General features: G+C 42.2%; 6 protein-coding genes and 2 long non-coding RNA genes across 24 annotated transcripts; 6 read left to right on the top strand and 2 right to left on the bottom strand.

Annotated features, from left to right (window-relative positions):
• The first annotated feature begins 5279 nt into the window (after nucleotides 1–5279).
• Nucleotides 5280–22983, top strand: LOC142829853 (uncharacterized). Its single transcript, XR_012904720.1, has 3 exons — nucleotides 5280–5347; nucleotides 9611–9735; nucleotides 22728–22983. It is a non-coding gene; the product is annotated as an uncharacterized LOC142829853 (long non-coding RNA).
• Nucleotides 22984–27575: 4592 nt separating this feature from the next.
• Nucleotides 27576–34241, bottom strand: RMI1 (RecQ mediated genome instability 1). 4 transcript variants are annotated; one of them, XM_006135875.4, is made up of 2 exons: nucleotides 34110–34241; nucleotides 27576–29686 (listed from the first exon to the last, which is right to left on the bottom strand). In XM_006135875.4, exon 2 carries the CDS (start codon nucleotides 29649–29651, stop codon nucleotides 27780–27782), a length of 1872 nt encoding a protein of 623 aa, XP_006135937.2. In that variant the 5' UTR covers nucleotides 29652–29686; nucleotides 34110–34241; the 3' UTR covers nucleotides 27576–27779. The 4 variants fall into 4 exon arrangements, with proteins under 4 accessions (XP_006135937.2, XP_006135935.2, XP_006135936.2 ...); XM_006135873.4 differs by having other exon boundaries at nucleotides 34023–34174; XM_006135874.4 differs by lacking the exon at nucleotides 34110–34241 and adding an exon at nucleotides 32476–34007.
• Nucleotides 34239–59229, top strand: HNRNPK (heterogeneous nuclear ribonucleoprotein K). Of its 5 annotated transcripts, none has more exons than XM_006135879.4 (16): nucleotides 34239–34378; nucleotides 37134–37214; nucleotides 37318–37400; nucleotides 38263–38360; nucleotides 40297–40353; nucleotides 41859–41902; nucleotides 42890–42962; nucleotides 43829–43942; nucleotides 45433–45561; nucleotides 46885–47192; nucleotides 47387–47441; nucleotides 55246–55296; nucleotides 57226–57247; nucleotides 57325–57407; nucleotides 57792–57961; nucleotides 58710–59229. In XM_006135879.4, exons 3-16 carry the CDS (start codon nucleotides 37352–37354, stop codon nucleotides 58741–58743), a joined length of 1287 nt encoding a protein of 428 aa, XP_006135941.1. In that variant the 5' UTR covers nucleotides 34239–34378; nucleotides 37134–37214; nucleotides 37318–37351; the 3' UTR covers nucleotides 58744–59229. The 5 variants fall into 5 exon arrangements, with proteins under 5 accessions (XP_006135941.1, XP_075787880.1, XP_006135943.1 ...); XM_006135881.4 differs by lacking the exon at nucleotides 34239–34378 and adding an exon at nucleotides 34579–34717 and having other exon boundaries at nucleotides 58770–59229; XM_006135880.4 differs by lacking the exon at nucleotides 34239–34378 and adding an exon at nucleotides 34579–34717.
• An 846-nt stretch (nucleotides 59230–60075) lies between these two features.
• On the top strand, nucleotides 60076–72686 carry QNG1 (Q-nucleotide N-glycosylase 1). 4 transcript variants are annotated; one of them, XM_006135871.4, is made up of 5 exons: nucleotides 60076–61938; nucleotides 62199–62545; nucleotides 63556–63815; nucleotides 68261–68456; nucleotides 72199–72684. In XM_006135871.4, exons 2-5 carry the CDS (start codon nucleotides 62209–62211, stop codon nucleotides 72429–72431), a joined length of 1026 nt encoding a protein of 341 aa, XP_006135933.1. In that variant the 5' UTR covers nucleotides 60076–61938; nucleotides 62199–62208; the 3' UTR covers nucleotides 72432–72684. The 4 variants fall into 4 exon arrangements, with proteins under 4 accessions (XP_006135933.1, XP_075787882.1, XP_075787881.1 ...); XM_075931767.1 differs by having other exon boundaries at nucleotides 61916–62047; nucleotides 63634–63815; nucleotides 72199–72686; XM_075931766.1 differs by having other exon boundaries at nucleotides 61919–62047; nucleotides 72199–72685.
• Nucleotides 72687–75922: 3236 nt separating this feature from the next.
• KIF27 (kinesin family member 27) lies at nucleotides 75923–133918 on the top strand. 4 transcript variants are annotated; one of them, XM_075931760.1, is made up of 20 exons: nucleotides 75926–76657; nucleotides 76741–77102; nucleotides 81213–81282; nucleotides 82058–82434; nucleotides 85145–85345; nucleotides 92460–93436; nucleotides 100840–100980; nucleotides 107180–107383; nucleotides 107915–108090; nucleotides 109739–109872; nucleotides 111142–111297; nucleotides 113375–113580; nucleotides 114044–114241; nucleotides 121614–121724; nucleotides 122822–122998; nucleotides 123913–124128; nucleotides 125689–125895; nucleotides 129772–129970; nucleotides 131023–131187; nucleotides 133464–133918. In XM_075931760.1, the coding sequence occupies exons 4-20, from the start codon at nucleotides 82137–82139 to the stop codon at nucleotides 133910–133912; spliced, it is 4215 nt and encodes a 1404-aa protein (XP_075787875.1). In that variant the 5' UTR covers nucleotides 75926–76657; nucleotides 76741–77102; nucleotides 81213–81282; nucleotides 82058–82136; the 3' UTR covers nucleotides 133913–133918. The 4 variants fall into 4 exon arrangements, with proteins under 4 accessions (XP_075787876.1, XP_075787875.1, XP_025033646.2 ...); XM_025177861.2 differs by having other exon boundaries at nucleotides 100837–100980; XM_075931761.1 differs by lacking the exons at nucleotides 131023–131187; nucleotides 133464–133918 and adding an exon at nucleotides 130594–130720 and having other exon boundaries at nucleotides 75923–76657; nucleotides 100837–100980.
• On the bottom strand, nucleotides 129782–140747 carry LOC112543533 (uncharacterized). Of its 3 annotated transcripts, none has more exons than XR_012904715.1 (4): nucleotides 137786–140747; nucleotides 133286–133915; nucleotides 131599–131731; nucleotides 129782–129915 (listed from the first exon to the last, which is right to left on the bottom strand). It is a non-coding gene; the product is annotated as an uncharacterized LOC112543533 (long non-coding RNA). The 3 variants fall into 3 exon arrangements; XR_012904717.1 differs by having other exon boundaries at nucleotides 133724–133915; XR_012904716.1 differs by lacking the exon at nucleotides 129782–129915 and adding an exon at nucleotides 130725–130856.
• A 255-nt stretch (nucleotides 140748–141002) lies between these two features.
• GKAP1 (G kinase anchoring protein 1) lies at nucleotides 141003–183058 on the top strand. Its single transcript, XM_006135863.4, has 12 exons — nucleotides 141003–141168; nucleotides 151833–152104; nucleotides 157382–157525; nucleotides 163481–163558; nucleotides 165353–165479; nucleotides 167253–167275; nucleotides 168470–168622; nucleotides 169396–169497; nucleotides 176310–176373; nucleotides 178050–178120; nucleotides 178669–178746; nucleotides 182735–183058. The coding sequence occupies exons 2-12, from the start codon at nucleotides 151886–151888 to the stop codon at nucleotides 182780–182782; spliced, it is 1107 nt and encodes a 368-aa protein (XP_006135925.2). The 5' UTR covers nucleotides 141003–141168; nucleotides 151833–151885; the 3' UTR covers nucleotides 182783–183058.
• An 8994-nt stretch (nucleotides 183059–192052) lies between these two features.
• Nucleotides 192053–236186, top strand: UBQLN1 (ubiquilin 1). Of its 2 annotated transcripts, none has more exons than XM_075931763.1 (11): nucleotides 192053–192499; nucleotides 205743–205894; nucleotides 210305–210423; nucleotides 211335–211597; nucleotides 212512–212670; nucleotides 213760–214003; nucleotides 218101–218243; nucleotides 219765–219848; nucleotides 231284–231399; nucleotides 232211–232379; nucleotides 235003–236186. In XM_075931763.1, the coding sequence occupies exons 1-11, from the start codon at nucleotides 192338–192340 to the stop codon at nucleotides 235153–235155; spliced, it is 1764 nt and encodes a 587-aa protein (XP_075787878.1). In that variant the 5' UTR covers nucleotides 192053–192337; the 3' UTR covers nucleotides 235156–236186. The 2 variants fall into 2 exon arrangements, with proteins under 2 accessions (XP_075787878.1, XP_075787877.1); XM_075931762.1 differs by having other exon boundaries at nucleotides 192070–192499; nucleotides 235000–236186.
• The last annotated feature ends 977 nt before the right edge of the window (nucleotides 236187–237163 follow it).

The raw sequence follows: 237163 nt of genomic DNA, 5'->3' as shown, positions 1-237163 counted from the left end.
AAAAGACTCATTAAAATGTTTTCTGTAATGTTAAATCTAGCATCATTTGGAAAACATTTGATTCTTTGTCTTCCACGTATAATGTCGTGATTCATCTGAATGCAGTTCTTCTTGTTTGTTTCAGTATTGCCATAGCAACATTTGGCATTCAAGTACCATGTAACTTGTTGAGAAATACATTTTTATTTTAATTATATAAACAGCATGCTCCTGTAGTGGTAAATACTTTATTATTATGGGCACAAACATTTCATTCATGTACCTACTCTCTTCTTTCTCACTGCAAGCACATCTATTAAGATCCAGTTTTGGATTCTTGTGTCTCAATGATATTCAAAAGATTTGTTTCCAAGAATGTCCAATAATCAAATTAGAAATTTGTGGGGAGTTAAAATTTACTTTTTCACTAATCTTCTGTAATATCTCTGTGCAGCTCTGACACTTAATAATAAAAAGCCCAACCAATATATACAAGAATTCCTGTGTAGCATCTCCATGTAAATGGAATTACTTTATTTCTCTCCCTGTCCCAAATTCAAGACTTCCAAAACACAGAGAAATGCATTAGAAGCACCATGGCTTACAAACTATTAGGATTTTCCATTCCGAAAATCAGTGTCTTAGCAGGATGCAAATAAATATGCAGAAAGGAAGAACATAAGAATGGCCATACTGAGTCAAACCAAAGGTCCATCCAGCCCACAGTGGACTGTGGCCAATGCCAGGTGCCCAGAGGGAGTGAATAGAACAGGTAATGATCAAGCGATCTCTCTCCTGTCATTCATCTCCACCCTCTGACAAACAGAGGCTAGGGACACCATTCCTTACCTATCCTGGCTAATAGCCAGGGCTCAACAAACAATGTAATCTACTCGCCTGTGGCAAGTAGATTATACCCCGGAAGATTGAGTGCACAGCGATCTGTGCATAAGCAAAACAATCTGCGCATGTGCAGAGCGCAGAACCGCACAGCTGGTGAGCGGGGCTCTCTGCCACTTGGCGAGCCCTGCTAATAGCCATTAATGGACTTAACCTCCATGAATGTATCTAGCTGAAACAAAAAACAGGACTATGTATCACTTTAAAGACTAACAAAATGGTTTATTAGGTGATGAGCTTTCGTGGGCCAGACCCACTTCCTCAGATCAAATAGTGGAAGAAAATTGGCATGACCATATATACCAAAGGATACAATCAAAAAAAATGAACACATATGAAAAGGACATATGGTATTCCTCGTGGAATGAGGTTTACCACCTAATTCGATTTAGGGGCTTTATTCCGGAATCTCGTTTCACTGCTGCATGTAGACGCAGGCAGTTACTTTGGGCTAGTCAATTTCTAAAATGGTGACCGGCCAGGAACATGCAAACCAAGCGCGAGATATTTAAATCCCAGGCTTGATTTGTAATTCCGGTCGCCCTCATTAGCCTCCCTAGATCGATCTAGGGGGCTAGTGTAGACGTACCCTAACAAAATAACAGTATATTTAAAATCTACTTTTTCAGTTCTCCTCTTTTGCTATTAGGGGCAGTCAGCATTTTTTTTAATATGTAATTATCATGTTAAGACTATCATGTTAAGCTAATGTGACCTATAAAATCTTTTTTTTAAATCAGATGTTAGACTCTGCCTACTTTTTTATTTTTATAAAAATTATTAAATAAACTGAATATGGAAAGAAATATCAATGTCAGACTCCCAAAGAGCTTTTTATGAACAGGGAATGAAAATTAATTTAAAAATCTACTTAAAAACATTCTAGGCTGCATCCTTTTCACAAAGCCTCAGAAATTGTGGTTAATCTATAAACCTGTATTAGACACAAACTGCTAAAGGAAAGTATACAAAAGTCCTTGGAGGACTAACAAATTTAATCATGGCCCTGGTCACCACTTCCCATGGCTAGAAACAGCCAGAAACAGCTGCAAGACTCCATGACTAGGGAGCTTTTAGGTAAACAAAGCGGCACAGGCTCACTCATGGCTTTCCCAAAGCAGACCCATGGCCCACTTTAAGAGAGACTGACATAGGGCATACATTTTTGGAACCAAGAGTAATTGACTGTTGGAGCAATTTACCCAAGGTCATGGTACAGTCTCCATTGCTGGCAATTTTAAAAATCAAGATTAGTTGTTTTTTCTAAATGTTATGCTCTAGGAATTGTTTTGGAAAAGCTCTATGGCCTGGCTTATAAAGAAAGTCAGGCTCATTAATCACAGTGGTCCCTTCTGGCCTTGCAATCTATGAATCTATACAATTAGAATTAAATCCCAGGAGTAAATGTATTGCCCCACCTCTCTCTCTTTGTCCTCTTTTGAATAATGAAAAAAAAAAACCAACCAGAAAGTAACATATAGTATTGGAGAGTCACCAGATAATAAAGTCAGCACCTACACTGCCCTCCCCTGCAACATGAGCAGTGGGTATAAAAGGCATTGCAGCTTGGGTGGGGGGAAAAACTTCATGAATAGGAGGACTGCCCAGGTAGCACTCTGGGGAGCTGGAGCTATGCTGCCCACCTGGCACTCTGGGGGCAGCTGGAGTCACACCACCCATAGGGCTCCAGCAGTGGCTGGGACACCACTTGCCCAGTGGTCTTGGCCACTCCGCACACCTGGCTTGCCAATGCTCCAGGGCTGGAGGGCTGGGGCCACACCATTCACCCAGCTCCCTGGTGCTTCAGGACTAGGGTCTAGGACCAAACCATCCACCTGGCTCTCTGGTACTCCAGGGCCATTAGGAGCCAGTGGCCACAATGGGGGGTGGGGCAAAGGGGACTGGGGCCAGAAGGCAGAGAAGAGGCAGGACTTCAGGTGGAAGGGTTGGGGGCTACCTTCGCAAGCCAGGGATTCACCCACGGCCTGTGTCCTGCAACCCTAGTGTAGAGGGTGAGGAAGCATGCGAATGGCACATGTTGCTGATGAACAATTTCATGGGTTACATCTACACTAGCTCGTTAGTTCAAGCTAGGTAGGGTAATGAGGGCAAACGGAGTTGCAAATGAAGCCCGGGATTTAAATATCCCGGGCTTCATTTGCATGTTCCCAGGCGCCGCCATTTTTAAATCCCCCTTAGTCCGAACTCCGTGCCCACGGCTACACGCGGCACGGAGTAGGTAGTTCGAATTAAAGATCCTAATTCGGAGTAACAGTAGTTCGAACAGTAGTTCGAATTAGGATCTTTAATTCGAACTACCTACTCCGTGCCGCGGCACGGAGTTCGGACTAAGGGGGATTTAAAAATGGCGGCACCCAGGAACATGCAAATAAAGCCCGGGATATTTAAATCCCGGGCTTCATTTGCAACTCCACTTGCCCTCATTACCCTACCTAGCTCAAACTAACAAGCTAATGTAGACGTACACATGGATACTATTGCCAGCAGGTATAAGTCAAAGTAGCCCACAAACTTTTCTAAACAATGTTGCAGAAAAGCTCAACAAAGAATCTAAGAGCCATAACCAACTCCCTGACACCCCCTTTCCACTGCACTGAGCAAAATTCAGCAGCAGTAGAAAACCTGCCCTCTGACTTAGTTTCAGACAGTATATTCCAACTGTACACAAAGAATCAAATGTCTGTCTTTTGTAGATGATGAGTCCAGTGTGGCACAGTTGTAGCTGAGGTGTTGTTGTGAGGTGCTCTAGTCAACACTGGGTGGCACCTTCTTCTGGAAATTCTGGGATTAGCATCCCCTTTCTTTGCTTCCACCTTTATGCTCTCTTCCTACTCATAGGCTGTGTCTACATTGGCACCCTTTTCCAGAAAAGGGATGCTAATGAGCCAAGTCGGAATTGCAAATGCCGCGGGGGATTTAAATATCCCCCGCGGCATTTGCATGAACATGGCTGCCGCTTTTTTCCGGCTCGGGGCTTTGCCGGAGAAAAGCACCAGTCTAGACGGGAATCTTTCAGAAAATAAAACCTTTTCCGGAAGATTCCTTATTCCTGATTTTAAGAGGAATAAGGGATCTTCCGGAAAAGGCTTTATTTTCCAAAAGATCCCATCTAGACTAGCGCTTTTCTCCGGCAAAGCCCCGAGCCGGAAAAAAGCGGCAGCCAGGTTCATGCATATGCCGCGGGGGATATTTAAATCCCCCACAGAATTTGCAATTCCGACTTGTCTCATTAGCATCCCTTTTCCGGAAAAGGGTGCCAATGCAGACACAGCCATTGAGTTCTTCATGACTTGACCCTCCAGCCAAGTCAAGGGTCATCCCTACTGGTGCTGGTGCCCTATGCAACCCAAACTCTGGTGGAAAGGGGTTGCCAACTCTCCCAGGCCAGACAGACTGGATGCCATTTACAGCAGTGATATCTAGTCTATCCTTCTTGAGTTGGCAACCTGGAGCATGGCCAAGAGGGAGGCATGAGCTGGAGGACTACAGAGTAGTAGCAGGCTATTGTGCAGCCAGCCAGAGAGAAGTGGCACTTTTAAGGGGAAAGCTTTTCTACAGCCAGCTGCTGCATAGCTGCCCCCCTGCTCCGTCTGAGTACTCCAGCCCATGAGGGCCATTCAACTCTGCCTGGCGAGTGCTAGACTGGTGAGTGGCTGATAGACTGGCGTTGAGCTAGGTAGTAGAGGCAGGGAGCAGTTGGGGATAGGGTAGGGACAGCTGGACTGGTGCTGAGCCAGTGGTGGATGGCCAGGGGATGGGGATGGCCAAAGGCCATATGCAGTACAGGGTTGCCTAAGACACCAGGAAATCTGGGGAAATGTGGTGCCCCAAATCTCAGAGTGCCCTACATGGCTGTGTGCATGGATAGGGATATTTAAATCCTGGGCTTCGTTTGCAACTCCGCTCGTCTCATTTGCCTACTTTGCTCGAATTAACGAGCTAGTGTAGACATACCCTCGTAGAGCTTGTTGGAACATTTTTAACAAAGTGGATTTTCATTGAAATATACTATTTAATTAAAGCTGAAACAATGGGACACTGATTTTGATTGTATTCAATGGAAAGGTTTCTGAGGTTCAGGGCTTCCTGGTCACTTTCAATCAAAGAAAGAGAGGCAAAGATAAATTGTTTTGAACCTTTTCATTCCAGAAGCAGATGTTTCGATATCATTCTGTTTCTCAATAATGTTCCCAAGCTTTTGTTTTTGCTCTAATGTGAAATTAAAAATTCTGAAATATCAAAAGTTTTCATGAAATTTAACTGTAATTCTCCAGTCAGTTGTAACAATAAGTAAAAATACTTTGCATTTCAACTTTGCCTTAGTGAGAACTAAATTATTGGATTCAAAATGTCATCTGGATAATAATGCTTTTTTGTTCTTTTTAGAGCATCTTTCCTGCAAGAATTTCAAAGTGCAATTAGTTAAGCATCACAACACCCCTGTCATGTAAGTATGATTCCCTTATAACAGATGGGGAAAATATGGCACAGTGACCAAGTACTGTAACTTGTCCATAGTCAATGGCAAAGACAGCTGTAGAAATCATATTTCCTGACTCTCAGGCAAGTAGACTGCTCTTAGATCACTCCTTCAAGATGCGGAAACTATTGACTAAAGGTAAGCCACAACCTCAATTATTGTTATTATCCAAAAAAGCCCAGGTCACACTGTAGACCTGAACGAAAAGTCAAATATTGATAGCGAAAGTCAAATTGTGCTTAATAAGTGACATACTGTCTGTTGACAAAGAAAAGTTCAAAGCAATTCATTTCATATTTAAGAAAAAAACAGAAACTGTTTTAGCATTATGGTCATCACGTACTGCATCTCCGATTTAATAAATAAGACAGCACTATTACATCTGAAATGTGGACTAATTATTCTAAAAGCATTAATCAATTTGTTAAGAACTCTTGAGTAATAATGCAGTTTCTTTAATGCTACCATAGTAAGATTTATTCCACATAACCATAATCTGCTTATTGATACAAATACCTCCTCCTTTTAGTTAATTTAAGGAAAACATTCTCAAAGTGCTCTAGGCTGAAAGAGATGGTAAATAATTTTTAGACTGAAAGTTGAAGTGGATTAATTAGCAGCAATTTTTTATGTTTTACCCAATAAAAAGATGAACTACATGGTTCGCAGAGACAATTTGCAGAGCAACCTCTTCTCTCTAATTGCTGCTAGACTAATGTAGAAGCACACTCCTAGGAAGGAGAGAAATCCATTTACCCAACCATGTCATTTAAGTAGTGAACACATATAGTGGATTTTTCCATTACCCTTCATATTAGCCCTGCTACATTCCACCTGTGACCCTCATTTTATGAGGGCAATGCTCTTTTATACTATCCTGTAACTATAATAAAGGTCCACTTTAAATTTTTTCAAAGTAGACTAAGGACATTTAAAAAAAACATAATTAGGAACATAACCAATCTCACTAATTCCCGGATATGTATTGTGAAACCAAATTATTTGATAAAAGGTTTAATAAGACCACATCCTCAGGAATAGAAAACACTGTTCTATCTCCTCTAGCACAAAAACCTAGTGACTATTCTCATCTGGCTACGTGCCCCCACCTACTGCAAAACTGCTTTTAGAAACACATTTTGTAACAGGAAATGGATAGATTGAAATTGATGGATCTTCATGAAATCAGCATAGATTTACTTATTACTAGTTCTTATATGAAAGCAGACAAAACATAAAAGATATAACAATTAGGGTATGTCTACAATGCAGTTAAACACATGCAGCTGGTTCATATCTGCAGATGCAGGTGTAAGGAGACTGTTAGCCCCTTACTAAAACTCTGTGGGAGTTTTTTGGTTTGCCAGCTCCCAGTATCAAAAGGGAAAGGGCCCATGAGAAATCAGGGTCTGACAGACCTCAGAGACAACGGAAAGCAGCCCACTCTCCAGCTCGGCCTGATTGACAGGTTGGGCAGGCTAGTGAGGAAAGCAAGAGGCCAGGCCTCGTCCTCTGTGTGAGCTAGGATTTTTCTGGGTCTCTCTGAGCAAGAAGAGAGAGCTAAGAGGAACAAGCCATGTGGAGAGGCAGTCCTGCAGCAACAGAGCCAGGCACACAGCCCAAGAAGCACAGACCCTGTATTGAGCAGTAGACTGGCAGTGATCAGAGAGCCAAAGGGGACAGAGAAACAATACAAGGACCTGGAGACTGGCAAAGCAGCCCAGCCTGCAGCTGGGTGTGGTGAGCAGCTGGGACCAGCAGAGTGGGGGGAGAGATTCTGGGCAGGGAGACACCACCAGCCAAGAGGCCCTGCAGGCCAGACTGGGAGAGGGGTCCTGCCACCTAGAGCCTGAGGCTGTGTGGTCACTGCCAGAGCAAGTGTGTCCAGCCTGCAGCCCCCTGCAGCACAGCCAGGATCTATAAGGGACCTATAAGGAACAGACTGTGAACTGTCCTTACACTCTGCAGACTGCTGTTTTGATGTCCCCATGCTACAGAGCAGGACTGTGTGTTCTCATTTAACCATTCTCATTTTTTCTCATTCTTTTCTCTTTAATCAGTTGATGTTTAATAAATTGTATTTGCTTTGAACTTTATGAAATGATCACTGGGCCAAGAAAGCATGCAGTGTGAAGACAGCACCCCAGAGTGAGGACATCCTGCCCCAAGTGACTACAAGGTTGGGGATTAAGCCCCAGGAAACCTGGGCCCAGCCTTGTTGGGGTTTCGAGGACTCTGCTACTCTGCCTGGAAGGGGAGCCCTCAGGATCAGGGAGGCCGTGGGGTAAAGGAAGTGGGAGTGGGGACTCATCCTTTCGCTGGTCCTTTTCACCGGAGTAGTATAGAAGCCAGGAAAGTTCCTCACAATAGTGGGACCATTCCCCCACTTACACAGACTTATGGGTTGGAGTGGTTTAAGTGTGATTTAGATGTTCAGGTTCATGCTGAAGCCCAAGTTTTGGGACCAGCCAGAGCCAGAATATCAGTGATGCAATTAAACTGTCGGGTAGCTTGAGCCCTGCAAGCCGAAGTCTGCTGATGCAAGACAGACGTGAGTGTTGAAGTATAGTGTAGACATACTCTTTGAAAGAGAATGTTGCACGTTAGCCTTAATACTGTCCATTCTAGCAAATCATAGTACATATCATTGAGGATTACAACAGTCGACCCAGTATTCCAAATCCATTCTTGAAGGCATACTCTTTACCTAATTAATTTTATCATCAATGAAAAACAATAGGAATAAGAACACCAGGGGAGCAGAGGCTTGCAAGATTGGGCCCGAGAATACAATGCTTCAGAGTCTCTGCATTCAGAATATTTGCATCCTAAGTGTATAAATTGTAATTATAATAATACTTTAATATATCACTTTGCATTAGTAGATCTCAAAGTGCATTATTATTAGTGCCATAAAACATCTAGGAACACAACAAAAGTCACTTTTAAAAACTGAAAACTAAATTTTCTGGTTATCAAAAAAACAGATCTTCACAATATCAGACTCTGCTATGCAAGTTCCCCTTAAAAAGTGAATTTATTTTTATATGCCACTTTCGGTTCCTCTGATGAAAAGTGCTATGTAAGTGAAAGGTATTATAATATTGTTACTTCAAAATGTTTTCTATGCCTTACCACAGAGTCTAAAATAAGGAGTTGATTCAGCAAGGACTATATCCTGTTCCAGGCAAGACGTCTTTAAAAATGTATTAGCTAACTTTTTAATTATCACATTTTAAACACATGTAGAGACACAGTTTAATACTTTTTTAAAAAAAAGTGTTAGCACCTTCAAAAAAAATCTTAGCTGGTGCTGGTCAACTTCTTGATCTTGACCACTTAGCACAATTTTAGACCCTTTCTATACTAGCTGTTACATGGTATTTACAAATGTTTTAATACATTTTCTGAAATGCTTTGTCGTGAGTCTAGACAAGCCTACTGCATGTTTTCAAATGCAAAGAGATAGATGAGGGTATCTTTCTTGTGAGTGTGCCACACCCTCTGTGCTTCAGCAAACCAGAGTAAGACCGGGGTATAAACTTTAAAGTAGAACTCTCTCTTCATTAGTTAATTAATGAACATCGGCACGGGAAGCAGAGCTTTGAAGGGTGCTGTTAAGATTCATAATCATTGTGTGGTATAATATTTATGGAAGATTGTAACTAATGAAAGTATCCGTAACTGACTTAGAGTAAAAGTTAATCACTGGGGAATAATATGGCCCATTCAAGCAGGAGGGAGAGATGTAATGCAAGGCTCAATTGTCTAGTTTTTCTCTATCCCAAAACTTTAAGTGGAAAAAAATTAGAGACAATTGCAAACTGCTGAAGCCACTTGGAGGTACAAAAGAAACATTCAACAGACCAAGGCCTGGTCTACAAGTTAGATCAATATAAGATGCATTTGTTAACCTTCTTGTGCATGTGTCTACACTTAAATTTGTCTCCCACTAATGTAAGTTTTTCATTATGTTGTCCTGGTGATACCACCAAACTCAGCAGCTTTCTTGCTTAGTGAGATCAATACAGTGCAAATGTAGATACTGCACTACCTATATGTTGACCCAAAGAGTCATCCAACAGTTATCCTATAATGCCTGATCACTCTGGTGACAACTGTGAGCTCCACTGCCCAGGGATCACAGAGACCATAAACTCTCCTATCTCCAACCCTTCCAAGCACTGAAAATTTTTGAAATGGCTTTTCCTGATTCTCAACCTTTGACAGCAAACCTAGCAGCTCTCCATCACTGAGAACAACTGCCCAGTAGACCATGCTGGGTACTCCAGACCACTGAAAACATCATCCAGCTTCGAGTAGATAGAAGATATTGGATCGCCTGAATCTCTGAGGTAAAGAGACTGTACATAGCTGTTTTTGTACCAGCTATAGAAATGTGGACATCTACAGCCAGATTGCACAGGGGATGCAGGAGAAATGGTATGACAGGAAGCAGCAGCAGCAATACTACATGAAAGATAAGAAATGATAGCATGAATACCAGAAAAGACAGCTGTTGATCTGCTATCAAGTTGCAGATCTACCTCTTTATAAAGACCTTTGTTTGCCATATTTGGCAAAGACAGCACAACTACCCTGCACGCCCCTGAGAATGCCTCCAAAAAGCCTGAATCACAGCCTCCTGGCAGGAACAGTGAATATGAGATGGACAAGGAAGGGGATGGAGGATATGCAACCAGGAGGTCCAGCTATGCTTTGAACTAGACTTTAAGACTCCACCAGAGGTATCCTGGAAAAACTCCACCACTCCCAGGGAACGTGTTTGCTCTTCTGCTTTTTTTTGCGGAAGTGCAAACACGGTCTTTTGCAAGCCCTGTCTTCCTCATTCCATGAGGAAGAAGGGATCTTCCGAAAGAGGGGATTTTCTGAAATTTGGTCCAGAGTAAACAGGCCAAATTTCAGAATAGCCTCTTCCAAAAAAAAAAATTTGGAAAAAGCTGTAGCGTAGAGCTAGCCTCAGAGAGCGATCAAATGGCTGACAGGCTAGTAGAATTAGGGAGCTAACATCCCACTAGGCACAACCAAGATTGTCATGCTGGAGGCAATGGATAACAAGGTGACTCTCAGTCCTGGGTGCCCCAAGAATCATCATGCTGGGAAAGGGACATTTTTGCAATTATGACTGTGACTATATTAGGACTCCAATATAAAAATGTCAAAAAAATCACACCTCACATATGCCAGCAAATGTTTCTATTGTTGACCTAGCCTTATTCTTGCATTTTCCTGACTTTTAATACAAGAGTTCACAAATCATTTCTTGTACCTGTTCCAGTATTTTAATATTATTTAGCATTTTAATATGTATGTATATTCTGTTTTATTTTGTTTACAAAAGTTTTTCACACACAGGAGGAAATAGTCTATATTTACCTTATCATTTACAAATTTTTAGTAATGTATTCTGAGAACTCATTAGGATATATAACTGGAAAAATCTCATTTTAAGTAGAGTAGTTGTTAAGCAACTTTAAATTTTAATTAGAATTCTTTGCTGCATTTCATTATGAGGTTATTCAGTAATTACTCAGCAGGCCCAGGGTATTTGCTAATATAGAAGTGATAGTACATACTACTGCTAAATTAGAACTGCACAGCTGGAGAAGATACTTAGAAAAATGAAGAACAGATAAATGCATTGTTTAAAAAGCAGCAGGGGAAAACTCAGCATTGAACATAATCCTTTCTCCTTTTTTTCTAACTACTATTCCCTTGCCTAAATAACGCAACAATATTCACCATACAAGGCTCTCTTCTAATGGCTTAAGTAGCCTACATAATGGAACTGGCTGTGTCTGATTCTTTTCATATGAAAACATATTTCTTATGGGGTGAGTATAATGTTGGGCATGAGGGAACGTGTTCTAATTATTAATGAGTGGCAGAATTGACTCTTTACTCACACCAAGTTGAATTCAGCAGATCTGTTGTCAGGGTAAAGTACTACTCAATGTATACTTAGCAGAATTGGGCCTTAAATTCTGCTGACACATACCCTCTAGTTGAGGGGAAAACAGACTTACTAAATATGTTCAGGAATTTCAGACTTTAGTATTCTATTCAACTTGCATTTCTTATAGAACAAATATTTTATCACTGTACCTATCTTAAAAACTGAAAATACAAGCAGAAAATACCTTGGGGATGGTAAATCCTATTAATTTCAGTAACCTTTTCAGTTTCTGACATCCTTACTCCTATAAGCATATTTGGATTATTTTCTTTTCTTGGTTGTTTGGTGTTTTTGTTTTTTGCAATTTCTGTCTTTTGAACTCAAGTTTGGCTCTGTATAGCTATTGACTTTTACTTTTTAGTGTTTCAGTATAGTTAACACTTGTTTTATATTTTTTTATTTTTCCCCTTGTTTGTTTCCCTTTCTGCTCCTAACTGGGCTGGCAGAAACAGACAAAAAGAAAGACTCATTCTGCTGTTTCTCTCGCTATACTCAAATAATTGAATCCCTCTCAGAATTCCTATATTGCCTTCTTTCTTCACCTTTATCTTTTTTTTCCTTTCATCATACAAATTCAAAAAAGACAAGCATTCTGTCATCATCCCAATTCATTAGAAACTGTGTTGTGTCCACAATAATCTACTCCTTGTTCATTTCCACTTCTGTCTCAAGCCTAGTCTAAACTTAAACATTATACGGTTACACCTATCATAGTTAGGGGTGTCTTGTGTTGACACACATATAGTGGCATAAGCCTTACTCTGAAGGCAGTTATATCAGTACAACTGTGCATTATACCAGTCTATATTATGCCAGTTCCTTGCATTGGCATAACTAGGCCAGTACAAACACTTTTACACTGATATAACAGCATTCGCGGGGTTTGCCAATTTAATGATGCCAGTATAACTCCACTCACAAAAGCCTTTTAATGTGGATAAGACTGCAGGTTAGCTAAGAACTTTAAGCTTTTTACAGGCCTTTTCCCTGGAGTAGTGATCAAAGCTATTGATCCCTGTGATATGCAGCCTGCAGTTTTCCTATTGAATATCTGTATTAGAAGGTGTTCACTGAGAATGTTCACTGAAATGCTGGCCACTGAAGTCAGCTGAAGTTTTGCTGTTGCTTTCAACATAGCTAGGCTTTCACCCTGTAAATGCTAGCAACACAACTTGAATACCCAGTACTTGGGTATGTAAGGGCTATTATTTCCTTCTTAGTTTAAATATGTATTTCCACAAGCTAAAAACATTGTTAAAAATTAGTTAAGGAGAATGGCATCCTACATAATCCCTAAACAGCAAGAGAATATCCTACTGAAACTGTCTTCTGTATAATAGTAGGACCGCTAATTACTAAGGAAGGAGTGGAGGTTAAGGATAATCTAGGAATGGCCCAATATTGGAACAAATACTTTGCTTCAGTCTTTAATGAGGCTAATGAAGAGCTAAGGGATGATGGTAAGTTAACAAATGGGACTAAAGATAAGGAGGTAGATATTACCATATCCGAGGTAAAAGCCAAACTTGAACAGCTTAATGGGAGTAAATCGGGGGGCCCAGATAAATCTTCATCCAAGAATATTAAAGGAACTGGCACATGAACTTGAAAGTCCATTAGCAAAAATTTGTAATAAATCTGTAAACTCAGGGGTTGTACCATTTGACTGGAGAATTGCTAATATAGTTCCGATTTTTAAGAAAGGGAAAAAAAGTGACTCGGGTAACTATAGGCCTGTTAGTTTGACATCTGTAGTATGTAAGATCCTGGAAAAAAATTTTGAAGGAGAAAGTAGTTAGAGACATTGAGGCTAATGGCAATTGGGACAAATTACAACATGGTTTTACAAAAGGTAGATCGTGCCAAACCAACCTGATCTCCTTTTTTGAGAAAGTAACAGATTTTTTAGATAAAGGAAATGCAGTGGATCTAATCTACCTCGACTTTAGTAAGGCATTTGCTACAGTACTACATGGGGAATTATTGGTTAAATTGGAAAAGATAGGGATTAATATGAAAGTTGAGAGGTGGATAAGCAACTGGTTAAAGGGGAGACTACAGCGGGTCATATTGAAAGGTGAACTGTCAGGTTGGAGGAAGGTTAATAGCGGAGTTCCTCAGGGATGAGTTTTGGGGCCAATTTTATTTAATCGTTTTATTGCTGATCTTGGCACCAAAAGTGGAAGTGTCCTAATAAAATCTGCAGATGACACAAAATTGGGAGCTATTGCCAATTCAGAAAAGGATCAGGATATCATACAGGAAGATCTGGATGATGTTGTAAATTGGAGTGATAGCAATAGGATGAAATTTAATAGTGAGAAGTGTAAGGTTATGCATTTAGGGATTAATAACAAGAATTTTAGTTATAAGCTGGGGACACATCAGTTGGAAGTAACGGAGGAGGAGAAGGACCTCGGAGTCCTGGTTGATTATAGAATGACCATGAGCCGCCATTGTGACATGGCCGTGAAAAAGGCTAATACAATCTTGGGATGTATTAGGCGAGGTATTTCCAGTAGGGATAAGGAGGTGTTAGTGCCATTATACAAGGCATTGGTGAGACCCCATTTGGAATACTGTGTGAAGTTCTGTTCTCCCATGTTTAAGAAGGATGAATTCAAACTGGAACAGGTACAAAGAAGGGCCACTAGGATGATCCGAGGAATGGAAAACCTGTCTTATGAAAGGACACTCAAGGAGCTTGGCTTGTTTACTTTAACCAAAAGAAGGCTGAGGGGAGACATGATTGTACTTTTTAAATATATTAGAGGGATAAATACCAGGGAGGGAGAGGAATTATTTAAGTTTAATACCAATGTGGACACAAGAACAAATGGATATAAGCTGGCTAGTAGGAAGTTTAGACTTGAGATTAGACGAAGGTTTCTAACCATTAGAGGAGTGAGGTTCCGGAACGGCCTTCCAAGGGAAGTAGTGGGGGCAAAAGATCTATCTGGTTTCAAGATTAAACTAGATGGGGTTTATGAAGGGGATGGTTTGATGAGATAACATGATCTTGGTAACTAATTGACCATTCATTATCAGTGGGAAATAGGTCAATGGAGGGATGATAGGAGTTACTATAGAGAACTTTCTGGGTGTCTGGCTGATGAGTCTTGCCCACATGCTCAAGGTTTAGCTGATCGCCATATTTGGGGTCGAGAAGGAATTTTCCTCCAGGGTAGATTGGCAGAGGCACTGGAGGTTTTTCGCCTTCCTCTGTAGCATGGGGTACAGATCACAGCTGGAGGATTCTCTGCATCTTGGGGTCTTCAAAGTATTTGAAGGCTTCAATATCTGAGAGATAGGTGAGAGGATTATTCTAGGAGGGGTGGGTGAGATTTTGTGGCCTGCACTGTGCAGGGGGTCAGACTAGATGATCATAATGGTCCCTTCTGACCTTAAAGTCTATGAGTCTAATATATTAACCTCCATCACATCTTAATTTTCACTGGCGGACTACACATCTCTCACACACATAACAGCAAAAAAGAAAGACCCATTTATCACAACCACAGTAATGCAAAACCTTAATTAAGCAACATCAACATAATATCTGATGGACTCCTGATCCTTTAATAGAACATATCTTACTTCTGCATCTTGAACAAAGTTGGGGAACCATTTTTTTAAAATCAGGAGCTACAGACTAACAGAAAAATCAGTTGTGGGCCATACAAAAGCAAAAAAAGAGGGGGGGACCCCAAAACAACACACTCTCACTATGCACCTGTTTTCAAGTGAGAAGCAAAACACAAAAAAACCCTCACTACTCATTTTCTCCCAGGCCAGGGGACATGTGGGCAAGAGTGCATGGGGGCAGCAGGCAGGGCCAGAGGAGAGACCTCATCCTGAACTTTGTTGGAGCTGGGCCCTGATCTAGGAATGTTCCTGGAACCTGGGTATTCCAGGCCCATATAACTCACCACCTATGGCTGTTAGGTGTGCTCTCCAAGCTTAACATTTTGAACAAGGCATTTCCAAAATTTGTGGGGCGTTAAAGGGTGAGGTGGTCTTCTGATCTGTTACTATTGGGCAGTAGACTTCACAATTCTGAAAAGAATAGCCAGTGCTGACAGCTACTGGAGGACTGTTAGAATCAATATAGGGAAGTGTCCACCTTTTGCTGCATTGTCTTCAATAATCAATCGTTGCTCTATAGCGCATGGAAAAGTGATATTTCTATGTTGGCATCATAGAGAGCTTTCAATAGGTGACAAATTTAAGTGTAGACACAAGTATCACAGGGGTAGCCATGTTAGTTAGTCTTTATCCACAAAAACAAGGAGTCGTGGCCCCTTAAAGACTAACGTATTATTTGGGCATAAACTTTCATTGGCAAATACCCACTTTGTCAGGTGCAACTGACTAAGTGGGTCTTTGCCCATGAAAGCTCATGCCCAAGTAAGTCTATCAGTCTTTAGTGAAGACACATGCCACTAGGTCAATGCAAGTAGTCTTTGGTCAACCTAGCTATCTTAGGAATCATTAAAAAAGGGATAGAAAATAAAACCTAGAATATCTTATTGCCTCTATATAAAACCAGGGTACGTCCACATCTTGAATACTGCAATAAGATGTGATCGCCTCACATCAAAAAAGATATATTGGCATTGGAAAAGGTTCAGAAATGGGCAACAAAACACATTAGGGGTTTGGAATGGGTCCCATATGAAGAGAGATTAAAGAGACTTGGACTTTTCAGTTTAGAAAAGAGGAGACAAATGGCGGGGGGAGGGAGGGAAGGATATGATAGTGGTCTATAAAATCATGACTGGTGTGGAAAAAATGAACATAAGAACGTGCGTACTGGGTCAGACCAAAGGTCCATCTAGCCCAGTATCCTGTCTACCGACAGTGGCCAGCACCAGGTGCCCCAGAGAGGGTGGACCGAAGACAATCAAGCGATTTGTCTCCTGCCATCTCTCTCCAGCCTCTGACAGAGGCCAAGGACACCATTTTATCCCCTGGCTAATAGCCTTTTATGGACCTAACCTCCATGAAATTATCTAGCTTCTCTTTAAACTCTATTATAGTCCTAGCCTTCACAGCCTCCTCTGGCAAGGAGTTCCACAGGTTGACTACACGCTGTGTGAAGAAGAACTTTCTTTTATTAGTTTTAAACCTGCTACCCATTAATTTCATTTGGTGTCCTCTAGTTCTTCTATTTAGGGAACTAATAACTAACTTTTCTTTATCGGCCCTCTCCACCCCACTCATGCTTTTATAGACCTCTATCATATCCCCCCTCAGTCTCCTCTTTTCTAAACTGAAAAGTTATTTACTTATTCCCACTAGGGTGTCACCAAATAAAATTAATGGGCAGCGGGTTTAAAACAAACAAAAGGAAGTTTTTCTTCACTCAGAGCAGTCAACCTGTGGAACTCCTTACCAGAGGATGTGATGAAGACTAGGACTTTAACAGGGTTCAAAAAAGAGCTAGATAGATTTATGGAAGTTAGGTCTATCAATGGCTATTAGCCAGGATAGGTAGGAATGGTGTCCCTAGCCTCTGTTTGTCTAGAAATGGGTGACAGGAGAGGGATCACGAGGATTAGCTGTTGTGTTCCCTCTCTCTGGGCCATCTGGTATTAGGCACTGTCAGCAGATAGGATACTGGGCTAGATGGACCTTTGAACATGGTTCTTATGTTCTTAATATTATCGTGTAGACCAGGCCTTACTCAGTGTCTCAGAGGGTCAGTACAGGTTGTATTTCCCTGGTCTGGCACCCTCAGGAGTAACTAGTCCTGAAGCAGGGACACTGACATACCAGGTGAGGTCAATACTGGCCCCTTGACTGCTACCAGCTGCAGGGCTTCACTCCAGCAACAGCAGAGTAGCCAGCATTGATTGAGCACGGACTACGAGAATATGCTCAGGGAAGAAGCAGGATGGCTATGGAGCCCCAGAAGCAGCCCTGTGGGCACCCACTGAGCCCAGGCTGTACTCCCAGCCCCTGCCACTGGCTATGCTCCTGGCCCCTATATGTGGGGTCTGCAGCCACCCTGCCTCTTCCCGTGAGCATCCCTTGTGCATGCTCCTCCTCCCTCCCTAAGTTTAAATGCTATAAATGAGCTATTTGTGGCACTCTGGAAGAGCAGGAGAGGAATTGTTGAGTGCAGGGCCCAGATTTTTCCCACGAGTACTCCAGCCTGAAAACACCCACAGGAATGCTGGACCACAGATGGTACCAGACTTTGGAAATCCATACCATAGAAGTAGAACTTGTATCAGTGAAGCTTAGAACTCATGAGCTACAGTTCTGTGCTGAATCTATTACTTAAGTAGAAATAGGGAAGGATTTCAACAGAAATTCCAGATGTCAATGGGGAAGATGTAACAACCCATTGGCTAAATCAAACTGAGTTCTCTCTGCTTCATGCTTTATCAGCCATCTTTGACACACAAATGAATTTAGTATTTTGGCTCCGATTGTTAAAGGCATTTAGGTGCTAAGTGTCTTTGGTGATCTGGGCCTTACTGTTTAGCTCGAGATCTAAGTCTTGTATTACATGGGACACAATGGAATTATTATGCAGAGTGCCTCAGAGCCCCTTTCATGGATCTGGACCTCATTGTGCTAGGCACTGCACAAACAGAAAAAGAGATGGTCCAAAAAAAGAGTAATACTCCCTCATTTCTGCAGTCATAGACCATGTCTTCATAGCAAAAAAAAGTAGGTTTTTCCCCCAGCTGAATTAGCCTTATATAGTTAGTTAGACATAACTGGAAAGCCTGTGTAGACATAGTTTAATATCTTTACAATTATATTAGCCCAGTCTATACATGATGTTGAGAATTTTCCAATATTAGTTCAACTGAGACAACATCTCTGTTGGAGTGGGTGGGTAGGGGGCAAACAAACAAACTCCTAACCTGCATTTCATGGTATAGACATACCCTTTGTGGTTCTGCAGTGTTTATATTATCTGAGTGAAATTCATCTCATTGAAGGACTTACTACTTAAACCTTGTATGGAAATCTGGAGTTGTGTAAATTACACAGCCCTACAAAGGAATCTACATATTTGGTGTGTTTCATGGAGGTACTATGTGCAAACCATATAGACTGGTGCATTAGGGAGATTTGAAGGTTTGCGAGGAGCGATGCCTCTTATCAGGTTTGCACACATCTGGTGGCTTAGAAACCTCATACAGAGATGAGATGTGAGAGCCACTCTTACAGCCAACTTTGAAATATTGTCCCTTCCAACTTGCATACTCATATCAAGATCTGAATAGATGCAAGTCTGGTGCGTAAAACAGCTCATGAACACCTACATGCATTTTAAAAATTCCAACTATACTAGTTTATATTAGCCCCAGCTGTACATGAACTGTATATGTTACATCAGTTCTGGTTTCTGCAGATCAAGAATATTTTGTGAAGTTCTTGTACCCAAAGAAGACCGGTGAAGACCTTCTTAATCTGTGAATAAAAGGATCTAGCCAATATCAAGGCTTTCATAAATGTGTCTACAAACCTTTGTTTTAAAATTATAGACATTTCCTCCCCACTCTCATGCATTCTTAAATGCACTGTATCCTTCAAATTGTAGCAAAGTGCAACTGTATGAGGACTAATTCTATACTAGGGCACTAAAATCCGGTTTTAAAAGTTAACCAGTTAAATGTTACATTTAACCAGTTAACCGGGATCCTTTGAGCAGGGAGCTGGTCACGGTGGGCCCAGCCAAGCTAGAGCGCCTGCAGCCCATAGCGCAGTGAAGTGGGCTTGGCCAGAGCAGGCCTTCCACCCACATCTGGCGAGGGATGGGGGCCTGACTCCAGCCCAGCTGGGCTGCCAGTTAACTGCTTACACAATAAGCACCACCCAATAGGGGTGATGCTTACCAGGTAACCTGTTAACCCTTTACATCTCTATTCTATATTAGCATTTGGATACGGGGAGTAAGTGCTCTTCCTCCTTGAATCATGTTCTTAAGCATTTGGCTGGACTGGGACCTATAAGTATATTTTTTTCTGTATGATTAAATCAAATTTCAGGGTTTAATATTGATAATGCTTTTCCACATACATATTTGTTAAATGTTGACTATAATGCACTTGTAAATATTAAACTGCCTTAAACTCAGAAAAGCCAATCATTAACTACTTTTATTTGGTAATCACCTTTTACTTAAATGTTTTTAGTAGTATACAATATTACCATTTAATTATAATAAATCATGCTTTCTTTCTACCAGCAATTCTTTGCACCTATACGTATTTTCACATTAATCTTTTAAAATCTGTTTTTCAGTTTAGAAGAATGTGTTGTGAATGCTGGTGCTGTTAAATAACATCAGTTAGACTGCAGTTTTCACCGTGTTCCGTGCTTTCAGTGTTGCCAGTAGGGGCTGGAACCTCCATCCCATGAGCAGGGAGCTGCTCCAGTCCCACAGGGTCCACCAGAGGCAGGGGCTGCTCTAACCGGCAGGCCAAAGTAGTCCCTGTCCATGGTGGGACTGACCTGGCTTCCTTCTCACAGCAGGGCTGAAGAAGCCACCCCATCTATTCCTCTCTCTAACAGTTTACCCAGTTAAACATAATGTTTAACCGGTTAACCAATTAAATGGGATTTTACATCCCTACTTTGTATTATTTCCACACAGCAATGGGCCACATTTTGCTACTGAGTTTTAAGTAGTACTCCCTAATAAAAGCAACAGGTCTGATTCTACACTAATCTGTAATAACTACATTGGTATCAAAGGAGTTAAACTGTTGTTTTATATAATACTGCAATTAATGTAAATGTTTTTATACTGTAATGGTTCAAGATCATTTATCATCATTTGTATTACAGTGTATAAAACATAAAGAGACAGTCCTTCTTTCAAAGAATTTACAACTTAGATAGTTATCAAGGTGGAAGGAAAAAAAATCTCAATTTTATAGCTGGGAAACTGATACACAGATTAAGTGATTGGCTAAGGTTTCAAAGAAAGTCTAATGAATTCTGAGTTCTATTCCCAATTTTGCAATAATCCCCTTGGGCTCAGTGTGTCTATTGTGCAATGAGTACCTTGGAGTGTGGGTGAGTAAGAAAAGCTACATACAGATTTACAAGTACAGGCAGTCCCCGGGTTACGTACCAGATAGGGACTGTAGGTTTGTTCTTAAGTTGAATTTGTATGCAAGCCGGAAGTAGCGTCCAGATTCAGCCGCTGCTGAAACTGACCAGCAGCTGACTACAGGAAGCCCTAGGCAGAGTTGCTCTGCCCCGGGCTTCCTGGAATCAGCCGCTGATCAGTTTCAACAGCAGCTGAATCTGGACGCCTGAGACAGAGTAGCTGGGGCCCTGCCGGGTAGGTCCCTGCAGTGCCGCACCTCAGCGCTGCGGGGACCAACCCAGCAGCACCCCAGCAGCTCTACCCCAGGTGTCCCCAAGTCAGCCGCTGCTGAAATTGATCAGCGGCTGATTCCAGGAAGCCCGGGGCAGAGCAACTCTGCCTCGGGCTTCCTGTAGTCAGCCGCTGGTCAGTTTCAGCAGCGGCTGAATCTGGACGCCAGTTCCGGCTTGCATACAAATTCAACTTAAGAACAAACTTACAGTCCCTATCTGGTACGTAACCCGGGGACTGCCTGTACTTGTAAATCTGTATGTAGCTTTTCTTACTCACTTTTCTTCCTCGGCGCTACTGGACCAACCCAGCAGCTCCCCAGCTCCTCTGCCCCAGGTGTCCTGATTCAGCCGCTGCTGAAACTGACCAGCAGCGGCTGAATCAGGATGCCTGGGGCAGCGCCCCAGCTGCTCTACCCCAGGCGTCTGTGAGAGAAGCCTGGTCTCCTGGGGTGGGGGGCGCACTAGCTGCGCCCCCCCAGCAGACCAGGAAGACGCAGAGCAGCTTTTCTCGCCCCGGAGGACGCGGGCGGCAGGACCGCAGCGCATCTGGGTGGTCCCGCCGCCCGCGTCCTCCGGGGCGAGAAAAACCCCATTCGTAACTGCGGAGCCAACATAAGTCGGATCCGCGTAACTCGGGGACTGCCTGTAATACCATCAGGTTTGCATGATACAAGTCAAGTTAACTTGTTTTCAAATCAGATAAAAGACAATCAAGGAGCTCTTCTTGACATCAGGTCCTGGAAAAGGAAGACAGTCTTGGACATGCACTGACATAAATAAGGATGTGACAGTATATACCAGTTCCTGGACACAGATTGGGGCAGGGCAGAGGAAGCAACTACACCTTTGAGACAAGACAGGTTCAAGAGGAAGGACTCTGAAATGTGAAGGAAACTTTGAACCAGCAAGAACTGTGAATAAGGGAAAATATTAATGAAGGCCCAAAAACTAATTAAAAATGACTGCCACATGGACTCTAAGGCCCGTACGCATACATTTGCACCTCCAGTTCCAACCAGTTTTAATCTGGATAATATTATAAAACTGAATATTCTCCAGCTTCCTCATAGTCATGCCATTCCTTCTCAAGAATGTAGAAAGGAGAATCAAAACCAAATACAGTAAACTTCCGATAATCTGGCAACTTTAGAACCCAGGGGGTTCCGGATTATCAGATATGCCAGACTATCGGAAGGGGGGGCTATAAGGGCTCTGGGGTGGAGTGGGGGGGATGCACCCCTCGGCACTGGGGGACCAACCTGGCAGCACCCCAGCTGCTCTGCCCCTGGGCTTCCCAGAGTCAGCCGCTGGTCAGTTTCAGTACTGGCTGACGGGGAAGTCTGGGGCAGAGCAGCTGGGGTGCTGTCGGGTTGGTCCTGCAGTGCTGAGGGGAAGCGCTATGGGACCAACCCGGCAGCACCCCAGCTGTTCTGTCCCAGGTGTTCCCAAGTCAGCCACTGCTGAAACTGACCAGCGGCTGGCTTGAGGAAGCCAGGGGCAGAGCTGCTCTGACCCCGGATTCCCGGAGTCAGCCGCTGGTCAGTTTCAGCAGCGGCTGAAGCAGGGAAGCTGGAGACAGAGCAGCTCCAATTGTCTGGCTGCCCGGAGCACTTCCGGGTTCCAGATGGTGCCGGACCATCAGGAGTGCCAGACCATTGGATGCCGGACCACTGGAGTTTTACTGCAAGTACTTTATTTACTTGTTAAAGTGATCTCTCTTGCCCTTTTTACCTATTTTTATATGGTTGCCAAACACAATGCTAGGTGAACCTTTTAGAAGTAAACACACTAATGCACAATTAAGCAAGAATATCATCCTCATCCCTTCCTACTTTCAGAAGCAAGCTTGAAGTTATTGCTTATTAAATGTGAAGATTCTAATGTATTTGAGATGGTTATTATAGGAAAGTTATGAATCTAGTTCTGAATGTAATGAGGATGGTAATAATTTTTGTCTCATATAGAAGTGTGTTAAGTTCCATAATCCTGATGTAACTCCTGTCAAATTTCCCACAGATATAAGTCTTCCCTGTGTGGCAGCAGCATTTTTCCATTGAAAAGAAGTTGTGAGGAATTACAGTAGCACTCTCTCAGCCAATACCACACACACCTTGGACTACCAGTACAGCAACCTTGAACCAGATTGTGATAAAATGGACAACCAATGTAGAAAGCAACAAACTGGGGTGTTTTTCCCCAATAATGGTATGAACAAATTTTGTAGCTCTCTCACAGCATTAGGCTTCATTGGTAGATATAAGGAATTATAGCAGTCAACCCTGTACGTCAAAAATGTGAACTGTGGCAGCCAGATCAGTGTCTGATGGACTGGGCTTATCTACTCACTAGCTGCCAAAATAGTGGATATTCTTTGTCAATGTGGTTATTTGGTTGTCTTATCACACCGCAGAATCTCAGACAACCTCAGAGCTGTGGGCTGATTTAAAAATCAGAAGCTATGTGTACTCTAGAAATGCTGTTGCAATGGAAGGGATTCTTTCATAGTTGTAGTAAATCCATCTCTCTGTGATGTGGTAGCATGTGTCTGCACCAGGGCTGTCAACTATATTGAATGGGAAATGATATTTTTTCACAATCCTGAGCAGTGTTCACAATGAGTTGGATGCAGCCTGTGACAGGGCGCTCGCCCTGCACTGGCCCTTTAAGGGCAGACCCCGGCCTGAACCAGGGCCGGGGAATTTAGCCCAGCTGAGGCGGTACTAGCCCATTAGGGCCCAGCTGGGCACTATAATAGAGAATGGGCTGCTGCTGTGAAAGGGGGAGTGAGAACCTGGCTGTGGAGGGAGAAGGAGGCTCCCTGGAGCTAGGGCAGGGCTGGGGGAGGCCAGGCAGGGCTAGGGGAGCTCTGGCCAGCAAATCCTCAGACTGCAGGGCTTGAAAGAAGGCCCGATGAAGGAACATCCACCCCCGGAAGGGGGGCTCAGAGACAGACTTGGGCACTGCCGGAGGGCAGTGTGGCGAAGAGGACGCCGCAGCCGGGAGTAAAGAGGGGAGACATCACCCCAGAGAAGGCACCCTACCCGCCGAGGGAGCCAATTCCTGAGGACAGACGGCAGGGGGGTTACGGTGGTGAGTGCACCCCCTCACACAGCCATTCAGGAAAGATTCAAATGCCACCCAGATGATTAGCAAAGTGCCCACACCTACGTTTTGGGTTTCTATTGGTGGAACATATTTGCACATGCTTTGGTGCACATGCAAATGTATTCCGCATATGGATGGAAAAGATTAGAGGGAACACTGGCCCTGAGTGATGAAGTTAAGATGATCTAACTTTGACTTTCTGCAGTCAGGTATACAACTGAGAAGTTGAGTTTCTTGGTTTTTCTTTTTCCTTCTACATTACAAATGTTGCTCTTTCCTACAGAATCTAATTTTTTAATGAAAGCTTCCAGCCCTTCAGGTGATAAAATCCATGATATATTAGTTAATATAGTGTTTGAAACTACAGCCAAGATTGTAAACAAGTACCAGACCAAACTTTCACTATTTATCTTAATGAGCTGTTAAGCCTAAATCCAGTAGTTTGTGCAATAACATGGTTAACGGTATCACTGAAGATCAAACTGGAACTCTTTCTATAACTTTCTAGTAATCTAGTATTCCCATTCATTTAGAAATATTGTGTAGGAACAAGATTCTAAAAGATGTGAATGTGTACAGAGAAAAATGCAATCACGTGCTCTGTAACAGAAAGCTCCATGCTAGCAGAACCACTGCAAGAAGGAATAAGCTAGATCTATGAGGCAGCAGAGGGCCTAGCAGAAGCTACGACTATCCTGAGCCTTCTCCCATAGAGTAATAACCCATCACACTTAAGGTACACGTTGGCTTCAAGGGCATCTGTAGAGCAGTTCGGCAGGCACTCTTCAATATGGGTATGAAATAGGAATATTAATGGTTAACCAGTGAACGGGGTAAGGTTACAGTTAACCAGTAGGGGCAGGAGCAGCCCCCCATCGCCGTGGGCAGAGGCACTGCAGCCCGGCTGGAGCAGCACTTGTCTGCGGTGGGCCCAGGGCACTACAGCCTGGCTGGAGCAGTCCCCATCGGCAATTGGACGGGTGATCCAGGCTCCCTGCCTGCTCCCCCATTTAATCAGCTAACCACTTAAACTTAACCAATTAAACAGGATTTTATATCCCTACTATGAAAATTTCTTTATTCCTGCCCCCCATTCTCCAAAGCATATGTCAAAGATCTAGCCTAGCTACTCTGGCTCAGTCCTGAATTTGTGCCAGAAAGTCTTTTGATTAATTGGAAGACTGAGGTATTTGCCATTGTTAATGAATAAAATGAAATATTTTTGTGGTGGAAGCTTAAAACATTTACTTTCACAATGCAAGTTATGGGCCAGGTGAGTGAACCCAAGATTAAAAAAAAAATGGAACAAGGTTGTTTTATGCACATAGCTACAATTGCTATCTTATTTTTGATATGTTCCAATAATGCCACAACTTTCATTGACAAAAGACTTTTTTGAGAAGGAAAATGGGCTCATGCCCTTTTGTTAAAGATGTATGAAGAAAGTATAAATGGTCTTCTTCTCTAACACTTCCTTTTCCCAAAATGTTAGCCACTAGTTAAGAGAGGCTACCAGAATAAGCAAAACTATAGTTTGAGGGTCGATTAAAAATTCTTTCCCCTCACAATGTCTGAATTTACATTCTTAGAAGATGTCAGCAGTGCGCTTGCTCTCTAGTCACATTCATCCTCTAATATAGAGAGGATTCAAATTTCCACTATACAGGCAGTCCCCGAATTACGCGGATCCGACTTATGTCGGATCCGCACTTACGAACGGGGCTCTCTCGCCCCGGAGCTCGCAGGCAGCGGTCCCGCCACCTCGACCTCCGGGGCGAGAAAAGCTGTTCCCGGTGCCCCTAGTCTGCTGGGGACCGTCTCCAGCAGACCAGGGGCACCGGGAGCAAAGCCGCAGCAGCGGCGGGTTCCCTCGCAGTGTCCCTGGTCTGCTGGAGACGGTCCCCAGCAGACCAGGGCACCGCGAGCAAAGTCGCAGCGGCGGCGGGTTCCCGCGCTTCTGAGGCTTTGCTCTGGCAAAGCCTCAGAAGCGCGGGACCCCACCGTGGCTGCGGCTTTGCTCCCGGTGCCCCTGGTCTGCTGGGGACCATCTCCAGCAGATATGGGGCACCAGGAGCAAAGCTGCAGCGGCGTGGCACCCCGCTGCCGCTGCGGCTTTGCTCCCCGTGTCCCTGGTCTGCTGGGTGGGGGGGGTGCAGCTAGTGTGCCCCCCCTGCAGACCAGGCTTTTGTCGTGGACCGTGGGGCAGAGCAGCTGGGGCATTGCCGGTTGGTCCCGCAGCGCCGCTCTGGGCACTACTGGACCAACACGGCAGCACCCCAGCTGCTCTGCCCCAGGCGTCCTGATTCAGCCGCTGCTGGTCAGTTTCAGCAGCGGCTGAATCAGGACGCCTGGGGCAGAGCAGCTGGGGTGCTGCTGGGTTGGTCCAGTAGTGCCGAGGAGCAGCGCTACTGGAGCAACCCAGCAGCACCCCAGCTGCTCTGCCCCAGGCGTCCCCAAGTCAGCCGCTGCTGAAACTGACCAGCGCTAACTACAGGAAGCCCGAGGCACAGTTGCTCTACCCCAGGCTTCCTGGAATCAGCCACTGATCCATTTCAGCAGCAGCTGACTTGGGGACTTGGGGTTCTTAATTTGAATCTGTATGTAAGTCAGAACTGGCGGTCAGTTTCAGCAGCGGCTGAATCTGGACGCCAGTTCCGACTTACATACAGATTCAACTTAAGAACAAACCTACAGTCCCTATCTTGTATGTAACCCGGGGACTGCCTGTAAACAAGGACCACAGGAAAAAAAATCGCAACAAAAACAAATGCTTTCAGACCTTCCATACATCATATAAAGGATCAAAAAAGGCATATACCTATTTGTATAGGTCACCTTTAGGACTTCTCACAAAAACAATATATATCAAATAATACTTAGTCATCTGCTATTTATGATGTATGATCCAGTAATATTAAAAATGTTTCTCTCTGGATCCATTTACTCTATCAACTTCCAGATTGGACCTTTTTGTAACTCTTGAGTACAAAGTGAGCTTTTAATAAATATAACGCAACCATACTGACATGAAACATTTCAAGATCATAAAAAACATTTGACTAAATAGCACAAAACTAGAAAAGCAACTTTTGTCAAGGTGGTAAATAACTAATCCGGAGAGAAGAAATTTATGTTATTGGGATTCAGTCTTGCAGTACTACTATACTGCTAACACAACTACATTTCTACCACTATTATATTGATCAATGGCACTGTCAGTTTAAAAACAAACAGATCTGTTTACATATATGTCACTACCCTCTCTTAAATGAAATAATGTTTAAAAACACTTAGATTTTCCAATGTGTATGCGTGAAGTTATTTATTTCAGTTGGTTAGTCTTTGTTTCTCACACTGGACAATATGAATAAAATAAGTCTGACTTTTGAGCATAAACTATTTCTATTTACTATCAGGTTCTCATCTACTACATAAGTAAGTATTTGTATTAAAAAACCTCTGGTGTTTGTCCTGATAGTATTTCATAATATATAGGTAACTTCTATTTCTGACAGAAGTTGCCTTCAGTACCTTGTGATGAAAGCAAATAATTGTATTTACTCCCAATTTCTTCCAGGACTAGATAATACCCCTCTATGTAAATTCATTAGCAGTGACAAGTTCTAATGTCTACTCTACTGGAAAAATGTAAGGATCAGCTCTCAATTTCCAGTTTGCTATCTGAAAGTTTATTTTCCTCAGCTTCCGGAAACGGAGTAAAGTAGCTTTGGTAAAGGTAAAAATACTTAGAAGCATACATAGCGTGTCAAAACAAATGTATTTGTAATTTTTATTCTAAATTTGTTTCCTTAAAAATCGATATTCTGCCCAATTTTCCCTCCCTGCCATTAAGAAAAATAAACACAAACCCTAGAATTTTCTTAATGGAGTTCTCAACACTTACTTTGTCATGCCTTGAATTACATAATTCAAGGGACTATTTTCTGTAATTTTTTCCTTAAACTATTTATATAAACGTTTCTTCAAGTTTTCTAGATCTATTGCATCAACATCTTGCAAAATTAGTACTGTTGCTTTAGACTGAAAGGGATTAAATTTGATAGTCATCAAACAACAAAGATCTATCAGCTCTCTTTGGCATTTCTGTAAACCATTCGTAAGCTTTTGATGTTGAAGGGGATCTTTCCTTAACTGTTTCATTTCAGGCACTGAAAATCCAATCAAGCTTGTTAGAATTTCATCAGCAATGTCTACCTCTAGATAAGCAGTACCATCAGAAATGTTTGCCATTATACTCCAGAAGCCGCTGCTGCTTATGAGATTTCCCGTAAGGGTTACAATAAAGGCTTTAACTTTTATTGTTGTAACTGTTTTGGGGGTATTTGCAAGTAGAACAGAAATATATGTAAAAGGTGGAGAATCTAACTCAACATTTTTGCATTTCTCCGTTTTTCTGTCAAAAAAGGTTTGTACACAGTTATTTTGTTTGTTTATCTCTGAATCGGTTTTTGAAAAATTAATTGGTCTTTTGTTTAACAATTTGCTGCCAGAAAAAAGACATGTTTTTTGAGTGATCCTAACTGCATCTATCTTATTACACTTCTCCTGCTCAAGAACATTTTCCAAGGATAAATCGCTGGTAAAGTTTTGGGAGTGCTGTACGTTATGGTGTAGTGAGAAATTACTTGTTCTGTTTTCATCACCAACTGACAGTTCTCTCCCACAGGATTTCTCTTTACTGACTGAATCCAACTGAACTCTGCCTTCTTTTTCAGATGTGTAACTTATCAAAGATCTGGGCGTACGTGAAAATCTTTCTGTTATTAGATCTGTGTTTTCGTTAGTACAATCACCTGCCATAATCTGAATTTCTTTTTGGATCTCCTCTTCTAAAAACAAATTGTCCTCCAGTGAGAAGTCCTCTAAATCTCCATCAACAAACTCCATAGCTGGAACACTTTGTTCTTCATTTGCCACTGGCAAAACGATCCCAGATCCCTTTTCTGAGTTTTCATTATTTGAAAGGAGCCAATGTGTAGTTGTATTTGAGTTGTCACTTCTGCTACAATATCCACTGTCTAAAGGAACCTCATGATTTATGGTAAATTCATTGTTTTCATTGAGACTTGCTAGAAGTTCTTCATCTGAAGGCCCTAGATTTTGTCCTAGTTCATTTACAGCTCCTAAAGCTCCACCTTCATGATCACTCTGTATAGTAGGATTAGGGTTCTCAGCTTCTCCAATTAACTTAGCAAGGATTCTTTCCTGAGCATACATCTCTAGAAGAGCATCTACTTCACCTCCCAACAATTTCACATTTTCTGGTTTTAGCAAAAGAACTCCGAGACGATATGCGATGTTACCCTGTATTGTAATTTTTGTACCTGGAGGAAGATTACTATTGAGGACAGGAACAGGTTGATATTCCATACCTTGAATTTGATGTATTCCATCAGTTAACTGCATCATCAGCATTCGTGTAGGCTTTGCTTCCCAGGATTTCTGAGATGCCTGAGTGTTGGCTGTTACTTCTTCATTTACGGTATTTTTTCCTCTTATTTTTTGCAACTGGGAATATGCAGGTTGGCTAACATCAGCCACTGAATCAATCTGTATGGAATAAAAGCCATTTATTTCTCCTTTTGGACCATCTAATATGCAATCAGGCAAAACAGGATAGTCCAAATCTCTCAGATCTGTAAGAAGCCACTGCTCAAACACCTGTTTGTTAATCTGAGCTTGCGTTAAATTTCCACAACCATTTTCTTGTTGGATCCAGTTAATACAAGCTTCTAGCCAAGTAGGAGGAACTTTAACATGCCATGTAGAAGCAAGCCAGGTCTCCACTTTTCCTGAAACACTAGATGCATTCATTTTCTTTTAAATTGTAAGAACAATGCATGACTCGCCTGAAAAGAAATAAGAAAATACTTATTGTCCAGACACTTTCTAATTTATATTTTACAGCAGAAATATAAAAATGTAGCATATGTAACTAGAAATAAGGAATAATGATCACAGAAACAATTTAAAGAAACTTTAAATAAGTTGCAAATGCATTTCTGTATAACTGAAATTCTACAATAAATATATTTTCAATAGTTAAATCTGGCTGTGATGTAGTCAGCAAATAAACTCTAACTGACATACATAAAGTAAGTATCCAGCTGTACACCAGAAAGAACTGAGAAATTGTTGAGATTTTGATTAGGCTGCTTTCCTTGAACCCATCTTGGTGACTCCATCTTTTATATGGGCTTCAGACAAACGTGTGACTCAAATCTTTCCCCTTGCTAGTAGAAACAACTCCTGTTGATATCGTCTCATTTTCTCTTATCTCACCCCAAGACTAAATAGTGGAAGCAGACTGGGAGATCCTCCTCAGTTTCAGTTTGTTTGCCTTCTTCCTCCAGAATTTGATCTAGTACCCTTCCCACTTTTGAAGGGAACATGATCCGTATTTTCACTGCTGCTAGTTTATACATAGAAGCAATAGGACCACCTTATTCTACAAGAAACACCGGGGATTTGTGTATGACACAGAGGCCAAGCAGTGTAACTGGATGAAACTCAGCTAAAGATACATCCAAGTCCTGAACCCAGTTGCAAAGTACAGTAAACTTCCGATAATCTGGCACCTTTAGGACCCAGGGAGTGCCAGATTATCAAATATTCCGAACTATCGGAAGGGGGGCTATGAGGAGTTTGGGGTGGGGTGGGGTGGGGAAGCAGCACTGCAGGACCAACCCAGCAGCACCCCAGCTGCTCTGCCCCGGGAGTCCCCAAGTCAGCCGCTGCTGAAACTGACCAGCGGCTGACTCGGGGAAGCCCGGGGCAGAGCAGCTCAATTTGTCGGGCTGCCTGGAGCACTTCCAGGGGTTGCCGGACCACTGGATGCCAGACAACTGGGGTTTAAATGTACTTTCAAATATGTGAAATGACACAGACACCTTCACTAAACTACAATTCTAGGTAGAGCTGGTGCCAAACTGCATCAGTGAGGCCTTAAGGAACACTCATATAACTACTGAAAGCTCTTTTAATGTTACATTAAAAAAAAACCCTATTTTAACTTAATTATTAAGTAAACAATGTTTACAGGTTTTTTATTCTGCTAAACGGAAACTAAAAGGTACAGTGACAAAAGTAAAATCTCTGCAAGCTGCATGGAAAATTTTCAAAGATACCATGTGAGTGGCCCAACTTAAATGTATACTCCAAATTAAAAAATATAGTAAGAGAACCAAAACAGTGCCACCTTGGCTTAACCACCAAGTAAAAGAAGCACCACCAGATAAAAACATCTTTTTAAAAGTGGAAGTCAAATCCTAGTGAGGAAAATAGAAAGGACCATAAAAGTTGTCAAACTACATGTAAAAATAAAAAGAAAAGCCAAAGAGGAGTTTGAAGAACAGCTAGCCAAAAACTCAAAAAGTAATAGCAAAACGTTTAAGTACATCAGAAGCAGGAAGGCTGCTTAACAACCAGTGGGGCCCTTGGATGATCAAGATGCTAAAGGAGCATTCAAAGATGATACAAGTCATTGTGGAGAAGCTAAATGAATTCTTTGCTTCGGTCTTCACAGCTGAGGATATTGAAGAGATTCCCAAAACTGAGCCATTCTTGCTAGGTGACAAATCTGAGGAATTGTCCCAGACTGAGGTGTCATTAGAGGAGGTTTTGGAACAAATTGATAAACTTAACAGTAACAAGTCACTAGGACCAGATTGCATTCATCCAAGAGTTCTGAAAGAACTCAAATATGAAATTGCAAAACTATTAACTGTGGTTTGTAACCTATCCTTTAAATCAGCTTCTATACCTAAAGATAGTTAGCATGACGCCATATTTTAAAAGGGCTCTAGAAGTGATCCTGGCAATTACAGACTGGTAAGTCTAACATCAGTACCTTGCAAATTAGTTGAAACTATGGTAAAGAATAATACAATTGTCAGATACGTAGATGAATATAATTTGTTTGGGGGAGGGGGGCCAACATGGGCTCTGTAAAGGGAAATAATGTCTTCCTAATCTACTAGAGTTCTTTGAGGGGAATCAAGAAACGTGAACAAAGGGGATCCAATGGATGTAGTATGCTTAGACTTCCAGAAAGCCTTTGATAAGGTACCTCATCAAAGGCACTTAAGCAGTGCTTTTTTTGTGATGGTAGTGCCTGGTACACAATACAGGCATCTCCAGACGCAGTACTGGCACCTCCAGACAGAGCTCAACAGCTTTTCCTCTGGAATGGAAACAAACACACAAACACACACACCTCTTAAGTAAAGAAAGTTGTCATGAGATAAGAGGGAAGATCCTTTCATGGATTAATAACTTGTTAAAAGACAGGAAACAAAGGGTAGGAATAAATGGTAAGTTTTCAGAGTGGAGAGAGGTAGCTAGTGGGGTCCCCCAAGGATTTGTCCTGGGACCAATCAGATTCAATTTATTTATAAATGATCTAGACAAAGGGGTAAACAGTGAGGTGGCAAAATTTGCAGATGATACTAAACTGCTTAAAATAGTGAAGACCAAAGCGGACTGTGAAGAACTTCAAAAAGTTCTCACCAAACTAAGCGATTAAGCAACAAATGGCAGATGAAATTTAATCATGATTAATGTAAAGAAATGCATTGGAAAAAAGAATTCCAACTATACACACAAAACGATGGAGAGTAATTTAGATATAAGTACTCACGAGAGAGATCTTGGAGTCATTGTGTATAGTTCTCTGAAAACATCCACTCAGTGTGCAGCGGCAGTCAAAAAAGCAAATAGAATGTTAGGAATTGTTAAAAAGGGATAGAGCATAAGACAGAGAATATCTTATTGCCTCTATATAAAACCATTATATGCTCACATCTTGAATACTACATACAGATGCGGTCATCTCATCCCAAAAAAGGTATATTGGTATTGGAAAAGGTTCAAAAAAGAGCAACAAAAATTATTAGGGGTTTGGAACGGGTCCCCTACAAAGAAAGATTAAAGAGACTAGGACTTTTCAGCTTAGAAAAGAGGAGACTAAAGAGTTATAACAAAGGTCTATAAAATCATGGCTAGTATGAAAAGAGTGAAAAAGGAAAAGTTATTTACTTGATCCCACAATATGAGAATGAGGAGTCACCAAATGAAATTAATAGTCAGCAGGTTTAAAACAAACAAAAGAAAGTTTCTTCACTCAGCGCACAGTCAACCTGTAGAACTCCTAGCCAGAGGATGTGGTGAAGACTAGGATTTAACAGGGTTCAAAAGAGAGCTAGATAGAATCATGGAGATTTAGGTCCATCAACGGCTATTAGCCAGGATGGGTAGGAATGGTGTCCCTAGCCTCTGTTTGTCTGGAAATCGGTGACATGGGAGAGATCAAATGAGGCTTATCTGTTTGTTCCCGCACAGTGGGACATCTGGTATTAGCCACTGTCAGCAAACAGGATACAGGGCTAGACAGACCTTTGGTCTGACCCAGTATGGCCATTCTTATATTTTTAAAAGCTACAAGAAGCATTATAAAATTAGAGGCACACATGGTCTTTCTCCCTTGTGAAATTCTAAATGATATTAGTCTGGAAAAAGTTAACCTGGCCTGAACTTCTGTCTGAATCAGTCATTTCCCATCAGGTCAAGCACACTTTGTCCCTCAGTGAAAAGAAAGCAGTCTGCTCATATCTATAGATATAGGCCTGGTCATCTTGTAGGAGTACAATGGGACAGACTGTTTTATTGCCTTAGGTTTTATATTTGTAAACTGGTTTTGTCATTCTTATTATAGGGGTTCCTACAGTGGAATGGGACATATGTCACACAGGTACCCCTCAGTCAAAGGCAGTGGATTTAACTGCCTCCCAAACAAGAGCAACTTATTGATGTGGCAGAGGCATGCACTTAAGAGCATTCTGGGAGCGGACACAGGACAACATCCTTCGCTTCAGACAGAGCAAGGGGGAAAGGGCGGCTCGCTGTCAGTTCACAGTGCAGGCGCAGGGGGCCGGAACAATTTATGTAAGAGGGAGGGTGTGGAGAGCCCATTGAGCCAAACTTCAAACCCTGAGTACGATGGAATCCATTCAATCAGGGAGGTGCTCCAGCTCCAGCCTAGTTCCTGCACCAAGATGCAGGCAGCAGCCGGTGTGGCCAGACCCTTTACAAGGCGCTGTAACAGCCAGGGCCCACGGCACTGGTGCAGTTAGCGACTTAAACACCAGCCCCCACCAACCCCGTCGGGCGGGTAGCAGCCCCACTTACCCGCACCCGGGACGGGGCAGCGAGCCACGCACGGTGCGGGGGGGGGGGGCAGTAAAAACCACTCCTCCCTCCCCGCATAACACGCACACATTGGACGGAGCAGCGCCCCGCAGTCGCTCCACAGCCCGACACCGAAAACCAGCGCGCTCACGACCCAATACTCCGGCCAAGCGCGCGCGACTTTCAATCTCGCGAGAGCACCGCCCATTTCGGAGACGGACAGCGAAGACGAGGGAGGCGGAGTTTTCACCAGCGCCATTTTCTCTCCACTCGACCGAGATTGCTCTTGCTCCCTGCTGCACCGCCCGAGGGTTCTTGCTGTCGCCACAGCCTTTATCGTGACGCCTGTGTGTCAGGTAAAGGATGCCCGACGTGCCGGCGCCATGCGGAACAGCCGGATGATAACGCCGGGCGCCTTTCCTACGGTTTTCGGGCCCAAATAGACTTGCGTAGCCACCACGGAGGGCGGGGCTAAGTGGGTACCGCCTCTGAGCGCGATGGGCAGCCTATCTAGCCAATAGAGACATGCGGTGCCGTCTTCGGTTGACGCCTGAGCCAATAGGCTAACAGTGCTGTTGTGTTTGCGCGTTGGCGGGGAGCGGGGGGGCTGTGCTTTCCCACCCCTTTCTCTCTCGCACATTCGGAGTCGGTGGGGCTGGCGGCTGGTGCGGGGCTGCCTGGGTCCAGAGAGCGCGGTAAGATGTTGCCAGGAGTGGCCGGCCCTAGCGGGAGGGGGGGCACCGCAGCGTGGGATTCTTTCCCCAGCTATAAATGGAGTCGGGCCCCGTGTACGCCCGTTCGTCTGTGCCGCATGACACAGCGATACAGGCGGCCTGGTTGGAGTCGGCCATGGGCCTACCGACGCCCTCACGATGTGCTGTTGCCACACACACCCCCGTCTGGTGCTGTCTCTCTTGCACGGGGATAGGCGTGTGTGCCTCCTGCCCACACACACACACACCCCCCGTTCGCTGGCGTGGGTCGTGTAGGTCAGCGCTCCAGTGCCTCAGAGAGTGTCGGGCCTCGCACCCGCTGAGTCCCCTCCCCCGCTGCAGTTAGGTCGAGGAGAATATTAGCGGGCTCGCTTCGCTAGGGCGGTGTGGGGGGGTCTGACCGCTGCCGGGTCATGGCGCGCAATCGGGGCGTTTGGTGGGCGCTTTGGCCTGTGTCGATTTCTATTGGGTCGGGCTGCCCGCAGAGCGGTCGTGCCGGCGGGGCGCTCATTTCTCTCTGGGCGGCTTTTAGGCGCCCGGCCAGGCGGTGGTTTTCGGGCGAGGGCCGCTGGGCGCCTCCTTTGTGTCTGCCCGGGTAGCCAGGGAGTAGGCCTCCGTGTGACCGCGTGGTAGTGGCTTTCCGCTCTCGGCCCCGCCTAGCAGCGCGTAGGCGCCATTACAGCAGCCGCCATTTCTTTACCCTGGACCTGGCTGCCGCCTAGAAAGGCAGATCTGGAGTCACTTCGGTAGAGAAGTGCATACGATGTAACTCGGCTGCTCGGCATTTTCCTCCCCCCTGGAGCACGACGTAGTCCGCGGGCAGGTTGGGCTGTGGTAGTTCAGCCACTTGAAGCGGGACAACTATCTCAGCCGTCAGCGGGAGTGGCCAAGTCATGCGGCGGGGCTGCTCCTCTCAGCGAGTGTCCCGCTTATTGGGCGAGAGGGTTGGGGTGGCGGGCGATCCTTCCACCGCTTCGTATCGAGCGCTGCAGCTTTTGTGCCTATCCTCCGCCAGCTCATCCCGATGCGCAAAGGAGTTTTTTACCCTCACTTAAATCTCCCTTTCACCCCCTGTTGAATATAGGCTCTTATACAGCGTTTTTCGCTTGCTGTTTTAATCGTGTAATGCTTTTTGATCGCTTCTTTCTAATTTAGTACTATAGCAAGTGTGAATTACTCATACACATATGGGAGCATTCCAGTAGCCAGTGAGTAGCTCAGTCGATACAGGGTGTACCAGTGCCTAGATTACTGGGCATTCCTGGTGGTGATAGCAGCAACAGAAATGAGGCTCGAAAATCTCCCAATTACATCCCACGACCATATATTCTCAGTTTATTTGAACGTTCTGGAGTTTTCTGTTTTCCTCAATAATTGTGGAAGAAATATAGAATTGCAGGTGTATGTACTAAATCCCCTTTTTCTTATTCTTAGTTAATAGTTAATTTCAGATAGTTGATAAGTTTACAGAGGCTAGCCTGGACACTTCCCAAGTACTTGTTTATGGAATAATGCTTTTTCTGAATAGTGCCTCTGCTACTGTGAATTAATGAACTATATTTAGTTTGAGGTTAAATTCTTTTGTATTTCAGTGCTCTTAACTATTGTCCCTTCTAAATCAGCCAAACAATATTAGTGTATGCTTTCCATTTGTAGTTTAATCTTTTTAGTAAATGAATTCAAACTTCAACTTCTGGAAAAGAATATAAAGAATCTTAAACTGCCACAGTTTTTGGTGGCCTTAGAAACTATTTCTGTATGCTTTAGTTGTTGAAATGTGGCTTAAATGTGCACTGCAATGTAAATCTATTTATAGTTAATAGGATTTCAGAAATGTTTGATGGTTGTACATGTACACATGAGACTAAAATGTGTTTGTGCAGTGCTTTTCATAGTTTCCCTAAGGTAGACCTATTTATAGGCATTTAAAAGTCCTATTGAAAGTTTAAGTGGCTCATAAATTAATGTTACTAGCATTTGTCTTTGTAGTTTTCAGTAGTCTCCCCTAATTTACAGATAGTGGAAACGTACCCATGTTAGAGAGAGGCAGAAATCTGAAGTGCAAGTGTTAATGTACTGTGATAAGGATTGATTTAGCTCTTTTAATTTTAGAATTTGAAGTTCCCATTTGTTGTGTGCAAGGTTAATACAGTAATAGTGCTAACATCATGTGAACATTAAAAATAAAGGCAACACTATTTCAGTAACTATTTTAACTGAAGTGAGAACATTCAGTAGTTTGCATCTTTGTGTATAAGGCCTCACATGTCTGCATTCTAAAGAAAAACTGCTTAATAGTGTATGCAATTAAAGCTCAAGCATCAACTTAGATGTACTCTTTAAGATTGTGTAACCATGAATGAGCAAGACTAAAACTAATGTATGTTGGTTTTCATAGGCTACTGAAGCAATAGGCTGTTGGTTTTGATCCCGCCCAGAACACTTCACTTTTGCTCTGCAAGGATATATATAATACTCAGTAAGTTCTGAAAGCAGTTGTCTTTGTTCCTTTTAGCAAGATGCACAACTTATTTTTTTTTTCTGTAAAGAGTACTTGTGCTAGCCTTTTTATTCTTTGACAGGTTCCATTTACCAATCTAAAAATAAAAGGTAGTAATGGAGACTGAACCGCAAGAGGAGACCTTTACCAACACAGAGACAAATGGTAAGGATTTTAGAAGGCTAAAATTATTTACTAACTGCATTCAAAAAATTAATAAATTATTGACATACTGAATGTTTTCTAGAAAGTAGGTAGGCACTACCTCTAATGCATTGACTATAATACTTTCAGATTTCCAAAATAGTCCAATAAAGTTACAATTTGAATTTTGATTCAGCGCCTTGGTTTTGTTGTCTTGTCACTTTATACCGTGTGTTCTTGTTTAGTGTGCATGTACATTTATGTACACAGATGCTAATCAAATGACAAAATTGAGGATTTAAACTAGCTGTACACAGCTCATTGAACAGAAGCCAAGTACTAGCTAGCAGCATTGTTGCATTTTTATTTATTTAATGCTTTGCACAAAAGAACTATATGGTATGCTTTGCTTACTTAGGAAATTCTAATCCAGTAAAATTCAAAACAGTAATAATTCAGTTTTCATAGTAATTGATGCCATCTTAAGAGAATATTTGACTTGTTCCATTCCAGATTATTCCAATTGTACTCAGTAAAGGGGTTAACTTTTGAACCTTTTGGAGAAGTCCTAAATTGTATGAAAGCAACAAACTCCCAATGTTTTGCATTAAACTGTGCTTCATAGATTATAAATGATTGAAATATTAAGGCCATCAGTCTGTAAAAATCTTAATTTTACCACTGTTTTTGTATTGGGATTGTAATTTTTTTTGTTGTTGTTACCCATGTTCAGTATATTCAGCTTATGGATTTGACATTGATGTCAACTTAATAAGGCAGAGAACTTAGTCAAAAACATGTATGCGTGTAATCAAAGTGCACACATTTTGAATGTGACAGAAAGATAAATTGATGTTTGCATTCTTCCCTGATGAAACTGTAGGAAAGCGTCCTGCAGAAGATATGGAAGAAGAACAGGCTTTCAAAAGATCTCGCAACACTGATGAAATGGTAGAACTACGCATCCTGCTTCAGAGCAAAGTATGGTTTTGAAAATAAAAAATACTTGAAATATTTTACCCCATTTAAAATGTGCTAGACCAGTTATGTAGACATTCATGGCAAAGTATATAAACTTAGCGCTTGGGTTTTTATTTGTTTTTTACATCTAAAATGTAAAAAGAAAACCCTTTATTTTTTGTAATTTTTATCGTGTAACATTTTGCTCTGTTGGGAAGAACTAACATGCAGTTTAGTGGCAGAAATAGTTTCAAACTGTGTAGATTTTTAGAATAATCAAATGAAACTTCACTGGTTTGGTAGAGGGATATTAGATTGGAACTGTAATGCACTTATGGATTTTTAGTGTCTCATGTTTTAAGCCAGTAATCAAATAGTGAATTAACAGCTAAAGTACAGGCTATTTTCTGGACTTGAACTAAAAATTGGTTATTTTAAACCAAATGCTATTCACCTCAAGTAATAAAGCTGTAAATAGAACATTCATTGTTAAATTGAGATCACAGTTTTAATATAGGGGAGGAAGTTGTACCTGACCAAATCTTGATAACTCTGGGCTTCAACAGTCAAACTGTTGAATTTACCCTCATAGGAAAACAAAGAACGGTGTGGAAAAGTACAGATTAGCTCCTTAGTGGATGTAAATTTATTCTAGTTTAGGATTTGCCCATAGAGTATCTGTCTCTCTTTATCTGTGACACTTGAGGCGGCAGTACATAATGAATTTGCTATGGCTAACTCCTTAGTTCTCTCAGAAATTATCATGTAGCCATAATGATAATTTGAGCATTGATTGGTCTTGCATTTTCATGAAATGAAATGTTGTAGTAATAAAATACTGGGGTTGGGGTTTATGTTTATGTATGTGGTATTTCTAGAAGATAAATTAGTGTAGAACATTCTCAGTGTGGTATTACTTGCTACATAGTAATCAAATGATTTTAATACACCAGTCAGTATAACATATTTGATGCATTTTTGACCAGTGTTGAACATACTTATTTTGTAGACCTCTGCAAAATGATTTTGCTAATTAAAAACTTGAAATGCAGAACTAGGACTTCACTGCCCCAAAGATTGATGCTCTGGCAGTCAGTCTTCCAGTGTTTGATTTAGCGGGTCTAGTAAAGACCCGCTAAATTGAATGCTGAAGGCACCACCATCAGCTGTGGTACTCCCATGAGGAATAAGGAAAGTCAGCAGGTGTATTTCTTCTATTTACTTCCCACGGTGGGCTGCCCCAGAAGAATCAACATAAGGTTCATCTACTCCAGCTACGTTGGAGATGGAATTGTGTATCTTACACAATCATTTTTTTTCTCCGCCAGCGTAGATTTGGCCTTACTCAGTAAAGTGCCAAATTGGACCATGTTACTCAGAAAACATCTTTTTATAAGTATAACTTAATATATCATTTTAGTTCATATTTAGAATCCACAGTGTTGTGCAAAGTTAACTGAATTGTTTTTCTTTCCAAGCCAAAACATGAAACAAATTGAATAAACCGAATATGCAGGGCCCCTTCGTTTGTGTTGTCTTACAATAACTTGATTTATACTTTTCAAGAAAGCAGTAAAATTAAAATTGCTTAAGTATAATTGAGGGCAACACTTGAACTGAAGACTCTTGATTACAAGTGGTCGAGCATAGCACAGGCTAAAAGTCAAGTTTATAGTGCTGGCAATTAAGGATAAAGCTGAACAGTTTTAATCTGGCAGACATTGACCTCGACAACAAATGTTGAACCTGATAATGTTTTCAATCTGTTTTCAGTTTATGTAATTTGTCTCAATTCCTGCAGTATCGTTTAATTTGAACCTGTTTTAAAAAACTGATTCCAAAGGCGTCCAAGTGCAAAAAAAAGTTATTTAAACTTAATTTTGTGTTTTCAAAAGGAATAGTCATTGTGTGATATTTTTTATTTTATTTTATTTTATTTTATTTTTATTTTTTTCAGAATGCTGGAGCAGTGATTGGAAAAGGTGGCAAAAATATTAAGGCACTTCGTACAGACGTGAGTATTTGAGACTTTGAACTGATTTTAACAGTTCTTTCAGAACATTGCATTTAAATCTGATTTATATGCATTTCTAGAAATTGAGCCAATCAATTGTAGACCTCAGTAGTGTAGTTACAAGCCATTTGTAATGACTGTTAGAATAGATAACCTCAAGGTTTTTTAGTTTACTCAATCTGGGTTTTAATTACAGTATAATGTGGGAGGAGGTTTGTATTAAACCTCTTTGCGTTTTAACAGGATTCCTCTAAATTATACACTTTAAATGAGTTAACATCTTAATTAGAAATATTGACAGAGCTTAAAACCCTTTAATTGCATAATTTCCCATATGTGTGAATCAGTTATAGTATTACTGAAAACCATTGCAGGTGGCTGGCTTAACCCAATGATAGATGAATATTTTTAAACTTCCTTTTTTTAAAATTGTCCATCTGTTTTTACTTTTAACAGCTTGCACATGAAGCGCACAGACATTAATGTTAAGAAGATTGCATGATTTAAATATGGGTATAGAACAGCATAGAAACATTTTATTCTGTAACTTGAAAGGAGATTTTAAATGATCATGGTTTATCTACTATTCACATTTTATAGTGGGTTGACTCTTGTGATTAGACACATGTTCAATATTAATGTTCCACAAAATATATTTATAAAATTTGACATCACTTCTTAAAAAGAAATTCCGTTAGTTTACACTCTTTGTACTTGATATCGGGTATGATTTCAGCATTTTTTCTTTCTTGAAAGACACTTTGTGTTTAAAAGCAATATTTGGTAGTATATAATTTCACAGTTGGTATCAGATTTGTCTGTATATTTTTCATTAGTGTCTAAATTTTTAAATTTTGTAAACAATTATGGAAATTGTTTTTGAAAGTTATAAACCTGAAAATGGTCAGGAATCGTATGCATATTAACTGACTTCTTTGGCAGCTAGTGTTCTTTTATTGAAGGAAAATAATTTTTAAATCCAGATTATCTGGAATACTAACTTTCCCAGTTTGCCCAGGATTTCAGTAATCTGAATCTCACCAGGTTTTGTGTCTACCCTCATGAGCCAGCCTGCTACTGAAACATCGTATGCTAAAAGTAAAAAGTAGTATAGTTAGATCAAGTAACTCAGTTTTAAGGTCCATATGTTAAGCCACAGTCAATGTAGAAATCCGTTATTGTGTTAGTCTTCAGAACAACTTAAGCTTGTTTCATTAATTGAGAGTAATGAGTATAGTTTGTATTAAATTAAAATTTATTGCTTTTCCCCCTTTTCCCTCTCCTTGTTTTTTTGGCCATATATCTCCGTTGCCCATGTACTGGATCGACTTGCCCCGCGTTGCCCATCATGACGTTGGCCCATCCGCCCCTGAACGCCCATGTGAAAACCCTGGTTGGCTATGCCCAAAAATGTGCTCGTTGCCAAACGGGTGCCATACTTGACAACTTCCGATTGAATGCCCATGCCCAATGCCAACATCCACGAACGCCAATGACCAATGCAGTACAATGCCAGTGTTTCAGTCCCAGACAGCAGTGGCCCCGAGCGGTATGTCCCAACAGTTTATGCCTCACTGCCTGATTAGAAAGAGAGAAATGTATTTTATTACCTGCCTTTTATATAATTAAATAGTATCCCCTTATAGACGGTGTATTGTTTTTTTTCAAGTTTTCTGTCTTATTTTCCCCATTAAGTCTTTTTGTCACTGAACTTTTACGTGAGTTGCCCACCCAAACAATCCACTAATTTTATTTGAATGGAAGGAGCACAGCTTCAAGTGTTGCATATTCGCTGCATTGTAAATTAAATTGTTTCAAAATAGTCTCTCGCTCTGTCTTTGTGGCCCACCTTGCTCCCCCAACATTGCCTGTTCATAATTTTTTCTGATGAAATATTAACTCTCTCTGGTTCACTTTCCTTCACTTCTCATTTGTGTTGTCGTGGTTTTTTTCTTTGTTTTTTGTTTTTGTTTTGTTTTTGTTTTTTGTGTGTATGTGTGTGTGCGCGTCTCTTGCATTTGTATTTTCTTGCAGAGCCCCATTAGTAAATTCTAATTTTTAACTGGTCTCATAACCTTACTCCGAATATAATGTTCACCACTTGCATATCCCCACTTTTCCTATGAGAAGGTGTGCCAATTTTACCTATGTAATAGCGAGGATATCCTAAATTAGTGGTGGTGGGGAACACGAATATTCACTTCAACTTTCAGTTCTGCGTCAGTTTCTTGCCCACTTAATCTGAGCCCTTCCAAAAGCCCATTTTCTCTCTTGCTCTGTCTTTTGCTCTGTCTCTTGCTCTCTCTGCCTCTGCAAGACCTAATCTTAAATGTATGATGTGTATATATTGGGCATAAACAAAGATGCATGTGTTGTAAATTCAGTAAACAGGTTTACTTTAAATGGGGAATACTGTAAATTCTACTCTGTAGTAAGTTTGTTGTTGTTTTAAGTTCAATAATTATGAATGCAAAACTTACTTCTGCTTTTTCTTTTCGCCTTCTCTTTGTTACCTGGCATGTACTGCCTTTGACAGCATATTGAGTATAAGTGCGGATATTGAAACAATTGGAGAAATTTTGAAGAAAATTATCCCTACCTTAGAAGAGGTACGCCTTTTTCTTGTATTTACATCTCCAGAAATGTAGAATAAACAATATATCAAGTGGCAATTCATTTTGTGCTGTTTTTCATATGTAAATTAAACTTTTATTTCAAGGAAGTGTTGTTACAAACTTTTAGTGCCAATTTAAGAGTTTAATTTTTGTATTCAGATGGTCACAAATTATCTGCATTCTGATATATCAGGAAAAAAATGTAATTAGGTAATTTTTTTAATGGTAAGCCTTATTTACAAACACACAAATGTAAAGTAACAAATTCTAAAATGTTTCCAGTAACTAGACAAAAATGGAGCACGAAGGGCACATCTACACAGCAGGGCTAAACTTAAAATAAGCTACGCAACTTGAGCTATGATAATTGTGTAGCTTAAGTCAAAATAGCTTATTTCGATTTTTGGCGCTGTCTACACAGCAGTTATTTCCAGAGCATTCTTTGCCCCGACTTCCCTTACTCCTCATACAATGAGGGTTACAAGAGAGGGAGTAAGCAGTCCTTCAGCTCAACATGATTTTGACATTCTGTTGAAATAACTGCTTGATATAGACCTCACTATGTTATTTCGGAATAATGTCAATTACTCAGAAATAATGCTGCTGTGTAGACAACACTCCATTTTGCTTTATCAGTTCTGATGATATTGCAATTTGACCCTACTGAGTGCTGCGTAGTTATGTGATCCAAGTATAGCAAATACAGAAACATAGTTTAGCAGTTGCTGACCAGATGTAGATATTTTTAAGATCTGAAAGAATCAGGATAATGTTATGCTAAATATTTATACAAGAGTTTTAATTATATTTATTTGGCTGATCTCTTTGTGTACAAAATTTTTATGTACTTTTACCTATAGTACCAGCACTACAAAGGAAGTGACTTTGACTGTGAGCTAAGGCTGTTGATTCACCAGAGTCTGGCAGGAGGAATTATTGGTGTCAAGGGTGCTAAAATTAAAGAACTCCGAGAGGTATCATCATTTCCCTCTTCTGATCCAGTTTTGTGTTATAAGCTATTTATTATGTCTGTATTTATAGGTAGATGGGTTCCAGCATGATGGGTGCATACAGTGACTACTATTTTAGTGCTGGCAATGTGACTTACTCAGAACTGATTTCACATCAGTTTTCCATGCTAGCTCAGCAGTCTACTGGTAAATACCTTATCAGAGGATTGGTTGCAGTTGGACAGTGAGCTGGGGACAGGTGGTTATAAAGCCTGTAACTGTGGTGCCTAGTCAGTTCTGAAGCAGTAGCCGCTATCTGTGGCTACTGTGGGAGCGAATTAGCCACACTCAACAGACTAAATAGCCACATGTGGCCAGTGTGGTGGACACCATGGGCCTAGAATTTTTGGTCCACTATACAGGCAGTCCCCGGGTTACATGGATGCGACTTACGTCGGATCCCTACTTACAAACAGGGTGAGGCAACCCCGCACTAGCTGCTTCCCCCCAGCAGACCAGGGAGACGCGAAGCTAGCGCCCCCCCTCCCCCCCCCCCCGCCCCGCCCCCCAGCAGACCAGGGAGACGTGGAGCAGCTTTTCTCAGCAGACACCTCAGCTTGAGAATAAAGGACTGAGGAAAGTGAGGTGTGGGAGAATAAAACTGAGCTCTGGAGAAATGTTTGGCTAGAGTTTCCCCTACAATATGTACCAGTTCCAACTTACATACAAATTCAACTTAAGAACAAACCTACAGTCCCTATTTTGTACGTAACCCGGGGACTGCCTGTATTTCAAACATGGTGCATTTTTAATTGGATCACTTCTCCTTTTCTAAAAACTCATTAGAAAATATATTAAGTTCTTCAGCATTTTTTGATTATTTTATGAATAGATAGTATTTAAGACCATATTTTGTGTTGAATGGCATTGGCACCAATGCAAAAATTTTGGGGTATGTCGTGTTAAGTCAGTACCTAGAATGGAATTCGTCCTTAGCTTTTGGAAGGCTATGAAGAGTGAGTACCCTTTTCCTAACAACTAGTCCTACATTTGTAAAACTATTAACTTCTTAGAATATTCTAGTGTTCTTCGTTATTTTTCACACACTGTTGCTTGGTTTTAAAAAACAAAGCCTAAGATCCTTTTATCTTTGTTTTTGAAAGGATGCTGAATATTTAAAAGTGTGTGTGTGTGTGTGTGTGTGTGTGTGTGTGTGTGTGTGTTAAATCTTATCAGTCTTGAGTTGTTCTATAATTGAAAGGTGAGAGGGGAAATTTTCGTCAGTTTGTGCATTTGACAGTGTTGTGTAGAATCATTTTCAGATGTTTGCAGTGGAACTCAGGAACAAAATGTAGTATCCAAAACTACTAAAAATTGACTAGGCGAAGTTGACTGTATTGTTTTTATTTTATTTGTGTGTTTTTTATATATATATGTAGTGTTACTTTCCTCTGTAAGCTATTAAAGCTGTGCTAAAATATTTCTAGTTGAAATGTTTTGTTTTTGTTTAACAGAACACTCAGACCACCATTAAACTTTTTCAAGAGTGCTGTCCTCATTCCACTGACAGAGTGGTGCTTATTGGTGGAAAGCCTGATAGAGTTGTGGAATGCATCAAGATTATCCTGGATCTTATATCAGAGGTGACATGTTTTTAGATTGATTGATTAATTTAAAAAATCCTTATTTTGTTTGTAAGGGCCTAGATGCCTTCATGATAGAGGTGTATGGCATGATAGTTTTTTTTCAATTCTAGCATATGGCAATTTATAATCAAAAACAACTATTGGACAATTTGTGGTCTGTATTTAAATAAGCTTCAGGCCAATTCTAGAAAACACTCTGTTTACAATTTTAAAAAAAGCATTGTTTCCACAAAAAGACAGTTTTCCCTTTTTCTTGTAAATTGAATGGGGATGAAAGAAAATCAGGAAAGAAATGGGCACAGAAACTGAATTGCTCTCCTATCCTTGAATAGTGCCTCCAGCAAAGTTGAAATTCATAAGGATAGAGTAAAGCAAAATACAGGACTAACAAGATGGTTTTAGATGATGAGCTTTCGTGGGCCAGACCCACTTCCTCAGATCAAATAGTGGAAGAAAATAGTCACAACCATATATACCAAAGGATACAATTTTAAAAAATGAACACATATGAAAAGGACAAATCAAATATCAGAACAGAAGAGGGATGGCGGGCGGGGGGGGGAGGTAACCGCATCCCCCTTCTGTTCTGATATTTGATTTGTCCTTTTCATATGTGTTCATTTTTTTAAATTGTATCCTTTGGTATATATGGTTGTGACTATTTTCTTCCACTATTTGATCTGAGGAAGTGGGTCTGGCCCGTGAAAGCTCATCTAATAAACCATCTTGTTAGTCTTTAAAGTGCTACATAGTCTGGTGTAGCTGAAGCAAAATACAGGGCTAACACGGCTACATTTCTATCACTATTCCATAAGGATAGTAAGGCTGTTGTCTACACCTGAGAGCTTGTAGCGGTGCAATGCAGCTCCACCACTATAAGATCTCGCCCAGTGGCTCTGTGCCAACAATTGACTTCTCCTGTTGACATAATTAATCCAACCCCAGTGAGAGAAGCGTTCCTGGTGATGTGACACTGCACACTAGTACTTATGCTGGCATAATTTGTCATTAATTGGGGTGGAATATTCACGCCTCTGAGTGACATAAAAGTTTTTTGCTAACGTAAGTGGTAGTATAGACAGCCTAATAGGGGAAGTTCATGCTTAACTGCTTCTTTTCCTGTTCTGTGGATAAACTGAGGACATAATTTTCCAGGATTGCTAAAAGTGCTCTTCAGAAGCATGGTACTTGAAGTTTACATGGATGACTTTCAAATTTTTTAAATTAGCAGTTGAAAGTATTGTTATACTTTTGTGTATTATGCAGAGGTATATTAATTGACAGTCAAATGCAAATTGGTTGCTCTTTTTTTTATATTAGTCTCCGATCAAAGGACGGGCACAGCCATATGATCCAAACTTCTATGATGAAACATATGACTATGGTGGCTTCACGATGATGTTTGATGATAGAAGGGGACGTCCTGTTGGATTTCCAATGCGTGGAAGGGGAGGTTTTGATCGAATGCCTCCTGGTCGTGGTGGGCGTCCCATGCCTCCATCAAGAAGAGATTATGATGACATGAGCCCTCGCAGAGGACCCCCTCCACCTCCTCCAGGTCGTGGTGGCAGAGGCGGTAGCAGAGCTCGTAATCTTCCTCTTCCTCCTCCTCCGCCTCCACGTGGCGGGTGAGTTGTGCTAAGATGTATACAATCATTCTAAAGAGTAAAGGTACCCAATTCCTTTTTGAGCTTCTAGTTTTTGTTGCAAATGATCAATCTGAGTATTTTTGAACAAAAATTTGACCTTACAGAAGTGGAAAATACTTAATTACATGCCATTTCTCTCTCCTTCCCTTTCCCCCTCCCTCTCCCCATTGTAGCGATCTTATGTCTTATGACCGGAGGGGAAGACCTGGAGACCGTTATGACGGAATGGTAAGGATTTTAATTTGTATGGTAGCTTAATATTGTGTATTCACAAACAAAAATTTTGTTCTCCTTCAATAATTGCTACTTCAAATACCAGCTTGGGGAAGAGGGTGTTTTTTCAAAGCTCTAGAGAACAGGGACCTATGAGAACAGTACAAATGGATCTCTTCAATCAAAAGGACATTTATAACTCAGGCTAGAAAGAGCATACACTACTGCTTCAGACACTGTGTTTTCCTGATCTTGTATCTTGTGCTCTTGTTACTTCACTAGCTCCCTATTTTGTCTTGTGGTCTATTAGCACCCCAAGTGGTCACATGACCTTGAATGGTCCTCTAAAATATGTGCTAGATCATCTTAGATCTTGTAGTTAGCTGCGATGCTCTACAGCCTTGTCTATTCAGGGAAACTTATAGTGGCACAGCTGTACTGATGTTCATGTACAGCTACTCTGTGCTGACTCTTGTCTGCACAATTAAATCATATAAATGAGTAACATGGCCAATAGCATTATGCATATCTTGCCTGAAAGTGTTCCTTACAGAGCAATATAATATGTATGATGCCAAAATCTAAAACTCTTCCTTTTCTTTCTTTGGCATCGCATATTTGAAGCTTCTGGAACTTATCATGACCTCAGAAAAAGGTGATGGTGTGCTCTTCTGATTTAAGGTTGGGTTCATTATCTGAGAGAGGCTCTCAATCTAAGAATGATTGAGTTAAAAGTCAAACCCTTTATGAGCATTCAGATTACTTGTTGCTTTCCATTCTAGTGTTGTTGGAGCCTGCTGCAGATGTTGCACACTTGACCACCAGTGCAAGTCTGAGGTGTCATTTTCCACTTTTCTGCAGGTTGTCACCTATCCAGGTTACTTTGAGGAATCATGTTTTTTTCACTAGATTCCTTTTTCCTCTGGATTTGAGAGTTCAGATAAATCCAGGAAGTACCCAGACTTCAGATCAATCTATACTCCAATCAGAATTTATAAATTTGATTCATGTTGGCTTCTTCATATCTTTTGTCTCTAAATATACCCACAAACATCTAGGTCCTTATTTAAATTAGGAAAGATTAGACTTCTGATTTTTATTTTTATTTTTTAAACTGGTGATTTTGAATTTTGCTATTAAGTATGTGCTCTGGCAGCCTTTTTCAAGAGTCGTCTTCTGTCCCTTGCAGTTTGTCAGATTCTGTCGATGAAGTTCGTTTGTTTTATGGTGACAAGGAGTCTAATGAATTCAGGACAAGAGTCCACAGAGAATCTAAATCTGTGTGTCTACCCTGATAAGTTAAGATCTTTTGTATAAGTAAATCATCTCTCTCCTTGTCTAGCAAGCAAGGATTGAAGAGTTTGTTGAAAAGGCTTCTCTCTCTACTCTTAGAAACTTTGTAATACTGATTCTTTCCTTTATTAGATCTTCTCTTCTATTATCTTGAACATGTCAATTCTAATGTTACCTGATTACTGAATTAGTGATAAGGCAAGGTTGAGCATAAACAGTCAATCTTTGAGTGTTTGTTTCCATTGCTTCAACATTAGATGATGGTGAGTTGAGGCAGTTTTAAGGGTTCTTGAGTAGGATGTCAGAAACCATGGAATTAGGAGTAGACTTCAATGGTATCTACTGATATTTTGTAATCTAGTGAGAACAATGCAGTCTTCCACTCTTAGTGACATATGACTGGAATCTGCTACATCTTTGGTTCATCCCTGCATCCATAATTGGATGTTAAATTTTGATAAATCAGCTAATTGAGTAGTTGATGGCATTTCTCAATCAAGAAGGCGGGGTGCTTGCTATCCTACTGCACCTCTCCCTTTGAAATGTACAGGAGCCACCTGTGGCTCTTGTATATTTCAAAGGGAGAGAGGCAGTGGAAACCCATGCAGGTGGCTCTCGTACGTTCCAAAGGCAGAGGAGCAGCAGTGGGACCAGTGCGAGTGGGACTGTTTCAATCCCTGCTTGTGACATTTTCTTGCTGCACTTCTACTTCCCCTGGTCCCCCTTTCCCCCCAGCTTAAAAGACCGTTCCTGCCCCAGCACGCGCTCGTGCTGCCTACCTTGCTTACATGTCTTTGAGGCTATGTCTAGACTGCCAAGAGGAATACAGGGATGCCAAAAGAACATGTCCGCTTTTTCAGAAACTGTTCTGAAAAAGCGCATGTGTTCTTTGGATGCGGCAGAGCTTTTCCAGATACCTTCGGTATCATGGAAAAGCTCTACAGTCTAGAGAGAGCCTAATAGAGGTGACACAGGTTCAGGGGAGCAACTAGTTGAGTTTCTACCACCTGACCTAGCAGTCAATTAGTTGCTTACATCCCTCATCCATAATGCCTTTGGTGAAATGCGAATAATTTTTATCAAATCCTCTATATGGCTTTTGCATATTCCTTTTTCTAGCCAATTCCTGGAAAAAGCTGGAGCAAACGAAATTAGGAAGAAAGGCTTAGTCTTTGGCTATTAGGCATTAGATTTTTCTATTTTCAAGGTTATAATTGTGTCTTGAGTGTTTATATCTGTAATCTTCTGTATGATTTAAAGGAAAAAAACCTAAATACTCTTGAGTTAGTTGTAGAGGAGAGTGGGAGGAGTGGAGTCATTTGGGGTGTCAGGGAGATGAATCTGAGGCAACTCTGATCTAAGGTATGCTCTACTCTATTGGCTGAGTCAGAAAACTCAAGGAAGGCAAGTACCTGTTATGATAGGAAGTTAAAATGCCCCTATGTAATAGGGCAATAGAAGTTGCTAATAATTAAAGAGCTGGATGGAAAAGATGACAGGAAATATTGCATTCAAGCCAACTTTTATTGAGATTTCCTTCAGTTGTTTGGTGACCTAAGCTCCCCTCAGAACAAATGCTTCTCAAGACTTGAGAATGCATTGTCCGGTTGGAGCAGCCCCGAGATGGAGTTGCTGCTCCAGCCCTGCTGGAATGGTGACCTCCCCCTATTTCCCTTTAATTAGGTAACTGGTTAAACATAATGTTTAACTGGTTAACCAATTTAAATGGGATTTTATATCCCTGACAGAAATCAGTTCACTTCTCTTCATGTTATAACTTTTATTCGCTTTCATATATACAGATTGGGATCCATTTCCTGTTTAGGGCCAACAAAAATTCTGAGAGCCCAGCAACCTCAATTGTGTACAGGTGTTTAAGAAGTGTGAGTGTACGTAAAATACAAAGAGGCTGCTCCAGTAGAAGTAATGATACCTAAAAGCATAATATTTTCCCAGCTACCTTCACTACAGGAAAGGACAATTCTGTGGCAGTATGTCTGAGACTTAGCAAAACCAATATGAATATAGATAGAAATGTAGCCATGAAAAGGCCTTCTTCAGAAAGTAGGATCACATTTTATATAGATCAGATTTCTTGAAAGGTATGTTTTTCTGATACAGAGCAGGAAAAGCTCTAGTAATCAGATGCCATGTAGCTGGATGGAAGTGAAACACATCAACATACCTGTTTTTTCTTTCATCTTACTGGTAAAAGGAAAAAAGTGGCAGTCATACTATTCTCTTATCTCCAACTTATACTCAGCAATTTTGGTGTCAACATTTCCTACATTAGTTCCAACTGTCTTGTCTTAGAACCCTAAGTCTTTTCTATCCGGACAGAAGATAAATGGACATTTGGGTTATGAAATTTGCCTGACACTGTAGAAACCATTATGAGTCTCCTAGATCCTGAGAAGGGAACATGTGACTTTAGAAGGAAATGTTGTGGCAGGTTTTTTTGTTGTTTGGTTCCTCTCACTTAAAATCTTATTAAATTGGAATATTCAGGAAGTCTGTTTTCTCGGTTAATAGCTATCATATATTGTGTGGTGGTTGTGGGGTTTTGTGTTTTTTTTGGGGGGGGGGGGGAGCAGGCCAGCCCTATAACCTTCCTTGTGAAGAAATTTCATAAGTGACCAATTTATACTATGTCTTTAGTTAAATGCTGTTAGATGTTGTATTTGAATCTAGTCCATTGTCTTTTAGGCCTCTAGAGCAGAGCTATTCAACATGCGGCCCACAGTGTGGTTTGAGTTTACGCAGGGCGCAACGTAGAGCCCACGGGTGGGATCCTTTGAATGTGGCCTCCACTGGGAACCTGCTCCACAAGTCAGGGTTAGCACATCTCCCAGGCGGGGTGAGCACTGAAAGACACAAGCGGATGGGCTGGCTAGAACAGATGGGTACAGGGTGTTGGCGTTTCTAGCCCCCAGGGAGGAGGTGCTGGGAGCACTGGAGCATTGTGGGAAGTGCTTTGTATTCATGCCTGTCAGTGTGAAAGAAGCTATTTGCATATATTTTCGCTTGTATATGCAGCCACACTTAAGTTGCAGCCCTCAGCATGTGCTGTGAGTATTATTGTGGCACCCGAAGCATGCAAAGTAGAGTAGCCCTGCTCTAGAGCAATGTGACTGCCGCAAGCCCACCCTGGTAAGCTGTGTATGAGCCCACACCGCTTTAGGTAAAGTGTCTGTAGCCACAGAGTGTCTCTCAATGTTGGCTGTGGTTCACCATTTCCAGACTAGGGGAACTGAGATTCCGTGGCACAGGCCAATCAGTGGTTTACTTGGGTGGGCCTGTGGCCCAGTTTGAGAACCCCTGCTCTGCAATTTCATTGCATTGTGACCCCCTTCTGACAACAAAAATCACTTCACAAACCCTGGAGGGGGCTCTGCAGCCTGAGCCCACCCGAGCCTCACTAGTGATGTTAGCATATAGTTGAGTAAACAGTTAACCCAGTGGTTCCCAACTGCCAGACAAGTGCCGGGCTGCGGCATATGTCATGCTAGAATCGAGCAGCAGGAGCTTGGGGGGGACAATTGCTGGCTCAGGCCTGGCAGCAGGAAGCAACTCTTGAGGACTCTGGGGCCAGGCTCCGGGCTGGATTCCCGAACCCCAGCAGGGACTGCTGCGTGGCCCCCCAGATCCTGGGCTGCAGCCAAGAAGAGGACTCTCCAGCCTAGCCAGGGCTTAGCTCCTGCCCCAGGGGGCACAGTGCTTGGGAGCAGGTAAGAGACAACCCCGTCTATCCCCCAGGAGCAGGGCCCCTGAGTTTGCAGGGGGAGAGTTTGGCCCCAGACTGCTCCCAACAGTGCTGGCTGTGATCACTGCCTGGGGCCCAGCATGTGTGGGAGGAGGGGAGCCAGCCATGGGGGGGAGGGGGAGAATGAAGAGGGGCAGATGAGGGGGGACAGGGATGTTTGGGGCAGGAGGGGGATGCAAGAGTTGCTGAAGGGAAGGTGGGAGGATTCAGGGGTGACTTGAGGCAGATGGGAGTAGGGGTGCAATGGAGGGGAAATGAGGAGGGGGTCCAGAGAGGGAAGGGGGGTGCAGGTAGGGGAGGCTGGAGGGAAATTATGGGAGCAAGAGTAGCATGGCTGGGGAAGGAGGGAGCATAGGGCAGAGGTTGTACAGGAGAGGGGAAGATAGTGTCAGCTCCCCCACCCCATATGGCAAGAGGTGGAGAGGGCAGAGGTGACTGATAGTAGCACTTGGGGGCACCAGCTCCTATGCCCCTGACACAATTTTACTTGCTGAATAGGGTATCCCTTCCTGTGCCGGGCTGTCCCACCCAGCAGCCAGAGGGGAATTCTGTTAATTTTTTTTAGAGTTGTAGATATCTGAAACACTGATCCGTTATAACATGTATTGTGTGAGTACAGATGCAATGTAAAATAACATGTTACCTCTTTAAATTACCATAATAAATATGCAAATAAAACGTTACCCGTCTGCCAAAAGTTTATAAATTGGCTTTCCTGTCTCCTGTTTAAAATAGGTTGGGAACCACTGGATTAATCAGTAAGCCCAGTCTTTATTGGTTAATCCTATCAACTACACGCACTCCAGCCCCCCTCCCCTCCTCTTGCTGCCTTTAATAGAGAGACAGCAGTGTAGGATAGCAGGAGGCTCCCCAGGAGTGGGGCCAGTGTGCCCTGGCTCCTGGCCCTGCATACCAAATGATCACTGCCTTTACTAGCATAGATACAGTCAAGCTGCCTTAAGGGTGCCACTAATGACGGTAAGAACAATGGGGAATGGTGGTCTTTTTCAAACAAGGCATTTTGTTGATGGCAGCTTTGCTCTAGTCTGCTTATCTATACCAATTTTTTTAATGCCCCAATAAGTTAATTGCCAACAAAGTAAAGTTTAGTGTGATTGTTAATTATTAGTGTAGCTGTTCCCTGGATATTAATTCCATGCTATAGATGATTAGTTTTTGGTCCTAAAACACAGGGTACAGAGGAGTTACTTGTAGAAGGTTATTCATGAGGCTCTGCAGAAGGAGGATGTAATACAGAGCGATATCACTGCTTATGCGGCAAGGAGTCCTGTGGCGCCTTATAGACTAACCGAAGTGTTGGAGCATAAGCTTTCATGGGCAAAGACCCACTTCGTCAGATGCATGTAGTGGAAATTTCCAGAGACAGGTATAAATATGCAGGCCAGAATCAGGCTAGAGATGACAAGGTGGATCCAATCAGGGAGGATGAGGCCCAGTTCTAGTAGCTGAACTGGAGGTGTGAATAGCAAGAGAGGAGAAGCTGCTTTTGTTGTTAGCTAGCCACTCACAATCTTTGTTTAATTCTGAGTTGATTGTCAAACTTAAAGATGAACTGTAGCTCAGCAGTTTCTCTTTGAATTCTGGTCCTGAAGTTTTTTTGCTGCAGGATGGCTACCTTTAGATCTGCAATTGTGTGTCCAGGGAGATTGAAGTGTTCCCCTACAGGTTTTTGTATATTGCCATTCCTAATATCTGATTTGTGTCTATTGGGGTGTGGTGTGTTTTTTTTTTTTTTTTTTTTTTTTTTTTTACACGTGGGACTGTCCAGTTTGGCCGATGTATACAGCAGTGGGGCATTGTTGGCACATGATGGCATATATTACGTTAGTGGACGTGCAGGAGAATAAACCAGTGACAGTATGGCTGATCTGGTTAGGTCCTGTGATGGTGTTGCTGGTGTATAGATGTGGGCAGAGTTGGCACCGAGGTTAGAGTTAGAGTTGTTATGGTGCGGTGTATAGTTGCTGGTGAGAATTATGCTTCAGGTTGGCGGGTTGTCTGTGGGTAAGGAGTGGCCTGCCTCCCAAGGCCTGTGAAAGCGAGGGATCTAACTCAGGAACCAATCCATGCAACAAACCTCGGTGCCAACTCTGCCCACATATATACAATATATATACACAGAGCGGGTACTGAAGAAAAGAACTCTGTAACCTTGAAATCTTCTCTTTCACCAACAAAGCCTGGGCCCAATAAAACATTACTTCACCCTGCTTATTTCTATGAGTAGGGATACTAACAAAAGGAAAGTGCATTTCCTCTGCAAAAAGGAGAGCTCCTTAGCTTTCCCCTTTTGATTATTCTTCACCTACTATTGAAATGAGGGGTCGTTAGGTTAATCTTAAAAGCACAATGTTTTGATGCTTGGTGGTAACTTCTGACAATAGGTGGTAACGCTACCTCAGAGTGCCCTATGTGTTGGTTGCATCCTTAAAGGGAAAATCTGTTCCTTCTAAAAAAACACAGAAGAGATGAGCCATTTGAGTAAAGTAAAGGAGAAGTAACTCTGCAGAGGGCTTATGTTCCACTTGCCAGAATTTTGAGAACAAAATGATTCTCTTTTCCATTTTGTATCCATACTGGGGGCGGGGGGAGAGAGAACAAGGGGTGTTCCCTTATACACCTCATGAGTGTACATGTGGACACATCTTTGCTTGGTTAGCTATGGGTCCGCTTGAGCACATGGACTCAGATATGTTCTCTTGTTCCCCTTCTCTCCCTTTTTACCATGTCCTTTCTCACAAGATGATGCAGTGTCATGTGGATGCCTGTGATGACATACAACCACCAGAATTGGTGAGTGAGCTGCTGCTTTCCCTTTTTACTGTGGTCTGCTTTAATCGCTGCTTGACAGAGTGCTTTTTTAGCCAATTAAGAATGTCCTCAGACAGAAGGACATTGAGCAATTCTTCTGTTAAGTACAGCCCGTGACAGGTTATACATGAACTATGAAGTTTTAAAAATCTGCCATTTAGAGATATGGCTACAGAGTTATACCCATTTACTTTTTGTTGGACATCTTTCACATGCCCATTTCTTGAGAACAAGTGCTGGTGTTGAGATTTTTAGTACAATCCCCCAGGAGAAGTTAAAATCCCAGAGCAGAACTGTGCAGAGGCCTTGTCAAAGAAGAAAATGGTAAAGAGACTCTGTTGTTGTTTCAATAGCTTGCTTTTTAGATCCACTCTCCCCTTTGCCCCTTTTGTTTAGTCCTGCACATTTGGTCTATGAGGTTGGTGGTATTCTACCACCTCCTCATCTGCTGCTTTGCCAAAATTTCCATTAAACAGTATAGATCTGCTGAGGCATTGTATTCTAACCAGTTATTGATAAGAGACTGGATTTATCCTGCTAAATTTTAATATTAAATTGTTAAAATTGAGTTATTACATACAATTCTGGATATACATCATATCAGATATTCAGGGTATGCATGGTTCAGTCTATAGCTTTTGCAGTGTTTGAACAACTAGAACATAAAATCATAGCTTTGAAGCCCTGTACAGTAGCTTTCATTCTCCTTTCTTTTTGTGCTTTACTGTAAGTTCTGCTGCATTGATAACTAAATAACATGATTACACCATATTGGTTGCTTAGGAACAGATGATTAACTGAACGGTTGGCTCTTAATGGCTTTCTTTTTGGCATAGTCCTCAAAGAGCCAGGGTAGCAGTTTAATGTAAGATTATTTGAAGAAGCAACTTAATTAAAAATTCTTCAAATGAATAACCATTGTGCATGTTACCATATTTATGACTAATATTCTGAATTACAATTTGAATGTTAATAAGTATCCAAAGCAAGTTAGTTTTCTGCATGAAAAAGGAGGCTAAGGGGTTACATGTGATAACACAGAGGAACCAGTTAACATGTATTTAATCAGGAAAACAACTAAGTAAAGCACTATACACATTAAGTGGCTTCTATAGGAGCAGTGCTCTGATTCTTTTTAGCATGCTCCTATCCTGGATTGATGGGGAGGATCATGTTGGGGCTAGGTACTGAGGGTAACCTTTTTAAAGCACTTCTTTACATTTTCCACTTGCTTTTGCCTAAACCTAGGCACAGTGAGCAGAGAGGGCTTAGATTATCTGTAAACTCCAGAAAGTCACATATGAGGGCTAGGAAAATGTTGTGAAACCTGAGCTGTTGTCAAACCAAGTAATTTTAGTAACTTTGAAATGCTGAGCTTTTTGAGTCCTAAATTATTATCTTATGTTTGTAGATCATTACAGTAAGATGTCTACTTGATGGCACATCTAAATGCCACTATTAATTAACATTCTTTTTGTTAACTTGCGTATGCGTATTCATATTCTTCGTATCATAGCTTTCTCATTTCTAGATATTTCTGCTGAAATAGGGCGGAGGTACATGGTCTGGGAAGATTGTGCAGAGCTATTGTTTTCTTTTGTGATGTTTTGCACACAATGTGGTTAATCCTCAAGTGGTATGTCTACACAGCAAAGACCAGCTGACTTGGAATTGTGCTAAGGAGCTTATTTCATGTTTTCTGTAGACTTACAGAACGGTAAAACAGCTGCACAGCAAGGATCCTGAGTCAACTGGTATAAGCCCAGCCACAGGTTTCTTGCTCTGTAGATATATCCAAAGTTAACAGTTCAACACCTTTAATGAGTACTTAAGTACATTTGCTACAAAAGTTGATCTATTCTGAATGCTTAATTAAGAACACAATCTGCCTTTTTTCTTTTTTTCCTATAGTTTGAGGGTGGATCTGGATATGGTAAGTTTATATTTATACATTTTACACACGATTTAATGTTTAGTATTATAAGGACTTGATGCATACGTTTAAATCAGACTATTCTTATGCAGGGGGTCGCGGATCATATGGTGATCTCGGTGGACCCATCATCACAACACAAGTAACAATTCCCAAAGATGTAAGTAATTGTTTCTTTTTGTAATAGCTTTCTAAAACACCTTCCCCAAATTGTACAAATAAATCAGAAATATTCAGATGCTTATTTTTATTTCTTCTACACATTATTCAATGTTCATTTTGTCCCTTCATTTTACAGAAATAACTTTCAGTATAACAAATATTTTATTGATCTTGAGACATGAAAATAAACTAGTCACTTGATTTTTTTTTTTTCTTGGCTTAGTCTATTTGATTTTTCTCACAATAATGTGGACAAATGTTCATGGCCTGGAGGGAGTAATTTTCACTGGCACTCTTAAAAATTGTATTTATGACAGTAATACCTTGAATTTTGTAACTGCTTTTACAGAGATTATATTAAAATGTTAAATGACTTTTCTAGTTGGCTGGATCTATTATTGGGAAAGGAGGTCAGAGGATCAAACAAATACGTCATGAATCGGGGGCTTCGATCAAAATTGACGAACCTTTAGAAGGCTCAGAAGACCGGATAATAACTATTACAGGCACACAGGACCAGATACAGAATGCACAGTATTTACTGCAAAACAGGCAAGTTGAAGTTTTAATGTTGCAGTCCCACTTAATTATAAAGTTGTTATCAATTTATATGATTTAGCTTTTAGAATGCAGAGTTTTAAAAATAACTGTTAGGATCTAATTTCTACCCTTGGTAGTTTTGCCTTTATTCTCTTTTGTTCTCCATTCTTACTAAAATGAAGACACCCTCAAAACTAATCTTGCTGGAAGACGCCTTAACCAAGCAGTCCTCTCATTTCTCTGGTGAAAACTGCTGCAAAAACTACTTGTAATAAATTTATATAGAGCCTGTAGAAAATATAGAAGATTTCAGTGGATGTTGGTCTAGTTCTGTGTGGAAGACTAGTGATTTTGTTGTTTTTAGATAACTAAATCGACAACAAATCGCAGTCTGCCATATGGCACAGGCCATGCCTCTACAGGACAAGTTGAAAACGATTGGTGCTGTTAATGCAGCATTTCACACCTTACTGGCATTACCTTGTCTTTTCTGCCAAGTATTAACAGCTTTAGATTTAATTTGCTTAATTTTTCTGTCTTAACATGTTGGCTAACTAGTAAATATTTTGTAATATTTGATTTGAATGTTGACTTTAGAGTAACTACTAATGCTGAAACATGAATTTAACCTTTAGTCTTTAAAAAAATATGAAAGTGTTTTTAGAACTTGTAATTTTGATTAATTTTAAAATGTCTAAATATTGATGCACGATATGTTCAACCATTCTAATACATGCTTTTTTTTCTTTTTCTTTTATAGTGTGAAGCAGTATGCAGATGTTGAAGGATTCTAATGCAAGATATTTTTTCTTTTTTATAGTGTGAAGCAGTATTCTGGAAAGTTTTTCTAAGACTAGTGAAGAACTGAAGGAGTCCTGCATCTTTTTTTTTTATCTGCTTCTGTTTAAAAAGCCAACATTCCTCTGCTTCATAGGTGTTCTGCATTTGAGGTGTAGTGAAATCTTTGCTGTCCACCAGATGTAATGTTTTAGTTCCTTACAGATATTTGGGGAGGGAAAGCGGGTGGTGCAAAACTAACATTGGAATTTTGAAACAGCAGCAGAGAGTGGTTTTTATTTTGTTAGTTGGTGGTAATCCTGTAATGTTTTTCTGTAACTGTTGTGAACACCCTGCTTTATGTACACTGTATTTTTTTTGAAAGGGGAGACTATTAGTAGTCCACATTCATGTTCCTGGCATTCATTCAGAGCAGTGTGCAGAATGTAATGCTCTTTTGTAAGAAATGTTTTATGATTTTTAAAATAAATTTAGTAAATCTATACTTGGTGGTCATTTTTTTTAGATATTCATGAAGGTAATATCTAAAACTGATCTTTTTTTGCCCCCTGCAAGAAAATTATAATTGAAAATTGCTGTTAAGTACATCTGCTTCTGATACAGACTTGTGTTGGTGAAAATACATGATTCAAAGCTTTGCTGCTTGGGAATAAATTGCAAAATATGCAAAAGTTGTGTTTGGTTTGGGTTTGTTGCAAGTGTTTGCCCCTATTTACTTGATTGCTGCACACTTGTCTGTATTACTGACTTTATGTGAATAAAATCTTTCAAAACTTTGTGATATGAGTTACAATGGTAGATTACACCTGAAGCCTTGTCATTGACAGCCTTGCTGATCAAAATAAAGATGAAAGTTGGTGTACTTCTAATAAATAAATTTTCCTTGTTTTTACATCTCAATTGTATAAGGTAGAAATTTTTAAAGAATTGGCAATTTGATAGTATCTAACTCTGTAACTTGTAAAAAAAAATATCCTGGTTTTTCATTGTATACTAGCTTATATGAAACACTTGTAGTGTTTCCCTGTTGTATGTTGGATTACATAGGAAACATTTGTGAGAAATACAAAAAAAAGAAAATATTGCTGGATGTCTCATGTACCTTAACATTTGTATTGACATTATACACATTTTAATTCCACTTCCTAAATAAAAATAAATGGATAAAATAGTTCACCTACTGTACCCATAGCTACATATTATAAATCCAGTTTGTAAGTGTGAAATCTTGTTTTTTTTTTTTTTTTAAATCTAAGCCACTGATGTTTTGATTACTGAAATACTTCTTTTTGCTACTTCAGCCTCCATCCCAATCAGCTATTGGTAATACTGACAAAAGGTGTTAGGATGTTTGTTCTTATGTGTAGGTGTTCTTACTCCAGTTTTACTAGCTCTTTGTTTAAGATAGAGCAGTTTATAAAGAAATGGGAAATTGTCAGCTTCTTCAATCTGAAGCAGCCATAGCTATTTAGAAAGTTTACTTTCTGCTGGTTTGGGGGAGGAGGAGAGGTAGGGAATTGTACCATGTTCACCTCAACAGCAATAAAGAAGAATAACAACTTCCAGCTTTTTACTGCTTCAGAATAGGGCTCTTAGCTTTCAGTGGAAGTTTCTTCTGGCACATGGCTAGTAGCAGATCCTCCACTATTAAAATGTGTTTAAATTCAAAGTAAATGCATTTGATCCTTTTTTTCCTTCTGTTCTTTGCTCTAATCATGAGCGGCTATAGTATCTGCGATGGGGGGGGGAGAGGGGTGTTAATGAAAAATGGAAGTTCAAGTGGTCGATTAGTGGTCCACTTATTTGTCCTGCTTCAACCACGTTTGGCCCTAGGAAGGGGCAAATACATTAAACCATGTAGAATGTAAAGTCCATTATGAAGTTGAAGTTCAAAAGTAAGCTTCTCATATGGAATTACTCGGCTGAATTAAATCCACACCTCTAGCAATGGTACAAAAAAAGCAGGTGGCTGAATTCTAGGGAGGAGGTGGGCAAGGGTGGTGCCTTATAGGTTTTTTTGTGTGGTCTACAAGACGTTTTGTTGCCTATGTGCAGGGGTGCTAAATTTTGATTTTCATGTGCATATTTCCCTTAACAGTTTTACGAAAGTGACACACACAGGAAGGGCACATGAAGTGAGATGCTTGCTTACAGCAAACAACATTCTGAGAGCCTGGTGCATGCTCTGCATCCAAAAAGTTGTTACAGTTCAATCCATGTATACCAGAAATTCTAGGTATGCAAGTGCACTTGGCAAAACTACCATCTCCTGGGAGACTGTTTTAGGGTAATCTTGTGGCTCACTGTGATGGAGGGCTACTCAGCCAGCCCATTCATTAGTCTAGTTTGCCCCTCTGGTCTAGGGAGAGGGACACTGCTAATATTAGTTGCTTCATATGCAGACTGCTGTTTATATTATTGATATAAGGTCTGTATTAATGTAAAAAGTAAATGAGCCAGAAACTAACACTACTGAGTTCTGAAAGAGCCATTGTAATCAGGTGGACCAATGAGTGGGAGTCAATGTTACCTTTGCTCTTTTCCAGCCAACAGCAGAATAAAATGTTTATGTGCCACGCCAATAAAAACAAAACCTAACCGGTGTGCTATGCTAATCAGCTGGGTGGCATTTAAATTAAGCCTATTACAGGCATGTAACTTGCAAATGAAACACGGCCCTTTCTCTGTTCAAATCACTTCGAACTGATTGTTACGTCTACAATATAGTTCAATCAAAATGCGTTTTTCTGCCTCCCCTGTATTTTCTCTTATCCCCAAGCCCCCCTTTGCCCCCAAATCAGCAGCTGCCCTCTCTTTTCATTGCACCTGGTGTGTCAGAGTTTGGCAGAAGTTCCATAAAGTGTCTGAAAGGCAGAGTTTGAAATGGCTCTAAAGGCCAGGCCGCAGCCCTCAGTGCCTTAAATCGCTCTGGCTACTTGTGCCTGGGCCTGCAACTGGACTCGCTAGCAGGCTCACCGGGCCCCAGAGGAGCAAGTTGTATTTTTACGCCTGCAAACAAGGCAAGTTCTCATTGGCGACTGAAGGTGTGACGGCCGGAAGGGAGAAGGAAGGGGCGGGCCATGCGCTGCGAGTGAGAGGTTGTTCCTATTTGTGTCTGGTACTGAGAGGTTGTTCGGACGCTGGCCGTGTGGAGCCCGCCTTGCGAAGCGCCTGGCCGCGCACGTGCCCAGGTAACCAGGGCATGCAGGGGACGCTCCTTTTCGTTGTAGCAGCGCCCGCTCAGGGCGGCGGTCCCGGGCGTTCCGCTCTGTCTGGAGCAGCGAGATGCTGCGGAGGCCTGTAGGTAACCATGAGCCGGGGGCGGGGCTAACAGACCGCGGGACCAGAATGATTCCAGGAGCCAAGGATGTGCAGGTGTAGGACTCCCCTGGGTCACCGTTCGCTCTGTTAGAAACAGTGACTGTGGATGCTTTTCTTTCCCCATCCCTAGACGGAGAGCCATGGAAGAGTTCCTGTCCCCTAAAGACTCTGCCCAGCTCATAGCCGAGAACAGCCGCGATGTGTTCATTGAAGAAGTACAAGTAAGGAAAGTTGCAGAGTTTCTGTTTGACAAAGTCTCAGCGAAAGAGTTCAGCGTGACTGGATGGAAAGCTCTTCACGAGTTGAACCCTCAAGCAGTGAGTGATGATGCAGTGAACTGGGTGTTTCTTGCAGATACCCTTAACTTTTCCTTTTGGTCTGAACATGAAGACCGTAAGTGTCTGGTGAAGTACAGAGGCAAGATGTACAGCGGTTACTGGTCTCTTTGTGCTGCAATCAACAGAGCACTTGATGATGGTTAGTGCATAATTTTTCTGAATTGTAATAGAGGAGCATGGTTGCTATATGCCCAAGTTGTTTATTAAATTAAAAATCTGCATACTAGTTATCATTATGGTGAGGAAAGTCAAGACTGTCTCATAGTCAGTTTCAAATTCACTCCCTGATCCTTCAACAAATATATGGAGGTGAACAGCTCAGCATACCTAGATAGTCCCTTAAAGTTTTATATAAGATGAACTAAAACAATATCCATTCTGACAGAAAATAAACTAGTCATGTATGTGTAAAGCAGTTTCTGTCTCTTGGGTTATATTTTCCTATTAACTATACTTTTGACAGCTACATAGTTATATGCATATGTGACTTCTGTTACTTCATGTACATATTTTTAAATTTAATTTTATATACTTGTGATTAACAAATCTTGTCCATAGTGAGACTATTAGAAAATTCTCTCCTGTTAATCAAACACCAGTGCAGCGCCAGCAGATCTAGGAACCACTGTTCCTGGTGTAGGCTCATGCTTCCACAGTTGGTGTCACTGACAGAGTGCTAGACCAGTGATGAAGGTATTGCCAAAAATTCTCAGCATAGGTCTTGCTAACATTGTTAGGAAGAAGCCACAAAGAGTGCATATAAAAAGGGGAACGCTATACAGATATTTTATGTTCATTCTCAATGACTGGGAATTAAAATCAATGTTGATATTTGCATGAGATATTACTTAAACTTCAAATCAAGCATTGAAAACTAGTAGAAATGGGGGAAAAATACAGAAGAGAGAGAAGAAAGGAACAGTGGTGACCAGCTATTGAGATCTATTATCTATAGGAGCCTACAGACATATCAAGCATTATTTCCATGTAATACCAAACATAATAGTTGACTGGACACTTCATCTTAATTTGTGAACAAAACTTTCTAGTATACAGCTGTAATATGATTGGTCCAATCACAAGTGTATTATTTTGCAAATACTTGTATGATATGATGTTCTAAAAGGTTATATTTTTACTTTTCTGAAGGAATACCTATTACGAGTGCCACATATTATGCCTCTATGACACTTGAGCAGGTTAGACATGTATTTCGCTCCGATACAGATGTCCCTATGCCTTTGATTGAAGAGAGGCACCGTATTCTGAATGAAACTGGGACAATTCTGCTTGAGAAGTTTGGAGGGTCTTTCGTCACCTGCGTTAAAATGAGTGAGAAAAGTGCTCAGAAGTTACTGCGTGTAGTAGTAGAGAATTTTCCTTCTTACAGGGATGAGGCTACATTTAAGGTAAGTTAGTTCTGCTTGGGAAATTTGAATTTCAAAAAATTCAATTACTATTGAGCATATGCTGAAATTATTGTAAGGCTGTCCATGAAAACTGTCTCTCTCTTTTTTTTTTTTTTTTTTTTTTTTTGTAGTGACAATAGGTCAAATTTTGTCAAGAATTGAGATCTTGGGAAAATACACATTGATAACATCAAAATATAACAGAAACATTGCTGTGAAATCTTATTGTTACTATTGAAATTCAAAAATTTTTCCCCTATCTTTACAATCCAAACAGTGGTAGTGCTTGAGAACCTGAAAGTGAAACTGACTATACAATTTTTATTGACATGTGTCTCAGTTAAAAAGCAAATAGCCTGAAGTGGAAAGCAAATCTGTTTTTTAAAATAATATTTAATCTTTAATAAAATTTCAAGAATTACTTTATCACTTGCTTAACAAAAGTCTTCACACTACTTGAAAAGCAACAAGGACAGCTCCCCTCCCCCCACCCTCACCCTACCTCCCTAAAGAGAGCCTGGGGGATGAGAGGCTTGGGCAGTCCTGGATAGGGACGGGGTCTGCCTGGTGATTGTCTCTCTGCTTCTCATAAATCCATATAGAAAAGAAGAATCCCATTCCAGGCACATTCCATTTTCCTGGCAAAATCCAACCCTTACTTTTAAGTTATGTGTAGCTTACACTGAATTTGGTGTACAGGCAGTCACCGACTTACGCGGATCCGACTTATGTCGGATACGCAGTTACGAACGGGGCTTTTCTCGTCCCAGAGGACACGGACTGCGGGACCTCGCGGTCCCGCCTCCTGTGTACTCCGGGGCGAGAAAAGCTGCTCCGTGTCTCCCTGGTCTGCAGACCAGGAAGATGCAGAGCAAAGCCGCGGAGGGGCTCGGGCAGCTGGGCAGCCCAGGCGCGCCTGGGCTGCCCGGCTGCCCGAGCCCCTCCGCGGCTTTGCAAAGCCTCAGGGGAAGCCAGCAGCGGGACAGCCCAGAAGCGCCTGGGCTGCCCCGCTGCCTGAGCCCCTCCGCGGCTTTGCTCCTTGTCTTCCTGGAGACCCCCCCCAGCAGACCAGGGAGACATGGAGCAAAGCTGGGGAGGATGCCGGTGGGACCGCGGCGCATCTCTGCGGTCCCGCCGTCCGGGTTTCCCTGGGCTGCTGGGGGGCGCAGCTAGTGCGCCCCCCAGCAGACCATGCTTTTCTCGCCTGGGGTAGAGCAGCTGGGGCTGCTGGGTTGGTCCTGCAGCGCCGCTCCTCAGCGCTACTGGACCAACCAGGCAGCACCCCTGCTGCTCTTCCCCAGGTGTCCCCAAGTCAGCCGCTGCTTAAACTGATCAGCGGCTGACTACAGGAAGCCCGAGGCAGAGTTGCTCTGCCCCGGGCTTCCTGGAATCAGCCGCTGATCAGTTTCAGCAGTGGCTGACTTGGGGACACCTGGGGCAGAGCAGCTGGGGTGCTGCCCGGTTGGTCCCCACAGCGCCGCCCCTGCGGGGACCTACCAGCAGCGCCCCAGCTGCTCTGTCCTAGGCATCCAGATTCAGCTGCTGTTGAAACTGATCAGCGGCTGATTCCAGGCAGCCCAGGGCAGAGCAACTCTGCCTCGGGCTTCCTGTAGTCAGCCGCTGGTCAGTTTCAGCAGCGGCTGAATCTGGAAGCCAGTTCCGACTTACATACAAATTCAACTTAAGAACAAACCTACAGTCCCTATCTTGTACGTAACCCGGGGACTGCCTGTATACTGAATTTGGTGATCCTAGCCCTTACCGTTTAGGAGGAGTTCTTGAAGAAACAGACAGACAACCTCTCTCAGGATAGATTTGTATTCTAGAACCGTGGTCCCCAACCCGGTGCCCGCCGGGCTCTTTACATGCACCCACGGAGCCGCGGTCCCCAACCCGGGTGCGCCGCGCGTGCCCTGGCCCTGGCCCCGGCCCCGGCCCCGGCCCCGGCCTTGGCCCCGACCCCGGGGGCACTGCACGTGCCCTTGCCAGCTCCGGCGCCGGCCTTGGCCCCGCCCCCGGGGGCGCCGTGCGTGCCCTGGCCCCGGCCCCAGCCTTTGCCCTGCCCCCGGGCGCGCGGCGCTTATGGGGGGAACGCCGGCCCCGGGCGCACGGCGCTTACGGGGGGGAGTGCCGGCCCCGGGCGTGTGGCTATGGGGGGGGCCCCGCCCCCGGGCATGCGGCTGCGGGGGGCCGCCCCCGGGCGGGCAAGTGTCCCTGCCCCCTGGCGCCCGGCAGGTGAACGGCCACGCCCCCTGGCGCCCGATAACCTGAAAAGGTTGGGGACCACTGTTCTAGAAAGTCACAGGTACAATGAGGGTCCCATTGTACTAGGATCTATATAAAAACACCAGAAGAGATTATTCCAGTGCCTGAAAGTGTATATTCTGATTCCACTAACTTTATTTTTCCTTTTAGCTGAACTTACAGGATTTTTTTCCCTTGTCGTCTTCTCCCTATTTTAAGGGTTTCAGCAACCACTGAAGAAATGTTTACTTTAATAGAGTATAACAATTTACAGTAGCTTAGGATCTTCACTCATGACCCCTGCTGATTTGAGGTGTTGTTGCATGGATGACTATGCAATAGAATTAACCCATAATGTTATGCTTCTGCTCAGTAGATTATCTCTATAGGGATGGAGCACAATGAAATAGATTGAATCGAAGTCTTATAAAAGGACTGCCATACAGGAAATTTGGGTCAGGTTATTTTTGCTTCATTTGTTGGTATCTCCTGTCTATACTGGAACTGATCTGCACTAGCATGTTCTGTCCTGGGAGTCAGAGCCAGTGAACTGTTGTGTTTAGTCATGTCTATACGAGCACTCTGCTATCACATTACATGTGAAGAAAACTTTCATAAGCATCAATGATAAGAGGTGCAGACTTTCAAGATACCTTTTTTGAACACCTTAACTGGAACCTAAAGCATACTGACAACATGCAAAGAGGGAACAGGCCAGTAAACTACAAAATGGTATTTATAACTGATAGTTGATTTTTCCATAGCTGGCCTTGATTAGGTGACATGATTTTATTTCTTTGTATGGTTTCCTACTGAGAAATAAGATGTTTTGTATATGGGAAACTGATGAGTTGGAATTATTATTTATGCAGGATATTATTTAATAACTAGCACATATAGACCTGAGCAATGCTGGATAAAAGGAAGAGCTCAGGGTAGGGGATTAGGGATGTGGGCAGGGGAATGTGCAAGAGGCTGGCCACTACATTGGGCTAGCCAGGGCAAGGGGAGGAGTGGGGGAGCACCAGCTTCCTGGGCAAAGAGGCAAAGGGGAAGGTGAGCGGCGTTGCGGTATTGCAGCAATGGATGGGGGCCATGTGTGACAGCAGTGGGAGTTAAGGTGTTGAGATCAACTTGAGGGTTCCAGTGGCAGTTGGATATCAAGTTGTGTAGCTATTTCTGGTCCATACCAATGCACAATTCATCTGGCCCCCCCTGCCCCCCCTGGAATTTCTTCATGCCTCCCAGTTTGGGAACACATGCTCTATTCTCTGGAGTAATTTAAAGTGCTTTTTTAGAAAAAGTAATTGTTTTGCTCTCCATTGTGAATTGTGACAATTTGAGGGAAGGGAATGTGATGGGGTGGAAGTATCCAGATATGTAATGAAAGTCCCATCTCCTTTGTAAGTTGTCTATAATAGCCATTTTGTAGCTGTAATTTAATCAGATCTTGGGTTTTTTAATGATAGATAAAAATATTTATAGTTATAAGAGCTAGAACCCCAAGGTGCATATTTTAACTTGACACTTTGAGATCAATGGGACTACACACAGTGCATTAAATGAAGCACATGCATAAGTCTTTACAGGATTGAGGCCTAAATTAAAAGCATTTTCACAATTAAGCAAATGTTAAGCTTCAGATTATAATATAGTTTCTGAAATGAATTTTCCTTTCTACTCCCTGTGTAACTGGCAAGATGTATGGAGTGAACGTTAAGAAGTGTTATCTTCACTGGACTATTGTTTGATCAGTATTAAAGGCAAAATGTTGAACTCGATGTACAAATGGTTTGATCTAGCGAGATGCTCCCCATGTTGCTTTCTTTCTGATAAAATCTTGGATGAGACTAGGCTCCTGAAACAAACTTTGTAATAACTGGGCTCCAACTAGTGTAACTCATAGTCAATAAACCAATTCAGCTTATAACCTGACATCACATTGATTCCCATGCATAATACACCAATCTTACTCAATAACCTGATATCTTAGTTCCACTTAAGTAAATTCAAATGTATTTCTTTTTATATGCAAAAAAAATTGCAGTTGGTTCTATGTTTTTATTTGAATATATAATTGGATACCATATTCTTAACATCCTTAGTTGAGTAAGCATAATAATGACTATCCTTTAGCAAAAGAAAGTTTCTGAGTGCCTACATATCTCAGGTTCCTAACCAATTGTGTTCTTGTCTGTCAGGGCAAAAAGGTGTCTTTTTATAAACGGGCACAAATTCTAGTGGCTGATACGTGGAGTGTATTGGAAGGGAAAGGAGATGGCTGCTTCGGTGACATTTCTAGTCTGACTATATTTGCTGACTATCGTATACCTCAAGTCCTTGTTCACCTGGGAGCAATGAGATACTCTGATGAACTGATGAGGAAACTCCATGCAGGTTTGCAAGTCTTTTATTGCATCAGTGTTCCTGAATATTCATTTTGTAGTGTAGAGGGAGAGGGATAGCTCAGTGGTTTGAGCATTGGCCTGCTTAAACCCAGGGTTGTGAGTTCAATCCTCATGGAGGCCATTTAGGCATTTGGGGCAAAAATTTGTCAGGGATGGTACTTGGTTCTGCTGTGAAGGCAGGGGACTGGACTCGATGACCTTTCAAGGTCCCTTCCAGTTCTAGGAGTTAGGCAATCTCCATTAATTTAATTTAATTTAAAGATGATTCACCTCTATGAAAGAGGTATGGGATGCATTTCTTTTCCTTCTGGTATGTAGATTTATCATCCAGTTAAGGCAAAAGCATGGGAAACAGTGTTCCCTCTGTTCCTTTCCATCTACATGTGGAATAATTTTTATGTGCATTGAGTCATGTGCTAACATGCACCGCCAGAAGAAACACAAACCTAGCTTTTGCTGCTCTACTAATCAACTTGGACTGCCCAAGCACTCAGCTTACAGGGAACACTGGAGAGGAAGTACATGCTCTAAAAATCTGGGATGAGAGGGCCTCTGTCATCCTTTTTGTTTTATATAAATAGTAAACTGTAAATGTATGTGGATTAAACACTACTAGGGCTGAATTAAAAAGGATGTAAACACTTCAACACTGAGCTTTAGTAGGGTTCTAGTACTATTTTCAGTAAGGTTGTAGCTTTCACTTTGTGTCTATATTAGTTAGAAATCTGCAGCTGGCCTATGCCAGCTGATTCTGTCTCACATGGCACTGGCTACAGGGCTGTTTAATTGTGGTGTAGACATTCAAGCTCAGGTTGGAGTCTAGTTTGGAGCTCCAGCTTAAGTTTGAAAGTCTATATATAATTAAACAGACCCTTAGCCTAAACTCTGAATCTGAGTCAGCTGACACGAACCAGCTACAGGATTTTAATTTCAGTGTAGAAAATACTCTTAGTGAGTTTCTAATAGTTGTACCTACCTTCTCCCTGAACTTGAAAAAACAAAATGGTGGGGAGTGCTAACAGTTACTGTCTCTGAAAAGAACAGTACAGGCAGTCCCCGGGTTACATGGATCCGACTTACATCGGATCCCTACTTACAAACGGGGTGAGGCAACCCCACACTAGCTGCTTCCCCGCAGCAGACCAGGGAGACGCGAAGCTAGCGCCTCCCCCAGCAGACCAGGGAGATGCGTAGCGGCTTTTCTCAGCAGACACCTCAGCTTGAGAATAAAGGACTGAGGGAAGTGAGGTGTGGGAGAATAAAACTGAGCTCTGGAGAAATGTTTGGCTGGAGTTTCCCCTACAATATGTACCAGTTCCGACTTACATACAAATTCAACTTAAGAACAAACCTACAGTCCCTATCTTGTACGTAACCCGGGGACTGTCTGTAATATAGAAACAGAAAGGTATTTTGTGATGGTATGTCTACACATCAAAATTATTTTGGGATATCATAGGTATCCCGAAATAGCTACCCTGCGTCTTCACAAGCCACCCATTATTTCAAAATATTTTTTTAAATAACACGTGCGCTATTTTGCCATCACAGTAACCCTCATTCCATGAAGGTTAAGGGATGTCTCGAAATAGTACTTTATTTCTAAATTTGGTGCTGTTTAGACAACACCTAATTTCAAAATAGCCTATTTTGAAATAAACTTGTGCCAATCCAATTACTATGCTTCTGCCTTTGAAATATAGCAAGAGCCCCATAGCTCTTGCTACATTTCAAAGGCAGCACAGCACAGAACCTGGGGTGAATGGGAACTGCTTGAGTCCCTGCTCACCCTGGGTTCCCACTATGCCTCTGCTTCTGCCTTTTAAATGTAGTAAGAGCCGCGGGCAGCTCTTACTACATTTAAAAGACAAAGGCACAGCCAGGATAGCGAGAGCCCCGCCCCACCCTACCCCTTATCAACTAATTGTGTAGGAGATTCCATCGACTACTTGATTAGCTGGTTAATCAAAATGTAACATCCCTATCTGACACATGTACTGACAAAACATACTTGTATCCAACAAATGCAGATTCCATATTATGTTCCTTTAAAATTGATAGAGACCTATGCAGACACAATTTGTATCTGCAGACATGATCCACAGATATCCACATCTGCAGATTTGCAGGGTTCTATTTATTGATGTTTGTTTCCATTTTCCTGTGCATATTAACTGTAAAACAACTAATAGTAGAAGTCAAATATCGGAGGGGTAGTGTTAGTCTGGATCTACAAAAGGAGACGAGGAGTCCTGTAGCACCTTATAAACTAACAGATGTATTGGAGCATAAGCTTTTGTGGGGGGGGGGGGGAAGCTTTTGTCTTTGCCCACGAAAGCTTATGATCCAATACATCTGTTAGTCTATAATAGTAGAAGTGGAATTTGTCTTCAGATTTGTCATTTGCTTGTTTCACTTTTCTCATTGAAACCTGTAGCCTGTTTTTGGCTTAACCACTTCTCCTTGTGCTTTTGGCTAATTTTGGCTGTTAATTTAATCTCTCTGATGAAACAATGCTGCCTGGCAGTAGGGTAAATCCAGTATCATGACACTATAAACAATAGTTCATTTATTAGATCTACCATCTTCTGCCTCCTTAATGACACCAATCATTATTTAAAAGCAGCTCCCAGTCTTTTAACCTTTTGTTTTTCTTCCCTTTGGCAAGTCTTCCAGAGCAAACAAAATCCTCTTATTGAAAAACTGAATACAATGCATTGCACTTTGTACATGTACCCAATGTTGCTCTCCTGCAGTATCCCTGGTTTCAGTGTTCACAAAGCTTTCACTATTGACTGGCAGCATCAAATACAAACTAAAAGCTACAGTTCCCTCTTGCGGCACTGGAGAGAGGTAAAGACATCAAAATAATAGAATGAACTGTAGTCTCATCTAATAATGGTTCAGGACACAAGACACAATCTTTTATTTTCAGGATGACTCCGTTTTAGCTGCTAAATCCTTTTTATATTAAAAGAGCCTTCTCTTCAGTTAGTTAGCTATTTAGGAGTAGATTAACTCATCTAAAATATATATACAGTCTAGATATTACATTTGGCTATACATTGTTTGTCTTCAGAATTATCTTCAATGGTGAAAGTGGAAAAAATTGCAGCATCTACATGCAAAACATAATGTGCATGTCTTATATTTTTCCATTGATGATATAAAAAGTGAGGAATTATATGGAACATAGGATTTGTTCGTTGGCTTTTTGGAAATCAGGAGCTTAAGAGTCTTATGGTCTTATTCTAGTGTTGGGGTTATATATTCTGATTCTGTATGCAGAGGTGGATACATAATTGTCAGTTTCTTGTCAGAAAAAGATAAGGACTAGAATTGCAGTATCAGGTATATTAATAAATGTATGCAGTTTGCATTGCACCTGTCTGCAGCATTCCAGTTTTTTGGATAGAACTATAGTATCTTTATTTGCCTGTAGATCAGCCCTTCCCTCAGCCACAGCCTCCGTCTGTTGTATTTTAGAAATAACTAAAATATATAGGACATACTTCTCAATGTATGGGAGTTTATCAACACAGCAACTCAGACATATAAATAGCGAAACAAAACTCCTAGAAAACACACAGGCTGAATTTCCTTTATTTATAGTGCACTATTTTAAATGTGAAACTCTGGGGTATATTTAACTATATGTATCTTAAAGGGAAAGTGTTTTATATTCTGTGATTCCTGTTCCACTGAACATTAGAGATCTCTGTGTTCTATAGGAGTAATGTTCCAGTCTGGAGATGTACAGGAAGTAGAGATCCGAGGTTGTTCTATTTGGTGTTGTGGATTGATTTGTGATCAACTTCTGGAACTCTATAAGAAGAAGGGACAAAACATGAGAGAGAAAATAAATGCAGTTCTTCTTGATTATTATCTGTGGGACTATGCCCGGGATCATAGGGAAGATATGAAAGAAATTCCAATTCATCGTGTACGTTGCATATACTACTAAAACCACCAGTTTTGTAGACCTCTCACTGAAGTATCATGCAGATTTGTTACTTCTACCTGTAGCTTTTTATATACTGACTTCAAACATGTAGCTGTAAATTAAATATCTATTCTCTGATAAATTAACACTGTATCCATCACTGCAGCTGTGTATTATTTCTCCATTGAGTTCACATTCAGGTAAGGTCTGATTTTTGTAATCAGTAAAGAGTTATGCTTGGAATAAAACTGACATCTGTGTTTATTTAATCAAATGTTAAAGTTGAATCACTTGTTTCAATATATATTCAATTACTTTATATAATTTGTATTGTAAATCTTAAACAATATCACTGCATTTTCATAAACATATAGGGCTGGAAGGGAGCTTGAGAGGTCATCAGGTCCAGCCCTCTGCACTAAAGCAGTATGAGATAAATCTAGACCAGTCCTGACAGCTGTTTGTCCTTCTTCCTCTTAAAGATCTCTAACTATGGGGATTTCACAACCTGCTTTGGAAACCTAATCCAGAGTTTAATTACCCTTATAGATCGTAAGCTTTTCTTAAATCTAAAGTAAATCTGAAGCAAGGGAGATTTCAACTGTTACTTCTTATCTGACTTCAAGTTGACCTGGATGACAACTGATCATCTGTTATGCTTAAAAGAAGCACACGAGATCTTTTATAGGGAAAAAGACAGTATGCTGCAATTATTGAGAATACTACAGTAGCATATGCTTTTCAGTCATACACACACACCATGCACACAGTCCCACCAGTCGATGTTATAGTTACCAGTCCAGAGACTGAATCAATCTAGTGGCCAGCCAGATTGATTGCAAAGGGAAGCCGGGCTTTGTCGGTCGTGACTCCGATGCTCCTGGAGTTGGTGGTAAGACAAACCCAAAGTTCCATGGCAAAGCACCCTGCTTTTATAATCCTCTTCCCTGTTGAAGTCTGTGAATTCTGGTTATCTTTTGATGTTAATATTCCAAAGCACCTCCAATAGGGTCACTCTGTCCTGGATTGTTAATCAGTTGAATTTAGGGGTGCCTGCCTTCACCTTTAGAGCCATCAATCTGCCTCTTCCTTAATCATGGATGCGCACTGATGATATTCTGACGCCGATGAGTCTGTCTTCACCCTGCATTCTCCCCCTTCTCTCTTGATCATCTTTAACGAGGGCCTTCACACCTTATCTCTTCCTGACGCATACATTTCCCATTCACACAAACAGCCTTTCTCAGAAACCTTCAAAGATATGCAAACAGCAGTGTTTTATATTAGGGAAAAGCAAAAAGCATTGTAAATTAAACCTTACTAAATCTCGTAATCAAAACAGTTCACATTGAAAACCTGGACCTTCAATATTTCTAATCTTATTAACATAGACACAATACAAAATCCTGTGTCTCAATTACTAAACCTTAATACAAAGAAATCTAGGCCCTTTAGGTAAATATAATGAGGGTCACAAGAAAAAAGGGTGGCAAGCAGGATTAAATTAAGTTATACATTACTACATTATTAAACTAAAATACAAATATAAAATCCCACTCCCACACATTATCCTCTTTATAATAATACTTCTTTTTTCAAAACTACACATGCCCAGTTTTTTTTCCTCATAGATCAGTATGACTGAAGTCTCCCCCATAGTAATACTCCACAAACTATTCTAATAATAGTTGTACAAAATACACCTTGTAAAGTATCATTTGGAAACTCAATTTCCTGGTTAGTATTGACCTGGTAACATGTATGGAAACATTTATGCGAAGTTATAAGATTATCCCTGTGCAAGGATAGGGGATAATCACAAGTCCCAAAGTTCACAGAAGTTGGCAAACATTCTTGATTCATTCAATTGTGATAAACTATAGCTACTTGATTCTTTTCAACAGTACTACTAATAGCTAATTATTTCCCATTTTTTAGCTGTACATTTGATTTCCCATACTCCAGCATCTTTCACAATGATGGCATAGTTGCCTACCTAAAATATTTACAAACAATGGACAAGCCTCAGCTACCCACCCCAAACACATCACCATATTCATTCATTTAATCTTAACTCAAAATACTTTCACATTCAAACAATCACATTGTCCAAACTATGAGAACAGCAATGGATACTAGATTGGCTCCCCAATAAGCCTGACTCTTCATAGGCCACCTTGAATTGCTGGACAAATGCACCACAAAACCAATAATATACCTGAGGTAACAACTACAATGAGTCAAATTCTCCCTCACTAGCATCAACTTCCAGGCTATCCCAATCTGTTGGTGTATATTCTATGGATAGATGACTTACAACAACTTGACTCTTTAATATTCTCAGATTGACTCAGTCTTATGCATCATTGTTGAAAACATCTACAGACATATTTTCATTTTTGTAAAAAAGTAGAAGTTTGGCTTTTGCATTTTTGGACTGTTTTGGGGTTGTTAGTGTGGGGAAATGTCACATACGTAACATTTTTGAATGCTCTTTTCAGTGTTTGGATAACTCAAATGTCCCGAGAGGCCTGTGAACGTCCTACATAAACAAGGCTTAAGATGAGTATACAGTTATTCTGTACTAAAGGGCTAAGGACCTTTCTGCTGCTGTTTGCAGAATGCGCTATGGGAGTTGGGGCTGCCAGTCTAGGAAGTGACTTGGCTAAAGTAAGAGGGAGAGGAGAGTTACATTCTTTTGAACGTTATTGTTAGATTTGATATTTGTGTTACTGTGCATGTGAACAGATTTGACATTCTGAACGGACATGATCCTTTTTAACAAGCAGCACCAAAGAGAATGCATAGGTGATAGAACTAGGACAGCACCCCTTATAGATTCCCTTCCATTGCATCAGTAAACACACCTATTACCTGTCTATTTGGGTTTGGGTTTAGTTATTTTTTGTTGTGAATAGCTGTATCTCTTTTTCAGACCTCTATTGCATCCTTCTAATAACCTCTGCTGTGTTAATGTTAAACTTCAGAAGCTGTTGCCCAGTGAGCATAGGGGCAAACACACAGTCGGAAATAATTCTTTTGCTGTGGATAGGAACTGCAACCCAGTGTGGTCAAATTTTAAATTAACAGTATCCACCTTAATACTTCACTTCCTTAAAGATATTTTGCTTGGAGCAGAGGTGAATGGTACCTCAATAAAACTTTCTGCTCAACTTCCCTTCACATCCTCCCTTACCCCCCATATGTGGAATACTCTCCTAATTCCAGTCTGCTAAACCCTTTCTTCCAAATGTCCTCATAAACCTCAGTTTTGCCAGGCCAAGTAGTGAACCATTAGTAACTATAGGCTAGGGTGTTTTTTTGTTTAAAAACACTAAACCGTGGTCACTGGGTGCTTTAGGATTCAGTGTACTCTACTTCTTCCGTGTCTGCTTTCTTTTGGTCATAAGATGGTACTTTCCTAATGTGTGTGTCGCAGCACTGAAAATATTGTCAGCACATCACCAATATTGACAATAGATAATTTGGGGGGGGGGGGGTTTGGGGGGGAGCTTGAAATTAGATGGGAAAGGCTATTATATTTAGTTATGAGAGAGCACCCACCATAAGCAAAACTGTGTAACAGAGATGTGATCAGATGGCAAAATGGCTGTTGAGTTGAGTCTCTGCACAATGCAGAATGTGGCTGTGTAACCTGATGGATGGACCTTAAAGGAGCAGGTTAACATGTAAGGCATGACACGGTGACTGGTGGTTAACACTTGCAAGGTAAAATGGCTTAGGGCAGCTGCATAACCTATATATCTGGTGACCTGAAGGATGGCAATACCCCCAACAAGTCTGGGGCTTAGGATGGTGCCAACTCTCCTGATTTTATTACAAGTTTTGTAATACTTGGTGTCAGGGGTGGCCCTAGACTTGCTGCCAGCAACTGGCACCCTAGATGAACCATGTAATCAGTGCCCCCACCTCCAAATCCCTCAATGATATTGCGCCACCATTTGGTGCCCCATTTAACTTGGCGCCCTAGGCTACTGCCTAGTTCATGTATATGGACTGGCTGCCCCTGTTTGGTGTCTGTCTTGAAGTCCCAGTTCCTGGCAGTAAGTGACTGATAGTCACAATTTTTTCTTTTTCTAACTGGTGGTTGCAGAGAACAGCTTGATCCGGGTGGCATGAGGAAACTGGACAACAGAAACCCCCCTCCCCCCACCTCAAACCGGATATTAGCACAAATCTCAGAAACCAGAACAGAGACCCAAAGATGTAATATTTATTACAAAAAGGTATTGATTACAAACAAAAGGTTTGGGTTATTTTCCCCCCAGTCTAGTCTCACACTGTTTTGAGGTCTGATTTTTGAACCCAGGACTTGGACAAGGCTCCAGGTGATCCAGCCGGTGCGCCAGAATTTTAAGTCAGGGGCCTGTGAGGGCTGATCTGAGCAGCCAGAGCCGGACGGGACCCGCATGCTCCGGTCTGGAGCTTTACAGCCAGCAGCAAGCGAAGCCTTCGGCCAGGTCCCAGGGGGGCGGCTGGCCGCCAGCGCCTCTCACAGGGCCCAGCAGGGGGCGCCGCGACGGGCTGGAGGCGCCGCTCTTGGAGGGCGGCAGAGGCGTCGGCGTCGCTGGCAGAAGCGGCCGGGTCCGGAAGGTTCCGCTGTTGCCTGGAGACGGCGTGTAAACAGAGGGGAAGCGGCCTGGCTCGCTCTACGCCCGCGGCCAGCAGCAGGTGGGTTTGTCGCGGCCCCGCGGGTCGGTGCTTCCCTCCCCAGCCCCCCGCCATGCCGCAGCCTCGCTTGTTCCTGGCAGCGGCCCCGCCCGCAGACAGGCCCGGGGGCCTGGCCCCAGAGGCGAGGGAAAGGGAGAAAAAAAGCTGGAGAGCCCCGGAGCCGGGCCGCCTCCTGCAGCCTGTCCCGCCCGGGCATGGCCCTGGAGCACGGAGCAGTCACGCTGCTCAGCCGAGGAGCCGCGCCCCGGGAGAGGGGAGCAGCCTGATCCCCCTGCCACAGGCCGGGCGCTGAGGGGTGGAGAAGTTAAGCAACGTGGCCAGAGGCAGGGGCAGAGCCGGGTCTGAGAGCCCGGCCTCCTGGCGCCGTCCCAGGCCAGTGCCCCGTGTTGGCAGGTAGTTCTCGAGCACTGGGTTAGGAAGCTACAGCGGCACTCCCGCTGCGTGTGAGCCCCCTTTCCAAACAGAGTGCAGCAGCGCGGCTTTGTTGTTAGCCGAACCCGTGCTTAGTCTGGGGATGATTTCTGAGCCCGATTTTAATAATAATAATAATTGAGCAGGGACACTGACATCTTCTGCATGTGCACAATGATGACTTTGGCTAAAAGCCTTTGTGTGAATAATTCATAATAGACGTCTTAAAATTATATATATGTAAGGGATGTTAGCATGAAGCCGTTTACACGATTAACCAATAAGTCTGGGCTCATTGGTTAATCATAAAGGATACATGCACCACCCCCCTTGCTGCCTCTGTATCAGAGGTAGCAAAGGGGTGGAGGCAGGAGCCTGTGCCTGTGTGGAACCTGCTTGTAAGCCAACTCCTCACATGTACCCCAGTGCTGCAGCCTTTTTATCAGAGGCAGAGGTGGGAGGTGCAGGTGGGAGCTGGTGTTCGTAGAAAGGAAGCTTAGTACCAGCTCCCGCTTGTTCCCCTCCCCTGCATGTAAACATGTAACTGCTAGAAAATCCAGCAACCACACATTTACAAAAATACATGTTAGTTAACATCCCTAATATATATCACAGTTTTGTGCCAGTCTGTCTTTCAGATTGTGGTGTGTTGAGGGGAGTACAGGCAGTCCCCGAGTTACACGGATCCGACTTATGTCGGATCCGCAGTTACGAACGGGGCCCGTCTCCCTGGTCTCTAGCAGACCAGGGAGAGGAAGCAAAGTGGCGGAGCACGTGGGCAGCAGACAGCCCAGATGCGTCTGGGCTGTCCGCTGCCCACGTGTTCCGCCGCTTAGCTCCCTGTCCCCCTGGTCTGCAGACCAGGGAGACGGGGAGCAAAGCAGAGCAAAGCCACGGAGCCCGAGGGCAGCAGGACAGCCACGGCGCCACTGACCAACCCAGCAGCACCCCAGCTGCCCTGCCCCAGGCGTCCCCAAGTCAGCCGCTGCTGAAACTGACCAGTGGCTGACTACAGGAAGCCCCTGCCCTGGGATTCCTGGAATCAGCCACTGATCAGTTTCAGCAGCAGCTGACTTGGGGATGCCTGGGGTTCTAAAGTTGAATCTGTATGTAAGTCAGAACTGGCGTCCAGATTCAGCCGCAGCGGCTGAATCTGGACGCCAGTTCTGACTTACATACAGATTCAACTTAAGAACAAACCTACAGTCCCTATCTTGTACGTAACCCGGGGACTGCCTGTATAGGGAAATAGAATATTTGTGATCATAAGCCAATATATTAGTATAATACTTCTGCATAATATTGGCACTAGGTGAACAAAGGAAGAGCTATTAGCTGTATCCTTGTTTTAAACATTTCAGTTGCTACATATTACATGAAAGCTACATGGACCCAGAAGTTAGATATCCTGATGCCCATTTTAGTGACCTGATCTATTAATTAAAGGCTCTGCATTCATTGTGTTTTCCACAACTTTCCATAATTCTTTGCGATAGCAAGGTAAAGGAGATGGTGGTTGGTTGGTGGTTTAATAAGGTAAAGGATAATACACTTGGTAGGTGTAAACACTGATTTATATTTCAATTGGTATCTAAAGAGTTTGTGATATTTTTTTTCAGACTAAAAACAATTCTGTGTAGAAATAAACTAAAAAAAATACTTTGTGTGGACAGTGGATGGGGTTTGCTTGTGCTGAGCTATCACACAATAGAATTCTTTCTACTCTTTACACTGCAAACAGTCGTATTTCTGCTCTGTGCTTGCACTATTCTGTGTATTATTAGACTACAATCCATTTTTTTATATATGCTGAAAATGTTTAGATAGATCTTGTGAAATATTTCATTTAATGCCTCTATTACCCCACTCAGGATTTTCACATATTTGAATTTTGTGGGGGGTTTTTAATGAAAAAAATGCATTTTTTCATACAGGTTGCACCTCCCAAAACCAGAATTCTCCCATCCAGCAACATCTATGGTCCAGCCCCAATAATCCAGTGGCAGGAGGGCAATCTAGGAGGGATCGGGCTGAAGCAGTGGGACGGGGCAGAGTCTGGTACTGTCAGCAGCCCCCAACAGTTGGGGCTGGATCCAGCAGCAGCCCTCCACTGCTTGTGGCACGGGGTGGGGGCAGCCCTCGGTAGCGCGGGATTGGGCCATTGACAGCCTGTGGCAATGCGGTCTGGGGCTAAACCCTCTGGCAACCTGCAAAAGAGGGGCCAGGCCCTGTGGGCTGCCATGGGGCAGGAGCCCGAGTCTTTAGCAGCCCGCGGCAGTGGGGCCAGGGTTGGGGCTGGTAGCAGCCCTAGTAGCCCTCGGCAGCATGGGGCTGGAGCTCCGGATAGCTTGTGGAAGCAGAGCCAGAGCCCCTGGACTGCTGTGGGGCTGGGACAGGAGCCAAAATCCTTTGCAGCCCCTGACAACCCGACCAGGGCCAGAGCCAGCCCATGGCAGCGTGAGGCTGGAGCCTGAGACAGTCTGTGGCAGTGTGGGCTGCTGGAGCATGGCAGGGTGTCCGGCCTGGGCAATGGCAGCAGAGCCAGCAACCCAGCAGGCAGCCCAGCAGGGGCTAGAGGTAGTTCCCCCGCTTCCCTCACACATATGCGGAGCTGGCAGAATCAGCAGCTGAGGGCTGGGGCAGGGAAACTTCTCTAGTCCAGCAAATTCCTTGGTTCAGAATAGGGATGTTAAATATTGAATAGTTGAGTAACCTCATGAACTCATATCCGTTAGTCGACTGTTATATAGTCCCTGGGGGCAGGGCCAGCAGCCAGTGTGCTTCAGCCTCACTCCCAAGGAGCCCTCTGCCACTCCTTGCTACTGTCTCTGTATCAGAGGCAGCAGTGTGGGGTGCCAGGTGGGAGCTGCCCTCACAGACCAGCTGCCTGTCGCCCTTTGCTACTGACTCTGATAAAGCAGTAGCAGCCGGGGGTGGCAGCAGCCCCTATCTAGTGGAGCGTCTGAGCTCCCAGAACTGGTGCAAGACAGAACTGAGCCGGGCTGCCTGCCTGCTTGGCTCCTATTACACTTTAAATGCAGAGCTGCAGCAGGGGTAGGTCCTGGACCTGCTGGCCAGCCTGCTAAAAAATTTATTGGTGGGGTCTGGGGGGAAATGCCTGTAGTCTACAGCATTAACCTATAACCTTTTGCTTATTGGTTAATCAATTACACTATTACATCCCTAGTTCGGGACTGGTCCAGTCCCATGGATAAGCGATGTCCAACCTGTATATGGAATTCCATCAAACAATAGAACCCACAAAGATGTCCTCTTCCTCTCATTTCTGCTTTCATAGGACTCTTGGAACAGAAGTGATTGGGGTCACACAGCCTTTCCATAACGTCAGCTTTGAATCTATAGTGTCCTAAGAGAGTGTCTATCCATGTCTGACAAACTCAGGTTTCCAGAAGTTTCTTAAAAATCACTGGGAAAACATTCATCCATTCTACAAGAGTGGAACCACAGTTGCTATAAGTTACCTGTTTAAAAAAATGCAAACAAAAAACTTTCATTTTAATTAGGTATGTACTTAACACGGATTAAAAAGGACTGACTTCTGCATCAGACTAATCAGAGTATTTAAAATCACACTTTCTTATCATATACAACCTGCTTCTCATGTGCTTTTCAAATCCCATCTGCTTATCTTAAGTGGAAGACATTTTTAATGTGCTTTTATTTCTGTATCCCCTACAGAGCCAAGATAGCTTGTGGAAGAGTGAGTTGGATTATTTGTGAGCACATGCTTCATCAATAGAATTGATAAGTAAGCTTTCATGGTATTATTTTTATTACTTAATGTAGAAGTTCTCAGCCTTTTTGGAATCATGTCATCCTTCCCCCTCACAGCTTTTTTTTTCCTTCTTGGAGCTCCACTCTCCTTACCCTCCTTATCAAATGGCACTTTCTAATATAATCTAGGTAGAACTGGAACTATTAATAGACTGATTCCAGTAAAGGGGATTCTGCTTGACGTAAATCAGTCCTTTGATCCTGCTGTCTAACTGTGCATAGGCTAGGCCAAAAGCACATCTTAATATCCACAAAGTTTTCAAGGCAGTATTTCTCAATTTCAGTATTGAAGAGTTCTAGTGGGTATTGTGCTAAATCACAACAGCACTCAGTGAAATTTGTTGGTGGCACCCCACTGTCAGATGGAGTGGCAAATGCACCAAATTTCACTGAGTGGTGTTGCAACCCAGTGAGTGAATGGGAAGAACTGCCCCATAGAAAGTTTAGTAAACCTTGGAAGGAGGGCATGCCCCTGGTGGAGAACTGCTGACTAATGTAATGATGCCATATTCAGAAAAAACACCTGACTTTCAGATTTCAGGTTGAATTTGCTGATCTTGTAATTAAGAGAGAAAGAGAAATTACTAACTGAAGAAATATTGGACTGGACCATTCTGTGCCATTTTTACAGGACAGACACTTACTTACTCAAATATTCTTTAGATATCTTTTTCCAAAATGAAAAGTTGAGTAAGTCATTGGGAAATGAACTTATGTTCACTTTATAATTCAGAAAACTTTGTTTCTAGATGCAGAAGATTGAAAATGTCGTGAAGACAAAAACCATAAGAAAACATTTTAGGTCAAGTATTAAAACTGGAGGCTGTCATGGAAGAGATTCCAGTAAAAGTTGCTGTAAGAATAAGACCACTGCTTTCCAAAGAGATTCTTCATAACCATCAAGTATGTGTGAGACTGGTCCCGAACACACAGCAAGTTATCATTGGGAAAGACCGTGTCTTCACTTTTGATTTTGTATTTGGCAAAAATTCAACCCAAGAAGAAGTTTATAGAACTTGCATTAAACCATTAGTTGTGTCTTTAATTGAAGGATATAATGCCACAGTTTTTGCTTATGGACAGACAGGGTCTGGGAAGACATACACCATTGGTGGAGGTCATATTGGTATGTGTTGCAAAGTTTACTTTGTTTCTGTGATTGTGACCAGTGTACTTGCCTAAACCAAATAAATAACACATGGCAAGCGATGCCATAGTTGTAAAATAAACTATAACTATAACAACTATATTCTGCAGGTGTATATTTAAGAACATGAGGCGAATAGTGGTTCAGACTGGTTGTTGAGATTTTATGTGTGTGTGGTTTTTTTGTTTTCTTGCTACTTGATTGACTTTTCCCATTAGAACACTGGGCTGGCTTCACTTGCAGTAAGTAATTCCTACAACTGTATCTATGCAGCATAAACAATGCTAAAGTCTGTCTGTATCTGAGAACTTCCTATAGTGCTCATTGCCAATCAGTTTTGAAGCTCTATGTTATTGACAAAAAAAAGGCTAAATGGAAAACACTACTACAAACTAGGGACGTTAAAATACATGTAATTGATTAACTGTGTAAGTGCTGAAAATTTCAGTGGTTACACAGTTATGCGCAGTCTGCTCCCCGGGAACTGGCTTCTAAACCAACCCTGCGCGTACCAGCTCCCACCTTTCACCCCACTCCTGGGGCACCAGACCAGGAGCTGAGTTTGGCTAACCAATAAGCTCATGTTTATTAGCTACCTGTTTATACCACAACACTGTTACATCCCTATTCTAAACTAATATACTCTACTGACCAAACATGAGTTAGATGAACTATCCAGAAAAGGGGTTTGTCTTAAATTAGACTGTACTCAAGTACCTTGAGAAATATCAAGTGCAGTGCTTTTCCTCTGCACCCCCCAAACACTAAGTCAATGCCAGCCACTGATCTGAGGTTGGTGGGAGCTTCAGGATTTGACCCACATTTAAAATAGGATTATTTGTGATGCTTTGCCCTTATCTTCCAAATTTAATCTCAACCTATGCTTGAGAATCAAGTTCTCATTTATTTTAACCTGTTTGCTCTTAACTTTATTTAGTAATATCTAAAACCAGCAATGCTAAGCAAATCAATCTAATCTATATGCTGTAGTATCTAATCTACCTTAGTGTACTATCATTGTAGTACTTCAGTGCTCAGAATATTTTTGTGCTCTTTAAATATTTCACTTGAATACTATGAGGATATTTCAGATAGAAAATCTCATCTTTCAATTTACCACTATTTGTAAAATTTCTAAAATTAACCCTTATTAAAAACAGTAGATAAAAAATTATTGTTAAAATGTCTCCCTTCACTAAAATATGGGTCTTCCAAAGTGTCTAAATATTTAATATGTGGATTAAAATAATCTATTATTAAATTATCAAACGTGCTATTGGTAAAAGCTAAAGATAAAAATAATAAACCATTCACTTGGTCCGCATCTAACACTTGACAGTCCTCATTTCCCATATTCAGTCTAACAGTGAGGTCATCCATTTCAGTCTCATGAAGTAATCACTCACTTAAAAATATTTTATTCATAGGTCCAGCAACCCAAATTAAACCCTTAATATATTTTACACTGTCTGCTGGGGCATCAAAACTAGCAGTGGGGGCATTGTTTATCTGGTCCAGTACCAATCCAGTATGAAGATAAAAATTCCTTTCCTCCATAATTAAGAAGATGTATCCCTTACTAGGGGGAGGCTATTCAAAAGCTTGGCAACTTTTTTACATACATTGATTAAGGGTGTATCCAAGCCAGCCCTGCGCCATTATTTCAAGATAACTAATGTTATTTTGAAATAACTATGCGAACGTCTACACAGCCATTCCATTATTTCAAAATAATTTCAGACAGCTTATTCCAAAATCTGTAAACCTCATTCTATGAGGAATAATGCCTATTCTGAAATAGCTATTTCAAAATTAGGCGTGTGTAAATGCTCCACTTCTGCTATTTTGAAATAGCCCTTCACAAGGGCCATTCTAAGTTATTCCTCCCCAGTGCCTCTTGGGGCTTTAATCAAGATAGCACATCTACATTAGAGAAGCCTGCCTCGGACTAATTTTGAGGCTTCCCTGCAGTATAGAAGTGCTATTTCAAAATAAGCTATTTTGGAATAACTATTCCGGAATAGCTTATTTTGAAATAAGCATTCAGTGTAGATCTACCCATAGTCACTGATTAGCTGGGACAACTTCTCATTTTCTTGGTTAGAAGGCATGAGCCACTCAGAAGCCTCTCATATATACCCAACCAACTTCCATACCGTGGAATAAATAATATCTGAGATCTTTGCTGATATTTAAAAGCAGGAGTTTGACATGGCATTGGTGAGCTATATGTTGGTAGAATGAATAAGAAGTGTTCCTAAATACTGTCTCCTATTTCTGGCACATGGGCACTTATGAACTGCCATTAAATCCTTATTGGAGCAAGAGATACCTGCTGAAATTGAGGTAGTCATTGAGGTAGTCATCAGTAATCCCTGAATGTGAAATGTGGCTTGTGAGAAACATATTAGTTAAATGCATCACTGTTGTAAACCTGAGCCACCCACCATGTTGCTCACTGGTTTACATTAACAAGTAATTTCTTGGAGCTTGAATATGAATCTTGTTAAGGATTGTCAACAAATATTCAGCCATTCAACGTTATGAATATAATGTGACTTTTTGACAGGACTAAATTCTTCAGTTTCATTGGCAGCTTAGTGCTGTAGGCCACAGACTTTTGTTCACATTTCAGAAGTTTAAACTTTATACTAAAGATACATTTACTGCATTTCTGTTTATATTTTAGCATCTGTTGCAGAGGATGAAAAAGGTATCATTCCACGTGCTATACAAGGAATATTTCAGAGCATCTCTGAAAACCATAATACCGACTTCAGTGTGAAAGTATCTTATATAGAGGTCTACAAGGAAGAACTTAGAGATCTGCTAGAGTTGGAGACCTCGATGAAAGATTTGCACATCAGAGAAGATGAAAAGGGAAACACAGGTAATGACACCTATTTGAACTAAAAAATGTATTAAATATGCTCCTATGCCGGGTCCCCCCACTGTACTCCAGCCTTTTTACATTTAAGGGTGGTGTGCAGCAGGAGGACCCAGTGTGAGCCAGAAATCAGCTGGCCTGGCCAGTAGGCTCTTAATACATTTAAGAGGCTAAAGGGCAGCGTGGGGTGGGACCCAGTGCGAGCCAGGATTCCACTGCCCTAGTTCATGCTGGATTCCCCCCCGCTGTGCACCAGCCTTAAATGTCAGCATCTGGGCCTGGAAGCTAACCCTGTTGTGGCTCTGCCTTTTAAATGTATGAAGAGCCTGCCAACTCTTAATACATTTAAAAGGCTGGTGTGTAGCAGGGGGGACCTAGCACAAGCCAGGAATCAGCTGTCTTGGCTTGCGCAGGGTCCCCCCTGCTGAGCTTTAGCCTTTTAAATGTATTAAGAGCTGTCAGTCTCTTAATACATTTAAAAGGCAGAGCCTCAGCGGAGTTAGCTCCCGAGGCCAGGAACTAACAGCGCTGCGGCTCCCTCGCTTATTGACTAATTGATTAGTTGATGGAAAATCCATCATCTAGTTGATTAAACAAAATTTAACATCCCTAATTTATATGCCTGAAGGAATATTTTGTTCTAAGTAAAAGCTTATGAAAACAAATGCAAAATGTTCTTGTTTTCTCTTACAAGGAAAAGCACTTATTAATTACGGCTATTAGGACACAAGAGAGGAGGTTTAATGTAGGAATACATTTTATTGATAAATGTAAATAAAGTTCATATCAAGTGGTCTGATTCAATTTTGTTTTTAAATAGCTGTTAATACATAACAAAATAAATACTGCTAGAGTAGGTGGAAATGATAAAGATCAAATATGGTCCTGCAGATCGTACACAGTACAGGCAGTCCCCGAGTTACGCGGATCCGACTTATGTCGGATCCGCAGTTACGAAAGGGGCTTTTCTTGCCCCGGAGGACGCGAGCGGCGGGACGCCCAGATGCGCCGTGGTCCCGCTGCCCGCGTCCTCCGGGGCGAGAAAAGCTGCTCCGCGTCTCCCTGGTCTGCTGGGGGGGGAGCCCCCCTCCAGCAGACCAGGGAGACGCGGAGCAAAGCTGCGGAGCACGCAGGCAGCGGGACAGCCCAGACGCGCCGCGGCTGTCCCGCTGCCCACGTGCTCCGCGGCTTTGCTCCATGTCTCCCTGGTCTGCTAGGGGGAGCACGTCTCGGCGGTCCTGCCACCCGCGTCTCCCTGGTCTGCTGGGAGCGGGGGGGGGGGGGGGGCGCAGCTAGTGTCCCCCTCCCCCAGCAGACCAGGCTTTTCTCGCCGCCGACGCCTGCGGTAGAGCAGCTGGGGCACTGCCGGGTTGGTCCCGCAGCGCCGCTCCTCGGCGCTACTGGACCAACCCGGCAGCACCCCAGCTGCTCTGCCCCAGGCGTCCCCAAGTCAGCTGCTGCTGAAACTGACCAGCGGCTGACTACAGGAAGCCCGAGGCAGAGTTGCTCTGCCCTGGGCTTCCTGGAATCAGCCGATGATCAGTTTCAGCAGCAGCTGACTTGGGGACACCTGGGGTAGAGCAGCTGGGGTGCTGCCGCGTTGGTCCCCGCAGCACTGAGGTGTGGCGCTGCGGGGACCTACCCTGCAGCACCGCAGCTGCTCTGTCCCAGGCATCCAAATTCAGCCGCTGTTGAAGCTGTTGAAACTGATCAAGGGCTGATTCCAGGAAGCCCAGGGCAGAGCAACTCTGCCTCGGGCTTCCTGTAGTCAGCCACTGGTCAGTTTCAGCAGCGGCTGAATCTGAACGCCAGTTCCGACTTACATACAAATTCAACTTAAGAACAAACCTACAGTCCCTATGTTGTATGTAACTCGGGGATTGCCTGTAATTACAATGGTATCTGTGGGATTACTCATCTGAGTAAGTGCTACAATTTGGATCTTTGCTTCTTAGCCTTCTTATACTTTATGTGCAGTTAAGTATATGGTTTCTGTACTGTACGAGATGATATGTTATGCCTTCAATGGCATTATGCAGTAGCTATACAAACAGTAAAAAACCTTGCCTCTTATTCAAATTTGAATGATTGAGAGGAGAAAGTGATATTGAGAGATACTGCTGGTTTTGTTGGTGGCTTTGAAATGGATGAATGCCAGAATGCTTTTCTCCACCGTGGGAAACATTAGAAAAATGCATTATGGAGGTACTATTATGCCAACGAAAAAATGCATATTTCCCTCTGTTTTAACAGCAAAATAAAGACTCTGGATTTCAGGAAGGCAGACTTTAGCGAAGTCAGGAAGTTGGTAGGAAGATAGTATGGGAAGCATGACTAAGAGAAAAAGCAATTTAAGACAGTTGGCAGTTTTCCAAAGACATTATTAAGGGCATAAGAGCAAACAATTCCACTGTGTAGGAAAGATAGAAAGTATGGCAAGAAACTATCCTGGCTTAACCAGGTGATCTTGATGATCTAAAAACTAAAATGGAGTCCTACAAAAAATGGAAAATAGATCAAATTACAAAGAATGAATATAAACAACACAAGTACGTGGGGCAAAATTAGAAAGGTGAAGACACAAAATGAGCTCAAACTACAAATATATTAGAAGTAAGAGGAAGACCCAGTACAGAGTAGAACTGTTACTTAATGAAAAGGGAAAAACAATAATAGAAAATGTGGAAATGACTGATGTTCTTAATGACATCTTTGTTTCGGTTTTCACCAGGAAGGTTAGTGGTGATTGAACACCTAGCATAGCATGCTAGAGAAAATGATGTAGGTTCAGAAGTTAAAATAGAGAAATAAAAGGTTAAAAGTTACCTAGTCAAGTTAGATGTCTTCAGGTCACCAGGGTCTGATGACATGCATCCTAGATTACTTATGGAGGTGATTGAGCCACTAGCTGTCATCTTTGAAAAGTCTTGGAAGATGGGAGATTCCAGAAGACTGGAAAAGGGCAAATATAGTGCCCATCTATGAAAAGGGAAATAAGAACAACCCAGGAAACCTCAGACCAGTCAGCTTAACTGCTATGCCTGGAAACATAATGGAGCAAATAATTAAGGAATCCATTTGTAAACATCTGGAAGATAATCAGGGCTCGACAAAGTATTGATTTCAGCCGGGTGCCCCATTCATTTGCGGTGTGCACATATGCAATGCGGGTCTTGCACAGTGCGGGGCGGGCGAACGGCTTTCACCGCCATTCGTCAAGCCCTGGTGATAAGTAACAGTCAGCATGGCTTTGTAAAGAACAAATCTTGTCAAACCAACCTGATAGCTTTCTTTGATAAGATACAAGCCTTGTGGATAAGGGGGAAGCAGCAGATGTGGTATATCTAGACTTTAGTAAAGCAGTTGATATAGTCTCGCATGACTGTCTCATTAACAAACTAGGAAAATACAAACTAGGAAAATACAACCTAGACAGCTAAAATAAGGTGGGTGCATAACTAAGGTGGGTTGGATAACTATTGTCAGCGAGTAGTTATTAATGGTTCACAGTCATGCTGGAAAGGGCATAATGAGGGGGGTTCCGTAGGAATCAGTTTTGGGACCAATTCTGTTCTATATCTTCAGCAATGATTTAGATCAGGATTGGGAAACACTTTTTTGGGTCGGGGGCTGCTTTTTGCAGATCCCTTTCTGCAGTACTCCCCCCTAGGCAGTCACTTCCCATTTTAGATATGTGAAAATAATTATTCCTTCCAAAGTGGAGCGCTTGGCATTTGTCCGTACTGAACATCATCCTATTTATCTCAGACCATTTCTCCAGTTTGTGCAGATCATGTTGAATTATAATCCTATCCTCCCCAAAGCACTTGCAACTTCTCTCAGTTTGGTATTGTCCACAAACTTTATAAGCATGCGTTCTACGCCATTATGTAAATCAGGGGTGGGGAACCAAAGGCCCAGGGGCCAGATGAGGCTCCCAACATGCTGGATTCAACCCCCAAGGCTCAAGGCTCCTCCCCCAAGCATCGGGGAGCCCACGCTGGCACTCCAGCTCCCTGCTACCTCCCCATAGGGCTGGAGCTCAAAAAATCCACTAGCCTGGGCCCCATTAGGCTCCGGTATATGAGGGCAGGGGTGGCCAACCCGTGGCTCTTCAAAGAAAAAATTGCGGCAGCTGCACCCACGGCTCGCGGGTCTTAAGGGGGCAGTGTGGCGAAGCGAAAGCAAGGGTTCCGTGAAGAGCTGACGCTCCCCCATCCCCTCTGAAAGACACAGAGCTGGAGTCGTGGTGTCCCGTGCAGACTTCAAAATGGCCACCTTTAAAGGGCAATGCCGGCTCTGCTCTTAAAAGGGCAAACCGTTGTGTTTTTTTCTTAACAACATTTTCCTTCAGCTTTTTGCGCTGTAACGGGTTAGCCACCCCTGTATGAGGGGAATGTGGGGACTATCTTTCTCCTTCTCAGTCAGGGGGCCATGTCAGTGAGAGTTGGGGCTTTTTTTCCTTCTCATTTGTGTGCGGTCCGACTGATTTTTGTTGATACAGCGGCAGCAGCGCAGAGTGGCACGGAGCTCCTCTGGAGTGGGGCCGGAGCACACTGGCTGCTGGTCCCACCCCGGGGACTATAGAATAGTTGACTATCTGATAAGAATTCATGAGGTTACTTGACTATTCAATTAATCTATATTTAACATCCATAAAAGACAATGAGAAGTAATTCTTTCAGTCTACTTTGTGCTGATTAGCCTCAATTGGAATATTAATCCGGGCACCACATTTCAAGAAAGATGTGGAGAAATAGGAGAGGATCCAAAGAAGAGAAGAATAAAAGTCTAGAAGACATGATCTATGAGGGAAGAATGAAAGAATTGGGCTTGTTTAGTTTGGAAAAGATAAGACTCAGAGGGGACACAATAACAGTTTTCAAGTACCTAAAGGGGTGTTGCAAGGAGGAACCATAAAAATGTTCTCCTTGACCTCTGATGATAGGACAAGAAGCAATGGGCTTAAACTGCAGCAAGGGAGGTTTAGGTTGGACATTAAGGTGTCAAGGTGGCTAAACACTGGAATAAATTGCCTTGTGGGGGTTGTAGAATCTCCATCTCTGGTGATATTTAAGAGCAGGTTAGATAGACATTTATCAGGGATGATCTAAATAGTGCTTGGTCCTGCCATGAGGGCAGGAGACTGGACTTGATGAACTCTCAAGGTCCCTTCCAGTTCTAGTATTCTCTGAAGGTATATCTACACTGCATTCCTCTTTTGAGAGAGGAATGCAAATGCAGCTGAGCAAAATTGCAAATGAAGCGTGGATTTGAATTTCCCACGCTTCATTTGCATAATCCCGTCCAGGCGCTATTTCAGAATACCCTTTTTCGAAAAAAGAAACGCTGTCTAGATGCGGTTATTTCCAAAGAAAATCCTTCTTTCAAAATTATCCTTAAACCTCATTTTATAAGGATATAGGGTATTTTGAAATAGCGCCCGGATGTGATTATGGAAATGAAGCATAGGAAATTCAAATTCGCACTTCATTTGCAATTTTGCTCAGCTGCATTTGCATTCCTCTCTTGAAAGAGGAATGCAGTGTAGACATATCCTGATTCTTAATTACAAACAAATTGTGTTTCTTCTAATGTTAATGTGCCACTGCATTGAGCTGGTATGGCTTTTCTGGACTCAGTACTGTCTACAATGTTATGCCTGTGTACAGCACAAAGCTTTTTTTTTGTGTGTGCAAAAAGTACTACTGGTTCATAGTGATGATGCATTTCTGAGAGAGCTCTTGATGGTGCACAGGTGTTTGAACAGTGATCCAGCAATCAATTTTAAACTATTGTACAGGGATCATTACTCTTTCTCAGTACAAATTAAGGATGTTAAGGACTAGTCGACTATCCGATAAGTAAATGCTAAGGACTAGTCGCTTCCTCCTCCCCCTTCTTCCTTTATCAGATCGAGGCAGCAAAGTGGGGGGAACAGAGGGTACTTCAAAGTGGAAGCACTGTGGGGAGCCCGGGGTCAGCTGAGGAGTCCCCCGGGCTGTTGTGCATTTCAAAGCGGAAGCGCCCACATGGAGTCCAGAGTCAGTGGGACTTCCTGCTGGCCCCGGGCTGCACATGGAGTTCTAACTTTGTTGCACAAGAGCCCCTACTGGAGCTCTTGTACATTTCAAAGGAGGACTATGGAAGTGCCTATTGACTAGTCGAGTAATCGATGGAAATTCCATCGACTACTTGTCTAGTAAATGAATCAATATTTAAGATCCTTAGTACAAATGTGTGCATGTGAATTTCTAAACAGCAGGGCTTGACAAACGGTGGCAAAATCTGCTCACCAGCCCCGCACTGCGCATGCTCAAGACCCGCATTGCGCATGCCGCTAATGAACGGGGCAATCGGCTAAAATCTACTCGCCATGGGCAAGTAGATTCAATGATTTGTCGAGCCCTGCTAATCAGTCTCCGTGGACCATGTACTCTTCTATGGCAAGTTGTTTCCATTCATCAGTAAAATTGCTTGCAGCAAGTGTTGTTTGATCATATTTATTATATGTAATATTATATATAAAAATTAACATCCTCTAGTCCCATCCTGCAAACAAGCAACTGAACAGAGGGACTATTCACATGAGTAAAAGTATTCACAAAAGGAAGTGTTTTATTATTGCCCATAGACAATACTACAAATATTAAATAGGTATAAAGTGATAAACTTAAGACTTTTGAGAACCATAACTTTGAATTTTCTATTTTTTGTTTGTTTAAAGTCTTCACTATAGGTTTTTTACATTGATTTAAATAATGTTTCAACAAGCTTTATGAGGTAAAAATGCCTTTTAACAGTACATAAGTATTTTATACATATACGATGAGATTAATATGTTGTTTGTAGTGCTTCCAGTAATATAACATTTTCTTAAAAGTATGTGCTGTGAGTTCATTTACATGTGTGAGCTTGTACACAGTCTTATATCTAATTTTATTTGCTGGATTTTTAATGGGTGGGTGGGTGGGGGGGTGATTTGGTGGTTGTTTTTGTGTGTGTGTGTGGATTAGTTTGACTTTTCATGACTTATCTAAACTGTTTTTCTGTAAATCTTTGCTGAGAATGTAGTCTTAACCCATTATTAATATTTTCTTGGACTTGGTATTTGTAGTGATTGTTGGTGCCAAGGATTGCCAAGTGGAAAGCGTGGATGACGTGATGAGCCTTTTAGAAAGTGGGAATGCAGCTCGTCACACAGGTACTACTCAAATGAATGAGCACTCCAGCCGGTCTCATGCTATATTTACCATCAGTATTTGTCAGCAACAACCTGCACAGTCTCTAAAAAATGTAGATGCTGCACAAGATTCATCTCTTAGATCAGGCCAGATCATTGCTTCTAAGTTCCACTTTGTGGACTTGGCAGGATCAGAAAGAGTGACAAAAACAGGGAACACTGGTGAACGGTTCAAGGAATCAATTCAGATCAATTGTGGCTTGTTGGCTTTGGGAAATGTGATAAGTGCTCTTGGAGACCCAAAGAGAAAAAGTGTACATATCCCATATAGGGATGCTAAAATTACTCGTATTCTGAAAGACTCCTTAGGAGGAAATGCCAAGACTGTCATGATAACATGTATAAATCCATCCTCATCTGACTTTGATGAGTCTTTAAATTCCCTAAAATATGCTAACAGAGCCAAGAATATTAGAAATAAACCAGTCGTAAACTATAACCCTGACCGGGACCGGATTGATGAAATGGAACTTGAAATCAAATTGCTCAGGGAAGCTTTGCAGAATCAGCAGGCTAGTATAATGAGCCGTGCTAGCCAGGGATCACAGGACTTGAATGAAGATAGGACTCGAATTCGTTCTCTTGAAGACCAGCTTTCCAAGCTTCAGATGGAGTGTTTCAACTACAGAAATTGCATAGAGGAAGCTTTTCCCTTCCTACTTGAACTAAATGACAATATCAGCCTAACAAAGAGTCAACAAGACAAGCTGCAGGATTGGATCAGCATAGCACAGGAGCTAAGGAAGACAACTTCAATCATGCCACGAACTGATAGTGGAATTGGAAGCGACCAAGAGGAGCCACATCATATCACAATTCTTCAGTTGAAGAGAGAATTAAAAAAATGCCAGGTATTAAACTATCACTTGATAATTTAACTACTAGTACATAAAAGGGTAGCCCACCAGTAGAATTCACATTAGACTTTGAAAGCTTACCGATCCTTATGCCTATCATATGCATTTTATGTAGGGCTTGATCTAGTTAAATAACAGCAGCATTGCAAAATGCTGTTGTCCTGCTCACCTGGGGATGAATTACTCATTTTGATAGGTGATTAAAACATTAATCATCATTGTGGTAGAGGTGAGCAAATAGGTTTTATGCTTGGGCTAGTAAATTTTCATTACAGCTTTAAGGAGGTTGAATTACAGTATGATGATGTCTCATCTGTTAGTTATTTCCTATAAAGTGATAATGGAATCTATCAAATTAACTGATAAATCTCGTTTAATATTTCACCAGTATAATTCAGTGTAACACAGCCACAGAGAAGTTGGTAATATAGGTCTGATGCCAAGTTGTATCTAATCTACAAATGTCATTGTGGAGCCTTTGGCTATTATCTTTGAAAAGTCGTGGAGATCGGGAGAAATCCCGGATGACTGGAAAAAGGCAAATGTAGTGCCCATCTTCAAAAAAGGGAAGAAGGATGATCCAGCGAACTATAGGCCGGTCAGTCTTACCTCGGTTCCTGGAAAAATCATGGAAGGGATCCTTAAGGAATCCATATTGAGGCACTTGGATGAGAGGAAAGTGATTAGGAATAGTCAGCATGGATTCACAAAGGGCAAGTCGTGCCTGACCAATCTGATTAGCTTCTATGATGAGGTAACTGGCTCGGTGGACATGGGGAAGTCAGTGGATGTGACTTGTCTTTAGCAAGGCTTTTGATACGGTCTCCCACAATATTCTTGCCAGTAAGGTAAGGGATTGTGGATTGGATAAATGGACGGTAAGATGGATAGAAAGATGGCTAGAAGGCCGGGTCCAGCGGGTAGTGATCAATGGCTTGATGTCAGGATGGCGGTCGGTTTCTAGCGGAGTGCCCCAAGGTTCGGTTCTAGGACCGGTTTTGTTCAATATCTTTATTAATGATCTGGATGAGGGGATGGATTGCACCCTCAGCAAGTTTGCGGATGACACTAAGCTGTGGGGAGAGGTAGATACGCTTAAGGGCAGAGATAGGGTACAGAATGACTTAGACAAATTGGAGGATTGGGCCACAAGAAATCTGATGAGGTTCAACAAGGACAAGTGTAAAGTCCTGCACTTGGGACGGAAGAATCCCAAGCATAGTTACAAGCTGGGGACCAACCGGTTAAGTAGTAGTTCTGCAGAAAAGGACCTGGGGGTTACAGTGGATGAGAAGCTAGATATGAGTCAACAGTGTGCCCTTGTAGCCAAGAAGGCTAATGGCATATTAGGTTGCATTAAGAGGAGCATTGCCAGCAGATCCAGAGATGTCATCATTCCCCTTTATTCGGCTTTGGTGAGGCCGCATCTGGAGTATTGTGTCCAGTTCTGGGCCCCCCACTACAAAAAGGATGTGTATGCATTGGAGGGGGTCCAGCGGAGGGCAACCAAAATGATTAGGGGGCTGGAGCATATGACTTATGAGGAGAGGCTGAGGGACTTGGGTCTGTTTAGTCTGCAGAAGCGAAGAGTGAGGGGGGATTTGATAGCAGCCTTCAACTTCCTGAAGGGAGGTTCCAAAGAGGATGGAGAGAGGCTGTTCTCAGTAGTGACAGATGGCAGAACAAGGAGCAACGGTCTCAAGTTGTGGTGGGAGAGGTCCAGGTTGGATATTAGGAAAAACTATTTCACTAAGAGGGTGGTGAAGCACTGTAATGGGTTACCTAGGGAAGTAGTGGAGTCTCCATCCCTAGAGGTGTTTAAGTCTCGGCTTGACAAAGCCCTGGCCGGGTTGATTTAGTTGGAATTGGTCCTGCCTAGAGCAGGGGGCTGGACTTGATGACCTTCTGAGGTCTCTTCCAGTTCTATGATTCTACCTACTTGGCTTCAGCACTGTAGTATCAAGTCTAACCTAGTACTTATTAGTAAGCCAGTCCTTCACAAGAATAATAAGAGCTATCCTTCAAAAATAAAAATACTAGATGAGAAGCTGTTCCTTTGTTTTACTTGTCAGATTCCTAGTTGATTGAGAGCTGTAATACTCAAGAAAAAATAGATTAAATTAGTTTTTCAAAGCTACAGGTGTTTTTTCTTGTTATCCATTATTCACAGGTTTTCTTATCATAGGACTTCTTGGGCATATACTTCTATGTTACTTATTAACCTTCTGATTTTTTGGTGCCATAATTTTTCTTTTCAGTTCTTCTTCTGAGGGGAGAATTTTGAAGCAGGCAAGAGATTTTCAGCAGGACTGCTATCTTAGTGGACATGAGAGGAGAACTCTCATGATGGCTACTTTGAACAGTTCTTTCTCAGATGAAGGCATAAGGTTGCAGCCTTTCAGTTTGTAATAGTGCAAGACAATGACCTGCTGAGAGAGAAGTGCTCTCTACCATCTCAGTCATGACTTTCCCTCTTCCTCCCCAAGACATTTACATGATAATCATACATACACTTTTTGGGATGCAGCCTCTTTTAGAAACAATGCTGCAGGTGCAACTTTTACAAACAATGTTGTGTTAACATGCTGTGTAAGCTTAACAAAAAGTACATTAAACCAGCTTTAATAAAATCAAAAGTTAATGGTGTAACCTAAGACATTTGAACCAACAGTGGAAATCTGACTATGGCATTAAAACAGTAAAGAAATGCCTATAAAAATTATGTCTTCCAATTGCTTTTTCATAATTTGTTTAAAGGGAAACATGTGCCTCTACTTTTGGTTTCTTTAACTTTGAATTATCTTTCTGGATAATTCCTCAGGATTATTTTAAATCTCCCATTTCTCTAGAGAGTCTAGGCTGTATGTTTAATTGCTGACAAGTAAGGTTGCCAAGCAACCACTCCTCCTTGTTGTTACTGCATGTGTTTCATGCAGGGAGAATTATCCTGTTTTTGCCTCATTAGCAGAGGCTAAATTCGATTTATACAAATAAACAAGAATATAGCAGAGCAGGGAAAATGTTTTATTGTTTCTAGCTCAGTTTGTCACAGTACACTTCCTCAGTGAATGGTTCCAAGTATATAGTCATATTACACTTTACTGGTCCTCAAAAATAATGCAAATCATAGTATCATTCTAATTTTGATCTTATTTTTTTAATATAACCCTATAATTGGAAAAATTAAGTAAGATTTATCAGGTTGTTTTTTCCTCTCTATGCATGTTAAGTCAAATTATTGGGATGTGATAAATGCTGTAGGTTAATTCATTGTTCCCTTCTGTTTCAATAATTAGCATTGTTTGTTGTACTGTTTTCTTAGTGTAGCTATATGTTCTCTTATGTAAATAAGAGTGCAGCTTACTGGCATTTGAATGTAAAATTAAAAAAAATAAGTAAATGGAAAACATACTATTTACTCTCACATTTTGCCTTACACATTTATCTTTATTATTAGATGCTATTCTCTCTACTATTAAGCCAGATCGGAAGAGGAAAATTCTTAGTTTTCATTGATTGCTTGGAATCTGAATGATATTACAGTTCCAGAGTAGGCCAGGAAATTGAACTGCCAGCTAAGTTTTGGAGTAATAGAGACATGTCAGTGTTTTTGTGCATAGAGTCAGAATAAAAATCTATTTTGTAATGGTTCATAAGTCACTTGGATGGTCAGTTTATATAATATTAAAATTTGGCCCATCTCAGCATGTTTGGCAGCAAGAGATAAGTAGAACAGCTGAAACCATGCTAATCAGTGCAGTATCACTGAAATATGACGCAGGCCTGTTCTGCCTGTGGGTGATGCAGAGTTGTATTTTTAACATAGCGCTCATGTAAACAAACCTTTGGCTCCTAATCAATCTCATGCATATTTCACCTAATGTCCTCTCTGTAGTGGTCCCGAGGACAGAACAGGAGCCCTCATCATCAGTTCAGTAGCAGGAGAAATGGAAGGGGCATACATTTTTTGTTTGGGCAGGGGTTGGGTATGCATCTGTGTCTTGTTTGATCTGAGTTGTGAATCATCAGTCCCCATAATTACTAGATAGGACATTCTCAGCCCCCTCTCTGCCCACAATCTCTTGACTTGGATGGTATTTCTGTTTTGAAGCTGTCTCTGGTCTAATTGTCATGCAGCTGGAGAGGGACCTGGTCTTTTTGTAATTGCAGCTGAGGCACTGAACATGCTGTCTGCCAGTGGTTCCCAAACTTTTCGGCATCACGCCCCCTTTTTGATTTTTGAGAAACCGTCACGCATCCCCCTCCCCCAATAGCAGCAAAACTTTATTGAGGAAAAAAAAAGGAACTGTGACTGTAAAACAAAAATAGCAGTGAAAATGGAGGTGAGGGGGTGAGATTGAGATTGACAGGGAGTTGGGGGGGTGACTGGGTCGCCTCGCACCTCCCTGGAATTTCTTCACACACCCCCAGGGAACCCATGCTGTATGCTTTCTAGAAGCTCAGGTGCAGTAGGTGATAGTTGGGGTGAAGTGACTCTATGAATCTGCTCTGGGAAAAATGATTTTTGGGGAGCCTATTAGGTGTCCTCTTAGAGCTAGTCCCAAAGAAGATAGCCGTTTCACCATGGCAACAACATGTCTCAGCACTTTCCTCCAGTAAGAGCATTCCTTCTCAAACTGAGCCGATAACACAAAATAAGTTCTTCTGGATAATTTACATCTTTGAACAAACTTCAGCATAGCATTAATATGAGCTTTGGAAGTTTCATGATCAGCAATATCTCTTGCAACATTTCTCGAATTAGAGTGCCTTTTGATGACATGTTTGTTTTTCTTTACTATGGTCACAAAATAATTTGCAAACATAATAGTAGACTGCATGGCGGTTTCAAAAAAAAATCAACCATTTCTGTGATCCCATTTTTCTTCATCCTCAGAAAATGGGACTCACAAAGACCTCTAAATTGCTTTTAACTTTTAACCTCTCACTCTTTTCTCAATTTTTCCATATTGCCTATGTTTTTTGCTTTGTTTATTTACTAAAAAATATTCTATCATATCTAATTAAATAGATATGATTGGCCATAATTCAATGTCTTCTGGATAGGTTTCTTCCCTTACTTTGACAAAATTACCAATATTTTGTAGTTCCTTTACCACTTCAGAGTTCTCTTGTTCAACTTTTGCAGTCGTTGAGGTATCCCTACAACTTGGCAAGAGATCAGATAATTGAGATGTTTCTTCATTCAGACTTGCTGATTAATGTCCTCTATTCAATACTTTTGAGGATTTTTAAAATAAGAGGACAAACTGGCTTTTTGCTCAGCTTCGTCTTTTTGCCTTGCCTTTATTTTTTTATTTCATTTTTTTTTTTGTATCGCTTCATAGTATTACTTCATTATTGCTAAAAAAACTGACCTTGATTTTTAGGCAGGTTAAAAATGTCTAAAAAAGAGCGGGGTGTAGATATGGGTGGGCCGTGTTCTGGACTACCCATTCCCCAATTAAGTTTAACACTAGTGGCACTGGAACATTTTTAATAGTGGGGTGCTGAAAGCCAGACCCTGTCTTTCCTAGGCACAGGTCCAGACCTGGGTGTGCTCCACAGGCACAGGAATTAAGGGTTCAGACAGGGCTGCTCACAGAATAGGCAGGCCCCTGGGCAAGATGTGAGGGTGGCAGGTCTGTACCTCCAGAAGGGCAGGGCTTCAGGTGGAAGGGATGGAGCTGGAGGCACAGTGTCAGGAGCAGAGCCGCCATGGTGGGGCTGGAGAAGAAGACTGATAGAGATACAAAGATCCCCATGGTCACAGATGACAGTTTCAGGTGTCCCAGTAGCCCTGTGCTGGCTGGTTTGGAGATGTGGGCAGAGATCCACAGGTGCTCCACTTGAAGGTGGGGGGAGGGGCACAGTTCCATCGGCCATCTGAGCACACACGCACACACCCCACTGCAGGCTCCCCATCCCCTAGCTGCTCTCCCCCTCACCCACAGACAGCAGCCACTCACCAGATGGCAGCCAAAAGCAGAACAACATTATAGGGGCTGGAGGATTGGTGGGGGAGGGGGAAGAAGGCAGTGCAGCCATGCTGCCCGAGAGAAGCAGCAATTTCCTACTTCAAAGTGCTGCTTTTTCCTGCTGGCTATGCAGCTTGTGAGCTCTCCAACCCCTGGCCGCACCCCCCACATACCTCTGCCGCAGGGCAGCCAAAGTTGGCCACCCTCCCCACCCTGCCACCATTCACTAGGTGGCTGCCAGCAGCACAAACACAGGCTGGAAGGCTTCAGAGAAGCACTGAGTAGCCACACAGCTGGCGGTGGGAGAGAAGCAGTGCTTTCTCACTTCAGAGCACTGCTTTTCTCCAACTGGTTGTGTGGCTGCCCCGTGCTCCTCTGAAGCCATTCAGCCCATGTTTGCGTTGTTCACTGCCTCCTGTTGGCTCTCCTGAGGCTGCAGCCTGCAGGTGAGCCTCCTTGATCTCCTATCCCACCCCCCGCAAACCTCTACTGAGGGATTGCCCCCCATCACAAAATGGCCACCCCCCTGCGCAGGGGGGTTTCTAAACCTGGCTGGACTGCCTGGCCTTGGGAGCCTCCTGTAGTTGGGTGGGGGGAAAGAGGGAGCCATGCCAGGGCACGGTATGTTTCATTGTAAATCTGGTCCTGGGCCGGACTTCCAGCACTTCCGGGAGGCAATGGCTTTGCTCTCTCCGGGTTTCTAAGTAGATCAGATCTCCTTCTAGGGGTTTGTCATTGTCCAATTCTAGGCCATTTCCCCAGTGACTTATTAGGGGACCAAGGCCAACCCACTACTCCATTTCCAGCCCAGGGACCCTCAGAATAGCAGTCACGCACCACTATGTCCCTTTAACAAAAGCATTTTCATTCCCTGTACCACTTCCCCACAGCCCCAGCATTCATCAATCCTTCACCTTTTCTTGAGGGCTCTTCTATGTTCAGGCCCGGTAGCTAGCCTGGAGCTCCTTTTCACAGTCCATTTCCCTTTGACCAGCCAGGAGTGCCACTGCACTTCTCTGGCTCCAGCAAGGAACTGGCTAGTCTGCACTGCCCTCCTTTTATACTGATTGGCTAGTCCCTTGCAGTCTCCCCTGACTGACTGTCTGTGTTCCATGCAGGCTGTCTGTGCAACTCATATGGCCTCTACTGCCTTTTCCTGGGACGGGTGTGGTAGGACCCAGGAACTTATTAAAAAAAATCAACAGATGGTGAATAAAACTGAAGAAATAATTAGGGATACTGTGTTGTGAAGACGTACTAGAATCAGCACATCATTTGTGGAGAATCTTCCAACGGTATACCTAGGGAAACTCTGCAGTTCATATCTGCTTTTCTTAATAACAAATGAAGAATCTCTTCATTATTCAGCAGTAAAAATAACACCTTTCCTACCCCCATCTCCTTTTTGTTATCTAGCAGGCTTTAGCTACAGATGAACAAGTATTTGGTCAAAAGGAGCTTGAGATGAAGGTATTACAGGATCAAATACTGACATTGATGCGGGAAAACCAAGAACATTTAGAATCTCTAAAAGAGGCGCAAGAAACAAATACATTACAGGTAAGTTTTCCCCGTGCATATTTTACTGTGTAAGTTTGGTTCAAATAAAATGTATATTAGAATGCAGGAATTACTGTGGTTAAAATTTGGGGCAAATTTTGCAGCCCTCAGGCAAAAGTTATTTTTTTGTCGATGAGAATTTTAACTCAGACTGTTACGCTTAAAAGAAGCATGTGGGGGGTTTTTTCAGGGGGATAAGGCAACACGCCGCATTTATTGACATTTATTGATAATATAACAAAGTCTCTCTCTCTCTCTCTCTCTCTCGCACACACAAAAATCCTGCTGATGGAATAGTTACCAGTGTGTAGCTCAGCCCAACGTATTGACCAGATAGGTCAGGTGCAAGGGAGGGAGCCAGGAGTCTCCTCTTGGTCTTGCTTAGCAGGATAGAACACGAAGAACTATACAAGACACCCTATCTTTTATAGGCTTTTCCTTCCATGCAGGTCTATGCATTTTGCCTTGTCAGGCCTTAATCAGTCATTCAGCATCACAATCAATCTTCCTACGACATATGGTTATTGGGAAGAAGTTGTTCTCACAGTCATCTGATATCAGTATGCTGACGACCCCTCCTGGGTGTTGTCTTTCCAGCAAAAGTTTTGATTGGTTCCCTATCAAGGGGAACTTGCCACTAGCTTCAGGGTTCATCAGTCTCTGGTAGTCTGTGTCTTCAGTGTGCTTCTGAGGGGCTCCAGCCCCTCCTCTGACCATTTGAGCATGCAGTGCACAAACAATGCATTTAAAGAATTGCTGCATGGAACAATGGGTCCATCTAGTCATTTTAACAAAGTTACAAAGTCTTTCAACATTAAACTTCTTTCTATCTACTACAAGGCCTTGCCTAATACTAACATTACTATGTATTACAATATTCCATCTCTCCACTTTAATATGTTAACATCAAACAGAGCTGGAGCTAAGTTAACAAAGGTGCCTGACTGAGGCCTGCATCTTGTATTTAAGTTTAATCCAAACTTTTGCTATAACATACATTTATTATAACTGAATTATTAATTACGAAATTCAAATTCCATTGCTACAAGACTACAATTTATGCTTTAGATTCCATAACTGTGACCAATTATAAGAAAATTATATTTGTCTAGTTTTATCTAGTGGCTAAAATACAGGACTGGAGAATCAAGAGATCCTGTATTCTAGCCTAGCTCTACCACAGACTTGCTGCATAACCTTAGGTGAATAACTTCATTTTTTTCCTGTCCCATTCATAAAGCAAATGCACTGATATTTGCCAACATTATGGGTGAGTAGTGGCTCTTAATTCTTTAATATTCATAGAGCCTTTTGAGATCTTGGGGTGAAAGGGGTTATAGAAATGCCTTTCTATTAAAAATAATCAAATCTCCAAAACAAATAGTTTTTTATGGCTGTCACAGTAATGTGTTATTTGATTAATACTTAAAATTAGATTAGAAATGTAAAAGTAAATTGCACTTTATACACATGGTATTATATGCAGATATCATATATTATACAACTAAATTTTATTTGACACTTCCCATTATAAACCCCTATTTTCAATGGCTTATAGACTTTGCAAACCAAATGTTTGGGCTACATTTTTCCATGTTGGGTGTCTGCTTAAGACTGGCTGGCTGGCTTGCTTGCTTGCTTTAAATTTCAACTGAAATATTTCAGTCATTTTTGAGAATGTTGTTAGGGGAAAATGTATTCTTTTTCTGTATTAATAGAAATTCTTACAAACGTTTAGCTGAGAAGCTCTACTGCTAGTGTATTTAGGAGCAGGGACTTGAATTTGGCACGGGACTTTAATAAGGTTCAGAAAAGAGCTAGATAGTTTCATGGAGATTAGGTCCATCAATGGCTATTAGCCAGTATGGGTAGGAATGGTGTCCCTAGCCTCTGTTTGTCTGGAAATGGGTGACAGGAGAAGATTCACGTGATGATTACCTGTTGTGTTTCCTCCCTCAGAGGCATCTGGTATTGGTCACTGTCAGCAGACAGGATACTGGGCTAGGTGGACCTTTGGGCTGATGTTTTGGTATGGCTGTTTTTATGGGATTGCCCTGTTGTTCCTATCTAAACACATTCAAATCTAGCCAGTTTTTAATGCTTTGAAAATTGTCAGTTTGCATATCATCAGTAGAAATTTGTAAAGCATTTTGCACTAAATAACTCAAAGATTCCAGCTATACTGAGACCGCTTCATTGTAGAGAATCAGGGTCTGAATCCCCTTGCAGCTGATTCTCCTGGCTCCTGTGGGCTACGTCTAGACTGGCATGATTTTCTGCAAATGCTTTTAACGGAAAAGTTTTTCTGTTAAAAGCATTTGTGGAAAAGAGCGTCTAGATTGGCATGGGCGCTTTTGCGCAAAAGCACTTTTTGCGGAAAAGCGTCTGTGCCAATCTAGATGCGGTTTTGTACAAGAAAGCCCTGATCGCCATTTTTGCCATCGGGGCTTTTTTGCACAAAACAGTTTTTAGCTGTCTACACTGGCCCTCTTGCGCAAATACATTTGCACAAGAGGGCTTTTTCCCCAAACGGGAGCAGCATAGTATTTGCAGAAGAACACTGACAATCTTACATTAGATCATCAGTGTTCTTGCGCAAATTCAGGCGGCCAGTGTAGACAGCTGGCAAGTTTTTCCGCAAAAGAAGCCACTTTTGCAGAAAAACTTGCCAGTCTAGACGCAGCCTAGAAGTAAGAGGAGGGAGATTGTCTCCATTGTGACCCCCCCCTGCTCACACATAGGCAGCATGAGGAGGCCACAGATGTCCATGGATACATCTGTGCTGCATGCTTCTTTTGGCAGCACATAGCGTGTGTGCTTGGGTATCCCTCTGCCCAGCATGGGTTTAAGTAACAGAAGACAGTGAGCCATGACTTGTGTAAGCCTACCCAAGCCAGTGAGCCTCTGCCTACCCAACCCAGGCTTTTCCATCTACATTCTTATTTTTTTCCTGTGTAATGTCCTGCTGCCTTCCACTGCTGGAGCGTTTTCCCACTCCAGAAAAAGACTCTGGTTGGGGAGGGGACAGAGAAGTTCCCAACTGCTGGAGCTTTCCCCCTCTGCAGGTGAAGACTCCAAGAGCAGGGAAAGTCTTTGGCAAAAGAGTCACCGTGGCTTAACCACCATGTAAAAGAAGCAGTGAGGGACAAAAAGGTATCTTTTAAGAAGTGGAAGTCCAATCCTAGTGAGATAAATAGAAAGGAACATAAACACTGTCAAATCAAGTGTAAACAGGTAATAAGAAAAGCAAAAAAAGATTTTGAGGAACAGCTATCCAAAAACTCAAAAAGAAATAACAAAATGTTTTTTAAGTACATTAGAAGCAGGAAGCCTGCTAAAAAACCTGTGGGTCCCCTAGATGATCGAGCTATAAAAGGAGCAATCAAGGACGATAAAGCCATTGCGGAGAAACTAAATGATTTCTTTGCTTCAGTCTTCACGGCTGAGGACGTTGGGGAGATTCCTGAATCTGCACCGTCCTTTGTGGGTGATGAATCTGAGGAACTGTCCCGGATTGAAGTGTCATTAGAGGAGGTTTTAGAACAAATAGAAAAACTTAATGCTAACAAATCTCCAGGACCGGATGGCATTCATCCAAGGGTTCTAAAAGAACTCAAATGGGAAATTGCTGAGCTATTATCTGTGGTTTGTAACCTATCCTTTAAATCGGCTTCCGTACCTAATGACCAGAAGGTAGCCAATGTGACACCAATATTTAAAAAGGGCTCTAGAGGCGATCCTGGCAATTACAGACCAGTAAGTCTAACTTCAGTACCGGGCAAATTAGTGGAAACAATAGTAAAGAATAAAATTGTGAAGCATGTAGAAGAACATAATTTGTTGGACAAAAGTCAACATGGTTTCTGTAAAGGGAAATCCTGTCTTACTAATCTGTTAGAATTCTTTGAAGGGGTTAACAAACATGCGGACAAGGGGGATCCAGTAGATATAGTATACTTGGATTTTCAGAAAGCCTTTGACAAGGTCCCTCACCAAAGGTTCTTGTGTAAATTACATGGCCATGGGATAAGAGGGAAGGTCCTTTCTTGGATTGAGAACTGGTTAAAACACAGGAAACAAAGGGTAGGAATAAATGGTAAATTTTCAGATTGGAGAGGGGTAACTAGTGGTGTACCCCAAGGGTCAGTCCTGGGACCAATCCTTTTCAACTTATTCATAAATGATCTGGAGAAAGGGGTAAGCAGTGAGGTAGTAAATAGCAGTGAGGTAGTGATACCAAACTGTTTAGGATAGTCAAGACAGAAGCAGACTGTGAGGGACTCCAAGAAGATCTCACCAAACTGAGTGATTGGGCAACAAAATGGCAAATGAAATTTAATGTGGATAAGTGTAAAGTAATGCACATCGGGAAAAATAACCCCAACTATACGTACAGTATGATGGGAGCTAATTTGGCTACGACAAATCAGGAAAGAGATCTTGGAGTTATCGTGGACAGTTCTCTGAAAATTTCCACACAGAGTGCAGCGGCGGTCAAAAAGGCAAATAGGATGCTAGGAATTATTAGGAAAGGGATAGAAAATAAGACCCAGAATATCTTACTGCCCCTGTATAAAACTATGGTATGCCCACATCTTGAATACTGTGTACAGATGTGGTCTCCTCACCTCAAAAAAGATATTTTGGCCTTGGAAAGGGTTCAGAAAAGGGCAACTAAAATGATTAGGGGTTTGGAATGGGTCCCATATGAGGAGAGGTTAAAGCGACTGGGACTTTTCAGTTTAGAAAAGAGGAGACTGAGGGGGGATATGATTGAGGTCTATAAAATCATGAGTGGTGTGGAGAGGGCCGATAAAGAAAAGTTATTTATTAGTTCCCATAATAGAAGAACTAGAGGATACCAAATGAAATTAATGGGTAGCAGGTTTAAAACTAATAAAAGAAAGTTCTTCTTCACACAGCGTGTAGTCAACCTGTGCAACTCCTTGCCAGAGGAGGCTGTGAAGGCTAGGACTATAATAGAGTTTAAAGAGAAGCTAGATAATTTCATGGAGGTTAGGTCCATAAAAGGCTATTAGCCAGGGGATAAAATGGTGTCCTTGGCCTCTGTCTGTCAGAGGCTGGAGAGGGATGGCAGGAGACAAATCGCTTGATCATTGTCTTCGGTCCACCCTCTCTGGGGCACCTGGTGCTGGCCATTGTCGGTAGACAGGATACTGGGCTAGATGGACCTTTGGTCTGACCCAGTATGGCTGTTCTTATGTTCTTAAAGGACGGGCAGCAGGGAAAGGCTCAGACTCAGCTGAGTAAGAAAGATATGATCAAAACTGGACAATCATATATATGTTTTATAACTAAATATCTTCATATTGACTGTCATATTAACTTTTCCACTGTTATTTAACCAGTTTTTGTAGGTGTTATGAAAGATGTGGATTTTGGTGAGGGATTTGAAGAAAGGTCAGGTAATTACTTTATGGATCAGTTCAGAGATGATGTTCCCTGAATAAGGAACAGCTTTAACATTGCACGAAGATTATTATGGAAAAGGCAGATAAGTAGGTTCACCAGACTAGCACCACTAGCAGAGTTGTGTGAGGCAGAGACGTGATACAAGAGATGTGATCAAACTGAAGTCCTGATCATGCAAATATTTGTGTGTGCACCTTTATTTATAGAGGTAGTTTCATTTACTTGAATGGAACTTCTTGGCAAGTAAACATACTCACCATGCTTTAGGATCAGGCTCTAAGGTTGTAACTTCCATTTTGAATATCAGTTTTGGCTGTCTCATCTTTTGTTCTTTTACAATTATGTATTAATAAAGCAACTTTGGACTCAAACGTATCCCTTCCAGCTCTAATCTTCTTAAATAACATGCCTGATATGTGCCTTTCTAAAAGGGATAATGACATGTTTTTAACAAACCTCTTAAAAGCTTGTTCTTTATGTGGTGCATATTTTAGATTAATTCCATTTAAATGAAATGTTTTAGAATTGGAAGATCTTGCAGTCAGCTAATGCTCCCATTGGGCTTTTTCTTTAAAGTTAGCATTGGTGCATTGTATAAACTTAGGCCTTGCAAAAGAATTTAGGCTCAATTTTCAGCTACACGAAACACAACACTTTGCCTAACAGCTTACCATTCATACTAGTATGCGTTTTGTTATAGTAATACAAATATAATGTAGAATTGGTACCTAACAACAGTGGGGATTTTTTGTTTTTGTTTTTTGAGAATGAGAAAATGGTGGAACAGCAACTCCTTATTGATCAGCTGAAGGATAAGTCAGAGAAGCTTACTGTGACTTCAACCTCAGTATCGAGAGGTGCTTGTGGAGATGGGCCAGCTGTGTTATCTGCAAGAAGACCATATAGTGTGCCACTCACTTATAGTGTAGTACATTCCATTCATATGGCTCCAGGACTAGAGTCACGAAAGGTAATAACTAAACACATTTTTTTATTTCTCTCCTTCATTTTGTAATTATTCTGATTTTTGTACAAGAGTTGAAAGGAGATATTAACAGTTGCATTTCCATAGTTTCTGTTTATATCCCATTAAAGAGTGTGAAATCTTAATTTCTGATCTATTGCACTGTATATGCATAGCAACCATTTATCCAATGCAAAGGTATTTGTATTAACTTATAATACAAAGTGGGCCTTTAGGTGCTACTAAAATACAAATATTGCTAATAATGATATATTTATTCTGCATTAATTCATAGTAAAGAGTGTTATGTACTGACTTGTCAGTATCCTATTCTGGAACCAACTTATCAAAGGTATCTCCAAATACTGCTCCAAAAGAAATCAGAAAACTTGTGCACCCTCCCTCATATTTTTGCATGCAAGTGCAGGTTTTAGCAGATTTGTGTATGAATTCTATGTAAAAAAGATTAGCCCTACATATTCCTAGATTTCTGCAAGTGACTTTGCCCGTGGCTTTATTTTTGGGGTCTCTTGGAAGGTGCACACCAGTCCTCCTACTTACTCATTGGCCCGAGTAATGGCTGGATTTCAAACTCGCAGGCAAATGATATTGGGTCATATAGAAGATCAAGATGAAGTCCTTCACTGCCAATTCTCTGATCATAGTGATGAAGAAGAAAGAAACACAGACAACAAAAATACATCAGCATTTAGGTAATAGTTTTGTTTTATTCATTCTTTAAAGGTTTCCCTCAGAGATAGGTATATTGCTACCAAATATCAGTATATCATGAAGCCAGTTTACAGTGTCATTTATGTAAATTTGTAGAACCTCTTGACATCACAAAATAAGTAAACACAATAGGTATTGCTGTTTCATTTAACATGCGTTTAGATTGTATGCCTCTTCAATTGAATAAATATGGCTTGATTCAAGGATCTGCTTGCAGGACCTGCTTATCTCTACTACCAGCTGTATTCACACTGTGACAATCAGTCCATCAGGGGTTGATCTAGCAGGTCAAATGAAGACCTGCTAAGTTGACCTCGATTGCTCTCCCGTCATCTCTAGTACTCCACCAGAACAAGAAGACTAAGGGGAGTCAAGGGGATAGTTTCTCCCATCGACCCAGCATAATGTGGACCTTGTAGTAAATAGATCATGTCAATTTGAGTTATGCTTCTAATGTAACTCAAATTATGTAGTTTCGATCAACTTTTCCCTGTACTGTAGACTTCCCTAAGGAAAGCGATAGAAATGTAGCTGTGTTAGTCTGGTGTAGCTGAAACAAAATACAGGACTATGTAGCACTTTAAAGACTAACAAGATGGTTTATTAGATGATGAGCTTTCGTGGGCCAGACCCACTTCCTCAGATCAAATAGTGGAAGAAAATAGTCACAACCATACATACCAAAGGATACAATTTAAAAAAATGAACACATATGAAAAGGACAAATCACATTTCAGAACAGAAGGGGGATGCAGGCGGGGGGGAGAAAGGAAGGTGAATGCCAGTGAGTTAATGATATTAGAGGTGGGGAAGGGGAAATGTCTGTGAGTTAATAGTATTAGAGGTGATAATTGGGGAAGCTATCTTTGTAATGGCTAAGATAGTTGGAGTCTTTGTTAAGTCCCCTGCGGAGAGTGTCGAATTTTAGCATGAATGCCAGTTCAGAGGATTCCCTTTCAAGTGCAGATTTGAATGTCTTCTGAAGTAGGATGCAGGTTAGCAGGTCATTGAGGCAGTGTCCTTTCTGGTTGAAATGACAAGCAACTGTTTTTTCTTTGTGATCCTGTCCAATGTCTGTTTTGTGGGCATTGATTCTTTGGCAAAGTGTCTGAGACGTTTGTCCAATGTACATAGCAGACGGACACTTTCGGCACATGATAGCATAGATTATATTTCTGGAGGCGCAGGAATATGTATTCTTGATCTTATAACTCACTTAGTTAGGCCCAATAATGGTGTCAGCAAAGTGAATATGTGGACAAAGCTGGCAGCGGGGTTTGTTGCAAGGGAAAGTACCAGGGTTGGTATTAGTGTGGTATGTCCTGTGGTTGTTGGTAAGAATCATCTTGAGGTTAGGTGGTTATCTATAGGAGACTATGGGTCTGTCTCCCAGAGCTTCTTGAAGTTTAGTGTCCTATTCCAGTATAGGTTGTAATCTATTGATAATGTGTTGGACAGGTTTAAGTTGGGAGCTGTAGGTGATGAAGCGGATAGGATAAAGTGGATTTAAGCCATACATGCAAGCCTTTGTAGATTTGGGACCTAGTGCATTAGCATTATATAATCTTGCATGAAGTTTTAAAAAATTATAAATATGAATTGTAGCTTAGTTTTTCTTTTTTTTCGTAGGCATTCCATAAACCGCACATGGACACGAAAACAGGCTCTTATTTGTTCTCCCCTTCAGCTGAATCATCCGCAATTCCAAATGCACAAGTCCAATTTACCAAATGAAACTATACTGCAGACTGACACTGGCATAGGTAAGAATTACAAATGGAAATTGAAACTGATATATACTTCTGTCACACTATAAAAATGTACATTTTAGTGTTATTACAGTAAATTAATATTTTCCATTCAAAAAAACACTTTAAAATAAAAATACTTTTGATGAGATCCTGATTTGGAATTGCTTTAAAATACTTTCTTCCAAAGTACATGCAAGTACCTTCATATTCTCACTGGTTGGTGCTTTAAGCACAATAGTTAGTATTTATATAGCATGCCATATATCCAGAGCACTGTATAGGCATTTAATTAATCCTCACAAAATCTTTGTAAGTGATAGATGTAAGTTGAATTATCCCCATCTATTATACAGGCAGTCCCCGGGTTACGTACAAGATAGGGACTATAGGTTTGTTCTTAAGTTGAATTTGTATGTAAGTCAGAACTGGCTCCAGATTCAGCCGCTGCTGCTGAAACTGACCGGGGGCTGACTACAGGAAGCTGGAGGCAGAATTGCTCTGCCCCCAGCTTCCTGGAATCAGCCACTAATCAGTTTCAACAGCGGCTGAATCTCGAGCCTGGGACAGAACAGCTGGGCTGCCAGGTAGGTCCCTGTAGGACCAGCCCGGCAGCACCCCAGCTGCTCTACCCCAGGGTCCACAACAAAAGCTTGGTCTGCTGCGGTGCGGGGGAATTGCCAGAGCAAAGCCTCAGAGGCGCGGGACCCCTCTGCCTCCCCGGCGTTGCTCCAGGTGTCCCTGGTCTGCTGGAGACGGTCCCCAGCAGACCAGGGGCACCCGGAGCAGCTTTTCTCGCCCCGGAGGTCGAGGTGGCAGGACCGCTGCGCTCTGTGCTGTCCCGCTGCCTGCGAGCTCCGGGGCGAGAGAGCCCCGTTCATAAGTGTGGATCCGCGTAAGTCGGGGACTGCCTGTATACTTTGAAGAATTTATTTGTGTATTGTGCAAAATAAAGTCATACTTCGTGATTACCTACAGATAACAAATTTTGTATAAACAATTCTGCTCCTTAAATTAGTGAACTGCAGCACTTTTTACATTGGAATATGCTTGATGAAAGGTTTAAAGAATTATTTTTGTTTTTCATTGGAAAAAAGTAATGACTATTATGATTAGAATTAAGGATGTTAACTAGCGGTTAATTGACTAGTCGATAGACACTTCTGCATTTCCCCTTTTTTATTTCCTCCACAGTATATATTCAGAGAATAGGCCAGAATTTTGTCTTCTCGATAGATAGCATGTTCCAAATCTTTGTTCTCATCATTGTACCTTTCTTTCAAGGTGAAGAGATTGAATGCCTCCGTAAGAGTCACATAATAAACATGCAGAAATTCAAGAATTCAGAGCTGAGACTCACCGAAGCCAAGCAAAAGATGAGAGAACTTGCACTTAATATAAAAATGAAGGAGGAACTCGTTAAAGAATTAGTAAAAACAGGTAACTGGCTTGTGTAAAGCACATTTAAATTAAAAACAAATACCTTAGAATCTCAGAGTTACGAATACATCAGGAATGGAGTTATTTGTAACTGTGAAATGTTTATAACTCTGAACTAAATGTTATCCTCCCAAAGTATACAGCTGAAAACTGATGTAATACAGTTTTGAAATTGTACTATGCCAAAGAAAAATGCTGCTTTTAACAATCTTAATTTAAATGAAACAAGCCCCAAAACAGTTTCCTTGCCTTGTCAAATTTTTTTTTAAAGTTTCCCTCTTTTAGTGGCTTCTTTAACACAGGACTGTACTGTACAGTATTAGCTTTTTGTTTCTTTTTTTCCCCCTCTGCTACTTGATTCTGTACTACCAGTTCCAAAAGCGTTGAGTGACTGACCCATCAATTTGTAACTCTGGTGTTCGTAACTCTGATATTCAATTGTACATATTAAAGTAAGAATAAGCTATTTAATTATTCTAGTTGTCTATAACTAATCATGTTCAGTTGAGGGGTACTATAATTAAGTTTTTGTCACTTAAGAAAATTATTCTCTAATTGTATTATGGCAATACTTTGGGCCTCACATAAAATCATAGGATTGGAAAGGACCTTACGAGGTCATCTAGTCCAACCCTCTGCACTCGTGACAAGACTAAGTATTACCTAGATACTTGCATAACATGCTCTTAAAATTTTCAATATTAGAGATTTCACAACCTCTCTAGGCAATTTATTCCAATGCTTAATCACCCTAAGGCTACGTCTTCCTTGGCATGATCTTGCTCAAGAACTCTTTTGTGGAAGAGTTCTTGTGCAAAAAGAGAGTGTCTACACTGGCATGTGCTTTTGCACAAGAGCATCCTTGCTAGTGTAGATGCTCTCTTGTGCAAGAAAGCTCTGATGGCCATTTTAACCGTAGGGCTTTTTTGCGCAAGAAATCATGTTGCCTGTCTACACTGGCCTCTTGCGCAAGAACAGTTGCGCAAGAGGGCTTCTTCCTGAGCGCGAGCATCATAGTTCTTGCGCAAGAAGCACTGATTTCATACATTAGAATGTCAGTGTACTTGCACAAGAACCCGCGGCCAGTGTAGACAGGCAACTGCTTTTGCGCAAGATCGCAAAACAGTTATCATGTCCCTTCTCAGTCTTTTCTTTTCTAGACTAAACAAACCCAGTTCCTTCAAGCTTCCCCCATAGATCATCATGTTTTCTAGATTCTTAATAATCTTTGTTGCTCTTCTCTGAACTTTTTCCAAATTACCACATCTTTCCTGAAATATGATGTCCAGAACCGGACACAATACTCCAGTTGAGGCCTAATCAGTGTGGAATAGAACCAAAGAATTACTACTTATGTTTTGCTTACAACTCTCCTGCTAGTACATCCCAGAATGATGTTCACTTTGAGTATGTCTATACTAGAGTTTTGTTGGGAAAATGGCCAAGATCTCTTCCGAAAAAAGCTTCTTGCACAAGCCTGTAGTCTAGATGTAGCCTTTTTTTTTCTGCAACAGTGTTACACTGTTGACACACATTTAGCTTGTGCTCCACTATGACCCGGATACCTTGCTGAAGTACTCCTTCCTATGGGGAATATGTGGGTTGGGACTCCACTATATTCTCATTAAATACATTCATTAAATGTTTGCTTTCCTAATTATTATTTGTTGAGTAAGTATTTTGTACTTTTTTGTAAAATAAGGCTATGTTTTAGTCACATGGAGGTGTGAAGCTGGTGCTTGGGGCGGAGACAGTGTATGGAGCCACGCCTTGATAGTACAAGTATTTATAATTATCAACATCTGACATCTTATCTGTATATTGTATTCCTTCCCCCATCTTGTGCCTGTTTGCTAGTTTATTCGATTGAGAATTTTTAGAGATGGACTACCTTTTTTTCTGATTGGAACATGTCTGTTACGCTGTGGCTATTACCAGAAATAAATGATATTTAATACTAAACTTTTTAGATGTTAAATTCTGGATTCAATGTTCATATGGAGTTTGGAAATAGCAGGTTGTTCTGATCAATAATGTAGTTTTTTTCATGCAATGTTTTAATATTTTGTGTTTTTAGGTAATGATGCTCAGTCTATAAGCAGGCAGTATTCTTTGAAAATAACTAAACTGGAACATGAAGGTGAACAGGCCAAAATGGAATTAGCTGAAACACAAAAGCAGCTTCAGGAGCTGGAGAACAAGGAGCTAAGAGACCTTGCTGAGAGAGCCAAGTTACAAAAAGAATTTAGGAAGAAAATGGATGCTGCTAAATTAAAAGTGCAGGTAGTTTTGATTCTTATTAAGAATTATTAATTCCTTATAACAATTAGGACTTAATCATCTACTCTGTTACCCAAGTTTTATGCCACTATGACTCCATTGTAGTAAGTGGAATTGCAGTAGATAATCAAGCCTTTAATGTACCAATAGTAGGTACTTGCATGTATCTAACAATATTATATGAGAAGTATGTTTTCTTACTAGAAAGGTGGATAAAAAAGAGATTATTGAATAACATGGACGTGATCTTATATTATGGTGTTTGGAACTAGGTAAGAATTTAAGAATGATTTAAATTGATTTGCAAATCACCTGCTTTGTAGCACAAGTCTTCTATGAAAATAGCACATAAAATCCTATATCTGTGCAAATACCAGTGGGCTTGTTTTCTAGTATCTGTTCTAAGATGTGTTTTTGTTTCTTTAAGTTTCATGCTGTTAGACTGAAATATGCCATGTGAACTCAGGTCTTACAGAAGAAGCAGCAGGACACTAAGAAGCTGGCATCATTAGCCACCCAGAATGAGAAACAGGTTACAGAACTTGAACAGACTGTGACTCATATGAGGCATCAGGAGGCCCAGCTACAGAAAAGACTTCAGGAGGAGAGTGAACAAAAGAAAATTCTTGAGGCAGAGATTGCACGAGACCAACTGCAAATCAAAGTAAGAGGCTTTCCTTTCTGTACAGTGCATAGGCATATAGTATAATTTCACCCCATTACTATCTCATAGACCATGATGCATTACTGTGTGGCTTACCTAAATACAGGGAATGCCTTTCAAGATATGAAAAATGAAGATAATGCCTAATAAATATTCTTCTTTGAGGAGTGTCCCTGTGGGTGCTCCACAGTAGGTGTTTTGGCGCCCCTGCACTTCTAATCGGAACTTTTTGGGAGAACTACTCCGGGCGCCAGCATACACACGCAGCACTGCTCACGCTGCAGCAAGCGTACTGATGCACATGCGCTGTCATCCATTGCCTCAGTTCCTTCCTGACCGCTTCTGGTTCAGTCAGAATAGAGCAGTGCTCTGTGATAGCTTAGCTAGAGTTCATAGATATTGTTAGTTGTTAGGTAGTTATTATAGTGTTAAGTAGTTTTAGAAAGTTAGTCACAGTTCTCCCCACCCCACCACCATTTATTAGCATAAAACATTTTTTTTACTACTAATTTACTGTAGTTATAGATTTTAGGTAGATATGCCAGGGTCACCAGACTTCAAGAGATGCCTGACCTACAGAATGTCTATTCTGATATCAGATGGACATGCCCAGTGCATCAGATGCCTGGATAAGGAACACTCATCAAGTCCTGCCATCACTGCAAAAAGCTCTCTGCCAGATCGCTTAAGGCAAGAGAACTACAGCTCAAGCTCCTTTCAATGGATAAGACAGAAAGACTGGTGTCGGAGCCGCCTCCAACAACTTCACAGTCCTGTACATCTCCAACGGCAGTGTCAGACCAAGGCATGGCATTGAGACAGACACAAACCCTCTGAAAGGACGGCAAAAAGGAAGCATTCTTTGCCTCCAAGTAACAGGCCAACAAAGAAAACATTCCTGCAACACAAGCCCTCCGCACCTAGGGCTACAGCCTCTGGGGACGTGCAGGTATCGGGGAAGTCCATCAAGGACAAGTTCTGAGGGGAAGGCTCCTTTAAGAGTTAGGCAATAATTTTTGCCCAGGGGCCACTTAAAATTTTTTTGAAGTAGCCCCGGGCCACCCCAAAGGTGTGGGGCCTAAACAGGAAGGGGTGGGGCTACCCCACCCCCAGACCATTATTGGCCCCTTTTGCCCCCCTTCCCACTAGGCACCCATGCCCTGGAAGAGGCTTGGCACTCTCCCCCACTCCCAGGCCAATCAGGGCTTGAGGGTGGAGGAGCTCAGGAAGCTCCCTGCGAGTAGCACGTGGCCTGGGGTGATAGAGCATGCATAGTCTCTTCCGCTCCCCCCCCCCCCCCCCCCCCCCGCCACCTTTCGAACAGCATGCGGCGCTTCAAAGCGCCACATGCTCCTGGCAGGGCAGGAGGAGGCTTCATGCACTCCCCCGCCCCCAGGTCCTAATTGGCCTGGGGGCGGGGGAGCAGCAGGGCCTCTGCAATCCAGATCCACCTGCTTGACAGGCCGGATCCGACCCGCAGAGGCCCTTTTGCCTGCCCCGCCCTACATTCTCCGTGATGAAACACAAGAAGACTGAAGGCCACAGTACCAACAAAACCGGTACCCATGACACCATCCCAATCTATGGCAAAAGGGCAACTGGATTTGACTTTGGTTACTCCCACCAAGTCAGTACCGACTTTCCATACCAAGAGTCTATAGGCACCATTGATATCTAAGGTGTGCAGCGATCTAGTACCGCAGTACACCCAGCCTCTTGCACCTTTGGTGCCGGTGTTTTTGCTGCCAAGACCACTTACAATGCAACAGGACCTAGTGGTAACATCGGTACTGGGCATACTGCTCTTCGGTACCAACGCAACACCATCATCACTGGGGCCTAGAAGATTGGCTACTCCTGTGAGCTTGGTGTATCACTTCTCCAGCAACAGTGAGGTTGAGCAAGAGAAACCATTCTTTCTGCACCATTCCTCAGCTAAGATGATAATACAAGCTTAGCAGCCGGTTGTCCAGTCACAAATGTGGCAAGTTTTTCCTTGGCTCACCCCATCCCGCAACCATGGCAGGAATGGGATCCATGGGCCACAGTCAAAGCACAAGTACCACCCACAGTGATGCCACATCCACAACAGGTGGCTCCTCAGCTCCCTCCACTGCCTGCTTCTGAACTGGCATAGGACAAAATCAATGACTTAGACAAGACCCAAGATAAAGAGACGATGTCCCCATCTCACATTTCTTCATCCTCCCTGGATGAGTCTATTATGCCACCTCCACCTACCATAGATGACTATTTTAGATCATTTCAGGACCTGTACAAGAGGATCACAGACTCGCTTGACATCTCTCTAGTCGAGGTCCCAGATGTACAACATAAATTGATGGACAAACTTCAGGCATCTTCCTGGATCAAGATAGCATTGCCAGTTAATGAAGCTATCCTTGACCCTGCTAGGATCCTGTGGCAAACTCTGGCTTCTGTTCCACCCACATCCAAGAGGGTGGATAGAAAGTATTACATACCAGCGAAAGGAGCCGAGTTTCTTTTTTCACACCCCGCCCCAAACTCCCTAGTCGTTGATTCTGCAAATAACAGGGAGAGACAAACATGATTTAGATCAATCAATCCCCTATGACAAAAATTGGGAAAGATTGGACCTCCTCGGTAGGAAGTCATATTCGTCTGCATCCCTTCTCATATGAATTGTGAATTATTCTGCCTTCTGGCAAAATACACTTACAACCATTTTGATAAAATTAGATTTTTTATTGATAAATTACAGGATGAAGATAAAGCAGCCTACAAATCTAGCATTGAAGAGGGTATCTTAATAGCAAAGATGGCCCTCCAGGCTTCTCTAGATATGGCAGATGCAGCCTCCAGGTCTCTCGCTACATCAGTGGTCATGAGCAGGGTTTCCTGGCTCTGTTTGTCAGGCTTCCTCAGAGAACTACAGAATACCACTGAAGACCTGCCATTTGAGGGTCAGAAATGATTTGCAGCCAATACTGATGCCTCACTCCATTCTCTAAAAGAGTCAATGGCAACCCTCAAAACCCTCAGCATGCACATCCGTCAACAAAAGAAAAACATTAATCAAATGTATACGCCCCGGGGCAGAGCAGCATCTTATCCTCCCCAGAGGCCCTATGACCTGAGGCACCACCAGAGACAACAGAAACGAAGACAGCCACAGGATCAGCAAATGAAGTCGGGAGGATGGAGGCCCATATTGGACTTATGCAGGTTGAACAACTACTTAAAAAGGCAATGCTTCACAATGGTGACACTGGCAAAGATGATTCCTGCACTAGGAAGAGGAAACTGGATGTTGTCCCTTGACCTTCAGGATGCATATTTTCATATCTCAATAAGACCCTCTCACAAGAAATTTCTCAGATTTGCACTAAACAATCAACACTGCCAGTACTGAGTGCTACCGTTCGGCCTCTCAGCAACCACCCAGGGCTGCCTTCAAAATTCTGGCCATTGTAGTGGCAGCACACCTGAGAAAATCAGACATAGTAATCTACTTATACCTGGACAATTGCCTGATAGTAGCTCCAATGGAATGTCAGGCCAGGCAATCCACAGAAGCCACAATCAGACTCTTTACAGACCTGGGGCTGCAAATAAACATTAAGAAGTCCAAGTTCATACGGGCCACACATGATTGCATACAAGCACAAGCATGATTGCCTCTTCCAAGATTCCATGCCCTCACTGCATTTAGCAAAATCTCTCATACGCAGCCCCACAGTCTCAACCAGACAATGCCTGCAATTGCTAGGTCACGTGTCTGCAACAACTTACATAGTACGTCATGAAAGGGTACACATGAGAATGCTTCAGGCCTGGCTGCACATTTGCTTTTGCTCACACAGGCACTCACTGCACAAGATCCTCAGCCCTACGAACAGGGTCAGACAGTCCCTGTCATGGTGGCTTCAGTGCAACAACCTCTGCTCGGGGGTTCCTTTCCATCGGCCAATACTGTTGGTCCACATCACGACCAACACCTCATTGGAAGGTTGGGGAGCCCATGTGCAGAACCACACAATGCAGGGCAGATGGTCTCCTGAGGAGATGAACATGCACATCAACATGCTCAAGTTAAGAGCCGTAAAAGAGCGTGTGAACATTCTCCCTCTAATTCAGGGCCAGGCAGTCAGGGTATATACAGACAATACTGCATACATGTTCTACGTAAACCGGCAGGGTGTCAGATCACATCAGCTGTGCAATGAAGCGGTTGCCCCTATGGACATGGTGCGTACTCCACAAAATAAACATATCCACCTGTAGTGGGGCAGGAGCCCCTTCCTGAGCCTTGGTGGATCTGCATCTGGCCCCAGCATTCCACCTGGCCAGGAGACAGGGCTAAGGATATAAAAGGCCTGCCTCAGAGGCCAGTCAGGCCCACGCAGACAGAAACCTCCCCTGCACACCCAAGTAAGGAGCTGTACCTGGGAGAAGCGAAGGAATGGCTGGGACTACCGGGCCCACAACTGGACGACGGTCTGGAGGAACTGCTCAGTGGGCCAGAGGTTCCAGAGCAATGAAGCCCAGAGGACTTGCACTGGGCCCAGGTACAACAGGAGAATGGAGAAAGCCTAGGGGTAGCCAACCACTGTTGGCTTGAGTCAGAATCAGGTCAGTGTGTTGTGGTCCAGATCCCTGCTGACCCAGCAGCAGACTGCTCTGCTGTTGCGAGGGCCCTGGGCTGGGATGCAGTGGAGTGGGCGGGCCTGAGTCCCCTGCCACTCCACTCCCAGGTAGCAGTGTCCCTGAGCAACTGCCTGCATCTGCTGGACCCCTGCCTGAGCAAGGGGATCCGACTGGATCTGTTCCAGAGAGGACTCAGAACTGTTTGTTTGCCTGCCGCCCCACCCTGAACCAGGGCCTGGGCATAGTACTGTTTGTCTGCTACCCCGCTCTGAACCAAGGCTTGGGCTTTGAACTGTTAGTTTGTTTGCCTGCAGCTCCACCCTCAACCAGGGCCTGGTGTTGGAACTGTCTGTTTATTTGCCTCCTGCCCCTTCCTGAACCAGGAATGGACCTTAGAACTGTTCATTTGTTAGCCTGCCATCCCACCTTTTGTTAGGACCAGGCTTTAGAACTGTTTCTTGGTTACTATTGCCTCACCCTAAACCAGGGCTGGGGTTTAGAGACTGTTTATTACAGACTGCTATCTGGGCTGTGGACTATCATAGGATTGGAAGCCACAACTGATTCCCCACAAGAACTGTGCAGTGGATTGTGGGGCAGAGTAGCCGACCACTGATCTAGAGGAGGAGGAGCCCCTTCCTGAGCCTCATTGGCTTACACCACCATATATCTCCCGGGCAAAGAAAATATCACAGCAGACCAGCTCAGCTGCTGTTTCCACCAGAAGCACGAGTGGGAGATACACCCTCAAGCCCTGAATTCCGTCTTCCGCAGGGCTTTGCGGAAATAAACTTATTGCAACATCACTTAATTCCAAGTGCCCCAAGTTCTGTTCCAGAGTGGGCTTGGGCAAGAACTCTATAGGCAATGTCATGATCAGCAACTGACCTCACAAGCTATTAAATGCCTTTCTGCCTTTTCCCCTAAAAGGGAAAGTAATTCACAAGATAAGGCGTGACCAGGCAAAGGTGATCATGATAGCACCTGCCCAGACAGACATGGTATCCTACCTGTCTCTGATGTCAATTTCTCCTCTGATTCCACTTCCTCCATGGCTGGACATAGTGTACCAGGACCAGTGCTGGATTCTGCATCCTCAGGCTTGCAAGTTGCATCTGACTGCATGGCTCTTTCAGGGTTAACAGTGCACTGATTTACCTTCTTGGAAGTAGTAAAAAGCATAATCCTTACTTGCCATAAACAGAGTACAAGAAAAATTTACCTGTATAAATGGCGATGCTTTTCTGAGTGGACTACCCACAGAGCACTATGGCCACAGTCAACGCAGCTCACAACGATCCTAGAATATCTCCTCACAGTACAATCTCAAAGCTTGTGTAATGCATCCGTTAAGGTTCACCTCACAGCCATATCAAGCGAGCATGACAAGATAGATGGACAAACTCTGTTCTCTCATTTGACCACTGAGAAATATATGAAGGGCCTTGACAATACTTTGCCTCCAGTAAAGCCAGTAGCTCCATCTTGGGATCTCAACTTAGTTTTGAACACACTAACTCATCCTCCAGGGCGATTTGCTTGTTAGTCCACCTGGCCAAGAAGGTAGCATTTTTAATAGCAATTATGACAGCCAGAAGGGTGAGCAAGTTAGCTGCCCTCATGGCCGACCCACCGTTTACAACATTCTCCAAAGACAAGATTGTACTCAGACCACATCTGAAATTTCATCCAAAGATAGTCTCATGGTTCCATCTCAATGAGCCTATATACTTATCAGTCTTCCATCAGAAGCCGAATCAGGGCACCAGTGTGGCAAAGCTCCATTCACTGGATGTCAGGCGGGCCATTGCATTTTACCTAGACAGAACAAGACAGTTTAGACAATCACACAAGCTGTTTGTATCAATAGCAGACCACTCTAAAGGACAAGCGGTATCCAAACAAATGATCGCCAAGAGGATCATGAACTGCATTCGCGAATGCTATGCCATCAGCAAAGTCGCATTACTTACATCTATACGGGCACATTCCACAAGAGTGATGGCCACATCGACAACCTTCTTGCATAATGTGCCCATCAGAGAGAGATGCAGGACAACATGGGGGCCTCCGTACATACTTTCACAAAGCATTATGCATTAGAAACTTACCATTCGATGTACTTCCTTTGGGACAGCAGTCCTTTTGGCTGTCCGCCAATGAGACTCAAAGCCCCTCCTTCCTAGAGGCTAAGGGTACTGCTCCACAGTCACCTACAGTGAAGTGCCCACAGAGACACTCATCAAAGAAGAAAAGAGAGGTTACTCACCTAGTGCAGTAACAGGTGTTCTTTGAGATGGGTGTCCCTGTGGGAGCTCCACAACCCACCCTCCTCCACTCTGCTTCGGAGACATGACATATCTCTCTGTGGTAGAGAAGGAACTGAGGCAACTGTTGACGGTATGTGTGTGCCAGCATGCTCACCACAGCACAAGCAGTGCCGGCATGTGCACACCGGCATCCAGGGGGCGTACTGCTGCCAAAAAATTCCGATTAGAAGCGCAGGTGTGCCAAAACACCGACAGTGGAGCGGCCACAGGAACAGCCATCTCAAAGAACACCAGTTACTGCATAAGGTGAGTAACCTCTATTTTTTTCACCTACAAGTTTACTTTCTTGGTGGAATTAAAGTCTTATCTTATAGTATACACCTATTTAGGCTCCTTCAGAAAAAAAAATAATTTGGTGAGAATAGACTCAATGAGACCAGAAAACAGTTTCCTTTTCCTTTTCCTTTTTTCAGGAACTTCAGTTAAAGACAGAGCAACAGCAGAAAATTCTCAAACTTAAAAATGAAGAGATTGCTGCTTTTAAAAAGAAGAAAAACTTGGCAGGAACTTCACAGCAGTTACAGGTAGCTAATTTATTTCAAATTTGGTGGCCTTTGATAATCAAGAGGAGCGAAACTCCTTTTTCCTCACCCCAGCTCTTGATTAGTTGTTTGGGGGAGAAGGAAAAATTTGGTTTGTTGACTGGCGGAATTATACTCAAAATCATTGTTAGGTGCCCTTCTTTCCTTTAAACAAGGATAAATTAGCCATCATGGATAAAGGGAAAGCTAATCCTCCACCAGGGAATAGGAATAACTTCTGCCTGCATGCCCTTACTCTTAGTGATGGTTTTAGTTTTATTGTGGTACAGTGGACTTTGTTTCTGATTGGCCCAGGGGTGCAGAGTTTCTGCTGTACTTTCTTACCGTCTCTGGGGTTGCAGCTGATTGTTGCTCAGAGCAGTGGAAGTCTTTTGCCAGCAGCTGGGCGGGATATGTAACCCTTTCCTCTGGGTGTCTAGGTGAGGCTAGCTGGTGGGTTGGAAGGTGATGAATTCTCTCCCGCCTCCTCCTCCCATGTGGATAGTTTAAAGATTCCATTCATAGAGCTTCTATCACTTATGTCAACTTTAGCATAGCAACTTCTGTGACAGTGCTGCCTAGATTATTCCAACTTTGAACATAGGACCAAGTGTGCATGGGCAACCAAGTGCAGCGAGCGATAGGATGGGGCTGTAGAAAGCTTTTAAGATGGAGAACAAATTAGAGGCATCATTGTCTGTGCCCAGCTCTTCACATGAGGTAAGTACTGGTTCAGGGCTGGTTTCCAATAGTCTTGATCAAGTGGAATGTAGCACTCTGCACCTGAGCTATGGAAGTGTGTTCTTGAAAAAATAACAAGTATTTCAGCAAGGACATTCTTATACAAATATATTCCTAGGAAACTTTGCAATGTAACACTGCTATGGTTTTCCAAATTTCTTCAAACAAATAATTTAATTATCTTGAATTCCAAATCAAGATTCTATTATAGAGTTATTGTTAGCACCAAGAATGTTAATTTTGGATTAAATTATAGAAATCTGAAACTGACAGAATTATTCTAGATGAAAAATATACTGTACTAATAGAGTGCTGCACAAAGGAGGTGCTTATGTATGTCTTTATTTTATAAAATGTAGAAACAGGAAGAGCAAAGGAAATGGTTAGATGAAGAACTAGAGAAGGTTCTGCATCAACGTCGAGAGTTAGCAGAACTGGAAGAAGACTTAAAGAAAAGAGAAGCTATTATAAACAAGAAAGAAGCATTGTTACAAGAGAAGAGCCATCTGGAAATCAAGAAACTAAGATCTAGCCAGGTGCTCTTTGTAATACTATGTAACTGTTATTAAAAAACAGCTGTTATATAGTCCAGAAAAAAGCATATTAGAAGCAGAAATAGCAGCATGGATCTCATGTAATCTGATTTCTCTCCTTGATATTGCCACAGAGTAATCTCAAGCAAGCCAATCCTCAGTTTCTCTGACTTTTTAAATTGGGGATAATGTAGAATCATGGGCGGTAGGTGAAGATAGGGATGCAAGCCCCCAGCCTTGCCCCTTCTGCCAAAGTCCCACCCCCACAGGAGCCAAACCATCTCCCCAAAGCCCTCCTCCCCCATCCACAGGGAGGGTGGGCAGCAGGCGGCCTCAGTCTCCCTGGCCCCAGAGCAAGGGAAATGGTGGGTGCTCGGGTGCAGCCAACACTCCGCTCCCAGTATACCTACAGTAGGCGTTCTGGGGGCAGACTGTTGGCAGAGCTAGGCTAGCAGTTTGGGAAGTCAATGCCTTCCCCCAGCTAGCATACCCACCACCCATATGTAGAATAATGATATTTCTTTGCCTTTTGTAAACACTTTTGTATTTGGGAGATAAAGCCTTTATGTAAGTGCAAAGTATTATACTTCATTAAATTTGGTGGTACATATGCAATTTGAGAACAAAATATCTTTTTTGGCTGTTTAGTTTGAAAAGCAAAAACACATAGAAATTTAAACACATTCTTAATAGCAGGTGTCTTTCTAATTGATGATGATTAAATTATTATTTAACTTTATGTAGAAAGTTGAAGTTGAGTGTTTCTTCGCTTTTATAATTAGTAGTAAATAGTTACATTATGATAGTGCCCAGATAGCATTGGAGCCTCATTGTACTGCATGCTTTATCCATGTGGAAAAGAGTCAATTCTTACTGGTTGCATTTGTATCATTTAAAAATGTGAGGGTTTTTTTTAGGCTTTAAACAAAGATAGCTTGAAATTATCTACCCGCCTGAGTATGCTGGACAAGGAATTGTGTGATAAAAGTGTGCAGCTCCAGACAAGTGCCAGTGAAGAGAAAAGACAGATTTCAGAAGAAATTCAGGTTCTTCAGAAAGAAAGGGACCAGTTGCTCAGAAGAAGAAATAGTGTGGATGAGAAACTTAAAGATGGTAGAGTGTTGTCCCCTGAAGTAAGTAAATACATCCATTAGCTACTATTAGTTTCTGTTTTAATATAACACTCTAATCATGATCTAAATGTATTTTGAAATATCAGATAAACGAAAATTGATTAATTTTAACTGTCTTTGTGGAAATATTAAAATTATAATTTGGAATGTCAAAGGATTTAAAGTAAGTACAACAGTAGTAGTTTGGTTTGCTAGATAAGAAAGTTTAGGTTTGGAGATCTGTTCCAGCTGTTGTCCTGACAACTTTCTCTTGTTTTTTTAATCTGTGGCATACTGATTTTCTTCCTTGAACCCCCTCTACTGCTTCTCTTTTCTAGATGATCATCACCATTCTGTCTTTAACTGAAATAGGACTTTCAATTCTGTGTGACTTAAATCTTTAGATATATCAATGTAACTTTCTTGTGTAGACTAGGCCTTAGAGAGCTGATTAATAGCAGCTATTGAAACAGACATTAGTGCTGTTATGGATTAGCCATCAGGAGACAAGACTTGTGCAACAAGTTCTTTCCTCTCAAGGGAATTAAAAATGCATAACTTTCATAACATAATGGTTTGACATCTGTGATGGAAACAAGAGACACAACTGCCTACAAACCTATGTCTCTCATTGCAGGACACAGCCTAGTTAAGACTTCCACGTTCGCTAGGCAGAGTCCCTGTTTTTTTCTCCCCACCCACCCCCCAAAAAACCAAAACTAATAACAATCATTGTTCTGTCTTTTTGTGTTTCATTTTCCTGCTAAAAAAGTTACACGTTTGCAGATAGTCACTCTCTTTCAGGATTCTAGTAAAGTAGCTGCTAAGTTCCTTTCTACTTAAAACAAGGAATTAACTGTACAAAACGGTAACTCGCATGATTTTCTAATAAGATTATGTATATAATCAGAGTTATGCATATTTATGACTACAATTATAAATGTAAATGTACTTTCAATTAAGAAGATGAAGATCTTTTAAAGTTATTTTCTTATATGTTAATTTCTTGGAATATCCACATGTACCAATTTTCCAAATAAGCATATAATTACAAATTCTTACTGTTTTGAAAAACTTCAGTGGATCAGTTTTCCCCAGCTAGCTCTTATTTGTTAGGATATTGCTGGAGATAATTTACCCATTAATGAGGTCAATTCTCTTGACTTTTCACTCAGTTTGGGGAGAAGGAAACTTCACCTGAAATATCCCCAAATTTCCATTGTGACAATAATGTGTATTGCTAGTACTCCAACACTTCATTTCCAGATTCCAAAAGAGTGTGAGGTAGAAATCCTGCCAGTCAGCTTAAATTAGGGTGAATTAAGTCCCGCTTACAGTGTGTAAACTCTTTAGTGAGAACCTCGACTCAGTAATATATTTAACTCATAGCAAAAAAAAAGAAATAGTCAGACTTTTATTTTTAAATGTTTTTCTCAGTTTATAGTATGGTACTGCGTTTTCTGTCAGTACAATGAGAGTCTGTATAATATAATAAATGAGCATATTAACATTGGATATACTGACTTTCATAATTTTTAATTGAAATGAGGAATGGCAACTAATTTCTGCTTTTATTTGTAGGAAGAACATGTACTTTTCCAACTGGAAGAAGGGATTGAAACTTTGGAGGCTGCCATTGACTATAAGAATGTAAATATTCAGAATCGCCAGCACTCACTTAGAGGATCATCTCAAATCCTTACACAGAGCGAGGCCAATATAATGGGAAAACTAGTTTCTCTATCTGCTATTGAGCTTAGAGCTATTCTCTTCAAATACTTCAATAAGGTGTGTTGGCTGATGAATAATATTAAGCACATTTTTGTATTATTCACTGGTATTACAGATAATAAAACAAAGCAGCTCAAATTCTTCGGACTATCCTTCTCGCCCCCCAAAAAAGAAGACTTAATTTAAAAAATTGTGTTTTAAGTGACAGTTGCTGAAGTTAGGTTCTGTCTTGCCTTTACTGAGCCAGACACTGTGCAGTCTTTCTCATCTCTGTAAATAGTATTGAACTTATATGTCAGGTTTGCCAGAATCCTTTCAGATGTTGCCAACCTACAATGTTTACTTTCAGATGTGAAGGTAAGGTTTCCCTCACTCCATCACTCTTGGCCTGATCCTTCTAGCAGAAAGAAGCTAGATATTATAGATGTTGCAATGCCTAACTTCTTTTAGGTATCCTGGCATTCACAATTCTAATTTAGGCACACAGCCTCCGTATGCTAAGGATGGGCAAACTTAGGTGCCTAGAAAATGTAAGGTGTGCATACATTTTGGGAACAGCCTAACCTAGCCTATGCTGAAGAGAGAGATGTGGCCTAAATCCAGCTCCTCAAAGAGATCGTAGCTGCCTATCTCTACTTGGGTTCATGTTTGTGAATCATGGTTGTGGGCCTGTCTGGATTATACACTTTTCTCAAGAAAAATTAGAAGCAAGAGGTAATTGATGCTCACCACCTTAGAACTTTTAGCCCAGTGGCTAGTAGGGTTGCCAGATGGCTGAAAGAAAAATACTGACACCCCCCCCCCCCCCCCCCAAAAAAAAACACCGGGAAAACATTTTGTTGAAAGAAAAAAAAAACCCACGCTTCATGGGGGGTGGGAGGGGGAGCAACGGGGCTGGCCAGAGGAGATGGTGGGGGCCAACAGGAAGCAGGGCTGGTCGTGAGGGGCAGGGGTGGAACAGGGCTGGCCTCAGGTTATCGGGGAAGGGGGGACCAGCCGGAAGGGAGCGCGGCTGGCCGGGAGTAAGGGTGGGTGGGAAGCACACCTGGGGGGGATTGGGGAACACGAGGGTGGGTGGAAGGAAGGGGGAGCGGAAGCAGAGCTGGCGGGGGGGGGGGGGGAGGGAGTGCAGTGGTGCTGGCTGGGAGGAAGGGGGAGTGGGAAGCAGAGCTGGCAGGAGGTGGGGGGGCACAGCGGCGCTGGCTGGGAGGAAGGGGGGGCTGAGAGGAAAGGGAAGCAGGAAGTAGAGTTGGCGGGGGCGGGGAGAGGTGCAGGAGGGCTGGGCGGGGAAGATCAGGAGGGGAAGTGGGGTAGAACCAGCCGGCCGGGAAGTGGGGAGAGGGGTGAGCAAATCGGCTGGTGGAGAGCGGGACTGACCTGGGCAGTTGCTGCCTGTCCCACGCAGGCTGCCGGTGATGCACAAGCGAAGAGGCTTCTCCTCCTCCTCACACTCAACCAATTGAGGGCTCCTGGCAGCAATCACGGCCCCGCCTCCCAGCTGGAACTCCCAGCTGCTCCCCTGCCCCCCACCAGGCTTCCGTCCGGTGTGCAGCTGGAAAAATTAGAAAATACCAGACATTGCACATGTCTGGTATTTTCTGATTTTTTTTACCGGACAGAGAGCGCAAATACCGACTGTCCGGTACAATACCGGAAACCTGGCAACCCTAGTGGCTAGAGCAATCACCAGAGATGTGAAAGACCCAAGTTCAGTTTACCCTTCAGTCTAATGTGGAGTAGGGTTTTGAGTTTGTCTCCTACCTCCCAGGAGAGTTCCTTAACTACTGAGCTATAGGTTATTCTGGGATGGTGTGCTCTTGTTCTCCTACTGAAGTAGCTCTATAGTGCATACATATGTAAGTATTCACTAGGCCAAGGAAAGAATAAGAACGACTCTTTAAATGACTTTTTTTCCATTATTTTGTCTGGGATTGATGTCCGACTGACTTGACTCATAGTTACCCTGGTCATCCCATCTGCCATTTTGAATATGGGAGTAACATTAGCATTCTTCCAGTCTTTTAGAATAATCTGGTATTGTGAGATTTATTAAAAATTAATCTCAGTCAACTCCATTAGGGTTCTGAGTAGCAAATTAAAATCTGAGTTACTGATTTTAAAATATTTATTACTAGTAGATGTTGTTCAACATCCTTCAGTTACTAATGGAGTTGAGAATACTTAATTATCCTTATATGAGATATACATCCTTCATCTTACAAATATAGAACAGAAATATTTACCAAACACTTGTGCCTTTTCTATATCATTATTAACAATTTTACTATCTCCATTTAGTAATAGGCCTATATAATTGCTACAATTTCTTTATTTTAATATGCTTAAAACCCTTTTTATTGTCTTTGGTCCTCTTAGCCATAAAGTCTTCCCTGATGTCTTTAACCTTCCATGTCAATTTTCTGCACTTTATAATTCCTAACCTTGTATAGATTGCTATGCTATTTCCTACTTTTCTGTTTATTATATATAGGCTTTTATTTCTAATTGTTTCCTTTACATTTGCCAGTGAATCAGGATGTTCTTTTAGCCAAAATTGTCCTCTTTTTTTATTGTGGAATCATGGCTTTGTGGTAACCTAAAAAAGTCTTCTTAGAAAATTCCTTAACTTTTTTTTTCTAAATTTTTCCTCCTAATGAATGTAATTCATAATTTTCCTCAGCTTTGGAAAATCATTGCTTTTTTGAAGCTGTGTGTACATATGGAATGTAATCAGGTCGTGTTTGCTGGTCCCTAGGCAGTCACCAAATTGCTGTCCAGTAATTAATTCATTTGTATCTGTCGTGACATGCAAAACAGTTACTTCATGTTGGCAGCAATTCCTTTTATGTTAAAAATTTCTAATCTATAATATTTAGAAATTCCATGAGGATTTATTACTGCCTGCATGATACTCCAACATACATCTCCTAAATTGAAGGTTCCCATAAGAACACAATTTTTCTTTCCATACATTTGCATGCCAGTAACAGACTACAAATTCTGTGGCACTTCTCTTTTTAATTTACATTTTTAAAATTAATTAAATATGAAAATGTATACAATTATTACATTCAGCACTTGTTTATTACATTCAATTTATTTTATGCTGGCTCTGTTTTCAATGTACAGTATACTACAGGTTATTTTATTGACAACATATAACTGCTTTGTATCACAAGTTTTCATGAAACAAGCTAGAGATTTTGGCATCTAAGTGGGTGACACCTGGGGCTCTTGCTATCTGAGGTATAGCAGTTTGGGATTATGAGATAAGTACTTTAGCTAGATATTTTTATCAAAAGTAGTAGCGGTGAAATGCCTAGCCAAGGTGATATTTAAATTGTTTAAATTTCAGAGTAAGCAATCAATTAAATGGCTAGATAGATTACACCTCAGAATGGTTGTTACAAGCATTTACAAAATAAGGAAGAGAACACAACATTCATGTACACTTGGTTCATACTGTTAAAAGTTCCTCATACTGGACAGAGACATATTTTTTTTGAAAGTGCATGTCTTTCTGCAGCAATTTTCATGGTTATGGAATCCACCAGGAACAGGGAGGAACTTTCTCTATAGTAAGCTTTTTGTACCTTTTACTAGGAATGTGCAGTTTAAACCATTATTTTTTCCAGTCAATATGTGTGGCTAATAAAGGCATATTTTCCATGCACAGTCATAATGTAAACTCTGGTATGCAAGGAAAACAGTTTATTAAATTTTTACATGAGGCACAGGAAATTGAATGATGTATCAGAAATAGCATTAAGCTACTAGTTTCCAAACAGTACAATAAAATGGGTTATAAAAAAAAGTACATTCCTTCAGTATTGTCTCCTTTTTATTCAAAAAGGGCATTCACTGAGATTGTTTCCATTACGGTTCTCATTACTTGGAATTATTTGTTAGTCAAAATAAAAATATTTTTATTAGGTTGTTAGCCTACGTGAGGCAGAACGTAAATTACAGCTGCAAACTGCAGAGCTGGAAATGAGAGTCGTGGAACAGAAAAACATAGAACGTGAACTGGAATCAGCACTCGAACACCTCACACTGCAATGTGACAGGCGATTGACCCTGCAGCAGAAAGATCATGAACAAAAGATACAGTTGATATTGCATCATTTCAAAGGTATTTGCTTCTTGGGATCTCTTTTGGCAAACACTATGTATTTCAGTTGAAACTTCACAAATGTGTAGTCACAACTTACAGTTACATTATTAGTAAGCCCTGGACTACACTGCAAAGTTATGTTGGTACATCACTCAGGGGGCATGGATTTTCTACACTCCACAGACCACAATGTAGTTATACTGCTCTAACTCCTAGTGGAGATAGCGCCATGTCAATGGGAGGGCTTGTCCACTCAATGGAGCTACCACCTCTCTGGGAGATGGAGATGCCTTTGGGAGAAGCTCTCCTGTTGGCATAAGTAATGTCTTCACAAAGTGCTACAGCAGCACAGGTGTACCTGTGCCATTTCATTACTATAAGTGTAGCTAAGTCCTAATTTTATTGCATGAGAGAATATTGGGGCACAGTCTCTATAAGTTCTGGTATGAAAGGAAAACAGTTTTTACACGAGGCACAGGAATTTGAATGACTTTTTTTAAAAAATGTGGAATTTGTTGATATAAATTTGAATTAAAAGTTCATATTTTGCATGTGTCAGTGAGCCAAAAGTAGGTGCTGATTTTTGGATACACGGACTTATTGAGCCACCTTTTTTTTTTTTTTTTTTTTCTTCTTATCAGACATGCTACATATCAGCAATTCTTGGTATCAGTTACATTTGTGAGTAGTCAAGTTCCAGTGTCTCCTGTTGTACTCCCAGAATCAGTGGTCACTTGTGTGGAATTACTTTGAGTATGTAAAGTGAATGGGTCATGGGTGAAACAACATGGGCTTCGAGCCCAATCTTTTAAAATGCAAAGGGTCTCCTGGATGGTGCTGATTACTTTCAGCTCCCAGGAGACATTTGGATTCTCCCATTTTCTGCTCTTGTGCAGGGGAAATCCTGTTAAGAAGAAAATTATAACTGTTAAAATGATGATTCTGAAATTTTTGGAGAAAACCACTAGTGGGCTGTAGGATATAGTCTGTGTAATTTTGTATTTTGCATTATTTTTTGCATATGTAAAAATGAAATAAACATTCTGAAGCTAAAAGTAATGTTATCTTAGAACAAGGTGGTGAAAGTACTGCAGAAACCCTTAAACTGTATGAAGCTAAAATCCAGCAATTGGAAAAAGACTTGTTCTTCTATAAGAAAACCAGCAGAGAATTAAAGAAGAAACTGAAGGAGCTGGTGGGAGAGTCATTTCATCAGCTTGTGGCACCAACTAAATGTACGTGTAATCACAGTAGAAACTATATATAACTTTTAATAGTAACATTTCAGAAATGCTTCAGAGGGGTAGCTGAGTTAGTCTGTAACAGGAAAAACTTTAAAAACAACAAATAGTCTGGTAGCACTTTAAAGACTAACAAAACATGTACATGGTATCATGAGCTTTCTTGGGCACAGCCCACTTCTACAGCACTCTAGAACACTCTGGTCATCTGGCATTGGACTATTATCTTGCTTTTCTGGATTCTAACATGATTTTAGTATTCATTGTCTCAGAGTAAAAATTAAAAGACTTTTACTATCTGAAAGCTTTCAGATGATACTGTAGTTGACCCCACTGCAGGATGTCACTGTAAATCTTAAGGTACACAGTCCCCTTTTTGGATATGTGATAGCAGGTGATGCATACCGAATCTGAGGCAAGCACTGCAGCTGCTTCCAAGTATTATGCTACGCAGATGAGGGATGCATTGGACTGATTACTTTCAGCTCCCAGGAGACATTTGAATTCTCCCATTTTCTGCTCTTGTGCAGGGGAAATCCTGTTAAGAAGAAAATTATAACTGTTAAAATGATGATTCTGAAATTTTTGGAGAAAACCACTAGTGAGCTGTAGGATATAGTCTGTGTAATTTTGTATTTTGCATTATTTTTTGCATATGTAGGGATGTGTTTATTTTTGTGAACATGTAACTGCTGAAATTAGTTTCTAACTTGGCTTTAGGGTACAGCCTAGTCAAGCGGTTACCAAAGGCAACTGTGCTGTGGGGGAGCTTCTCAGGTCCCCTAGTACTCAGGGTGCCTTTTCTAATCTGTCCTGCTGTTAGAAGGTAATTAAGTATTGGCATGTTATATCTGACTGGCCCATGACCAGTTGTGTAGCATGCTTAGTTGGGGATCCTCTTCATGTTCTCTTTTTTGTAATCCTGTTTAAGTTGTTGCCTCGTGGCTTCTGGTTACAGGTTACTCCCCCTGACCTTCCCTCCAGAGAACCAGATCTCTGATTCTAGCCTCCTGCTCACTGGCCCTCTATTTCTCCCTGAGCCCGATCCATTCTGCTTCCAAAATGTCATCTTTTGCAGGCCATTCTGGATGTAACACAGTACCCTCTTTTGATTGTATGCTGTTCTGGGTCCTACTCTCCATACTCTTCCCCAAGTACCTTATAGCAGATCCTTTCCCTCCAGCTCGTTCAAGGTGCTGTAATGAGCCAGCAAACTTATTACACTATAAAACATTAACTACAAACTGAGGTACTACAGATCTGATTCTAATTGAATGTGGGAAAGACTACAATAGAGGATTTTAGTTGTCAGATCAACATATTTTTCAGAACAAGTTAATTTCTCCAAAATTAGTCATGGCCATGTAATCGGAGAAAAATGCATGGTCCCTAGAACAATCTGATTTTTCTAAATACATTTTATAGGAATGATATAAAATCTTATAGTGGTTTAGTTTTATTATAATAAATATCTCACATTGCCTTTCGTTTATTCTTGGATTTGTTGTTGTTGTTTATGTAACAGAATAAAATCTATTTTCCTGCTGATTTAAATATATAGGTCAGTTTTTCAAAAAGCAGTCTAAGACATGAACATGCACATTAAAATTGAAGACACATTTCAGAAAGGTAGCCATGTTAGTCTGTTTCAGCAAAAACAGCAAGCAGTCTGGTGGCACTTTAAAGACTAACACATTTATTAGGGTATAAGCTTTCGTGGGTTACAACTCGCTTCATCAGTGCTGAAGAGGAAAGAGGAAAAAAAGGGATATAGAGATGGAGTGTGACATTAGTGCTAATTAAATTGAACCTGCAGAATTGTACAGTTGCTTGCATCACTACAGGTGTAATTTTAGGTGTTGCTTTTGAAAACTTGACCCATTATACATCAGTTCTTTAGATCAGACTCACAAGTTAAAATGGTGAAGAGGCAGGTATAAATGCCTAGACAGATGGAAGTAACAGCTAGTTACCTTCTATCATTATACATGAGATAATTATTTAGCAGATTGAGACAAATGCCACCAATGTGGCATAAAAGCTCATCTCCCTCACCAACAAAAGGTGTGATAAAATATATTATTGCACCCACCTTGTGTAGTATCCTGGAACAGTCAAAGCTACAACTATACTGCACATATAATGCTTAGTGGTTATTATTGGGTATAGCTTTCACATTTAATCTTGTTAATGCCCTCAGACTGTATGTCTAGTTAATGTTCTGAAAAACAGTTTCCTAACTGTTTGCTTTCTGGAAAACATTCTTATAGATAACGATGCTGCTAACAGAATACTGAGCCAAGATACAGGAGTTTCTTCAGAAGAATTCAAATCAGTGTCCAAACTTGAAAGTAACCACCAATCAGGAAAATTGAGAGAAACAGACAACCCAGCAAGTGGTTTAAGGTGGTGGCAGAGTTCATACAAGCTTCAGGAAGATGTTTCAGAGCTAGCACACAACAGAACTTGTTTGTCAAGTGGTACAGAAGACCAACCAGGACTAGATGAAGTATGGCCTTCAAAATCTCACCCTCAACTATTCGCTCATTCTCAGACAAGAGACATCATAACACAGCTTCAAGGTGTAACTCCAATAAAACTCTCTCGCCGAGAACTACGGCATATTCCTACATCCGAACTATCATTGAGGCGCTCCAGCCTTGGCGTCGGTGTCAGTTCTGTTGCTGCAGATTCCATTGAAATGTCAGGAAAAATCTAATGACTTCAAGAGATAGATAGTTATTCTTTGACACATTTTTAACAACACCATGATACTAGAATTGTTGTATAACATTTCCTTTATTCATGCACTAGTAAACTAACAGACACAGGTAAATGAACTTTTTTCTGTAAATATTGATATTCATAGAACCACAGATTTTAGGAGTCTGTTGCACTTATGCAGTTTCAAAGAATCTGAGATACTTTTTATTGGCACAACCACAAACAGTTGCATGATTACAAAGCTTTTTAGTCCTGAGGAAAAATAAATAAATTCTCTATACTTCTTGTTTTTTCAAATTGTTCTAAAAGTTCCTGCATTTTTCAAATGTTAACTTCAGTGAAGACAGAAGACTATTGAACTATACAAAAATATTTTAAGACAAAGGTAATTTCAGTTTTATGGTTTAAAAATACATTTAGTAATTTGCAAAATATATAGTTTGAAGGTTGGCTTCTGGACCTTCACCTAGTAATTGGCAGTGACTGAATTCCCATTACTCATACTAGCAATCTTAAATAAGATATGCTTGGTATGGGAATCAGGATCTAAAACTAAGTTTGTTCTTCAGAAGGCATATATAAATATTTCCAATATTTTTCTCAGTATTTTATTATTATTATTATTATTATGCAAGTTATATTGAGTGAGCCAAACATGCTGTAAAAAACTGTTTAAAAGTATTTTTTTCTCTACATAAACTTTTTTAAAGCTCTGTGAGAAAAAAGTATTCTGCCTTATTTTTGAAACTGATGTAATTACTTATTTCACTTTCCTTTTTATATTCTTTGTCTGGGCTATTTTTTTAAATAATTGACATATCTAGTTTTGAAGTATGATGTTTGTGTGCTACTGAAATAGTAAATTATGGGACCAAACATTCAGCATCTTAAGGTAAGCCAGTACAGTGTAATACATTGTTATTATTAATAATGGTCCATAACTTTTTATTTAGAAAGAAATATGAATCATTCTTTTAAAATCCAAATCTACTTCAGACCAAACAGCACACAGATCCATTGGTTTATAACTAGTTTGTTTCCTTCTGGATAATAAGTTGAATAATGTTTTGTAAAAGAACAGTGATCATTCACAAGAAGCTAGTTAGTTGAACTGATTTGCAGACAGAGGCCAAAGTTTTCAAATTTGAATGTGAAAGGTCAGGCACCTGCATTTGTATTTTGGCACCTACGTAAAAGTGACCTGATTTTCAAAGGTAATAAGCATCTCACAGTTAAGTACTTTTGAAAACAGGCCATTTTTATGTAGGCATCTAACTTTAAGCACCCATATTTGAAAACATTGACCTGAATTATTTGTTCAGAACTATTTGCTGCACTTAGCAACAATAAACCCTTCCAGTTTGAACTGAGATTATTTACTGATATACTTTAAGGAATCTTGGATTAAAGCCTCCAGTTCACAGTACATGACCCCTGAAAGAATGAGAACTTAATTTTCCCTTGCTTCAGGCTATTAAAGGCCTGTCCACAGAGCAAATTTTACCATGTCAAAAGATTATGTTGTAACACAATAGTGCTCTGACTGCCTAATAACGCAATTTGTTGAACTTTTCTACATAGATTGCACAAAAATGTATATAACGATATTGATGAACCATTTGGCAGCCCTGTAAAGGTCTATATAATTGTTTCCTTAAAAACTGTAAGCAATTTGCATATTGCTTATAGAATTGTATGGGAATTTGGGGAAAAAGGGATGTGGAGGTTTGGGGAAAAGGTTAAATTAGTTGGTAGTTTTGATTAGAATTTTTTACTGTGTTATAAGTCTAAATAATTGAGTCTTTGCTAATGTTAAATTTTATATTAATGTATTTAATATTTGTAACTTAGTATATGTACCCTAAAGCAATACATGGAAATACAGTAAATGTATTACAAAATTAAAGTCAATTTTTTACATCAAAGTACCAGCTGTAAGGAACACAACTGTTAAAGGCACATACTGAGTCATTATCATATACCTCAAACTATCTTGTCTGTTAGCTTTCATTTAAATAGATATAGAGTGATTTTGCTTTGTATTTTACATATGGAAAAAAACTTTGTTCAGGTGGGCTCAAAAAGCAGACTAAAATATAGGAAAGAATGATTCAATCTCTAGTGTTGCTAGTAGGGATGTCAGATATCATGTAATGAATAGTTGTGTAACTGCATGAAATCTTAGTGGTTACATGACTATTCGATAGTCCCTGAGGGTGGGGGCGGCAGCCAGTGTGCTCCCAACCCCACTTCCAGGGAGCCCCCTGCCATGTGCTGCTGCCCCTGTATCAGAGGTAGCACATGGGGTGGCAGACGGGAGCTGGTCCGCAAGCGGAGCAAATTTAAAAACCAGCTTCCTGCACAGACCAGCTGCCTGCCACCCAGATCTGCTGTCTCTGATACAGAGGTAGCAGTGCAGGGTGGTAGCAGCCCGTCCGTGGGCGCGTCCGAGCTTCCCATGGACAAAGGTTGCTCCGTAGCAGCAGCCTTTGATGTGGAGCAGCCTCTGTCCATAGGGAGCTCAGACCCCCTGCAGAGAGGGGCTGCTGTAACAGAACAGCCTCTGTCCACAGCAGACCCAGGCTTGCTGTGGACAGAGGCTACTCAGTTGAACACGGAGCAGCCTCTGTCTGTGAGGAGGTTGGGCCCACCATGGACAGAGGCTGCTTCACATTGTCATCCCATCCCCCTCTCGCTCCATGCTGCTGCCTCTGATAGAGGGTCTGGTGCTGGGGGATCCAGCTTTTAAGCCAGCTTCACCAGCACTGGCTCCCGCCTCTTACAGATCCTTGAAAGTCAGCTCCCCATGCACATTGGCTGCAGCGTTCCCTCCACACTGCTGCCTCTCTATCAGAGGCAGCAGTGCGGGAAATGGTGGGGGAGGCAGGTGGATCCAGTGCTCATGGGGAGCCAGCTTTTAAGTTATCTCCTCATGGACACCCGCTCCTGCTCCATACCCCTCCTCCCCCGCTGCCTCTGATATAGTAATAGTAGTCACCTACATGATGACATTTTATCTTTAGTCACAAGATGGTCTGTGAATTTCTGTAGGAATAGATGGGAGAATTATTTAGTTACCCAAGTACTAGCAAATTTACCCATGTTGCTGGGATCATTAAGGAGGAGCTTAGGGCAGGAGGGTGTGGGGGGTGCAATAGTCAGGGCAGGGACTTGGGGATATGAGGGTGTGCAGGAGTCAGGGTTGGGGGGATGAGAAGAGGCTCAGGGCAGGGAGTGGGAGTTGTATAAACAGACAGCATTTTAACCAAGCAGTATACAACTTATTTTGAAATGTTTTAAATCACATAATACGAAGATTGGTAAAAGCCTGCAATATATAGGAATGTAGGTTTTCAGTAAATATTGGTAGCAAAAAATTATACTAAAGATGAAATAGTAGTAAATTTCTTTCCAAGAGCTACATTTGACAATGAATCATTACTGAGAGATGATGTAGTGCAAAAGGCCAGGCAAGATATTTGCCCCTGAACAGAGGGAGAGAATGTGGCATTGGAAATAGTCTTGATGTCTCAGATATTTGAGGAAACAGCTTGACAAAATGCTTAAGATGTAAGCATTCCTTGGTTTCGGTAACCGGGTTTGGTTCTTTAAAGGATTTGAAACCACAGACAGAGGAATACTTCTTTTTAGGGTCATACAAAAATTTTTCTTTTTCTTTTTACTTTATTATTAATTTTTCATTTAAATCATTTTATTATCTTTGATTCTTTTAAGACAGTGTAATATACAAATAAAAAGTAGAAAAACAGTAGAGTTAAAAAATAAGAAATAATAACTCCTCCTACAGATATATCCTCCAGATTTACCTTTAAACAATTTGTGGAGTTATCAAATATATAATACTCACGTTAAGAAAAATAGAAGGATTGTTTAGATTCAATTGAGATATTCTTTTCTTTATGTTTCTCCTTTTTTTGATTTTTTGTTGCAACTTACGACTGGTGTTGTTCCCCTTTTGGAGCTTCTGTGCGGCAGCAAGATTCAGTGCCGGGGAGGGAGCCCTGGTTGACCAGACCTAGCTTTTTGGATTCGCAACCCGTCCGTTCTTGGTCTGTTCCGTCCTACCTTATTATACCCTTTTTCGGTATCTCAGTATTCCTTCACTCACCTGACAATTGCTGACATTAGATTTTTGTTATCTCATTCTGCCCTTTCAAAACTTTTGTCTGCTCTATTTGGGGTAATCAGCCACTTTGTTGCATATTGCTGTCTGTGTTAGTTACTTCCCTAAAAACGGGGTTACTGTTGGTCATCCAATCAAATTTTGTTTTTATTTTACATCTCCTGTATCTCACAATGCTGCCTTTCCTTTACACTTACAATTAAACTGGTGCTCATTTGACATATTCTGGGTAGGCCTCAACACCTCCCTTTCATACTTGGCTTACATTACTAGACCTACATGATTTGTAAAGTAAGGCTAGGTTGTTAGGCATTATGAAATCAAAACTGAGTACTTGCTTTTATTTTCTCTCCATTTTCCAGTTAACATAAATTGTGGTTGTGATATTTTTGATTTTATGTTACATAACAGCCTCAATTGTAGTTAAGGGAATGTTTGATGAGGCAGTCTTGCACAGAAGGAAGGAATATTTTTGTGTTTTGAAAGCACTCCAGATGGTAGCAGATCATTTCCTAGTTCTTCCAGAAATTTTTATTTTGTAAATCTTGTAACTGTGTGCCTCAATTTTTCATTTGTAAAATGATATGCTCTCTTACCCTGTCTCTTTAGAAAGTAAACTTTTGGGCTAGAAATTGTCCTTACTATGTATTTGAGGAACACTTACCATAGAGTTGCTAACTTTATAATCACTCAAAACTGAACATCCTTGTGATCATCCCTGATTGCACCACTCCCTCTTCTTCTGTTGCTTGTTCTTCCCCACCTTTTCATGGGGGTAGGACAGAAGGCTGGGGTGCAGAAAGGGATATGTGCTTTGAGTTGGAGGTGCAAGCCCAGGAATGAGGGGTTCAGAGTGCAAGAGAGTGCTCCAGACTGGGACAAGGGGTTAGGTGTAGGGGGAAAGTGAGGGCTCTGGCTGAGGATGAGGGATTTGCAGTGCAGAAAGGGTCTCTCACATGGGGCCAACAGGATCTAAGGGTGGGAGGGGGTAGGGGCTGTGGCTGGAGGCTCTGTAGTAGAATGAGGAGTGTAGGAGGGGCCTGTGAGGCTTGGTGTTCAAGAGGTGACTACAGCCTGGGGAAAAGAGATGGGGTGTAGGATCCTGGTGATAATCCACAGTTTACAGGAAGCAGCATCAAGATCCCAGCAATCCATAGATAAATGGGTGGCCAGAGAAACTCCATGCACTGCCTTCATGTCCACAGGTGCTGTATTCCGCAGTTCCCATTGGTCATGGTTCTTGGCCAATGGGAAATGTGGAACAGGCCATTTGGATGAAGTAGTGTGCAGAGCCCCTAGTTCCCGGCTGCTCCACATGCCTAGGTTCCACAGGGACCTGGTAGATGCTTCCAGGAGCAGCTTAGAGCCAGGCCAGCAGCCAGCCTGCTTTAGCCCCAGCTGCCCTGCTCCACCACCATGGTCCCTTTTTTCACTTGCTTTGGAGGCATAGCCAAGTTAAGTTTGTAACTGGAAAAATTTGAAAAACAACCAATAGTCTAGCAGCACCTTAAAGACTAACAAAACACATGGATGGTATCCTGAGCTTTCATGGGTATAACCCACTTCTTCAGATGAATGGTGTATTAAAAGTCCAGATCAAAAAATAAATAGGGGATGGGGGAGGGAAAGGAAGAGAAAAAATAGTGAATTAGTGTTCAAGTTTCTTGTAATTTGAACACTCTAATTCATTACTTCCTCCCCCGCTCTCCTTTTTACCTAGCATTCACGGTCAGTGGGTGATCCCCCGGCTGGCTGCAGAAAGCCAGGAGGCAGTGTCGCCATAGCCTGCCCCCTAGCTCTAGAGAGGAGAGCAAGGAGGTATGGATCCAGCCTCCCTGGGACATGTCTGCAGGTTGGATACCACCTACTCCCCTGCAGCTGAGCTACCAGCCTCAGTACTTGAAAGACAGGCAGTGGCAGTACAACCCTGCCTGCCTCTGCCACTGCAACAGTAGTCTGGGGGATTGCAGTGGAGCACAGGCAGGGTCAGGTGAAGTAGTTTGGGAAGGAAGTGCCTCCCCTGCCTATGATATCCATGAAGGTTGCCTAGCAACTAGAGTACTAGAACAACAGGATGAAGTCTTAGAGGGGTAGACCAGGTAAATCTAACTACAAGAGAGTCATCTTGTTGCACCTTAGAGATTAACAGATGTATTATGTGATGAGCTTTTTGTGGGTAAAATCCTCTTCGTCAGATAAGGTGGAGTGGAAATAACAAAATCCCGGGTCTAGATCAGTGTTTTTCAACCTTTTTTTTTTAAAATAAAGTATCCCTTTAAAAAAATATTTATAAGTACCTACAGTTTTCAGATACACTTTTTTTCTACCATTGCAACATATTTATTGAAATAACTTAATTGTAGCAGGGTGGACAATGAAATTTTTGGGTGTAAGAAGTACAAAATAATAAAACGCTGTAAAGCTTAACAAAAATTCACTTTTCTCCAAATTTCAGTTTAGTGTATCCCCCAGACTTCTCTCTTGTACCTCATGGGTACCTAGAAACACTGGTCTAGAGAACAGTTACCTGCACAGTGGTCCTACACTTGAAAGGAAAATTCTTTTGCTGTTATCTGTACCCAGGATTGTGTAATCTCAGCAGGCAGTTTCCCACCCAGTCCCCTGCCACCATTGCCCTTTTTGCAAAGTTGTGGGAAAGGGGTGGAGGTGGGGGTGGGGTAGCCGCCCGTACTTCACGTAATTCCCCCCCCGAGAAGTGGACCTCAGAGACAGGCGGCGCGAGCTTCATCCTCTTCGCTACCACCTGTTCTCCAAGCCGCCTACGGCAGAATTTTAAGCATTTTGAGCCAGCCCAGTATCCGTATCCCCTCTCCATGGTTGCCGTCCACGAGCGCTTGGAACGTGTGCGTCACACGTCGTTTTTATTGCGCACGCGCGGGCGCGGCGGAGTCAGCCAATCAACGAACCAGGTAAATAAACAAACCCGCGAGCGAAAAACGCCCCCCCCTCCCTTCGCTATCGCGGCACGAGCTTCTCCGCAACAGTCCGGCCCGGTGTCGCAGGAGCCGTTATTACCACCTGTTAGCAGACAACAGTGACACTGACAGCTGCTCCGCGGCCGGGCACAGAGCCGTCCTGGAGAAGGAGTGAGTGCTGCGGCCCCAGAGTGTGTCCGTCCGCTCGCCTGCTCTGCAGGCCCCCCAAGCTGCCCCGTCGCGACCCTTCACTCCCTCCCCCCGCCGTAGAAGATGAGTATCCCGCAGCCCCTTCCCCCGACCGACAGCCTCCCGCCAGGAGGAGGGGCGGGCTGGATGGGACGTTGCCCCTGCCTCAGTGGGGCCTGCTGGATGGGGAGTTACTGGCGAAGGAGCCGTTGTTGGCGCTCACCGCTGCCCTTGCGCCAGGCTCATGGGAGTGTCGGGATCTGCTGCTGCCGCCGCTCAGGCGGGGGCTGCGGCCGCCAAGCGCTGACGGCCGCTGCAGCCAGGCGAGCCTGTTCCCTCTCCCCCCCGTCCCGGAGCCGCGGGCAGCTAAACCCTTGCGGCGCTAGCGCGGGCGGCTCGGGAGAGGAGCTCCCCCTCCCGCGGGTCCCGTCGGGGAGCGCCCTGGAGTTCAGCCTCCGCTGGCCCGTTCCCCTCTCTTGAAAACGGCGGCTCTTCCCAGCGTTTCGGCTGCCGCGTGACCCCCTGCTTGGCCCAGCTCTGCCTGCAACGCGGCGCCCCAGCATAAGTCCGACGAGCCCCTGGTCTGCACGTTCCCTGTGTAACTGAAACCTCGCCTGTCTGCGGCCTTTTCCTAACGCTTGAGCCGCCAAGTCCCCTTCGTCACTGCCCACGGAAAAACACTCACTTCTTTCTTTAAACAATTCTAGCTGCGCTTGTTTTTAAAGAAAAGAATGAGACACATTTCTAATTTTGCGCTTGAGATTTTGCTTGGTCATAGTCCTCAGCGAGCATTCATGCCTCTGCTTGGCTGGCAAAAAGAGTCTGGATTTACCCCAGATATAAATATTAGAGTTGTTTGGCATGTGTGTGGTAAAGGAGTAGTGCATGGATGCATGCTAGGTTGAGTGTGACCTTTCAAAATAGATCTAAACAGCTTTAAAATTTAACAAACTGGTTTTCTTCATTTTTGGTTGATTTTTTTTCAGTCCCAATGACATATCCTAAAACAAATCCTGTGTTAAGGAACACTTTTCTGGTCGTTTGAAATCTATGAATATTTAAGATATTAATGATATAAGATATCAGAGTCCTGAACTAAGAGAACATAACCAACTCCAACTTGTACTACTAATCATCCCTTGGCCAAATACCACTTTCTAACCACTTACATGGTATCTGCTGGCATTTTTTCCATTTTAAACCTAAAACCTTTAGATCTGTTTAAACTATTTAATACTGAGGCTCCAATCCTGCAGCAAGCTCTACAGAGGTGGATCTCTAAAACCAGACTCTTTTGGATTTAGTTCAGCTCTGTGTGGATGCACAGGTACACCTGCATAGAGCTCATTGCAGAATTTAAGCTTAAGAATTTATAGGTTTAGTCTGTTTAAGCTACTCTAGAGATTGAGTGGTTTAAACTACTTAATGCAGATTTAAAGACTGATAAAACTTCAGGGGAAAAAAGGGAGGTGGTTTAAAAGGAGAAGAGTGCTGGTCAAACGGCAGGCAGTGCTTTTCTTGAGCTACACAGTTGTATGAATGCACAGATAAGGGAATGTGCATGAGATCTGCTGTAATAAGATATATTGAACTTTGGCAGTTTGATGCTTCCTATTTACTAATGAGGATGATCAATGCCTCTTAGTCTTTGACAGGTGAGTGTTAGAGAATTCAGGACTTTTATTTTGAAACAAAACCAAAAAATGCCTTAGGTATATACACATTGGAAACAAAATGTAAAAAACTTGTGTTCCTGGACAGTTACTGTTGCACAAAGTACCTAAGACAAGAGAAGTGAAAGGGTTGTAACCATCTTTTTACACATGCTTTTGAGCCTATCACACATGACCATAGCTACTCGTGTATTTCCATTTGTAAAAACTAGGGCTATCAATTGATGTGCGTTAACGCCTGCACTTAACACCAGGCAGGATTAACACATTAATTTTTTAACGTGTTAATCTCAGCGTTAATGCTGCACTGCCCCTTTGAAATACTACCCGGCCACCTCAAAGAGGCAGCTCGTTAGGAGCCTGAGATCAGCTGGAGTTCCCAACTGACCCCGGGCCTCTGTGCAGTGCTGCCCCTTTGAAGTGCTGAAGTGGCATTTCAAAGGGGCAGTGCAACATGGAGCCTGGTGTCAGCTGGGCACTCCAGTTGATCTCAGGCTCCTAATGAGCTGCCTCTTTGAGGTGCTTGGGTGGCGTTTCCAAGGGAGCAGGGCAACATGTAGCCCAGGATCAGCTGGAGTGCCCAGCTGATCCCCAGCTCTTTGTTGAGCTGCCCCTTGGAAACACTGCCCTGGCATTTCAAAGGGGCAGCGTTGCACAGAGCCCGAGGTCAGCTGAGCACTCCAGCTGATCCTGGGCTCCCGTGGTGCTGCCCCTTGGAAACGCCAGGGCAGCTTTTCCAATGGGGCAGCGCTGAAGGCAGTTGGGGTCAGCTGGGGACTCCACCTGATCCCGGGCTCCTGCGATGCTGCCCCTTCGAAATACCGCCACAACGTTTCAAAGGAGCAGTGTGTGCGATTAATCGCAATTAAATGTTTTAATTGTTTGACAGCCCTAGAAAAAACTGCTATGCTATATGTCAGTAATAGTATGTCATTATGGTAAAGAATATTTTGATAGCTTGGAAATGTGAGTTTGCATTACTTAACACTGCACACTTAAAAATAAACCTGCTTTTCAAAAGTGATAGTATTTTTGAGTGTCTTAATTTTTGACTACCCAGATATGACAACTTGAAGGAGCTTGATGGTCAGAAGCTGCTGTGCGTTGTATGAAAATGAGGCCCTTTTATGGAGTCTTAAGAAGAGCATCCAAAAATCACTTGTTACTTTAAGAAAATCTTGACCAAAATGGCTAACTTCAGTTTGGCTGGATCAAAAATAAGCTGTTTTTAAATGGCAGTTTCTATTCTTGCATTATTACATTTGCTGTAAAAAAAACAACAAAAACAAAAAACAAAAAAAACCCAAACAAACCTTTAAAATATTATGAAGGAGGAAATAAGACTGATCACTAGGAATAAATATCTAACATTTACAATATACTTCAGGAAATAAAACAATTCTAATTATGATGGTTACAAATTTGCTGTCTGCCTACTTAGTATCAGCCCACTTATACAAAAATGTAAAAGGATACTGCCATGGGTATTTTTCATACATTTTTAAGTGTGTCCTTTTCATAGATGCTCAGATGTTTGAAATTTAAATCTGTGGCCTTAACATTTCTGCCACAAGATGGTTTGTTATGGTGCTGTTCAGGAGTTTTCAGATATGTCTACTTTTAACGGAAAGTGTGTTTATATATAAATAAATTTAATGACTTTGTAAATGAATAAGAAGGGAAGAGGGCTATATTTTGGATCTACTATTATTGTTTCCCTGAAACACATTATAAATGTGGTGCTCTCTTATAAGCTACTGTGTTTGTTGATCTTTAGACATAAAAATACTCTTAATACTGAGTCATATCCATGGTAATTTGAACTATCCAACATAGATATGCAGCATTTTTCCATTCAGAAACCCTTCTAATGTAACCATATGAAGGGCATAAATGCATTCCCATCTGGAGATGGGAACAATAAAAAATTAATATGAGGGAGAAAAGATTTCTGTTAGGAATGGTTTATCTAAAAAAAATAGACACTGATTACTATACTTACTTTTGAAGTAAATAAATACTTCAGTCAGTGCTATTGGAGGTTGTTGAGATGAGTTCCAAACTAACAAGTCATCCAGATACAGGCTTTAGGGATGTGAAAGATTAACTGGTAAGCATCACCCTTAACAGGTGATACTTAACAGTTAACTGGCACCTGTCATGGGAAAGGGGCTGCGCCTGCCCTGCGGGAGGCTCACTGCACACTGGATACTCTGGTCATCTGAAGCAGCTTCTGTCTGCTGCAGGCCTAGGCGCCGTGCATGCAGGGGCTGTTCCAACTGCTTTTGCGGCAGGAGGACTGCTTCAGCCTGGTCTTGGCAGGCACACCTCCACATAATGTTTAACTGGTTAATCAATTAGGTGGGATTTTACACCCCCATTATAGTTAGGCTGCCACCTTAAGTGAGTTGCCACCAGTATCTGACATTTTGAGAACTTAAATCCAGGACAGTTATTTGAAACTTGAGCTTTCTAATTCAGGAATTTAACTGAGATCCAAACTAGCCTCTGATTTTTTTGGAGAATCAAAATTTTTCTAATAGGAACCCCTTTTCTCCTTATATTATTTTTCTCAGCCCCAGAAGAGAATGCATTTAAACTGTTCATATGGTCTCATGAGAATGATCACTGAAGAGGGGTTAGGTGACAGCATAGTGTGGAAAAGAACTGCATTATTTGTTGGATTTGACACAAGGAAAAACATTCCTTACAGAGCACAGATACCTAAATACATGCAGAACTATACTGTATGAGAATTCTGATCAGCACATGGTTTCTTACATTGCTCCCTGACCCTTGAGACTTTCAGCCATTTAGGATACTCCTTTTGGTTGACTGAGAATAAAACCTTTGTAAAACTATTTAGCTGAGCTTTATGTTCTACATGTGGAAGACACTTTTCTTGTTAATAGAACATAAAAAGATGTTCACTTAACTCAAGTAATGGAATCATAGGCACTTTATTCAGATGGGAATAATCTCTGCCCTTTCCAGCCTCTTCCATAGTGATCATCTCAGATGTCTTCAAAATTTTAGCAGAAAGGAATTGAATTTGGAGTGAAGCCCCTGGGGAGGAGGGGGTGTAGAATACCATTCAAGGGTGTGACACAGATGGGGCCTGGACCTGTTCCCCACAGAGTGTGGAGGGCATGCTGCCCAGCTCTACTCCTGACCCGGGTCCCAGCTGCCAGTCCCATTGGTTTACCCAGGGGTGGGCAATAGTTTTTTTCTGGGGGCCCACTCCAAGAATTTGGAAAGTGGACAAGGGCTGCACTCTTCCATGATATTAATGGCGGCGGAGCGGGGTTTGAGATGGAGGTTAGGTGCAGAAGGGAGCTTGGGAAAGGAGTTTGGGTGAAAGCATTTGTGACCTGCGGCACTGGAGTAGAGTGCAGGGGGTTGAATTGTGACCTAGGGCAGTGAATTGGGGTACAGGAGGGGGTGCAGGGATTTGGGTTGTGAGCTAGGGCAGGAGAGGACTGTGATCTGGGGCATAGGGTTGGGGTTGCCAGATATGGGATGGGATATGGGTGCTGGATGGGGGTAGAGGATTTGGGTATGTATAGTCGGGGGGCAGAGGGTTGGAGAAGGGTGGGATTGTGGTGCCAGGGGCAGGGTGTGGCCAGGAGACTTACCAGCCAGCAGCCTTTTCCTGAATCAGCCTCCCTTCCAGTCAGTGTTCTCTCTCAGCTGTGCAGCTGCACATCTTCACATGTGATTAATTGGCCCTGCCCAGTCATTCAGTTCTGAGCCCTGAGCCTCTGACTGGACCAGGCTGATGAATCACCTGTGAAGCTGTGCTGCTGCATCTTAGAGTAAACCCTGATGTCTGCCCTGCCCCCGCACAAACTGGAGCCCCTTGTGCTTGGTGGCTGCCTGTTATTGAAATAGGCAGCTCCCGTTGATGGGTTTCTGGCCAGAAACCAGCCAATGGGATTGTGCTGGGGGCCGGAACAGCTCCTAAAACTTTCCACACTCCCCTCTGGACTCAGTTTTTAAAGAAAAACTGCCTCACAGCTGTGTTTGGAGTGCAGGTGGGGTGAAGGGAGTGGGGAACCTGGCTGAGGATCCCTCCAACATCCACGGGCTGGATCTGGTGGCTTGGCAGGCTGTATCTGGCCGGCAGGCGGTATTTTGCCCATGCTTGGGTTAACCATTTAAAAGTGTACACTAGTAGTGAATAGCAGATGTTCTTTTGGAATGGAGAGCAGATGTTTTCTCTTAATTCACTCAATTCCCTATAACAGCGAGCATCCTACACCATTTTTCTAGAATTCTTTCATAGCCTGGGACAATCTGAAAAATCACTTGTTCTTTCATATTTGGAGTAGTGAAGTTGGTTTTGCTGTGAAGAAAAATAATTAATTGCCAACTCTTGATTCATAGTTTCAGTATCTTCAGTCAAAAAACACTTTATCATTCAGTTTTCTGTAATGGTATACCTTAAATCCCTTCCTGCCTACCTACTATGAGTAACTACCATGTGTTTTAGTCCTACTTTAGGAAAAGTTTTTATGGAAGATCTGATCATCTTTCCATTGATTTTAAAACACACACATATTCCTTTTTTGAACTTGTGTGAGTCAGCTCTTTTCAGTTCCTGTGCAAAGTTCACACTACTTGTATCCATTTTCTGGAGAAAGGTCAGTGAGCTTCAAGTTCTTGTAGCTGATCCTTCCTTTTATAATCTTCCATAAGTAAACAGTGATCTTTTTGTCCTCATCCTAAATTCCTTTCCCAGCATGCCGATGGATGATCACCCTAATCAAGCAATCTATTATTTTTTCCAAGACCTCACTTGCATAATAAGATAATTCATTTTTACATCTTAATTTTACAAGAGAATTAAGTTTTACAGCTTAAATGTTATGAGGGTACTACCTTTTTGCCAAAATAGATTAGTAGTATATAAAAAAAATCTAGTTTTTTCAGTGCTTATGAAGAGAATCCAAGGATAAATGCCTTCATTTCCCAAAACCTATCCAAACAGACCAGTCTCAATAGAAAGGAGAATTACAATTTAGCAGAAGAGTACTTCTGAAACTTGTATTCTTTTCTATTAGGAGAGCAGTCCAGTGTGGACCTCCCCCCTTATTTCTAAGAAACAATATTTTTCCATACTTCAAGAAGGTTTTATCTTGGCTAATAACATATTGCTATATATATAGAGATAGATAGATATATGCTTTTTATACAGTACAGTATCACTACTCTACAACTGAATAACCTTGAATATAAAAGAATTCTTAATGACCCATCTTTGTCTCAGTAAATAGAATTAGCCTGTCTGCTAGTGCACAGTTTGTGCAGTGTTAGGTCTGATTCCTGATTATTTCAACCGCAGATCAGTCTCTGTTCAAGCAGCTTCTATATTTACTTTTTGAAGCAAATAGTCGAAGAAAAACCTCAACTTCACTCAGATACGCAAAGTGAACAAGTATTTTGATGGCTGTTGGGGACAATTCAAGGAATTGGTTTCAAATTAAGAGCTTTGAAGCACTCCCTCCTCTTCCCCTCCCCTTGCTGCCTCTTTCTGATAGAGGCAGCAAGGGGAGGAAGTGGTTAGGCAATTAGGGTGTTGACTATCCAATAAGCATTTGCTTATCGGATAGTTGACTAGTCGTTCACATCCCTAGCTGGGGGCAGAAGGAAGTTTGGAGGCTGGGTGAGGTTGGTAGGGGACCTACATGGAAGAAAGAGGTTAGAATCGGTGTAGTCACCATTGGGAACCTAGGGAATTCTGGAATAGGAGTCTAGACCTGTCCCTTGTAAGTACATCACACTAAAGGAGCTGGAGTTTGTGGTTTGTGGGATAGTCAGTGGAAAAGGGAAGGCAGTGATGGGGATGGCATGGTGTAGCCAGAGAAGAGCGGGGTGCTAGAGTATGTTGGTATGATGCAGAAATTGGGAAAAGGCAGATTAAAGGCAGCTGCAGTAGATGGTAATGGAGCAAAAGACAGTTAGAGATGTAAGGGATAGTGGCAGGCAGAAGGAGAGTTGTTGAGTGGGGAACAACATAGGAATTAAGGGGATGGAGTTAGAGGTAGGGTAAGAGAAACAAGAATAGGTGAGACGGAGTTAAGCAGTAGTGGTAGGTGAGAAGATGGGGCAGAAGTGGAGACTAACAAGTAAGAAAGGAAGAGGGCATTTAGGAGAGTAGGCAGAGTGAGTAGAAGGGAGAAACAGTCTTGCTGCAGCTGGGCTTGGCAGTGCAGAGCATATCAGCACAGGAGCCATAGCACCTCGCCCCATCCTGCCTTCAGGACCATCTGCATCCTTAAGGGCTCATTGACTTTCTTTTTTCCATAACTCAAGCACTGGAAAACAAGAGAGGGGTGGGTACACAGTGCCAATAGGGGTGAGGAGAGGTAATCTCTATTGGGCAGTTGAGGAACCAAGCCTTCTTCCTGCCTCCGTCTGTTTCAGTTGTCGAGATCCAGCTCTCTGCCCATTCTGATCCCCCTTCCAAAGAAAAAGCAAATGGAGCAGTGCTGAAGAGGCCAAGTCAAAAGAGGAGAAGGCTGCACCCTGGGAGGACTGGCATCCCTGCTGGATACAACCTTCTCCTAACCCCAGCTCTTCAGCATGGCTGTGTCCAACAGGGGAAGCAGATGGGGTTCTGTGCGACTCAAGGATCTCTTGATGCCAGCTGACTGGGATATAAAAAGATCATCATAATCAGTAGGAGATGTTTGCATAGGAAGTATATTAGATGTTACGTATTTACGCTGACAGTTATGTTCTCTAGGCCTCGTAGTTCAAGGCAAGTCACATTGTATATTGAGTGTCTTAGAACAGAGATGTATTAGCATAACGAGTCGAAAGGTAATGAAGAGTTTGTAGAGATTTCAGAAGGGAGATTAACAGGAAGAGGTAAGGGGGGAGGAGATGGGAGAGAGCATCCTGTTTTTGGGTGAAGATCAAAGGCCTGGTCTGTTGTATATCTGGGGGTGTGGTGAGAGACTCTGGCATCCTTGTGAAGACAGGCTGCATGAGGCTTGATTTTTGTGAAAGGGGGATCTCAGCCATCCAAGTTGAAAACACTGGGGGAAAAGACTTTAGGTAAGCTCTTGTGTAGCAGATATGTGACTGTCCTCTGAATTAATTTGACACTCTAGAAAGTGTTATGTCTGTTTTATATCTAACCATTTGTTTCTAGAGATTCAAATCATTAAAAGATTATTGGACTTTGATGATAAACTTGTTCTTGTTTTCACTATAAATATATCTAAGGGCTGTGTGTTAAGCAGAGTGTTAATCTTGAATTGAGTCTTGTAAGATGGGAGCAGAGGATTTGAGGTATTGTGAGTGAGCACTCCAGAGCGACACTTGGAGGACTGGAGGGTGTACCTATGAACAACCTAGGCAAATACAGTGAGTCCTGGGAGACCTTGAAGGCAGTGCTTATGTTTGCCAGAGGTGGTTGGAGTCAGGGAGCTGTTCCACAGCAGAAACAGACAAAAGTCCTTTGTGCTAATGGCAAGTGGTATAGCAAAGGGCCTTGCAGCCCTCGGTACCCCTGGGAAGCATCACATTGTGGTAAGCACTGGGGTCAAGACTGGACTCTCTCCGGCAGGAAGGCTAGTACTCCTGGGATGCAACCTTCTCCTTCCTGTTTGCAGAATCCCTGCTGGCCTCCCCAAAATGGGAGGGTAACTGGTTGATGGCTGCTACAGCTGTGTCAGTTGGGGAGCGTGATTCTCACTGACTGAAACCACTTGCATAGAGCTCACCTGTTTCATTTGTCATACAGAGCTGCCATCTGCCCTTCACCAGTTCCTCTTGCTACCTGATTGCATCAAACCCTTTCTTCCCCATTATTGGTAAATCATCTCTATTTCTTCTTCAAGGAGCCTCTGCACTAGATAAATGTCACTTTGCTGGCACACCTTAGATGCATTTATATATTTGAAATCTGTAGAACTGCAACCTAAAGCTCATGGAACACCATTAATAAAGCTTTATTCCCTACATTTTGCCTCAAGATCTGTTACAACAAAGTTTGGGGTAACAGTATTACACGCTACATCTAGACTGCCTCTCTTTTTTGGAGAAAGATATGCAAATTGTGCTCCGCAATTTGCGTGCCTTTTTCCGATTGTTTTTTCAGAAGAGGCTTTTCTGAAATTTGGCCCGTCTACACTGGACCAAATTTTAGAAAAACCTTCTCTTTTGGAAGAGCCCGTATTCCTCATTTTATGAGGAATACAGGGCTTCCGAGAGAACGCCTCTGCTTTTCTGCAAAAAATGTCAGAGGAGCAGACGCGTTCCCTGGTCGCTGTGGAGTTTTTCCGGGACACCTCTGCAGTCTAGACATAGCCTCAATCATTATAAAGGCTCAGCTTTCTGTGTGGAAGCATATTGTTTGATAAAATTTCTAGTAAGTAGGAATGTACCTGCTTCTTGAAGAAGAAACAGAGGTTATGTATCAATAACTGGAGTTCTTTGAGATGAGCTTGCTTTCACAAATTCATACTACCAAGGACCCCCTTCCCTTTCCTGGAATTATATCTCTTTGCAGGACTCTTAGGTTTAGGTCAAAGGAGCTAAAGCTGTGGGGATGCTGTGGCTCCCAGAACATTAACAATAGTGAGAGAGGCAGGCATGTGCCACAGTAGGTACTGCTTCTAGAAGATTGCTGCATTGTTGCTACAGCTCCTAAAAGCATAAATGTGCACAGTGGCTCATCTCAAAGAACTGTAGTTACTGGTAAGAAGCCTTCACTTTCACTGTTTTTGTTCATGTACTAGTACCAAAACATTACATTACAATTATTAAATTATCAAAATAATTAATTCAAAAGTAAAATGAGTCACTGTTTTATCCTGAAGCCTTTTATCCCCAAATTACGTAAAGCTTGTATAACTGCCAGGTCTGAATTGTTGATGTGAAGGCATGTACTATTGAAAAAAGCTTTTTTGTAAAGCAGAATGGTGTGATTCCTTCACTTTTTTTTTGTTGCTACATTCCCAGGAAGCATTTTCTTTGAATAAGAAGTCCTCCTCAAAATAATCTCAAACCATACAATGGCCTCAGCTGTAATCAGTTCAGTTCCCACCACTGCATCTCGCTTTGCTCTATTACAAGTGGATAGTGGTAGTGGTTCTGATTCAGAGACTGGAAAGGGAAGAAGTGGTCGAGGTGCTGGGAAGTCTCAAGCTTCAGGGGGAAAATCAACTACAAATGAAAAGAAGAAAGAAAAGAGGAGAAAAAAGAAGGAACAGCAGCAGAGCGAGGCTAACGAGGTAGAGAGGCTGTTATATTTTCAGTAACATATAAGGTGTCCAGTTATGACAGTTACCTGTATGCCTTGGGTCAATTGTTTATCTGTTAGCTAAGTAATGTGGCTATTTTTATTGCTTTTTATGTGTTACTTTTGTAAAACAAAAATTTCAGTCAGTCATTAAAAGGTATCATTTAAAATTTTTAAATTGTCCTTAAAACTTTGTTAAAGTTCAGTCACAACTAGACTTCTTTAAATGTGGGAGGCTCTTGACTAATCAAACATTTACTTATACATTTACATGAAAATAAGTTGAGTTTCTTACATTTTCCCATTTCCTGATCACAGATCCTATTCTGCTAGTGATATAGGACGGACTGAGAAACAGTCATTTTTTGGAAGCAGAGGTTGGCATCTTTGCATTCCAGTAGGATTTTGCCTTACAGTCAGAAAGAGATGGAGAGACCATAGAACAAGTTGGCAGAATCATAGGGGCTACGTCTACACTGGCCCCTAATTCCGGAAAAGTCATGCAAAGCAGGTAAGTCAGAATAGGGAAATCCGTGGGGGATTTAAATAAACATGTCCGCCGCTTTTTTCCGGCTTGGGGAAAAGCCGGAAAAAAGCGTCTAGACTGGCGCGATCCTCCGGAATAAAGCCCTTTTCCGGAGGATCTCTTATTCCTACCTTCAGGCTTTATTCCGGAGGATCGCGCCAGTCTAGACGCTTTTTTCCGGCTTTTCCCCAAGCCGGAAAAAAAGCGGTGGACATGTTTATTTAAATCCGCGGGGGATATTTAAATCCCCCGTGGATTTCCCTATTCTGACTTACCTGCTTTGCATGACTTTTCCGGAATTAGGGGCCAGTGTAGACGTAGCCAGGTTGTGGGGCTAGAAATGAGGTATGCGGCAGATTTGCTTTGAGCTGGAATAGTTGTTTCTAAACTGGCGCGTAAGGGAGCAGAGGCTGTTGAGTACAGCTGAAGCCAGTAAAGAATGTAATCCTAAGCAGGAAGGAACTAGAAGAGGGACAGGAGACTTACTATTTTAAAAATGGAGAGAAACTGGATAGAAGATAATCCTGTGACAGTATGGAGAAGAAGTGATGATTGTATTGTCCCTTTCTTATTAGTATTTTTTGTGCTGAAAGCATTGATTACATAGCCCTTAAGGTAAGAGGACTGTGGTTTCTTCCTCACTGCTCACTGTTGGCACTTCCATCCACTGCTCTTTTCGGGTTCCTGTTCGGTGACTATTTACCATTCACCAAGTTCTGGCTGTTAGCCAGGGCTTGCCAGATCTTAGCCCTGGCACCTCTAAGCTTGTCATTTCATAGCCCCAGCACCTCTGGTCTGACTGCCCCAGGTATGAAAGTAGAAGAAAAGATTGTTTGAGCCTTGGCACTCAATTGCTTGAGCCTCAGCACCTCTTTCGTTACAAATTAAGCATTGCTGTTAGCCTCTTCTCACTGGTGGTTCTATAATAGTTGCCCTCAAAAGTGGCTCTTTTATTTCCATTATCTGTGAGGTTCTGCCGCTTCTGTAAAGAGACTATACAGGACACTTGCAGCAAAATTCCTGCCTTGTGAGAGAGAGATCCATGTTAGCTACAATGGGGCTGCAGTGAGGAACAGCGATGATTAAAAAAAACAGGTAATTGGTAACCATGTAATGACTGAAAATTTTAGCGGTTACACAGTTGCATGCACCTGCAGCCCTGGCTGGCAGCCAGCTCTCCGGGATCCAGTACATGCCGGGAGCCAGCTTTTAAGCCAGCTCCTGGCATGTACCAGCTGTCTACTCCCACCCCACTCCTAGGTTGTTGCCCTGTGCTGTGGGTGTGGGGTGGCAGCTGGCTCCCTGGGAGCAGGGCGGGAGCCTGCATGTAACTGTTCATGGTAACCAATAAGCCCAGGCTTATTGGTTAACCATGGAAACAGATATCTTATTACATCCCTAGTGAGGAAGTGGTGAATATTTATTGGAGAAAGACACTAAACCCTTTATGAAAAAAGTCTCAAATTATTTAGCAGGAGCCTCCCATGTTTTAAAGATGAAATAAAGGGAGTACAAGCTACATTTTAAATTCTTTTAAAGGTAAAAAACAGGAATCTAGAAGTATTTTGCCATCTAATTTCTGAGATGAGGTGAGATCCATTCATCATAATATCCTTGTATTTCCTTGTTTCATCATAGTGTATGTATGCTGATAAAATCTTTTAAAATGCCCTTTAAAGTAGTTAATATATAAAAAGGAAAGAGGATACTTGCTAGTAATGGCTCTCCAAATCTGTACATTGCAACTGCAGATCCAAATTGTTGGACTTGCATACCATGATTAATGGAATTCCTTAAACAACTGTTTTAGATTTTAGGTTCTAGAATTGATAAAATAAAACTTCCCATATCCTGGCTATCCCTCGGTTTCGCTGTCCACTAGCTTCAGTGAATTTGTAACCCATACTTTCCCCTGCTTTGGGATACTCTTCATAGTTACATTTTTTGATGGTTAAGTTGTTGAAAATAGTTACTTGGAAAAATAATAAACATAAACAAAGTTTCTGAAATGTTAGACATGAACCAAGTTATCCAGTGTCTAAAATGCCCAAGAATGATCATTTGAGGATGGGATGTCCAATTTGATTACTTGTCTCCAACTAGCATGTAGCAAAAACAGTTGTAGGCTTTATAAAGCTTTTGCATTTCAGAGACTATCCTGTGGTAGGTGTTGCAATTCCTAGTTGTTGAAATCTTTGAACTATATTCTCCATCTTTTCCCAAAAAGAAGTCCTTTTGGCAAAGAAGACTCTGTCCTGTCCAGAGTCAAGAGCTTTTAATATTTCAGCACTAACTGTTAGAATACAATTTCCTCAAGTAGAGCAGCAGAGTTTTCCAAGGGGTTTGAGGTCTCTTCAGTGCCTCCATCTACTAAGAAAAAAATTGGGAAGCAACAGCCTTTCATTTGTGTCTGCGACTCTGTGCAGGAATTGAATTCTTTTTTGTCCCCTGACACTGATAACATTCTGTGATTCAAGAGGATCTGAAAATTATTCTAAGAGGAGTGTAAGATGGCTAGAACCATTAGCTGTGCCTGACATCAAGATGTAAAATCCCGATTAATCAGTTAACCAGTTAAACATTAGGTTTAACCAGTTAACCGATTAAGCGGGATCCGTGCATGGGGGCTGGCAGCAGGATCTGGCAGCCCTCTAAGTACAGGTGGAGGGGGCAGCTTCTGCTCCTGGCCCCAAATGCTTTGGGCTACCGCTGTCAGCCCCACCACATGGGGGAGCCAGCAGTCCCAAGCATGGGGGGCCAGCTCCTGCTCCCAGCACCTGTGAATATAGAGCAGCCAGCTTCTGCTCCTGGCCCCCACAGGGCTGGAGCAGCTCTCTACCCACAGTGGATTGTGGGTGGGGAGGTTGTTCCCAGGTATAATTTGACCAAGTAATTATTAGGTACTGGTTAACTGGTTATTTGTTCACATCTGTAGTCTGAAGAGTTCTCTGAACTGGCTTCCCTGGCATTGTCTACCAATCCTATACAGGCGTTGCAAAGAACAATATCTCCTTAGAATTGATACCTACTTGTAGCAATAGTAGGCAAAACAGTTTTGGGAAGGTGCATTTTTTAAAACTGATTTTTTTCAATGTTGCAGATGCAATATTAACTTGAACATTTTCTGATTGGAGCGGGGGGGGGGGGGGGGGGGAACATGCCTAGCCTTGGTGCTTCAACATTATCAATACCATCTTGTTTAATAGTTTATATATACATATGTATATTTAAGAATTATTAATTTGAGTGAAAATATCATCTAATGTTACACGATCTAAGATACAATTGTAAGGACTGACTTATACATCAGACTCTGAAGGATGTCATCTGTGGTCCAGAAAAATCACATTTCCCCATCCCCAGTGAAACAGTCATTCAGAATTAGAATTAGTTGCATAGTAAGGCTCTTAATTCTGTATTTGAAACATCTGGCACTGACTTTTGTTCATGAAAATACGTAACTGAGTGGACAGGTAGTCTTTTTGCTATGGTATTTCCTATGTCTATGTATTACTATTGTTTTTATTTTTTAAATGTAGTATAAAGTTAGGGCTGGGAGGACAACCATGCACTTTAAAGGTGAACTATGAAATTCCTGGCTTTTGAGTTGGAGAGTCTTTAATGTTACTTTTCATTATTTTGTAGTTATCCAAGGTATCTATCACCGTGGTATTCACATGCCAGAAAACAATTATAAAAATAACTCTTCAGATTGAAGTAGTACTTAACACATGCTTGACTTAATTAAGAAGAGCTGTGTAATTTGAAAGCTTAGGGTTTTTTTTCCAACAACAGATGTGATACTACCTCACTCACCTTGTCTTTCTATTATCTGAGTCTGACACTGCATCCACTGTTTATGGGTGCTGTGTCAGATCCAGGATATTAGAAAGACAAGGTGGGTGAGGTAGTATCACTTCTGTTGTAAACATCATAATAATCAGCTAATGAAACTACTTCAGCTGCATTTGTTTAAGTAATTGGTGAAATGAAAAGTTGACTGAAGGCTTAGGCTGATGTAAGTTATAGGCAGATCCTAAGGCTATGTCTACACTAGAGACCTTACAGTGGCACAGCTTGTGCAACTGCTCTGTACTGAAGAGAAAGAGCTTTCCCGTCAACCTAAACCTCCCCCTACAAGTGGCAGTAGCTATGTCAGCATGAGAAGCTAAATACACTACCATTTATGCTGGTGAAACTTAAATTGCTTGAGGTGTGGCTTTTTCACATCCCTTAGCAACATAAGTTTTGTCTACGTTAGGGGTGTGTCTAGACTACAGGGTTTTGTCGACAAAAGTGGACTTTTGTCGACAAAACTATACCTGCATCCACACTGCCTTTGAGTTATGTCAACATAACATCGACAAAACTCAGCAGTTTTGTCGACATATGTAAACCTCATTCTACGAGGAATAACGCCTTTTGTTGACAGAGTTCTGTCGATAGAAGGCATTATTACATCTACACTGTCCTTTGCGTCCACACTGTTATGTCGACAAAGCGGCTTGCTTTGTCGACAGAACTGGATGTAGTCTAGACGCTCTTTGTCGACAGAAGTTTTGTCGACAGTATCTGTTGACAAAACTTCTGTCAACAAAACCCTGTAGTCTTAGACATACCCTAGTAGTGTAGACATGGCCTAAATGTGTAAGAGAACCCAACTAGCATATTGTTGCTGTACAATCACAAATATTCTAGTAAATAGCAGCACATTGATTTATATTCCTGATTCTTGCTTTGTAGCTCCGAAATCTTGCTTTTAAAAAGATTCCTCAGAAATCCTTGCATGGAGGCTGTCTGTCTCAACATGAACAAACATTGCACAATCCAATGCAGAAGGACTCTCAGGAAGAAAATTGGCAAGAATGGAGACAAAGAGATGAACAGGTAAACTTTGTTATATCAAATTATTTTATTTGGTTGTCTTGCAGAATAATACGAACTTCAGAGCTAAATGTGAGAGAAATAGCTATGGCTGAGATTTTTCAAAGCAGCTTATGGGCTGTCATTCATCTTCCAAACATTTTAATGAGTTGAGGTAGATACGGTAATCTTTTATAGGAACAGCTTCTTTTATGAAAGAGACCAAAATACTACCTTACCAACCTTGTTTGTCTAATATCCTGAGTCAACATGGCTAAAACTGCAAACAAAAATGTTAAGGGATGGCATAAGTGTATACATACCCTGCTCTGCTCAACTTTTACATTTAAATCTGGTGTATTTCTTTGCTATAATAATATTTTGAAGTTCCTTTTTCATCACCCTTTTTATCAATACAGCATTTCTGTTGGTTTTTTCTTCTTGATCCTCTGATGGGTTGAGTTTACTCTCAAATCCAGATCTTTTGAATAGCAGCACACCTAACAAGCCATTATGTTGTGAAGAATAGTCTCCTCTATCAATGCAAGATGTCTGCTAATTGCCATATATAACCCCTAATTCTTCTTCGAATCAGGGATTATTTATGTCAATGTGGGTGCTCCACATTAGGTCGGTGTGCTGCCACCGAGCCTCATAGTAGAGTTTTTGTAGCAGTATCCTGGGGCCGTGCACCCGCACACCAGCAGCCGCGCACTGTTAGGCTGCAGGTACCGGGTATGCACGAGCCTCCCCTCCCACTCCTCAGTTCCTTCTCTGCCACCTCCAGCTACAGATGGATTCAGCAGTGCGCCCTAGCTTCTTCATGTTTGGATGATTATACTTCTTAAAACCAATAAAAGTCATTATAGTAGTTTAGTTAGTGAGTTTAAATACTTAGTTAATTACTTTGTTAGTTTAAAAAAAATCTAGATTAGTATAAGGGTTTTTTTTTTTCTCCCAGTTAATCCCTTTTTGCAATCTCTGACTGATTCCACAGGCATGCCTGGCTCACCGTGGTTTAAGTGCTCCACCTCATGTAAAGAGCTTATCCCGATATTGGACGGTCACTCACAATGCGTCCACTGCCTCGGAGAGCAGCATAACGCTCGGAAATGCCCTCATTGTGCAAACTTAAAATTGTTGGCAGAGAAAGACAGCTCTCCAGCTCAAGTTATTTTTTTATTGGAAAACTCGCTTAGATCAGCCTCTGATCTGGACCAGCAGCCTAAGGAACTTAAGCAGTGGAGATCCAGAAAGCTCGCCAAAAAAGTGAGCCTCTTCAGCATATCAAGAGGCTATGGCACCAAAGTAGCCGTCTCCTTCACGGCCGGTGCTAAGAGCAATGCTGGCACCATGCCGCAGCATGTATGATGTCGCTGGCATCTTTGGAATGCCCAGTGGAGACGAACAGCGCGCTTGTGCTAAATTGCGCTCTGAGGCGACAGGCTCCAGTTGCCTGCCTCATTAGCTGCAGCACCATCCGGCAATGATACAATCTTGCTGACGCAGCATGAGAGCACAGTGCCGATCACATTAACAGGCACCTCAACTGCCTCCAAAGAGGCGCCTGATGCGGCACAACTGCCCTTGGCACTGAGGCATGATTCAGAGCCTCAAATAGTCTCTGTGCCGCCTACTATGGCACCGACAGCACCTGTTGGGCATTACACTCAACACAGAGACACATTAGTCTCATCTACTTTTAACTCACCATTTTTTACAAGCTGAGCGCTCTCTGCCATGTTCACATCACAGAAATCACTCTCTCAGGAAAAATTTCATCCCAATCTGATGACGACTTCTCTGTGGGTTTTTTCACCAGAGAATTCTCCTTACATGGCTCAGAGTATTTACTCTTCCAGATTGGGAATATGCCTTCATATTATGGCAATCCCTGGGTACCTCCACCTGAGCCTTACCCCTACTGCCAATACTGGTACAAATAGCAATACTATCACAAACACAAGCATGGCCAGAAACGACAGAGTGCAATATTCCCCCTCCAAACAAATACAAGAAGGGGATCCACTCACATAGGAGGCAGTACCCCTTTCTGACCCAAATAACCTCTCCAGTGGATGGAGGGTCGCTGGCCCCAGCTTCAGTTACTTCAGACAACACTGCACATTTCTGAGACCTTTTTGAATTTGTATCTGCGGAATTAAACATTGCTCTTCATGAGGTTTTGGAAAATCGGCATGAGCTAACAGACAAACTGCACTCAGTGACACCATCAAAAATACCATTGCCTATTAATCCAGCAATAATGGAACTGGCAAAGATGGTGTGGCAAACTCTGGCATCAATCTTTTCGATGGCTAAGAGAACTGGTGATAAATATTATGTCCCACCTAGGGTTCTGAAATTTTTTTCTCACCCAGCACCACATTCCCTGGTGGTGGAAGCTGCACAGCTAAAATTAAATCAGGATATACTGGTATTGTTACTATCCGGCCATGATAGCAAAAGGTTTGATGCATTCCGGCGTAACACACGTCAATTTACAATTTTGCATTTCAAATTACACAGCTTTATTGAGCAAATATGATTACAAGAAATTATTCCAAACTGAACGAGTTTATTACATACATCCTTGAGGACAAAAGGCAACACTACAAAGCGCACTGGTATTCAAGGGTCACACGATTTCAAGAACGGCATTACAGGCCGCCTTACATGCTGCTAACATGGCTGCACATTCTACAGTAATAGCGGTAGTAATAAGGAGGGCATAATGGTTTATTTCCACTCCATTCCTCCAGGGAGATTGAGTCTACAGTAGATGATCTGCCTTTCGACAGCCAGAAGTTGTTTGCAGCTAACACCAATGAAATTCTCCACTCCATGAAAGATTCCAGAGTGACACTTCGGTCTTTGGGGATCCACAACCAAATACCTATATTGCCTTCTTCTAGGTATCAGCCCTACTTGAGACCTCGATACCCTCCATATGCACAACACTACAATAGACAAGACCAGCAGCAACAGAACAGAGGCAGAAACTAACAACAATGCCGTTCCTCTACCCATTCCCAACAGTCATAGCAGTCCAGCAAGCAAACTTGGTCATCAGATCAAGGGTCTAGAGAGCCTCTCACCTATTCCAATGCCATCGACACAAGCAAATCTCTTCTAGCATTGATTGTTGTCCTTCAACAACTGGCAACGTATAACCTCTGATAGATGGCTCCTGCAGATAATTGATAAAGGCTACCTTATTCCCTTTGTATCCATATCCCCTTTTCACCCCCCTTCTCTGTCCCTTTTCAGAGACTACTATCATGAGATCCTTCTTCTATAAGAAGTAGCACACCTCTTACACGTAGGGGTGGTTGAACCAATCTCCACACAATTTAGGAGCAAGGGGTTCTACTCCCATTACTTCTTGACTGAATAAAGGTCGGCAGGCTGGAGGCCCATTCTAGACCTTCGAGCCCTCAGTACATTCATTCAGAAACAAAATTCAGGATGGTAATGCTTGCTACCATATTACTGGTGTTGAAACAGGATGATTGGTTCTCCTCCCTTGACTTGGAAGATGTGTACTTTCATGTTGCCACCCACTCTACTCAGAGGCATTTTTATTTTCTTGCTTTTGTTGGAGATTCTCAACATTACCAATAAAAAGTACTTCCATTTGGACTCTCTATGGTCTTCTCAAAGCCAATGGTGGTTGTTGCAGTGTACCTGAGGAAACAAAGAATTATCATATTTCCTTACATACATGACTGCCTCCTCAAGCGCACTCACACAACGATTCCTGCCATTCTCTGTTGGTTATAGGACACCTATTTGGACACCTGGGCCTTCAGGTGAACGAAACCAAATGGTTGTTCTCTCCTGCACAAAACATACAGTTTTTATAGGAGCATTCCTCAATTTGACAACGACCACCTCATCCCTGCATACAGACCATTTCTAAAAAATTGTGGCCTTGGTAAATACCTTACGGTCCAGCCCCTGCACAACGGCACTCAAATGTCTTCGGCTGGTGGGGCATATGGCAGTTCGCAACTTTGTAGTCAGCATTGCGCATCTGCACATGAGATGTTTACAGAGCTTACTGGGACAGGTGTACATGCCCAATGTCCATCGGCTATCCAAATCCATAGCCCTTCCAAAGATAGCAAATGAATCCTTACGCTGGAGGCTGAGCTCATGGAACCTTGGTTTCGGAGTCCCCTTCCGCCCACCAGAAGCATCTGTCTCGATGACAGATTTATCTCATACAGGATGGGCCATTCACTTGCGACATCATACCTGCGAGGGCCTGCGGTCCAGCACTGACAAGAACTTGCACATAAATGTCCTAGAATCGCGGGCAGTGAGGAATGCATGCATCAGATTCCTCCCATTCATCGCCAATGGACACATCAGTGTGTACAATGTCATAGCAATGTTTTTACATAAATCATCACTGAAGAGCCCGATCTTGAGCACTTTGCACAGAGGCCATAGCACTTACGAACTGGTTCCTGAAATATAAAACAATTATCACCACAGTGCATCTCCAGGCGCCCTGACTACAACAGCAGCTGCACTCAGCAGAGTCGAACATGTATCGGTCGAACATGAGTGGCAAATGAACCCGCACGTATTGGCGGACATCTTCCACTTGTGGGGGAGTCACCCTACCAATAGCCTACACCCCCTATTCTGTTCCAGGGCAGGAATAGGCAAGGGATCAATGGGAGATGCTTTCCTCATTGTGTGAACATATCACCTATTCTACACTTTTCCTCCTGTACTCCTATTGAACAGGGAGAGGGCTCATCTCATACTTACAGCACCAGCATGGCCACACCAGCCATGGTTTCTCTTCCTAGTGGTGATGTCCCGTGCCCCACTGATCCACTTACCTTGCGTGAGGGATCTCCTCCTTTACCCAGGCTCCCACAATGGCCATCTGACTCTCCATTCACTACACCTGAAGGCGTGACACCTGGATGGTTCTCTGACCTAGAGTTGACCTCAAGTACAAATGGTCCTTCTACACAGTAAGGCGCAGAGCACCCACAAGTATTACCTTCAGAAATGGAAAAGATTGTCAACGTGGTGTGCTCGTCACCAGCTGGTTCCTTCAACATCCTCCTTACTTACCATCCTTAACTATCTTCTGCTCCTTAAACAAGCGGTCCTCACAATAAGTTCCATTAAAGTTCACCTTGCAGCTATTACCACGTTGCACTCTAAGGTAGATGACTCGTCCATATTTGCTCATGCACTCACTGAGGTTCTTAAAGGGCCTGCAGGCACTCTGTCCAAATATCAGTCCACCAATACAACTCGGAGACCTGCATTTAGTATTGAATGATCTAACTAGACACCTGTCAAACTAATGGCAATCACCTCATTATTACACTTGTCCATGAAAACTGTTTTTGCTTGTAGCTATTACCTCAGCCAGACGGTTAGGAGAGATCACAGCCCTAATGGTGGATTCCCCCATACACAACCTTTTTTAAAGACAAGGCCACGTTGCGTATCCATCCCAAATTCCTCCCCAAAGTACACTCATCCTTCCACATCAACCGAACAATATACCTGTCCACCTTCTTCCTCAAACCACACGCCAACTCTTTCGAGATGAAAATGCATGCTCTTGACCGACACAGAACACTCTTTTTACAAGCAGCGAACAAGACCATTCCGAGTGTCTCCCAGACTATTTGTTTCAATACCAAACCGCAATAAGGGCGGTGAACTCACTTAGTCACTAAGTAGTGCATATTTTCACTCAGAGTTTTGAGTGATGTGTGTTTCTGCCAATAAGGTATTCTACCAGCTATAATGCAAATGTATTTAGTTCTCCTTACTGGTTCAGTTCATCATATTAGCAAGAACATGTTGACAGCAGCCATAACATTCCATAGGCTAAAATTAAGTTTTAAAGGTTTGCAATTGACCGTTTTTGCTTTTTATTAATAAAATCGAACAAAAACCTTGTCATGAGTTCCTGTGTTAATTTTGTTTCTTCAGCTGACAATCAAAATGTTTGAAGCAGATCTTGAAAAAGCATTACTGCTAAGCAAACTGGAATATGAAGAGCATAAAAAGGTATTTACTGGCTTCATTCTGACCTGAAAATTTGCAAGATTTGATCTTTGTCAAGTTCTAGATAAAGGAGACTAATAATTTGGTTTCCACAGAATTTCTTGTAAGCTAATTCTTTAGTTTTTTAATAGCCAAAGGTTTACTAAGAATTGAAAGAATCATTTGAAAGTTGAGGGAAAGCACAAAAGTCCATATTTACAGTCTGACAGTATTAAAGGTGACAATGAGTTTGTGCCCTCTTTGCTGCTTTGATATATGAAGATGTTTGTTTTCACCTTAGAAATAGGTGCTAAACCTCTTTGTTCCATGTAAGTAGAAGGCATGTGTGTGTGTTTATTTTATTTATTGGTTTTAGTAGGGGGGCTCTGGAGAGATCTTAGAGCGGGGGTCTCAAACTGACCCCATAGTTGTGCAGTCAGGCCCAGAGCCTGTCTGTTCCCAGTCCCCATTTCCCGCCCCTTCGTGCCATCACCCCACTCTTCCCCATTTCACCCCTTTCCTTGAGGGAGCATCCTCTGGGATTACCGGGGAGATCTAATGCAGGGTAGTAGCAGCGGTTGGCCTCTCTGCACTGGAGACAGGATACCATAGGGAGGATGGTGGCAGGAAGGAGTGGAGCTTGGAGGATAGGAAAGGTAGCTCCTCTCCCTAGCCTGCTGGAGATGGCCTGAGGGCTGAGAGTTTGAGACCCCTGTGCTAGAGATCATAGAACTGAAGAGGAGAGGGAGCTTTTTTAGGTCTGAGTTGAAATGGTAAATGTTGAATCTTTTACAATGTGGTGCCCAACCAGTTCTGAAACTGCTATAGCGAACTAGTCACACTCAACTAGCATGTGGCTAGTGTGTTGTACAGCGCAGCTTTAACATCTTTTCTCACAATTATTTGACTTGCATAGATAATAGTTTTGAACAGGATGACTAAAAATTCCTGCCTCCTGCTGGCTAGCTACTGCCCCAGCAGGCACCCTGCGCTCCCCCCCCCCCCCCCTCCCCTGCAGCCCGATCAGGCTGCTCACCAAGCTGTTCCTGGCTCCCTAGCCAGCTGGGCTGCCACGAGGCTCTGGCCATGCTCTGACCTGTTCTGTCATGGGGCTCTGCACTGCTCCAGCCTCCTGTGATATTAAAATTCCTGGAAGGGAGGGAGTGCGCTGGGCTTTCGGCTGGGACAAGGGATGGGCTTCTCCCACCAGGGGATGCTGGGGGAACTAGAACTAAAGACACCATGACTTTAGGCAATGGTTCCCAAATTTTTTAGTTATTCCTCTCCTCTCCTCCCCCCCCCCCCCCCCCCCCCCTTAGCTCTTTCTCTGATTCCCTGACTTTTGCATGGCTACTGGAGGCATGGTTACTGGGCATGACACAGGCGGGTAAGGGTGCGGAAGCTGGGGACAGGCATTTGGCTGATGGCCAAGTGTGGTTCTTCTCCCAGACTCTGTCCAGGGCAAGGCATGGAGTTGGAGGCTGAGGCTGGGCCAGCAGCCAGCCAGGCTGAGGCTGGAGATAGGTACAGGTACAGAGCTGGGACTCAAGGGTCATAGCTTTATGGGGCTGAAGCAGAGCTGGGGTTGGACCAGGGCTTGGGGGGGGGGTGGGAGAGAGAGGAGGAGGGGTCTCTCCCACCATACCACCTGAGAGCTGAGATGGGCTTTCTGCATGCTCCCATATGTTATTTTGTGTCTCTCTCCCCTCACACCCGCCAAGTGGCATGCCCCACAGTTTGGGGACCTCAACTTCAGAACAATTGTTGGTTTTTATAAGAGTAAAACCGTGCAATCAGTGTGATTTTATTCCTTTTCAGGACTATGAAAATGCTGAAAATTCTTCACCTCCATCAAAGTCAGTGAATAAGAAAGAGAAAAGAAAGAACCAACAGGGAAAAGACAAACCTCTCACAGTGTCTCTGAAAGACTTTCAGTCGGATATAGGTATTCATTCTTATGTAAAGCATGTCTTTACAAACCAGGTGTTCAATTCTATGGAATTACTATGAAGTATACTTTTAATAACAAAACACTCTCTGACCTGAAACTCAGCCTTTCCCAAGTATAAATTCAGTAACACTGTATTTAAATAGAATATTAATTGAACAGTGTTAGAAACAAGTAAACTAAAACACTATTCTGTTGGCTCTAAATCCAAACTTATGTATATATCTTGAATCTTTTCATTATTTTCAATGTGGACTAATAAGTTTAGCACAGGAGAGGAGCAGATGAAAACTGCTGGGTTTTTGAGAAGTACCGAATCTGTTGCACTGACCAGCATCTGGCAGTAGTCCAAACTCACTCCAAATTAAAAACGGTTTACTCACAGCTTGGTTGTACTTGCTGCTTTGCTCTCCTCCTACCCACCCACTAGTGAGGTTCCTCTACTTCTCAAGCAAGGGTAGGACACTAATTCCCTTTGCATACAAAGCTGGCCCTTCAGGGGAGAAAAAGTTAAGCGGGGAGGGAAAGATATAGCAGCTTGTGCGCTCCTTGTAAATTCTTTGGGTGCTAGTTTGTTCCTCTTGTCTTCAGAGCCATGGCTCCTGCCTTTAGCAGAGAAACAAATATTAGAGTATGGAAAGAGAGAGTACTATTGAATAGGGATGTTAAAATGCATGTATTTTTGTAAATGTGTAACTGTTGAATTTTACAGTGGTTATATGTTTACATGCAGGGGGCTAGGTGGGAGTCGGCACTCGCTTAATAGCCGGCTCCCCACAAGCACCTGCTCACCTTTTTCCCCCTCCCGTCCCTTTCTGCTACCTCTGTGGGAGGTAGCACGTGCTGGGAGTTAGCTTTAAAAAGAGGCAAAGGGGGCTGTTTGTAACCCTTAGGATTAATCAATGAGCCCTGGCTCATCAGTTAATCAGGTCCACATTCACATCCCTACTATTGAATTAAAAGTCTATTGTAGGCACTCGCATAGGTTTCCAGTATTATTAAATAGAATTTGATTTTTAAAAACAAACAACACTTCCCCCCCCCCCCCAAAAAAAACCCCCAAAGCATCCACCAAGGATGACAGTCTGAACAAATTATAGATATCAGTCATGTGACCTACTATGCTGCTGGAAGGCACTGAGATACTGTGGTGATTAGGACAATATAAGAACCAAAATAGAATTAAATAGTCTTCAGTTTATGCATTGTAGAAATGTTGCTTGCCATTTACAAACTCTGGCTGCAAATTGGGATCCGCTTTGTGTTGTTTTAAAGGATAGGGTTTAAATACAGTGTAGATACTCAGGTTGAGGCTCCCAAGCAGCAAGTGGATGTGCTTTTTTAACATGTGCTGCAAAGAGCTTCTAGAAACCTGATATTAAAAAACACTGATATAATTAACTAATTGGGATGCTTTTACTGTGGTGTTAATTCATTGAAAGTGGATAACTTTATTAGTTAATTTGCTCTGAGAATAATGTATATAAAATATAGCAATATACTAAGTAACAGTGAATTCATACTACTGTGGCTCATTTGAGTAATGTTTATTGCTAATTTGCTTCTGAACCACTGAGGTCTGAGTATCACTGGTGTAGAGAGTCCTCTTTAATGTGTTCATGTAATTTTGAGAAAAGAGAGTTAATGCTGAAGAACTAAAGTGGATTTTTCAGCTTCTTCTGAATTATCTCACTTGGATAGTTTTTGTGGTATGATTAAATCAGACAATATAGTGTTTAAAAAACATCTATTGTTCTTGTGTTCTTTCAGATCACCTTGCAAAAAAGCATGAGGTAAGACTTATTTTTTACTAATCAACATAACGCAACACCAAAGACCAACTTAAATAATGAGATGAGTACAGGTTGGACCTTCTTGATCCAGCACACTTGGGACTAAAGGTGTTCATTTACTAGTTAAGTAGTTGATGGAATTTCCATCGTCTACTCGACTAGTCGATAGGCACTTCAGCATTCCTCCTTTGAAAAGTACAAGAGCCTCTTGGCGGCTCTTGTACATTTCAAAGGAGGAATGCGGAACTCCGGATGCAGGCCGGGGCCAGCTGGAAGTCCCACTGACTCATGGAGCCTAGGGTCAGCAGGGGACTCTGCCGCGCTGCTTATTTGAAATGCCATGCAGAGCCTGAGGTCAACTGGGGACTCCCTAGCTGACCGCCAATACTGTGCGGCATTTTCCCAGAACCCGGGGTTAGCTGGGGAGTCCCCAGCTGACCTCAGGTTCTGCACGGTGCTGCCACTTTGAAACGCCAAGGCGGCAAATACAGTAAAACTCCAACAAGCCGGCATCCAATTGTACGGCACTCCTGATAGTCCGGCATCAAAATGGCAAGAGCTAGTGGGTGAGCTTCAGCAAAAAACAAGTTACAAGGCAGCAGCGGCAGCAGCTGAACCTAGCGAAACCAGACAGGACCGAATCAGTCTGCCACTGGCATTGTGTGACGCTGGACAGTGCTTGTGCTATAATAAAAAGGGTTAAAAACACTTAATATACAGTATATAGTGTGTCTCTCTCTTTTATTTATATTTTTATATATATATATATATATATATATATATACAAAAATCAGTTTATAGTACCTCCCAATAATCCAGCACCACCTAGATCCCAAAGGTTCCGGATTATCGGAAGTCTACTATATTGTGCAATAAATCATTACTAGTATTAAGAGCCTTTTAGGTAGAAAAGGAAATATTTAACATCAAAATGGTTTATAATTCAAAAATCTAGGTGGGCATTGCACAGAAGTATTAAATCAATAGAAATTTTTTCACTTGATACCATTTCTATGAAATGTTATTTTTCAATGTTTTATGGGTGTCAATAAAATATGCTATATATAAAATTTGAACCCTCTGTTCTGTCCTATGATGTGTGTCTGTATATTAAATAAGAAAGTACTTATATATTGTTCATGTTTGTGACTTTAAACACAGACTTATTTAAAACTCAAACTATTTCATTGACAGGAACTGAGCTCTTCACAGATTTTATTGCATGATGGAGGATTCTTCAATAGACTGGAAGATGATGTTCATAAAATACTTACTAGGGAAAAAAGGAGAGACCAGCTCACAGATTACAATGGAGTGGATAATTGCACATCTCATGAACCTAGTCAGGCAAGTATAATGGCAACTATTTACAAGTATGCAATGAATGTTTGCTTGGTAAAAGAAAATGTGAAGCTTCTGGAGTAGTTGGAACCAAAAACTGCTTATGTTTTCAATTTAAGTTACTTGCTGAAAACACAATTTATGTCTACATTTTTTTGACTACTTCATGTAAAAATGGGTATAAAACAGGGTATAGCTTAAGAAAAAACAAAAGGCAAATAACTCAATTGAGAGAGCCTTGTCAGAAGAGGAGATGAGGAAAAGAGGAAGTAATGGCAAAGACCCATTTCTCTTTTTTGCTTTTTTCCAGTAGCATAAATATCAGAGAAGGAAGGATTACAAATTTGGGTCCCGGGATGATAATTCTAACACCTTGGTCCCCACAGTCTTGATACAGCTCTCATGAATCAGTCATCAGGTCCTTTTGATTACCTGTAGATATTTCTGGGGATGTTATTGTAATACAGGTTTCACATCTGTAAACTGGGACCTCTGGTCCAGCAACATGCGTGATCCAGTAGGACCATGGATGTTCCAGTATTAGAGACTTCTGGCATGCTGCAGGGTGGTGGTGGATGGGAGCCTGGCGTGCTGCAGCAGGGAAAGACTGGCGCAATGCAGCAGAGGGCTGGGAACATCAGTGTTTGTGGTGTGGTGTGGTGTGTTGGTGTTTTGTTTGTAGACAGCCAAGAGAAACTGAGTTCTGCTTTTTGCAGGACTGAAATTCTAATGCAAAGTTAGTAAGTTCTAAGATTGTGTAGTTGCTTATTTCTCTGTAGGACATTGTTTTGAAAGACGGAAAAACAGAACGATTAAAGCTGGAACTTGAACAAAAAGATGCAGAAATTCATCAACTGAAAAGCATCATCGTTCAATGGGAGGTATGCAGTTGATAACTTTTCCAAGTATTGAACAAAGTCTGATTTCACTTTTTACCCATTTGATCAAGCCAAAACATGGCTAGTCTGAAAGGGTACTTTGTGCTGGCCACAAAGATCTTACCTTTCCAGAACATCTGTAATACCAGATAGATTTACTTTTCTTAGGTATCTAAAAATAAACTAAATATTATGCTGTTGCCAAAAAAGCAAATATGATTCTAGGTTGTATCAACAGGTGTGTTGTAAGCAAAACTCGTGAAGTCATTCTGCCGCTCTACTCTGCACTAGTTAGGCCTCAGCTGGAGTACTGTGTCCAGTTCTGGGCGCCACATTTCAAGAAAGATGTGGAGAAATTGGAAAGGGTACAGAGAAGAGCGACAAGAATGATTAAAGGTCTAGAGAACATGACCTATGAAGCCAGGCTTCATGAACTGGGCTTGTTTAGTTTGGAAAAAAGAAGATTAAGGGGGGACATGATAGCGGTTTTCAAATATCTAAAAGGGTGTCACAAGGAGGAAGGAGAAAATTTGTTCCTCTTGGTTTCTGAGGACAGGACAAGGAGTAATGGGCTTAAAGTGCAGCAGGGGAGGTTTAGATTGGACATTAGGAAAAAATTCCTAACTGTCAGGGTGGTCAAATATTGGAATAAATTGCCAAGGGAGGTGGTGGAATCTCCCTCTCTGGAGATATTTAAGAACAGGTTAGATAGACATCTGTCAGGGATGGTGTAGGTGGAGCTTGGTCCTGCCTTGAGGGCGGGGGGCTGGACTCGATGACCTCTCGAGGTCCCTTCCAGTCCTATTATTCTATGATTCTATAAGAAAGTCACTTCCCAAGGAATAAATATTTATCAATATTTGCATGCCCACATATCACTTGTTTCACAGAGGTTGTCATTTTGTTATCCATCAAGATTGTACGCCAATCTGAAATGCCTAACAAAAAAAAACAGTATATGCTTCTCCAGACAGAAGCAAAACAGTTTAGAGCTGCAGCCTTTAATTAGAGCTTTCCGTCTGTTGTGCCCCTTCTCCCAACATATGAGGAAGATTTCAAAACAATATAGAGGAAGTCCCCGGGTTACATCAATCCGACTTACGTCGGATCCCTAGTTACGAATGGGGGGATGGGGGGGGCGGCGCAGCTAGTGCGGGGTGCCTCCCCCACTGTCGCCACCTCCGGCGGCGCGCGGGGCACTTCCCCCCCAGCAGACTAGGGAGACGTGGAGCTAGCGCCCCCCCCCCTCCCCCAGCAGACCAGGGAGACGCGGAGCAGCTTTTCTTGCCGTGGAGGATGCGGGCGGCGGGACCGCTGAGACGCACTGCGTTCCCGCCGCCCGCATCCTCCGCGGCGAGAAAAGCCGCTCCGCGTCTCCCTGGTCTGCTGGGGGGAACCATTCAGGCGGCACCGAGGGAGCTGGGAGTCCCGTTTGCGGGAGGAGGCGGAGGGAGGGCGAGGAGCGAGCTGGTAAGAGGGAGACCTGGGGGGAGGGGCAGGCAGGGATATTTAAAGGGGAATCTGGCTCTGCCGTTAAACACCCGGCCCTGCGCCAGGCTGCGGCCTCCAGGTGCTGTAGCGGCCGGTCGGGACGCACGAGGCACACTTGGCCCCAGCCCCAGAGCCCGGCCGCGGGGGGGGGGGGGGGGGAGGGGGCGGGGAAAGGGGATGCGAAGCGCCGCCGGGGCCGCTTTAAAAAACTCCCCGCGACGAGGCCGGCAGGCGACGGGTTAAATTTTTCACCCGCCAACATTTTTGTTGCCGCTGGGGTCCTGCGCCGTAGAATCCCCTGGCTGGGGAGCCTGGCGTGCGTCGCTCGCGGGGAATGTTCCACCCCTTCCCCTGCTCTCCCTGGGGCTGCGGCGCTTCGCCTCCAAAGGCTGCCCCGGCACCTCTGCTTGCAGCGAAGGGTTAACTCTGCACCTGCTGACATTTTACCTGTTCCCCTCCCCCCCTTCCTCCGCGCTTTTCCTGCTAATAATTTCGTGTGTAAGGGAGATCGTCTGTGCCCCCCACCCCCGCTTCTGCACAGCTCCGTGGAGGAGCCTCCGGGGGTGGGGTGTTGGAAGGGGATTGCTGTGTGCGCAGCTCTTTCCTGTGCACCGCCTGCCGGGCTCCCGCACGGCTGCACAAAGATCAGCAGTAGAGGCCCTTGCTTGCCTTTAAATGCAGCAGCTTGAAATTTAAGGTGTCCCAGAGCCATGTTTATCCGCAGCCCTCAGCACTACACTCAATGGAGAAATGCTCGTTGCAGTTTTCACCCTGTAGATATCCCTCACTTGTGTTGCTATTCCCTGTCCTTGGGTTTATTTTGGGTAGGTACCTGTTCCTGTTCCGAGATGCGCCCCTGACAGGCGATTCAGCCGGTGCTGCCCAGGAGGCGGGAGGCGGCGACAGTCGGGGAGGCACCCCACCCCGCCAGCTTTGGGTCCATTGGCTCCGCGGACGCCCCTGGGCAGCTCCAACACCCACCCCCCCCCACCCCCCTGTCGGCTGGAAGGAGGGTCTTGAGAATAAAGCTTGAGAATAAAGGACTGAGGGAAGTGAGGTGTGGGAGAATAAAACTGAGCTCTTGAGAAATGTTTGGGTAGAGTTTCCCCTACAATATGTACCAGTTCCGACTTACGGTACATACAAAGTCAACTTAAGAACAAACCTACAGTCCCTATCTTGTACGTAACCCGGGGACTGCCTGTACAGTACAGAAGTTGCTCCCTCACTAAACCCTTTAGAGTGCCTGGATGCTAAACTAGATAGGAAAATTACTAATGTTGCTGCCTTGGAAAATCTTCGTGTCAAAAGGCTATAGAACAGGGCTACTCATCACGCAGTCTCTGGCATTTGTTTGCGGCCTGTGGTGCTGTTTGGGTTTATGCAGGGCTCAATGCACGACCGGCGGGTGGGATACTTTGAACGTGGCCTCCACTGGGAACTTACTCCACAATGGTGAGGCATCTCCCAGCTGGATGATCATTGAAAGACACAAGCAGACAGGCTGGCTGGAACAGATGGGTACAGGGTGTCAGCGTTTCCAGCCCCCAGGGAGAAGGTTCCGGAAGCACTCGGGCATTGTGGGAGGTACTTTGTATTCATGCCCATTAGTGTGAAAAGCTATTTGCATATATTTGCATCTTTATGCAACCTCAATTAAGTTGTGGCCCTCTGCATGTGTTGTATTATTGTGGCCCCCAGGGCTTCCAAAGTTGAGTAGCCCTGCTATAGAAAATGCACTAAAGCACCAGATCCAACTTCTTATTGATCGCGTTATTTTTGTTCATTCTTGGGAGCAGTGAACATAAGTACAAGGGTGTTTAGTTTATGTGAATAAAAACTAATAAATATGCAGTATGCATAACTTAACCTTGGGTACAAAACAGTTGAACTCTGTATAAACAGAATTAAATGTTGATATTAGTGAATTCCTAATCAGAACTTGTCTAAAATGTTGAATGTGACTTCAACTTGCTGCAAAATAGGAAACAAGTCTTTTGGTTAACAACTGCTGTCTTGTGTCAGAGCTGGGCTCATAGATGAAATTTATTGAAATGGAAAATCACATCTATTTGATCGTGCTCCTAGAGTATGGTTGGCAGAATAATGCAGTCTTGTTAAATGCTTCATTTTAAGTGATGCAATGCGTTAGTTTCTATTTGATAGTTTTGTATGCTTATTGGGCATTGAAGTACATAGAAAGCTTTTACTAGATGTAAGCCTAGAAGAATTCATTACTGTGACAATTAAATTCACTTTTATTGGCCTTTTGGTTCTATAAATGTTGCTTTTAAAGTATGACTTGGTAGTAGAGATGGCTTGGCATTCCAGTATGTTTTCTTGGAGTGGTTTAAACTTATCTACCCACCCCTTTTCAGTACTGGCATTTGCTCTGTTTTTCATGCCGCTGCCATGTAATTAAATCAGCATTCCATTAGCACAGTGTTCCTTCTTTGAGTAGTGTCCCTGTGGGTGTTCCACCTTAGGTGCACCATTGCTGCAGCACCCATGGTCGGCAGATTCTTAGTAGCAGTGCCTCTCTAGTTGGCTGTGCACGTGGAACGCTGGCATGTGACAGTTGGAACTATCACTCTGCGCACACAGACATCTGCCCCCTCCATTCTTTTCTGACCGCCGCTGGCTTAGGTTGCATAGAGCAGTTGCTCTCTTTTCCCTTATACCTATTAGCTTAGATACATTACTAATCTTTAGGTTACTCTCTAGTTTTAGTGTTAGTTAGTTATCTCCTTCTCTGCAGTTACAAAAAAAAAGAAGAGGAAAGACTGGGAACAGGGGAACTCCCTCCCTGCTCTCTGCTTCACGGGAGCCTTGGTTTATACACCACAGTCTCACAGCAGGCTCCAAGCGATAAGCAAACTACATGAAATTGACAAGACTCAAGAGCCATCACTGAACAAACCAAGATTCCGCCCCCGCATCCCCCACTCATGTCCCCTGGGGAGGCTCATGCTTAAGGGGCAACCATTCTTTTAAGCCCCAGGGATCAAGACAGGGTGCAAACGCTCAGGAGGAGGTACCACCTCTCAGTGGGCTGACTCCCCACTGAGGAACTCTTGGCAATAACAAGTTTGTCTCTGCGCCTGGTGCAGTTAAGGCACTGGAGAAACACACAGGGAATGGGGCCGGCAAACACAAAAGCCGGGACTCCAAACAGGAGGTATGACTTTCCTTCCCCAAGCCAAGCGTGGAGCTGAAGCAGGAGCTCCATGCCAGTACCCGCAAACACACTATCAGCAGCACCGGCAGAAGCGCTGTCAGCGGCAGCACCATGTGCTTCAACATAACCACTTAAAGAGTCAGCACCGGCTAAACGTGCAGAAGAATCCATCTCTGGCTCAAACTTCAATGCCAGTGCTGACAGTATAAATACCCTGGTGCCTGTCCTGTTTCCCCCAACTCAACTGCCTCAGTTTACCTCTGCAGGGGAGTTGATGGTGACTTCAGTACCAAGGATGCCACAATGTGAGACAGATGTCACCCCAGATATATCTAGAGTTAGTCCCTCTTCAACACCAGCTTCAGCACCTCCCTTTATGAGTAACCTGTACACACACCCAGATGTCGTTGCCCAAGCCAATGCAACAAGCAACAACAACGGCTCCCACCACCTATACCACCCCACTGTGGGTAACCTACACAATACAACAGCCTCAGCAGTTGCAACTACCACAGATGCCAAACTTTAGGTTCTCCCCGCTCAGTCACCTGATTATTCCACCTTCTCAGATGATGGCAAGAAAATGGACATCTCAAGGGCCTGGACACTGCTTTGTAGTAACCTAAGGTGGAGCACCCATGAGGACACTCCTCGAATAAGGAGGGATGGTTACTCACATTGTGCGGTATCTGGAGTTCTTCAAGATGGTTGTCCCCGTGGGTGTGCCACCTTAGGTGTGCCAGCATTGCTGCGCCCATGGTCAGCAGATTCTTAGTAGCAGTGCCCCTCCAGTTGGCTGTGCATGCGCAATACTGGCATGTGACAGTTGGAACTATCACCCCATGCGCACAGTCATCTGCCTCCTTCTCTGACCTGGATATAATTGGATCCAAAGCCTAGGGGAGGAGAGTGGATGGTGGAGCACCCACGGGGACAACCATCTGGAAGAACTCCAGTTACTATATAAACCTTCCTGTATTGTGCAATGTGAATTTAACATGAGGGATGAGATTGGTGTGAGAGACATAGTAGCTTGCCACCAGCTTTAAGATACCTTATTAAGTTTCTTGAAGGCTAGAGAGAGCAATATAGGGACACAGAAAGGGAAAGAGAATTGAATAGGGAAAATATAAAATACAGGTATATAATTAAGAACATATACAAACCAATGTGCTAGTATGAGCAACAGCAGTCATAAAAAGTGCTACTTTAGGAGAGGCAATTCAGGCATCAGATGGACAGGAGAAATCGGTAAAATCAGTTTTCTGAGTAGAAAAACTGAAGAAGAGTCCAAAAAAGAATTTGTGACTATAAGGTCTTTGTGGGCAGTGACTACATGTCTCGTGTTCTTGTATACCACCTAAGCCTTAGGCAATGAGGACTCATTTCTAACTGCCATTTGGCTACTACTATAGTATATATTATATGTAGTTTCTTTTGGTATTACTGTTCTTTCATGTAGCCTTCATTTTTTTTTCAGAGAACCTATAAAACCTCTGTCAGACAGAGAGCTAAAAATCTTCCAGCAAGTTCTGTTTCTGACACCTTGTCTGTTCTTACCCAGAGATAGATCTGGAGATCAATCTTCTGCCATTCAATTTAGCAGATCTAGTAAGGATCTGCTAAATTGACTGCTTATGGTACCCCCGTCCATCCTGGTACTCCACAGGGTCGCAGGAGTAAGGGAAGTTGACAGAAGAGTTTCTCCTATTGACCCTCCCTCAATGATGCTGTGGAAATTTAACTCAAGGTACATCAACTCCAGCTAAGCTATTCTCATAGCTTGAGTTGTGTTTCTTAAATCAATATTCTCCCCCAATGTACACCTGGCCCTAGTTTTGCAGTTCTTGTTTTCTGACTACTTCATTCACACCATTTGTAGTTGATTATGAATATGCTGTATTGCCAGTCCAGTGCCTGGCTGAGCTCCTTTGACTTTAGTCTCTTCATTGGATTAAATTACCTCTTCTATATTGTTTTTGACTCTCATATATTTAAATAGATGAGCCTAGATCCCTTGAGTTTCTTTAATTTCCAGGAAAATCATGACTTTCAGAGCTGATGTTTAAAAATAAAACACCAATTTAAAGAATGTCCCTTTTGTAGTATAGTAATATGTGATGTTATTTAAATCTCTTAATATTAGGGGAAGTATAAAGAAGTAAAAGCAAGAAATGCACAGCTGTTGAAAATGCTACAGGAAGGTGAAAGTAAGTAAAGCTGTTTATTCTCTAAGATGTAAATTTTGAAGTGTAAAACATTTTCTCTGAAAATTACTTAATTTTGCAATTTTTTTTTTTTTTAAGATAAATTGATAAGAGTAAAGAGTGGCAACTGGTATATTGTAATAGTGGTAATTTAATCTGACAATTTCTTTTACTAGGACTTTCTAATCATGCATTTCCTCCTGAGTGACTAGTGTTCAGTTTCATTAGTTACTATTTCAGTAATTTGGAGCATGCAGTAGATGTTCCACCAATTATTTAAATTTTATGAATTGAAACTTAAATTTACAATGACAAATGAAAGGCGTCTATGAATACGTGAGGATTTTTATCTTGCTAATGACATCAACCACCTGCCATATTGACTGAAAATTGTTAGAATTAATTGATATACAAGGAAGTCATTTATATATTTGCAATCCATGCACTATTCTTTATTCATGGTTGCTAGTAAATGGACTATATTTAAGCTGTTATAAAGATAACTGTAGAAGATTGATTTATTTCAAAATGAACATTTGTGACCACTCAAATTCTGTGTGTTATAAATGCTGACAGATTTTTTTGGTAAAATAATATTGACTGCAATTCTGTAGAAAGCCCTGCACTTGATTTCTAAAATTTTCTTTATAAGCAACCTCTTACTATGATCCTTATTTTCCTATTGTGATTGTTAGACTTTTTAGTACTGTGCCATCATGCATGTTCAAGTTGGTTCCATGACATCATGTGCAGTATGTATAGTGCATCACGTACTATTTTACAGTGTGAGAGAGGAGGCTAACTTTCAGAAGAAACTTTGTAATTTTATCAGTATTGGGGATGCTGCACTATAACGGGCCCACTAAGTGATACTATAGTTAATGTTGCCCAAGTATTTCCACTTCAACTCCCAGTTCATAGTCAGAAATTTTCAGAAAATCATGAGTTCTTTCAAGCTGGTATCTGGGTCAGGGTGAAATATTTTAAGGGAAAATTTGTTTGTTCAGATTTGGAGGAGTGTGGGAACAATTTCATATTATAAAATAATCCTGTTACCTCTTTTACTAGATATTTTACTACAATAGCTGAGACTAGAAAGATTAATTTGATGGAACACTTTCCGAGGAATTTTTTTGTGTGTTTTTGGTGAAAACTAGCTTGAATGTGGTAGAATTGAGCCTTGAAAATCCCAATGTGCACATGTAAAATAAAGGTTTATAATGATAGCCCTATTTTAAATTATTTACAACTTCAAAGAAAGTAACCAAGTATGCACACCTTAAGATTTTAGCCATGGTTTTCACATTGTGTAAGGCATGGCTTTGGCAAGTTTACAATCTGAAGTTCTATCCATATCCATCGTGTAGTTGGACTTGTGTCCATAGTGAGTCTTTCTGAAGTCTGTGGGATCCCATACCAGTATAGGCAATGAAAGTTTCCTAAAAGACCTAAAAAGCTTTCTATATTCCTAAGTTGTTGCTACTGGAAATAGTAACGTCTTGTTGGCTCCCAGCAATCTCTGGGTTCAATCCTGCCCTCAGTGATAGCAGAGAAAATATACTAAGGGTAGCAAACAAAGGGAAAAAAGGGATCCAGCAATGCCCCAACTACTGTTTTATTTTTATTTATATATAAAGAATTGTAAAGATAGAATCTAATATTCTTGTTTTGTTTTTAAGTGAAAGACAAAGCAGAAATACTTCTACAGGTTGATGAATCTCAAAGTATCAAGAATGAGTTGACCTTACAGGTAATAAATATAAAAGCTTGTGGATATTTTTAAAATAGTATACAAAGGCAAAGAGCAAAGTGAAAGTGAATATAAGCACGGAAACAAGTGCAGAATTCCCATCTGTCTGGATTCTTTGTGTTAATGGGCATAGAATATGTAAGATCCAAGTGGCGTTTGTGCATTTAGAGAGTTCTACTGCAGAAGAGTCAGAAGATTTCCAAGGCAAAGTGTTAAATGTAGTTACTATTTAGCCCTTTAAATAAGTATTACTAAGCAATAGTTTAGGGAGCACACCATATTTTTAATGCAGTGGCTAAATTGTGAAAGAGAACTGTCACTTTTCATATCACATTTTTCAGGTAAACACATAAAAGGTTATTAGGAAACTACTAAAGACTTAGGGAATACTATTTGTGCTGTGTGTGTGGTAACTCAAATTTTGATCAGTTTGAGAATAAGTTTCTAGAATAAACTCAATATTTGTTTTCTTCCAAGTAAGTTTCTGTGTGTCTGTGTCTGTTGGGAGATTAAGATAATTCTGTAACACTTGTAAAACTTTTTTGTAGGTGACTACACTTCATGCTGCATTAGAACAAGAAAGATCTAAAGTGAAACTATTACAGGCAGAACTAACAAAATATCAGGTATTTTTATATTGTTTCTAGAAATAAATGCACCAATGCCGAGTGCAATATTAGTGGCATATGGAAACATTGATATCTTGACTTTTGAGTAATTGCTTGTGTAGTTGCTAAAATTACTGGTAGATAGGGAATTAAAAAAAAATAGAATGGAACTTTTAGAAAATTAGTAACAAAACTGGAGCATAGTAACACACTTATTTGGATGGTAGAATGGATTTAGTCTTCCATTCTGTGCCTCAAAATATACTTGACTTATACAAGTAAGCAGGATTGCACACCTTTGTTTCTTCTATATACTCAACATTTTGATATGAGACTATTTCTAGACCAGTGGTCTCCAACCTTTTTATAACCAAGATCATTTTTTAAATGTCAGGGCAAGCCAAGATGGGCCCCGTCTTCTCCATTCCCCTCCTCTCAATCACTTGCTGTCCCCAGCCCTTATACTAACTCTCACTGGGTTGAGACAAGAGGTGCGGGCTCTGGGGTGGGAATGAGGGATTTGTGGGTGGGAAGGAGTGAAAGTGGCAAGCTCTGGGAGGGGATTTGGAAGCAGGAGGAGAAAGAGATGCTGGCTCAGGGAGGGGGCTCTGGGCAGAAGAGTGTTGGGGTCAGGTGGAGGGTTAGAGGTTAGGGGATTGTGGGAATAAAGCAGAAGGGCAGACACGTGGAGGGGAAGGACTTGTGGATGTCTGGGTGCAGGAGTTTGGGTTGGGAATGTATGAGAGGCTCATTGCAGGAGGGCTGGAGATGTGATGAGCTCAGGGCACAGGTTTGTGGGTGATGCAAGAATGTTGTGGCACAAGACTGGGAATGTGGAGGTGCATGAGTTTGGAGATGTGGGGAGCTCGGGGGAGGGGGTTCAGGTGTATGATGTGCTCAGGGTTGGGGATGCCAGGGGTATTTTGATGCTGTGGCCAGATAGGAGCTTGTTCCCAATTGGGGGCTTGTTGGCCAGGCTTCATTTTTAAATAAAATATTATGTCCAACACAAAACATTGTCTTTATTTATGGGAGGGACAGGAACATTTTTTGGGTCTGGGGGCCACTGACTCACAGAAAAATCAGTCTGGGACCCCACAAGTGAGATGCAAAAATACATAAACTCCACCCTCCAACAACTCCCCTAAGCCTCATTGATGTGGCCCCAACAGAAACACCTCACTCCCCTGGCATTCCAGCCCCCATGGTGGTTGCGTGAGGAAAGTAGGTAGGACTGAGGTTCAAGGCCTCAGGCTAGATTAACTCTTCTGGGGTTCCAGGGTTAGTAGATTTTGTGGGGCCCCCGGGTTCTGGGGTGGGGCCAAAAATAAGGGATCCAGTGTGCAGGACTGCCAGTGAGTGGACTAGAGAGGGGGGTGGGAAGTAGGGGTATAAGAGCAAGTTGGGGGTAAGTGTCTGGCAAGTAGGGAGGGGATAGGAGCAGGGTGCTGGTGGGTGTCTGTTTAGGGGCAGGAGCAGAGTGCTGGTGGTTGCCTGGCCAGGGAGAGGAGGCAGGAGCAGTATGCTGGCAGGTTTCTGGCCGGGAGAGAAGGGGAAGGAGCAGTGTGCTGGTGGGTGCTTGGCCGGGGGGAGAGGGTGGGCGCAGGCGCAGCTTGGCTGGTGCCTGGGGGGGTCTGCTGGAAGAAGCGTACATGTGGCTTCTTTAAGAAATCCAGCTGCCATCTCAACAACCCCTCCTTCCTTCCTCCGTCCCTCCCCCAGTGGACTAGAGAGGGGGGTGGGAAGTAGGGGTGGGAACCCCACCGTTGGCCAACCCTGTCTCTCTGGTGCACAGGGGAAGGAAGGCAAGACAAGAAAGCATGCAAACTCTGGGGAGGTCAGGAGCAGGCCACGGGACTTTTCCCCCCTCTTCCCCCCTTCCCCTCCGCCGCTGCCACAGAAAGCCAACTTTAGCTCCAATTTTGCAAGGTGTGGGAGTCTGTAGCACCAGCGCAGGCTCCTCATTACATGTGCAGGCGAACAATGGGGGACCTGGAACAGTGCATTGAGATCGACTGGCAGTGCCTCCATGATCGACCAGTTGATTGCAACTAGATAAGTTTCTCAACCTTTTTTTTTATAAAGTACCCATTTCCAAAAAAAGTACTCTTTATATTAAAAAAAAAAAAAGAGGGTATCACCAGTAGCTACAGTTGTCAGACACATACATTTTTTTTCTACCATTGCAACACATTTGCTTAAACAACTTAATCATAGCCGGGCGGGTGTTGAAATTTTTGGTATAAAAAGAACAAAAATAATAAAGCGCTGTAAAACTTAAAAAAAAAAAAAAAAAAGTCAGTTTTCTCCAAATTTCAGTTTTTTCCATACCCTCCAGATTTCTCTTGAGTAGCCCTAAGGGTACTCATACCATTGGCTGTGAAACGCTGCTCTAGACTAAATTTGATTTGATGTATTATTATCTGACAGATAACCTCAAGCCAAGTGCAAGTCTTCATTGATTTAATAATTGTTTTTTTCTCCCACCTGTGGCAAACCTTTCAAATTACATACATTAAATAGATTTTCATGATTGCTTTTCATATATAGAAAAATTCATTTATTGATCTCTGTTTTTTCAATGTGGTCTTTTTTACGTGGTTAACTAGAGCAATTTTTGTTAGAGAAGTATGACATGAAAAAATATTTGAAACTGTTTTCATGTGAGCTGAATTTTGAAACGTGTATGCTTTTACATTTGGTTTAGTTATGAGCACCTTAAAATGAGTGAAATTATTTGATTTCATAGTAATAAGCTATGTTTATTTTTATACAGTAACTATTTCCTTTGGAACACATTAAATAATGCTGAAGGAAAATATTGCTTCAGTTATAGGAGAGGTTAAGATTTTTGTCAGTTATTTTTACTAAAAGTCATGGACAGGTCACAGTTAATAAAATAAAAATTCTGTAATTCTCTTAGATTCTCTATCAAAAGGCCCCCTTTTCCCCCCTTTTTGACTTTGCGCTGTCTTCCAGGCCCACCCTCACCTGCATGAGCTCCTGCTCATCTTTTGTGCATAGAAAGATTCATAGACTTTATAGCCACAAGAGAGCATCATGATCCTCTGACCTTTTTTACACTGTAGGCCAGATAATTTCACCCAGCTGCTCATATAATAAGCTAATAATGTCTAGCTAAGTTACCGAAGTCCTCAATTCTTGTTTTAAAGACTAATTTAGAGACTCCACCATTTGCTCTAGTTCACACCAGCAGTAACCTGTGCCCCACACTACACAGCACCTTTTAATTTGAGTATTGCCTTAAAACACATTGGCTAAGTCTACATTGGCAAGATTTTGCGCAAATACTTTTAACGCAAGAGTTTGTGCGTTAAAGTATTTGCGCAAGAGAGCGTCTACACTGGCATGTGCTTTTGCGCAAAAGCATCCGTGCCAGTGTAGACGCTTTCTTGCGCAAGAAAGCTCCTATGGCCATTTTAGCCATCGAGCTTTCTTACGCAAGAAATTCATGTTGCCTGTCTACACTGGCCTCTTGTGCAAGAACAGTTGCACAAGAGGGCTTATTCCTGAGCGGGAGCATCATAGTTCTTGCACAAGAAGCACTGATTTCACACATTAGAACATCAATGTTCTTGCGCAAGAACTCCCTGCCATTGTAGACAGGCAGCATGTTTTTGCGCAAAAGCGGCCACTTTTGTACAAAATCATGCCAATCTGCAAAGCCTTGAAATAATTGTCAGAAGTGTTTTTAAAAATCTTTGCTTGGACTAGATACGCTATCTCAATCTTTCTCTTCATTTGTGAGCTCCCAGAGGCAAGAGCTATCTTCATGTATTTTATACAGTAACATTCTTGCTGTACAAAATTGCTGTTGCTCAGATTGCTTCAATTGTGTATGTAAAATGTTACACAGTTCAAGATTTAAATTATCCAAAAATCATTGACTTAACTGACGTGCATGTCTTTATACCTTTATGTGTACCTTATTAAAATATTAAATGTCAATGTATCTTTAGTTTACCATTTTACTTTTCCTCTACAGGGTGGGAGAAAAGGGAAGAGAAACTCAGAATCTGACCAGTGCAGGTGATTATACTTGCCATGGAGTTGAAAGCAGAAATGTCAAATCTCTTTCTTCAGGGTTTTGCAGAAATGTATATATTTGTTGTACACTGCAAAGCTATGCAGTTTTTTGAAAGAAGCTAACAGTTACTAGTTTGACACTCTAAATAGTTAATTTGTTGCGTTTTCTGTTAGTTTAAAGAAAAAAGTAGAGAACTATTCTAGCAGAGTTAAGACATTAATGTTGTTGTTAATGCCATAATTAGTTTTCCATCAATCAATAAAATTTACTCTTTCATTTGCATATCTAAATTCTTTCTTTTTAGAATAGGTTGCACCATTACATCTATTTTAAAGGTTGCTCTTTCTATGATCTCTAAAATTGACATGCTTAGTTGGATTTTTTTTTAATTAGATGTGTGTTAGAAGGGTACAAAATAGGATTAGTGACCCAAACTGGGAGTTGTTTGAGCCATGATTCTGAGAGAGATACGCTCCAGAAAATAAAGAGGTCTTTAAAAAGGTTTCTTGATGGGGTTTTTGCCCAAGCTTAGTGATCAAATGATTGATGAGTTATTGATAAAAATAGTCTGTCAAGTTTTATCCAACAGACTTACTGAATTTTTTGGGGAACCAGAATGGTATTCAAGAAAATATATAGTTTTACACAATGTGTGCCCCGATACAGATAGACTAGAGAGTTTCCATTCCTACTATTTTATCTGCTTTCAAGCTCTATTCTTGTAAGTTCTCTAACCTCTGAACAGCTAATCCAATTTCTTTGTAATTTGTTGTGCCTCACAGGAGTTCAGAGATAGCATTCCTGATCCAAAATAAGGATCATTCAGCTGAGGGCTTCTCCAGTTACAGTCCCACTTGATTTTCTTCTGCTGTCCTTGGTTGTGTAAAACTGAGTTAGAGGTACTAATGACTGGTGGCTAGTCTATACTGCCCTACAGTTCAGAGTACAGGAGTATGAATAGCAGTGTGCACGGAATTGCTGTGTTCTAACTTCCCCATATGGATGCTGTTGGCATGAATTAAAATATTCCGAGTTTGTATTAATGTAGTCCTGGATTTTTTGTTTGTGTTTCTAGTGTTACATGGAATCCTGTGGGGGAAAGTGAATGGTTGTAAAAGGAGGTGAATAGCTTGTACATTTCAGTAACTTTAGGATTGGCAGAATAAAGTTATGTATGTCAATACAGTATATTGGGGCATTGCTGAAAGAAGGCAAGTTATGGAATATAGGCAACCTTCATAGTGCATTTCCTGATTTTCAGAAGTTTGAGTTTTGCTCAGTTCAGCATTCTGCATAACTCCATATAATCTTAACTCCACATTAATGTAGTTTTTGCCATTGAATTCTTGTTAGGATAGGAGTGCACGGAGGAAAGTGTCCCCCATAATACCACTCATCTGGTCTATAAACACCTCTGCTTGTTTATTTTCAATAAAAAAAAAAAATTGATTTTTCACAGTACCTAAGCCAAGTGTTTAATAAGACCAACAAGTTGAAGTATAACCAGGATATTACATACCCTGCATGACAGTGAGGCCAAATTCTACATTAATATTAACTTAGTCTAGTGCCATGAAATACTCTTCATTCCTATTCCCCATAGTCCCCTTAGCACACTTGCACAACTACAATTTGTAGCTGAAAATGCAGCCTGCAGAGGCAGTAGGGAGCCCCAGGCAGGCTCCACTGCTTGCACTGCTGGACCCATTTGTTTCAAAACTGGAGGGGAAGGGGGAAAGCTTCAGGAGCTGCCCCCACCCTCAGTGCAATCCCATTGGCCAGTTTCTAGCCAGAAACTGGCCAATGGGAGCTGCCTGTTTGAATAACAGGCAGCCAAGAACCACGCCCCCTCTCCTTGGCTCAGTTACAGTATTCACACAAGCACATGGGTAGGCAGGTTGGCTGGCTGGTTGGGAAATGTTAAGCTCTGCAAGCTTAATCAGTTAACTGAATAAACTTGCTGTTTAACCGGTTAACCACTTAAACAGGGGCGGGCTGGAGCAGCCCACCTACTAGGGGCAGGCGCTGTTCTGGACGGGCTGGAGCATCCCGGCTTGCACTGCACAGGGGGCTGCTATGGCCCCAACTGTAACTGGTAAGCATCACCCAGTAAGGGTTAAACATACACATCCCCCCTACTCATTGCATTTTAAATTATATAAATGACAGGTTTCTAACTCCCATAACCTTTTCAATATGAGTTAAGAGCATTAAGCTCTGGTCTGGTTTAGCGCCCAGCTTAATCTCTGTAGCTCACAGGGGCATCGCAAGGACAAGTTTGTTGTTTAAGACTCCGTCAGCTGCTGCATAAATGAGGCCCTGTACACACACATTTTTCTTATGAGTTTGACTTCAATTTAAAATTCTTCTTGGAAACCAGTGGTTGCGCAGGATTGGTATGGAGGGGGGCAGGGAGGAGGGAGTCAGCTGTTACTGAAGTAACTAATAAAAAGTTAAGTAAACTGTTAAGACAGAGTGTTGCATCAAGAGTGCTCATTAACACAACAGTTGCAGAATTTTCACTTTCTTTGGTAATTTAGATCGGTAAGGGAGAACTGATCTGGATGCACGTATTTTGTTCCTTATGTGTAGAAATGTCATGCCTTCCACTATTATTTTAAAGGTGTTTGAAAATTAACACATTTAAAAGCAAATAGCATAGATCGACAAATAAAATATGGCCGTATTTTTCCCAGGCCTACAGAGATTACTTGGACCAGGAGTGAAATGGAGAGGAAATAAAGGGCTCCTCTTAAGATTAGTCAAGACATTTTAGATCATGTAATTATTTTTATATTTATCTTTTTTTATTTGTTTGAATTTATTTTTTACATAATCCATTGCAAGAGCAGGAAAGGGTGGCAAAATTGAGATTATATAGCGAAAACTAATGTAAAAGTATTGAGAGAGAATTTAAAAGACAAAACAAGGCCATTTGTCTCAGGAAGAGAGAAATGGTTGTAAATATAAAGTTATTATAAAGAAAAGACCATGTTTGTGAGGGGGGGGACGGGGACGGGAAGCATGGTAAGGAAAGACCAGAGCATATTCTCCATGCCTTAGCTAATGGAAGGAGACAAACTGAGAGACATGCTAAAATAAAATTGCATAGAGCCTTAAAAGGCTTTAGATACCAAGGGGAAATGAATTAACAAAACAAACTTAAAAAGCAAGAAACTAGTGACAAAATGAGAACATGTGAAGCACTGGAAATGCACCCATTTTATGCAGAAAGTGCTAGAAAAGTAAAATAGTGATAGAGATGTAGCCGTGTTAGTCTGGTGTAGCTGAAACAAAATACAGGACTATGTAGCACTTTAAAGACTAACAAGATGGTTTATTAGATGATGAGCTTTCGTGGGCCAGACCCACTTCCTCAGATCAAATAGTAAAACATTCCTATCAATTTTAAATGAGATTTTCATTCAAATCAGCAGCCACAGTTCAGGGGCTCAGGGCTGTATTAGCTGAACCTCTTTGTAGGAATCCATTAATAGTTTCCTCTAAAGAATAGTAAAATCACACTGAAGTAAGAATACTGCATGTTAGTTCACGACCAACTAGTCCTTTTTATGGGCTCAGTGGTGCACAGAGAATGTGGAGCATTCTGGCCCTGATGCAAGAAAGCATCATGCTTAAGTGCCTAACTGGGTTAGGGCCACAGTGCAGCATTGAGCCCGGTATGATTTAAGCTTAATTTATTTAACTGATTCTTGAAGTATCCTTCAAGATAGTGCTGCATTCTTTGTTAACAAGAGTGTTAAATGCTGCTCTTGTCATTAGCAACAGGTAATGTGTGATAATTGGAGTCACTAAAGGTGACCCACAAAGGTAAAAAGGGTTTGACACTCTGATCCATTGTGTATAAACAAAGTGTGTGTTGGTATTTTTTTTTATATTAGAAATACTAGCATTGTTAAGTGGTTTTCCTTAGTTTTGCTGGAGCACTTTATCGAAGGTCTCAGATGTGGACCGCAGTCAAATGTGTGAGTGGATCTTAAGTTGCTGTAACTTCATCTTTCAGTCTTATGTAGAGGAGGCCTTGTGAAAATTGCACCAATTTAATCAAAGTAGGATTCTAAATGTAGTTAGTTAAACTTGTTCAAAACCCTAGTTTAGTTTAAACCTGACTCAGTTAAACTAAAACCAGTGATTCTCAAAGTGCAAGTTGGCCTCAGGCTCAGGGCTTTCCCCACCCCCGCAGTTGAGGGCCTGCACTGGCATTACAGCCCCATGAGGTTTCCTGCTGCAGGGGTTGGTGAGTCTTGCAGATTGGATCCAGTTCACAGGGGCAGGAAGCGGCTCTGCATGCTGCTGCTTCCCTGTCCTCTGGCTGGAGAAATGGTAGCACAGGAAACCTCTCACCTGGAGGCTTTCTCTACTGCTCCCATTTACCGGAATCAAAGATAGAGAATAAGACAGAGAATATCTTATTGCCTCTAAGTCCATGGTACGCCCACATATTTAATATTGCATAAAGATATGATTGCCTCATCTCAAAGATTCAGAAAAGGGCAAAGAAATTATTAGGGTTTTGGAATGGGTGCCATATGAGAGATTAAAAAGACTGGGCCTTTGCATCTTGGAAAAGAGGAGTCTGGGAGGGAGGGGATATGATAGGACTATAACATCATGACAGGTATGAAGAAAGCAAGTAAGGGAAAGTTATTTACTTGGTCCCATAACATAAGCACTAGGGGTCACCACATGAAATTAATAGGTAGCAGGTTTAAAACAAACAAAAGGAAGTCTTTCTTCATGCAGTGTACAACCTGTGGCACTCTTTGCCAGAGGATCTTGTGAAGACCAGGATTTGAACAGGTTCAAAAAAGAACTGGATAAATTCATGAAGGTTAGGTCCATCAATACTTATTAGCCAGGATGGGTAGGATTGGTGCCCTTAGCCTCTGTTTGTCAGAGGCTGGAAAAAATTAGTAACAGAAGAAGGATCACTTGGCATATGTCTACACTGCAGTGTTAGGACATGATTTCAAAATAACATAGTGCGTGTCTACACAGCAAGCCATTATTGTGAAATAATGTAGAACTGGAGAACTTCTTACTCTGACTCATGTAACCCTCATTACATGAGTAAGGGAAGTTGAAGGAAGAGTGTTCTTCCTTTGACTTCCTGCTGTGTAGACTGTGCCAAAAGTTGAATTAAGTTATTTCAACTTCAGCTACGCAATTGATGTAGCTGAAGTTGTGTATGTTAATTCGGCTTTTGTCCTGCACTGTAGATGTGCCTTTGATGATTACCTGTTCTGTTCACTCCCTCTGGAGCATGTGGCATTGGCAGGACACTGGGTTAGATGGACCTTTGGTCTGATTCAGTATAGTTGTTCTTATGCTATGTTCCTATGTTTGTGATGAGTTTTGCTTTCTAGTTTTTCATGTGCTGCTGGCTAAAGGATGTGAGATTCACACCAATGCAATTTAATGTCTTAAAGTGTTTTATTGTCCCGAGAGAGACAAAAGTTATTGAGCTTCAAACTCTTTATCATCTGAACTGAAAGAGTAGGTACATCAAGAAATCATATTGTGATGAACTTTCCCCCGCACCTGAGTAATTCTATGACGAGGACCCACTGTAGTGCATTAGTAAGTCATTTTGCATAACTGATTGCAATACATTACTTGTTCCCATTTTATTAAATGATCTAATTGAATCAAAGAATTAATAATCTGCCTCATTCAAACTAAAAAATTATAAAAGATGTTCCAAAAAGCATGAAATTATGTAATTGATATTTGTGAGACTACATTATTTTGTGATACCCTAATTTCACAAATGTTGTAGCTGGGATTGAAACATGTAAAACCTACATGTAAAACCTATGATTTCCTTAGTTACCACTACTTGTTTCATAGAATCATAGGAGATTAGAATTGAAAAAGACATCAGGTGGTCATCTAGTCCAATCCCCTGCTCAAAGTTGGACCAAATTTAACTAACCTGTGGACTGCAAAAGAAATTCTGCCTTCCAATCTGATGTTTGATTTCTGTATAAAATGCTGTTCCAAGATAATTTCCAGTGCTCTGTGCTGCTGGAACTGTTACAGTTCAGGGCAAATACCTGTATTTCTACCCCACCCTCAGCTCCCTAGCTGTTGCTCTCAAGTGGACATTCATATCTCTTTCAGTCTGATCATTGTATTTCCAGACTGCACAGTTCACAGCCTTTTGTATGTTTCCTACCACAGTCTGCTTAAATAGAGCTGCTTGCTTTCTTTTCAGAGACTGGTAACAGAGGAAATGCTATAGGTATGTAGCACACATTTCCTCCTATACCTTAAGGCTGTGACTAGACTGGCCAGTTTTTCCGGAAAATCAGCCACTTTTCCGGAAAAACTTGCCAGCTGTCTACACTGGCCGCTTGAATGTCCGCAAAAGCACTGACGATCTCATGTAAGATTGTCAGTGTTCTTGTGGAAAGACTATGCTGCTCCTGTTTGGGCAAAAGTCCTTTTGCACAAAACTTTTGCAGCTCAGATTTGTTTTCCGCAAAAAAATCCCGATCGCGAAAATGGCGATCGGGGCTTTTTTGCGGAAAAGCGCATCTAGATTGGCACGGATGCTTTTCCGCAAAAAGTGCTTTTGCAGAAAAGCGTCCGTGCCAATCTAGACGTGCTTTTCCAAAAATGCTTTTAATGGAAAACTTTTCCATTAAAAGCATTTCCAGAAAATCATGCCAGTCCAGACATAGCCCAACAGTGGTGGTATTGCTGTGGATGCTTCCATTATAGTTCTGTAGTCCTTTTTAAATGGTGAATGTTTATAATAGGAGAGAAATCTTGAGTAAAGATTTCAGATTAGGTGTTGATTGCACAAAGTAGGTGAGCTCTGAAGCAGGCCTAGTGAGATGAAAGAATCCTCACTGCCAGCCTTAGTCTCAGCTCCCCACCCACCCTTTGCAGTAGAGCAAGACTACTGCCACTCCATACCCCACAGTGAAGAAACACCTAATTTTGCTATGACACATAGGCCTGCACCAGTTTTGCTGACAACACCACAGCAGCAATAGCGGTATGGTGACCATATTTTCTGAACCAAAATTAGGGACACATTAGCCATGCCCCTGACTTCCATTAACCATGCCCCTATGACCTGTTAGCCACGCCCCCATCACAAGAAGTCCCACCACTGAAGGTAGTACTCCTTAGGTCAAGATGGACACATGAGCATAAGTAAAGGGTGACCCTTCTAAGAACTCTTCCTACTGTCGTCCTACCAATAGGGATAGGTTTGGCCCACACAGGACACTCCCCATGAAACTATCCTGCAGTTACATTAACCCGACTTGCATTGCATTAACTTGGGGAGAGGGGCGGAGAGGCTGGGGGAAGTGTTCCCTCTAAGATTTTCCTCCCATAAGCAGAGTGAGTTTTGTCTTGTGCACCTGTATTGAGGTCATGTCTGCTTGTTGGGATGTGTGCCACTGTGGCACCCAAGTTACTAATAAACATCATAAACCTCTCCCTTTTCCCCTCTGCTGCCATTGTCTCCGTCCCTTCCCCTATCTGTTCCCCCACCCCTCACTCTCCTCTGCTGTCCTGCTCCTGCCCTTTTCACTCCCCTCAGCCCTGTGGGGACCTGCCCCCCTCTCCCCTGCCCTGCACCAGCCCTTCTCTTCCCCTTTTGCCCACTCTGATTATCTGCAGGTACCTCTCCCCATCCTTTCTCCTAACACCTCCCTCTACCCACTACCCTGCGTCTCTTCTCTGGGGCCCATCCCTCCCCTCAACATGTCTGCCCTTCTGCTTTACCCCCATAATCTCCTGGTACCTGCACCTTCCTGGTGCCTCCTCCTTCCCTCTCTGCTCACCCCCTCACCACTCTCTGCCCCAGTTCTCCTCATGCCCCCTGTGCCCTCACCTACAACTTGCTCCATCCCCTGCCTTCCTCATGTCCACCCCTCCTTTCAATGCTGCTTCTCCCAGCACCCACTTCACTCCCAACCTCTCCTCTTCCTTCCTCTTGCCTCTATATTCCCTCCCCTTTTCCACCCCCCACTGACACCTTCCCTCCCCCTCCTGCCTTTTTCCTTTGTCTCCTTTTGAGAAGAGGCAGGGGGAGAACTAAGAAGAGGGGTGAGGAGAGGGAAGGGGCTTGTGTGGAGGGGAGGGGAGGGGAGGTGGGGGGCAGCAGAAGAAGAAAGGGGGCAGGCAGCGGCAGAGTGGAGGAGAGACAATTAGTACGGGGATGTAACCAACATTACAAAGGGATTGTACTGATATTTGATTATTCTGGGCCTGGGAGCAGAGTGGAGTCTAGTGGTTATATGCAGCACAGCCAGCCATCTAACTGGGCAGGCATTCTGAAAAGCAATATGACAAAATAGATATTACAATGAGTGTGCTATCTTGATGATGTGCTCTATCCTTAGCAGCTCTGCGTGGACCTTTTGCAAGTGCTTGGTATCACTGGCCCAATAGTTTTTAACCTCGTGTGTTGTCCATGGACAGCAGTGGCCAATTGATGGTTTAATGAATCTGGGAAAGGGACAATACACTAGAACACTAGTTCTTAATTTGTGATTGCTGGGTGCTTAGGTACTCACAACCTATCTCTGAGGTTAGCCAGAGCCTCTGCCCCTCTCTTTGAAAAAAAGGGGGGGTGCACAGGGAAAAGTGGTGATCTGTGTCCTTAGAAGCTGGGAGGGAGACAAGTAATAGTTCTAGCCCCTAAACAATTAATTCCTGGCTTTCTCACAACTGCGTCGAAGTTATGGTATGTGTGAGTATCAGCTGCAATGCATGACACCATGATGAAGCAGCTCTGCACAACTGGGCCTCAGATTTCCGGGGGTGGGGTGCTAAAGCTGGCACTCAACCTATATGGCCTGGAGCGCGGCTACCCTATGGCCCCCGACTCTGCACCACGCAAGTTGCAAAGGGACACCTAGGCGCCTGGTTGCTTCAGAAACACCAGTAGTGAATTAACTGCGGCCGAGCGGCCCGCACTGCACGTGCTGCAATGGACGTGGCCTGGGGATACTTTGGACCCTCTCCACCCCCCGCCGACAGCGACGCACTAGGAGAGAGGGAGGCGGGGCATCAAGGCCTCGAGCCAAAAGCGTCAGGAACCACTGACGTCTCGCTCAGCCGCTCAAGCGCACGAGGCCGCACCTGCGCACTAGGCAAAGCGAACGCATAATTCGAGTCCCGTCAGATGACATGAGCAGGCGCGCTAGTTACACGTGAGAACCGAAAGGAGTCGCACGGCGGCTAACCATTACTCTCGCGCACTATCGGCCAATCGATATTGCGCGTGCGCGCTTGTTCAATCACCTGTTGCACATGCGCGCGAGGCTTAGCCCTGTGTCCTATGCCTGGCGAGACAACATCCCTTTCTAGTAACTTCCCTCATTCGAGACGTCATCAGTGCGCGCAGCGCCCGATCTGGGTTGTTTCCGTTTAACTCTCCGGGAGGGAGAGCGTCGCGGGTGTTTTCCGGTGTCGGCGCGCGAGGCAGCGGCGCTGAGGAGCCGGGTTTGCGCAGCGTGCCCCGCGCGGCGAGAGCGAGCGAGACCCAGAGCCAGCGGCCCCTCTCCCCCTGCCATGGCTGAGAGCGGAGAGAGCCCCCCCGGGGCCCCCAGCCCCCCGGATTCCCCCGCCCCGGGAGGAGCCGCCGACTCGGAGCCTCGAATCATCAAAGTCACCGTGAAAACCCCCAAAGAGAAGGAGGAGTTCGCGGTGTCCGAGACCAGCAACGTGCGGCAGGTGAGGGGGGCGGGCCCGGGAGGCCGCGCCGGTGGGGAAACGGGGCAGGCGCGGCCGTGGAGCTTCCTGCCCCCTACTCAGTTTCCGAGCCCCGGAGAACGGCAGCCGCGCGCTCCTGCGAGCGCGGAGGTTGGCGGCGCTGTCCCGGTGCCGAGGCCAGCCGCAGAGCGGGGCCCTCCCCGCCAAGCCAAGCCAGGGCCCTGCCGGGTGACGAAGCAGCGCCTCGCTGAGTAGCACTGCGCTGCCGCTCCTTGCCCTGGCCCTGCTTATTTCCCGCTATAGTACAGTTAGCCCCGCGACTAGCCGGCGCCGGCTCGCCCACGGGCAGCGAGTTCTCGGAGAGCAGAGAGGAGCGTCTTTACCGATCTTTGCTACTGTAAGCTGAGCCTAAGCCCAGTTAGCCGAGTGGCGCTAACTGCGGGAGACGGGGCCGCGAACTGCTAATTGAACGGGTTACCAGTCAGGCGGAGGTTGGTGATGAAAGAAGATAATAGCAGCCTTCACCTGATAGTCCTCATGGCTAAAGAAAGTGGTACAGGACGTGTTTCAGTTAGGAAGTGTGCATGTGATGCTTTTACCCTAAAAGAGTATTGCGGTTTAAATTAGATTGAAAAAAAAATCGCTAGTTAAATGTGGAAACGTGTTAGTGCTATTACACAATAGTTTCTCTGGTGTGGTGTAGTCATGAGCTGTTAGAATCTTTTTTTCTGTAAGTTTTTATGACAGCCAACTTGTTCCTTTGCAACTTGCGTTCATAGGAAAGAATGCTATCTATTGAATCAAACAATTTCCTGTGATATTCTTTTTTTGGAGGCCTTCCATCCAAATATTGACTAGGCCTGATTATACTTAAGCAAAATGCAGGACAATGGAGCACTTTAAAGACTAACAAGATGGTTTATTAGATGATGAGCTTTCGTGGGCCAGACCCACTTCCTCAGATCAAATAGTGGAAGAAAATAATCACAACCATATATACCAAAGAATACTTTGGTATATATGGTTGTGACTATTTTCTTCCACTATTTGATCTGAGGAAGTGGGTCTGGCCCACGAAAGCTCATCATCTAATAAACCATCTTGTTAGTCTTTAAAGTGCTCCATTGTCCTGCATTTTGCTTCAGCTACCCCAGACTAACACGGCTACACTTCTATGATTATACTTAAGTGATGCTTGGAGTTTTGTGGTTGCAGGCTGTAAGACATTACCAGTGAAACTGTAAAGCAACTAGCAAAATAGTTTCCTTGCTCATGAAGGAGACAAACTGCCACATTAACAGAGCTACAAAAATAAATGTTATCCATGGGAACTCATTTTATATTCCTTTTTGTGTGTGTAATTATTTAGCATCCCTAGAGATGCATTAGATGCCGTTTAAATTTAAACACCATAATGACTTCAGCCAAAGCTGCACCCTTCTTTTGTAAGGCTTTGTAAGTAGATTTTTTGGAACATGACCAGTGTGTGGAATGGTGTGGTAGCCTATTTGATAAAGGCTATAACTTCTGGGCAGATATAAAGGACAAAATAGGAGCTCCAGCAGCAAGAGCTAGGATCAACACCCTGGTTAGAAGCACAGCCCCTTGCTGCTACTAGGAAGGGGGAAGATGCTGAAATTTCTATCCTGGTATTCCTCTTTGGATCCAACTCAGAAATCTGATTTTTTTTTTTTTAATTAAGATCAATTTTTGATTGCTGGGCCAGAAGTTTCAGGAAGGCCTACCTCCTGATGGCTGAAAGGGGGCGCGCTTTGTCCATTAGGAGTGGTGTAAGCTTCCGAGTTATGAATTCTATCACTCCCCATGCAATGTAATTAAGTTGACTTAAGCCATGGTGTAGAAACTGCTAAATTGCCAGAAGAATAATTGTCAGCCTAGCTACTTCCTGTCAAAGGTGGATTTATTAGAACAATGGAAGAACACGTTCCACTGCCATACTATTTGTCTATGCTGCAGGATCATAGCTTGTAGTATTTCCAGTGAAAACATACCCTTAAGCTTTTCCAGAATCTCCTGACTGCTGCACTTGGGTAGGCTCTGTTACTCTGCCTTCAAGCTTCATTTTTGGACTTGTGCTTACCTAGGCAAAATTCCAGTGCCTCTCTGATACTTCTGGCTTGCTTTTGCAAGCAACAGCTGTGTGAAACTGACACTTTTTCCATTTCCCCATTCACCTGAGAGTTCTGAATAGCAGTAATGAAACTGATTACTTTTATTTCACTTCTTTTCTAAAATTTTGCAACTTTTGACAATCCAGCTAAGAGATGCAAAGCCTTTTCAGTCATATGGACCAGTCTTTCACTTAAATTAATAGGTAATAGGTCTCTTCTATGTGGTTTTGAGCCTGTTAACCCAGAGCTGTTTGTTGTTTAAAAATGACAACACTATAAACACTTTGCATTTAAAATTTTTTCAGAATAATTTTATTATGTATAGGAACTATTTTAGAATTGTCACTTGCCATGAAAAGCTTTCTACTTGCAGATGGGTTTTCCAAGTCCTGCTTAGGCTCTGTAGTAATTAGGGACGTAAAATCCTGTTTAATTGGTTAAATAGGTAAACATATTGTTTAACTGGTTAACTGATTAAAAAGGGAGCAAGCTGGGCAGGAGGGGGAGAGGGCACTCCTATCTGTCATGGGCAAGGATGCCCCACAGATGACTGCTCTGTTGTCCCATCCAGAGCTGCCCCTGCCTGCGGCATGTGTGGAGCTGCTCCATCCCCCACTGGTTAACATTAACATGTAAAATATTCACATCCCTTACAGTAATGAGTTCATTATAAATATTTGGGCAGACAAATGTGCTTGCATGTGACTTTTTATCATTAAACATAGTATTATTCCTTAGATCCCTGTATGAAATACATTTACAGTAGAAATATAAATTGACTAACTTTTAAAAATGTGACATTTAAATGGAGATACAATCTCTGCTAATAGAAGGCTATCTACAATTGGGATTGTTATAAGCTAGTAAATGGAGAAATGAAATACTTTCCAAAAATAAACATAAATTTAGGTTTTCAGTCAATTTACAGAATACATATACACTAGGGGGCTGTGCCCTCTGTTTGCTACACTCACCAACCCCCCTACTCACTGACAGCTTTTGTGGCCAAAGATCCTATTAATCTTGCACTGAACCCAGCTGCGCTCTCCATGGCCCCAGGTCACTCACCCTTCTGCACTCGTGCTCAACACTGCACTGGTCCCTCTATCCAAACACTCTCGGCCCATCCCAGCCATTCGTGCCCTTCAAGCACCAGCCAGTCACCCCTGCCTGCACCCTTCCCACTGCTGTCCCACCCACCAATAAAATAGTCCATGGCCCACAGACCACCTCCCTCCTTTCATCCCTAGCCCCACCTCTGTCTCCCATTCCTATACCCCCATTCCTTTGCCTCCGTTCCTACACACACCATCCTCCCTATCTCCCCAGCCTTCTCCTTCCATCTCTATCCCGCCTCCATTCCTACACCCACCCATCTTCCCTGACCCCTCCCCACCCCACACTGCTTATCCCCTTGCCTGCATTCGTATATCCCCCTCACCATCTCCCCTTACCGCACCACCTATCCCTACATACACCATTGTCCCCTTTCCTCCCTCCCTACATACACCCTGCCCTCTCCCGCAAACTGGCAGCCTATCCAGCAAAGAAATAGCACCAGGCCTGTATGCAGGATTTTCTGTGATTGGGATGCCCCAGGTGCAGACACAGCAGGATCTGGGTAGCTGCCTAGAGAGAAGGGGCAGTAAAGGTGCCTTTGCTGGAGTGCTGTGAAGTGGGAAACAGGGATGTCTGTGGGCAAAGGAATTGGAAAGGAGGCTGTAGGGAGAGGCAGAGAGCGGAGGTTCCTTTGGAATGCCAGGTTGAAAAGGAGGAATGGGAGTCTGAGGGTGGGCAGGAAAGGAGCTGAGAACACACATGGAGGATGAAAAGAGGGCCGGTGGAGGCATATATTGAGGGGTTCTCCAGGCACCACCGTGCAGAGGCAGGTCCACTCCCACTCAGATGGGTTGGCAACTACTGTGAACACTCCTGCGCCTCCCCTTGTGATGCCTCAAGGGTTGTCGGACTGTAGCAGAGGTTTCCACAGTGTGGCTTGGCACTGGTGCAGCCACTTGGGGCATGGTGGAGGATGGGACTGCAGGCAGCCAGGGCTGCAGGCCTCGCAGCCTGCCTCTTTTCCTGGTGCAAGTAATTCGTGCCCCAGGCCTCGTACCAGTCGAAGCATCCCCCTGAGCCAGGGGGCTGAGAGCCACTGCTTGGGAGGAGCATGGCCTTGCAGACCCTGTTCCCAGGCAGTGAGTCAAAAATGCAGATGCATACCGCAGGCAGCTCCCAGGAGGGGACATGGCACAGTGGTTGCTTCTTCCACACAGCCAGCACCTCCCATTGGCCACTGGGCTCTGCACTGCTTCCCCTGTGGGTGTGCTCCCGGGAGCTGTATCCGGCCTTTTGGTCTCCAGGAAGGACCCTAATGTCTCCAGGTCCAGCTGCCCCAGAGCCTCTAGCTGGGTTCTCCCCTGTGAGCAAAGGCAGCCGCAGCATTGCCACAGTCCCATTCCCTGTAGCAGGCTGATCCGGAGTGGCCAGGCTGCCAGGTGGCTTTGCTGGTCCCCAAACAGTGTCTGGGGAAGGGAGGCTGTGGGAGGGCAGAGCCTGCTGGATGCCAGAGTGACATCATGATGACATCGTGATCCTGCAGGAAAAACTTTTTATAGAGAGAGATACGTAAATTGTAAATACTTATTCTGGCCCCATTGAAATCAATGGCAAAAGCTACCATAGACTTCATTGGGGGCCAGGATTTCACTCTGCAGTAGTTGATGTGTGCTGATGCCTGAGAACGTGTAATCTCTGTAGCTCCTGTAATACTTTACATATTAGCTCATTCTATACAATCATATCAACCTGTTGTGCATGGTCACCGTCAGCAATGGATGCAATTGAACCAGTGCTGAAAATGGAAAATTTCAATCATAGACAGGACCAAATAGTTCTGAGCACCAGTTTAGCTGCATCTGTTGCTGATACTTGGTAAGCAATGGGGTCTTCAGCTAGTGCAGGCAGGGATAATGATGTCCTCCATAGCTGCAGGAAAAACATAGAAATTAATAAATATACTGTACAGTGAATTCTGGAATAGAATAGTGGAATAGTATCAAGGATTGAGAGTAGGGATGTGACATTTGAACCAGTTAATAAGTAAGCCTCATGGTTAATGGGTGATGCTTACCAGTTCAGGTTAACAAGTGGGGCTGAAGCAGCTCTCCACCTGCCATGGGCAGAGGGCTGTTCCAGCTCTGAGGTGGAGGGAGGGGGTCCTGCTGCAGATAGGGGCTACTACAGGCCAGGGTGCTCTGCGGGCAGGGGCTGCTCTGACTAGAACATTTCAGCCCAGTGGCAAGCAGAGGTCTTCCCTCCCCTCCCCCCCCCCCCCCCGACTCTCTTAGTTGGTTAATATGTTTAACTGGCCAGCAACAATGTTTAACCAGCTAGTCAGTTTAGGGATGTAAAATGCTGCTTGTTGAGAGAGACCTCAACACCAACTGTGAGGAAGTCTTGTTTGTGCCTGCTTTGGATCAGGCTTCTGAAACAGTCAGCTTCTTGTAGCATAAGCACTGACTTCCAGACCTCCAGAGGCCTTGCTCTCTCATTACAGGTAAGAATAGCCACACACCAATTGCCAATTCTCAGAGTATTTCCTGCAATGTCATGCCCCTTATCCACTGAACATTTACTGAATTACCAGTCCTGCCGTTTCCAAAGGAGCAGTATACACCACTTTGTAAGTTTCAACTCTGGATCTACCACTGCATGTAGTTTATGATCAAAGAACAGAGGTTCAGCTTACCATAAGAAAACAAGGAACAAATGGTTACACAGAAAACAAAATGCTTTTTAGAAATGAAACTAGCAAGTTCTCCTCTAGTCTGAAGAAGCTTATCTTACGCAAAGTTCTCTCCAGTGTTTTCAAACACCCCTGGTTGAGATTTCACCTTCTTTTTATGAAGCATGTTGGCTGTCCACTTACTTTCTAGGTGAGTATCAGCACTGTATCTTCTTTGTCTCTGTTACAGCAGAGAAAAATTCGATATTCCTGCATTTCTTCCTCTTGTTTGCTGCTGTATGATAACTTTTCTTTCTGAAGTTTTTTCATAGTCCTTCATTAGCATTGCTTCAGACTGGTAGGAAGAGACCTATTGTGAAATACGCAATACTTAATTTATATGTAACAGTCAACTAGATACATATTTCTTGTCTGGCTGAACTTGTTTTTCATTTTTACTGGTAAATAGACAGTGGATCTTTAAGAATTTAATTTGAGTGCATATAAATAACTGCTTACACACATTCATATATGCATTTCACAATGATAGTGATGATCACTGTGACACCAGCTTTTATGAAACCTGACATGACACACTTTGGTCAACTAGAATGGACATACAAAGTCCAGTTTAGGATGTATTGTAAGCATGGAGATGTCTAGAGTTCTGTGCTCTGGTGAACCCTGGATGCCACAGCTGCTGCTTGAGGAACCATTACAGACATGCATAGAGTTGTCTCAGGGCTTCTCTAATCTAACTTGTATCATTCAAAACTCAAATAAGGTGGAGGCATTATAGCCATCTCTGCCTTTCCCAACACCTTCAATTTATCTTTGGAGCTCAGCTGCATCTGACCCAAATACTGATTTTTACTCTTTTGAAATATTTTTACTCTTTTGAAGTGGGTCCGCTAATAAACTTGCACAACTATATACAAAGATTTGTAGTACAGTAGACTTCCGATAATCCGGAACCTATGGGACCTAGGTGGTGCCAGATTATCAGATATGCCGGAGTATCAGGAGGTACTATAAGCTGGTTATGTATATACTGTATATAGTATATACTGTATATAAAGTGTTCTTAACCTTTTTTATTGTACATACTGTATACAGTAGACTGTAATGTTTCCGTTTTTAACCCTTTTTTTACCCTTTTCGCTTAGTTCAGCTGCTGCTACTGTTACCTTGTGACTCATTTTTTGCCGAAGCTCACTCAATGGGCTCTTGCCATTTTGATGCCAGACTATCAGGAGTGGCGGACTATTGGATGGCGGACTATTGGAGTTTTACTGTATATTGAGGAATAGCTGTAAACCTGCTGACTCCAGACTTGGCAAATTATTTGGCTAGATATTTCATCTTTTGTTTAAAGGATCAGTCACAGATGTGTAAGAGTAGTCTGCATGCTCCAGTAAGATGCACATTCTAGGAATGTAAAAGCTATGTTTAACCAATTAAAAGGAAGAGCCGTTTAACCAATTAAAAGGAAGGGCTGCTGCAGACAAGGGCTGCTCTGATGCGGCTTGAACACCCTTTCCTGTAGCGAGTGGGGGGGGGGAAGGCTCCAGCCCGGACTGGGTAACCATAACCGGTAAGCCTCGCTCGTTAGCCAATTAATCATTAACATCTCTAGCACATTCCAAAATTTTCTTGATGCAGCTTAGATTGTCAAATATAAAAAAAGTCTAACATTTCAGTGCTCTTGTGATTTGTTTTTAATTTTTGAGCCTTACCATGCTCCCTGTTTCTTTAAAATGTGTTTGAAATATTTGAAGTGATTTCTAAAAGCTTTAAAATAAGATGCCACATATTTTAAAACAATGTCCTGTGCATGCTACATTGTACTTAATTTTTAAATGCTACAATGCCTTCTTACAAGCACACGTCTATAGCTTATTCTAGAGTTCTGTATGATAAAAATGTGTCAATTTGTGCATTACTTTACTCTTCACCTTGAAAATGGCAAAAGGAAAAAGCTATTAATGGAACGCTATGGTTATTTGTTCAAATGCCTAAGTCATATAATTCAAAATTGTTATAGAGGCCTGTGATCACAGATTAGTCACATTCCACATATTAAGGCCTGATGATGAACAGTGTTGATGTAATTATAAAATTACATATATAAAAAGGAACAGAATGGTGGAACCATTTTTCATAATCCTGGTATGTGCAATTTCCTTTCAATTCCTGCAAGCTATTGTAAACCAATCCCTTTTAGGGATGTAAGGGATTAGTCGACTACCCAATAAATATATGCCTATCAGATAGTCGAGTAGTGATTCGACTAGTCGTTTCCCCCTCACCCCTTGCTGTCTCTCTGGGTATGTCTACACTACCCCGCTAGTTCGAACTAGCAGGGTAATGTATGCACACCTCATTCCACGAGGTGTACAGATAGTTCGAACTAGCTAGCTATTCCGAACTATCTAGCCCGTGCTGCGTGTAGCCGCGCGGCACGGGGTTCGCACTAGCCGGCTTTTAAAAATGGCGGCGCCGGCTTTATGCTAATGAAGCCCGGGAAATTCAAATCCCGGGCTTCATTAGCAAGTTCGGTATGCATACATTACCCCGCTAGTTCGAACTAGCGGGGTAGTGTAGACATACCCTCTCAGAGAGAGGCAGTGGGGAAGGGGGAGAAGGAGCCAGTGCTGTGGGGAAGAGCCACTTAAAAACTGCTCACCGCCCCCCAGCATCGTCTGGGGTGACAGGGGAGGCAGAAGTATAGGGGGAACTGAAAGCGAGCTGGGAATCAGCTGTCCCGGCTCGTTCCTGGACCCCTCCCCCTGCTACGCCTCTACTTTTTAAATGTATTAAGAGTCTAATGGCTCTTAATAAATTTAAAATGAGAGGTGAAGCTGGAGAGACTGGGAGTGAGCCAGCTGTCCTGGCTCATTTCCTATCCCCCCACTGAGCCTCTGCTTTTTAAAGGTATTAAGAGCCTGATGGCTCTTAAAAAGGCAGAGCCGCAGTGGGGTTAGCTCCTGGGGCTGGGAGCTAACTGCTGCAGCTTTGCAGTTTCTCCCCTTATTGACTAATCGAATAGCTCGATTAGCTGATTACATGCAATTTAACATCTCTAATTCCCTTCTCAGTGATTTTCTGTCAGTCCAAAGATTGATGAATGGTATAATATAGATATGGCTTTCATCAACCTAGGTTCACACTCAACAACTGAAGTTACGTAATAGTAAGATTTATTGCTCTGTCCAGCTATTAATAATGTGCTCTGTCTGATTGCTTTCTTGTTATATTTAAGCAACCCAGTGTATAAACGTTTCAGAAATGGAGTACAAATTTGACTTGTTTGCTTTTGAATACAATTCTTTTCCCTAAACTACACATGAGAACTCATCAAACTCGCTGCCAACTCTTGTGAACTGACAGACTCATCCTTACAAATCATCAACTCTTCTTCATGCATTCCTTTTTTAAAGAAACTGCTGGGATGAATTACTCAGCATTTTATAACTTAAATTCTTTCTCCAGCATTCTGGAAACTTGATTTAAAAATCTATTAAAAAAAAAAAAAAAGTACTGCTTGCTTTGATAATGGTGACTTTAAAAAAAAATGCATTCACTTTCTTCCAAAACCTGAATGAGGTAGAAACAGTGACATATTAAAAAAAATGTATACAATCAAGAACTTTACCAATGTTTTCTGATAAATGGTTGACAGACAAAATAGATCAGACAGCTGTAAACATAAGGAATTGTTTGTAATCAAATATAAATTTTTGAGTGATAATTCTAAATGAATTAAATTCCATGTGCTCCTTCACTGTTCTCTGTAAATCAAAATAGTTATGAACGTTTATAAACCAAAGCTTAACATTTGTTTTTCTACCCCGTTCTAATTTTTTTAAATCATTCACACTGGGTCTGTTGACAAAAGCAGACTTTCAAAGTTCTGCTTAAATACTATTATGAATTCAGTTAACAAAAATAAATTAATCAGTAAAATACCTGTTGCAGAGGAGTCATTGACAGAATAGTGGTCAGGATCAGATACTTGATATGGTTAGATGAGATCTTCAGTGACATTCTATCTAAAATATTAAGGGTTGTGTGCTAAGAGGGAGGAAAAATTCCTTGTTTTGACTTCCTCTTGTTGAGTTATAACTTGTGTTCCTTATTACTAAAACTAAACCATACTAAAGAAGCTTCAGGGGGTAGCCGAGTTAGTCTGTTACAGAAAAAAATCAACAAATGGTCTGGTAGCACTTTATAGACTAACAAAACATGTAGATGGTATCATGAGCTTTTGTGGGCACAGCCCACTTCTTCAGATGACCGGAGTTATGTACACCTCAGTACAGTTAAATAATGAACAAATTTCCACCACCCTATATCAGAAACCCACCGACCACTACACTTACCTTCATACTTCCAGCTCCCATCCCAGACACATTTTTCAGTCTATCGTATACAGCCAAGCCCTACAATACAACTGGGTTTGCTCCTACCCTACAGATAGAGACAATCACCTATAAGATCTTTACAGAGCATTCCTAAAACTGAAATACCCACCTGGGGAAGTGAAAAAACAAATTGACAGAGCCAAAAAAATACCCAGACATGGACTACTTCAAGACAGACCCAAAAGAGAAAATAACAGAACTCGTCTTGTTGTTACCTACAGTCCATAACTCAGACCCCTCCAACACATTATACACAATCTACAACCCATCTTGGAAAATGACCCCTCACTCTGAGGCCTTAGGAGAAAAACCTATTCTTGCTTACAGACAACTCCCTAACCTGAAACGTATTCTTTCTGATAACCACGCCACTTACAGACTTTAGTCTATAAAGTGCTACCAGACTATTTGTTGTTTTTTTCATACTAAAGAAATTACTTTTAGTAGCTGAAACAAAGCAGTTCAATAAAATGTCAGACCTTAAAATGATAAAATTAGTTGAACTTTAATAAAATCCCTTTTAAGACAGGCTCTGTTGTTACTAATAATGTATCTACCAACTTTTTTGCATAGGCTACCATGTTTTGAATTCTGTAATCACTAATTTCTAACTAGGTGGGAAAACTAATCTGTAAATGTAATGTATGTTTTTTTTTCCTGAAGCAAACGTTTGCCATTTTATGAGCAGTGGAACTTTAATTTATTTAGTTTTCTCTGTGAGAATGCTATTAAATTGTCTAGCTCTTGCAAATTTAAATATAACACCTTTTTAGCACTTGTATACTAAAACAAGGCTTCTTGTCTGGATTCTCAAAGTGCTGCTCTTCAAAAAGTGATAGTTAACATGGAATCCCATTATGCCTTCCTAGTGATCTGTAAATTCCACAAGTTCACTTTTTAAAATTTAAGTGCAATGTAAGATCTACCTCAAACCCAAATACTCTTGCTCTGCTTCTTTCCCGCCTCAGCTCCACCCCTCCTCCAAGGCCTCATCCTGCTCACTCCATCCTCTTTTCTCCCCCATCCTCACTCATTTTCACCAGGCTGGGGTAGGAATTTGGATAGCAGGCTCTGGTCTTGGGCCAAAGGGTTCACAGTGTGGGAGGGGTTCAAGGCTTAGTGAAGGTTCATATCATATGAGTGGGGGAGGAGGGGGAGAATCCAACAAACACTAGGGTACATGACGTATTAGTGTTACTATTAAACTATTGAAAGTAAAATTTGCATTTTTGTACTGTTATATGTAGATGGAAACTGTACTCCATTTCCTTCTAGTGAAACGTTCTTTGAATTTTGTGCTCTAGAATACCAAATGATAAAATGATACATGGCACAAATGTTTTCTCTGATTTACTGCCCAGTCCCACAGATTGAATACTCTTACCCAGCCCTTATTATCTGGTGACATCCTAAATACACATGTGTACTCACCCCTGCGCTGTCTCTTGCACAGTTACATGGGAGGGGGAAGTGGCTCCCTGGAAGCTGGATTTTAAACCAGTTCCCCATGCATGCTGGCTCCTGCCTGTCCCCTCCAAATGTGTAACCATACTGTGTGTAATCTGACATTTTCAGCAATTACACGTTTACTTGAATAAATGCATTTTAATATTTCTACTCAAGATCAAGATTAAAGGCTCGAGCTGTATAAGGAAACAGCTTCTCTGCTCAGCCAGTGTACTAGTGCTGAATCTGATACTGAGGCAGCAGCATGGTGTGTTTGTAGGGGGTAGATGGCTCTGCAGGAGCTGGTAGGCATGGGAATCAGCTTTTAAGCTGGCTTTCCATGCCTACCAACTCCCACCTGCTGCCCTACACTGCTGCTTCTGATACAGGGATGTGGGGGATGGTGTGTGGAGGGAAGGCCCTGCATGTAATTATGTATGTTAATAGATGAGCCCAGGCTCACTGATTAACTTGAGTACATGATTATACTTTCACATCCCTAGTTTTACATAACAGATAATCAGCAATAGGGATGTTGGTCTGTAACCAACTAACTATTTAACCAATAAGCTGATGCTTATTGGTTAATGGTGTCAGTTATACTCAGCTGGTTCCCCAGGAGCCCGAGGGCAAGGGTTGCCAGCTCCTCCCTGGGAGCTGGTGACCCCACTTCTGGGGAGGCTTCGCTGTGGAGTCTGCAGTATAAAACATATTTAAATATACTGTAGAAGCTGCAGCGTGTAACTGCTGAGATATACAGGAAATTGCTATATCTGTCACATCATCTGCTGTCCATAACAAAGCAACACCGTAAATCTAATGCATAAGTATCACATACAAAATCGAAGTGGTGAAATGATAGATTGTACAGAAGTATTGCAAAATAGTGGTACTGTATAACCCCCATAAGAGCATGGTAGCATTAGCTCAACTTTGCTATGGCTTTCTTGTTTGCTTTGACCATAGGAATTTGACCCCATTTTATGCATGAGGATGATATAACAACACTGGAAATGTTTTCTTTTGTGAGATTGTAGCAAACCTAATACGTTAATACTACGTTGCCAAAAATGGGGTTTGCTCAGTATGAAATTGCTGTTTTTCAAATACTTAGGTTTGTTACAGGTTTAAATAAGAGTCACATTTCTTACTTATGCACTTTTATATCTTCTCATAATTTTGTACAGGTGAAAAAGATAACCAAGATCTTTTTTCCCATTCATTGAAATGTAAGCTCTTGTTGTATATGTGACTGGTGTAGGAAAGGATTTAAAATTAAACACTTTCTAACACTTGATTGACATACTGTTTAACTGTGTTGAATGTGCAAATATCAATGATCTGACTTCATAGTCATTATCAAAAATAAAAAGCTGAATGCGCATATAATAGAGGACATATATTCTATACACTTGAAACATAATCGAAAACGTGAACAAAATTACTTCACCAAATTTCAAAAGTGACTTTAAAATAGAATAGTTAATGCATTCATTTACATATAATCACATGAACTTTTTCTTTTTAATATCTAGTTTAAGGAAGAAATCTCTAAGCGTTTCAAGTCCCACACTGATCAACTTGTATTAATATTTGCTGGAAAAATTTTAAAAGATCAAGATACTCTGACCCAACATGGGATTCACGATGGACTCACTGTACACCTTGTCATCAAAACACAAAACAGGTAACTTTGTTGATGAGCTGTTTTCTGTTTTTAGCCATTAGAAACCAAATAACCATTCTTGTTAGACAACTTGTTGTGCCGCAGAACTAGATCTAGCTAAACTATATCCTTGATGATTTGTTCCCTAAATTCTGTGATAGTAGGATACTGAGAGTGTCAGCTTCCTTTCTTGACAGTCACATGCCACCTTCTGAATTTCACCACTGTACTTAGAACCTTCCAGTCAGCTCTGTCTTGACTTCAGTCAGTGAAAACAGTCACAATGCTCTTTTTAAGAGTATTGATTGCCATATTCCTCCCTTCTAGATGGGTTTAGGTTGCTTATAGAGTAAAAAAAATAAAAAAAAAACCCCAAAACTAAACTGTTTCTGTTCTTTGAACAGTCAACCCTGGTACAGGAGTGCTAAACACCAGTATTGTTTGTTGTCTTATAGCTGCTTCAGTTTTTGCCTCTCTCGAGTGAAGCCAGCTTGTTTAGCAACTTCAAACAATGCCCAATAGGCAGAAACATACCTGCAAAAGATAGACATATAACCTGTATTTCTACCTTTAAGTCAGTCTCTGGTGTAGAATGTGCAGAAGCCCTATTGGAATGATTTTAATTGATAATACAGGTATCACCAGGACATCAGTTTAACCTTAAATACCTTTATCGAATTCAAAGGCCAAATGCTATTTAAAGCTGCTCCACACGTGCCTTAAATATTTAAGTAATCATCTTACCATACATTAACATGCAGTTATAAGCACTATCAGGTACTTAATCCAGGACTAGACTGAGGAGGGTCTAACCCATGTTGGCTGGCTTCAGCTGCACAGCTAACATGATGTATGAACTTTTTTGAGTTTACCCTTTTATACTTTATGTATCAGAACCTATATGACTATAGTCACTGCTTTAATCAATTCCTTTTTGTATTAAAGCCATGTAGAACTACCCCTGATCATTGGGCTGCCTTCTTCAATGACTTTTCGCTTGTTCTATGAGTTACCTTCCACGTCAAGTTTTTCCAGCTAAGCCACATTCCAAGCCTAAGGTTTTCAACTAAGCATATCATTTTTCAAGGTCTTCCCACAGTGTTAACCACCTGCACTTTATATAACTGCAAATCATATATTTTCTTTTGCCAAGACAATTGAATGTTGTCTAAGCATACAAACATATGGCTTTCACAGCACTACCTTGCAATGGAGGGGAGTTTGATTGCAGTTGTCCAGGGTGCATGAGGATGGTGCTCCACTGATGATCCGATCCTTCTGCAAAAGTGAACCAGAATCAACTGAGGGGGATGTGATTCATAGTTTCCACTTCGGCCCATGCATGGTTAGGTGAAGTTTCCAGAACTCTGTCTCACTTTCTTCAAGAACACTCCTGTGTATCTTGTAAAAGGCTGGACTGGGGTACTTTGAAGGGTAAAAAAAATCCAAGCAAAAGATTAAGTTGGCAAATGCTAATGAACACCAAAACTATTATATAAGTACCAGCTGAGTGAGCACAAAGCCAGTGGGGTAGCTTCACCTTTAAAGTATCCAGAGTTGTCATTCTTGAAGTTGAGGTTTCCATCAAGGAATGTGTGTGAGGGTATAGGCTGGAATGGAAAACTAATGTGGACAACTTTTGATGACGGTGAGACTCCTGCCATGGGCATGTGTCTATGTGGCTGGAGGACTGTGGGTCCCACTGGGAGGTCTATTGAAATGCCAGTGAGACTCTTTGTATTGAAGAGAACCTGTTAATGGAATAGGTAGAGATAACTGTGAAGAAGGGAAAGGAGACACAGGTCATAGTGAGATCTTCTGTAACAGCCCTAAAAAAAAAAAAAGAGAGAAATGAAGAATTTGGGAAAAGTTCCCCTTAAGATTGGTTTTCAGATTGATTGACTGACTTTGCAGGAGATCTGCATATCTTGTAGGTGGCACTCAGCTTTGACTGCAGCAGAGGCTATGGACCCTAAACTCCTTTTGAACGTTTGTCAAAACACAAATAAGTGTAAAGAGAAGTAATGCAGACAATCAGTGTACCCCACTTACTGTAGCTGGGCTTGAGTCTCTTACTGTCTGGTGATCTTTGTCAGATCAGCCATGGGTTCTAAGTTCTGTTTAGGGCAAAATGTTTAGGCTTCAGAAATCCCTCCAAATTAAATGTCTGCCGCTATCCTTGGAAAGCACACAGGCACTCTTGTATCAGGAAGTTATGCTGCAGAAGAACTTGTCCCTTTTGGCTTGTGCCACATGGTGAAAAAGAATTCCAGGTATTTAATTAGAGACAAAAGGACTCTGGCCTATGCCAGATCTCAGAACAGAATCAGTAATTGGTCAAGGAAGAATTCATTGTATCATCTTTTGTACCATTATGCTTCTAGGATAAGGCAACTGATTGTGCTCTGGATCTCATGAATGAATTATTAGTGATGCATTAGTGGTTCTTCCCTAGCACCTAGAGTGCTTGATTGTAAGAGTAGCAGTTTTATCTGGCCTGATGTTAGTGCTGTATTCTTTTCACTAAGTTGAGGCCTGCTTTCAGAGTTTGGGAATAGATGTTGCCTTTCTTGGATGACTAGATGATAAGGATCCTACTTTGGAGGATCTCTTCATACTCACAACAAGTATGTTGACAATGCTTTGGTTTGTGCTTTAGCTGTTCAAAACCTGTACTCAGCCAATACATGGAGTGCATAAAAGCCCTGAAGTATTCCTATGCTATGATAGAATCCAAGATATTACCATGTTGCTGAGTAGGATTTATCAGCCAGAAAACATCATGATTTAAACTGACGTGAAAACTGGATTTTTATTAATGAAATTATGGTATCCATGGCACAAGGCAGCCTCAGCAGACCCCAAATTCCAGTTGAGAACAAACATTGCAGGAACTATTACATAGCAAACAAACTCTAAGTTTCACAGGCCTGATGACAGTCCAAGGACAAATCTGCTATTAAGAATGGGTTTTAAAATGCATGTATGTCCAAATCTTGCGAATCCCTCCCTCTACAAACTTGTTTTTTCCAGGAACAGCTTCATACAGATGCTCTGGAGATGGGGTTGGTACTATTAGCAATGAGGCTAGATCCTGTCTGATTTCCTGTGAGTCAGTGTATTCATATTTTTGGGACTGATCCAGATAATTTCAGCAAAGGACAGATTGACCTGCCCAAAGCTGATCTAATCCATCAAGTGCAAGTCCGCTATTCTGGCAATGAAAATGAGAAATTTGTCATGACTGCAAGTTTGGGAACAGACTTGGTCATAAATCAATAGCCAGGTTTATGTAATTGTACTCCCATTTTCCAAAGAGTTCTAACTTTGAATAGACAGTAATGTGCAGTATGTTACAACACTTGCAACCCAAAGAGACTCAGTTTTGTTTGTATTGGCTGTAGACTGTTTACAGTTGTATGCACAATTGGCCTTCATCTAATTGGGATTGCCACAATGCCCCTCCTAGAAATGCTTAGGTAGGACAGGCTTTTATTGCACTGTATTGTATTTTATTGTGCTTTCAGATAATTTGGATGTCTGGATGGATTTGTCTCCCGTAATTTACTTTCAGTGTTTGGGCAGGACAACATTGGAAATGGAGCTGGACTGCTACCTGCTATTGCTTAGAAAATAGCTCAAGTTTCACAGAACTAATGGCTGTGATACTGTGTTCATTGCAGCAATAACTAGCTGAAATCCTACTTGTGGTTCCAGCGCAGTGAAGGGGATGGGTTTTGGGAATCTCTGTGAAAAATCAGTGTGAAATAAAGCAAAATGCAGGACAATGTAGCACTTTAAAGACTAACAAGATGGTTTATTAGATGATGAGCTTTCGTGGGCCAGACCCACTTCCTCAGATCAAATAGTGGAAGAAAACAGTCACAACCATATATACCAAAGGATACTTTGGTATATATGGTTGTGACTATTTTCTTCCACTATTTGATCTGAGGAAGTGGGTCTGGCCCACGAAAGCTCATCATCTAATAAACCATCTCGTTAGTCTTTAAAGTGCTACATTGTCCTGCATTTTGATTCAGCTACCCCAGACTAACACGGCTACATTTCTATCACTATTCTAGTGTGAAATAAAACATTCACAACCACCTTTTTAGCCTTATTTGGGTTTAAATCTTTCCTTTTAGAGATTGTCATGGTGAATCTTGAGATTCTATTTTGCCTGGGCAGGGGAGATGAGTTTAACGTCTAGTTGGGCAGAAAATAAAAATGTACAAAGCCTGTTCTAAAGAAATCTCCCACACCATATTACTTGATGTCTCTATCTAATAAATTGTGTAGAAACAATATATGAGAATAGCCTTCATTTATATTCTTGTTTTTCATGCTAAATTGTCTCTGGATCATTCCAGAAATCTTTTAAATTGCCCAACTAAAATTTTATAATTTTAACTTGTTTTTTTTCTTCAGATCACAGGATCATTCAGTTCAGCAAACTAACACCACAGGGAGTACTTCTACCACAACAACATCAAGCAGTAGTAGTACCTCCACACCAGCGTCAACAAACAGCAGCCCTTTTGGTTTGGGTACGATTCTTTATCTTCTAACTTTGTAGGTTAAGAATATTCCCTTTCCATAAATTATTACATTCTGTGTGCCTGGATATTCCAGTATATGAGAGACTTTTGAAAATAAGTTTTACAGTAATCTGTGAGTCTATAAAAACCAGACATTTAGAGGAAAGGGTTTAAGTACACTATTATAAGAATTTATTGTGGAAAATCTTGCATAGGGGAATTTTACTTGCACTGTTGCTTCATACAGCATGTCAACAATAGTAAAGTGCAGCTGCTACTGTAAAAATTATAGTGCTCTCTGTGAGCTTTGCATACTCTGCAATATATCTGGATTGGCCCAAAGAGTGGAGGGCACTGCATAAATTGAGTCCATATTGTCATCCAGATCATGAATAACCATAACAAAACTGCTGCCCTATCTATAACCTTACTTCTATGACCAAAATTAATCACTGGGCCTAATAGCGCTATCTTACCTTCTCTTACATGACGTACATATCCCAGGCACACATGTTCTGCAGCTGAAAAGTGGTTTTCTGCTGTTGCTTGTGCCAGACTTAGCACTAGTGATTCAGGCCCTCTGTCTCTTGTTTCATTTTCTAAAAAATGAATGGAATAAAATAGTTAAACTTAAGCATTTGCTGTTTTGGGTTTAAAGTGGCTTAGATTTTCACAAGTGATTTTGTTTCCACAATTTTGGGGTCAGTTTCAAGTTATATAATTTAGACATCTTGAAGGTTGTAGAAAACTATTTTACCTTGTTTTTAGTACTTAGTGCAAAAGGAGCTGGAAAAGTTCTGTTTCATCACAATAAAAGGAAATGCACTGTATTATAATGCTTTATTTACAAACCTATATGCAATTGATTTAGAAATGTTTTAAAAGCAAAAAGTTCAATATTTTTTTCTTCTCTTTTTAAGGTGGCCTCGGAGGACTTGCCAGTTTGAGTGGCCTGGGACTGAACACATCTAACTTTTCAGAGTTACAAAGTCAGATGCAGCGACAGCTCATGTCCAACCCAGAAATGATGGTTCAGATAATGGAAAATCCCTTTGTTCAGAGCATGCTTTCGAATCCTGACCTGATGAGACAATTGATTATGGCCAATCCTCAAATGCAGCAATTGATACAGCGAAATCCAGAGATTAGTCACATGCTTAATAATCCAGATATAATGAGACAAGTATGTTGAAAGTTCTCTGTATATTAATAAACTTTAAAATTATGTAATAACATTAAATATGTGAATTTGAGTGTTTGAAACACTGGTGAGAAATTTAGGCTTATGGGAAAACTCAGATTACTACTCTATGCAAATGCTGTTTTTTCTAGTTACTAATGTCTGAAATAGTTTAATGTGTGGTCTTTAATATTAAATAACTTATAGCATTCCCTGGGCAGTATTTTAGGATTACATTAGCAGATTTTCTAAAGTTAAACTAGGACAGAATTTCTGTGCACTTCAGATCTCTTATTTTGATGGGAAAGAAGGATTGTTATACAGCCAATAATGCACTTGCCAGAAAAAGCCAACATTGCTTTAATTTTTTAGTGCTTCAGTCAGATTTTAAATGCAGTGTAAAGCTGCTGGTATATATCTCTGTTGTAGAGGCTTTTAAGACACAAACTAATAAATACTATGGATTTGAGAAACCAGGTATTTAATTCTAGTGGTTTCTGTATGGAAGCAGCATACTGTATTTCTGAGTTGAATCTAGATTTTGTAAATTCCCTAGTTCTGTGTGGATAGAAGTGAACTTGGACATAACATTGTGTTCCTTCTTCTCTCCTGCCCAGTGCCATATATCATAGTCGTTCTATCAAGTACTTTGTCAAGTACTATATAACTAAACTTTAAACATTTTTATAATTTTGGCAAAATGTTGAATGAAAATTCAGTTGATTTAATTTTCTAATGATTCCATCAAGAAAAATTCTCACTCTAGCTTCGACAGTAATTCAAACTAACAGCAGCAGGTTAGATAATATATAAATAAAAAATATAATTAAAGTTTTTATGATGGGGACATTGCTTCAGATGCTGTTTTCACAGAATCGAATTTTTCCTAGCACTGATTAAATGTTCCACTTTCTTAGACATTAGAACTAGCAAGAAACCCTGCAATGATGCAAGAAATGATGAGAAACCAAGACCGAGCCTTGAGCAACCTTGAGAGTATACCAGGTGGATACAATGCTTTGCGACGCATGTATACAGATATTCAGGAGCCAATGTTGAATGCAGCCCAAGAACAGGTGAGAAATGGGTACATTGAACTGTAGCCAATGACTTCAGTTATTCTCTTATTGTGTGATGTTGATTGCTATAGCATATATATTCATTTTATGGCAGTTACTGTTGATTTGTAAAATGAATAAGTATAAGAGAGTTCCTCTAAATAGCAACCTAGTGAATAAGACAAGCTGAAATACAAGAACCTGTTGGCAAACCCAGCAAGACTTTAGCTTAGATGTTTTAGGATACATTTCTTGAAGACAAGAAATGAAGACACAAGTGACCAGAAGAGAACCTGATGCCCTAAGATTATGGGAAAGGAGGTACCAAGTGAACATGGTGCACAAAATTACCCAGAAGATGAACATTAGATTATAAAAACTGTAAAAATGCATCTATTTCAGACATGTGTTTTAATCCCAGGATATAGGTTGTGTAAATGATAATGAGAATAAAGGGAGCTTACTCAGACTATCGGAAAATTGGGTCCCTTAAGTATCCAGGGGACACAGACTAGTAAGAGAAAAGAGGATGGACACTTATAGGGACATGTGCAGAATGTAAATGTAGACAGATTCACATTATAAAAAGGAGATGCCCAGAATGGGAAAACTGAGCTCCCCTGGGAGAATCCAGCAGGTACCGTCCCTCTACTAATGAGCAAGCTATGAGAGACCCATCAGACCCTAACTCTACATCAAGAATGAGTATAACTGGACTGGTGCATGGCTCTGTATAGAATCTCTGTGTGTAGGTAATCATAACTTTAATGCACATTGAATAATTATAAAATAGGCTAAACCTTGTACTGGTGAATGTATGTGTGGTCACCGCCTTTGGTCTTTGTTCCTAGAGACTCTAAATTTGAAGCAAATACGGTGACTTTCACTCTTATGCTTGAAACTGTAGCTGCCAGAGCTGAACTAATGGTGATGGTAATACATTACAAAATATATTTAAAAGGCTAATATTAAATCAGACAGACTGCTCTGAGAATTATAGTCTTCAAGTTGGTAATAGTGCATATATATCTCAAAGCCTGTCATTTCTAGCAAAGCTAAAACTGATGGTTTTAATGGATGGTATTCCTTGTTTTTCCTCCTTTATAGTTTGGAGGTAACCCATTTGCTTCCTTGGTAAGCAGTGTATCGTCAGGTGGGGACAGTCAGCCATCTCGTACAGAAAACAGAGACCCTTTACCAAATCCTTGGGCTCCTCAATCTAGTTCTCAGAGTTCTACAACCAGTAGCAGCAACAGTGGTGAAACTGGGGGCAGTAGTAGCATTGGAAATAGCACTACCAGCAGTACAGGACCAGGCTCAACCATGCCTAATTTGGGACCTGGAGCTGGAGGTATGTTCGTTATGATAGACTTGTATTTACTTGCACTTATTCAGGAAATGTCTGAAATGATAGACATTCATGTATTAGAAAAGGTTGTGTTTAAATGATTTAGTGTTACTAATATTTACTTGCATAGTTCTTTACTAATATCAAATTCCTATGTAGGAAAACAAACATGCAAAGTAAACTTATCTCAAGAACACTGGAGCCACTGCTAAAATAACAATATAGGTAGAGACCTGCTAGGCAAATTAAAAGCATTCTGCCCGGTAGATAGTGCAAAGTCCAATAATGTAAGTATTGGATAAAATATTGTTAAATACAGCTTATATTTTAAATTATAAAATTAATGTTCCAACATCAGTCATTAATTTGTATTATTATGGTATGTAGGGGCCCTAGTCATTGACCATGGCATCATTGTAGTAGACACTGCATAACCATATAAGAAAAATGATGGCCTGTGCATCAAAGCTCTTATCGTCTAAATCTTATCGTCAAGTAGTAAAGGGTGGAGAACACATATAGGAAGAGCCTAAGGAAACCATAAAACAGCAGCGATCAGCATTAGTCGTGGTATTTAGCTGTTGTTTGGTATCCAGTTTCTTGTAGGCATCACAGCAAACCACAGTTTAAGGATTTAGAGGATGTTTGTAGGGATCACCTCTGTGTGTTGCACAAAATAGCTTGTTTGAAAATTCAGTAAATAATTGATGCAGGTTGGCATTTCTGGCAGAGTGGAGGTCAGTTAACATATCTGCTACTAAAATTATTTTATTTAAGCAAATTATTGGTGGTGCTGGTATCAAGGCTTATAATGGAGGTGGTTGAACATTTCACATTCTTAAACCTTTTTTTCAGTTGCCTATAACTTCACTATGCTAACAGTTCAGTCTGAAAACTTTTATGTTGCTATATATTTAACATTCAATATTTTTAAATTTATCAAAATTATTCTCCATTTCTGAGAACAAAAATAGGGAAAACATGGGTAACTCATGTTAAAAATAAAATTTTGTATTGTCTTTCTTGAAGCCCTAGTATTTCAGTGGTTTAAAAGAGAGAGAAAGTAATTACGATTTAACTGTTTTTACATCCATAACCATGTAACTGATTATAATTCAGTTGGCTAAATGCTGCCGACCCTGCAGGCTCCTAATGCCACTTGCTCGCAGGAGCTTAACCGTTAATTGGAACCGAGATGCTAACTGGTTAATGAGTTAAATTTAAACTCTTACATCTCTAAAAGCAATTGCCCTATTATAAAGGTTGTGTCTTTTGCTATTCCAATGAAAACATAGGAAAAACTTACGTTACATTTCTTTGAAAATGCGGCGAGGAGTCCTGTGGCACCGTATAGACTAACTGAAGTCTAGGAGCATAAGCTTTGCCACGGAAGCTTATGCTTATGCTCCTACACTTCAGCTTATGCTCCTACACTTCAGTTAGTCTATAAGGTGCCACAGGACTCCTCGCCGCTTTTGCAGATTCAGACTAACATGGCTACCCCTCTGATTCTTTGCAACTAGCGCTTAGCTTGTGCTCAGAAATCTGTTAGTGGCTGGCAGCAGTGTTCACTGAAGATTCCATCTTCACTGAGTGTGCCCCATCCCACGCAGCTACTAAACATTCAGTATCCCCAAGTTGCAGGGCCACTGTGTGTGAGTCCAGGCACCAAAAGAGAGAACAAGGAGACTTTTGTGCTCTGAGAGTCCCCTGCTAGTTCTCAGCATGGAGGGAAAAACAGCCTGACTTGCTCCAGTGTAGAGAGGAGGAAGGGTCAGTCTTCTGGTTAGGTCAGGTAAGGTGTGGGTGTGCATGCTCAGGGGGATAAATATGGGGAGGGAGACAAGAACAGGCATGGAGCAGAAGGAGAGGTACAGAAACTCAAACTCTATATAGAGTTTTGGTGTCCAAGATAATCTTGCATGGTGTCGAGTATCAGAGAGGTAGCCATGTTAGTCTGAATCTGTAAAAGTGGCGAGGAGTCCTGTGGCACCTTATAGACTAACACTGGACACCACGGTGCAAATAAGTGACGGTGACATAAACACCACCCTATACCGAAAGCCTACCGACCGCTATGCTTATCTGCATGCTCCAGCTTCCATCCCGGACACACCACACGATCCATTGTTTACAGCGAAGCACTGAGGTACAACTGCATATGCTCCAACCCCTCGGACAGAGACTTACACCTACAAGATCTTCAACAAGCATTGTGTAAACTACGATACCCACACAAGGAAGTGAGGAGACAGATTAACAGAACCAGACGTGTACCCAGAAGCCTCCTGCTACAGGACAAGCCCAAGAAAGAAACCAACAGAACACCACTGACTATCACCTACAGTCCTCAGCTAAAACCTCTCCAACACATCATTAGTGACCTACAACCCATCCTGGACAATGATCCCTCACTTTCTGCCTTGGGAGGCAGGCCAGTCCTCGCCCACAGACAACCCGCCAACCTGAAGCATATTCTCACCAGCACCATATACACCTATATGGTGTACTGTATACAACTATACACTGCACCATAATAACTCCTACTCAGGAACCAATCCATGCAACAAACCTCGGTGCCAACTCTGCCCACATATATACACCAGCAACACCATCACAGGACCTAACAAGGTCAGCCATACTGTCACTGGTTCATTCTCCTGCATATCTACTAACGTAATATATGCCATCATGTGCCAACAATGCCCCTCTGCTTTATATATGGGCCAAACTGGATAGTCCCTACATAAAGGAATAAATGGACACAAATCAGATATTAGGAATGGCAATATACAAAAACCTGTAGGGGAACACTTCAATCTCCCTGGACACACAATTGCAGATCTAAAGGTAGCAAAAAAACTTCAGGACCAGAATTCAAAGAGAAACTGCTGAGCTACAGTTCATCTTCAAGTTTGACACAATCAACTCAGGATTAAACAAAGACTGTGAATGGCTAGCTAACTACAAAAGCAGCTTCTCCTCTCTTGCTATTCACACCTCCAGATCAGCTACTAGAAGTGGGCCTCATCCTCCCTGATTGAATCCACCTTGTCATCTCTAGCCTGATTCTGGCCTGCATATTTATACCTGCCTGTGGAAATTTCCACTACATGCATCTGACGAAGTGGGTCTTTGCCCACGAAAGCTTATGCTCCAACACTTCAGTTGGTCTATAAGGTGCCACAGGACTCCTCGCTGCTTTTGCAAGATAATCTTGGGTTTTTTGGTTTTTTTAATTGTGAAAGTTTCAAATTAGTTTCATTTTGTGCTGGTGTTAAAAAATGTGCAAAATGGAAAGTTAGAATATTTTGATTTCCATGTCCAATGCCCCTCACTCATAACTGTTGGTTACATATTGAAGTTTCGCAGGTTAAGAAAGAACTTGTTTGCAGTGTGCTCCTGCGCAACTTGGAAGTTGACATCTCTTCCGAGTGGTTTGCAAGCTTACTAATGTCTGTAGATTATTCAAACTACTCAAAAAGCACACCATATTCTTCCTGTACAAAGTATGGGAAGAGGTGTGCTGGATCTGACTTGGTAGTGACATCACATAGTCAGATGGTGGAGGAGTGACTAAAATAAATAACCGAGGAAATGTAAATTAATATTTTAAGATACAAATCCAGAACTGTGTGTAGGGAGTCCCGTGTAGTTTTGGTACCGTTTGTGATGAGATAATCAGGTTTTCTGAACTGTTTAGAAGAGTTATGGAGAGTTAAGTGTGCAGTTTGGCCTTTATTACTTGTACTGCCTTTTCTGCCACTGTTAAAACCTAGTTTTCATATTTAAACCTGCCTTCCTAAAAAAAAAAAAAAAAAAGTAATTTGTTCTTGAGATATTTGTTGAAATTAAGCACTAGTTACTTCTAAAATATTAAAACACTTGGCATTTTTCATTTGATAGTGGGTTAAATGTGGAGAAGTTTTTTGAAATACATTGTGGCCAATGTCCATTAAAGACCATAATTAGTGTCTCATGTCAAATTATGGAAACGAATTTGCACTCATTGCCATATTTAATTATAATTAAATAAAAATGTATCTGTTACTATTTTCATGGTTATGCGTTGCTGAAATGGCCATTTTCTACTTTTAAAGCTGGTATGTTCAACACTCCAGGAATGCAGAGCTTGTTGCAACAAATAACGGAAAATCCACAGCTTATGCAGAATATGTTGTCTGCACCTTATATGAGAAGCATGATGCAGTCACTAAGTCAGAACCCTGATCTTGCAGCACAGGTAAACAGGGAGGGGCGGGCATGTGTGTAGTCAACAAGATTAACGGATAAGCCTGAGCTTATCGATTAATCATGTTGTCCTCTACAGGATGACATCCCTAGCCCTCCCTCCCTCACTGAACTTGCATCCTGCACCCCCAAACCCATGCCTAAGGCCCTACCAATTTCACAACCATGATAAACATGTCACAGACCGTGAAATAAACCTTCCCCATGAAATTTGGTCTCCTTGTTCCTAGGAGCAATCCATCAAAGGGGGCTTCCTACCTCTGACTAAGCACGGGAAGGACAGGACACGACACATCCCTCTCTAGCAAACAGCTCTGGAGGTGGAAGTGCAGGAGGGTGGACCAGAGCAAACCCACCTCTAGGGATGCTTCTCTCTGTAGCAGGACATTGTCTGAGACTGGGCAGGAGCCTGAGGTTTCTGCAGATGGAATAGACTTGTGGAGTTGGATCATATCTTCCCTGTGCTGCTGGGAGAGCCCCCTATCAAAGGGGGCTTCCTACTTCTGACTGGGCAGGGGAAGGACAGGACTGTCCCTCCCCTGCAAACTGCTCTGGTGGTAGGATGGGGTGACTAGACAGGAACCATCTCTATCTCTTGGAACCTCCAGCAGCTGCAGGATTCAGGAAGCTCTCTGGTTGCTGCCCCTTCTGTGCTGCTTTCAGAGTTGTACTCTGAAGTAAGGATGGCAGTCCCATGAGCCTCCTACGACAGGTTTGTGATGATTCATGTCTTTTTGGGATCCCATGGTTACAACATGGTGATATTTCAGATTTAAACAGCTGAAAACATGAAGTTTACCTATTTTTTCCTATCCCATGACCATGAAATTGGCCATAATGGACTATGAATTTAATAGGGCCCTGCCCATTTCCCAGCGTCAACCCACAGGCCCCTCCCACACTCCGACCACCCTGCTGCCTATCTCCTGCACCAGCCTGGAGCAAGTGATGGGAGAGAGGTTGAGGGGAGATGGAGGGAGTGGGGTGGTGCAAAACAAGGGTGTTTCGGTTTGTGCAGTTAGTTGGAATGGAAGTGCCTTGTGGAGTGGAACGAAAAGTATCTCATGCTTTAAAACAAAACCTAACGGGAGCTTCAGTGGCTTTTTGCATACATTGAATATTTGCATAAAGGAATAGTCCTTGAGTATGTTATGTGCAAGCCTATCCAATTCATCCTTTTCGCGCTGTCTCATCTGCAAGGAGGGGATGTTTATGCATATATCTTGGTACTTCCATTTGGATAAAAACAAAACAGCCCCCCACTGTCTTGCACTGTGTTAGATGACTCAATGCTTATCAGAAATTGGTTTTGGATAGTAAGTAAAGGAAAATAGCATGGTAATGTAAACAATTTTTTTCAAAGAACATCCTAATTGTCATGTAAAACAGTTAATTATAAATAAACTAAATATACAAGTTGCACTAAATCACCTTTTTCTGGTGGTGCCGGGAGGGAAGCAGCTTTATTTCTGTATTGAGTATTTTCAGCTAAAATTGAACATTTGCCCCATAGATGATGCTGAATAATCCCTTATTTGCTGGAAATCCTCAGCTTCAGGAACAAATGAGACAACAACTGCCAACTTTCCTTCAACAAGTGAGTAAAAGAGTAGTGTAGCCAAATTGCATACATATGGTCTTTTTATTCTGGTTGAAAGTATAAAGGCCTGATCTGTTCTATTGCAAACACTCGCTTCAATTGGGGGATTGGTCTTTTAGATATTAAATTGTAAATGGCTGATTCATCAGATTCACTTCTCCATTCCAGTTGATATCCAAAGTTACATACCTATTAGAAGATAAGTATTGCTTCTACTTTCTGTTTGGAATGAATAATTACTTAATTTCAGATTATAGTTTGTCTAATTTTTTCTTGTGCTGCTTTGCAAATACTAAACCAAACTAAATCCTCCACCAGTAACATGAGCTCTTGGTTTGCATTTCCCTCCCCAAAATATAGAGGCCAGATAGAGTTCCTTGAATGAGACAGTCCACTATGTCAGCATAGGAAGCCACAAACCATGACACACATTATTGAGGCCTGTGCAATGACGCAACTTCCTGGAGGTCGTCGTGCCTTGAGCATAGTTGATACGAATTCTGGGGCTCGGCTTGACTTGTTTAGACTGCATAGTTTAGGGATGTAAAATCCTGTTAACTGGTTAAACATTAAGTTTAACCAGTTAAACAGGGTCGAGCAAGGGGCAGCTCCAGCCCCTTGCTGGAGTTGTTCCCCCACCGCCACAGACGAGGCCTTGTCTGGCCAGGCTGGAGAGACCCTTCGCTCCAGGCAGGAGGCGAGGAGAAAGCTGCTCCAGCTCCTACCAGTTAATGGTAACTGGTAAGCCTCATCCTTACAAGGAGGGGCTTACCGGTTAACCATTAACATCTCTTTTGCATGTGTCATAAAATCACCTTTGTTTTTTCTGGATTAAGCTTTAACTAGATCACTCATTGTGGGTCTCCCCAGAGGCTGGGTCAGATGTTCAAACCACTGAGCTGAGTGAGATGAAGATGCAGAGCTAAAAACATTGCAGCTCATACATCTGCGCTAACCTGTTAGATGACCCCCCCAGTGGGGAAGATGTGACTGAATCCCATGGCAATTGTAGTGATGGTGTCTTTTGAGATGGTGAGGATTGCATAGTTGTCCGTGGGAATGCTTTGGCAAGGAAGAACGCACACATCTGTGTGCCACCCTATCCACTCCTGGGAGAGATCCTAATCCATCAACGTCGTTTCTGATCTGTACTCAGGTCTGTACTAGATTAACGTGGCTAAGATGATCTAAGACATTTAAGTTGTCTAGCCAAAATTATTTCTATTATAACAAAACTCAGAATATTGGACGCTATATGATAAGTTGTCAACATGATGTTTAAAGATGTTGGCATTGGATTCTTCCTTAGACACTGACACATTTCACCAGCTGTGGATCTACATCTTTTCCTTTGGACTTCACCAACCTATTTCAAAGACACATCGTGGGCATGAAGGGACCCCAGCACTTTTAATATCTCAATGAGTTTTACTAGCCTGAATTTAATCAGGGAAGATTTAGAATTTGTCTCTTCAGATCCTGTTCTGTATCTGTTGAAGCTAACAAGTTCCTGAGCCCAAACATCTACACCCCAGTTTTATAGCTTTACAGCCTGAGCCCCGTGAGCCTGTCAGGTGCCAGAGGTGTTCTTTCTTATAGTGTAGACATAACCTAAGGGAAAAACTGAAGAAGAGGGTGGTTAGAAGCCTAATGTGTTTTTTATAGGATTTTTATCTTATACTAAAACATCCAATAAGAATGGTCATTAGAAGAGCTGCTACTTCTCATAGGACCTTTTAGAATCATAGAATATTAGAATTGGAAGGGACCTCAAGTCTAGTCCTCTGCAGTCATGGTAGAACCAAGCACCATCTAGATCAGGGGTGGGCAAAAGGGCCTCTGTGGGCTGGATCCGGCCCACCAATTGGGTTGATCCGGCCCACAGAGGCCTTGCCGCTCCCCTGCCCCCAGGCCAATCAAGGCCTGGGAGGTGGGGAGTGCATGAAGTTTCCTCCACCCTGCCAGGAGCATGTAGCGCTGTGCATTCCTGGCAAGATGGGAGGAGACTTCACACACTTCCCCACCTGCCGAGCCCTGATTCGCCTGGGGACAGGAGGAGCATGCGAAATTTCTTCCGCCCTACCCCTGTCCTGCAAGGAGTGCGAGGCACTTCAGAGTGCTGCACATTCCCCACAGAGTGGGAGGAGGTTTTGCACGCTTCCCTGCCCCTAAGCCAATCAGAGCTTGGGGGCAGGGGAGTGCACGAACCTTCCTCCACCCTACCCCCGCCATGGGAGGAGCATGCGGCACTTAAAGTGCTGCACGTGCCTTCCAGGGCAGAGGAAACTTTGTGTACTCCCCTGCCTCCAAGCTCTGATTGGCCTGGGGGTTAGGGTGCGTGCGAAACCTGCTCCTCACGGGGGAGGGGGGGGAGGGTGGAGGAAACTTTGTGTACTTCTCCTGTCCCCAGGCCAATCAGAGTTTGGGGGCAGGGGAACGCGTGAAGTCTCCTCCTGCCCTGCCAGGAGCGCATGGCGCTTCGCAGTACTAAGTGCTCCTGGCAGGGCAGAGAAAACTTGGTTCGCTTCCCCTTCCTGGGCGAGGGGGAACCTCTTCCTGCCCTGCCAAAGGCATGGGTGCTTAATTTGGGGGGGGGGGCAAAGGGGCTCCCCCACCGCCAGACCAATTCTGGTCTGTAGGTGGGGAAGCCTGGAAGCATCCTGACCCTGCCTCTTTGAGGGTGGCCCCTGCCAAAAATTATTGCCCACCCCTAATCTGGATAATCTCTGACAGGTGTTTGTCTAACCTGGTCTTTAAAATCTCCAATGATGGTGATTCCACAACTTCTCTAGGCAATTTATTCCAGTGCTTAATCACCCTGACAGGAAGTTTTTCCTGATGTCCAATCTAAACCTCCCATGCTGCAATTTAAGCCCATTGCTTCTTGTTTTATTAGAGATTAACGAGAATAGTTTTTCTCCCTCTTCCTTGTAACACCCTCTTTTGCACTTAAAACTGTTATCATATCCCTTCAGTCTTCCCTTTTCCATACTAAACAAACCCAATTCTTTCAAACTTCCCTCATAGATCACATACTGTAGACCAGTGAGTGGTCCCCAACCTTTTGGGGCTGCCTGGGGTGAGGCTGCTCATGCGCCACGCGCCCAGGGCCGGCACCGCACATGCACCCCGGGGCAGAGGCCATGCATGTGCCACGTACTGGGGTGGCAAGGCAACCCAAATCATGCGGAGGGTGCACATAAATGCCCTGGCGGGCGCCATGGCGCCTGTGGGCACCACGTTGGGAACCACTGCTCTAGACCTTTGTTGCTCTTCTCTGGACCTTCTCCAGTTTGTCCCCATCTTTCTTCAAGTGAGATGCCCAGAACTAGATGCAATTCTCTAATCAACACAGAGTAGAGCAGAAGAATTACTTCTCGTCTGTCTCTACATTGGCGCAATCTTGCGCCAAAGCGGCTGCTTTTGCGCAAAAACATGCTGCCTGTCTACACTGACGGGGAGTTCTTGCGCAAGAACACTGACGTTCTAATGTGTAAAATGAGTGCTTCTTGTGCAAGAACTATGGTGCTCCTGCTCAGGAATAAGCCCTCTTGTGCAACTGTTCTTGTACAAGAGGCCAGTGTAGACAGGCAACATGAATTTTTTGGGCAAGAAAGCCCAATGGCTAAAATCCGTCTACACTGGCACGGATGCTCTTGTGCAAAAGCAAATCTCATGAAAACTCACATGCCAGTGTACACACACTCTTGCGCAAATATTTGTTAAAGAATATTTGCGCAAAATCTTGCCGATGTAGCCCTCATGTTTTGCTTATAACACTCTTGTTATACATCCCAGAATGTACATCCATTTTGCTTTTTTTGTGTGTATTTGTGCAACTGTTGACTCATATTTAGCTTGTGGTCCACTATGACCCCTACATACCTTTTTTCAATACTGCTTCCTAGACAGTCACTTTACAATTTATATGTGTGCACAGTGCTTTTTTTGTTTAAAAATAAAAGTGCCGGTACTCCAGGGGAAAAGTTGTTGAGCTCTGACTGGAAGTGCCGGTACTGCGTCTGGAGGTGCCGGCATTGCGTACCGGTCAGTACTGTCACAAAAAAAGCACTGTGTGCGCAACTGATTGTTCATTCTTCAGTGGAATACTTTGATTTTTTTCTTATTGAATTTCATCCTGTTTACTTCTGATCATTTTTTCAGTTTGTGCAGATCATTTTGAATTATGTCCCTAGCCTCCAAAGCAGTTGCAAACCCTCCCAGCTTGGTATAATCCACACGCTTTATAAGCATACTATCTATGCCCACAGTGTCCAACCAGTTCTGAGGCAGTAGCCACTATAATGAACTAGCCACACTCAACTGGCCAAATAGCCATATGTGGCTAGCATGTTGGACACCACAGCTCTCTGCCATTATCTAAATAGTTGCTAAAGATACAGAACGGAATCTGTCCCAAAACTAATCCCTGCAGGACCCCACTCAATATGCCTTTCTAGCATGACACTGAACAATTGATGACTATTCTCTGGGTACCCTAGCTCCTACCTCCCCCAACCCTCTGCTCCTCTACCCCATGTAACCCAAACCTTCTTTCTACACCCCTGCTCCAGCCCTCTTCTCCCCCCACACACACACCTTCTCAGACATTGCGTCCCCTCTTACGCCCCTCCTCAGGTCACAACTCCCTCTCAGACCTTGCACCCCAATCTGCTGTCCCTGGTTACAACCCAAATCCCTGCACCCCCTCCTGCCTCAGACTACAACCACCTGCACCCCCTCCTGCATCCCAGTCGGCTGCCCCAGATCACCCAAACTCCCTCTCGGATACCACACCCTAAACTCTTACTGCAAGCTCCCTTCTGCACCTAACCTTGATCCCAGACTCCTGCACCTCCTCCATTTAGTATAATGGAAGAGTGCAGCTCTTGACCACTTACCAAATTCTTGGAGTATGGTCCCCCCATCAAAAATTGCCTTCTTCTGATGTAGGTTTTATTTCCCTCGTTGTTTAATGAAGAGGTCATGCAAGACTGTATAAAATCCCTTACTCTTTAGTATACCACATCTACCGTTTTCCCCCTCATCCACAAGGCTTGTTATCCTATGAAAGAAAGCTACCAGGTTGGTTTGACATGATTTGGTTTTTACAATACCATGCTGACTGTTGTTTATCACCATATTATTTTCCAGATGTTTGCGAATTGGATTTTTTAATTATTTGCTCCTTTATCTTTCCTAGCACAGAAGTTAACTGGTCTGTAGTTGTCTGGGTTGTCCTTATTTCCATTATTTATAGATGAGCACTATATTTGCCTTTTTCCAGTCTTCTGGAATTTTTCATGGCTTTTCAAAAATGATAGCTAGTGGCTCAGCTATCTCCTCAATCATCTCTTTGCATAATCATAGTATGCATTTCATCAGGCCTTGGTGATTTGAAGGCTTCTAACTTTTCTAAGTAAATTTTAAAATTATTCTTTTCCTATTTTAACTTCTGAACTTACTACTTTTCTTCAGCATTCACTATCAAATCACCATCAACCTTCTTGGTGAAAATCAAAACAAAGAAATTAAGCACCACTGCCATTTCCCCGTTTTCTGTTGTTTTTCCCTCTTCAAAGACTGGGCAGGCCCATTTTTCAATGGTCTTCCTCTTCTAATATATTTGTAGAATGTTTTCTTGTTACCCTTTATGTCTGTTGCTAGATTGAGCTTGTTTTGTGCCTGTTTTCAAGTGTGGACCTTGAAACTGAACCCCTCTCCCTAAAATGAAAGGATTTCCACAATCTCAAAAACAGAGAAGACAGTCGTTCGTTCTTGGCGTGTCCTAATTTTCAGCCATGACCTTTTGAGGCTCAACCCTGGGTGATGGGTGAAATATCCACTTGTGGAGGCAGTAGATCCCCTGTCCCCTTCCCACTGTCTCCCTCCTCTCTTCCCTCTCCTTCCCTTTGCATCCTACTCACTGTGTGCTTGTCCCCTTCCAGCCAAATCCCTGAACCCAAGCAAATTTTTGGAAACCCCGCTCTATTTTTCTGCGTTTCTTTCTTTTTTTTAAAAAAAAGAGCGTTTTGTACCATGTGCCAGACATGCAGAAGGTATCTAATTAAAAGATCTAAATTTGAGAATAAGAAATGTCAGCCACAGTTTTTGTTTTTTATATACCCTGATAACTTGACAGGCCGGTAGCTTGCAAATTCCCAGTACCCTTCTCATTTATCCTGGGGAACACAGTTAAAGCAGGGGTGGGCAAGCCTTTTGAGCCAGCTGGCAGACTGCTTGGCCAAGGCCCCGAGGTACGCTCTCTGCCTACTGTAACCTGAGGCTGCTCAAAACGGTTGGCGGTTCCCTCTAGGTGCCAAATGCCCCGCAGGGGGGGAGGCTTTGTGCTCTGGCTTTGCCCCCCAGCCCAATCACCTCCTCCATAGAAAAGTGTGGCCCTTGACCACTTACCAAAACCTTGGAGTGGCCCCCCATCAAAAATGATTGCCCATCTCTGAGTTAAAGTTAATTGAGAAATCTGTCCTTTCTTTACACAATAAAACAAGGTGTCAGGCCTCAGCCTTAGCCGGCATTTGCCCCCTCCCCCTTCCCCCAGGAAGAAAATGACTGTAATCAGACTGCAAAAGCTGCCACCTCATTTTCACTTCACACAAGTTGAGGGCTTCCTATGTTTGTTTCAACAGTGGTAAGCACCTCAAACAATGAATAACTGCCAATGGACATGGATTGCGGCAGTACAATAAAGGCCGGCTGCTGCTTCAACAATAATCACCGTTCAGCTCATAGAACCAAGAAGGCAAAATGTCCCATTGAGGCAGCATGGTGAAGCCAGCTTTATGTACCAGTGTGGCAGAGCCAATATTCCTAGAGGAGAAGGAATCAATTCCCCAATACTGTTTTCACCAGGCAAATATACCTCCCATCCACTGAGAAGAGTGAAGACCTACCCTACCAATACATCCTCTCTTCTTTGTCACCACATCCCTCTTCCCTGTACACCCATCTCTGTAGGCTCCCATCACTCAAGCTCATCTCCCTCCCTAAGCAAATGGTCTCCCTGCCCTTTCAAGAATTTGAAGAAGTAAAAAAATCCAGTTGCCCCAGACCAAGCCATTGCTTAACTGTGGGAAAGCTCTGAAGGACTGTGGACCAGGTGAAGGGAGATCTGTTTCTCCTGGTGATTTATTGCTCCACTTAGTCCAACTTAGCTGGCCCTGGCCCTGAAGACAAGCCAGCATCAGATGCCTGCTGCCACAAATGATCCAGCCTTCCCTGAAGCGCACACATTTACCGCACACACAGCATAAGGCTGGCTGGCCTACCTGTCTCTTTGCCTAATGCTTTGAAAAGTGATGATAACCCTGCCTTTGCTGGCAGAGTGCTTCAGCATCACAAAGTAGGAGTTGTTGTCATCCCATAAAGTCCCAAATTGAATGAAGCAGAAAGATTTTGGATTTTTTTTTTTTTGTAAAATTGCATTTCTAAGCACTTTACATCTGATGACGTCAAAGCACCTAACCAAAACCAACTAATTTACTCCTGTGAGGCAGGCAAGTATTATTATCATCCCTTTTTTCAGTTGTAAAAACTGAGACACAGGATAATTAAGTTCCTTATCCGCTGTATTTTAATCAGTGGAAAAACTCCCCTTGAGATCATGTCTTAAATTATAGGTCCAATGTCATACTGGAAATCTGACAAGAAACCCCAGATCTTCACATTTCTAGTAGTCAGGAGCACAGGCCTCTGGCTGCATTGAGGTGGGGACATCACTGTCCCCTACTACAGGAACTCAGTTAAGCTGCACCTGATCCTAACACAGTGTAAGGGCAGGCCCTGCTCCTGTGTGCCAGGCATACCAGGTTTGGCTAGGCAGGCTGAGCCCAGCATGATCCAAGTGTGGAGGAATTAATGTGGGGGCATCCAAGAATCTGGGAATGGATGGTTCAGTGGTGAAATCTGAATGCACAGGGGTTCTGGGTGTAGGGGCAATGGGACTCTGGGATTGGGAGAAAAGTGGGACCTGGTGGCGTGTCCAGGTGCTGGGGAAGTGGGGCTTGATGGGGTGGGGAGTCCAGGTGCAGCTTGCTGGGGCTCTGTGCAGTGGGAATCTGGGTGTGCGGTACTTTCAGATGTGCCCAGGTGTATGGTGGCGGAAATGCTTGTCAGGGTGAGGGTGTAATGGGCCTTCTTAACCAGAGAGCCCCAGCTGCTGCGGAGAGACTGTTCATGCTGGACTCCCATTTCCCCCGTGATACCTCTATTCCCCTTTCTTCTCTGTTCCCAACCCTCATTTCTTTCCATCTGCCCTCTTCCATACCCCATTCCTTCCACACTGCCTCTTCTCCCCCCACCTCCTCACCTATTGGCTGAGGCAGAGGGTAGGGGTATTTGAGGGAGCTGGGGTGCAGGAAGAGGTTCTGGGCCAGTGGTGTGGGCTCTGTGAGGGAGTTAGGGTGTAGAAGGGGCTCAGGTCTGGGGCAGAGGCTTAGGATGTGGGATGGGGCATGGAGCGTGTCCCTCGTGTGGCTCCCAGTGAGTTGCACATTGGGTCTAAGGCAGACTCCTTGCCTGTCCTGGCCCCATGCTGCTCCAGAAAGCAGCTGGCATGTCCTTGTTGCCTTTTAAAGGGCAGGTGGCTCTGCATGCTGTCCTTGATTGCAGGTGCCTCGCTGCAGATCCCATTGGGTATGACAGGAGCAGCACCAGCATGCAAGGACAGCTTGTGGAGTTTCCCTGTTTGCCACAAGCCACAGTTTCCAATCCAGTGTAGTGTGTATGTGGGGGGGGGACTCCAAGGCTCAGAACGTACCATCTGCAGTACAGAGTCTTGCCGTGGGCTGGATGTTATCCCTGGGCAGGAGTTCCCCACCCTTGGTATACATCATATAAGTAGCATTCTGGTATATCAGTAAGGTGTTGGTATGGCATTATAGATAATACAGAGAAGGAGTAGTGGGTATGCACTTGCAAAGTTTGAATTTTATTAGAAGTCCTATTTGGAAGATCAAGTATGTCAGATGATACATTTTGCTGGAAGACTAGTGAGAAACAGTGCTTGTCATAATTCAGGCCAACTTCATTGTTATTTCTCCTCCTCCTCCCCCTGTCATCCACCAAAGTCACTCATTTTAGGCTCCAGCTCTTCAGCCATCGACTTTCATTTCCTCCTGTCTTGGTGTGTTACAGCTTCATAGCTCTCTAATTTACACTGTGATATTCCTAGCAAGCCAGACTGCTTAAAAAGTCAGCAAATTGTGATTTTCTTTTTCTCCAGATGCTATGCCCAGTATATTACCTGCTATTATAAATTATTGGGGCTCGACAAACTGCGGCGAGAGCTTCTTGCCAGCTCCACACTGCGCATGCACCAGACCGCATGAATGGGGCACACGGAGTGACCGTGTGAGGCGAGTAGAAACAGCATTTAGTTGAGCCCTGTAAATTATAACATAGCTCCTTATAAAGAAGCACATTTATTTTTAAGGTAAAAGCATTAGAGAGAATGTTTCAAAACAATAAAAGAACCAAAATGTATGCTAAAAACTTAGATCACCAGGATAGATTGGTTTAAATCACCAAAAAAAATCCCATAGATTTAAATCAAGTTACCAAAGCTAAGACTAGCTGTGCTTAGAGTACACTTAATTTTGGAGTAAGTAAGCCCCATTGCACTAGTGGCATTTCTGTTTTTTTGGGACAACAAAGATAAAATGGCATTCCCTTGGAAAAGCTGAGTTATGCTGAAGTAAAATAGGATACAGATTTATAGCATCACCATTATTGTCTGTGGTCAGGATGTTCCCAAAAAAGGGGAATGTATATATAATATAAAAGAAAATGACAGTGGCAGCTGGCAACTCTAGATTTCCCTTACTGCAGCTTTCTGTATTGTATACTTGAGTGATAGATTCTAAACCTAGTTAACTAATTAAACAAACCATAAGGATTAGCTAAGCTAATTCTTTTTCTAGCAACATCCAACACAGCAAACAGCTTGGGAATTTACTTGTCAAATCACACTTACACTAAAAGGCATACAGAAAGTTTTGAAAAATGATACCTTGGGGTTTTAACCCAGAAAAGTTTATGCCCAGATAAATCTATTAGTCTTTAACATGTCAGAGGACTCCTTATTTTTTTGAGTTATTCAGGTTACTAATGAGTTGATCCACTCAGCCAGACCCATAGCTTCATCCACATAATTTTCTCCTAATAAGCAGGTTTCCTTAGGATGATTCATTCTTCCAACTACATTATCTTTTTGCATTGCTTACACTTGACACATTTTCTTTTGTTTACACAGGGAACTAATTTCTTCTAAAAATTCCCAGCTAGAGTTTCTCTTAAGCCCAGAAGCCAGGAATGTTTTTCTGTGGCAAAAGTGTGGAGGAATATAGAAAGCTGTGTGTCTCCTTAATAATGTCTTCCCTTGTTCTTTTCAGTCCACTGTTCCTTTCTATACTGCCTCCGTCCTTTTCTATATATTGTCTTTCTGTCTTAAGATAATTTCTTAACTCCTGCCGTGCTCGGTCAAGGTCCATCACCACATAAAAACAATCCTATCCAGCCTGTGTCTCTTTGCACATGTTGCTTTTTCGTCTGCTAAGAAATTGAAAGCCCAGAACTTTCAAGAAGCAAGAACCGGTTGTTAGGCTGGACAGACTAGAGCCATTAATTCATTTTTATGAGACTTAAGTGTAGGTGTAGCATATTTGGGATGAGACTTAATTGTAACTTATTTAAAAATGAAAAATGTATTTTATTACTGACTTTTTAAAAACTATATATATATATATATATATATATATATATATATATATATATATATATATATATATATTTTAAAATCAATTTTTATCAACCCTGGAGATGACTCCAGCTGAAACTCTGGGCTCTGGTAGATGGGTGTCCTTCAAAACTCACAACTGGGTTTTCCTTTGGCTACAAGTTCATAATTGTCTCAGAACTAAGACTGGGCAAGCCATCTTGTTTCTGTGTAGCTCAGGCTATTAACCTCCAGTGACAGGTAATCAGGAGACAATCATCCTCTCCTCAAAGGTATAGCCTCAGAAAGCTGGATTTTTGCATCACTGGAAGTGGGTAATTTGCATTCGCTTTTTCCTAGGGATTCTCTAGGTAATTCTCTTCATCTGTGTTCTAGAAAATCATTCTTGTGTCTCATCGTAGTTCTTTGAACTCCCCCAAGAAGTTACATGCATGGGCTAGGTTTACATGTAGCAGCATTTTTTGAGGATATTGCTTTCTCTGTCACTTGTCTCCACTCTTGGTAGAGCTGCTGTTGCAGAAGAGGGCACCATTACAATAGGGGTTGCAGACTAAGGCATAAAATAAAAAGATGAGCAATGATGGGTATTGAGGGGATGAGATTGACTACAGAAAACAAAGAGTTATAAAGATTAACTTGGTAAATGTTTGCTACATAATGTGTATTTTCCCTTTTTTAGATGCAGAACCCTGACACGCTGTCAGCAATGTCAAACCCTAGAGCAATGCAAGCTTTGTTACAGATTCAGCAGGGCTTGCAGACACTAGCAACAGAAGCACCTGGGCTTATACCAGGGTAAGAACTGCCCCAACAAACTTGTACACATCTTTATTTATTTTAAATTTGCTTTATCAGTTTTTTGTCTTGCTTCTGTCAATTTAGAAGCTTCTCTGCTTGCACGAATTGTTCTACACATACTCTATCTTCAGTTTACTAAACACCTTGGCTGCGTCTAGACTGGCAAGTTTTTCCACAAAAGCAGCAGCTTTTGCGGAAAAACTTGCCAGCTGTCTACACTGGCCGCTTGAATTTCCGCAAGAACACTAACTTCCTACTGTCTGAAATCAGTGCTTCTTGCAGAAATACTATGTTGCTCCCATTCGGGCAAAAGTCCTTTTGCGCAAAGCTTTTGCGCAAAAGGGCCAGTGTACACAGCTCAGATTTGTTTTGCGCAAAAAAGCCCCGATTGTGAAAATGGCGATCGGGGCTTATTTGCAGAAAAGCGCGTCTAGATTGGTACGGATGCTTTTCTGCAAAAAGTGCTTTTGCGGAAAAGCGTCTGTGCCAATCTAGACACTCTTTTCTGCCAATGCTTTTAACGGAAAACTTTTCGGTTTAAAGCATTTGCGGAAAATCATGCCAGTCTAGACCTAGCCCTTCATTTTAGGCATTTTTCCCCTTCCGTGTATGCTAAAATGCTAATGTTTATAAGGGATCTTACTGTGTTTGGATGCTTTTGTACTTTATTTACACTAAAGTCACGTTCTACATTTCCACTGATATCCACAGAATTCCAATGTGACAGTTGTTGAGGGCAGGAATAACAGAATATGATCAATTTGAATACAGAAGTGAATGTTAGCATTGTTGTTCCTCATCTCTGCAGATTTAATCCTGTTGTAGGAGGATTAGGAAGCACTGGAGGTCCTACAGGGACAACCGTACCTAGCTCCATCCCCAGTGAGAATACAAGTCCAGCCTCAGGACTCACTGAACCTGGTCACCAACAATTTGTTCAGCAAATGTTGCAGGCTCTTGCCAGTGCAAATGCTCAGGTAAGATAGCAGATAGATACATCTTAAAGTTGTAGGATGTAGCTAATTTTTTATTTATCAATGTAGGCTAAAAATGGCAGTAGGAAGGAGTACTAGAGGAGGAGAGGGGGAAACACACATGCTTAATACTGCTGGCCCATGGATGGATGAGAGGATCAGGCTAGAAAACTGTTACTTTCTTAGATATGAGAATAAATACTGGGAGAAAATGAAATTTTAATATTTGTCCTGGTGCCCATTAGCCCTTGAGTTCATATGTAAAGAGAAATGAGTAGAATCGCTGTGGATTTTGGGCCTTTCACTTTTGCCTCTGGCCTGTCATTTTTTTTAAGCTATTTCAATTCTAGGTAGGTTTCATTTGCATTGTCTTGATCTGAAAGACTGAGATAGTGGTAGAAGTTTCCTACAGGGTGCAAAATGTCCTCAGTACAGGAGGCCCCTGACTTGCGACTGCCTGAGTTTCGACCCCCCGCACTTCAAATCATTTTTGTAAGTGCAGAAGGGGCCAAAAAACCACAACTTACTTCCTCAGCCTGCATTTACGATGGCGCCTATTGTAAATAAGGGTTCGAGTTATGACGACTTCACCCTGTGACACTTCCCCTGGAACCAATCACATCGCAAGTTAAGGGTCTCCTGTAATACAAAGTGATAGAAATGTAGCCGTGTTAGTCTGGTGTAACTGAAACAAAAAACAGGACTATGTAGCACTTTAAAGACTAGCAAGATGGTTTATTAGGTGATGAGCTTTCGTGGGCCAGACCCACTTCCTCAGATCAGATAGTGGAAGAAAATTGTCACAACCATATATACCAAAGGATACAATTAAAAAAATGAACACATATGAAAAGGACAAATCAAATTTCAGAACTGAAGGGGGAGGGGAGGTAAATGTCTGTGAGCTAATGATATTAGAGGTGATAATTGGGGTCTTTATTCAAACTTAGGTGTAAAGTGTCAAATTTAAGCATGACCGATTATCTTACCCATTACAAAGATAGCTTCCCCAATTATCACCTCTAATATCATTAGCTCACAGACATTTACCTCCCCTCCCCCTTCTGTTCTGAAATGTGATTTGTCCTTTTCATGTGTGTTCATTTTTTTAATTGTATCCTTTGGTATATATGGTTGTGACAATTTTCTTCCACTATTTGATCTGAGGAAGTGGGTCTGGCCCATGAAAACTCATCACCTAATAAACCATCTTGTTAGTCTTCAAAGTGCTACATAGTCCTGTCTCTTGTTTCTGTAATACAAAGAGCAAATTTAGTCTTCTCAATGCTATACAGTTCTTAATTTGGGTTCTGCCTCTTACTGCAAACTTGAAACAAACTAGGTTTCAGAATTCAAGTTTAGTTGTTTCAGGCACTGGACTAGCCCCTAAGATTTCTGCTAATTCTTGTTTGTACAGTAACATCTTATCTTCAAAATATTTGTCAGCCTAGTTGCTATATCAAGAGTCTATACGGACAAAGAACACTCACTACAAATAACATTGTGCAAATGTTGACACTAAACTAGAAATCAGAGGAAAAAGTTTTTGCTTAATTTGTTAAACAGAGTACCAAGTAGCAAATAAAATAGTAGGTAAAAATGTTGGATAAGAGAAATGTTTGTGTGTAAACAATGTAGAGAGTTCAGAACAGCCATACAAACTGTGCTGTAATATTCGAACATGGATTTTATAGCTGGAATCCAAGTGGAATGGCAGCCTTAATGAAGAACAAAAAAAGGGTTTTTTTGCATTTCTATGGCTTGATCACTAATTCTTGTAACAATCTTCACTTGTTTAAAAACCAAGTATTTGAAAAACAGTTTCTCCTTTGTTGCTTACCTACCAAAACTGGAGTTAAAGAATTCTTGGAATGACAACATCTGGAAACAGCAAGAAGTGTAATTTCTTTAGCCTTTTTGTTTACTATAGGTATTTTAAATAATTTTGTCACGTATAATTAAAATGGTTTCAAAGGCGGCTTCTAACCATCAGATGTTTGTACAGTTCTGTACCATCAAAGTTAGTCAGAGTTCTGCTACTGATTGTGTGGGAGCAGGATCAGACCATAAAAGCACAGCTGTTCAGTTCTCCATTTAGATGTTGTGGCTGATGTAAAAGATTTTGCAAACTTCAAATATTTCTTTTTAAAGCCTTTAGAAATTAAAAAAGTGATATGCCAATAACAGGAATGTGCCATCACATTGAGTAACACCATTGCCAACAATACATTTTTTTAATCAAAAAATCTCCCAAGTAAGTATACTAGTATCATTGAATTTAACATTTTGTTTCAGTTAGAACACTCTAGGAATGACACTTAAGGAATTATTTTAAGGAAATAATTCTTACTTTCACATGATCTTGCTTTGCTCCCTTACATCACATCAGACATGCAGCATCTCTTCTATTCTTAAACCAGTCACCAAAATATGCTCAGAGAAAGATGCAGTTGTTCATTTATTCCAATTTTGCTATTTGGTTTTGGAGACTGAAAGGAAACTTTAGTTGCAGAACTAATAGGCCAAGGCAAAGTATGGAACAGATTCAACTGTATTTTAATCATCTAGTACAATTTGTTCACTGTATTTGTATTAAGCTTGAAATAAATTGTTCTCTTTTTAGCAGTTGCAAAATCCAGAAGTCAGATTTCAGCAACAACTGGAGCAGCTCAGTGCAATGGGCTTCTTGAATCGTGAAGCAAACTTACAAGCTCTAATAGCAACTGGAGGAGATATCAATGCAGCTATTGAGAGGCTACTGGGCTCCCAGCCATCATAGCAACATTTCTTTAACTTGAAAAATGTAATTTATTTTTGATAACAGCTCTGAAATCTTTAAAATACCTGCTTTATTTCAGTCTGACTCTTGGGATTGTCTTGTTAATAACAAATAACAAGCCAGTCTGATGCATTTTAAGGTGGAGTGCAGTAGTTTTCTTTGAACAGTGGGAATCAATGCTTTTTTCACTCAGTTGTTGCATGCATCAAACACTTCTTTGTTCTGCATTAATTGTGATTTTTTTTTTTTAAACAACTATTATCCTTCACAGTTGAATGAACAGGTTTGTCTGGCCTGCAATTGTCCAATTTACTACTTAAACATTAGCTTTGGGTAGTAATTTATGTAGAATACAAACTATTAAAAAAAACAAATTAAAGCTATGATTTGTGGGTATCAAAACTGCTTTTTGTGACTTCAGCATGTATTTTTTGCTAGTAAAATGCTGTAAGATTTATACCAGTTGATTTAATCTATCATCTTTTATTTTATTTGTATAAAATATACACACCATATACACATTGGAAACATCTTGCATCTAGGAACTTACACGTTGTAATAGAACAAATATATATAACCAAAAATGCCAGAACAAATAAAACTGACACATTTCCTTGTGCAGAAACATCAGATTTTTGGTAAACATCTCTCAGCAAAAGAGCTTAGGAAAGTTCATTGAAAATATTCCATAATTATTGATCTAATTATCTCTAAATGTACATCTAACTGTACAGAAACCTGCATTGTAATATTGTCTCAGTATTCACAAGGATTGACTGTAAATTATCTTAATCTTTGTGCAGATAGAAAGAGCACTATTGTTATGCTCTGATACTGCTTCTAAGGCTTTTTGGCTTCTCATTGAGATTCTAACATGCATTATGATTTGTAATTGGAAGAATTACTTTCACTGACAGTGTCATGTGATATTCTAATTACTTTTAACCACCATGTAAAAATACTGTATATCTTCTGAGGTTTTATTGGTAGCTATTTCTCTTGTGCACAGGTAATAAATGAATTAAAAATTCTTTGTGAGCAATTAGTCTTGTGTTTTTGCACAATTACTGATTTTTTTAACTAAGTGAAACATCTTGATGTTTGGCATTTGAGTAAGAATTTTGGAGCATCATACAGACTTATTTTTATCGAGATTAACAAACAATGTTTGGATTATAAAAGAGAGGGGAAGGAAAGGAAATCAAAAGTATGAAGACTACCATTAAAGTAGGTAAAATGTTACAGATGATGAAAAAGCACACTTGACTGTTCATTCTGTTTAGAAAACCAGCTCAGTTTTGGACGGTGTGTCTCTTCTGTAGCCTGTTTCAAATTTAAATATTAGTAATTGAAGATTATTCACTTTGTATTATTTATACAGTACTTTTATCTTTGCATTGTATTTTATCAAATGATGTAAACAAATCCCTTCATTGGCTATTCAGTATAAATGTGATTTACCTTAAAAGGTGATGGGATACATAGGTTAAATTTACCTTTTCCTGTAAAGTTCATAGATTCAAAGTTGTTCACCAAACAAGATGAACCAAAATAATTTTGAAATAAACAATTTATTGATGTTTACATTGGTTATAAAATAGACTTTGAATATCTGTTAGAGCAAACCAAAAGAGAATGTGCAGCTCTGACTTGTGCCTTTCCTGAATGGTAAACATTTTAGCTGAACTTTGGCACTAATAAGAGAATTGCTCAATTGCAATTGATGCAATGCTGGGGAAAAAGCTCAATAAAACCTTACTCACAATATCTGCTCAATGTGCAGTGGAAGTAAAAAAAACTGAACAACATTAGGAAAGGGTGGATAATAAAGATTATAAATGCTACTATATAAATAGAAGGTACACCTACACCTTAAATACTGTGTGCTGTTCTGGTTGTCCTATCTCACAGATATATTGGAACTTGAAAAGGAACAGAAAAAAAACAAAGGAATGGGACAGTTCATCTTAGAAATAGACAACTGAGGGGTTTTCTTTCCATTCCCAAA

Source organism: Pelodiscus sinensis, chromosome 6 (assembly GCF_049634645.1).
Source record: "Pelodiscus sinensis isolate JC-2024 chromosome 6, ASM4963464v1, whole genome shotgun sequence".
NCBI lineage: Eukaryota > Metazoa > Chordata > Testudines > Trionychidae > Pelodiscus > Pelodiscus sinensis.
The sequence above is the reverse complement of the archived record's forward strand: the minus strand, read 5'-3'. Positions and strand labels throughout refer to the sequence as shown.

Excerpts from the sequence above, each read along its gene's own strand:
- RMI1 (XM_006135875.4), bottom strand. The coding sequence starts at position 29,651 with ATGAATGCATCTAGTGTTTCAGGAAAAGTGGAGACCTGGCTTGCTTCT.
- HNRNPK (XM_006135879.4), top strand. The coding sequence starts at position 37,352 with ATGGAGACTGAACCGCAAGAGGAGACCTTTACCAACACAGAGACAAAT. Across the intron at positions 43,943-45,432 it reads AAATTAAAGAACTCCGAGAG|AACACTCAGACCACCATTAA; the intron begins GTATCATCATTT and ends TTTGTTTAACAG. Across the intron at positions 57,408-57,791 it reads AAGTAACAATTCCCAAAGAT|TTGGCTGGATCTATTATTGG; the intron begins GTAAGTAATTGT and ends TGACTTTTCTAG.
- QNG1 (XM_075931766.1), top strand. The coding sequence starts at position 61,950 with ATGCAGGGGACGCTCCTTTTCGTTGTAGCAGCGCCCGCTCAGGGCGGC. Across the intron at positions 62,546-63,555 it reads CAACAGAGCACTTGATGATG|GAATACCTATTACGAGTGCC; the intron begins GTTAGTGCATAA and ends ACTTTTCTGAAG. Across the intron at positions 68,457-72,198 it reads GATGAGGAAACTCCATGCAG|GAGTAATGTTCCAGTCTGGA; the intron begins GTTTGCAAGTCT and ends TGTGTTCTATAG.
- KIF27 (XM_025177861.2), top strand. The coding sequence starts at position 82,137 with ATGGAAGAGATTCCAGTAAAAGTTGCTGTAAGAATAAGACCACTGCTT. Across the intron at positions 82,435-85,144 it reads CATTGGTGGAGGTCATATTG|CATCTGTTGCAGAGGATGAA; the intron begins GTATGTGTTGCA and ends TTTATATTTTAG. Across the intron at positions 125,896-129,771 it reads TCTTCAAATACTTCAATAAG|GTTGTTAGCCTACGTGAGGC; the intron begins GTGTGTTGGCTG and ends TATTTTTATTAG.
- GKAP1 (XM_006135863.4), top strand. The coding sequence starts at position 151,886 with ATGGCCTCAGCTGTAATCAGTTCAGTTCCCACCACTGCATCTCGCTTT. Across the intron at positions 176,374-178,049 it reads AATGCTACAGGAAGGTGAAA|TGAAAGACAAAGCAGAAATA; the intron begins GTAAGTAAAGCT and ends TTTGTTTTTAAG. Across the intron at positions 178,121-178,668 it reads AGAATGAGTTGACCTTACAG|GTGACTACACTTCATGCTGC; the intron begins GTAATAAATATA and ends ACTTTTTTGTAG.
- UBQLN1 (XM_075931762.1), top strand. The coding sequence starts at position 192,338 with ATGGCTGAGAGCGGAGAGAGCCCCCCCGGGGCCCCCAGCCCCCCGGAT. Across the intron at positions 205,895-210,304 it reads GTCATCAAAACACAAAACAG|ATCACAGGATCATTCAGTTC; the intron begins GTAACTTTGTTG and ends TTTTTTCTTCAG. Across the intron at positions 232,380-234,999 it reads TTGCCAGTGCAAATGCTCAG|CAGTTGCAAAATCCAGAAGT; the intron begins GTAAGATAGCAG and ends TTCTCTTTTTAG.